The following is a 288,358-nucleotide window of genomic DNA, read 5'->3' on the forward strand; positions in this document are numbered from 1 at the left end:
ACCAAAAAGAAAAATGTCATTTTATCATAAGACATTTCTACTTGAATGTTTATAGCAGCACAATTTACAATCTCAAAGATGTGGAAACAACCCAACTGCCCTTCAATACCTGAATGGATTAAATTTTGGCCTATGTATACCATGGAATACTATTCAGCCATAAAAATGATGGAGATTTTGAATTTGTAACAAGCTGGATAGAATTGGAGAACATTCTCCTAAGTGAAGCATCATAAGAATGGAAAAACAAGCATTTAGTAGTCAGTACTAAATTGGAGTGAGTAGATGAACAACTACATGCTCACATCACAGAAAAAACTCAATGAAATCCAAGTTGGCGGGGAAAGGCTTTGGTAAATTCTTACCCAACAAATACACTGCACTGGTATGTCACGCATTTCTTGAGTGACAAACACAACTACAAGTTGGATTGTAATCTTACAAAAGCAAATGATGTCACCTAATTATATGTACCCATATATTAATCTAAAATTTAAAAAGAAAAAAAGATTCTGAGTTCAGGAGTTGACTGGTAAGAGAGTACACAAGTACAACCTCTTTGGGAAGATCTAATTGAAAATGTACATTCCCCTCAATCTCCAAATTCTATGATCTATGTGAAGAAAGTTGTATTCATATGAATAAGAAGTCATGTACCCGGGATGCTCACTGTGTCGTTGTAATAGAGAAAAATCTAGTGCAAACTAAGTATCAGTCTGTAGAACAACTGAAAGAACTTAATTACAGTTCATTCACACAGTGGAATACAATACACAGCAATCTGAATACACAAAGTAAGAATCAACAAGGAGAGCTTTCAGCAAAGTAATGTTCAATGGAAAAACGGAGGTATAGAAGGATACTTTTTATGTAAATTTTTAAGCACATAAAACAAATCTATATTTTGTTTATAAACATATGGAGTAAAATTATAAAAACATTATACAAAGATAAACACAAAATTTAAAGTGGTGATTAATTCTAGGCTGTGGGACTGGGGAGGAGAGCAAAAAGAAATGGACTTTTAATCCATTTGTTATCATATTTGTAATGCCACTCTTAATAATTTATAATCTTTTAGATAGTGAGTACACTGGCATTTGTTGTAAAATCCTGAACTTTTAATATTTTTCAATAAAATCAAAAGTATTCCCACCATTATTACACACCATTTTTAGTGACTACACACGCATCCTGTTATTGGCAATGGAACTATGCTAAGCATGAGGACAAGCCACCATTGCTCTTAAAGAACAGATTGCACAGAGGCAAGGGGTTAGTTAAGGTCCCACACCATGGTGGCTTCAACTGGCTCTGTAATAAAGGAAATAGGGTTTTCTAAGTATAAGATCATATCATCAGCAAAAATGATAGTTTGACCTTCTATGACTCATTTGCATTCCCTTTATATTCTTCTCTTGACCAATTGCATTAAAGCCAGTAGATGATCTAATACACACTCACGTAAGAGAAAATTTCAAATCAATTCAAGATGGAGGGAGGGGAGATGAGGAAGTACGGAGAAGGGAGAAGGGAGATGAGGGTCATGGTGTATGGCACACCTGTTGGGAGCAGGACACAATTATAAGAGGGACTTTACCTAACAAATGCAATCAGTGTAACCTAATTCTTTGTACCCTCAATGAATCCCAAACAATAAAAAATAATGGAAATAGGAAGAAATGGACTCAGCAGGTGATATTTTGTAGGTAAGGTTTTAGAAAATGCTAATGAATTGAAAAGAATGAAGGATGTCTCTGAATTTTAAATCCCCTTTTTGCATGTAAACTGACTGCTTGGAGTCTGATGTTATAAATAGTTCTTCAGTTGAGTAAAAACATAAATAGTAGGTATGAAGCTACTTGTATAGTTACATTATGTGTCACTTGAAAATATTTGGTTGGCATTATTACTATGTGATCTCAGGCATAAAGGTTAAAAAAGTATAGTTCCACCTTTTGTTGGGAGGTGCTTTAACCTCCAGTACGGCAAAGGCAACACATTAATATAGCTTAGTTGGTACCGGTCATATTTCTAGTTAACTGTGATTTTTTTATACCCTTGAACTCAACCTTCCTGTTTGACCAGAACATGGTATGGAGGCTTGAGGTGAATCATAGGAACAGAGACTGAAAGTGGAAGTAATATTTGTTATGCCTTCTTCTTTAAAGTCATAATCCCTTAAATTTTGAGAAAGTAGATATGAAATAGATGAAATGCCAGGTCCTGAGGATTCTCCAGAGGTTTTACTTGAATACCACAGGAAAAACTTATTTTACAGTAATAGACAGCTCATGAACTTGGACGTTGAGTTTACAAAGGAACATTTGCTTTGATTCTCTAGAATCAGCTAGCACTTGCATTTCCAACAGAAAATGCACCTTTTTTGGACTGAATTATTTATTTATTGTCTCTCTCATTAGAATGTAAGCTCTGCTGGGTGGGAATTTTTGTTAACTTGTTTATTCAATAAGTATTAGTTGACCAAGATAAGCAGAAATTGACAACTCTACATGCTGATGTTTTTGCCTTTATGTATATCAATATGTTTTGCTTTCCCCATGGACTTCACACCAGTAGTGGCTCATGTTATTGGCAATGGAACAATGCTGAGGATGAGGATGAAACTATAGCTGGGGAAAAATAATTGCATATATCACATTTATGTTCTAAATGGTTGCTATATTAGTTTTGCATCCCTGTTATAACAAATTAGCACAAATTTAGTAGCTAAAGGCAATACAAATTTATTATCTTACAGTTCTGAAAGTCAGAAGTATAAAATGAATCTTAGGCTAAAATCCACCTTGAGGCTGTAGGGGAGAATCTGTTTCCTCTCCTTTTCCAGCTTTTAGACTGCCTACTTCTGTTGGCTTGTGGCCCCTTCCATAACTTTAAAGTGCATCAGTCCAACCTCTGCTTCTGTTATCAAAGCCCTTCTCTCTGACTTTTCATCTCTTGTTACTCTCTTATAAGGATGTCTGTGATTATATTCAGCCCATCTGGATATTCCAGAGTAATCTCCCCATTTCAAGATCTTTAACTTAATCACACTTGCAAAGTCTTTTTTGCCAAGGCAGGTAACTTATTTGAGGATCATGGGATTAGGATGTGGACATCTATAGGGGGAATTATTCTGTTTGCCACAGTTACTTAGAATTCTTACTTGCATTGAAGTTTTTACTCTTGGCTCATTCACTATTGTTGTTTCAAGGTAAAACATTTGAAAAATTATGAAATTTAGCGGCATATGATAGTTTCACAAAATTGAAAAGTTATTTCTATCTCAGCCAAGAAGTCCTTATTGCAGGGGGACCACTATGTATGTAGTAATAACTATTTTAAACTATTTATAAACAAAGATTATAATTAATTATAAGATTGATTTTTACCTTACTTGCATTTCTCACCTTCCAAACATACTGAAATTGCTTTTCAGTTACATTCAAACATGTGTAATCCTTCAAAGTAGCAAACTTGGTAAGACAGGAGCTCAGACCAAGGATGTTGCCTTTATTCTCCACATTTTTATAACTTCTTTTTTGGAATTGTCTTTGGAGACAATTCTACTAGACACACAGGAAAACATGGCTCGTTATTTTAAGGTCACAAGGTACTCTGCCTGCTCTGTCTTCTTCCCTTCCCCATTGTTTTAGTCCTCTTAGCTTCATCCCCACTCCTTCCTCTGCTGACACTAGTGCCAGAGATCTGTGAGGTTGAGAGGAAGGCCTGGGGAGCCCAGACTGAGGCTGGGAAGGGGGCAGGGAGAGCTTCACACAGCTCACGAGGTAGCTGCCTCTAATGTAAGTTTGTGTGATTCAATCCATTTTACATATTATTAAATAACAATATTTGATAACTTTGCCAAGTGTTAAAAAGTTACATAATTAAAATAAATGTATGTTACGAACTGTATATAACAATCTAAACTTCTATTGGTTCTCAATGTAAATATTAGTTTAAATAGAAAGGTATATGCAGACTTATGTTGAGAGGATGGAATCAAAGAAAGCAAGTCTAAAGCCATAGAAGAAAGAGAATGATAAAGGAAGATTCCTAAAGAACCTGGAATGGACAGCACAAGCACCAATGGGGGAATTAGCCTTACTTAGGGAGCGGACTTCTTTAATGCTTCTAAGATGCATGCCTTTGAGAATAAAGAATGGGTACTCATGTAGATCCTTATATGTGGGTGGTGGTGAAAGAGTTAAAAATATATACAGAAAATACCAAAAAATGTATACACAACTTAAGACAGAAAAAAACTGTATTAAAGTTGTCATTCTTGAGTCACGTTTGACTTCTTCAGTTACAAGAGGTGCTCAACATGACTTGTATTCATCTTTTGTTATCGGTATATATTGAGTATTACAATTTCAGTACAGTTTTTTTCCTTCCTTAAAATGAGTCTAAATTTTTTGGCCATCTCTGTAGTATCTACTTTATATAACATTTTATATATTAAAGTAATTTCACAATCATTCAATGAATTTGGGTCACCTAACAGCCCTGGAAATGGCCCTAAGGTGACTGAATGACTTGCCTGAGTCCTTCAGCTAGCAAGCAACAGATGTGCTTCTTTTGACTCAAAATCCTGGGTCCTTTTTCATATGTTACATTCCTTAATATGGTATTCCTTTGAAGACGGGGGGTGGGGTGGGGTGGGAGGGTTTTGATGAAATTATGCACAAGCAAAAGAGTAAGGTGAGCAAGGAAAATGTTATGGGAAGTGTGGGACTTGTTTGGGTACCATTAGGGGACATATCTCTTCTACCAAGTGAGAGAAATCTTTGTGGAGATTAGATTTCTATAGCTGTTTCAATAAAGAAAGGTTAAAGAAATATCTATATTTTCATGGTGGATGCTTTCATCAGGATAGATGAAATAAATAGCAATAACGTCAGACTATGACAGGGTATGACCCATGTTATAGTCAAAATTCCCAGGAATTTCTCCTCACTGTAGTGCAGTGTGTCAGTGCCTGATTTCCCCTCCAGTCTTAATTTGGAAATGGCTTTTTTTGTTGCGTTTTAATTTCTGAGGCTGTGACCACTTAACACCATTTATGAATACATTACCTTGGTATGGAATTTCAGACAGTTTAAGATACACTTCTAAAAATTATTTTCATCAGTTCCTACCCTAATTCTGAGAAGATAATCAAGAGATATGGCATCAATATCTGCTATGCTTAAGGTTACTGGTGAGGGAGGGGAAAAGCAGTGCACTGTGAGGTCATGAGGTATCTTAGGAATTAAGGGTCTAACCAGCGTGTGTTAGGCAAACCTGTATTAGTAATCCAATCTATGCTCAATGAAGAGGTTCTGGACAGAATCTTTGAATGTTCATATTTTGGGATATTTTTGGAGCTTCTTTTGTTGTTGTTGTTGAGATGGGGGGCACTTTAGGGATAATACAGTGGTAAATGGTTTTGTAAGAGGATTGCTTACCTTTTATTGCCTGACATTCTTTTCAATTAGCTGTCTCTTAAGGGCTCTTATGAATACTTTGTATGATCTAAATTGCTACCCTGTGTCTTAGGAAAAGGAACCTAAGGTAAGAGGATTTCTTTTTTTAGACAGACTCTCACTTGGCCATCCTGGGTAGAGTGCTATGGCATGATCGCTCACAACAACCTCCAACTCTTGAGCTCAAGCAATCCTCTAGCCTCAGTCTCCCAAGTAGCTGGGACTATAACTGCCTACCACAATGCCTTGCTGTTTTTTCCTATTTTTAGTAGAAATGGAGTCTTGTTCTTGCTCAGGCTGGTCTTGATTGAACTCCTGAGCTCATGCAATACGTGCTCCTCAGCCTCCCAAAGTGCCAGGATTACAGGTGTGAACCACCATGCCTGGCACAACTGGACTTTTACAGGTTTACTAGACCCCCTTCTTTGACTTTCATATTTCTGGCAGAAAAGGAACTGAACCAAGGGCTTAAAGGGTAGAGGTATCAATGAGGGTAGAGCAAGTCTGTAGTAAATGTCCATTTGGCCTTCTGATAACCACCATGAGTAAGGAACACGAACCTATGTAACATTTAAAGCCAAGAGCTCCAGTAGATTGCAGGGATGCAGGCTTCATCCATCTACCTACAGTTGGCACTTTTGTTGTTTCCTCCCAAGGGATGCCTGCTTTTCTCTGTAGGCTACACAGGAAGATGGACAAGCTGGAAAAGCAATTTTATTTTCCTCTCCTTCTTAACCATTTCCCCTAATCCTGAGACACAAGGTCCCCGCTTTGTCCTTGGCAAGGGAAATAAGGTTGGGGCTGGTTAGTCTCTACGGCAGCCCTCTCCACCTCCAGTAACTAAGGGAAAGTTCACTTCAACAAGAAGCTAATTAAAGATTAAGGAGGACTTTTAAAAATGAACCACATTTTCCTTTGTTGAAAAATTCAGATTGAGGCTCGGTGCCTGTAGCTCAGTAGCTAGGGTGCCAGCCACATACACTGGAGCTGGCAAGTTTGAATCCAGCCCGGGCCTGGATTCAACAATGACAACAATGACAACTACAACCAAAAAATAGCTGGGCGATGTGGTGGGCACTTATAGTCCCAGCTGCTTGGGAGGCTGAGGCAAGAGAATTGCGTAAGCCCAAGAGTTTGAGGTTGCTGGGAGCTGTGACGTCATGGCACTCTACCAAGGGTGACATAGTAAGACTCTGTCAAAAGAAAGAAAAAAATTCAACTTGAGTTTATGGACTGCATAAAATATCTTTACCTTCATGTCAGTCTGGAAGTCCTGTATTAGACTGAGTTTATCTTTTTAAAATGACCACAGAAACTGAGATGAGATAATATTTCTGCTTGGTTGGTTAGCTCGGTTATTGTCTTCTAATATTCAATGGCTAATTTAGTAATAGTTCTTTCTTCACCCTCTGCAGGATGTAATTATTAACTGATTAAGTCTGCCTATCTTTCATGGTACTACCATGTTGTCATCATGGTAAGAATACTGTTTTACATAAAGATTTTGAAGTAAAACAGAAGTTAATTTGAAAACTTTATTTTAGTTTTTAAATTACTCTTATGCAAGCCTTGCCTAATGTGTCTGAGCCTCTTTCAGATTCAACTTCTGACTCACGCTTCCTCTAAACTCTCTTGTAGGTACATTAAACTCTCCAATAGTTTTATTTTACCCCTGGTGACACAGCTTGTCCTTAATGTGTAAACATTTGACTTGTAGAAGCATGGAGAAAATGACCAAGCAGAATAGCCCTGGTTACCAAGTAGGTTATTCCTACACAGGTAATTCCTGTTTTCCTTAAAGTTATACAGGAAGGTTTTCAGAGCAGCAATTCATTACAATACACGATTAAAGACGATATTGAGGTGGCAAAGTATAACCTAGTATCTTCTAAAAATTAGCAGTTAGCAGTAAGATTTTGTTGCATATTACAAAGATATATGAATAAATATTTTCAAAATAAAATTTTTTTTTTTTTTTTTTGTAGAGACAGAGTTTTACTTTATTGCCCTTGGTAGAGTGCTGTGGTGTCACACAGCTCACAGCAACCTCCAACTCCTGGGCTTAGGCGATTCTCCTGCCTCAGCTTACTGAGTAGCTGGGACTACAGGCGCCCGCCACAACACCCAGCTATTTTTTTTTTTTTTGTTGCAGTTTGGCAGGGGCTGGGTTTGAACCTGCCACCCTCAGTATATGGGGCCAGCGCCCTGCTCAATGAGCCACAGGCACCGCCCGCAAAATAAAAATTTTAAAAATCAAGGCTTTTTCTAATTTTTGAGCATGATTAACACATCTACATATTTTTAATAAAAATACAATAAAATTCCTACCTGCATTAATAAAGGCAGTTTGGTTTATTAAAAAAATGTAAAAAATGGATGCGGTAGTTCACTGTCAATATGGATAAAACCAGTGTTGGTGAGAGTGCAGGGAAATGATCACTTTTGCATACTGCTAATGATGCCACCCTTTCTGAGAGCAATTTGTGTCAGAAGCCTTGGATCCTGCATACTGTTTGACCCAATCTTATGATTTAAGTACTATTATACCATTTATCGATGAAGAAACTGAAATTCGGAAAGACTAAGTAATGTTCCAAGGTCATATAACAAGTTAATGGTGGAGCTGGGTTTTAAACCTCCACTTCTCTGATCCAAAGCATACACTTAACTTCTGCAAACCTCATTCAGTAATGGGATTTGTTTTCTGAAATTAGTGCTATAATGCAACAATATGCAGCAATTTAAAATATTGTACAAGAATATATAATGACACGAAAAATTTTTGCAAAATTATAAATAGTAAAAATAAATTTAAAAATATGGATCTTAATTTAATTATAAGTACATAAACATATAAATAAAGCTATATGTGACACATATACAGATGCACATCTAAAGAGACTAGTGAGATCACAGGTGATTTACTTTCTTCATTTTGTTTACCCGTCTTTCCTAAATTCTCTACCTTTGTAAAAAAAAATTCGTTTTAAAGATGCTCAATTTTAGTTCTGAAATTCTGAACCCGCAATCTTAAGACATAATCTACAAAACTCTTAATGATGCTGGACTGGGGAAATATTTTATGACAAAGACTTCAGTGGCCATCACAACAACAACAAAGATTAACAAACGAGACTTCATTAAGCTAAAAAGCTTCTGCACAGCTAAGGACACAACAAGTAAAGTAAAAAGACAACCTTCAGAATGGGAAAAGATATTTGCAGGGTATTGATCTGATAAAGGGTTGATAACTAGAATCTACAGAGAACTCAAATTAACCAACAGAAAAAAAGTAAACAATCCCATGTACCTCTGGGCAAGAGATATGAACAAAACCTTTTCTCACAAAGACAGACAAATGGTTAACAAACATTTGAAAAAATGCTCGTCGTCCCCAATCATCAAATGCAAGTCAAAACTACCCTGAGATATCACCTAATCCCAGTAAGATGGGATCCCCCATCACAAAGTCTCAAAGCTGCAGAAGCTGGTGTAGATGTGGAGAGAAGGGAACAATATTACCCTGCTGGTGGGACTGCAAAATAATACAACCTTTTTTGAAGAAAGTATGGAGAATCCTCAAAGAACTCAAATTAGACATCCCATTTGATCCTGCAATCCCATTACTGGGCATCTACTCAGAAGAAAAAAATCATTTTATCATAAAAATATTTGCACTAGAGTGTTTATCGCAGCTCAATTTACAATCGCCAAAACATGGAAACAATCTAAAAATGCTCACCAATCTGGGAATGGACTAACAAGCTGTGGTATATGTATACCATGGACTACTATTCAGCCATTAAAAAAGATGGAGACTTTACATCTTTTGTATTAACCTGGATGAAGGTGGAACACATTCTTCTTAGTAAAGCATTACAAGACTGAAGAAGCAAGAATCCAACGTACTCAATTCTAATATGAAGGCAGTAGATTATCTAATACAAGAGGTGAGGTAGGGGAATGAGGGATCAGGGAGAGGGGAGGAGGGAGAGGGGTGGGGGTCATGGTGTCACTTCTTGGGGTAGGACACAATTACAAGGGGGACTTTACCTAACAACCGCAATCAATGTAACCTAATTCTTTGCACCCTCAATGAGTCACAAACAATAAAAAAAGCATATAAAAATGAAAGAAACAATATCAATTTGAAAATAAATTATGACAATTCTCTAATGGTTCATCTTGAATTTTTCTTACTGTAAGTCTAAGAATTATAATCTCCTAAGGTTATTTACACTGAAATTGTATAGTAAAAGGAAGAAAGTACAGAGAAATTGGGCAAGGTGACAGCAAAAACCCCTGGCACTACTACTAATTGACCTTTCATCTTTAGTATGAATGTCATTACCCCATGCTCTAATCCACTAATCCTGCACTCGGGTTTGAACCTTAACCTGAAACTGGAGTATGGTCCAAATAAGGGACTCCACAGTTAGTGAAAAAGAGTATCAAGAACTCATGTTTATTTATTGATAAAGGATAAGGATAACAAAGGCTTGCTCACTTTCCCATGTTGATCTTCACTGGTAAAACGACTCATGTTTGTTCAGTTTGCAGCTTCTTTCCACATGACTTCCAAGGTGTTATTTTAACACGAATGGAACTCACTGAGTAATGTGACTGACTGAGGAAGTGCCAGTTCATGCAAATATTAACCTCCAGTTCTATCCCAGCAATGTGAATATTCTTGTTGGATTTGTTGAAAGGCTCTGAGAGGAAGGAAGAGACACTAGTGAGAATTTCCCTTAGATAAAACATACTTCAGTTTAAAGAAATCCTGCTCAATTATGTTCCCCAGATATCATATACAAGATGAGATGAGTAATTTAACACGGAAGTTGGAAACCTTGCTTTTTGTAGAGAATTTTTTTTCCTGCCAAACTTCCCATTGTCGTAATGCAAACACATACACTTAATGAATAAGATAATTTTCTTCCTACTTTCTTTCTGGGTAAAGACTGGTTCAGTTTTAGTTAGAGCTAAAGACAGAAGAGTTGTTTTACTACCATATATCCTTTCCACAAGTTAAAGCAGTGACTGTCCACAGGTCTTTAATTAAATTTTTATTGCATTTCTAAGTATTTCCTATTCAACAATTTTGAAAATACCAAAAAGCCCAAGAAAGATTAAAATCACCTACAATCTTACCACTAAGAAAAAAATCCTTATTATTAACAGTAAAAATTACTAAGTTGATAATTAGTTTAGAAGGGTACATTGAAAGGTCAAGAACACTGAGGTAGAAATAGAAGGAACTAAAAGAAAAGTGAAGGCATTTGAATTCACTTTCAAATGAGGAAAACAAAAATGACTTACCTATAAACATGTTCCCAGATTCCCTTTCTTTTTGGAAGTGTCCACAAAGTAGAATCAATATGATTAAGACTATAGAAATCTCTCACCTAGGTTATATGCTTACTCATCCCTATCATTTTTACTGTATAAAAGAAAAATATTTTTCAGTAGTCAGACACGTACATAAAGGTGCCTAATCACCAAATTATAGGAATACCTAATGAATGAATGAAGGTCTAGGGCAGTGGTTCTCAACCTTCCTAAAGCCGCGACCCTTTAAATACAGTTCCTCACGTTGTGGTGAACCCCAACCATAAAATTATTTTCGTTGCTACTTCATAACTGTAATTTTGCTACTGTTATGAATTGTAATATAAATATCTGATATGCAGGATGTATTTTCATTGTTACAAAGCGGTTGCGACCCATAGGTTGAGAACCGCTGGTCTAGGCAAACTGTCATCAAAATCTATTACTTTTAGTCTTTTTAACTCCCCAAAGAATAAAGATTTTTCTTGTAAAATTTAAGTTTGTTAAACATTTTCTGCTACCAGTTTCCAATGGAAAATTCCCATACAACTGTGGGTAAAGAAATCTGTGGTGGCTAAAAAAAGACACACTCAAGAGTCACGTGAAAAAGGCCAAAGAGCTACCCAGAGGATGTGAGGAGATAAAATTATTTTAGTGTACAAAGTCTATTTGGTGTTCAAAGTGTATTTCTTGGATGGTATGTTTTACATGACCTATGTCTATGAGTAAGGGTTCTGTGGACAAGTACCACGTACCTTTGAGAAATGCTTTACAGTACACCTTCTTCTTGAGCTTATTACATATTAGCACATTAAGGGCTCTGAGAAAAATTTACCTTTGCTTCAAACAATGTTTCCCAAACTTCTTTGACCATGAAGGCTTTGCTGGTATAATGCCTGTTAATAACCTGAGAAACTCAGGATTTGAGAAACACATTTTATGAATGCTACCTTAAGTATGCATCATTGTTCATGGTCTTTAGCCATATTAATAATCCAGAGTTAACCAAGCTCAACGATGCTCACTTTTCTGCCTAAACTTCCATGGACTGAAGTTGGTGAATATACAGTGATCGATATTTACTTTAAAAAGGCCATATGCATGAGTAAATTTTAAGGTATGTAAGTGATATCTCAGTAGTTGTGTTAGTGTCTGTGTTTTCTAAGAATCCAATATGTTTATGTTCCCAAAATACTGAAAAGTAGAGTTACTTGGGGAACATGGTATCAGAGCAAAAGGAAGATAGTTTTAAAGAATATTTTATTCTGGTTAAGGTGATTCATTCCTGTGCCACAAGAAAGTATACATCTATAGTTACTATTTGTTCCAGACTTATGCTTCTCTCCCCAATTCCACCTCTTATAAATTTTCTTTCCAAATGTTCTGGCTAATACTTACAATCTACGTAAGTCCTCCTAATAGTACAAGAGAGCGAATGCATACCCCAAGGTGGAAATGAGCAGCAGTAGTCATAGGCCAAAACCGCCCACCTTAAGTTAAGCTATTCTTTTAAACCTTGTCTTATGCATACATATATGTGAAAAAATATTGTAAGAATGCAAAGAATTATAAATTCCAAATCTTTAGGGGTAACTGATACAGAAAGAATATGTATTATACATTTGTTACTTTATGTACCCTAATGTACATCAAATATATCGTACTTGACAAGTAAGGCTCAAAGCTAAAAATCTCCCTTCTATCTTTATTAGTTTGTTCTAGAAGCAAAAATTGACCCATTGGATGTAAGTGCTAAATCAGAATCATACCTCATGCTTCCCTCCTAGGTTAATATTAATACATGGAAAGATTATCTCATTTGCAGCCATAGATGTATTATATCAGCTAAACAAATTTCAATGGTTATTTTTGGTTTCTTTATCTCTTGGTTCTTTGGGATACTTTTATTGCTGTCACAAATAACAAATATAAAAAAGGAGATGACATATTTTATACGCAAACTATTTATTGAACTATTATATTTAAAATATTACTCTTCAAAGAGGCCACAAAAGTTACAGCATTCGGAAAGTCCAGGTAAAACTCTTCAAGGGTAAGTTATTTCTTTTTATTTTTTAGCCTGCTTGAACTAAGTTTAGCAATAAGAAACTATTTTTTTTTTGTGTGTGTGTGTGTGTGGTTTTTGGCAGGGGCTGGTTTGAACCTGCCACCTCTGGCATATAGGACTGAGCCACTGGCGCCCTACCCAAGAAACAACTTTTTTTTTTTTTTTAGAAACTTTTTTTTTATTAGAGACTTTTAGTGGATTCAGACTCAGTTTCTGCTAGTACTGTGTAGAGCATCCACGATGGTTTTATTGTATTCTGAAATCTGCTTGGTCACATTCTTCATAATTGGCCGGTAATCACTCTCTTGACTCTTGCTTGCTATGACTAATTATATGGGTTAAGGGAGAACAAAATCAATAAAAACTACTAATCTAAGTGTGGCTCAGAAAGGAACTAAATCATACTAGTATTTTTCTTACTGAAAATAAGAAGACAGAAAAACACAATTAGAATACTTTAAAATGCTGTGTTATTTTAACAGATTAAACATTAATTGCAAACAAAATGCCAAGCAAAATTTATTTTAAAAAAATTCACCTACAGTATAAACACTTCTAAAAAATTAATATAGTATGTATCTCAATCTAATTCTGATCTTAGAGCAATGTATTATTCAGAAGAACCATGTTCTCTAGAGTACCACATAGAATTTCAGGCAAGTTTCTAGACTTCATTCTGTTTCAAAATCACCTACTTCATATTGTATAAAACTAGAGTGCTGGTCTTTAAGCATGCTGTGAATGTGAGTCTTTTGCTTTTAAATTAAGGGCACTACCACTGAGAACATAGCTCCTAAAACATTTTTTTTTTTCTTTGAGATAGTCTTACTCTGTCGCCCTGGATAGAGTGCAGTGGCATCATCACAGCTCATTGCAACCTCAAATTCCTGTGATCAATCTTCCTGCCTCAACCTCCCCAGAAGGTGGGTCTATAGGTCACCATCACAATTCTGGGCTAAATTTTTCTATTTTTGGTAAAGACAGATGTCTCACACTTGCTCAGGCCGGTTTTGAACTCTTGACTTCAAGTGAACTTCTCGCCTTAGTCTCAAAAACGTCTTATGTGGTACTCTAGAGAACATGGTTCTTCTGAATATTACACTGTTCTAAGTAAGCTGGGATCTATGATTCCTCTGAGCTGAAAGGCAGCACACCCCAGAAGAGAACTATGCTACCATGGAGCCAAGATGTACTGGTCGGAGCTGAGATGGCCTTGAACGGGTCAAGGGAGGAAATAGAAAACAACATTTAGGAAAATGTTTATTATAATTCCACAATACATATCCCAGCAGCTACTTGCTGTCTCCTATAATCACACAAAAAGTTAAGAAGTAAGATGGAACACAGGTAACCTCCTGGTAGAAATGAGATGAAGCTGAATTGGCTGAAACATGGATGAGCTTGAAGGTAAACTTTTCATGACTCTAGTTTACCTCCCTTTGCTACTAAAACATCCAAGTTACAGCAGTAGAAACAATAAACAATGACATATCATTTATTATATAAATATATGAGGGCTTTCCACAAAGTATCTAGGCATGTAAAGTTAAAAGTAGTATTAACAATTGCTGGATACTTTCCAGACAGCCCTTGAATATATATGGCTTTACATATATGGTTATATATAATTCTATCAACAACTTTATGAGAAGGAAATATTAACTGTATTTAGAGATGATAAAACTATGCTTTAAACAGTTTAAATAAATTGTCCAAAGTCTATAACTTGAAAGTGGTAGACCTAACTCCAAAACCCGTGCACTGAACCACTATGTTGACTCCAAAACCTGTGCCCTTAATTACTATGCCAAGTACAGCTCTGTACTCCAACTCTGGCAATTCCTAGAGGCTGCTTTCTATTAATGACTTTGGGGCACACACACACACACAAATACATAACTATTATAGAGAGTAAACTATGTCTTATTCATTTACATCATAGAGTTTAGCTCAATGTTTTATACATATTAGGTCATTGATAAGTGTACGTTGAACTAAATTTCATCTGAGTCTTTAAAGAAATTCCTAGAAAAAAATAACTTAGTTAAGTTCATTTGCAGCTTTTTAAAGGATACATTCTTTCATCACAAAATTATTTTGCTCATGGTGTTGCCACTTTCTCTCCAAATTTGTAAGCTAAAAACATAAAAGAAAAATGTTAACTAGTACCCATATTCAAAACAATCATATGCCCGTCTGAGAGGATTAAAAAAACCCATTCAGATTAAATCTTTTTAAAATTCATTTTTAATTAAAATCGTAACTGTATGCTTTACAGGGTACAATGTATGATGACTTGACATACAACACGGAATGCTTAAATCAAACCTATTAACACTGACATCACTTCACTTATTTTTGTGCTAAGACATTTAAAATTTACTCTTGGTTATTTTCAAAAAACCTATTCAATATAAATCTTATCAACTCCTAGCATTTTACTGAGATAAAGCCACCATAGACGAAAAAGAATTTTAGGAAAGATTAAACAATAGTAAATACATTAATACAATGTTGAATTCTACAATAGGTTTTACTCTATATGTTTATTTTAATTAGAAAGTATTTAAAATGTTTATTATACCAATGATCATGCCAACTGAAAGACAATTTATGATTTTCGTTTTCCTAAAAGTTAAAAAAGAATGGGACATGATGGTAATCTCCCCTTGAAATCTGGATGTCTAATGCCACCAATGTAATATATATTCAAACACTGTCAAAGGTTTAGCTATATAGGAGAAACTTCCTTATTTCCAGGGCTAAATTTCCTGTCTAATTCCACAAGCTATGATAAGAGCAGAGCTGCAGTGTGAAGATTATAAGAGCGCTGGTAAAAAGCTGGCCCTGTTACAATAATTTCTGCATCAACAGGAAGCTAATGTGGATATTATATTGATGGTTGCTTCCTCAGAAGACAATTTTACTGTTATAGAATTAAATTGTTTTTCTGATTTAATTAACCTTGTAACTCTGGGTTATGGTCTTTCTTTTTTAAGATGCACATACTTTTTTCCTAAGCAAAGGACCGTTTGAAAAATGAAATACTAAGATAATGTTTTGCCGGGACATTTCAAAGAAGCACTGATCATTTTTTAAAGTACAATAATTAAGGCAGCATTTGTTTCTTTATACTCTAAGGTTAAAATTATTTTCAGGGTATAAGTTCAGTCTTGATGTGTCATCCATCCCATTGTTTCCTCCAAAGAGATAAATCTAGATATTAGAATGAATCATAACTAATAAATTATGTAAACCGTATGTGCTGTGAGCTAATGCTACTAAATCAGATCTATCTTCCCCAGATAGGACCTTGAAGTTAAGATGGATTTAAGGAAGCAGTCAGCACTTTTTGGCAGTAAATCTCTAGTAACCTTTTGCAAAGTCAAGTACCAAAATTTTTTTATCTTTGTTTCATACAAAGAGGTGGCCTTCTTACAATGTAGTAGACCTCTTAAGTGCTACACAAAGATTGATACAAAAAGCAACACTATGTTAGATGGTCAAATTCCTCTTATATTGTACTTCTCTGTCATTGATTTGCCTGCCCAAGAATATCATGAAGCACAAAACTCATTTTTCAAAATTGTTTTTCCCTGTAACTTCATCCCTCCCCCTCCTCCCCACCCTTCTTCTTACTACTACTATTATTATTATTATTACAATTAGGATCTCATTCTATCATCTAGGCTAACATGCAGTGGTGTGATCATAGCTCATCACATCCTTGAACTCCTAGGCTCAAGTGATACTCCTGCCTCAACCTCCTGAGCAACTAGGACTATAAGCATGTACCACCAAGCATGGCTAATAGAGATGAGGTCTTGCTATATTGCCCACACTGTTCTCAAACTCCTGGCCTCAAGTGATTCTCCTATCTCTCAAAGTGCTGGGATTATAGGCATGAGCCACAGCGTATGGCCTATATAACTTATTTAAATAAGCTTCATGTAAAATTATTTATAAATGCCAAAAGCCAGTTTTCCAGAAAACAGTTGCAAAAGATAGGAAGACAAGGATTTAATTTAATCAATTGCTATTCACAAAAGACAACAAATAATACAAAGCTTTAAAATTGTGGCTTACGCTATGATTTCCAGTTATCAATATACAGAGTTAAGAAAATGATTAGTTTGGCAGACCTTTTGTGTGTGGGACATAACCACAAGAGGGACTTTACCTAACAAAATCAAATATTTTGACCTGGTTGTTTGTGCCCTCGTATTAACCTGAAATAAATTAACTTTTCAAAAATAAAAATTAAAAAAAGAGTATGATTAGTACCTTCATATTATAACTAGGTAGCCATTGATTGACTCTAAGAAACAGTTGTCTGTCAAGTGTTTTTCACTGTAAATCATCTATTCAGTTGAGGAGAAGGGCCAACATTCCATAAGAAATATCAATGTATTTTTCTAAGAACCATTTAAGATAATGAATGATCTAACAAACTTTATTTCTTCTCCAGCACTCACCTCCACTCTAAACACCTTAGATAATTTTACCACTTATAAGACTATATTTATGTTTGTATAATATACTAAAAAGTAGAGACAGGATAACTGGTAAATTAGTAATTTCTAACCTTTCAGTAGTATGGCAAGCTCTCATGAGATTTCACCCCTTACAAGAAGAATATAAGGGATATGTGTGTGTGTGTGCACGTACATATGTATGTATATCTTTTATTTTATTTTCATTTTTTTTTTGAGACAGAGTCTCAATTGTTGCCGTTGGTAGAGTGCCATAGAATCACAGCTCATAGCAACCTCAAACTCTTGGGCTTAAATGATTCCTTACCTCAGCCTCCTGAGTAGCTGGGACTACAGGCACCCACTACAATGCCTGGCTATTTTTTTTTTGCAGTTTTTGACCAGGGTTGGGTTTGAACCTGCCACCTCCAGCACATGGGGCCGGTGCCCTACTCCTTTGAGCTACAGGCGCCGCCCGCCTGGCTATTTTTTTTAGAGACAAGGTCTCACTCTGGCTCAGGCTGTTCTCAAACCTGTGAGCTCAGGCAATCCACCCATCTCAGCCTCTCAGAGTGCTATGATTACAGGCGTGAGCCACTGCACCCAGGCCTATGTATGTATATCTTTTAAATAGTACATCCATACAATGAAATAGCTGATGTCATAGAAATGCCATTTAAAAAGAAAAAGGCTGAATTTATTTAAGACAAATTTTAAAGACCGAATAAATAAAATCTATTTATTTATAGATAAATACACTAAAATCTTAACAATGGTTGTGTTTATGGCTGGGTAGTAGGAAATCAAGTGAAATTATTCTCTATCATCACCATAACACTACATAAAGAAAAGAAGGAAACTTTTAATGCATTTAGCATAATATATCATATGTGAAAATTGCTAACATAGATATGAGAATGACTAATCTCTTTCAAACCCAAATTACTGATTTCAAATGACACATGCTTCATTTCAATCATTCAACAAATAGTTATTGAACATCTACTATGTGCCAACTAATAAGACAGTGCTAAGGATAAAGTGAATAAGACAGATATATGCATTTTTTCTTGGCTTTCTCATAGGTCACAATCTAGAAGACCTCAAACACTATTCGGGCAATTATCTGCAGGATGAGAGATATGTAAAGGGAGTTGCAGGCATGTGTCTCTGCAACCAGTGTAAATAATCACTGCTCTTTATAGCATTATTTGAAAAGTTTTAAAATCAGAAATTACCTAAATGTCCAATGAAAGGTAATTGGTTCAATAAATTATGCTATATCCATGTAGCAGAATATTATTAACCTAGAAGACTTCCATGGCAATTGCAACAACAACAAAAATAAACAAATGGGACTTCATTAAACTGAAAAGCTTCTGTACAGCTAAGGAGACAACAACCAAAGCAAATAGACAACCTACACAGTGGGAAAGGATATTTGCATATTTTGAATCAGACAAAAGCTTGATAACTAGAATCTATAGAGAACTCAAATTAATCCATATGAAAAAAGCCAACAATCCCATATATCAATGGGCAAGAGACACGAATAGAACCTTCTCTAAAGAAGACAGACGAATGGCTAACAAACATATGAAAAAATGTTCATCATCCCTATCTATTAGAGAAATGCAAATCAAAACCACCCTGAGATACCATCTAACCACAGAGAGAATGGGCCACATCACAAAATCTCAAAACTGCAGATGCTGGCATGGATGTGGCGAGAAAGGAACACTTTTACACTGCTGGTGGGACTGTAAACCAATACAATCTTTTTGTAAGGAAGTATGGAGAACCCTCAACGAACTCAAGCTAGACCTCCCATTTGGTCCTGCAATCCCATTACTGGGCATCTGCCCAGAAGGAAAAAAATCCTTTTATCATAAGAACACTTGCACTAGACTGTTCATTGCAGCTCAATTTACAATCGCCAAAATGTGGAAACAGCCTAAATGCCCACCAACCCAGGAATGGATTAACAAGCTGTGGTGTATGTACACCATAGAATACTATTCAGCCATTAAAAAAATGGAGACTTTACTTCCTTCGTATTAACCTGGATGGAAGTGGAAGACATTATTCTTAGTAAAGCATCACAAGAATGGAGAAGCATGAATCTTATGTACTCAATTTTGATATGAGGACAATTAATGACAATTAAGGACATGGTAGGGTTGGAGGAAGGGGAGAGTAGAGAGAGAGATGGAGGGAGGGGGTTGGGGGAAAGGAAGAGCAGAGAAAGGGAAGGACGGAGGGGGTGGAAGAAGGAAGAACAGAGACAAAAAAGGAGGGAGATGGAGAGGGTCTTGGTGTGTGACACACCTTTAGGGGACAAGACACAATTATAAGAGGAACTTTACCTAACACATGCAATCAGTGTAACCTGGTTTCTTGTACCCTCAATAAATCCCCAACAATAAAAAAATTAAAATAAAATGGTATTTAAAAAAATATATGTACTGACAAGTGAAATAACTTTTATCTTTAATAATGAAAAACAAGCCCCCAGTGGTGGCGCGTGTGGCTCAAGGAGTAGGGTGCTGGCCCCATATACTGGAGGTGGTGGGTTCAAACCAGCCCCGGGCCAAAAACTGCAAAAAAGAAAAGAAGAAAAACAAGCCCCCAAATAATATGTACAACATGATACTATTTATATAAATATATAGAAATATATACTTATGAATATACATAAATGTGCATGTACATACACATATATAGGGAAAAAGAGAGTGTAATAGGACCCACACAAAAAACGCCAACAAGAACCTCTCTGCTGGGTGGTAGGATATTAGTCATTAGGGTTTACTTTGTTTGTGGTTTTCATGAGTTTTCAAAGTTTTTGCATTATAAATGCTTTACTTTTGAAAATTTAAAAAGTTATCATAATGGTTGTGCCTAAGATTGTGCCTTACATAGAAGTGAGCTTCCATATGGGTTTGTAGGAGGTAAACAATTAGATGTTAATTTCTTCTGAGTGGAAATTGTACATAATCTGGCTGTCCTCAAAGCCAGAACATTTGGAAGGTATATGACACAGTTTTTTTTAAATACATAAGGATTGTTTGGGGGTAAAAATTATAGTTTAAGAGAATGGGACAGATAACCTGAAAGTATAAATTAATTCCAAAGCCATTTAAAAAATTTTTTACCTGAGAATGTGTCTCATTTTCTTGTAGTTGTGTTTTTAGTGTCTCATATTCCATATTTAGCTTCTCCATTATTTTCTTAAAAGCATTTCTGCGAATTGATAACACCATTCTTTCCTGCTGTAATTTCTAGATAGACCCAAATAGAAGTAAACAAGAAGCTATAGTAAATATCTAATAAGCAGTATAAATCATATTGGACTTAAATAATTTTAATGACTGTATTCTGATAAAATACAGGATAAAATTCTACCAAGGCTGTAACTACTCTAAAATCTGTTTATAAAAATATCCATTGACTGGCTTGGCGCCCTTAGCACAGTGATTATGGCACCAGCCACATACACGGAGGGTGGTGGGTTCAAATCCGGCCCCGGCCAGCTAACAATTGCAACAACAACAAAAATAGCCGGGTGTTGTCACAGGTGCCTATAGTCCCAGCTACCTGGGAGGCTGAAGCAAGAGAATCGCTTAAGCCCAAGAGTTTGAGGTTGTCGTGAGCTGTGATGCCACAACACTCTGCTGAGGGCGACATAGTGAGACTCTTGTCTCAAAAAAAAAACTTTGGGTGGCTCCTGTGGCTCAGTGGGTAGAGTGTTGGCCCCATATACCGAGGGTGGCGGGTTTGAACCCGGCCCCAGCCAAACTGCAACAACAACAACAAAAAACAACCACAAAGCCAAAGGCTCTTAACCAACATATGCTACAAACACACCCATACAAGTGAGATGAGGGGGAAAAGCCCCATCAAAAAAAGAAAAAAAAATCCATTGAACTATGTGTATAAGCTATGTTAATATTAATTGTATTAACAATTTATTAATGCTACCATATTTGTCCCTACCCCACCAAAATGACTTTATATTAATGTAAATGCCAAGAGAAAGCTACTGACAAGTTTTAAGTAGGAAGAATGATTATCAAATCTGCAATTAACAAAGTTCATATTTGTTGAAATGCTCTATATTAAGTAATAGCTTATATCTTGCATTTTAATTTTGTCTTTTGTTTAAAACTTTAAGTCACTCTAAATTCCAACTATGAATGTAAACATTTTTATTATTTTTTTCTCAGCTTAACTATCGAATAATCAATTGAAAATAAAAAATCTCATAACATGTATACATGTTAAATTTGATCAAGAAAAAACCAAACTGAATTGTAATTTTGTAAGACTTTGTTAGCATTTACCTTTTTCTTTTCTTCACCTGATGATTTTAAAGCTGACAAATCACTGTATGTCTCCAGATCAGTTGTCATTTGCTTAATTTTGCTTTTTAAAGAATGCTGTTCCTCAGTCATTTTACTTTCCAGAAGGTCCATTTTCTGTAGATCCAACTGTAGACGCTGACTGTCTGAAGCATAAGAATTTAACCCATAATTTTCTTTTTGAAACACGTATAGCTCTGATGCCCAGGCTAGAGTGTGTGGCATCACCCTAACTCACTGAAGCCTTAAATTCCTGGGCCCAGGTGATTCTCCTGCCTCAGTCTCCTGAGTAGCTGAGACTACAGGTATGGACAACCACACCTGGATAATTTTTTTCCTAGAGACTGGGGTTCCCCTATGTTGCTTGAGCTTGTCTTAAACTCTTGACCTCAAGTGATCCTCCCACCTCAGCCTCCCAAGGCACTGGAAGGATGTAAAGTCATAATTAATAAAAATTTTATTCCTTTCACACAAGGAAATGCAATACAACAATTAAAAGTCAATGTTTTACAGGAGTATCTGCAAAACAAACATATGCTCACTCTAACCAGTGACATAATACAAAGAAAAATTAAGAAAAAAAATACTCATCCCCCAGGAACCAATTTTAGGTAATCAGTTTAACCTTTTACATATTAGCCATACCTGTCTCTATGTTGCTACACACATATAAGAACATACATTAGGTTTTTAAAAATAATATAACTTATATTACGATAAACATTCTTTTTTTTTTTTTGAGACAGAGACAGAGTTTCTGTTGCCTAGGCTAAAGTAGAGTGGTGTCAGCTTAGCTTACAGCAAGCTCAAACTTCTAGGTTCAAGCATTCCTCCTGTCTTAACCTTCTAAGTAGCTGGGAATGCAGGTACCCATTACAACACCTGGATTTTTTTTTCTATTTTTAGTAGAGGTGGGGCTAGCACCTCTACTAAAGTGATCAAGTGATCCTCCTGCCTTAGCCTCCTATAATTTTAGGATTACAGGTGTGAGCCATGGAGCCCAGTCAAAGATCCATATTTTTTAATAGGAACATGACACAGTTACAAAGGAAAAAATAAGCAAGCTATAAATCATTATGTATTTGAGCACAATTTTAAAAGTGCACATATAATTAATTCTCACTATTTGTGGTAGCTATGTTCTATAAAGTCACCAATGATAATGATTTAGCAAATACTGAACTACCGTTTCTATGAGAAATACAGGGTTAAGTTCCTGTGGATCTCTGGTCACATTTTTGTCAATTAACCAATATATAACTTTTTTTGCGTGTACATCTGTTTAAAGACATTTTCTTTACTATAGGTCATTGATTCATTAACATTGAATTCACATTAAACTGTAACCTATGCCTCACTATAATGAAGTTTATCTAAAAAATTTTTTCCATAGGGCACATCACAGCCTTCTGAGTCTTGGGAACACTAGATAGCACATTAGCACTTTGCTTGTGGCTGTTTTATACAGTATGATCACCAAAGGAAAAAAAAATGCTAAAAATATGGCGCTAAAAATACCACAAAAGGGAAATGAGTTTGTTGTAGGAGAGCAGAAGTAAGGCAGAGTACTACAACTTCTGCTGGGAACATGCACACATGTCAGGCTGTTCAAAATTTTCACCACGCTATACATGTCCAAAAATAAACATGAAAGTGCTCCAACTATGTTGCTTGAGCTGGTCTTAAACTCTTGACCTCAAGTGATCCTCCCACCTCAGCCTCCCAAGGCACTGGAAGGATGTAAAGTCATAATTAATAAAAATTTTATTCCTTTCACACAAGGAAATGCAATACAACAATTGATTTGGGGTTTACAAATAACTTCACTGGCTGGGTGTGGTGGCTCACGCCTATAATACTAGTACTCTGGGAGGCTGAGGCAGGTGGACTGCTTGAGCTCAGGAGTTTGAGACCAGTGTGAACCAGAGCAAGACCCCATCTCTAAAAATAGCCGGGCATTGTGGCAGGCACCTATAGTCCCAGCTACTTGGGAGGCTGAAACAAGAGAATCACTTGAGAAAGAGTTTGAGGTTACTGTGAGCTATGATGCGACAGCATTCTTTGTAGTTTTTTTGGACGGGGCTGGGTTTGAACCCACCGCCTCCGGCATATGGGGCTGGTGGCCTACTCCATAGAGCCACAGGCACCATCCTATGCCACAGCATTCTACCGAAGGTGACAAAGTGAAACTCTTGTCTCAAAAAATAAATAAATACATTAATTAATTAATTAATAACTTCAGTGAGAAAGTAAAGTCATAAATATTGGCTCTGTGAATGATGAGTATTGACGTTACATGTGTGTCTCATTCTTTCGTTCGAAAGTATTGAGAATCGCCTATCCACCAGGTGCTGATGATATAACAAATCAATAGACATTATTTTCACTCAAAGAGCTATATGAATGTTGTCCAGAAAGTAGCCATTGTTAATACTATTTTTTATATCACATGGCTGAATGCTTTCTGGACAGCCCTTGTGTTTAAAAGGTAAAACCAGGCAGTTGAACAATGGTTTAAAAGTCATTAAGAGGTTGTTATTCAACCAAAATATAAATTGGAAAAATTAAACCTGTATTCCTTGAATTTTTCCTTTTATCCCTTTAAGAGTTTTAAAACTCAACCATATTCATGTTATTAAAAATGTATATATACACATAAATACAAATATATAAATATATGTACACATAAATGAAAACATATAAATAATACATAAACAAGACTTAAATATTGTTGCAAAATGTTCTCTTGGTTGGAATCTCACCTCTACTAGGTTTAGAAATATGATGAGAATCAAAGTGCTGAGTAAGTCACTAAGGCTTATACTGTTCCAATGCTCTAAATAGGAAATGTTCTTAGCTTGTATATATTTTGACTGTTTGGAATAAACAGCTATATAATTCTAACTGCCAGTTTGCTTTGAATATTACTAGGAAAATACATTTAAGAAATTTACAAATAGGTTTTTCTAGAGAAAAAAGGAAAATGGTTTGTTGGTATAGGGTAAAGTTTATCTTCCTTTAACAAAAGGTCCCCAATGAAAAGCTAAAAGCTACTCCAAGGGAAGAGACAGGAAGAGGATGCAGTCTAGTTCCTTCTGATATGCTGTGAGGTTGCAAAGTTTACCAAGCAGTGTGTACATAGTAGCAAAAATCTCAGAAGGAACCACTTTGACCTGGGGAAATGTTTCTGAAATATTCTGTCATCAGCACATTTGTTTACTCCCTGGAGTTTCCTTTCCAAAAATATAAACAAAAACTATTGCTGACAAATTCCTTGCCTATTTACCCGTGACGTACATCAGTCTTTCTCAACCTTTTTCTTCCATTATTAATACCCTAAGAAGCCTTTTGTAAATTTTTTCCTCCAATTGCCTCCCTCCCTGGAAATTTTTATATCACAGATGTAGTATGTATCTGTTTATGTACAGTGATTCACTGGAAGACTCCAAATCATTAAGATTTTCATCACCTCCCCACAAGAAGCAATTCTGGCCCCTAGAGGGCAACAGTACCCCATTAAAAAACATGGATGACAATAAGAAAACAAGGTTGAGTCCCAATTATAACTGAAAGGGTAGAAAGGAAGGCAATTCACAAAGGGGAATACAAAATCCATTATCTCTGAAAGACGAACAAGAATATTATAAACCTCTTATGATGATACATAGATACAAAAAATTGCTTGAGATGAGGGATATTATCAGGGAAAGAAAGAAAAAGTTTTATGCTTGGTTTATAACTCAGTAAATGAAATTAATTGGAGGGGTCAGATAATCCAACCTTTAATATGAATTTTCCAGCAAAATCCTAATCATAGTAATAAACCAGATTTTTGATCTTCATTGAAGCAAGTTCTTATTTCTTTCAAACTGCACATTCCTGGAGAAAACATAATGACTACTTTTTTTAAATATATGAACAAAGCATAAGTGTATACAGAGTCCTGATTGCTGAATTATTTCCTGGTATTGATATTTGCCTTTTAAAACATATATTTCTTGATGGCTTTTATACAAAGATTGCTTAAAGGAGGAAAGGACTTGTTAATATTTACCTTAGATAAAATGAAAAATTTCAGCAGTATGACTTAAAACACAAAACAGAGTTTTTCTAGATAGAATAACAGACCATAAGAGTCTTTATAGAAAAAAGAAAATACTTAAAAATACTACTAGTTATACATATCTAAAAGAATTAAAAACAGGATCTTAAAGAAATATTTGCACACTCATGCCCACTGCAGCATTATTTGCAATAGCCAATAGGTAGAAGCAACCTAAATGGGTATGAATGGATAGAGAAATATGATATATAAATGCAATGGAATATTATTCAACCTTAAAGAAGGAAATACTTCTTTGCTACAACATGGATGAAATTTGAGGACATTATTCTAAATGAAGTAAACCAGTCACCAAAAAGACAAATACTGTGTGACTCCACTTATACGAGGTATCTAAAGTACTCATCCCTATAGAAATAGAAGGAGAACTATGGTTGCCAGGTGTCAAGGGAAAGGAATGTGGAGAAGTGATCAGTAGATATAGAGTTTAAGTTTTGCAAGATGAAAAAGTTCTAGAGATCTGTTCCACAACAGTATACGTACATTTAACAGTACCGTTCGCTTAAATTAGTTAAAATGGTAAATGTTATGTGTTTTTTTTAAACTAGAATAAATTACATACTCATAGTCAAACCAGTAGCAGGTATGGAAATTAAGGTTAGAATGTACCTTCTCTATTGGTAGAGGAGATAACTGATTGGCATGCAATTCAGACATACAAGACTATGGCATACAAGGACTATGGCAAAAAAACTATAAACAAATCTGGGCATAAATGATGCTTGATTATATAGAGTAACATCAATTGAACACCTATATCACCACTCTTAATTCAATGACGTATTAAAAGCATTCAGTATTTGTTTAGAGGTCAATAATCCCTTAATTAAAACTGTTGGGCAGAACACAGAATTCTTTGGATTTTAGAAAAGTAATAAAACATACATATTAATTACTATATAACTTCCAGGCAGGGATCAGAGATGAAAGTACATGAATATTTCTACAGCAAAAAAAACATAAACAGTCAAACTCAGTGGGATAATTAAACACTATAAATAGCTTCATGACAATTTAGGTCAGTTTAGTTTTTGCTGCCCAGATCTTTTTAGATTTGGGGAATCCAGATACAGTATTACAGATCCATTATTCCATTTCAAGGATCTTTCAATATTTCTAACTTAGCAAATATTAACTAGGTCTTCATTTCTTGTTATCTCACTAACTGCCAGATATATCCAAGAAGGCAAATAAAAGCATAGTTAATTCAAAATCATACATTTGCAAAAAGATCACCCATAGTTAAAAACCATCAGTTTATAAATTAAAAAATCCAAATATTTGCATAACTTTATCTTAGGCTCTTTCAGTTCAATTTTGCATAGCTGATTCTAACTTCTACTGGTAACATCCCAATGGCAACCTCACTAGCCACATACAGCTTTTGAGTACTTGTAATGTATCCAGACCAAATTGAAATGTTGTAGGTATAAATTATTTCTTTGATAATTTTTATACTCATATAGATGATATGTTAAAATAATATCTTAGATACACTTGTTTAAATAAAACACATTATTAAAATTCACCTATCTCTGTACTTTTTTACATGGCTACTAGAAAGTTTTAATTACACATGAGGTCTGACAATGAAGTTTGCGAACTTGTCACCCCGTGCTGACACTGGCAGCACTGAACAAACAACTCGGAAAGGGTACACAACCTTGGTATATCAGTGTCTCACAGATGTGTTTTCCTGTTGACATGTGGCAGTATCTTGCTGAGTAGTGTTCTTTATTGTTATTGCATGTTTTTGTGTGCTGTCATAAGAATGTTGGATAGAACCTGAAATAGGCAACAAACATTACATTTCTTATTAAACTTGGTAAGAATGAAAGTACAATCAGGGATATGTTAGTTAAGTGTATGGGGATAACACCATGAAGAAAATGGCAATGTACAATGGATTAAATGTTTTTCTGAGGGAGAGAAAGCATCATTGATGAAGAGAGGTCGAGGCAGACAGTAATGAGCAGAACTGATGAAAATATTGCAAAAATTGGTCTAATTGTACATCAGACTCATTGGTTGGCTGTGAGAAGCATAGCAGACCAAGTAAACACCAATAGAAAAGCAGTTGGGAAAATCTTAACTGAACAGCTTGGTATGAAAAAGATATGTTCAAAATGGTCCTGAAAGGCCACGTGCAGTAGCTCACTGTAGTCCTAGCATTTTGGGAGGCCAAGGTGGTTGGATTGCTTGACATCAAGAATTTGAGATTAGCCTGAGCAATAGTGAGACCCTACTGCTACTAAAAATAGAAAAACTATAGACTTACAGTATAGCCTGAAAGCTGGTAACATGATACCTCCTTTTTTTTTTTTTTTTTTTAAATTTCTAAGCAATGTATGGCTATTCAAGTTTTTTTCTGATTCCATATAAAATGAAGTACTATATTTTCAAGATCTTAAAAGTATGACAATGGTCCTTTAATAGGGATTGCATTAAATCTGTAGATTGCTTTGGATAGCATAGACATTTAACAATGTTGATTTTTCCCAGTCATGAGCATGGTATGTTTCTCCATTTGTTAACATCTTCAGCTATTTCTTTTCTCAGAGATTCATAATTCTCATTATAGAATCTTTCACATCCTTTGTTAGGTATATTCTCAGATATTTCATCTTCTTTGGCACTACTGTAAAAGGAATAGAGTACTTGACTGTATTTTCAGCTTGACTATTGTTGGTATATATGAAAACTACTAATTTCTCAGTACTGATTTTGTATCCTGAGACACTGCTGTATTCCTTGATCACTTCCAAGTTTTGTAGTTGAATCCCTGGGGTTTTCCAGGTATAAAATCATGTTATCCATGAAGAGTGACAGTTTGATCAAAACAGCATGGTACTGACACAAAAACAGAGGTAGATATATTGAGCATGACAGAGAAGCAAGATGAACCCAGCCATTTATCGTCATTTGATCTTTGATAAGCCTATCAAAAACATTCATGGAGGGAAAGATTCTCTATTTAACAAATGGTGCTGAGAGAACTGGCTAGTGACTTGTAGAAGACTAAAACTGTACCCTTACCTTTCACCAGTAACAAAAATCGATTCTCACTGGATAAAATATTTAAACTTAAGGCATGAAACTATAAAAATCCTAGAAGAGAGTGCAGGGAAAACACTTGGCCTAGGAAAATATTTTATGAGGAAGACCCCCTTGTCAATTGAAGCAGCACAAAAAATATACTACTGTGATCTGATCAAGCTAAAAAGCTTCTGTATAGACAAAAGCACTATAAGTAAAGCAAACAGACAGCCTTCATAATAGGAGATTTTTGCATGTTATGTTTCCGACAAAGGTCTGATAACTAGAATCCATAGAGAACGCAAACTAATCAATAAGAACAAAAAACCCCATTTCCTGTGGGCAAGAGACTTGAACAGAAACTTCTCTGAAGATGACAGGCGAATGACCAATAAGCACATGAAAAAATGCTCAACATCTTTAATCATCAGAACAATGAAAATCAAAACCACTTTGGAGATAATGCCTAACTCCAGAAAGATTAGCCCACATTACAAAATCCCAAAACTACAGATGATGGTGTGGATGTGGAGAGAAGGGAACACTTCTACACTGCTGGTGGGATTGCAAACTAATATGGCCTTTTAAGAAAGAAGTTTGGAGAATTTTCAAGGAGCTAAAAGTTAACCTACAATTCGATCCTGCAACCCCTCTACTAGGTGTCTACCCAGATGATCAAAAATCATTTTACAACAAAGACATTTGCACCAGAATGTTTACTGCAGCCCAATTCATAATTGCCAAGTCATGGAAGCAGCCCAAATGCCCATTAACCAGGAATAGATTAACAAATTGTGGTATATGTATACCATGGAATACTATGCAGCCATAAAAAGGTTGGTAAGCACAACTTTTATGCTTACCTGGATGGAACAGAAACATATTCTTTTTAGTAGGATATCTCAAGAATGGGGAAAAAAGTATCCAATGTACTCAATACTATTATGAAACCAAAATATCATCACCTATGCATTTACATGAATGACAAAACACAACTATAGTCCCTAAAGAAGGAGGGGAGAGAAGGGGAAGGGGAAGAGAGCAGGGATAGAGTGAGGAGGAACTGTATTTGATGGGACCTCACCTACTGTGCACAATGCAATGGTACATTTCAAAACTACTAAGAATATAGTATAAATGTCTAACCACAACAAATAAGTGAGATGATGGCTATGTTAATTAGTTTGATTTAAGCATTCCACATTGTGTTATCAAATCAGCACATTGTACCTCATAAATGCACACAGCTATGATTTAATAAAAATAAAATAAAATAAAAATAGAAAAACTAGCCTAGTGTTGTGGAAGGTGCCTGTAGTCTCAGCTACTAGGGAGACTGAGGCAAGAGAATTGCTTGAGTCCAAGAGTTTGAGGTTGCTATAAACTATAAGGCCACAGCACTCTACTCAAGGTTGACAGAATGAGACTCTGTCTCAGAATAAATAAATAATTAAATAAAAAATAAAATAAAGGTCCTGAAGGAGCTCACAAATGAACAAAGGAGAGTCAAAATTTGCAAAGACCTTTTGGAGAGGCAAGATGATATTTTGGGCCCAATACGACCCTGAAACAAGGTGTCAAAGTGCACAACAGAGGTCATCCAATTCTCTATGACCAAAAAGTTCCATCATTCCAAATCAAGAGTCAAAATGATGTACTAACTACACAAACAGTTAACCAAGTTTACTATTTGGAAGTGCTGAAAAGGCTGTGTGAAAAAGTTAGATAAAAACAACCTGAACTTTTCTCCAACAACTCATGGCTCTTGTACCACGGCAATACACCAGCTCACACAGCACAGTCTGTGAGGGAGTTTTTATCCAGTAAACAAAGGAGTGTATTGGAACAACCTTCCTACCCACCTGATCTGACTCCCAATGACTTTTTTTCTAACAACAGATAAAGGAAATATTGAAAGGAAGACATTTTGATGATATTCAAGACATCAAGGGTAATACGATGATAGCTTTGATGGCCATTCCAGACAAAGAGTTCCAAAATTGCTTTGAAGGGTGGACTAGGCATTGGCGACAGGGCATAGTTTCCCAAGGGAAGTACTCTGAAGGTGACAGTAGTGATATTTAGCAATGAGGTATATAGCACCTTTGCTAGGGTGAGTTTGCAAACTTAATTGTTAGACCTTGTATGTGGTTGGCTTTGTATTTCTCTTGGACAATGTTGATCTAGCACGTGCTAGCGTGCATGGCTGAACCTAATTAAAATGAAACAACACTTCCTCTATGACCTTAACTGTCCAAGACTGGATTGGTTATGCCCTATGTACTCTTCCATTGCTTTTACATTTATTTCTATCATAGCATTATTTCATTGTATTATAATTGTCATTCCACCAGGCTGAACGTTACTCAAGGAACAGGATAAAATTATATTTATAGCCTCTGTAAACTGACAAAGATTCTCTCCTTGACCAAACTCTAGCTAGATAACCTCTTCTCAACAAGGCCTCAATCTCACCTATAAAAATTACAGACACAAATTATTTCATCCACTCCCTTCTACCCATATTAAAAGATTTAAACAAACACTAAATAATTTCTAAAAGCTTGAGGCCACATCTCTAGGATGATCCTACTCCTCCTTAAAGTGCCTTCCTAAGAAAGCTCAAGACTGCCAAGAATTTACAATTTGTTCTAACCAATATCAGACAATAGAGAATTTACTCAAAAGAGCTTATGATTGTGATTCCTTCCTTTGTTCCTTTGAGATGTGTATGTATCTCCCATAAGTCAGAAGTGTCTTTCTCAAGGACCTGAAAGTCATTCTTATAAAATGTGATCATCAGGAAGGTTAGGGCTTCAATCTCCCAGCTTCCACAGGAGGACAGAATTCTGACTTCCGGCTAGCTGCCGGTAGCTCAGTGGCTATGGTACCTGGCCACATACACTGGGGCTGGCAGGTTTGAACCTGGCTCAGTTCTGCTAAACAACAATGACAACTATAACAAAAAAATAGCTGGGCATTGTGGCAGGTACCTGTAGTCCCAGTTACTTGGGAAGCCGAGGCAAGAGAATTGGTTAAGCACGTGAGTTTGAGGTTGCTATGAGCTGTGATGCCATGGCACTCTACTGAGGGTGACATAGTGAGACAGAGAAAAAAAATCTGACTTCCATAATTGATAGCTAAAAGATACAGGTGGCCTAATCAGTATTTACCCTGACCAACACTTTGTAGTTCTTTATTTCCCTTACTGGCTTTCCTCACCCCCACTACTTCCTCAGTCTCCCTTTAAAACGCCTACTCACCTCTGTACAAATTGAAGTTAGGTTCAGTTCAGGGCTGGACTTAGCTTATACAATATTATTTTATTTTATTTATTGATTTATTTTTTAATTAATATTAAATCATAGCTTTGTACATTAATGCGATCAGGGGGCACCATACACTGGTTTTATAAACAGTTTGACACATTTTCATCACACTGGTTAACATAGCCTTCCTGGCATTTTCTTAGTTATTGTGTCAAGACAATTATATTCTACATTTACTAAGTTTCACATGTACCCTTGTAAGATGTACCGCAGGTGTAATCCCACCAATCACCCTCCCTCTGCCCATCCTACAATATTATTTTAAAATTGGTCCTTACCTCTTTAACTAGTATCTGGCTTCATCTTTGATAATACCCAGGATATAGCACAGGCATGAAGAAAATATTCAATAAATGTTAAATGAATGATTTATACTAAAATAATGCTGTTAAGATAATGGGGAGAGTCACACAAGACAACTACCAATCACTGGGGCAATAAGCAATCATAAATTATAACCTCAGCCAGTGAGGCCTTCAAAACAAAGTCAAAGATAATAACATTAGTATATTTTTAAAAGTTCCAATCTGTTATAGTAAAAATAAAGAATACTAAAATCTAGGTTATTTTCTTACCTGAAGTCAAATTTCTAGCTGTACTTTGTGATTTTTGCATTTCAGTAGACTTAAAATTGAGGTCATCCTGCATCATTTTTAGCTCTTGATTGGTGACAGAGGATATCTGTTTCATACGATTTAAATCCTGTAGTTGCAGAGAAATAAAACTAAAAAATAATCCATTGACTTAACTCTTTAATAAAACCTCTGAAAAACACTGTTAAAGGATGAGATGCGATGCTTGTATTCTTTTCTGAAATATGTCATTCAACTTATTCATTAAATATGAAATGTTGAATTTTGCATCAAAATTTAGTTTATTATATCTCAAACAAGAAACAGCACAGCTTTTTGCCATCTTAATGGTAGCTCTTTTATGCCAGCAGCAAAAAAGCCTGGAGAGCAAGTGGCAATGAAATCATGAAAGATGTTTTCTACAGCTTGTTGAGAATTAAATATTTTTCCTTGCAAGAAATGGTCCAAAGCCTGGAAAAAGTGATAGATAGTTGGGGCAAGGTGTGGTGAATACAATGGATGCAGAGCCAGGTCCAGTTTTCATAGTTAGAGCAGCGTTGTTTATGTACATATGGTCAGTGTCATCTTGCAAGATGGGCCTGTCTCTATTAACCAAACTTGGTTGGCTACTTGAATGAAAGCATTCTCATCATTTCATCCAATTGGTTGTAGTGGACATCCACTGTAATCTGCTGATCAGGTTTCATGAAGCTGTAGTGGACAATACCAGCATTGAAACACCAGATGCCATTAGCTTTTTTTTTTCATGAATATTTGGTTTTGGACTGTGTTTTGGCACTTCATCTTTATCTAACTATCATGCTGAACACTTGGGATTGTCAAAAAGAATCCATTTTTCTGGCTGGGCACCTGTAGCTCAATGGTTAGAGCGCCAGCCCCGGGCACCAAGGGTGGCAGGTTCGAACCTGGCCCAGGCCTGCTAAACAAACAAACAACAACAAAAAAATAGAATCCATTTTTCACCACATAATACGATGTAGAAACAGTTTACCTTTATGTTGTTTCAGCAAAGAAAGTCAGGCTTCAAGATTTCTCTTCTGATGCTCATTTAATTCACACAGAACCCATCTATCAGCTTCTTTATTTTGCTGATTTGTTTCAAATGGTTTAATTTTTTTTCTAATATTGTTGTAATAGTAACATCAAACTTCACTGCTAATTCACATGTAGGTTGAGATGAATTTGCTTCCACTAGAACTTTCAGCTCATCATTATCCAACTCAGTCTCCAGTAGCCCAACCGGCTTATTTTCAAGATGAAAATCACCAGAACAAAACTTCTCAAACTATCAATGTACTAGTAATTCATTAGCCATTTCCTTCCCACTTCGTTGCTATTTTGAGCTATCTGAACTGTTCCATGATGGAATTCATATTAAAAACAAAAAAAAACAAAAAAACTGGATTTTTGATTTTTTTCCCTGGTTTCACAGAAATTGCTCTAAAAATTTTTAAAAGATAATCACAAGCTAAAATGTACATTTGAAAGGATGAGGATGTACCTTCACAATAAAAATACGACAAAAAAGGTCAAAGTAAAATGTCAGAGATTATCAACTGTCAAACTTAGTACTTAAAGAAATCATACATTTCTTAAGTATTAACCGAGAAAATGTTTTATAGAAGAATAGTGACATTTAAAGTCAGGTTTCCTCAATAAAAAGAGACTATAAATTAAGAAAATTTTTTGAATTGCTTTATTTCACTATAGAAAAAATTCAACAATATTTTGGAACTGGTTAGAGCCTTAAAAAACTAAGAATATTGGAGAGGGACACCCAACACATGCTCAATAAATATTTTTTGATCATTCAAGATGCTCATTAGGTACATTACAAGAAAAGAATCCCCTCATTTACAATATAAATTACAGTGTAAAGTATATTAACATTTTCTGTCTAGGGTTCAAGATTATCTATGAAAATATTACTTTTTACAAGTTCAGATGGATTATGATGGAAGAAAATCTTCCTGATGACTCTAAATTAGTGCCTCATTTACCATAGAATATGAATTTTATGTATATGGCATCCCTTCCCTCTAACTCCCTACTGAGCTGACATTGTTGGAGAGATAAAAATTAATAGCTTAAAGAAACAAAATAGCAAGCAAGGGAATTTAAAGGAAACAGTTTAAATGAACAGATATGATATTGACATGACATTTTTTGAGTTGTATTTGAAAAGTCAATCACAGAAAAATAATGACACCATTACAGGCACGTGGTACTTACACGACTACAATGCTCCAAAAGTGAAACAATGCTGGCTTCTAGCTGTGCCTTCCGTTCCAGTTCCTGACTCTTAGTTTCCTCAAAAGTCTCAATAAAAGCTACCAATTGAAAAACATGACAAGAGAGGCTACTGTTGATACAGTTAACACTACGTAAACTCTGATTTGTAGGTCTTGAGAGTACTTCTTAGAAATTCAAAGCAAATATAAATTTTAAACTGTCACTGTTAAATTTTTTATTAACCCAATGGTAATTACTCAATAAGATCATTTCCACATAATTTCAAACTTTGAAAGCCTAATTGCTGTAACCTTGATATGAGTAAATTAGAAAGTTATAATAGGCTCAAAAAAAAAAAACAGCTGACAACATGGAAATAAGAAGAAAACAGTTTTTACATGGGATCTGCTTGATAGATCTACAATTGGCCACTAACTTTACTTCTGAAATTAATATTACTAATACTTATTTTATTGAAAAATGAGTATTTTACTTACAATAGTGGATTAATTTCAACTAAATACATGTATTCAGATTATAAATAAATACTTTAGGAAATCATCCTTTTATTTAAATAATATGGAACTAGCATATATTTTGCTCCTATTTACAGTCTTCAAGTATTTTTATGAAACTTCTAAAAAAACTCTTTCAATTAAAACTAATTTTACTGTTAGCATGAAATAACCCCCAGTGGTAATGGATTTCTATAATGGATTTCCATTATACTTTTTCCTACTTATATATTAAGTATATTTCTTACTTGAAACTGCCTATAAGAAAAAAAATTTTATTTGAATATTGTGGGAGGAGACCACAATCAACAATTTTTAAAAAAAACTGAATTTTCTTTAATATCCTGCTTTGACATCTATATACAGGTTTCAAGTGCGATTATGTTAATTCTATAATCCACTGATGATACCTTAAGTCATATGAGATTTTTACACATAGGAAGGGATACATGAACACATCTTTTCACAAGTTATTTTGTAAAGAAAACAAACCATAGGGCCAGGTTCGGTGGCTCACGCCTGTAATCCCAGCACTTGGGCACCGAGGCAGGTGGATTGCTTGAGCTTACAGGTTCGAGACCATCCTGAGCTAGAGTGAAAACTTATCTCTAAAAAAATAGCCAGGTGTTGTGGTGGGCACCTGTAGTCCCAGCTACTTGGGAGGCTGAGACAAGAAAATTGCTTAAGCCCAGGAGTTTGAGGTTGCTGTGAGCTTTGATGCCACAGCACTCTACCAAGGATGACAAAGTGAAACTCTGTCTCAAGAAAAAAAAAAAAAAAAGAAAGAAAAGGAAAAGAAAACAAACCATAATTAAAACACGGGAAGAAACCTGGGATAGGTGACCTATAATTTTAATATTCTGCAATACAGAAATTTCTTGAATGCATTTGATAAACATTTATTAAGGAACCCCTAAATGCCAAACAATCATACTATGTAGTAGCTAGTAATTTCCAAAATTGTGAAGTTATAACATACCATTCCTTGATTTTAGAGGCTCTTCTTTACGAAGAGCACTTTTTTAAAAAAAAAGAAAGCAATGGCCGGATACAGTGGCTCATGCCTGTAATCCGAGTGCCGTAGGAGGCCAAGGTGGGAGGATTGCTTGAGGCCAGGAGTTTGAGACCAGCCTAGGCAAGAATAAGACCCCAAGCTCTAAAAAATTAGAAAAATTATCTGGGCATCGTGGTGCATATGTACTCCCAGCTACTTAAGGGGCTGAGGCAGGAGGATTATTTTGAGCCCAGGAAGTCTTGAGGTTTCAGCGAGCTATAATGATGCCACTGAACTCTAAATAATAATAATAATAATTTTGAGATAATTTCTGATATTTGCTGAGATTTTAAAGAAATCTTGGTATATTGTGAAATCAGAGTTGACAATTACTGTTTTACAGCATACCTCTACAAAGGTAATAATTGACCTCAGATCTATAAAATTTCAGATTGTAGCAAAATGATTACTTAAAAGGAAACTAGTAATAGATAATATATGTCAATTTTTAGGCTCGGTACCTGTTATGGTGCTGGCCACATGCACAAGTCTGGTGGGTTCAAACCCAGCTTGGGCTAGCTAAACAACAACGACAATTGCAACAAAAAAATAGCTGGGTGTTGTGGTGAGCACCTATAGTCCCAGCTACTTGGGAGGCTGAGGCAAGAGAATCACTTAAGCCCAAGAGTTTGAGGTTTCTGTGAGCTGTGATGCCATGGCACTCTACTGAGGGTGACATAGTGAGAATCTGTCTCAAAAAAAAAAAAAAGAATGTCAATTTTTAAAAATTTATAATGTGTGGTGCTCAGTGCCCATAGCACAGTGGTTACAGTGCCAGCCACATACACCAAAGGTGGTGGGTTCAAATCTGGCCCAGGCCAACTAAACAACTGCAACAAAAAAGTAGCTGGGCGATGTGGCAGGGGCCTGTAGTCCCAGCTAGTTGGGAGGCTAAAGCAAGAGAATTTCTTAAGCCCAAGAGCTGGAGGTTGCTGTGAGCTGTGATGCCACAGCACTCTACCAAGGGCAACACAGTAAGACTCTGTCTCAAAAAAAAAATTATAATGTATAATACAAATTTAAATGAAGATCCATTTATAAAGCCAAGCTAAGATTCTTTTTTTTGAAACGAATGAAAAACTATAATAGAAGATTACCAAAATTACAGTTGGTGTTGGTAACAAAATCTGAGATGAGGGCTAATAAATAATGAGATAAATATTATTAAATAATAAAAATAAAAGTGAAAGATATTAAGGAAAAAAAGTGAAGTATGCAAAAGAGAAGATTCAATGTTCAATCATTAAGATTCAATGTTCAATCATTAAGTGGTCTATAGGTTCTCTCTATATAGACTATGAATGCGAGCACTAGCTTCAAAATTCATCTCCAACATGCAAATACTTATACATACACATACATCTTTTTAAAATTCTCTACTCATCCTTAAATTACACTAGAAATTTTTATTCTTCAAGGCAAAATGCTTTGAATATCCATACTTCTGCACTTATTAGCTATTCTATCTTCCCAAAGTGAGATCTCTGATTTCATATAATGAACAGCAATCTGAGAATATAACACTTTATCTATAAGAATATAACTTACTGTCCATATTTTCTTCCCTTTTTTTTAGCTCCTTGTATTTCTGATTCATTTCACCTATAAGAAACACAAAATATAACATCAATTTCAAAATTCCAAATATAGTGCTCTAAAATAGAAATGTCTCTCAGTTTCTTTGTATGGCATTAGTCATTGGATATTCAATATTTCCAATTAGGTAAAATTCCTTTATAAGACTTACAGGTCTTTTAAAGCATATATATGTGCGTGCATGTCTTGAATATTTAGAAAAAACAATGTCCTGCCCAGAAAGGACTTAATGGTTTTCCATTCTGTACCTGGGGCTATTCATCCTACACATGAATACTACGGGTACCAAGAAACATATATTCCTGTAAGCTTTCACCTAATTGGTAATGTAAGGGTACACAGCACCCCCCTCCTGGCATGTGAGGGGCTCAACCACAACTTGAACTTTACCTAACAAACACAAACAATATAACCTAATCATTTGTACCTTCACATGAATCTGCAAAAAAAAAACCAAGAAACATTAAGTTCCCAAGAAAGTCCATTTCACCCCACTGAAAAGCTTACAAGGACAAGCAAGATAGCACAGTAACTTCCCTCACAGATTTATGGTTTAGGGTAGTGTTTTCAACTTTTTTATCTCACAGCATGCTGGAACCTATAGTTAATCCTCTGTGGTACAAGTGTATATACAAGATTATGTCAATTTAAAAAAGAGTGAAAAAAAAATTTGCTGTGTTTTGAAACTCTTTTGAAAATAATTTAATTAATGCTCTTTAAAAATTTTCTAGGCACACCTAAGAGCCTCTCATGGCACATCAATGTGCTACAGCACACTGGTGGAAAATCACTGGTTTAGGGACTGAACAAGTAATTACAGCAAGGTGGAAGGACTGTTTGAGGTCAGGAGTTAGAGACCAGCCTAAGGAAGAGTGAGACTTCATCTCTACAAAAAATACAAAAGTTAACTGGGCATGGTGGCACATGCCTGTTACTTGGGAGGCTGAGGCAGGGGGATCACTTGAGCCCAGGAATTTGAGGCTGCAGCAAGCTATGATGACGCCAATGCACTCTAGCCTGGAGAAGAGATCAAGACCCTGTCTCAAAAAAAAAAAAAACAAGAACAACAACCAAGTAATTACAATTAAAATGTATTGAGTGTTATGGAACACATAGCAAAGGCAAGTAATCTAGTAGTTTAGGGATGTAGAGAAGATCTCCCTAAAGATGTTTAACCTGCATCATAAAGAATCAGTAAGAGTCACTTGGTCAAAATACAGAATCTGCAAATGTCAAAGCTTTACCAGGAAAAGTTTGGAAGAGAGAATGAATATGGTAGCATAAGAAACTGAAAGAGTAGTATGGCTGTGACAGAGAACGTGAATTAAAAAAGGGGCATGAAACCCTCAATGATTCCCCAACAATAAAAAAAGGGGCACAAAGATGAGGTAGATTATAAAATACTTTATAAGACCCATGTTAAAGAGTTTAGACTTTTCTCCTACACATAATTACTAAGAAATTTAAAGCACAGGTTTGCATTTTTGAAAAAATTTTCACCTCTGGACAACAAAAGAGAAGATTAGAGGCAATAAGACCAGTTAGAAAGTTGTCACAGTAATCTGGGTAACAGATGGAAGTTGCCTTGAGTGGCTCTAAGTAATAGACATTAGTGGATTGTTGTTTGAGATATTTAAGAATGGATTTAAGAATCAAAGAGAGAATGGATTTTGGTGAGGGTTAAAGAGGGAGGAGTAAAGTATGATCCCAGGTTTCTGGCTTGAGCATCTAAGAAGATGGTGGTATTAATATCTAACAAGGGGTGCAGGTTGAAGAAGCAGCTGCTTATAGTAGTTTTAAACATGTTGAATTTAATAAACATAAAAGCATGTCTAAAGGGACAAAGATCCAAGGTCCAAAAAGATGGATGAAATCTTGACATGTTAGCCTCACCAAAAAGACCATTAGTAGGGTTGGACCATGATTATTTTATGACAAAAGGATTTCACTATAACAAAACAGTTTTGAAGGCACATGGCTAACCTGGACAGCAGATGGTTGCAGCCCAGTGTACCCAGGACCTTGAATAGAGAAAGCAGAATAAATTTGTGCTTACTCCATTCTTTGATTTCGTTATACTACTAAGTCAGTTTCTAGCTTTCTATAGAAACTAAGGAAGCTTATTAAGATGATACTCAGCAACAATAGAGAGAAAAAACAGGTTGAAGATTCCTTAGGGAGTTTCAGTTTAGGAACTGGCACCTGGAAAAACAAAATGAGAACTCCCCCCAAAATGTGGAAGCAAACAGTTGGATCCCAGAGGCTAAAACTCAAAGGTCAGTCTGTGTGCTATATATCCTCTTACAAGGTATAATGTCTTTACAAGTCTTGTCTAGAGCATCAATAAAGTTAGGAAATGGAGGGAGACAGTGGAGTGGAGTCCCTAATTACTGCAGGAAGCAAAGAGGCAAGGACCTTTATCTGTGCATATACATGTCTAAGTCAGCTATGAACATACAAAAGTGATGGCAAAGTCAGAGACCTGGGTCAGCACAGTTCTTCTGACTTCTGGTCTGAAAATAGTTTTCTCAACGTCATTGACAGCCCTGATACTGAGAAAATCTTACGTTAGGGCCTCCAAGTATTATCGGTAGTAAAAAGCTGAAAGTGAAAGCTACTGTGTAAGGACAGTAAATACCTAGTGGTCACGAGTTCCTAGGAAGGCTGCACCCCACACCAATGGGAAACATTGAGTCCACTCAGATAAGGCTCGGGATGTATTAACAACTTTACAGAGCTGCAACTCTACATTTCAACTTATCGACAATGGTCTCAGAGCACATGCACCATAAATAGTTGTGAAGAAGCAGCATCAAGTACTTCTTTTTTAATAACAAACTTCGAATATGATTTTAAAAAAGTACACTACAGATAGGATTAAGATTAGTCCCATTACAATGTCACTATTCACTTAACTTATTGCAAAATTTTTTCAGTGCAAAACAAAGAGGAAGAGTTAGAGGTTATAGCACACCTGATCTGGGATACCCTGACAGGAGGGAGATGAGCATTTAAATATTACATTAACACACGTGAAGCAGCAGAAAATGAGGATCTCTTGAGCCTTTATAGCTTAGATTTGTAAGAAAGTCTTAGTTCCTTGTTTTGGCTGCCTGAGAAGTTCCACTCTTAAGATATTGGTCAGGATTAAGGGATTAGGAGGAAGGCCTGGATCCTAGGCTTAACAAGGATTTAACTACCATTGTATCTTTCTTCTTCGAAATTTAAGAGAATCCCCTACAGATGCGGTTTCCAGTTTCTCAACTTGCTTTCATACCTCAAGACACTACAATGAGGCTTTCTCTTCTCCTATTCCAATGAAATTCTTAGTAAGATTGTATGACTCCTTGATTACCAAATCCAAACGGCAGGTTTTAGTTACTTTACTCTGCAATATTTGACATTGTTGATACATCCTTTCAATTTTCTTCGTTTTCCTTTATGTTTTGTTTTTGCTTAGTTAGGGAGTGGGGAGGAGCCTTCTCTGGCTTTTGTTACTCTCAGATCATTCTTTCTCTGTCTTTTCTTCATAGGTCCACTCACTTCATCATTTAAAAGTTCTGTTCTTGGGTGGTACCTGTGGCTCACTGGGTGGGGTGCTGGCCAGCCCCATATACCGAGGGTGGCGGGTTTGAACCTGGCCCCAGCCAAAGTACAACAAAAAAATAGCCAGGCATTGTGGCGGGTGCCTGTAGTCCCAGCTACTTGGGAGGCTGAGGCAAGAGAATCGCCTAAGCCCAGGAGTTGGAGGTTGCTGTGAGCTGTGATGCCACTAGACTCTGTCTCTAGGAAAAAAAAAAAAAAAAGAGTCTGCTCTTAATGTACTTCTAATGCTATATTATATCCATGGCAATCTTACTCATTTTTGTGCTTTAAGAACTCTGATTCAATCTTTTCCCTGATTTTCAGATTTGTCCTCCCAAATGCTTACAAAACACATTTACACCTGCGGTGCATCTTACAGGGGTATATGTGAATCCTAGTAAATGTGGAATGTAAAGGTCTTAGCAAAATAACTAAGAAAATGCTACAAAACTATGTTGACTAGTGTGATGAAAATGTGTCAAACGATCTATGAACCAAGTGTATGGTGCCCCACGATCATACTAATGTACACAGCTATGGTTTAATAAACAAAACAAAACAAAACAAATTTACTTGGAAGTTCTTTAGTATTGCAGTCCCCAGTACCCATTGGTGACCTGTTAGGAACCTGGCCACACCATCTGAGCTCCACTTCCTGTCCCATTCCTCCCCATCTCCCATCTGTGGAAAAATTATTTTCTATGAAACTGGTCCCTGGTGTCAAAAAGGTTCCAGTCTGTTGTGAGTGGTGGGGGAGAGAAGCTTCATCTATATTTACGGCTGTTCCCCATTGCTTGTATCACCACCTGAGCTCTACCTCTGTCTTACCCCACCCCTGCCCATGAAAAAACTGTATTCCATTAAACCAGTCACTGGTGCCAAAAGGTTGGGGACTGCTGCTTTAGGACATCCTAAAATTTAATATTCATAATTAAGCTCATCTATTTTCCCCTTCAAAATTTGTACCCCTCTTTATTCACTATTAATTTGGATGTCCTCACCATCCACTTATCATTCAAGTCAGAAACCTGAAAGATTCCTCCCTCCTGCTCCCCTCAAACCCATTTTCCTAGCTGCCAACAGATTGAGCTCGAAGAGATATTTGGTCAGTGTCTACAGCTGCATAACTGGCCAGCTGTATGAGATGGAACAGAGCTCCTACACATCTCTATGGGTCCCCAAGCTTCATAAAACATCCTCCAGTATAACTGATATGAAGAAGAGTGGTCACTGCTCCATTTTGTGATTTCTTGGTGGATGATTAATATCTGAGCTGCCCATAAGAGGCAATATACAGATGTAGGCAGTCCTAAGGAAGGGTAAACCATAAGGTTTGTTACCAAATCCATCCTTAGATTCAATATGCCAGGAGAGAATAAAATCATAGATATAAGAAAGTAAATCAGTGTATCAAACTGGAGGTGCAGGCAGAGGGTCTATTGTAGTTAGATCAACAATAAAAAGTCAAAGGGATTAATTGGGGGATTGGGGCAAGATGGTCAACTGGAAGCAGCCTCCAACAGAAGCTCCTGTCCAGAGAGAAGGATAACGTCCAGAAAGTATCCAATTGAGTTGAAGACAGGGAGCCCAGCCAAGAGAGAAGAGAGATAACTGCAGGTCACCCCTGCTGAGGCAAGCTATGATTCCAAGACAACAATCTTCAGGTACAAAACTCAACGGAAAAGAAAAGTGCCCGACCTCTCCCCCAAGAAAGCTGCGGGTTCTTTTTCCTTTTCCTTTTGCTCTTCGTTTGCTCCTGTGGGTTTTCTACAGGTGAGTAGTGAACTGAGGATCTCTTGTCTCAACCCACGGGTGAGAGCAGTAGGAAGTGGGGACTACGTCCTCCAGAGGGACCCTGCAGTGACTCTGAACATTCTCTTACCAGGTAGAAAAATTGAACTAACATTTTCCCTGCCATTCTGAACTTTTAGTCCACCCTTCCCCCCCTCACGGGATAAACCAGATCCCTAACCTCTGCAGAGACTGAGGGAGGAGGCTCCTGAGCAGCGCCACCCACCCCCAGCCTGCCTGACCCAGTGCCCCGGCCCCCGCCCCCGCCTGGCTGGTCCCCTGTGCCCTCCCTGTCTCCAAGCTGCACCGTGGGTCCCGAGTCCTGCCCCTGGTTCTCTCCCTGTCTCTGTGCTGCACCCGCCTGGCTGGAGACCGCTGAGGCTGCGCTGCACCTGCCCTGCCTCTGCACCAGGTCCCCACCCAACCAGAATCGCCAGTCAAGTAGTGTTCTCCTTGCTGAAGTCACTGGGTGCTGGACACTGCCAGAACTGCATGCAGCATACCCTGCCCTGCTGCTGGATCCGTGTGCAGCACACTCCTGGAGCTGCTCCTACAGCTAGAATTCTCTGGCTTTGGCAGTGGCAGAGGAGCTGTGCAGGGGCACTTCCCACAAAGATCCCACAAAGATCACGCCGGGGTCTAATCTTGGAGAAACACCCCCCCAACTCTGTGCACTGCCAGAGGAAACCAGAACTCACTCTGTAGGGATACTGGTGCTGCAGAGTAGCAGGGGAAAAGGCATGGTGGCTGAGGGAGATAAGCATTTGCTGGCCTGGTACCCCTAGGACTAGACTGAGCCCAGTGGAACACTCTCCAGTGGCTATTGAACACCCAAGGCAGGCAGGCCTCAGCTCCCCCAGCTGGCTGGTAGCAGAGGGCAGTGGCCGGGCCTCGGGGGCATTGATCTGCCTTTGACTGTGACAGGCGCTAAGACCTGGTACTTCACATTATTGGAGGGAGCAGGACTGCAGCCCTGCGGGGTCACCAGTGATTGGGTGTGAAAAAGGAACAAAGTAGAGAAACAGACTCAGTCCCCTGGTCCTACTGTGCTACCGGCGGGCCTTTCTGACTCTGTAGAGCACCGGAGTGCACCAAATCTGAGCAGCCAGTAGACCTCTGCTATCTAGTTGCTGGAGACCTTTCAAACTCACCCACTTGAGAGTTTGTACTGATTGGGTCAATTGGTTCAGAACCCCTAACTTGGGACAGTCACCCAAGGACCCTCTTGGGTGATACCCTGGTTGCGTAATAACAGAAAGGGTCGATTTCCCCATTCCAGTTGTTGTCTGGGGAGGTGGGGTTTCTTAATTGCTTATATTTCTTCATAGCTAAGACTTCACCAGAGTCACTGATCCACCAGGATCAGACAAGAACCAATTGAATACAAGACTGAGGCACCTAACCCCACCACACCAAGCAGGTTTCCCCAGTCTCAGACTGAAATACTGTACAGGTCCTTTGCAAAGCTAAAGGGGAAATAGCTGCAGTCATAAGTCCCAGATCCTTAACAAAGGGCTGGTTAACCACAACCTCAGGAAACTTCAATCCAATATCACCTTATCAGACCACCTAGCCAACAGTGAAAAACAATCATGAGTCGGAATCAGCAGAAAAACTCTGGCAACATGAACAATCATAGTAGACCAACTTCCCCAAGAAACGATAAAGCAGACACCGCACCTGGACCAGATGGCTTCACATCAGAATTCTACCAAACCTTTAAAGAGGAACTAGTACCTATATTACTTAATCTTTTCCAAAACATTGAAAAAGAAGGAATACTTCCCAACTCATTCTATGAAGCAAATATCACCCTGATACCCAAACCAGGAAAATACCCAACAAGAAAAGAAAATTATAGACCAGCATTTCTAATGAATATTGATGCAAAAATATTCAATAAGATCCTAGCAAACAGAATTATACACCATGACCAGGTGGGTTTTATCCCAGGGTCCCAAGGATGGTTCAATATATGTAAATCCATAAATATAATAAATCACATAAACAAATTAAAAAACAAAGACCATATGATTCTCTCAATTGATGCAGAAAAAGCTTTTGACAATATCCAGTATCCTTTCTTGATCAGAACGCTTAAGAAAATAGGTATAGAAGGAACATTTCTTAAACTGATAGAGGCCGTCTACAGCAAACCCACAGCCAATATTATAGTGAATGGAGTAAAATTGAAATCATTTCCACTCAGATCAGGAACCAGGCAAGGATGCTCACTGTCTCCACTGCTTTTTAACATTGTAATGGAAGTCTTAGCCACCGCAATCAGGCAAGAGAAGACAATCAAGGGGATCCAAATAGGACCAGAGGAGATCAAATTGTCACTCTTTGCAGACGATATGATTATATATCTGGAAAATCCCAGGGAATCAACTACAAAACTCCTAGAAGTGATCAAGGAATATAGTAACGCCTCAGGATACGAAATCAACGCTCATAAACCTGTAGCCTTTATATACACCAACAATAGTCAAGGGGAAAAAAAATCAAGGACTCTATTCCGTTCACAGTAGTGTCAAAGAAGATGAAATATCTGGGAGTGTATCTAACTAAGGACATGAAAGATCTCTATAAAGAGAACTATGAAACTCTGAGAAAAGAAATAGCTGAATATGTTAACAAATGTAAAAATATGCCATGCTCATGGCTGGGAAGAATCAACACTGTTAAAATGTCTATACTACCTAAAGCAATTTACAGATTCAATGCAATCCCTATTAAAGCACCTCTCTCATATTTTAAATACCTAGAAAAATTCGTACTTCGTTTTATATGGAAACAGAAAAAAACCTTGAATAGCCAAGGCATTACTCAGAAATAAAAACAAATCAGGAGGAATCAAGCTTCCAGACTTCAGACTATATTATAAATCGATAGTGATCAAAACAGCATGGTACTGGCACAAAAATAGAGAGGTAGATGTATGGAACAGAATTGAAGACCAAGAGGTGAACCCAGACACTTATCATCATTTGGTTTTCGATAAACCTATTAAAAATATAAATTGGGGGAAAGATTCCCTATTCAATAAATGGTGCTGGATGAATTGGCTGGCAACTTGTAAAAGACTGAAAGTGGACCCACACCTTTCTCCTCTAACAAAAATTGACTCTCGCTGGTTAAAGGATTTAAACTTAAGACATGAAACTATAAATATTCTTAGAGAGAGTGCAGGGGAAATGCTTGAGAAAATTGGCCTGGGAGAATACCTCATGAATGAGGAAGACACCCGGGGCAATTGAAGCAACATCAAAAATACATTATTGGGATCTGATCAAATTAAAAAGCTTCTGCACTGCCAAGAACACACTAAGTAAAGCAAATAGCCCTCAGAATGGGAGAGGATTTTTGCAAGTTATACTACTGACAAAGGTATAATAACCGGAATCCACAGAGAACTCAAACTTATTACTAAGCAAGTGATCCCATTTCATTGTGGGCAAGAGACAGGAATAGAAGCTTCTCTGAAGAAGACAGGCGCATGGCCTACAGACACATGAAAAAATGCTCATCATCTTTAATCATCAGAGAAATGCAAACCAAAACTACTCTGAGATACCATCTAACTCCAGTAAGAGTAGCCCACTTCACAAAATCCCAAAACAACAGATGTGGGTGTGAATGTGGAGAAAAGGGAACACTTCTGCACTGCTGGTGGGAATGCAAGATAGTACGTTCCTTTTGGAAGGAAGTTTGGAGAACACTCAGGGATCTAAATATAGATCTGCCACTTGATCCTGCAATTCCTATTCTAGGTGTACATCCAAAGGACCAAAAATCATTTGGCAGTAAAGATATTTGCACCAGATTGTTCATTGCAGCTCAATTCATAATTGCCAAGTCATGGAAGAAGCCCAAGTGCCCATAGACCCATGAATGGATTAATAAATTGTGGTATATGTATACCATGGAATACTATGCAGCCTTAAAGAAAGATGGAGACTTTACCTCTTTCATGTTTCATGAATTTTCTTTGTGCTTATTTCACTTAATATTCTCTAATTACATCCATATTGTTGCAAATGACAAGATTTCATTCTTTTTTATGGCTGAATAACATTCATTGTGTATATCTATCACAATTTCTTTATCCACTCATACCCTAATGGACACTTAGGTTGATTCCACATTTTGACTATTGTGAATACTGCTGCAATAAACGTTAAAAGAGCAGATACTTTTTTCAACACACTGATTTCCTTTCTTTGGATGTATAGCTAGCAGTGGAATTGCTTTGTCACATGGTAGTTCTATTTTTGGTTTTTTGAGGACCCTCTATACTGTTCTCCAAAGTGGTTGCACTAATTTACATTCCACTACCAGTGTATAAGCATTTCCCTTCCTCTACATCTTCATCAGGATTCATCATTGCTATAGATAGAAGCCATTTTAACTGGGTGGAGATATCTCATTGTAGTTTTGATTTGCATTTCTCCAATGACTAATGATGTTAAGTATTTGTTGTACACTTGATCATTTGCATATCTTCTTTTGAGAAATGTCTATTTGAGGTTACTATGATGCTTTCAAAAAACATAACCAATTATTTAAAAGAGAGGACAACTTCATTCTGCTAACTAGCAAAGACAAAACCAAAAGAAATTCTATATTTTAACTCCACCCCTCTCCTGCATTTTGATTTTTTGTTTTTCTATTTATCTTTTTATTCTATCTCTTAGAAAGCTGTTATTTTTGATAGGTTTGTCTTTTCTCAAACTCAAGATGTAAGTGGTTTATACAATGCAATTGCAGAGAAAAAGTATTCTATAAATGTGGAGAATTATAACTTACTATCACCAAAGAGTTTTAATATCTTTTTTCTTTTTTAAATTAATTTTTAATTATAATCATACTGCATACATCTGTGGGGTACAATGTGATGACTGGATATACAATGTGCAATGCTTAAATCAAACTGATTAACACAGCCATCGCCTCGCTTATTTTTTGTGATAAAACATTTAAAATTTACTCTTAAGTTATTTTGAAATATACCCTTGCATTGTGCACATTAGGTCAGATCCCACCAAATGTCCTCCTTTCTCCCACCAATCACTCTTCCCCTTCCCCTTCCCTTCTCATCACCCTTACCCCTTGCTAAACTATATTTGTATTTTATCATTTGTATGAGCATGTGTTTATATATTGGTTTCATAATAGTATTGAGTACATTGGGTACTTTCCCCCCCAACACTTTACTAAGAAGAATATGCTTCAATTCCATCTAAGTAAACATAAAAGATGTAAAGTCTCCATCTTTTTATGGCTGCATAGTATTCCACAGTGTGTTGATCCATTCATGGGTTTACAGATATCTGGATTGCTTCCATGAGCTGGCTGTTATAAATTGAGCTGCCATAAACATTCTGGTGTAAATGTCTTTGTGGTTAAATTATTTTTGTTCTTCTGGGTAGATACCTCGTAATGATGGGATTGTGCAATCAAATGGAAGGTCAACTTTTAGTTCTTTAAGGGCTCTCCATATTTCTTTCCATAAAGGATGCATTAGTTTGTAATCCCATTAGCAGTGTAGAAATGTTCCATTCTCTTCACATCTATGCCAGCATCTGCAGTTTTGGGTCTTTGTGATGTGAGCTAATCTTAGTTAGGTAACATCTCAAAATGGTTTTGATTTGCATTTCTCTGATGCTTAAAGATGATGAGCATGTTTTCATGTTCTTCCATTTGTTAACAACTTCTGCTATTTCTTTTCTCAGAGTTTCACAGTTCTCTTTATAGAGATCTTTCACATCCTTAAGTTATATTCCCAGGTGTTTCATCATCTTTGGAACTACTGTAAAAGCAATAGAGTCTCTGATTATATTCTTGGCTTGACTACTGTTGGTATATATAAAAGCTATTGATTTGTAGGTTATTGATTTTGTATTCCGAGACAGTGTTATATACCTTAATCACTTCTAAGAGCTTTGTAGTTGATCTTATACTGTGTATATGATCATGTCATCTGTAAAGAGCAAGAGTTTGACCTCCTCTGTCGCCATTTGAATATCACTGATCTCCTTCTCTTACGCGATTGCCATAGTTAGGACTAGCATGGTTAGGAATAGCATGGTTAACAATGAGCATCCTTGTCTAGTTCCAGAACTGAGTGGAAATGCTTTCCATTTATTCCATTCAATATGATATTGCCTGTGGGTTTGCTGTAGATAGCCTCTATCAGTTTAAGAAATGTCTCATCTAAGCCTATTAAGTGTTCTAATCATAAAAGGATGCTAGATATTATCAAAAGCCTCTTCTGAATCAATTAGGAGAATCATATGATCTTTTAAAAATTTTTATTTATATGGTGAATTATATTTACGTATGTTGAACCAACCTTGTAACCCTGGGATAAAAGTAACTTGATCGTGGTGTATAATGTGTCACTGTATTCTGTTTGCTAGGATCTTATTGAATATTTTTGCATCGATATTCATTAATAATATTGGTTTATAGTTTTCTTTCTTTCTGGGCCCTTTTCCTGATTTGGAGATCAGGATGATATTTACTTCATAGAATGTGTTAGGGAGAATTCCTTCCTTTTCTATGTTTTGGAATAGATTATGTAATATAGCTACTAGTTCCTCTTTGAAGATTTGGTAGAATTCTGATGTGAAACCATCTGGTCCTGTACTTTTCTTTTTTGGGGTGGGGGAGATTTTGTATAGTTGATGCTATTTCAGGGCTTGATATAGCTCTGGTTGAGCTTAGGAAGGTGGTGTGATTCCAGGTATTGGTCCATTTCCTTCACATTTTCATATTTCTGAGAGTAGAGTTTTTAGTAGTATTTCAGGATTTTTTGTATTTGTGTGGTATCTATTATTTCTCCTTATCATTTCTGATTAAAGTTATTAGAGATTTTACTTTTCTGTTTCTGGTTAGGCTAGCCAAAGTTTTGTCAATTTTATTAATCTTTTCAAAGAACCAACTTTTTGTTTTGTTGATCTTCCGATTGATTCTAAATTTTCAATTTCATTTAATTCTGCTCTAATTTTGGTTATTTCTTTTCTTCTGCTGGGTTTGGGCTTGGATTATCCTTCTTTTTCCAGTTACTTGAGATGGCCCAGTAGGTTGCTGATTTGCTCTTCTTTCTGTTCTTGATGAAGGGTTCTAGTGCTATAAATTTCCTTCTTAGGATTGCCTTTGCAGTAAGTATCCCACAAGTTTTATTATCTTCATTATCATTTTGTTCCAAAAATATGATGATTTCCATTCTTCTCTAAAGAGGTACAGGTTGGATGACTGAATACAAAAACTCAGGCTAGGTATCTGTTGCCTCCAGGAGACACATGTTACCTCAAAGGAAAAAACATAATTCAGGGTGAAGGGATGGAAAATAGTAATCCAGGCAAATGGAAAGGACAAAAAAGCAGGAGTTGCAATCTTATTTGTAGATACAATTAGATTTAAACCAACTAAAGTAAGTAAAGACAAAGAGCTAAGGCCCAGAGTCAGAGGTTTCAGAAATTTGCTTGGTACTTAAGTTTTAGAAGACAAATCTACACTGTTTCTTTGGGACTGAGGGATTATTTGCTGGGCACATAAGTCCTAGCTTGATCACACGACTTGCTGCATTGCCATACAGCATCAGAGTAAGGCATTCATTCTAGGCTTTGAGACCTGGGAGCTGTAAGGCACTCTTATGAATGTAAATACTTTAGGTATCTTCTTTCAGAAAAAGCCTGTTTCCTTGCAACTAAAGACTCTTTCTAAAAGGCTGCCCTTCTCTTCTATGAGTTTCTTGAGCTCTTTTGGAAATGCTGATGCTTCCTGGGCATCATCCAATGACTATTCTCTCATAATCTTTAAGTTTCCATAACTAGCCAATCATGCTTTACTAGCCATAAGCGCCTTCTTCTTGCTTTCTTTGGCCTCCTCACAGGAGTGCTCACAGAAGCTAAGTGCTTTATAATTTTGCAAGTAACAGAAATATGCTTCTGTAATATGTCCTCTACCCACACATTTGATGCACTTTATCACAAACCAGAGTGATCATTTTTTTTGCCATTGTAGGTGCACGACTAACAAACCTCAACTCTCTCTGCTTTGTTGTGCCACTTTGGAAAGGGACTTGCTATTTTTTAAGAGATCTAAGATTTTTATTTTCTTGTCAAGAGATAGCACTTTACTGTCACTTTCAGCCTTAAGGGATTGCTTTTTAGGAGTGATTTGTTCACAGAACTAACGAATTTACTCAACACAAGCAGTGAACAAATGAGATGCCAGAAGAACAATAATCACACAAAGAGTGCTAGAGAGAATCTGTGAAAGGGGAGGTGGGGAGGAAGCTACAGCACTTATGCCTATGCATTACTTCATTCAGATGGGTTCAACATAATGCTAATTATGTTGCAAATTCATATTTTGCTTTTTGGAATAACCCTCTTTAATTTTTGGAGAATATTTTCAATCCACAGCTAGTTAAATCCTCAGATGCAAAAACTCTTGGACATAGAAGATTAACTATACTATTAGTTTGCTATGTTAAAATTAGTACATATAGGCTCACTGTTTTTAGCTAAGTTTTGGCTTTAGGCTTCACCTAATTTACCAAACAGTCTCTGTGAAATACAGGTGATCTTTGAACAACATGTATTTGAATTGGGTAGGTCTACTTATATGAAGATTTTCTTCTCCCTCTGGCACCCTGAGACAGCAAGACCAATTCCCCTCTTCCTCCTTTTACTTTATTGTAAGAATACAGCATATAATACATACATTATGTAACATACAAAGTAAGTGTTAATCAACTATTCATGTTATTGATAAGGCTTCCAGTCAAGAGTAGACTATTAATAGTTACATTTTTGGAAAGTCAAAAGTTATACCTGGATTTTCAACTGTGTGGAGGTTCATTGTCCCCAACCCCCATGTTGTTCAAGGATCAATGGTGTTTTAAATTTTGGCAGAACACTTTACCGCTATGCAAATAAGGTCTGACAATTTTATTTCTGAAGACAGGAGGCGCTTTAGAAACTATAATAAAAATTTCTCAATAGGAAAAAGTTTAATATTACTAAAAGCTTCACCATTTTAAAAAAAGACAAAATGACTTTGTAGAAGTTTGCTTCAATAGAGTAATGTCAATAAAATCACATTGTATAACTAGTAATCCTTGGTATATACTAGGTGTTAATACTAAGTGTCCCCTCGCAGAATAACCTACCTGGCCCTGCCCCAAGAGTTCCAAAGGAAAGACCCTAGCCTGTGGAAACCTTCCAGCAACCTGTGGAATCTTCCTTCCCTTATGCCTAATATAAAAACAAGCCCCCAACCACCCTTGGTGGATCTGCCATCTTTGCTCAGGCAGGTCTCTGTCCCCTTTCATTAAACTTGGCCTCATCTTCTTCCAGTTTTTTTTCTGGGTACAGGCCAAAACCCTTTTACTAAGCCTAAGATAAAGGTCCTTAATTATTTTCTAAAGTAGTGTTTATGAAACTTTAACATGCATCAGACTCACCAAGGCAGAATTTTTTTTTTTTTGAGACAGAGTCTCAAGCTGTCACCCTGGGTAGAGTGCCGTGGCATCATCGTAGCTTACAGCAACCTCCTACTCTTGGGCTCAAGTGATCCTCTTGCCTCAGTTTTTTTATTTTTAGTAGAGACGGGGTCTCACTCTTTCTCAGGCTGGTCTTGAACTTGTGAGCTCAAACAATCCACCTGCCTCAGCCTCCCAGAGTGGTGGATTACAGGCGTTAGCCACCATGCCCAGCCAAAGCAACTGATTGAAACACAAATTGCTGAGTTTAATCCTCAGAATTCCAAATCTGGGTCAGGGACCAGGAATCTGCATTTCTAATAAGTTTTAGAGGTGCTGATGATCCAGATCTACATATAATACCATCATTCCAGTTAAAGATACAAGGTACAGTTTAAGCAATTTCAAAGGGAAAAATAATGATTTACTTTTTCATTGGCTATATATTGAGCAACCAGAGAATAGCAATGGATAGGTGCTAATTAAAATTGCAAACACCAGAAGAAAAATCACAGTGAAATTAAATAGATTATTTTCTATCTTCTGGAGAAAATACAGTTTGGAAAGTACTTTATATTTTATACTTGGAGAAAATGTCCAGAGAAGTTATTTTTCAATTTATAAATTAATAGCATTAATAATAAAAGCCAATAATTAATACTTATGAATACATTTTAAATTGAGTGCTATTCAGAGATAGACACACACACACACATATATACTCTGTCTCTCTCATTTAATCCTTAAACTAAACCCAAGAGGTAAGTACTGTTACTGTCTTCATTTCAAAGAGGAGGTAACATTTTAAAAAGAAAGAAAGGTTAATACATGTCCAAGATCAAATAGCTAGTAAAGTAGCACAGCCTGGATTTCTAGTTGCAGAATATGTGCTCTTAAACAAAACTATTTTTGCCTTTAAATTTTTGATTTTATGTGACATAACCAAAGAATAAAAGCTTCTAAACTAAGCTTTGGAACTCTGAGTATGAAGAAATATTGACAGACAAACCAAATAAACCAAATAAAGTATGTTTTATATTTTTATTACTCTTGAAAGATTCATAGAAATTATGAGGTTACAATAAATTTGGAATGTTAGATAGCAATCCAGTGTTTCTTTTATAACACGTTTACCACAGTGTAGTAGCCAGATATTTATATCTGTGATATATTATTTTGAAACCATATGGGGGAATGTGCTATGTACACCTGTAGTCTCAGTTACTTGGGAGGCTAAGTCAGGAGGATCACTTGAGCTAAGAGTTCAAGGCTGCAGAGAGTTATGATCACACTACTATACTCCAGCTTGGATAACAGAGCAAGACCCTGTATATAAAATAATAATCATCACTATCACATGACATTTGGAATTACAATATAATTACTATTTGGAATTCTTTAAAAAATGAAGGAATAATTTTTAGTGAGTAAAACACATAATAATCCCTCTTAGGGAAATATGTGACTGTTGATTGTACTTCCTTATCTCTGTGAAGCCATTTGTATATACAGATGCTCGGGAAATTAGCCCCATCTTGTGGATCATGGTAGTACTGCAAATTCAGGCCTTTGAGAACAGTGGAAAACTATGGAAAACTATACATAGAGACATGTATATTACCTTGCCTGACAAAAACAAAGTAATTTATAATAGCTAGCTTTCGTGAGGAAACACTTTCACATACATACTGCTTTTTGGTGTATAAAATGGTATAGCTTTTCTGGTAAGAAATTTGCAAACCAATCAAAATTGTAAATATAAATAATATTCTACTCAAAATTTCACTTTTAGAAATTTATTCTGTAGAAATAAGTCTCATAAGTTAATAAACATAAAAGTACAAAATCAGAAACAACCTAAATAAATCTCAATGTAAATAACGATGGATACTATTTAACCATAACCATGAAGGTAGACAATGGTTGTCAGAAACACTTAAATATGTACCAGACACTATTCTCAACTTCAGCTATAGAGCCCGGACATTGACTGCTACCCCTTCTCCGAATGAAGTATATATCTTTATATAAAAGAATGGACATTATAGATGGATAGTTAAATGAAAAGACTCAAGCTCGAAACTATACAGTATTAGCCCATTAAGAAAAAGTTTGTAAACGTAAAGAAATAGGTCTAAAAGGTTAAATATCAAATTATAAACAATAATTACCTCTGAAGACTCTGCTGAGAGTGAAAAAGAAAATGATTTTTTAACACTTTTGTACTGTTTAAATTTTTCACAATACATACATACGATTTATATATCAAAAATATATATAAATCATGATAAAAGATAAATTAATCTGAGTCTTTAAAATAATGTGAACTAGTTTAGGAAATTTTTGAAAAGGAGGACGGGATGACCTCCTATACACTGAGGCTAACTGCTTGAGTTACTGAAAGTACATGAGAAAAGTCATTAGAGATAAAACACACACACGTTTAAAAAAACAGTAAAATGAAAACCTTCAAGGTGATTAAATGCTTAGAAATTCTAGGAAGTAAAGTATATAATTGGTAATTTGTTGGTAAAGGCAGCCAGTTAAACATGCACATCTAATTTTGATATTCCTGGAAATACCACTTAAAACATAAAAAATATATATATATATATATATATATATATTTTAGAGACAGAGTCTCACTTTGTCACTCTCGGTAGGGTGCCGTGGCATCACAGCTCACAGCAACCTCCGGCTCTTGGGCTTAGGCAATTCTCTTGCCTAAGCCTCCCGAGTAGCTGGGATTACAGGAACCTGCCACAACAGGCACAATTTACAATTCTGTTGCAGTTTGGCCAGGGCCGTGTTCGAACCTGCCACATTCAGTATGTGGGGCTGGCACCCTACTCACTGAGCCACAAGTGCTGCCCTCAAAAGAATTTTTTTTTTTATTTAATTATTATTATTATTTTTTTTTATTGTTGGGGATTCATTGAGGGTACAATAAGCCAGGTTACACTGATTGCAACTGTTAGGTAAAATCCCTCTTGCAATCATGTCTTGCCCCTATAAAGTGTGACACACACCAAGGCCCCACCCCCCTCCCTCCGTCCCTCTTTCTGCTTTCCCCCCCCCCCATAACCTTAATTGTCATTAATTGTCCTCATATCAAAATTGAGTACATAGGATTCATGCTTCTCCATTCTTGTGATGCTTTACTAAGAATAATGTCTTCCACTTCCATCCAGGTTAATACGAAGGATGTAAAGTCTCCATTTTTTTAAATAGCTGAATAGTATTCCATGGTATACATATACCACAGCTTGTTAATCCATTCCTGGGTTGGTGGGCATTTAGGCTGTTTCCACATTTTGGCGATTGTAAATTGAGCTGCAATAAACAGTCTAGTACAAGTGTCCTTATGTCTCTGATGTGGAGAGAAGGGAACACTTTTACACTGCTGGTGGGACTGCAAACTAGTACAACCTTTCCGGAAGGAAGTATGGAGAAACCTCAAAGCACTCAAGCTAGACCTCACATTTGATCCTGCAATCCCATTACTGGGCATCTACCCAGAAGGAAAAAAATCCTCAAAAGAATTTTTTAAAGGTATAAACTCAGCAGTGGAGAACAGAACAGGAGATAATAGCGATAAAATTTTGGAAGCTGAAAGCAGATGGACAAGTGGTAACTAACTTAGCAGACTCAAAAAAGCTTAAACCTAAGCCAGCACTGGGAAAGCGGAGGATCACCCTGATTTCAAAAGGTTTAGTAACTTTACATAGAAGATGCTCACTTATTTTGTGCTCCTAGGCCATTCAAGGTTTTGATCTGTCTTATAATAGTAACTCTGCACATTTTAGAATTTGTTTAGTATAAGATAGTAAAGTATAAAAGCAAGGATCTGATTTGAGCTAAGTGGACCAAAAAATTCTGTACTTTGTGAGATTTCAGTATGAGATACAATCTTACAAGTATTATTAGTTTGTGGTGAGAATAAAAATTTCTTCAACAAATATCTTATCAAAAACAAGGCAGGGCACAGTGGCATGTATCTGCAGTCCCACATACTGGCAGGCTGGGCAGGAGAACTGCTTGAGGCCAGTACGCTGCAGTTGGGCTTGTGAATATCCACGATATCCATTTATCTCCAGCATGGGCAATATAGTAAGACCCAATCTTTATTTAAAAAAAAAAAAAAAAGTTTCTTAGCTACATGTTAGAAGTAAGGCTTAAGGACAAAAGGATCCTTATTGAAAATAATATCCTGTGTTGAGTGAAAACATAAGCTACCATTGCCTATTTTAAATTCTATTTTATTCAGAGCACCAGTGCTTTTTCTATTACGTTCCCTTGCTTATACAGAAGTAGCATTTTAAAAAGCAGCATTTAAGCAAATATTCAATTATTTGCATTTCAGCTGAGAGAAGTTAGGATGGGTTCAGGTTTTTGTGAAGAGTAGTATGGTATCTGCCAATAAAGTTCTGCTTTACTAATGATACAGAGTTTATAGCCAAATTTTGAGCATATGACTTTCACTAGAGCTGCTTCTCATTGTTTCTAGTTAGGAAAAAAAAATTCCTTTCCTGCTAAACTATAAAATAGTATACACATTTATACTTCAATAAACTTAGAACCCTTATAACAAAATTATTCAATCCATCATCAACAAAGAAAAATTATATGGGAGGAAGTCTAGCAAATATTTAACATGACATAATCAAATGCCCTAGTAGTTACAAAAAAAAAGATAATGATACACAGGTATTCTTATAAAGAAAACATTGTTATAAGATTTTATTTTTTAAAACTTAATTATGAAGACTAAAGATTCAACAGCAAAAAAATCCATCTAGAATTAGTCAAGAATCTAAATGTATAATTGGGATTTTCTCTGCATTAATCTAGATTGTCACAGAGACTAATAGTAACTTAGCATCTAAGAAAAATACTTTCATAGCATAGCCAAATTACTAACTGATTTTATTTAGTTAACTTTGAGACATAATTATTCAATATAATATTTGGCAACTTATAACTTTAAGTATCTATCAAAATGAATAACATTTTTAAGGAAGACTGTTGGATTACGGGGTTACCATTAATACCTAGCAGAAAACACAATTGTACCTAACCTGGTATCAAGGAATGCCTTTGAATTTATACAGAATTATGTAAATATTTTTAAAGTTTATTTGAAAACCGAATGGTTGCAACAATTCCTTAAAAAGTCAGACATTTATAAACACCAGTTTATACATGGTTTAAAAAGTCAGACATGTATAAACACTAGTTTATACATGGTTTATATGCTCTCTTAACCAGAAACCCTCAAGGCAAAAGAAGTCCTCACTGGATTACATACAGATGCCATTAATGGAAGATGGCAGGTAACATACAAGAAATTAATAAAATGGACCAATGAGGGGATAAAGCCAGGGGGTAGAGCTTTAATCCTAAAGGACGGATTATCTACAATCTTGATCATCCACAAGGAATTGCTGAGAATGCAGATGCAGACAAAGCACCCACTGCTTTATTGGAAAATATGAATCCAAGGTAGAAATCCTCTAGAAAAGTAATAAAACCTTTGCAGTCAAATTCTCTGGAGAAGAGTGCATACTTACATCCTAAAACTAGAGAGTCCAAAGAAATGATTAGAGCCCTACCTTCACCATTAGTTCATTCTATAATTCTTCCTCTGTTAAAATATGAATTATTTAGTTCATTCCACAAACATTTCTTGGGTATTTACTTTTACAAATACTGTGTTGATGAAAGAGGTTACCAAAGTGAATAGGACCTTGTCCCTGTCCTTGTGCACTCATAGCCTGAGAGGGTAAGACAAACATGTAAATAAGTAATTGTAATATAGTAAGGTCAATCAGAGATATATTTATGAATGAGGTGCTCTGAAAACATGGATAGAGTTTACTAACTTAGCATAGCCCAGAAACAGGTCACAGAAGGAAGTTGGAGTTATGCTGATGAGAGGATACCTGAGGTAGATCTTAAAGGATAAGAACTGAGCAAGGTAAATAAAAGGGAAAAGAACATTCAGCAAAGGAATGAATAACACACGCAAAAAGAGTATGAAATCCTTGGATATACAGTAAAAGGGATGATTACATTCTTATCAGAACATAAGGATAGAGATGATGAGACGTAAAAGGGGAGGCTCACAATGTGCAGGCCAGATTACAGAGGGACTAGTATGACATGCAAAAATTCTTGAACTTTATCTCACACATCATAGGAAACCACTGTTAAGCAGGAGAATGACACAGAATCACATTTTATATGTAAGTCACTCAGGCAGCATTTTGGTGGAAGAACCTGAGAAGGGGTAAGATTGGAGGTTGGGAGACCAGTTAAGAGGCTACTCCTATAGTTCAGGCAAAAAATAATGAGATCCTGAACTAACAAGTAACCTTCTAACAAGTAACCTTCTAACAAAACCCCCCTCTGCTGTTGTACCAATAATCTAGGATGATCACAGCGAGAAGAACGAAAAATGAATGCATAACATATACATATATATATATACACACAAACACATATACCCATATTAATATATCACATGTAATTATATATACTTATTATAAATGCTTTTTGCCACTATTACACTACATTATAGATCATCTTTTTCTACATTAATAAAAAAAGACAAAACTTAGAAAACAGAATAAAAAATGGAAGCTAAAATCCAAAGCACTCTATTTGTCTTAGAATTAGCAACTAATAATAAATTGTTGCTCCCAAAATGCACTATTTTAGTGGAAAAAACTGAATGTTAGAAATTCAAATTTAGAAAAATTATTTACAATATATCTTAAAGCATCTAAAATCAAGAACATTATCATATTTCTCAGAATAGTTTTACATACATTAATAAAGAAAATCTACATAAATCAAAATCAATGAAACAATTTAATAAAAAAAACAACATGGTCAAAGGATACACATTTTCAGTTAGGAAAAATAAGTTCAAAAGATCTGTTGTACAGTACAGTGACTACAGTTAATAAAAATGTAGTATTCTTGAAGACAGATAAGGGTAGACTTTGAACATTCTCAGCAGAAAAAATAAGTATGTAAACAAATAAATTAATTAGCTCAATGGATTAATTAATCCATTCCACAATGTATGTATGTATGTATCTATGTATGTATATATATCTCAAAACATCGTGTTGTACACAATAAATATTTTTATCTGTCAATGAAAATGAATAAATACTTTTAGGAAGAAAATAACATGATCTTAGTCTAAACACCTTATTGTGAGTCTGTCTCATTGTATACATTTAATATTCATAAATCTTAGTGTGATAGGATAATTGTATTGTCTTTGCAGATGAGAAAACTAAAGCTCAGGCAAGTTTATTTACCTAGTAACTGGGACTTAAAGTCTGTCTGCCTTTAGATTCAGTATTTAAAGCTTTGAGTAGCCATATGTAAATCAAACTATTTACATAATTTATAAGAATACTTTAGTATTACAAATGCCACACTTCATATCAGAAAGTCAAACTGAGGCTTAGGCAAGACAACTAAGACTTTGGAGTCAAATACATCTTGGTTTGAATCTAGTCTTATTCCTTATTAGCCAGGGGAATTTGAGTAAATTATATAACTTCTCTGAGCTTCAACAAATATAAAATGGGTTAACAAAGTTTCAAAGGATTCTTGCAAAGTGCCAAGCCCAGGTATTATGGAGTAGCTAATGATACCATTCACAATCAAGAAAAAGCATAAATACAAGATATACATAAAACTGATATGGTACCTTTAAAATGAAAAAACTTAATTTAGGAATGGACCACTCTTTTTCCCCATTATGAATGTTCCATCAGCCATAATTAGGAATACACACATGTGCACACTTGTTTATACCATACCTAACTCCTAAGAATATAAATTAATTCATGATAAGCACCTTAGAGTATATTTACTGGTTTTCACTTAAACTGTTTTTAAAGTATCATGGGAAACCTACTTTTCTCTCCCTTATTAGGGAGAGGCCTGGTTAGAAAACTACAATGCCGTTTATTGCAGCCCAATTCATAATTGCTAAGTCATGGAAAAAGCCCAAGTGCCCATCGATCCACGAATGAATTAATAAATTGTGGTAAATGTATACCATGGAATATTATGCAGCCTTAAAGAAAGATGGAGACTTTACCTCTTTCATGTTTACATGGATGGAGCTGGAACATATTCTTCTTAGTAAAGTATCTCAGGAATGGAAGAAAAAGTATCCAATGTACTCAGCCCTACTATGAAACTAATTTATGGCTTTCATATGAAAGCTATAACCCAGTTATAACCCAAGCATAAGGGGAAGAGGGAGGGGAGGGAGGGGGGAGGATGGACGGAGGGAGGGTGATTGGTGGGATTACACCTATGGTGCATCTTACAAGGGTACATGTGAAACTTAGTAAATGTAAAATATAAATGTCTTAACACAATAACTAAGAAAATGCCAGGAAGGCTATGTTAACCAGTGTGATGAAAATGTGTCAAATGGTCTATAAAACCAGTGTATGGTGCCCCATGATTGCATTAATGTACACAGCTATGATTTAATAATAAAAATACATACATAAAATAAAATAAGAAAACTACAATGCCCAACCTCTTTCACCAACCACACACAAGTGGCTCCCAAACCTCTGCTATGGAATTTTTACTGTTTAAACCTCAAGCTCCCTCAAGTGTTCTGATCCCTGCATTGCTTATTCAAACTGCACTGATAGGGAATGCTGGAGAAGGGTCAGGATGATCAACGCTTGCTACTTCATTACTTGATCTGGCAGGGGAATTATTTCTTTCTGGGCTATTCGTGATACATAGAATTTGTGGTTTGATACTCACCTTCTCCAGTGCTACCAGTTATCAACATAAACTAACAGTTGATCATATTGTTTTAGTATAACTTAGGAATTTATAACAACTTTAAACCATTTTATTTCCTTTTTTTTGTAAAAAACTGCTTTGCAAAACTAAACAAATTCTTATCGTTATGTAATCATTTCAAGTTTTTGTTCAGTTTAAAAACTGCTTTAAGGGTGGCACCTATGGCTCAAAGGACTAGGGTGCTGGCCCCATATGCCGAAAGTGGCGGGTTCAAACCCAGTCCTGGCCAAAAACTGCAAAAAAAAAAAAAGAATAAATAAATAAATAAAAATAAAATAAAATAAAAATTGCTTTAATATTACTTTATATTAATAAAGTTAGCAATATCATAACAAATTAAATAATAAATCCTGGTAGTTAAATAGTCCCCGAGATATCAGTTGATACTATACCAATACTGCCATGTATCTGTTAAGCTACATTATAAAAATACAAGAAATATTACCTTGGTGTTCCTCTAAATCCATATCAAGTTGTCTAATTTCTTCATTAAACTGGTTTATTTTTTCTTTTATATCTGTTAGCCTGTTGAAAACATTTTTAATGAATTTCTAAAGATAATGTAGACATTTAGTGAAAACATTTAATGATGTTAAAATACTTCTCTAAGTTGCATAAACAGTATCTAGAAATAATATGCCCTATTCTGAGGATAATACTATACATTTAGAGAGAAAAATCTTTTTTAGATTTGTTTGTGGTTCCTATTCGCAGCAGAAGCATATTCTGAGAACATTGACGTGACTGACTTCAACAGGAAACCCTTCCCCAATCTTCTTTTGAGTTTGACTCGGAATATTAAGAAAGTAAAAAATCTTTAACATCTTTTTATAGGTTTGTATAAACTAAACTGAGTTGGCAAATTAGCCTCATAAATTAGAAAATAAGAGAAAATCTACCATTAGTAGAAGATTATACAAATTAAAATTTTAACAAGAAGCATTTATACTTAATATACAGCTATAGTAATTAAGATAATGTGTTACAAGAATAAGGATAGACTTATATATCAATAAACTAGAACTGTGAATCTAGAAATAAGACCATACCTATGGTTAATTGATTTTCAAAGAGTGCCAAAATAATTAAATGGGAAAAGAAGAGTATTTTCAACAAATGGGACTGGAACAATTGGATATGCACAATTGAAAGAATAAAATTGGAGTCCTACCTCATATCATATATAGAAATTAATTCAAAATGGATCAAAGATATAAGTGTAAGAGCTAACTTATAAAACTCTTAAAAGAAAACAAAGGCGCAGTGTTTATGACCTTGGATTAGGCATTGATTTCTTAGATATGACACCAAAAGTACAGCAACAAAAGAAAAAGGAAACTGGATGTCATTTCAACCGAAAATGTTTGTGCTGTCAAGGACTCCATCAAGAAAGTGAAAAAACCCACAGGATGAGAGAAAATTTTTGCAAATCATGTAAAAAAACTTCTATTTAGGGTGGCGCCTGTAGCTCAGTGGGTAGGGTGACGGCCACATGCACCAAGGCTGGGGGGTTTCAACTTAGCCCAGGCTAGCTAAACAACAATGACAACTGCAACAGAAAAATAGCTAGGCATTGTGGCGGGTGCCTATAGTACCAGCTGCTAGGGAGGTTGAGGCGAGAAAATCACTTGGGCCCAAGAGTTTGAGGTTGCTATGAGCTGTGATGCCATAATAGCACTCTGTTGAGGGTGATATAGTGAGACTCCATCTCAAGAAAAAAAAAAAAAGAAATTTCTATTTAAAATATATAAAGAACTGTTAACAGTTCTATAAGAAAAAGACAAATAATCTCATTTAAAAATAGGCAAAGCTCTGATCTTATTGTAGCACTGTTCACAATAGCCAAGATTTGGAATCAACCTATGTGTCCATCAATGGATGAATGTATAAAGAAAATGTGGTACATATACACAATGGAATATTATTCAGCCTTTTATAAAAAAGAATGAAATCCTATCATTGGTAACGACATGGATGGAAGAGGAAACTATTATATTAAGCTAATTAATCCAAGCACAGGAAGACAAATTTTACATGGTCTCACTCACAGGGGGAGCTAAAAACTAAAACAATCAGCTTCACAGAGACAGAAGAATGATGGTTATGAGAAGCTTCGAAAAGTATTGGGAAGTGGAGGGGAAATAATGTGGGGATGGTTAATGTATAGAAAAATATGGTTACACATGTATAGAATGATCAAAAGCTAATATTTGATAGCATAACAAGGTGAATATTATCAATAGTAAGTTATTATTTACCTTAAAATAGGCATGGAATTGTATTGTTCCTAAAACAAAGAACTGATAAATGCTTGAGGTGATGGATACCTCAATTATCATGTTTTGATAATTATACATTGTATGCCTGTGTCAAAACATTACACATACCCCATGAACACATACGATTATAATAGAAGCTTCATAGTTGACTACCTCTCTACATTGAACACCTCCTTAAGTACTAGAGATCCACCACACATACTCAATGGAAGTTCCTTATGTTGACCACCTTTGTATGTTGATCAGTTTGTTGCAATCTCTTTGGTGGTCAACTTACAGAGGTTCTATTATGTTATGTACCCATAGTAATTAAAAATTAAAATTTTTTTTAAATGGGCAGATATACATATGGCTAAAAGAAGTTCAATATTTTTAGCCAGCAGAGAAATGCAAATCAAAACCATTATTGAGACACTACTTCAAACCCATTAGGATGGCTATAATAAAAAAAAACAAATATTAGGTTATCATGTATGAAATGTCCAATTTCCTTAAGTACTAAGTTTGACAGTTGATATCTCTGAAATTTCACTTTGACACTTCTTGTTGTATTTGTATTGTGAAGGTAAACCCTCATTCTCTCAGACATATGTTTTTAGCTTGTGATTATCTTTCAATTTTTTTTTTTTTTCCTTTGAGACAGAGCTTCAAGCTGTTACCCTGGGTAGAGTGCTATGACATCACAGCTCACAGCAACCTCCAACACTTGGGCTTAAGCAATTCTCTTGCCTCAGCCTCCCAAGTAGCTGGAACTACAGGCACCCGCCACAACACCCGGCTATTTTTTGGTTGTAGCCGTCATTGTTGTTTGGTGGGCCAGGGCTGAATTTGAACCTGCCAGCTCAGGTGTATGTGGCTGGCACCTTAGCCACTTGAGCCATAGGCGCCAAGCCTATTTTTCAAAAAATTTTAGAGCAATTTTTGTGAAAGCATGGATAAGTCAAGAATTCATGCTATTTTCCAGTATGAGCTGCTTTGTAGAATCAGTGCAGCACAGATAGCTTGAAATAGCAATAAAATGTTTAGAAAGGATGTGGCTAATGAACACATAGTACATCATGGTTTGAGAAGTTCCGTTCTGGTGATTTTAATCTTAAAAATGAGTCATGTGACCAACCTGAGACCAAGGTGGATAATGATGAGCTGAAAGCTGTAGTGGAAGCAAATCTATCTCAATCTATGTGTGAATTAGCATCAAGCTCTCATGTTACTATTCCTACAATATTGGACCATTTGAAACAAATTGGCAAAAGAAAGAAGCTGGATAAATGGGTTCTTCATGAATTAAATGAATGTCAGAAGAGAAACTGTCTTGAGGCTTGCCTTTCTTTGCTATCATAATATAATCATGAACCATTTCTATGTTGTATTATTACATATGATGAAAAATGGATTCTTTTTGACAATCCCAAGTGTTCAGCACAATGGTTAAAGATGAAGTGCCAAAACATAGTCCAAAACCGAATATTCACCAAAAAAGCTAATGGCATCTGTTCAGTGATCCAATGCTGGTATTTATTAGCGCCTGTGGCTCAGTTGGTAAGGCGCCAGCCCCATATACCGAGGGTGACGGGTTCAAACCCGGCCCCGGCTGAACTGCAACCTAAAAAAAAAAATAGCCGGGCATTGTGGCGGGCGCCTGTCGTCCCAGCTACTTGGGAGGCTGAGGCAAGAGAATCGCTTAAGCCCAGGAGTTGGAGGTTGCTGTGAGCTGTGTGAGGCCACGGCACTCTACCGAGGGCCATAAAGTGAGACTCTGTCTCTACAAAAAAAAAAAAAAAAAAATTTGTTTGTTACTTTTTTGAGACATAATCTCACTTTGTTGCCCTGGGTAGAGTGCTGTGGTGTTATAGTTCATAGCAACCTCAAACTCTTGGGCTCAAGAGAGCTTCTTGTCTTGGCCACTCGAGTAACTGAGACTATAGGCGCCACCACAACGTGGGATATTTGTTTTTTTAGAGACAGGTTTCACTCTTGCTCAGGCTGGTCTCAATCTCCTGAGCTGAGGCAATCCACCTGCTTTGGCTTCCCAGAGTGCTACGATTACAGGTGTGAGCCACTGTGCCCAGCCTCCAGTGCTGGTATTATCCACTATGGCTTCATGAAACGAGGTCAATAAATTACAACACATGTCTACTGCAACCAATTGAATCAAATGATGAGGACGCTTACAATTAAGCAGCCAAGATTAGTCAGTAGAGACAGGCCAATCCTCTTGTAAGACAATGCTTGACCAAAAGTCACATTAGCAACAATGCTCAAACTACAGAACTAGACTTGGAAACATGCTGTCATTCACCATATTCATCAGACTTTGCATCAACTGCCTACCACTTTTTCCAGGCTTTGGAACATTTCTTGGAAATGTTAAGAAAAGGAAAGTATTGAATTCTCAACGAGCTATGGAAAACACATTTCACAATTTCATTGCCATTAGCTCTCTAGGCTTCTTTGCTGCTGGTGTAAACAAGCTACCTTGAAGATGATAAAACTGTGTTAATAATTTAGGCATAGATGTTAAAGATTGTACTCCTTCTTCTTTGAGATACAATAAACAAAACATTTGATTCAAAATTGGACATTTCATACTTAATAAGCTAATAATAACAAGTGTTGGTGAGGATGTGGAGAGACTAGAACCCTCATACACTGCTGGTGGAAATGAAAAATGGTATAGCTGCTTAGGAAAACAGTCTCGAGGTTCCTCAAAAAGTTAAACATGGAGTACCACAGGAGTCAGCAATTCTACTCCTAGGTATATGCACAAGAGAAGGGAAAACATGACCAAACAAAAACTTTTACATGGATGTTCATAGTAGCTTGATTCACAATAGTGAAAAAATGGTAACAACTCAAATATCTATCAATTAACAAATGGATAAAATATGGATATCTATACAATGGAGTATTATTTGGCGATAAAAAGAAATGAAATATTTATATATACTACAATATAGGTCAACTTTGAAACATTATGCTAAGTGAAAGGAACCTGCTACACTTAGCATAATGTGTCTGATTGTCTGATTCCATTTATATGAAGAGGCAAATCTACAGAGATACAAAGTAGATTATTAGTTGCTTAGAGCTGGGAATAATGTGAGGGAGCTGATGGCTAAGGGGTGTGGGGCTTTATTGGGGTAGCTGAACTATTCTAGAATTGATTGGAGGTGATGGTTGCACAACTCTATGAATATACATTTTAATTAACTCTGAATTATACATTTTAAATATGCAAATTACATGGTTGTATTATATACTAATAAAACTGTGAAAAGCAATTATACTAAACACTTAAATGTTTAAAACTGTAAGGTTGAAAGCTGTATCAATATCATCAGTGTGAATCAAGTAAAGAACACTTGTAACAATATTCATTCTTACATCCCTAGAATGTAATTTAAAAGATGAAGTACTGATGTAAAAATGTCCTAGTACAAAGGTACTTACTGTCTCTCCATGCTGGCTATTTCCTGATTATCTTCTTTAACCTACATAAAGGCATAAAAAGAAAATGTTATTTAAAGGATAATTCATTATAAGACTATGTTAAAGACAATTTCCTTCTAGAGTATGTTATATCCAGTTAAATGTTAAATCCAATCTGTTTCTTGAAACCTATTTCTTAGATTTCAACCTTTGAAGTTAAAGGGAACATCACTAAGAAACTATTCACAGATTCCATCCTTTCTTTTTCAAGTGAAAGGTAGTAGCTGATACATGCACATCTATCTGCAAGCACCATCAAGTTAACACACTTTTAGACTTGGATTCATTGATACAAAAATCTAGGATTTCAGAGACCACTTGCCTTCCCAAAGTGAGGTTTCTACATTTAGCAAGTTAAATGAGAATTTCAGATAAACAACAAGTATTTTCCATATTTGGAATTTACTTAGCTTTACATATATATATGTATGTGTGTGTATATATATGTATATATACATTCATATAAAACCTATTTCTTAGATTTCAACCTTTGAAGTTAAAGGGAACATCACTAAGGAACTATATATATGTAGATATATATGTAACATATATATATGTTTAAAAAATTAGTCATTGCTTATCTGAAATTCAAATTTAACCAGCCATTTTATTTAGTATTGCTACCACAAAATTCCTCCCCTTTCCAGCCTCCAGTTATTTCTTTCCAAGAAACTCCAAAGTTCTAGATTTTAAATAATTCTGGAATGATTCTAATACTTAAATAGTTCCTCAATGGATCCCTAAAGTTCTTTCAAACACACTGGGCTCAATCAAAAACTGCAAAGGAGTTCCTTACTGAAGTTGTATCCAAATGTACATGCAGTTATTCTAAGGACCCTACAGTTAGTGTCTCAGGATAAGCAACATGCTAATTATAACTTAGAGTTAACCCCTAGCCTTGGAAAAGGAAGCAAACTACTGAGTACACATGATACAACTTTATGACACATCATAATTTTATAGGACATTTTAATTGTTTCCCTTTGTGGAGGCATAGTAATAACCACAAAAAGTCATAAGCTTCAGGACACTTCATCTTCTAAATACAAGGCCCAAAACAGACAATGAAACAATTCTTCAATAGATTTATCTAAATATTTAATGAATAATAAAAAAGTTTTAAGTTTTCCTAATAAATATCCAAAATATGAAATAATGGCCAAAATATGAAATAACAAAATATGCAAAAAGACCATACAAGGTTTTAAACCAAAAGACAGTGTATATGAAGAAATGACTTTTATTCAGAATTTCTTGATCAAGTATTTCATATCAATTTAGGTGAAGCTAACTTTTTACTTTTTCTTCAGACAAACACTGGCTTTCTGTTCAATTCAAATTCCTTAAATAAAGCAAATCAATACATTTACCAAAACGTGACATATTAAAAATGTTTGTTTTTCCTACCTGCTTAAGTAATTTCTCTCTCTCTTCCATTGGGGATCCCATGCTTTTGTCTTCTGCAATCATTTGATCTCGATGGGATTCTAATTCATAAAGTTTTTCATGCAGCAATACAGCCTCCTGTTTTACCTGGGAGTGTGTTATTTCCTAACAAAAACAAAAAAGGGAAAATTATAATTAGTGTTTTGTCAAAAATTATTCTCAAAGAGGCCGGATGTGGCTCATGCCTATAATCCTAGCACTCTGGGATGCTGAGCTGGGTTAATTGCTTGAGCTCAGGACTTTGAGACTAGCTTGAGCAAGAATGAGACTCTGTCTCTACTAAAAATAGAAAAACAACCTGGTTATCAAGGTAGGGGTTTATAGTCCCAGCTACTCAGGAGGCTGAGGCAAGAGGATCACTTGAGCCCAAGAGTTTGAGTTTGCTGTGAGCTATGATGATGCCATGACACTTTACCCAGGGTGACAAAGTGAGAATCTATCTCAAAAAAAAATTCTCAAATAGGTTTCAGTTTATAAAAATAGGATAAATTTAAACTACCAGCATCTTTAAATATTGTTATCAAATATCTTTAGTACCAGTTCATTTCTAGATAGGAAGAATAAAAATAAATCCCTGTACACTTTTACAAGCTATTTTCAGTCTAAGATTCACACGAACTTGGTAACTATAGTTTCTTTTATTTTCTAAATATAAAACCTGAACAAATAGAGAATATGTCTACTAATGGAAAATAAAGAAAATGTTAACTATGTATGTACAACTTTAATTAAGATGTGTGATTCAAAGTCTGTAGACATGACCTCTAGAGGAAAGATACTTTCCCCAGAATAGTTCACACATATATTTTTCACAATGTTATGGGTTGAATTGTGTTCTCTTGTGAATTTAACCTTTATTTAGAAATAAAAGAGTCTTTGCAGTTTGAGTCAAGATGAGGTGATTAGGGTGGGTCTTTAGTCTAGATTTTGTCTAGATTAGTCTAATTAGTCTAGATTTCAGACTTCTAGCCTCTAAAGTACATTTTTGTTGTTTTAAGCCATGCAGTTTGTCCTACTTTTTACAGCAATATTAGGTACTAACACATGCAATGCGAGTTATGGCGTATTCACCACTATTTTACTGTTCACAAAGAGAAAATAAGAATGTGGTAACAATTTTATAAGTTATGACATAGTATATTCATAGGAAAAGATTTTAATAGATAACCAAAAGGTAAGAATGCCAGTGGTGGTAGTGGTAATGATTAAAATGACATTTGAAGCTATTATTCATTGAGCACTTGCTCTATGCTAGACACAATACCTCATGTTCTTCATATGCTATCTCTAATGCTCAAAGCAATACTCTACAAGACAGTACTACCATCTACATTTTACAGATGAGGAAACAGGATCTGAGATATAAATAACTTTTCCGAATTAATAAAGCTATGACAGTTAACAATGATATTTGAAATTAGGCCCACAATATAAAGACCAAATTCTTAAGAGGGAAGACCTCTTCTTTTTGAAAGTGTAAGAGAAGTAATGGTTAAAAAAAAAAAAAAAGGAAAAAGTAGACAAGGGAAATATTTGAAAGTCCATAAGCAATGGGTTAAATATATAGTTCAAGCAATGGATTAGCTTCAATAATATAAAGAAAAGGCATGATAACAAAATACATACAGAAGAGATGCAAATATTTTGCTTTCCTTTGTCATAGTATCTTTTTGCCTAACAATCCTATGGAATTGCTCAAACAGTATCTTGAAAAAACTGTCCCTGAAGACTCAAGTTCATGATGAGCCTTTACTTGATCTGTTAACTAAATCAGCATGACCTAATACTTTGCACACTGATGAACACAAAGTAGATATTCAATAAATACCAGCTGATTGACCACCGTCTGACATATTTTTTTGAAGAACAAGTCATAAATAAAGAAATATAAATAAATCTGGCAAAAGTGAAATAGAATTAGTGACACATTATATTGTTTTGAGAATATTATACATTTTCTAAACTCATTCTATTTTAGGTATATATATGTATCTATGCCACCAAGGGTGGCATTAGTACAAAACCTAAATCTAAGGTTATAGCTTAAGTTCTTTCTACAGAAACTAAATTTGCCAAGTAAAATAAGACTTTGGACGGCACCTGTGGCTCAAAGGAGAAGGGTGCCGGCCCTATATACCAGAGGTGGCGGGTTCAAACCCGGCCCCAACCAAAAACTCCAAAAAAAGAAAAGACTTGAGTCCCCAAAAATTCCTAAGTGAGGAATTCTGCAAGCTGACTATAGTATATAATAATAAATGTGGTCTTCTTTCCTAAAGCATATTTCTATCACCACAGAGAGCAGGAAAATAAAAATTAAGTGGGGCGGCGCCTGTGGCTCAAAGTGGTAGGGCGCCGGTCCCATATGCCGGAGGTGGCAGGTTCAAACCCAGCCCTGGCCAAAACCCACAAAAAAAAAAAAAAAAAAAAAATTAATAAAAATTAAGTGTACCTACGGATGGAAACCAAACATAGAAAACGACCTTAATATTTTTAATGAAGGATTTTTCAATAGCAAATTCTCAAATTACAAAATAATCAAGTTTATTTCTTTTGCAAGATAGGTGACAACAATCATGTCAACATACAACTATTCCTAATCCTCCTATCTGAATCTACAGGAGATTAGGAAAAGCAAGTAAGGTTTGAGGTCCAAGACAGTATATTAAAGTACTGAGGACATGAAAAAGTAGTTCACAGAAAAAGAAATTCATTGGTCAACAAAGACAAACAGATACTCAAATTCATGCACAAATAAGTGAAAATTAAAGCAAGGTACTAATTTTTACCTATTGAACTAGCAAAAATTGAAAAAGTTAGATAATGTCTGCTGCCCGTGAGTACAGGGTATATACTCTCATACTTAACCTCTAGGAGTAGTGATTGGAGCAACTTTTTTGAAAGGCAACTTGGGACTGAGTATAGTAACTCACACATGTAATCCCAGCACTTTGGGAGGCCAAGGCAGGAGGATTGCTTGAAGCCAAAAGTTCAAGACCAGCTTGGTCAATATTGCAAGACCCCATCTCTACAAAAAAATTTTTTAAAAATTATCCAGGTACGTTGGCTCATGCCTGTAATCCCAGCTACTCCAGAGCTGAGGTAGGAGGATTGCATGAGCCCAGGACTTTGAGGCTGCAGTAAGCCCTGACCATGCCACTATATTCTAGCCTGAGAGCCAGAGACCCCATCTCAACATAAAAAAAGAAAGGTAATTTGGTAATCTTACAATCTTAGAAGTGTATACCTTTTGATCCAACAAGAGAAATTAATCTTATGATATATTAATATTACTTTTAATATGATATATTAATATAACTTTTTATAAAATGTATATTTTTCACTGAAGCATTGTTTATAATCCCAGAAAAAAATGATCACTCTGTTCTCCTACAAGGGTGTTTTTAACCATACAACGTATAATAATGTAATGCAATAATTTAAAATAATGAATGGAATCTCTATAAATTAACATGAATAGACATTCATGATAAGATGTCAGGGTGAAAAACAAAAAACTGCAGATATATATCAAACATGAACTCCACCTGAGGTTTTCCACAACTGTCAAATCAAGATGGGATTACAGGAATGCTGTGAAGATTAAATGATTATGCTGGAGATATATGTAAAAAGCTCAAAAAGGCATAAGGAAGCACTTAATAAATGTCTTTTCTAATAGTTTTATCTGCAAAACAGACATTTCTACTTTTATTCAATTTTTTAAAATATAAACATGGTTTGTGCTGTGAATTAAAAATTGCTTTAAATAAGTAAGAAAACAATTGCAAGGTTTTACTTCCTTAAAGTGATAAACTCATCTCTCTCCACGTTTTCAGTCTCTTGTATATGTGTCTTTATATTGCCATCAGATTTGCATGCCCCAGAAGACAGAATGATTTGTTTTGCACACTTTAGATACTCACTCACTCATTCATTCATTAATACATAGAGTCAGCGTCTTGGTGTGCCACCCAGGCTGAAGTGCACTGGCACAGTCATAGTTCACTGTAACCTCAAACTCCTGGCTCAAACAGGTATTTGAGTGGCTAGGATTATGCACCCAACTAATTTTTAAAATTTTTTTTATTTTTTTAGAGATAGGGTCCATTATGTAGCCCAGGCACGTTTTGAATTATTGGCCTCAAGTGATCCTCTACCTCCCCAAGTACCGGAAGTATGGATATAAGCCACTGTACTCAAAAAAAAAAAAAAAAATAAGCCACTGTACTCAATCGTTAAATCTAATTTCTTATCAAACTATGATCTTTGTGGTCTAGAATGGAAATTAAATGTATTAAACTCCTGTTAGTATACTGTTAAATAAACATGTACTTGAATGAGTTCTATTAAATATTTGGCTGAATTAACTTTTGTAGCTGAGTAGTATTAAGAATCCTTATTTGATTTTAAACTTACAGTTTCCAGGCTCTCTTTTTTCATGTTCAGTGAATCTAGTTGTTGCTGAAGTGTATCTAATTCCTAAGGGGGAAAAAAAATAGTAAATATAAATACAAATTGCATTAAGAATAATTTGTTTCTCCCATTTCTCAACATTTCAAAGATGGAGGTGACTAAGATATGTGTAAATGTATATAAAATCAGCACATTGTAAACCACAAATGCTTCAATGTTTACAGTTATGATTTAATAAAAAAAGGAATAATGACAGAAATTCACAAAAACAGCAATAATTAAATTTTAATAAATTATAGTCAAAATGAAAGATATTGGTTGAAGATGTTTACAAAATTATATCAAACTTGTTAACATAGGCTTCACCTCATTTAATTATCGTGTTAAGACACTTATACTCTACACTTAATAGATTTGACATGTACCCTTGCGATATGGTGTACATATTGCAATTAGGTGTGGTCCCATCATTTACCCTCCCTCTATCCAGCCTCCGCACTTCCCATCTGTCATTATTTCTGTAAACCTTGCCATCTACCTTCAAAAAACCTTCACATGGAAAGGTAGCTAGACCTTTTGGCAGTGAATCATTACTGTGTTCTGAGAATATCAAATATTGGATGATGCCGTTGTCTAAAGTTATAATTTTTAATTTTGATTTTAATCATATTTTTATATTTTTTGCCTAATTTCTCTTAAGGTCAAGATTTACACTGTATAAACATATAGACACACATACATATGTACACACATATATATATATATGTGTATGTATATATGTAAACATGGTTGACTCCTAGTATAAGACCCTTAAAATGATTATTCATTCATAACCCCTATATAAGATCAACTATATTTTGATAGTATTTTGGCATTTCTATAATACTTTCTTCAACGCTTCATTAGTACCTTATAAATTTTATCTGAAATAAAAAATTATACAAAATTGTCAGTGAAGGAATATCTGAGAAACTGAAATTATATTCATTACTGTCACCTATGAGGCCTAATTCTTTGCTCAGTCTTTAGTTAAGAGCCATCAGAGCATGAAAGAGCATCATGATGAGTGAACATTGGGAGGACTGTAAATAAGCCCTCAGCAGGCACCCAAATTCCTAAATTGCTTATTTAATAGCACATGTTCTCACTTAGATCTGGAAGCTAAAAAGTTGATCTCATGGAAGTAGAGAGTAGAATGATGGTTACCAGAAGCTGGAAAGGGTCTGGGGAGAGAAGGGATGAAGGGAAGTTGGTTAATGGATTTAAAAAAATACAATTAGATAGAAGGAATAAATTCTAGTGTTTGATAGCACAGTAGGGTGACTATAGGTAACAATAATTCATTATATACAGTAGAACCCCTTCCCTACATCAACCACCTCAAGTTGACGTGATTTTCATAGACTGGACATGCACCACATGTATGTATCAGTATAGTAGGCCTAGTGCCTTATGTTGACCAGTCTTTTACAGGCCCTTGGGTGATCAACTTACAGAAATAAGTTCTACTGTATTTCAAAATATGTATAAGAGAAAATTTTGAATGTTTCCAACTCAAAGAAATAATAAATGTTTTATGTGAAAGATATCCTAATTACCCATCTGATTACATGTGCATATGTACATATCTCATGTACCCCAAATTTTAATAATAAAATTATTACGTACTGGCAGTCTCTGACTTACATATAACTTGCACTTATAAACAGTAAATTCCTGAGTGAGAAACATCTAACTGATGTATGACCCGTACTTACCAAAAGAGGCTATTACAGGTAATAGGTTAATCAATGTGTTCCTACTTACATACAAATTCAACTTAAGAACAAATCTTCAGAACCTATCTTGCTCATAACCCAGGGACTAATTATATCAATGAAAACGTGTAAGCAAAAAAATTAATCTTTAAGCAATATGATTAAGTAGCACAGCCATTCAAATCAGAGATCTAGCAGGTAAAATATGATTAATTAATCTTTAAGCAATATGATTAAGTAGCACAGCCATTCAAATCAGAGATCTTATCAGGCAGAAAGGAAAAGGAAAGTAAATATATGACTTTTGTCTATTAGGCCTTTTAATATTCCCATTTAAAGTTCATAAAAATACAAGTGTTTTGGGTGGCGCCTGTGGTTCAGTGAGTAGGGTGCCAGCCCCATAGGCTGAGGGTAGTGAGTTCAAACCCAGCCCTGGCCAAACTGCAACAAAAAACAGCCGGGCGTTGTGGTGGGCGCCTGTAGTCCCAGCTACTCGGGAGGCTGAGGCAAAAGAATCGCCTAAGCCCAGGAGTTGGAGGTTACTATGAGCAGTATGATGCCACAGCACTCTACGGAGGGCGATAAAGTAAGACTCTGTCTCTACAAAAAAAACAAAACAAAAAAAAACAAGTGTTTTCAGGTATATTTATAACACATAAAACTGAAGGATGCTTAGAATTAAACAAAAAATTATAGTGAAAAAGTAGCATACGAAATTAAGTTTCAAGATAAGCACTTCTCAAATTTAAATGTCCATATGAATCCATACGGACCTTGATGAAATGAGGACTCTGATCAGCAGGGTGGGTCAAGTTCTCAGGAGATGCTGACACGGCCAATCTTCAAAGCTTACGTTGAGTATCAAGACTACAACATGCCTGACACATAGTAGTATTTAATGTTACCTGTAGCAATTTCTCATTTGTGGTTTTCATCTCTATGTATTTGACTTGCTTTTCAGGAGACATATTTTTTATAATGCCATCTGCTGCTTGTTTTTCCTGTTCAATTTCTTCTTCTACACTTCTAATTTGTTTTTCTTTCCTGAAATCAAAAGCATATTATATTCTTATTTTTATAGTGAGGAAAATAACATCAAATTATTTTATCTAGGTTACAGTTTCAATTTAATAGTGTAAAGACATTCAACCATAGTGTGTGACTTGAAAGTTCTTCTATTTGTATAAAAAATTCTATTTGACTTGAAAATTTGCCCCCACCAGCATAGACTTACTTTATGCCTTTCTCTTTCTCCTCTCCATGCCCAGGTTCTTTTATTTCCTTATTCTCCACTTTACTAAGAAATCCCAAAGAGTATCGCAGAAAATCCTTAACAACTTACACATATGAGGATGTACTTACACTTAGTTTTCAAATTTTTTTTTTAGCCACAAAATCCTTTAACCAAGTAAAATTTAGAATAGAAGTTTGTCGTGTAAATTATATAAAGCAATGCCACTCTGACTGGGGAGTAGGGACACCTGTGCTGCAATTTGATTTTTTTTTTTTGTTTTCAGACAGGGTCCCATTATGTCACTCTCAGTAGAGTGCTGTGGCATCACAGCTCATAACAACCTCAAACTCTTGGACTAAAGTGATTCTCTTGCCTCAGTCTCCCAGGTAGCTGGGACTGCAGGACCGCCACAATCCCTGGCTATTTTTTGGTTGCAGTTGTCTTGTTGCTTTAGCTGGTCCAGGCCGGGTTTGAACCCACCAGCCTCGATGTATGTGGCTGGTGCCCTACCCACTTAGCTTTGAGCACTGCCTGTAATTTAATTTTTTTTTAAATTACAAATTCACTGGCTGGGCACAGTGGCTCATGCCTGTAATCCCAGCACTTGGGAGGCCGAGGTGGGTGAATTGACTGAGATCACGGATTTAAGACCAGCCTGAGTCAGAGTGAGACCCCTTCTCTAAAAAACAGCCAGGCGTTGTGGTGGGCGCCTGTAGTTCCAGCTACTTGGGAGGCTGAGGCAAGAGGACACTTAAACTCAAGAGTTTGAGGTTGCTGTGAGGTAAGATGCCACGGCATTCCATCAAGGGTGACTAAGTGAAAGTCTATCTCAAAAGAAAAAATTATAACTTCAGATTAATAATATGATTTGCTTAAATTCCCTTTTTATCTGTTAAAATGGCTATTCCACAAATTATTGCTATATTTTAACAGTGTAATATAAGCTAATTTCCTTAAAAATATAACTTAAACATTACAGACACAATTATACAATAGTAGCAGTAAAATTAATTAGAAGCAATAATCATTGTTAGCATGTAATCACAAGAAATATCAATGATGTGCCTTATTTCCTAAGCAATCAGGCATCTCTACTAATAGGACAGAGAAAACTTCAGAAAAAAATAAGTAGGTGAGATGCCACTTGTTTAAATACTTCAGGATATAAATGTAACAATTTGACTGAACATAAATTTTCAGTCCCCAAACCATAAATTTCTATTCTGATTCTAAAATCTGATTAATCTATCACTATTCCCTTTGACTTGTAGGTATCAACTTCAACAGTTTTCACGATCACAAAGCCCTGCAGATCCACACATCCCACACACATACTCCACACTCATATGCTACTACTAGTAGAATGAAAAATCTAAACTCAGATATTTCCCTACAAGCAACATTTCATAATAATAAAATAAAAGATGAATATAAACAAAATAGACAATCTGGAATTTCCATTTATTTTTGTCATACGTTGGACAGGGAGTGATATGCAGTAGAACCTCCACAGCTGATTACCTCCCTACATAGATCACCTCCTTAAGCTAACCTGATTTTCATAGACCAGACGTGTACCACATGTACTTAATGGAAATTCCTTACGTTGACCACCTCTGTATGTTGACCAGTTCATTACAGTCCTTTGGGTGGTTAACTTACAGAAGTTCTACAGCATTTACTTTGAACCTCAATTAGTATAGTACAACAAATGTGTTTGCTGCTGATAGAACTCGTATGGGTATATGGGCTCATACAATTTTCAGGCACAAAATATCATCTATTTCAATTTCTTTGTTTTATGGATGAGGGATACTGAAGCCCAGAGGAGTTCATCTTTTGGAACTAACTTATTCTAAATTTGAATATTCACCACTAACATTTCTTTCTACTATGTCTACTGTAGTCAGATACAAACTAATGTTATAAAGTACTCCATTTGACAGAGGAAAATTACACCATAAGGAAAGTAACTGACTTTCTGAAGGCCATATGTCAAATTTTTTGACAATTTGAGCATTTGTTTCTGAAGTAACCTGGTGGTAAAACCATTAATGATGCTGTCATAAAAACGAGTAAACAATTTTTGTTAGTGGTGAAAGGTGAGGTTCCAGTAACATACACAGTTATGACTTACTAAAAATTTAATTTAAAAAAGATGAACATAGAAAAAATGAGTAAACAACAAAGTTAAAACTCAAGGGAATATAAAACTTGGTAGCATCTTTTTATTTTGAACCTTTCTAAGCACAAAATACCTTCAGGTCCAGCACAAATTATATTAGCAACAATGTATCTCTCAAAAGAATACATTCTCAATAGTATACACTTTAAATCAACAAGTAAAATTATTAGTATTTTAATAAATTTTCAAGAATAATCAAGAAACATGAATGTTAGGCAAATGCCTTACTTGTTATTCTAAAAAAGTCAATGTTTGATAACTTTAAGAAATTATTCTTCTAGTCAATCTTTTGCTAGAACTAGGAAGTCTGGTTTCTTTTTTTTTTTTTTTTTAACCACCCATTCACTGGGTACAAAGGTTAAAACCAACTGAAATGCAATCATATGACATACTTTTTAAAAATGGTGTAGAAGAAACAGAAAAAATTGCTTCAGCACACCAGTCTCAGATGAAAGAAAAAAATAAAGGTAAGATCCCGTATATTTATATGTTTGAGATTATTGTTTAATTTTTTAAGAAAATAAATCATATTTAAGCTTGTAACGTCTGTACGACAATCTTCACCTTTAATAAGTGATGAAGGAGCAGGAAATATATTTCCACACGGTTTACCTCAGAAATAATACACACCTAGGACACAGTCAAAAAATATTTTCCAAATAAAGTTCTAATGCAATGTAAAGTAATTATTTTTCTTTTGGGAAAACAAGTTTTATTCTAGCCAATCAAATTTATAAGATTTTTTATTTAGAAATATGTTAACCACAGAACATTTTGAAGTGATATTAAAAATTGTATACTAATGTGTAATTTTAAAAGCTATTCTCCTTATTCAAGTTTTTTCTTGAAATTTTCCATGACAAAAAATTAATTTTTTCATGAAACAGTTAAATAGAAGAGTGAAGTTAATTGTGAATCATTAACATCTTACTCTTAATATACTGAATTCTGGCATAAATATCTAAAATACTTAATGGTAGAACTACATATAGATTTTATTTAACATAATCAAAAATATTACAGTATCTTCTTATTTTACAGTATATTATAATCATTGAAGTAAATAGCCAAAAGCTCCTAAGAAATTGCACTTGAAATTCCATTAAGAACACTGTTTCCTTTTTGATATCTACCATTTCCTTTGTGTAAAACTCCTTTTCTGTAATGTAGGTGGTAAGCTATGTGAAAAGACACTTAATTTTGTAAAATAACTAAAATAAACTGATATTCCATTTGTTTTCTATTTTTATTAGTTCCTAAATAATCACCAAATTGAAACTCAAATGTCATTTCAAAATAAATTTGAAGTTGAGAAAAAATTCCTAAAGGAGAAAAAAGGAAGATTAATTGTCTTCTTTTTAAATAAACCTTTTGAATAGGGTACAGTGACTAATGACCAATTTCTGCATAATCTGTCTAGCTTTTCTGTCAATCTGATTTTTTAAAGACAGCCAATAATGCTAGCAGATGCTTCTGTCTGGAGATTTATGATGTTTTTCAGTATCATAATGGTCAATATTCACCCCCTCTCTGAATCTTTCTATTGAGAAACATACACCAACATGTGAAAACTTCTATGGATGATGTAGATTAATCAGTGTATTTCACAGCTTTATATCTAATAATGTTTTAGGTTTGTTAAATGCTTTCTTGTACAGAACCTACCCTGAGCTGAGTATATACTACTTCTAACTCTAAATTTATCAAGTGGAAAGATGAAACAAAGAATCTTGTTTTAATCCTTATTCTTTTATTTCTTTTAGCACACTGAAGAAAACAATACCTAGTATTAAATAGATAATAAATACAACAAACAAAAGACCACCTTCTCATCACTTCCACACAGGCTCACAATCCTGCTTCATGTCCATTACCCTCTCACCTGCTTCTACTTCACATCTACTTTTTACTTAAATCCAGTTAATTTTCTTTGTAGCCTATTTGCCACCTTTAACCAACCCTATGGCACTTCCCCCTAACCTACCTGTCCATCCCACCAGAAACATAAGAAAGAACTTCAGACCACTGACAAATATTGAAACAAGCCATTGAAGAGGCTTTGCACCTATTCCCAAAGATCATTAAACACAGGTAAATTACCTTTTGTAAATGATTTAGGCAGACCCCTCTGTGGGCAATGGTATAGAATATGTGATAGTTTGAATTCATTTCTGGGTTTGCATCCAATTTGTATAAAATCTAGAAGGAAGAGTAGCTTTTTGTTTGTTTTTTTAACAAATTCAATTCAACTATGGAAAGAAGGTAGAAGGGGAATAAGCATACACAGATCAACAAATTGAAGAGAATGAGAAAGTTGACTAGACCATCATTGAAATAGCAATAAAATCTTCCTTGCTCCTGAGGTGACAGGTAAAGTAACCTGAAAGGAATCCTGTTCACTCTGATTAGTTTTTCTTCCTCCTCTAATTGAATAAACTTTTCCTTAAAAAACCATAACAAATTAATTATACAAATGCTTTTAAGAGGATCAAAAGAGTATTTTAGCAGACCTCGTGGATGACAGGATATATTCATATCAGATAATTTATGTGCACATGTTTTTTAATATTGATTTTAAGAAAACAGAGTAAAGAACAAGAAACATCAATGTCATGAATAAAATCATTAAATGAAAAGTAACGATTTATGGTGGCGTCTGTAGTCCCAGCTACTTGGGAGGCTGAGGCAAGAGAATCGCTTGAGCCCAGGAGTTTGTGGTTGCTGTGAGCTGTGATGCCACTGCACTCTACGAAAGGCGACATAGAGACTCTATCTCAAAAAAAAAAAAAAAAGTAACTATTTGGCAGGAAGATGGCAATTTCCAGGTAATTTTGCCACCTGTCTCTGTAAGAAGAAAAAAAAGATAGAACGATCAGTGCGCCCATTAACTTGGAATTCTGTCCAAAACTAGAATAAAATAAAAATAAAAGATAAAAAAGGACAAAAACTTATGAGGACAAAAAGAATGGAAGAGGGGATGGCAGCAATAAAACACAGAACCCAGAAAGCTAACAGATGAGTGGAAACTGACCAGGAAAGCAAAATTTTCCCAAGCTGGCAGTGGGAAAAGCTGAGAGGCCACTTGAATTATATTGCAGAAATTCCAAATGGCCTCAAAATTGGTACCACCAAGTATACCAGAAGTACAGCAGGAGGAGCTAACTCCTTCCCACCATGGCCAGCCAGTTAATGTTCTTCCCTTACTCTCGTAGAAGATACCAGGATTTTTTTCCTCCGGAGAAAATAAAACAAATGAAATTTGAGCAGTATATACAAGTGAGTGTAATGGCACCATTAAGATTAAGTTAAAGTTTACACACTAAACCTGCCATTTTTTACCCTTTAGCAATGCTGGCCACTGGGCTTTATCTGTTCAGGCAACAGATTATGAATCGTTTTGTGGAACCCTACTAGCCCAAGAAAAAAATATCTAAAGATAACAACATTTAGTGATTCTCCGAGAAAAGACTCCAACAGGTTTACCCTATAGTAAGATCTGAAGTCAAGACTCATACAAAGCAGTGTCCAACAGTGTATTCATTTCCTATTCTCATACCTGAGCTCCAAACAAAATATTAACAGACATATGAAGAAAGCCTCCAATATCAAGAACACTGTCCAAAATAAACTGAAAGAAAAAAAATTACAACCTGAAGACTCTATATTAGAGTCTTCTCTAGGAAAAAAAAATAACAAAAGGAAATACATTCAATAGGATACTCTAAAGCAAATATTCAGAGAACAAAAAAAAAAAAACCCTCAAAAAGTTGGGAAAAAGAAAACTTCAATAAAAGAGTTTGAAGATAAAGTCAAGGATGTCTGCCAGAAAACAGAGATAAAAGTAAAGATAAAAAAAAAAAATAATTCCATAAGGTCTGATACCCAATGAATTAATTTAGTTCTATAAAGAAAAGTGGGAGGGAAGGAGGGAGTGAAGGGAGGAAGAGGAGGAAGGAGGAAAGGAAGGGAGGAAGGAAATAATATTATCAATCAGAGAAATAATTTAGAAAATTACCTAGAACTGAGAGACATAACATACAGATTGAAAGGGCTGGCCAAGTACCCAGTTAAGTGCATGAAAACAGAATCTCACAAAGACACGGTATCATGAGATTTCAGAACGCAGTACAATTTTAATAGCTGAGGGTTAGAAAGGGACAAGTTACATAAAAGTATAAAGAATTAGCGACATGACATCACAGTTCTTAACAGTAATACTACAAACCCAAAGACAATAGGGCAGTGCTATCAACATTTTGAAGGACTGTTATTTCCAACATAGAATTCTATTTCTAGCCAAAATATCTTTCAAGTTCTAGAAATATTTCCCTTCTATGTACCTTCTCAGGAAGTTATTGAGGAAACTCCATTGAAACAAGGCAATAAACCAACAAAGGGCATTTTAGAAAACAGGAATCCAGTAACAAAAGCAAAAGGGAATCTCTCTGATGAGGGTGGAAATCAAGAGCTGTATAGAAGACTTAGTGGTCAGCTTCTCTAGATTAAGAGCATGGCAGCAGGCTCTAAAGAGACATTTTAAAGCAGATGAAACAGATTAAATATCTAAGATACATAAATAAAAGATGTGCTAGGGGAGAGTTTGGGCATAAGTTCATAAAAAAACAGAAAACTACACACATGAAAAAACAAGTATAATTAATTTAAAGGGAGACAAAGTGTGCAGGAAAGAAAAGTAATCCTGTTACACAGTTCAATCAGTGACAGCTTTTATACACTTGGGACAGTGTAAATACTGAATAGTATAAACACTGAACACTCCTCTAACCAAAATTACAAGTAACTATGTTAGGAGATGAAGAGAAAGCATATGTTTGATGTGTTCGAGATAAAGATATGGAGTATTTTCAAAAGAATTGAAGATTCTGATATCTCACAGCTATAAATCAACAAATTATACCAACAGATAATGCCAAAAATCAAAAATCAAGAAGTAGTAATACAGGTAGTATTCACACCTGTAATCTCAGCACTCTGAGAGGCCAAAGCAGGGGATGGCTTGAGGCCAGGAGTTCACGACCAGCTTGAACAACATAGCAAGCTCCCATTTCTAAAAAATATTTGCTAAAAAATTATTCAGGCATGGAGGCACATACCTATAGTCCTAGCAAGTTGAGGCACTGAGACAGGAAGATTGATTGAACCCAGAAGTTGGAGGTTGCAGTGAACTATGACTGCATTAGTGCACTCCAGCTGGGGTGACAAGAGATTCTCTCTCAAAAATGAATAACATTAACAAAAAGAATTAGCAATATAAGCATATACTTAAACATGCACATATATGTTCTTCTGGACTTTCTTTTGTGCATTTATATATTAAAAATTTTAAATGTACAATCACTTCAACTGCTTTCAAGCTCCTTTCAATAGATCTAGGAACTAATAAGACACCCTTGAAAATATTAAGTCTCTCATTCTCCACAGTGTAGAGATGGTGAATGGCCACCTTGTTTCACAGTTTATGTATTTTAAGAAAAAATAGATTTAAAAAGGAAAAACAGGAAATCAGAATGTCATCCAAATCTCAAGTTCTTGTCTCCTATTGAAATGAAAATATTCTCTTTTCTATCAGGCCTGTAATATGAAAGTCACATGCATCGCAACCTTATTTTGGCTTTTCTCCATGCTACTATTACCAGACAAAAGCCAGACTTCTAAAACAGTAAGTTTTTTACAATCAATGCAGTAAAAATGTTTTCCAAGGTATACTTTTTGTGCATTTAGTAAAATATCCCAAAGGAACAAAAAATAGTAAAGAAAATCCAAGCTATCAAAATTAACTTTTTTTTTAAAACTGTGTATATTCAAAATCTGTGATTTGAGTCAGATTCTTTTTTTGTTGTTGTTGTTGTTGTTTTTTATTGTTGGGGATTAATTGAGGGTACAAGAAACCAGGTTACACTGCTTTTATTTGTTAGGCAAAGTCCCTCTTGAGTCAGATTCTAATTTGAATCTTCATTTCTTTAAACTGAGTTCTTTAAAAACTGATTAAAGGAGAAATCTGTGAATTTTCGAGTGTTCTACTTTACCTGCAAACTATGTTCTGTCTAGAATCCTATTTCATAATCTTAATCATAAAATCTTTATTAACATAGACTAAACAATGAACAGAAAATATTCACTATAAATCAGACATTAGTTTCAAGACAAAAACCAGGAAAATGTAAGAAAAATTTTTCAAAATACATATTTATGAGGGAAATTGTTGCTGCATTATTATTGTTGTGACACTACTGCACCAACGATAGGAAACATGAACTATTCTTATGTCTATTTATTCTTACCATTCAGTAAAAACAAGAAATATTTCTTTCATTTTACATCCACAGAAACAAAGCACTTCAGGTTGCCTGGTTCTTTAAATTCAATACATAGTCCCATTTCTGACATAAGATAAATATTTCCTTTTAAAAAACAAAACTTTGCACTGTTATCCCTAGAGACCTATTATATATTAGGTATTATTTCTTAATTATTAGTAGACCTACATGTAATATTAGTAATTACTATTTTTAAAAATTATATACTTTTAAATACTTTCCTCATTAGAAATACAATCTTACACACTGAAATATTAAATTATTGTTTACCGTGTTATTTCTACATGTATAAATGGAAACATACCAATATTCCTCCTGGAATAATTATGTAATAACAGTTGGAAGATACCTATACAACCAACTAGAATCTCTGTTTGATTATATGTGTCAGAATTTCCTTAATCTTCAGTATTTCATCCCAATAAAGAAAGAAAAACATATGCTGTACTTTTTTTCACACTATAATACCAAAAGTTTGGATAGATTTTTTGTCTCCAAAATGATTTGTTTCCAATGTCTAAGTGCTTGAATGTGATATTTGGGGGAAATTCTGTTAATATTTTTCCTAATTAATGCATTTCTTTTTCTTTTTTAGGAAGTCCAATGTAATTTCACTGAAAGGAATTATTCTTTGGTTCCAGTGACTATCAATAAAAATGTTACTATACTTGATCTCAGTTATAACCATATTACTCTGAATGCTACTGACATAAGAGTTCTGCAGACATATTTTTTACTCACTGAGCTGTACCTAATTGAGAACAATGTTGCTATCTTACACAGTAACAGTTTTGGTAACCTATCCAATCTAGAAATTTTAAATATCTGTAGAAACTCCATCTACATAATTGAACGGGGTGCATTTGTAGGGTTAAGTAAACTAAAACAGTTATATCTCTGCCAAAACCAAATACTACAACTGAATGCTGATATGTTTGTACCTCTGAGAAACCTGAAACTTCTGAATCTGCATGGCAATTGGATAAGCTCTTTTGCAGTACCACAACTATTTCATCTGGAATTAATAATTTTATATGGAAACCCATGGAACTGCTCTTGTAGTCTATTCAATTTGCAGAACTGGCTTAAAACATCAAACGTGACTTTAGGTAAGCTATTATAATTTAATCAAAACCAAAATGGAAAAATCTCTTATGTTTTAAAGAGAAGGCAATTCTTCAGTTTAAGGTAAACAGGGGAAATACTACACACTAATTGCTAAAGAGATGTTTCCTACCCACACCCAAACAAGAAAAAAAGAGAAAAAATTTAAATGTTCTATGTATGTGAGATGATACTGTCACTTCATGAATTAAGGTAGCAAAGTCAATACATCAGACTAATTTTTTAAAGTACTTCCTAGAAAGTAGGTGAAAACAGGTGTTCTACTTTAACAGCAAACTCTGCTTTACCTGAAATCCAGAGTGTAACTATGACTTTAACCATAATTTTAGCATAGAAAAACTAAACAATAAACATGCTGCTTTAAAACTGTATTTATAACATAATAAACAGAAATGTGTATTATTCCATCATTGTGTTGCTAGGCACATACAAGAATTTCTTTCTTATAATGTCTTTAATAAGGAAAGGTTGTTGGTGGCGCCTGTGGCTCAGTGGGTAGGGCGCTGGCCACATACACCCAGGCTGGCAGGTTTGAACCCAGCCCAGGCCTGCTAAACAATGATAATGGCAACAAAAAAGAAAAATAGCTGGGCATTTTGGCAGGCGCCAGTAGTCCCAGTTACTTGGGAGGCTGAGGCAAGAGAATCGCCCTAGCCCAAGAGCTGGACGTTGCTGTAAGCTGTGACGCCATGGCACTCTACTGAGGGTGACAAAGTGAAACTCTGTCTCAAAAAAAAAAAAAAATGACAGGTTGTCAAAAAATTCTAGATAAAAATAATTATAAAATGTGGGGCGGCACCTGTGGCTCAGAGGAGTAGGCACCGGCCCCATATGCCAGAGATGGCGGGTTCAAACCCAGCCCCGGCCAAAAACTACAAAAAAATAAAATAAAATAAAAAAATAATTATAAAATGTTAGCTATTCTTATTCTCTATAATAAACCTTAATTTATTCTTTCTCATTTACTAGAAAATGAAAACGTCACCATGTGTAGGTATCCAGATATCCTGAAGAGCTACAATATCAAAACAGTACCTCTTAAAGCTGAATGCCACTCAAAATCTCCTTCACCTATAATTGAAGATCTTTATATTCACTTTCAGTCCAATAGCAATTCAGCCTTTAATAGCTCTTTGAACAACTTAACAAGAGATTCAGGTAATGTATTTATTGTGAATATTTTTAATTTTTTTTTTCATGCTCACAGGGCTATTTGGAACTGAATACTAATATTGATGGAAGTATACTAAATAAACTGAGGTAGTTCTCATTATCTTTCCCCACTTTAAATTTCTATAAGGAACATAAAAGATTAATTCCTTATCTCAACATAAGATTTACAAAATATTGGGCTTCTCTGCTAGCTACCAGTCAAACACCATTGTGCAAATTATTTAACTTCTCTGAGCCTTTCTCCTAACTAGTCAAGCAGTGGTTTTCAACCTTCCTAACGCTGCGGCCCTTTAATACAGTTCCTGTGGGTTGTGACCCACAGGTTGAGAACCGTTGTAGTCAAATCACAAATCTTATGTATATAGGTAACAATATCTGCAAAGACAGGTAGCTATTTTGAACAAAGGTATTCTTTCACCACGATACAAAATATTATTCATTTATCATAGTTTTAGTAGCTTTTGCTGAAAGAAAACTATAATGTACCTTCATTTCTAATATAAATATTGCTGAGTATTAGTATGTGAATATTTTATTTTTGTCAATTTAACAAATTCTCTCTCTTTCTATTCCATTTAAGAACATGAGCCTCTTGGGAAAAGTTGGCCTCTCCTTATTGGTGTTGTTGTCACTGTACTGATGACTTCATTCCTCATCTTTATTGCTATCAAATGTCCAATATGGTATAATATTCTGCTTAGTTACAATCATCATCGCTTAGAAGAGCATGAAGTAGAAACCTATGATGAAGCTTTTAATGGAAATCCAAGTTCTCTTTCACAGACACCAGCTACAAACTCTGAAGACACTACAATAATATTTGAACGATTACACTCATTTGTGGTAGATGATGATGGGTTTATTGAAGACAAATATATAGATACCCATGAATTATGTGAAGAAAATTAATTTTTTGATTATTTAATTAAAAAAAGTTATCAGTCTATTCATAGTTTAAGCATAGAGATTTTGATATGAGACATACCAAACTATAGCTAGTAGACCTTGATATTAACTACAGCATACATAAATGTCATAAAACTATGTTTTCTCATTGTATTAAGCAAGCAGATCCAAATGCAGTAACGGACACTCAGCAACGGTTACACAGTTAGTCCACAATACTGGCATTACTATTCTCAGCAGTATTCAGGAGACTGTATGGGCTAGTGAGAAGAAGATCTAAAGCAAAATTATTCATTAATTAGAATGAATGGATTCTCATATTAATACAAATATTTGATGTATTGTATATTAAGTTATGCTGAAGTTCCAATCAGCAATAAAATAAAGGTTTTGGATTTATATTATGAGTCAAAGTGAAAGGAACAGAACATAAACAATATATAAAGATTGATTTTATGTTCCATAGAGTGGGAATTTATGGAGTTGAAAAATATGTTTTTAAATGCTTCCTGAATTTGCAAAATAAATTTTCTTTTCTTTTTTTTTTTTTTGTAGAGACAGAGTCTCACTCTATGGCCCTCGGTAGAGTGCCGTGGCCTCACACAGCTCACAGCAACCTCCAACTCCTGGGCTTAAGCGATTCTCTTGCCTCAGCCTCCCGAGTAGCTGGGACTACAGGCGCCCGCCACAACGCCCGGCTATTTTTATTTTTTGTTGCAGTTTGGCCGGGGCTGGGTTTGAACCCGCCACCCTCGGCATATGGGGCCGGCGCCTTACCGACTGAGCCACAGGCGAAATTTTCTTAACGTTTAGCAGCAATTTAAGGCACAAGTATGATGTTCAGGCATAATCCCTAATAAGTTACTATTGATTTTAGTCATACAGAAAGACTGTTACCACAATGCAGGATGGCTACAATTTAATATCATAGTAGCTTCCAATGTGAACATTATAATTATCTATGAATGTTATTTTTGAAAATATCCATTTCCACCTCTCTCTGAGAGATTTTTATTAATATGGATCTGTGCTGGGGTTGAGGAATCTTTAGGTGGTCTATGGATAGCTGTTTCTACCTGTCTAGCAAATAGAGCAATGATTTCCAAATTGTTTTTCTAGAATACTAAGTTCTTTTTTTTTTTTTTTTTTTTTTGTAGAGACAGAGTCTCACTGTACTGCCCTCGGTAGAGTGCCGTGGTGTTACACGGCTCACAGCAACCTCTAACTCTTGGGCTTAACGCGATTCTCTTGCCTCAGCCTCCCGAGTAGCTGGGACTACAGGCGCCCGCCACAACGCCCGGCTATTTTTTTGTTGCAGTTTGGCCGGGGCTGGGTTTGAACCCGCCACCCTCGGCATATGGGGCCGGCGCCCTACTCACTAAGCCACAGGCGCCGCCCTAGAATACTAAGTTCTAAAGAGACATTCAGAAGTATTTACAGTAAAAGAAAAAGGTACATGGTCAAATTACTACAGGAAACACTGGGTTTAAACAAAGTGAAACAAGATTCTTTACTACAAGACTTATCTAGAACTTTACTAATCTAAACTGCTCTTTGATTTTTTAAGAACAAAGTATTCAGAATTTTAGAACTTATTGGACAACAAAACCCATTCTTTGAGGTACATCTACTAAGAGCTCATGGTACAATAATAGTCCAAACAACATAGTTTAGAAAACACTGGCCTTGAGAATGTAATAAGAAGGGTCTTTTTGTTAATAGAAAGTGAATTATCTGTCAATTCCTTACAGTCAATTTGCTACAATTATAATTTTAACAACTTAATGAAGCAAACAGTAGCATTGAAAATTGTAACAAACTCTCTAATTCTTACTTTTCCATAGGTAGGAAAATTAAGTGTATTTATATTTTTCAGAGCTAAGTGTATTTTCAAAACACTGCAATATACTTATGGATGAAATAGTTTAGCTGCAATTTTCTTCAACATAATACATGGGGGAAAACAAGCAGAGGTGTGGAGGGAGCAGTGTTAGATATGAGCTCATGGAACTAAGAGATGGGTACATAAAGGTATAATATATTGTTTTTATGTATGTTCAAATTTCTCCCAAATACAGTTTTTAAAATGTATATACACTTAATGGCAAAATAATTTGTATCTATGTTTCAGTCTGCAGAATAGTCATTTTAAAAGTTATACAAACAGTAAATTCAGTTCAAATGTCTACTTAGGGAAAATAAAAAGTGTTTAGAATGATACACCTGTGAAATGGAAAAACTGACTCATTCATAATACTTATTTGCTTACATTTATAAAAACATTTTCAATAAAGGACATAAATGTGTTATGTTTACTACTTTTCAATATATACCAATTATACTTTGTTTTAAATCTCAATTTAAAAAAAAAATCTTAATTTTAAGGGCAGCGCCTGTGGCGCAAGGAGTAGGGCGCTGGTCCCACATGCCGGAGGTGATGGGTTCAAACCCAGCCCCGGCCAAAAACCACAAAAAAAAAAAAAAAAAAAAAAGAATGAAATAACTATAGAAACATGAGGCACCTTGTTCTAAGTAATCTATTATTCCACCAAAATATCATTTCTTAATTATAATATATAAATAAAATAAATATCTGAATAAACAAAGAAAAATAAATGGGTACAAAATTAAAATTACATATACTTTTGAAAGGGCAACTGATTTTGACTAATATCAGACTAGAACGTATAGAACTTCAGAATTGGAAAAGAATCATTAGTTCACAAGTAGGCACATAAAACTGAATTAAAAGCAGATGTCTAAGTATTATTATAGTACTATATCAAGGCTATCTACTATAACCAACTTATTATGAATAGGTTTTCTATAATAAAGGGTCCTAACACACTAAACAGTGGTAATAAAAGAGAATAAAGTAAAAAACAGGAGCTCTTCACACTCCTTTTCTCAAGGTATGACATTTCCTGGTCCTTTTGATATGTAGAGTCCAGGTAGAACCATGTGTTATTGAGATGTTGGCCTACTAGTTAATACACCTACCCTCTTATTGCATATGAAAGTAAACTTTGTAAAAATAACTTTTGTTCTTTATCTCTTAGTCTCTATCTGCTGCTCTGGGTAGAGTGCTGTGGCTCTATCGCTCACAACAACCTCAAACCCTTGGGCTTGAGCAATCTTCTTGCCTCTGCCTCCCAAGTAGCTAGGATTACAGGTACGCCACAGTGCTCAGCTATAACTTTTGTTCTTAATTCAAATTTCTGATTAAAAGGAACAGGAAACCCTAGTACTTCATTCAGCTTCAATTACAAATTACAAATATACTTCTGAAACTGACGACCTCTTCAAAACAAATAACTGTATTTGAAAAATGTTTTTCTTAATAAACAAACCAAATAGACATAAATATCTATGACATTCTTAAGTTTAAAATCTTGGAATTATGTTTTTGGGTGATATATCTGTACAACATGTAAATAGAATATTTATAAATCTAGCCTGGGTATTATGTAACTTTCAAGATAAATGATGAAAATAAATGAATACTCTAAACTCTTTAAGGTCTTTTAGCAAGTTATAGCTTATATGTTTCATATTCTTTTAGGTACTCAGAAGAGTACCTTATACATAGCAAATGATAAATATCTCATAAATGGTTTAAAGTCAGGATAACAAAAAAAGGGGGAAAGTTGATCACCATAAAAGACAATTTATTTGTCTAAGGAAATGGTCTGCCAGTATTGTCAGTTTTTAAGAAAGTACTACACAGCAACATCAAATGATACATGTGGAAAAGTAATTACTTAAAATCAATATTTATCTTTCAAACATTTTAGCACTATTCTTTAATGTCCTATTCTTCATTAAATATTTACTATTTATGCATGATAGTATTATCTGGTATTAACTGAATTTTGGTAATTTTGGTTAATTATTACCTTTGTACTCAAAGACATTACTATTAGTTTCTGGGACATAATATGCTATGTGTTTATAAAAAACAGGTTATTTTCTTTTGTTTGCATTTGTCTTAGATGACATTTGATTCAGGTCAAAAATTTAATAAGAGCTGGGCGTTGTGGCAAGCACCTGTAGTCCCAGCTACTTGGGAGGCTGAGGCAAGAGGATCACTTGAGCCCAAGAGTTGGAGGTTGCTGTGAGCTGTGATGCCACGGCACTATCCAGGGAAACAAAGAAAGACTCTGCCTGAAAAGAAAAACTTAATGAGAAATAACTATGATAACTATATCTACTGCCACAGCTACTCTTATTGCCAGAATTAGAGTTAGTTGGTATTTAGTCTTTAAATAGGTTATATATAAAAATGCACATATAATCTACATATATAACATAGGTTACTAATGTAACTATTAAATATCAATGCTAATACAATAATGTAAATAGTCTACTGACATATAATGTGTCTTTCAATAGACTTGGGCTAAAATATAAAGTATAAAGTTAAAAGCCCAAGCTAAAATTACAAATGGTAACTATAAATAGATGTTCTTATCTACTTTAGATTTGCAGCTCCAGAGGCAAAATCCCATATATATATAATCTATAAGGTAATTTTCTTTCTATAGAATTAGGTGTTTGTTGTTTGTTTATTTGTGATAGAATCCTACTCTGTTGCCTGGGCTAGAGTGAAGTGGTATCATAGTGCAGAGCAACCTCAAACTCCTGGGCTCAAGTGATTATCCTGCCTCAGCCTCTTGAGTAGCTAGGACTATAGGTGTGTTCCACTACACCCGGCTAATTTTTCTATTTTTTGTAGAAATAGGCTCTTGCTCTTGTTCAGGCTATTTTCCAACTCCTGGCCTCAAGCAATCCCCCAGACACCCAGAATTTAGTTTTTTCATGGTAAATGAAAATGACAGATAACATAAATAAAATGTTTATTACAAATATATAACTTTTTTTGATTTTTGTTGCTGTCATTGTTTCGGGCCCAAGTGAAGTTTGAACTCACCACCCCAGTGTACAGGGCCAGCGCCCTAACCACAGAAATAAAGCAGACAGCCACAAATATCTAATTTTTTTAAATAAAAAAAGATTAGATTTTTTTTTTTTATGACGGCTGGGCACTCATACCTATAATTCTAGCACTTTAGGAGGCCACCGTGGGAAGACTGACTAAGGTCAGCAGTTTGAGAATAGCCTGAGCAATACCCCAGCTCTACAAAAACTAGAAAAATTGGTTGGGCATGGTGATGCACATCTATAGTCTCAGCTACTAGGTAGGTTGAGCGCCAGCAACAGAGTCAGACCCTGTCTCAGAAAAAAAAGAAAGAGGGAAAAACAGTTAAAATTTATAAGAAAATAAATGACTCACAAATTAAACTACCTAATAAAGCTCATTACTGAATCTGTTTGTGTTTGAAATTAGTTATACTTACGCTTGTCTTTCAGTAAATATGATATCCATACTTTGCGTCTCTCGATCATTTTGAGCTTTAAGCTGAATAAACAAAACACAGAAGTTAGTGATACAAAATTAACCTTTAAACAAAACTTTTTCTTTAAAGGCTATTCTGGCTATAAAATAAATGAGAAATTATTATAATAATCCTAATGCCACATATGAAGAAAAAACATACAGTAATTGTTTAATGAACAATGATACTAGACAAAAAGAAACCATCCTTTTAACAGTCATAGCAGTCTCACATCAGGAATATTCAATGTTCTTGAGTAATCTGTGAAATAATCCAATGTAAACTTGATTTATATAAACAGCATTTTAAGAATTTATCAGGTGTTCAATAAATACTTGATTAGTAACATGCTGAATTCTGAACTATCACAAGTTTTATTGTGGATTTGACCTGCATATACTCCAAGATGAACTCTATTTGTGCAAACTCAACCTGGAATAGTGACTTATCCCAAATAATTGACAAAAACACCAAAAGAAGTTTTTACTTTTTATATCTGTAATTAAGATATAATTTTTAATTATAATTCTCCTGTCTACTAAATTATCGTGGTTTCAGAATCCCAAATTTAGAAATCATTTTATAAATTCTGTGTTCTCATAGAATAGTCTTTGATCAGGTAAATAAATTATAAGTTATATAAGTTATGAGTTGGACATTATTTTCATCAAAATGTTTATAATCAAAAGAAGCCAGCTATTAACACATTTTGTTGTTTTCCACCAAATAATTAATCTACAAACACCAAACACAAATTCTCATCTAGCAATCAAAAGTTAGTATGTATATGTCTGACTTCACAGCTATTCATTTTTCTTTCATTGTTATAAAAACTATATAAAGGTAACATTTATCTCACTGAATACTCAGCTCCATACATGCAAAAATTAATGCAGAAGTACTGTAAACTAATTTATACACAAGAACATGAAGATGGCACTCTCTAATGCTGAGTGTAGGATAAGTTCAAACAAAGCTTGTAAACTGACACTGAACATCCAACCAATCTAAGAGGAGGTGATTTAAGAAGAACAATTAAGGGAACTCAACATATTATAGTCATATTTACAATCAGAGTAATACAAATTTCAAAAGTCCCTAAGGTCTTACCAAACTATTTCTAGATATAAATGCTTTGTTTTGGAGGATATGGTTTATGAATCTATTGTTTATATTTATAAATTTTCTTACCATGTTGTAATCATTCATTACTTCCTCCATTTCAGTATTGGTATTAAGTTTATCCACCAACTAAAAATAAAAATTTTAAAAACCCATTAATTCTCTATAATGAATAATATAGATATTCAGTCCTACAAATAATGAGTAATATGTTCAACATTAATATTTCCAATTATTTTATCTTCTAAGAGAAAAATAAATATTCAGCTACCTGAATAAGTATATACTATGCAGTTGGTCAATAACTACATTTTTTTATGTGGAAGAGTGAGTAGTAATAAACTATTCTTCCTGCAAATCATACCCTGTAGAGCTTTGCCTGCTCTAAAAAGATGGCTGAGCTTATAAAGAAGAGTACAGAAAAAGACAAAAATTTCGGGAAGATCTGTTACTCTTTTTCCTCCCCAGGGAAGAAGAGTATTAGCAGATTTATAAATTTAACTAGTGAAAATATAAAAAGATTTCTTCATTTTCTAAAAATTAACAAAAAAATCAACAGGGAAAGGCACAGAGAGAACATTATTGAAGGAAGCCTACTTCAACAGGTTGGGCAATGGTATCAATAGCTAACACAGAGTATTTATTTGTATCAAATATTGTTTTGGTACCATTATGTGTATTAACTCACTTAGACTTCACAATTAGTCTAGGAAATAGATATTATTGTCCACATTTTACCAATAAAGAAATTTAGCAAGTGGTAGAGCAAGAATTTGAGTGGGAGGTCTACTAAAAGCAAACTACTTGACTGTAATAGATTCTAAAAGTAGCTTTATTAATGTAATATATATTAGCATATGTTACCTTGTTCACTTGTTATATAAATAATAAGTGCTGGTTTGATTTAACATTTATTCAGTGCAACTATATGTCAGACACCTAGCTAACTGCTTTCTCTGTATCAGGCATTAGCTCATTAAGCCTACAGTGTATTTTATACATTCATATATTTATATAAAGTAACTGACATAATGCATTCCAGAATAACTAAAAATCTCTTCCATCAAATATCATTTCCTATCTTAAAAAACTATTTTTCTCATATTTAAAACAAAACATCATTTATTAAGAAAATCTCACTGGGAGAAGCACCCATAGCACAGTGGTTATAGCATCAGCCACATAACCTAGGCTGGCAGGTTTGAATCCGGCCCTGGACAGCTAAACAACAATGACAACTGCAACAAAACAATAGCTGGGCATTGTGGCAGGTGCCTTTAGTCCCAGCTATGTAGGAGGCTGAGGCAGGAGAATTGCATAAGCCCAAGAGTTTGAGGTTGCTGTGAGCTGTGATGTCACAGCACTCCACCCAGGGTGACAGCTTGAGATTCTGTCTCAAAAAAGAAAGAAAATTTCACTGAATATTAGTCCCCACAAAATATTAGACATTGTATAGTCCTGCAAATTTAAGATCCATAATATACTATAATCAGTAAAATTTTATAAGTACAATATAACAATATCAAATAGGTAAATCATAATTTGTCTAACTATTATGGTAGAATGTTTCTTACCTTTTCTAATAATACCTTCTTTTTTTTTGTTTTTTGGGTTTTTTTGTTTGTTTGTTGTTATTATTGTTGTTTTTTGTGAGACTAGGTGTCACTCTGCTGTCCAGGCTGATCTCAAACTCCTGGGACTCAAGCAATTAGCATGCCTCAACCTTCTGAGTAGCTGGGATTATAGCCACATATCATCATGCTCTGTAACACTATTTTTTTTTTTGAGACAGAGTCTCACCCTGTCACCCAAGCTAAAGTGCTGTGGCATCAGCCTAGCTAACTTCAACCTCAAACTCTTGAGTTCAAGCACTCCTCATGCCTTAGCCTCCCAAGTAGCTAAGACCACAGGTGTTGACACAATTCCTGGCTAATTTTTGTATTTTTAGTAGAGGCAGAGTCTCATCCTTGCCCAGGGTGGTCTCCAACTCCTAAGCTCAAGGGTTCTTCCCACCTAGGCCTCCGTGAGTGCTGAGAACATAGGTGTGAGCCACCATGCTTGGTCTGTAACAGTATCTTGGTAGGAGTAGTGAGATAATACTTTGTCTCTTCCATTAAATCCAGATACTGTTGCAGCCTACAGCAATGTGGGAATTGAAAGAAATAAAATTCTGACAGTAGAAATTTTCATGGGGCCAAGATCGCGCCAAGAATTGAGGCCATTATCAACACTGCCAAAAAGACTTTTGCTTCTGAAATTACACATTTAGAAGCATTCTTCTAAATATAAACATATAGTACATTTACATTATAAACTCTGTTGCAAAAGATTGCACACACTATTTTGAATAACACATATGGATAGAGGTAATGTGCATGCTAAATAATTCTTAAAATTTTATAATGACAATACTCCATAGAAAAGTATAATGCATTTTTAAAGCATTGACATTTTTAATGCCAACAAATTTTAGCTATTTTTAAAATGATTATTAAAATTTTTATTTTAATAGGGAAAAAGTATGTGTGTTTTTTTAAAAATACAGGAGAACTTGGTAAACAGTCTGTGAAGCTAGTGAATGATGCCCCATGATTATATCAATGTACACAGCTATGATTTAATAAAAAAAAGAAAAAAAATAAAAATACAGGAGCTATTAACAATGTGTTAAGCCAAGTTACGTCTATGGAGAGAAGTGAGAGAATGGAAAGGAGCAATTTCTTGTCAGCACTTTCTATGGTTTCAGTCTTTAATAATATGTATTCATGTATTACTCGGTACTTAAAATACTATATTTTTAAAGTGGTAAAAAGCAATGAAAATGTTCCAAGGAAATTTTCTCAGAAGAGAGCAAATACCATGTTGTAATCTGCCAGTTGTCCTTGAAACTCTTTGATTTCAACAGCTAAAGTTTCAGCCCTGTAAACATAAAATAAATAAATAAATAAATAAAAAGATGAACAATATGAATATATTAGATAACTACAAATTCAGTATTATAAATCAAAAATACTGAATGAGTTTTGAATGCTTATTCAGTAGTATGAGTACCTAAAAAAGATCTTGCATATTTTAATTGCAAAATTACTTACCTCTTTTCATATGACAAATACACTGAATTCTCTTGATTGTACATTTCTATTTCTTTCTGAAGTTTGTTAATTTCACTTGTAAGTTCGCTTATTTTACTTCTAATTGAAAAGAAATAAGAAAAGTCAGCAATATTTCTAATCCAGAAAAGACTCTTTCTAGTTAAACATAACTTACTTTTCATAAATGTGTAATGGTAATTAATACAAACAATTTTGTAAATCTACCTAGAAAAAGAAAAAAAGTTTAAGTAGCTTAATTTATTAAAAATGAGACATATCATATCCTATCCTACTCAACTGATGAGAGAAACTGATGTAGATTGACAAAGATGAAAATGGACCAGAATGGAGGACTGGTCGAACCAGTACAATCCACAGACAGATGCAGATACCTGTCATCTTCCTTGAAGTTTCTGCTATCCTCTAGAGAAACATTTCTGAACAGTGGCACTAATGACATTTTTGGGTCAATGAATAGTTAAGTACTTCATGTTGGGAGCTATCTTGTGTACTGTGGGATAGACAGTAGCATCCCCCCCCCACCCCACTGACCTCAGTTGTCACGACTAGAAATTTGTGTAGAAACTGCCAAATATTTTCTGGTGGGCAAAATCACCACCAGTTAAGAACCATTGCTCTAAGGCCAAATAATTACACAAGTAGCTAGAACTATTCTTTGGTGCAGAAGCACGGATCCTGGAGAAGAAAGGTAATGAAATGATCAGGAATAGCTATATTTCCTTTCCTTCTTTTAAAAGTGGGTGAATATCAGAAATACCATATAACTGATGGCTTTACTACTTTTCTTATTCATCTTAGCTTTGAGGAGGATGGAGAAACCTATACCCTTCTTTATTGCCTTCTAGGAGTTTGAGACTCAAAAAGAACCAGGTAATTGAGAATCAGTAAGGACTAAGAAAATAGGGCTTTTAGGACACAAAGGAAAGGTGGATTAAATGAAATGGACATAAGAGAGAAAGAGATACAAATGATGAGCCACAAAGAAGATAAAGTAAAATGGGAAAATGAAGATAGGATAGTAGGACATCTGTGCAGGGAAAATAGTAAGAGAATAAGAAAAAAGTTCCTAATTTAGAGATACATATTCAAAGACATATAACAAAGCTTATGAATTCAAAATGGAATACATTTATAGCAATTAATCATATATATATTTATGTAAAACTCTGCACTGATTGAAGTATCATTAAGTACACATTTCCTTTTCTTATTAGAGCAACTGGTGACATTTTAATGATATGATAATATATTTTAGAGTAATTATGAAAAAAGCATTAACAATTATTATCATAGATGAAAAAGTAAACTTTTTTGTTTTGTTTCTTTCCTTTTAAAAAACTTTTAATAAATTTAGTGTTACAAGTTGACTTCTATTACACATATATATTGTATAGTAAAGTCTGGGCTTTTGGTGTATCTATCACTCAAATAATGTACACTGTACCCCCACAAAAAAAGTTAACTTTAAATATGCTAAGGTTTGAATGTTTATGTTCTCTCCAAAATTCATTAAGTTGAAACTTAATCTCCAGACAATAGCTTTAAGAGGTAAGGCCTTTATGAGGTAATCAGGCCCTGAGGACTTTGCCCTCATGGATGGAATTGGTGCCTTATAAAAGGCTGGAAAGGCTAGCCATGGTGACTAATGCCTATAATTCCACCACTTTGAGAGGCCAAGGTAGAGGACTGCTTGGGCCCAGGAGTTTTAAGGCCAGTATGGGTAACACAGTAAGAACTTGTCTGTAAAAACAAAATATTAATAGTGGCATGTAACTGCAGTCCTGGCTACTCATGACACTGAGGCAAGAATATCACTTGAGTCTAGGAGTTTGAAGTTGCAGTGAGCTATCCTGGCACTTGTACTCCAGCCTGGCATGACACAGCAAGACACTAAGGATGGGATGGGATGGCATGGCATGATGGATAGGATAGGATAGGATAGGATGGGCTAGCATAGGATAGGATAGGATAGGGTAGGGTAGGATAGCTGGAGAAAACTAACTAGGCCTTTCTTTGCCCTCCTCTTCTACCATGAGGACGCCTACATTTCCTTCACCAGACACTGATCCTCCTGGCTATTTCATCATGGAGCTCCTAGTCTCCAGACAGTAAGAAATAAATTTCTTTTATTTATCAACTACCCAATCTCAGGTACTTTGTAATAGTAACACAAAGGACTGACACAAAATAAATACTTCACGTACATGCAAATATATAAAATTAGAATTTTCAGTGTAATTTATTATCACATGTATTTTGGAATATAGTGAAATCAACCAGATATTATGTCAGAATGCAAAATAATTCTTAAAACTCAAAAGATACCTAATTATTTTGAAAAGTACCACAGCTAAAACTTCTTGATCATGCACAGAAAAGATGTGTTTATTTAACATACCTAAGAAGCCCAAGATAGTAAGATTTGTCTAAAATTTGCCTCTGGGGACCTAAAAAAAAAAGTTTTTAAGTGTTAATGTTCAGTTTTAAAATGCCATTTTTATAGCAAGTCCAATGCACAACCAGAATACACTTTACAATTCTCATAGAGTACTCATGAATATCCTAATAAATCAAGAATAATCCCCGAAATGGAAAGGAAAACTAACATCTTAGAATCATGACATAAGGGAAGCTTGAATTAAGATCACAAGGATAGGACAGGGGAGGGGCTGTTAAGACAAGTAGACTCTACAGACAAGTAGCCGCTACTGAGTTTAAAGGAATTTAGAAGAGTTGTCCCAAAGAACTTTATACAAAGATAGAAATTTCTACACTAACAATTTGTAAGAAAATGGACAGTGTTCAGGGTTGAACACTTGAAATTTTGCTGGTATTACAGGGAAACTGAATTTTTACTTAATTTTAATTAAGTGGCTAAATGTGACTAATGGTTATCATATTGGACAGTGCAGATATTTCTCAATGTGAGCAAGACACTATGTTTTCTTTTTCTCAGAGACTTTTTTAGAAACATGATTTTACATTTCAGTAGAACTAAGAAAGTATTGCGAAGATAAATTCTCAATCCCTGTTGAGAGATGAAATGCCCAGCAAAGTGTATGAGTCCGGGGAGTACTGACTGTAAGGTTTATGCTAAGAATAGAAAGGTAATGCCTTATTATAATGAGAAAAGGGGATATACAGCAGCTAAGAACAAAAGTCACAGCAGATAGTGGTACATATTAGTAACAATCAGAAATCTCTCATATAAGGCTTTGAGGTATAATGGTAGAAACTAAGAAACCTCTAATGTAAGGCTTTGAGGTTGAGGTATATTGTTAGAAACTATCTTAAATGACACTGGTTCTGTTTTGAAAGAGGAATTAATACCATGAAAAATATTTGATGAATTCACTATAAAATTTTGGTATGTTTTTTACCCTCAATGTTTTTCATAAGTAATATTAAACATATAAACATTTCTGAATAACTTTTTATATTTTTTAAAGTTCAGATAATTATTATGTAATTTTAACTAGTATTTTCATACTAATTATTAAGCAAACATTTCTAAATAATCAATTGGTTTGTAATCTTTAGCAAGCTAAATGGTATTATAACAAAGATAATTTAAGTCTCCTGAAAGGAGTGACATACTATATTATAAAAGTAGTATGTATAATGTCTTATATTAATAATTAATTTTGTGCCAGAGGAATATCTTCATTCCTGATAAATCATCTGTCACAAAAACAGAAAAGAAAAGCTCTTTATATATATATATACACACCACAGATCAATTTTTTGACTTGTAACTGTACCATTATGCTTGTTTAAACACACATAGAGAAGCATAATGGGAGATTCAGTATAAATCTATGTGCTAGCCTCCTCATTTTCTATTCTTTTTTTTTTTTTGAGACAGTCTCACTTTGTCACCCTCTATAGAGTGCCGTGGCATCATACACACAGTAATTTCATACTCTTGGGCTCAAGCAATCCTCATGCCTCAACCTCCCAAGTAGCTGGGACTACAGGCACCCACCACAATGCCTGGCTATTTTTTAGAGACAGGTCTTGCTCTTGTTCAGGCTGGTCTTGAACTCATGAGCTCAAGCAATCCACTCACCTCAGCCTTCCATGAGCCACCGCACGCAGCCTCTTATTTTCTTACTTAAACATTGTAACAGAGTACTAAATTATCAGAAAGAGATAACATTTCTTGACTCTTCATAAATACACAAATACTTTAATAGGGTCATTTTGATATGGAAACTATCAATAAGTATTTCAGAATATTTCCATAAGGCTGGGCGCAGTGACTCATGCTTATAATCCTAGCACTCTGGGAGGTGGAGGAGGGTGAATTGCCTGAGCTCATGAGTTCAAGACCAGCCTGAGGTAGAGCAAGACCCCATCTCTAAAAATAGCCAGGTGTTGTGGCGGTACCTGTAGTCCTAGCTACTTGGGAGGCTGAGACAAGAGAATCACTTGAGCCCAAGAGTTAGAAGTTGCTGTGAGCTATGACACCAGGGCACTCTAAAAAAAAAAAAAAAAAGAATATTTCCATATAGTACTAGGAATCTAACTTTTAATCTTGAGCTTAAAGTTTCATGTTAAGAAAAATGAAAATAAAATAGCTTTTATATTTACATAGCTTTCTAGTTCACAATGTACTTTCATATATATTTTGTTATTTCACCCTCACAACAATTTTGTGAATGAAAGAATAAGAATTACAAACTATAATTTTGATTACACACTATAATTGTATGTAATATTACATGCTATAACTCTGATTTATAATATACTATACTTTTATGTAAAATATACTCATCTTCATAAACAGATACCTTTCATCCCAGTTTTCATTCCACTCAAACCTTGTTGTGTGACAGGACGATCAGCAACTTTGATTTGAGAAGACAGAACTCCACCTGCCCCTATGGGACCACCACGAGAACCTGGTCTTGCAGTCCCAGGTGGCATCTAAATGACAAACAAGATTTCATTTTTAGTAAAATGAAAAAAAAAAAACACTGTACTTCCACTATTGTAAAACTGTAAAGAGAATTTTTCTAAAATTCTGAACAGTAAAATTTATAAAATATTCCTTATATTTTTGAATGTCTGAAATATTAAATACTATTATTCATTTTAAAATTCTTTGAATATTTAATAATATATTTCACTAAAACCTTAAACTTTACATGTAGGTACTATTTATAATACCTCAAAACTGGAAAGGAGTTAAATGTCCACAGTCGAAAATGGAAACAAGTTGTATTACAGTACATAAAAAAGGACTTTACAGAAGAATATTTATAATTCCATTTTCATAAAACAAAATTATTTAAAGGATCATATAAAAAAACAGTAATAATGGGTGGCACCTGTGGTTCAGTGGGTAGGGTGCCGGCTCCATACAACAAGGGTGGCAGGTTCAAACCCAGCCCCCGCCAAACTGCAACAAAAAATAGCCGGGCATTGTGGCAGGCGCCTATAGTCCCAGCTATCTGGAAGGCTAAGGCAAGAGAATCGCCTAAGCCCAGGAACTGGAGGTTGTTGTGAGCTAAGACTGCACAGCACTCTACTGAGGGCAACAAAGTGAAACTCTGTCTCAAAAAAACAAAACAAACAAACAAAAAGAAAACGACACACACACACACACAAAAACAGTAATAATAATGTTATAGTTGACTTTTATTTTCTCCTTTATACAATTTGGTGTTTTTAACATTATTATAATGAGTATATGTTACCTTTAAAATCAGGGGGAAAAAAAAAGAAAATTTTCATTTTGGAAAAAAAAAAACAAACAAACAAAAAACAGATTTAATTCCATCATAAGATGGCCATTAGCACAGTGGCTCATGCCTGTAATCCTAGCACTCTGGGGGGCAGAAGAGGGAGGCAGGTAGATTGCCTGGGCTTACTGGTTCCAGATGAGCCTGAGTAAGAGTGAGACCCTGTCTCTAAAAATAGCTGGGCATTGTGGCAGGCGCCTGTTAGTCCCAGCTACCTAGGGGCTGAGGCAAGAGAATCACTTGAACCCAAGAGTTTGAGGTTGCTGTGAGCTACGGCACTAGAGCATTCTACAGAGGGTGACAAAGTGAGACTCTGCTTCAATTAAAAAAAAAAAAAAAAAAAGAGGGCTTATGTCATTCAGCAAGTATTAAAATTGTTACTCAACATGATTCTCTACTTCAGTTCTGTAACATCTAATGTAACATTATGTACCCCAAGGAAAGGACAAAAGGCTCCCTTCTTGTCAGTTCATATAGAATATATAGGCATGGAAAGAATAAAAAACTGAAACTATTCTAAGATTACCCTCCTTTTTCTCTTTATCTTTCTTACCTTTTCTGATTCTCTCCTCTCTACTAAAACATAAAGTAGTAAATCAAGCACAGGGTAGAAATTTTAGATAGGGGATGGATATAACCATTGCCATCCATTTTGGCATTTTAGATTCTGTTATCTAGCAGCCTTTAATCCTATCAATTATAGCTCTTAAGTGATTCTGCGAATTACTTGGGAATTATTTTGAATATGGGGCCCAGCAACAACACACACAATGGTTTGGACACAGAACACTGTCAACTATAAATTCAAATGAAGTAAGTTCGGGTTATTTTGAGTGATCTTAGCAGAGAATGCTAAATCTCTCCTCTTGATAAACCTTCCTTTTGGGTTTTCTGCAAATGTAACTGTGAGAATTACTCAAATAACTGTACTATTTTTGTTTTCCCTTTACCAGGTGAAAATATAGAGAAGAAAGTATAAATTAAAACTATACTACTAAAAAGAATGAAGTAGGCTGGGCTCAGTGACTCATGCCTGTAATCCCAGAACTACAAGAGGCTGAGGCAGGAGGATTGCTTGAGCTCAGAAGTTTGAGACCACCTGAGCAAGAGCCATCTCTACTAAAAATAGAAAAATCATGGTTGGCACCCAGAGTCCAAGCTACATGGGAGGCTGAGGCAAAAGAATTGCTTGAGCCCAGGAGCTTGAGGTTGCAGTCAGCTAAGATGATGCTACTGCACTCTAAAAGAGGAAAGACTCTGTCTCAAAAAAAAAAAAAAAAAAAGAATTATATAGATGCATATGTATTCAAATACAAATATAGTCACAATATATTACCAAAAGGAAAGGACAAGATAAATAACAATGTATATAGTACTATCGTGATTTTGGAACAAACCAAAAGCATGAAAATGAATGTGTGTTTGTGTGGTTGTAAATGCATAGAAAAAAATTCCGGAAGATACACGCCACACTATTGACAGTGGTTAAACCTGAAATAGGAAGTATTAATAATTCTGACAGCTCTCCATTGTTTGTATGTTTTATAACAATCATTATTTCAAAACTACAAACCTTAAATAGGTAAAGTGCCTGGCAAATAGAAGGTGACTCATTTGTCAGATTCTTTTATATTCAGTTAACAAACATGAAATCTTACCAGAATAAAAGAAAAAGATACCCTAGTTTAGGATCATATCTATGAAGACTTTAGAAAATTATTTCTGTTTAAGTTGATGATGTGATGTTACCTGAAACTCTAAAACTCTGAAAACTTTTAGAAAACCTGATTTTAAAAAGATTATTCCATCCCCAAACTGGTACTTTTCTTATAAATTAAACACAGGACCCAGCATTATCTGTAGATTGCAGTTAGCTTACTGGCAGAGCTTATGTATTGGCCCTATTCATCTTCTGAGTTAGTCAAAACCACCTGTGTGAACATCACAGTAATTACTACGGTTATTTTGGTATACTCAGTTCTTTCCATTTCATTTCTTCCTATGTATGTATAAATGTATGTTTATATGTTAAATTGACACCACAGTGCTTTTCTAATCTAACTTAATACAGTATTATAAAATTCTATGACTTTCTCAAATATCTTAGAAAATAATTTTATTTTATTTATTTATTTGTTTGTTTTGAGACAAGTCTTCCTTTGTCACCTCAGTAAAGTGCTGTGGTATCATAGCTCACAGCAACCTCAAACTCTTGGGCTCAAGTGATTCTCTTGCCTCAGCCTCCCGAGTAGCTGGGACTAAGGCACCTGCAACAACGCCCAGCTATTTTTTCCCGAGTAGCTGGGACTAAGGCACCTGCAACAACGCCCAGCTATTTTTTAGAGATGGGATCTTGCTCTTGCTCAGGCTGGTCTCCAACCCATGAGCTCAGGCAATCCACCTGCCTTGGCCTCCCGGAGTGCAGGGATTACTAGCATGAGCCACTGCACCGGCCTTATTTATTTTTTTGAGACAGAGTCTCACTCTGTCGCCCTAGGTAGAGTGCCATAGTGTCTTCATAACTCACAGCAACCACAAACTCCTAGGCTCAAGTGATCCTCTGGCCTCAAGATAGCTCGGACTATAGGCAGAAAATAATGTTTTTAATTATTTATTTTTATTTTTATTTCAGGTTAATGTGAGGGTACAAACAACCAGATCAAAATATTTGAATTTGGGGCAGTGCCTGTGACACAGGAGTAGGGCGCCATATACCCGTGGTGGCTGGTTCAAGCTCGGCCCCAGCCAAAATTGCAAAAAAAAAAAAATATATATATATATATATGTGTGTGTGTGTGTGTGTGTGTGTGTGTACTTGAATTTGTTAGGTAGCATCCCTCTTGTAGTTATGTCCTGCTCTTAAAAGGTGTGCCAAACGCCCCCACACCATGCCCATTCAAGTGAGAGTATCCCACTCCCTCTCCCTTCTCCCTTCTGCTTGTGCCCCTTCCAACTTGAACTGAAATGAGTTTTTCTCCTATGTGGGCATGGATAAGATTGTATACTGGCTTCATGTTAGTATTGAATACAATGGATAATTGCTTTTCCATTCTTGTGATACTTTACTAAGAAGTCTGTGCTCAACTCCATCCAGGTTAATAAAAAAGATGTAAAGTCGCCATCTTTTTTATGGCTGAATTATATTCCATGGTATGTATATACCACAATTTGTTAATCCCTTCCTGAGCTGATGGGCATTTAAGTTGTTTCCATGTCTTGGCAATTGTAAATTGAGCTGCAATAAATAATCTAGTGCAAATGTCTTTATGACAAAATGATTTTTTTTTTCTTCTGGGTAGATGCCTAGTAGTAGGATTATGGGATCAAATGGAAGCTCTAATTTGAGTTCTTTGAGAATTCTCCATACTTCTTTCCAAAGAGGCTGTATTAGTTTGCATTCCCACCAACAGTGTAAAAGTGTTCTCCTCTCTCCACATCCATGCCAGCATCTGCAGCTTTGAGACTTTGTGATGTGGGGTCATCTTACTGAGGTGAGGTGACATCTCAGGGTGGTTTGATTTGCATTTCTCTAATGATCAGAGACGATGAGCATTTTTTCATGTTTGGCAAGAAATAATTTTTAATGACTACATAATAGCCTATTACAGGGGTAGACAATTTAAGATTCACCTATCACTACATCATTTAGGTTGTTTCCAATTTTTCACCACTATAAAAATAATGAAAATGTAATAATCCTTTATAGGATATTCTGTTTAGAACTGTCCATTTCTAAATTTCATCCAACTTTTTCTAATGTGATGTATTTCTCTTATTGATTTATGAATTTATGACGCTCTTCTCTGTGTTAAGCTCTTAACGTTTACTAGAGTTTATTTCAAGGTTCCTGTGGCAATCAGGATACTGTTTCACTTGTTGTTTTAAATATATTTTTATATTAGAGTATTGTACTATGTCTACTTTTTGGTTTGTGTTCTAGATGAATTTTAGTAAAGTTTCAAAATGATATTCCCCTCCCATCCTCTGTAAGAAATCTCATGAAATTTTGATTGGGCATAAGGTTTATAGCCTCAATATAGAAAGAGCTCTTATAAATTAGAAAAGTTTGCTTTTTAATTTTAATATTCTTAACTCTATGTATATTATAAAACTTTTTTACCAACTTGTCATTACTCTTCATTTTTTATTGTTTTCCATTTTTATAAACTTAAGTATATGAATATAAAAATACTTTCCTTTTCAGCACTTGGTATTTCTGTCATTTTTAGAAAGCTTATAAAAAAATACTTGCTGGGCGGCGCCTGTGGCTCAGTCGGTAGGGCGCCGGCCCCATATGCCGAGGGTGGCGGGTTCAAACCCGGCCCTGGCCAAACTGCAACCAAAAAATAGCTGGGCGTTGTGGTGGACACCTGTAGTCCCAGCTGCTCGGGAGGCTGAGGCAGGAGAATCGCTTAAGCCCAGGAGTTGGAGGTTGCTGTGAGCTGTGTGAGGCCACGGCACTCTGCTGAGGGCCATAAAGTGAGACTCTGTCTCTACAAAAAAAAAAAAAAATACTTGCTTAGGGCGGTGCCTGTGGCTCAAAGGAGTAGGGCGCTGGCCCCATGGAGGTGGTGGGTTCAAACCCAGCCAAAAAAAAGAAAAAACTTCCGGGCGGCGCCTGTGGCTCAGTCGGTAGGGCGCCGGCCCCATATGCCGAGGGTGGTGGGTTCAGGCCCCGCCCCGGCCAAACTGCAACCAAAAAATAGCCGGGCGTTGTGGCGGGCGCCTGTAGTCCCAGCTGCTCGGGAGGCTGAGGCAAGAGAATTGCTTAAGCCCAGGAGTTGGAGGTTGCTGTGAGCCGTGTGAGGCCACGGCACTCTACCGAGGGCCATAAAGTGAGACTCTGTCTCTACAAAAAAAAAAAAAAAAAAAAAGAAAAAACTTCCTACAATTTCCTCTAGTACATTTATGGCTTCATTTATAAAACATCAAGTTTCTAAGCTATACCAAATTCTAACAAAAGGTATGGGGGGGATCAAAAGTAGTTTTAAACAGTTTACTAGTTATTGAAATGTTCTATTGAATATACCATGCTTTTATAACTAATTTGAAATGCAATCTTAATCATTAACCAAATTCTTAAATATGCTTGATTTAGTTTCTGTACTATTACGCTTCATTTGATTCTGCAACCAATATATTACACCACTTAAATTATTGTAACTTTAAAATAATTTTGAGCATCTGTAAAAACAGCCATCTTACCTCACTAATGTCTTGCAAATGTTCTTCCACATTTATGCTGCTAGATCAGTGGTTCTCAACCTTCCTAATGCTGCGGCCCTTTAATACAGTTCCTGTGGGTCATGACCCACAGGGTGGAGAACCGCTGTTCTAGATGCTTTCCAAAAAATAAACAATGTATAATAATACGCTTATAGAATAAAGGAATAATAAAATAGAATTTATCATAAAGAGGATTTCCAATTTCGACCAAAATACATGCACAAATATTCAACAGATACGTATTAAACTTACTCCAGTTGCCACTCGAATATTTCCTGATGGGGGTCGTATTCCAGAATGAGGCCTTCCTGTCAATCCAATTCCACCTCGTGAAACAGGGCGACCTCCTGAAGATTTGTTATTATTGGCCATTGTTTATTCACTTTAAACCCTGTTAGGAAATAATACATAGTTCAATTCCCCCTTTGATTTCTTCTATAGCAAGACACTAACGCCCCATGGTACCCTTACTTCAAAGATTTAATTCACAACAATTTTTCTTGAAATTGCCATTCCAGGTAACACTACCAAGGTTAGCCTGCTTTAATTTTCTTCAAATGTGACATTAACGTTCCATTTAGAACTAACATTTATTACAACAGTCCATCCTCTTCTCCTTATTACCTCACCAAAACACAAGCCCATCTAGTTATCTCTTTTACGTTCTCATCCCATACTCTGGTGTAAGTTCTCTTCTCCTGATATATCCAGCATTTTTCATCTCTGTTAATCTTTTCTCTGTTCTTTCTGGCCCATGATTAACTCTCCTATATTTTCAATCTTGTTCCAAGTACTTCCTATTACTTAGTCTTTACTTTAACAGAATCCTGGCTTCTCTTGAAGGGAACACTTTCAGTAGTGAAGACTGTTTTAGCTTCTTGTTCCACAATTTCAAAGCAAAGGAGGTGGTGTTCTCCTTGCTCAACAGTGTCAATTTCAAAACATTTTTCTTCTACATCTTTAAAAAAACAAACAGGATACATAAGATTCATCCTTCTCCATTCTTGTGATGCTTTACTAAGAATAATTTGTTCCATTGTAAGAGGAACTTTACCTAACAAATGCAATTAGTGTAACTTGGTTTCTTGTACCCTCAATGAATCCCCAACAATAATAATAAAAAAAAAATGAACAGGATTTACTTCCTTTGAGGATTAGGGAAAGCAACCATACTGCCTTGATCATTTCTGGTTGTGGTTACCTGTAGTGACCTCATTATCTCTCTTCCACCTTTACTAAAGTCTTTTGTACCTAGTTGACAGCTTCTCTTTTCTAATCTTACCATCATCCTAAATGACTTCCATTTCAATGCTATATCCAACACCTTATACATTAGATTTACAGTTCCCTGACTTTAATTTCAGTAACTATTTTAACTGTTTTGGTTATTCATAGCCATGACCAGACATGGAGCATGTCATCATCTGGAATTGTTTTATCTCAAACATCTTAATTGAAACACTTTATTCAAATGAAATACTTTTTTACCTTACTCTTCTCTCCTTCTACCCTTTTCTCATCTTTATTGCTACTATATTTGCCTTTAAACCATTTCCATAATTCATTCATTCTCTCCAGTTCATCAGCCCCTCTACCTTTATTTATCAGAATATACTATTACTTAAATTCTGCCTAACAACTTAACGAATAGCAATTTTCAAGTTGTTGGTCATAATTTCTTAGTGGATTATGAAAACAATCCGGCAGTTGATGACCAATATGTTTTAAACATGAAATAAAACATAAAAATCAAAATAGTTTATTGAACATGTGAAGGATAGATATTGTTTCATTAAATTTTTTGTTTCAGTTATAGTCATATAAATTTACAAATGGATGTACTGGACTGCAACATAAAAACGTATTCTATTGTAAATCATGCAAAAGAGTTATAAAAATATTGATCTATAGAGAAAACATGGAGAAAAAATAGTGCTCAAGATTCTGTACTGAGGAATGTCAATACATACAGCGCATACAGGAAAGGAGAAACTGTCATAAGAAATTGAACATAAAAGCCCAGAAAGCAAAGAGAAAAACCAGGAGTGTGTGTCAGAGATTCCAAGAGAAGGCAGGAATGTTCAGCTATGCAATTTACTGCTGGGAATTCAAGTAAGATAAAAAGTGAAATGTCCACTGAAGTCTCTATCCAAGGAGTTGGTAGTGACCTTGACAAGAGCAGTTTCAAGGACTCTCTTCCTTCTCTACATGAAACTACTGTCTCATGAGCACCAACAACTACTTTGTATCCTCAAACTTTTCTCTAAGCCATCTGGCAAAATCAGAAACCCTCCTTTACATCCAAACTGGATTGCTGAACATTGCTGATGGACATCACACAACTGTACAGACTGGAATACTGCAAAATGATAGTCAACAATCTTAGCTGGACCCTTATTTCAGAAATTATTTTATTGATCCTTGATAATATGATCTTTTTTTTTTTTTTGTGCAGTCTTTGGCCGGGGCTGGGTTTGAACTTGCCGCCTCAGGTATATGGGGCTTGGCACCCTACTCCTTGAGCCACAGGCACCCCCCAATAAGACGATCTTAATACCCAACCCTTCTCTTGTTCAAGATCTATCCCTATTCTGATCTATCCTTTTTTATCCCATCTCTTTTAAGGCATTATCCCTGCTCCTACTTATACCTTGAAACTTTCTTCTTTCTTTCAGTTTGTTACCATGTTAAATTCTATGATACCATCCACAATCAATTTTTCTTCTACATCCTCCTTGGATCCTCCACCTCATCCACATTCAGGGTTTCAACACTTAATAAGCTGAAGACTCACAACTCCATATCTCTAGTCCAGACCTTTCTCACTCAGTTTGAGGTGTTCATATACAAATTACTTAATATCTCCACTTAGATGTTGTCTACATATTCCAGAATAAACATATGTAATCTAAACTCATAATTATATCCCCCAAATTTTCTCTTCCTCTTAGTAACTACTTCCTAGTCACACAGTCAGAAACTTAGTCCTTGATTTCTCCTTCTTCCTCACTTCCCATAGCTGGTCATAAAGTCCTATAGAGGTTTTTAGATTTTTGGTGGTGGTGGTGGGGGGGGGCTCTTACTGATTTTGTTCATAAATGTTTAATAGGTATCTTTCTCTCTCTGCTTATAGTACTGGCCAGTTTAGAGCATCACTGACCCATGTAGACTATTATACCAGTTTCTTTAAGTGTCTCCTTTCCTAACAAACACTTTGCCTGTTCACAACCACCCTTACACCTTCTTCAATTTGAGTTTATAGGCCTGTTCAATAGATATCCTACCATGTACATCTCTAGCTCAGTACCTATCACACCAATGAAAAGAATATGCTTAAGTATTTCCTCCCTTGTTGGGAAGAGCTAAATTTTTTTTTTTTTTTTTTTGAGACAGAGTCTCTATATGTTGCCCTTGGTAGACTGCCCTGGCATCACAGCTCACAGCAACCTCAGACTCTTGGGTTTAAGTGGTTCTCCTGCCTCAGCCTCCCAAGTAGCTGGGACTACAGACACCCGCCACAACACCCAGCTATTTTTTGGTTGTAGTTGTCATTGTTGTTCGGCAGGCCCGGGCTGGATTCGAACCTGCCAGCTCCAGTGTATGCGGCTGGTGCCCTAGCTGCTTGAGCCACAGGCACCGAGCCAGGCAGGGCTAAATTTGATTCATCTTTATACCCTCATCTATCTCAGTGACAGGCAGAATTTTTCTGTTTTCTTTTGTATGTTTTGTTTTCTCCCACATGAAAACGCTGCCACTAAAGTTTACTAAATTATTAAAAACAAAATAAAGCATTTCTTGAACTAAATAGTTCTTATACCCTATGCCCAGTACCCTATGAGGATTTTCTTTTTTAATCCATGATCAGTCCTTGGACTGCATCTTTCTGCAATCTTCCATTCTTATAACCTTATAGATGGCTTATAGATGAGTTTCTCCAGTTCTGTCCTTTAAACTCAGCATCAATTATTATAAATTTTCAAAATTATTTACTGAAAATTTCCATTCATATATCCCATTATCACTTAATTTGAATATGTTCACACCAAACTTAACAATTCTCCCATCCTGTCTAGATTCCTGATTCTTTTGAACTCTGCAGACAAAAGAATAATTTCAAATGGAAAAAGGAGTTTCATGAAATGACATTTTAAAAGGAAGACAAGGTTTACAATCAAAACGGTTTCTCCAAAAGAAAACTAATCCAATAAAAATCTGCTTCTAGTGGAATCAGTCACTATTACTCTAGCTTTTCTGGTAACGTTGAGAAAATGGACAATATACTGAACTTCCACCAAATTTTCTTTGCGACTGCTTTACTGTAATGGAAAAAAGCTTTCCATTAGCTCAGGCCCATTGGGTTAAGAAAAGAAGAAGGAGATGTGTTAATAACAAATATGTCACTAAGTTTGGGGTTATATTGAACCAATTATTGACACAGAGAAAGCAGCCTGGCCTTTGATTCCAGAAAGATGGGAATACAAACTCTAGGTCTGACTAGCTGTATAATTTTGGCTCCTTACTTAACTCCTCAAGAGGATGTTTCATCACCTCTAAAATAGAAGTGCAGCAGTGAGTCCTACCTTTCTGAACTGTTGATCCGGTTCCTAATAATTACCATTATCATTATGCTCCCTAAGCCAGTCGTTCTCATATACGCGAAGTGGAAAGACGCTAAGTTCCACCACTGTGACCATGTGATAGAAATTTATTACTTCGAGTAAAATCCTTCAGCCCACAGTGATTTTTCTCTCTGAAGCTCTTGGATCTTTTCCTCTGGTCTCGGTTTGGCAGGTCTCCTCAGGGGACCAGGGAAGGTTGACTCTAAGGCACCGTTTACCAGACCAGAGTTGGGGATTTGCCCGGCACGGCGAGGGACCCGAAAGGCAACAGCTAAGAACAGAAGCAACTGAACTTGTTTTGTTTGGAGATCACTATCTCCCAAGGTAGGATATCCCGCGCGGGAGAGAGGGAAGACAACATGGGATGAGGGATTTCTCACCTCCGCCGGCGCGGCAGGAGGGCGGTCGCAAGGCTCGGCCCTGGGGCGCTCGAATTTATTCTCAGGCTGCGCACATCGGTTCACCCACTCGCAACTCCAGGTTAGCCCACGCGCAGTTTCCCTCGGCCCTCAGGCCTACACTACTAGCGGCCGCGTATCCCGGCAACGGGGGCGGGCTGGAGGCGGTCTCTCAGCCAGATTGGCCAATCTGCTGTCTCTGTTTCTGGTACCTGCGAGCTGAGCGAGAACTAGATGCTCTCGCGAGACTCGAGAAGTAACTTGTGTTTGTGTTACCTCTTTAGTGCTTTTGTGGAAGAAATGGGGAACCACACAGCTTGGAAAACAGAAGAGAACTTTTTAGTTGAACATTGGGTGTTCTTGATAACCAGAGCAACCTCTCTGTGCCTTACTTGAACAACTCTAGCGAGTTTTTGTATATCATTATGTAACCTCACGACCGGTACCCTGTAACGGGTCAAATTTTTGTTTGAAGTTACTCTGTGGTAGGCAGCATTGTACACTTGTTTTGTTTTGTTTACCCCTAATTAGTGGTAGTTTTCCTTCCTATTAGGAAAACATAATATAACATTGGTATGAATGCGATTCTGGCACCGTCTGTTCTGTTCCTCCTTGTTTATTGGAAGCCTTGCATCTTTAAGCCACCTTTCATCAGAGTTCTTTTGAGCCAAGTTTGTGAGGAAGGCTGTGAATTAAATGGAAAGCGTTCTTAAAAGGATTACTTAAGGGCGGCGCCTGTGGCTCAAGGAGTAGGGCGCCGGCCCCATGTGCCAGAGGTGGCGGGTTCCAACCTGTTTCCAAACTGACCCCGGCCAAAAACTGAAAAAAAAAAAAAAAAAGAATTACTGAAGAACGACTTCACCACAAATCTCACTTCTCTAATAAAGTAACTTTTTATGTTTAAACTCTTTAACTGGAGTTTAAATGGGATTGCATACAAATTGGGATTTTAACATTATCGTACACATTTCCAGTTTTCATATGTTATTTACATTAAGGTTCATTCTCATATCTTTAAGGAATTGAAGTCAATACAATACAAAAGGAAATAGTGTCAGGTGGCTGAGTCCTCCTTTAAAAGTTTGTAAAACATTTTTACATGCTTATCTCATATGACCCCAACCTATTTGCAATGGTCATTTATCATCCTTTTGGCCATTTTGTTGGCAGAGTTTGTCCCTTGCCGGGCTGGAATGGGAACTGAAAATGACTGATACTGGCTTTCTTAGTCTTCCTTAACCCTGGGATATGAGCATATTGTTTGCTAGATCTTCCATCTTTTCCCATGCACCTACCCAAAACTTGAACACCAACCAGAAGCCAGACTTCAGGGAGGGAGAGTGAAAGCCACAGCCACTACATCTGTTTCTCAGGCTGCTGTTTCCAAGACAGCAAAATTCTATCAGCCCCAACCAATATCCAGCATCAGTGTTTTGGTGTAAGTTACTGTGTTTATGCATAAGGTTTTACTAGGAGCACAACCTCTAGCCTATTTCTTCAGCCTTCTGGAAAGTCCGTGAGCTATTTGATGTCCTTTATTAAATTCCTTTTCTGCTTTTAAATCATCCATAGATAGTTTCTGTTGCTTGCAATTAAGAACCCTGACCTATATACCAGCTAAAATTGGCAGAATAGATGTCATATCTAAGATTTTTTTTTTATTGTTGGGGATTCATTGAGGGTACAATAAGCCAGGTTACACTGATTGCAACTGTTAGGTAAAGTGCCTCTTGCAATCATGTCTTGCCCCCATAAAGTGTGACACACACCAAGTCATATCTAAGATTTTAAAAAATTAAATAATTTCCTTAAAATCACTTGGGTAGTGATTTGGGTCAGTTGGGTAGTAAGAAGTGATCCCTGTACCCATACTCTTTTCATGATGAAAAATAAATAGGAATACACCTCACTTATTAGACCATGAGCTTCTCTGGAGTAGGCACCATATTTTATTTAACTTTTGGGTCATAGTATGTTAGATCTGACGTTACATCAAATAATTGTAGGTTTGTTTTGAGACTACTTGTGTGTCAGGTTCCTTTCTGTCTCTAGACCTTTCCACTGCTAGTCTTCCTGGGATCCTTGTTCCTCTGTTCTTCAATGTCAAAAATCCTATTCATTATTCAAGTCTTAACCCAAATTTCCTTCTTCAAAGAGGTTTCTAACACTCATTCTATCTCCCCCTTACTCTCCAACCCGTTTATATGTTGTCAGTGTGCCCCGTATTTTTCTACTATTAAAAGAGGAACTTTGGCACATAGAAATTTTGAATAGTTTATTTGAGCAGACAGTAATTCATGAATTAATGAATTCATGTGGAATGGTTAATGAATTAACCACTCCAAGTGGTTAGGGGCTGTGCCAGAGATAGTTGAAAGGAAAACTTTCATAGGTTGAATGCAGAAGCAGAGCACAGAAATTATTTGATTGGTTAGACGTTAGGCAGGCCATGGTGGCTAACACCCATAATCCCAGCACTCTGGAAGGCCAGGGCTGGAGGATCGCGTCAGGCCAGGAATTCTATACCATCCTGAGTAACATAGCAATATCCTGTCTTTACAAAAATTGTAAAACTTAGCCAGGCATGGTAGCATGCACCTGTAGTCCTAGATCCTCAGGAAGCTGAGGCATGATGGCTGCTTGAGCCCAGAAATTCAAGGCTTCAGTGAGCCATGATCACATCACTATACTCAAGCCTGGGTGACGGACCGAGATTCTATCACTAAAAAAATGAAGTAAGCAATTGGCTTATTAGGACTGTTCTGGTAGGATGTTCAAGAAAATACAATGCTTGACCAGTTGGTTACCTGTGAATGGCTGGGTTTACATTTCATTTACCTTACGTAGTAACTCAGGACACTACAGCTACTCAGTCTAATGACTTCCCCTTTAATTATTTTAACACTGCATATCACCCAATATAGTTTATAATTATATATGTATTTGCATTGTCAATGATAAACAAAACCCTATACTAAAGTAGTGAGGACAGATTTTAATCCATAGTTGACTACTGCAATAAAGAGTCCATTGTGAATTGAGCTCAATCTCAATTTGTACAGAGTGAACTGAGATATTTTATTTATTTTATTTTATTTTTTAAATTTTATTTATTTTTTATTTTATTTTTTGAGACAGAGTCTCAGTATGACGCCCTTGGTAGAGTGCCATGGTGTCACAGCTAACAGCAACCTCCAACTCTTGGGCTTAAGTGATTTTCTTGCCTCAGTCTCCCACTACAGGTGCCCGCCGCAACACCCTGCCATTTTTTTTTTTTTTTTTTGCAGTTTTTGGCTAGGGTTGGGTTTGAACCAGCCACCTCCGGCTTGTGTGGCTGGCGCTGTACTCTTTTGAGTCACAGGCGCCACCCTATTTTTTTTGTTTGTTTGTTTTGTTTTGTTTGTAGTTGCTGTTTGGCAGGCTCAGGCTGGATTGGAATCTGCCAGCTCTGGTGTATGTGGCTGGCACCCTAGCCACTGAGCTACAGGCGCCAAGTCAGACTGAGCATTTTAAAGAGAGAATAAGAGAAAGGGGTGAAGCAGGTGCTCAGTAGAATCAGGGAAGGTAAAAATTACAAAAATCGAAAAGGGGGTAACCAAAATTCTCTTCTGTGACCAAGACTTTAGTTAGGCTTCTTTGATTCCTTTCTGCCTGGGCCTAACCTTGGGCTTCCCTTTCTATCCTTATAGGATTCATGGCAGAAGAGTTAACAAAAGTAAATATTTTAGGACTTAAGGCAAGGAAACCAAACAGCACAATAGTAATTCCAGACCTAAATTGGGAGTTTCCAGATAGGAGAAATCAAAAATGTGTGAATGGACTTAGCAATTTAGAAGAGTTGGTGAAATTGGATGTGAGAGTACAGTGGGTGGAAGGGAAGCAAAGTAAAGATACACATCAAGAAGATCCCTGCACTCAACAGTGGTCCAATGATGACATAGGACAACCCAAAATGAGTGACTGAGGGAAGGATTTCAATCAATTGACGATGTTATGCTAGCTTTAGGGCATGCCTAGGAAAAATACAAACCACAGATGCATCTGTAAATGTTTTCTCCAAAGAGGTTTTTAGGAGGTTTAGTATTTAAACAGTCCCTTAAACAGGAAGGGTGGGGGATAAGCATGTAGGAAAGGGATGTAAAGAGAATAGTTAACATTCTTGTAAGACTTAGCACCCAGGAAATCTATCTTTTACATAATATGGAACTTTTAAGAGAAAAATGGAGTAAAGGAAGAGTCAATGATGCAGGTATCTCTGGGTAGGTGGAGGAATTACTGATCTCTGTTCTCTACCTGGGAAGGTAAACTTGTAATCCACATTATCAGTGGGCAATAAGACTAGTTTTAGAAGCTAGGCTTAGCCTGCAGACCTGAAGTTACAATATGCATGTCCATGTTTATGGGAGAACATTTCCTGAGTAATGATCTATGGGAGCAGTCCTCCATAGATGCCTTAGTCTTTTTAACTTTCCTGGGGCTCTGCCTAATACATAGTTAGTAAAAGCTAGTCATTTGGAAGGGGTGTTGCATAACTCAGCTCCAGGATAGACCCTCCCTTTTGTACAAAGGGTTGGGAGATCCTGAGATTTTTATTTTCCGTAGAAAACAGCATCACCGGGAGTTTGTTAAAAACATACATTCTCAGCTCTACCCCAGACGTACTGAATCAGCATTTACATTTTAACAAGGTGCCAGATGAAAGTAGGCATCCTTTAAAAGAATGGACGTTGACCACCGTGTTTATTTGCTAAGAATAGGAGATTTACTTGAAACGGAGGGAAACGATTAATAGTTACCATTTTGGCGTCAAGCTTTCTGGTTTTAATGGAAAGAGGTTTAGTTGCAAAAATCTCAGAGGATTCCGGTGGAAAGGGGGTAAGGATTCCCCCAAATTACCAAGCAATCTCACTCAACCACTCAGATAAGGGTAACGCGGGGAAACCAGATTTAAAATATCCGGGTTCGGCGCGCCAGTTGCTCTAGCCCCACTGGCGCACGGCATTGTGGGACTTGTAGTGCCGGGGCCGAAGTACAACAAAAAATTCTCCCAGGGTCGGGAAGAACTCGGGTTTAAACAGGACTCAGGATTCAGGCGCCAAAACAGAAAGGCCGGGCTTCAGCTAGCGGTCCAGAGCGCAGGGAGAACGCTACACCTCGGCGTCGGCCTTACCGGGCGGGACGCACACGCTCTGCGTCATGTCAGGCTGAGGCCGATGATGAATTCCGGTGTGCAGAAGAGGGTTGCTGTGTCATTCGGCTGCCTCGGCGCGCCGCTTCCCGGCCGCCCTTCCGCACCGGCTCTCGGGCTCTTCCGGTCTCGGACCGCCGCTTACCTGCAGGCCCTTCTACCGCCGCCGCCCGGCACACGCCGGGTCTCCCTTGCGGACTGACCTCGCGCAGTGCCCGGGCCCGGCGCCAGACCAACACTGGCCATGGCGAGCGGCGCCACCAAGTACCGGCTAAGCTGCTCGCTCCCGGGCCATGAGCTGGACGTGCGGGGCCTGGTGTGCTGCCGCTATCCGCCGGGGGCCTTTGTGTCGGTGTCCCGGGACCGCACTACCCGCCTGTGGGCCCCAGACAGGTGAGCGCTGCGAGTGGTGCTGCCCGCCCCGGTGTTGCAAGCTTCTCGGCGAGTGGGGAGAGAGTGACCCTTCCTTGTCTATCTTGCCTTCTCCCCATCTTCCCAGCCTGTTCTCTGTTCCCCGCTCCCTCCCTTTCCTCAGAGTACTGGCACTTTGGGCGCGCAGTGCAAGAAACTAGCGAGATTAAAGTGGAAAGAGATCTCCAGATTGGGGGACCAGAGACCTGCTTTCTTGTCCCGACTTGAGCACTAACGAGTGAGTGACCTTGGACAAGCCCTTTGGGAGTTTTTTGGACGATGATTTTCAAGTTTCTTTTAGATTTGAAAATTGTCTGATGTCAGTTGCACCCTCCTAATTGAGGTAATGTGAAAGCATCTGACCTGGTCTCTTTTTTTTTTTTTCCCCGTATAAATTGATCTGTAGTCTTCTCTTAGATTTAATTTTTGAATACCTGAGTTCTCAGAACTTTTATCCATTGAATCCTCTCCTCATTGTTCAGGTTAGAATTTTAGTCGCGGATCTGTGATGGTCTTGAAAGGAATAGGTGATGAAACCCCTCAAATGTTATATTCTTGTATGGGATGAGCTGTTTTCTTGAGAGAGAATGCCATTACCTTCAAAGGATTTATCAGAGGGGTTCGTGGCCCCCTAAATCAAAAACACTAATACCTGAAGATAAAGCTCCAGTGTAGTTTAAATTCAAGGGTTCAACCCTGATTTGGCTAACTATAGCCAGAAATTTAAGATCTAGAAAACAGATTTCAGTTCGGAAAAGGAACAACTGAGGTTTGTTGTTTAGTAAGTCTACCGGCACTATGGATGCATAACCATAAATTCAGTTGGTATCCATTGAGTGCCTCCAGTTTGTTTGGGATCCTGGAAAGTAATAATAAGCAGGTAAGTTTCCAGTTTTTATGAAGCATTCTTATGGTCTGCTGGGGAAGACGGTTCCAAAAACAAGCAAATAAATAATTAAAAACTGCCATAGGCACTATGAAGAAAACATAGAGGGGAGAGAGGACCTCTGGGGGGAGGTTTTTGTTTATAAGCTGACATCTGATGTATGAAGCTGGTCTTGGAGGGAGGAGTGAAGAGGAATGGTATTAGGCAGCAGGAGGAGCAAGCACACTCTGGAAGAAAGTCCCTGCGTGGCAGCCGGGAATACACTGTGAAGTGAAGGGAGGTCTTAGAAGTCAACAGGAGCTAGGTCATGAAGTTTGTAGGTGGAAGCCTCCAAATAGTTTCAAGTAGGAAGTAGCATGATCTGATTTAAGTTGTAATGTAGTTTCTCCTTGCCGCTGACAGAGAATGAATTGGAAACGGATAAACCTGGAAGTAGATCAGTTTGGGTGCTTTTTCAGTAGTTCAGCTAAAACACCATAGTTCACTGGACTAGGAATATTATAGCACAAACTCCTGTATTAAATTGGAAGAGACTAGAGATGACTGCGATCTTGTAACTCTTAAGATTCTGTGATATCCCAAACCACTTAGTAACACTAATATGTAACTTTGTGTGCATCTGACTACCATTATTGATTAAGCTTACCTTTGACATTGAGTCCAGTAGAATTGTATATTACAGGATATAAACATTGGGATATAAACATTGCAGAAAGGAATAAATAAAAGATGCTTGTTTTAATAGTTGAATCCTCTTTAAATCTTAACAGGTTTTGTAGGACTGTATTATGTTGGCAAGAACTTAAAACACTGAAGTGGTAACATTTACCAGGAACCTGAGGAACTTTGGGCTGAAATGACTCTTTATTTGAAACTTTTAAAAATTATTATTCTGATTTGTTTGTTTTGTTTTTCAAAATTTATTCATGTATTCAGTTAATACTGATGAACTGCTTGCTTATTTTGCCAGACACAGGGCTAGATAGTTGGTAATAGGTGAGATAAGATTGTTTTACCTTTCATGTACAACTGCTCTAGTTAGAGTGTCTCATAGTCATTAGGTGGTTAACCTTATCATGAACCCCAACAAGAGTATGTCAACCATATCTTTGACTTTATAAGAAATAGCCTCTAGCCGGGCGTTGTGGCGGGCGCCTGTAGTCCCAGCTACTCGGGAGGCTGAGGCAAGAGAATCGCCTAAGCCCAGGAGTTGGAGGTTACTGTGAGCTGTGTGAGGCCACGGCGCTCTACCGAGGGCCATAAAGTGAGACCCTGTCTCTACAAAAAAAAAAAAAAAAAAAAAAGAAGTAGCCTCAAGAACTGATACATTGACAATTTTTATTTCATGTTATATGTGTTCTGTTTTGTATTGCTATGACATTAATATCACAAAGTAGGTAATTTATAAAGAAAAGAAATTTATTTCTCAGAGTTCTAGAGTCTAGTAGTCCAATATCAAGGTATTGTATCTCTTATGGGCCTTTTTCTTCACCATCCAATGGCAAAAAGGCAAAAGGCAAGAGACTGTGCATGACAGAACAAGAGCAAAGGGGAACTGAGCTCACTTTTATTACAAAGCCACTTTTGCAATAACTAAGTGCTGTGATGACAATATTAATCCATTCCATGAGGGCAAAGCCCTCATGACCTAATCACTTCTTAAAGATCCTACCTCTCCATGCTGTTGCAGTGAGAACTAAGTTTGCATGTACACATTTTAACCATAGCAGTACATTAACAAAGTTTTAAAAATGCTTGGAGCCAAGTAGTAAATGAAATGTGCTTTACCATGGAGCCAAGTAGTAAATGAAATTAGCTTTCCCATGTATATTGTTGATAAGGTTCTGGATCAGGGTAGTTAGTGTAGGGATGGACTGGGAATGATGGGAGAATTTAGTTCTAGGGTGGCAGAAATAGTTCTATTCTTGGGTAGACTAAACTAGCTATCTCATCTTTTATGAAAGCCCAGAAAGCCACCCAGAAAGTCTTTGCACTTTCTGAAAGTTGTTCAGAACAGAGACACATTTTTTGGTTGTACATTGAACTGAGAAGTGTACATAGCATTGTTTCAGACTGCTTCAGGCCTTTATAAGTTGGCTCCACACTAAATTGGGTTTTCCCAGTATTCGGGGTTGGGAGAAATGACTTAAGGCTTCAACAGCTTTACCTTTATATTACTCTGCCTTTTGAAAACTACCCATATTTGATGACACACCTCCAGATTTAGGATCATATGTTAAAACTTCCCTGACCATGCTAAGCTGAAAGGATTTCTCCCTTCTGTAAATCCTTATCACTTTCACTTTAGGTCTTTTGTCAAATAGTTTTGCTGGGTTTGTTAAGGAATCAAAACAATTTCTTTCCTGCCACACCCCAATTTCCCTTTCTCAGACATATAATTGCAGTTCTGTTTTGCAATTTTTTAATTTAAAAAATTATTTCTTTTAGACATTATTAGTTCCTACTATGGAATATGAGAATTTAGCTCTCTTTCTGCCTTCTACCTAGCCCCATCACATGCATCCTTTCTATTCTGACCCTTATTGTATCTTGAGCTTAATTTAGACTAAATCAGTGTTTTGTGACTGTATATACCTGAGCTTGAAATAAACAATAATAACTTTTCCTCAACAGTTTTATGGTCTCCATGTAGCTAATAATTGTTTTATTTTTGGTTTTCATTTGCTCAATTTCTATGTATTTATCACAAATTCAGCTTCACATTCTTTGTTAATTATCTAAATTGCATCTTAGAATTATTTTACAATTTTCTCTTCCTGACAATGAAAACTTTCCAAGTTGGTCTGTCTGTCACTAGTGTGATTAATCCTGGGATTTCCCTTTAGTAGCACTTTTTTTTGAGACAGTCTCAGTATGTCGCCTTCGGTAAAGTGTGCAGCTCACAGCAACTTCAAACTCCTGGGCTTAAGCGATTCTCTTGCCTCAGCCTCCCAAGTAGCTGGGACTACAGGCGCCCGCCACAACCCCGGCTATTTTTGTTGTTTTTGTTATTGCAGTTGTCATTGTTGTTTAGCTTGCCCGGGCTGGGTTCGAACCCACAGCCTTGGTATATCTGGTTGGCGCTGCAACCACTGTGCTGTGGACGCCAAGCCACTTTACTGGCATCTTTGAAATTCCCTTTTTGAACGTCTTGTGTTGGATTTCTATTTTCAGTATCCTTTAGCATTCTCTTTCTTCCTTGTTGCCATATTGGAGTACCTCCTTCAGAATCTTCCTGAAGTGTACTGCTGTACTAATAAATGTATTAATAAAACCTTGCAAATTGGAAAATGTTTTTTTTTTTTTTTTTTTTTTGAGACAGAGTCTCAAGCTTTTGAGCTCAGTAGAGTACTGTGGTGTCACTGCTCACAGCAACCTCAAACTCTTGGGCTTAAGCGATTCTCTTGCCTCAGCCTCTCAAGTAGCTGGGACTACAGGCGACTGCCACAATGCCCAGCTGTATTTTTTTTTGTTGTTACAGTTGTTATTGTTGTTTTTGCTGGCCCGGGCCGGGTTCAAACCCGCCAGCCTCAGTGTATGTGGCCGACGCCATAACCACTGAGCTATGGGCGCCAAGCCTGGAAAATGATTTTATTTGTCCTACTACTGGTGTCATTTGAATGGTTGTATCATTCTAATGTCAAAATAATTTTGCTTCAGAATTCTAAAGTCATTGCTTCAAACTATTGTCTTCTAGAATTACTGTTGAGAAGTCTGTAGCCATTCTGATTTTTGACCTAGTATTGTCTGTCTGGAAGGCAGTCTACTCTTATCCATTGTTTTTCATGCCATTGATGAATGCTTTTAAAATAAAAACTCATGTCCATAAAGTCTGGGAAATTTTAAAAAGTTAATTCCTTAGTTTCCTCTCTTTTTTTCTGTCTTTTTTCCTGAATTTTTTTATTCATGTATTTAACTTGTTTTCTAAATTTGTTTTTTTTTTTCCTGTTAAAAAATTCTATCTCTCTTTTTTTTTTTTTTTTGGTCTACTTTCTAGGAGATTGCCTTGACTTTTTGAGAAATTATTTCTTTGTTTCATTATTGCAATATTTTCTCTTATATCCATAAGGATGATAATAATTAAAAAAATAATTTTTGAATTATTTTCTCCTTAATAGTCTTTTTTCTTAAAATTGGTTTTTCTTCTATTTGTTTTGGTCACTATATTCATGCTGGAGGCTTTCCCCAGATGTCTGGTAATCTTCATTCTGTGTTCAGTATTAAGAATGGAAAAAAGCTCCTCAGAAGCTCTGTGCCACTTGGGTGGGGCTTGCTGTCTATGAGCTTTACTATAGGGTTAGCTAGTAGGACCATTTCATTGGACTGATCTGTCGCAGGGGTCCTCAAACTTTTTAAACAAGGGGGCCAGTTCACTGTTCCTCAAGTTTATTTTGTTTGATACATAGGTACACTTGCTCTCTTTTGCTTAGTATTTTTTTTTTTTTTTTTTTTGTAGAGACAGAGTCTCACTTTATGGCCCTTGGTAGAGTGCCGTGGCCTCACACAGCTCACAGCAACCTCCAACTCTTGGGCTTAAGCGATTCTCTTGCCTCAGCCTCCTGAGTAGCTGGGACTACAGGCGCTTACCACGACGCCTGGCTATTTTTTGGTTGCAGTTTGGCAGGGCCAGGGTTTGAACCCGCCACCCTCCGTATATGGGGCCGGCACCTTACCGACTGAGCCACAGGCGCCGCCCTTTTGGTTGGTATTTTAATGGAATGTCTTTGGATCTAAAGTGAGTCTTTTGTAGACAGCACATAGTTGGATTATGTTTTTACATTTTGCCAATCTCTTTAATTGGAGAGTTTAATCTATTTACATTTAAAGTAATCACTGATACTATTTTGCAATTTGTTTTCTATATGAACTTTTTGTTCCTCATTTTCTGCATTAGTGTCTTCTTTTGTGTTTAGTTGACTTTTTGCAGTGAAATGTTTAAATTCCTTTCTAATTTCCTTTTGTGTATATCCTATAGCTATTTTTCTTTGTGGATTATATTTACCACAAATGTAATCCTTAATACCATTAGGATTACATTTCACATCCTAAAATTGTAACACTCTAATGTGAATATATATGTTTAACTTTAGTTAATATACAAAAACTCCGTAATGAAATTATAGTATCTCTTTCAGTAATTGATATCACAAAATAATATCTTTATATACTCTGTGCCCCCAAACATAAATATTTTAAATGCATTAGTTTTATAAATTATGTAGAAAACAAAATGTGAAATTACAAACCAAAGTTACAGTAACACTACTTTTTAGACTTTTTTTTTAGAGGTATTACTTTCCTAAATCATGTTAAAAAAAAAAGCAGAGTTATAAACCATTGTTATGATATTACTAGATTTTTCTTATTATCGAGGTTTTTATTTCTTCATATGGCTTTGGATTACTGTCTAGAGTCCTTTCATTTCACCTTGCAAGATTCTTTTAGCCTTTCTTTTTTTTTCATTGTTGGGGATTCATTGAGGGTACAATAAGCCAGGTTACACTGATTGCATTTGTTAGGTAAAGTCCCTCTTGCAATCATGTCTTGCCCCCATAAAGTGTGACACACACCAAGGCCCCACCCCCCTCCCTCTGTCCCTCTTTCTGCTTTTCCTCCCTGCCCCCATAACCTTAATTGTCATTAATTGTCCTCATATCAAAATTGAGTACATAGGATTCATGATTCTCCATTCTTGTGATACTTTTACTAAGAATAATGTCTTCCACTTCCATCCAGGTTAATACGAAGGATATAAAGTCTCCATTTTTTTTAATGGCTGAATAGTATTCCATGGTATACATATACCACAGCTTGTTAATCCATTCCTGGGTTGGTGGGCATTTAGGCTGTTTCCACATTTTGGCGATTGTAAATTGAGCTGCAATAAACAGTCTAGCACAAGTGTCCTGATTTTTGATATTTGATAAGCCTATCAAAAACATAAATTGGGGGAAAGAGTCTGTATTTCATAAATGGTGCTGGGTGAACTGGCTGGCAACCTTTAGAAGACTGAAACTGGACCCACACCTTTCACCATTAACAAAAATTGACTCTCACTGGACAAAAGATTTAAACTTGAAGACACGAAACTATAAAGATTCTTGGAATGGGGCGGCACCTGTGGCTCAGCGGGTAGGGCGCCGGTCCCATATGCCGGAGGTGGCGGGTTCACACCCAGCCCCGGCCAAAAAAAAAAAAAAAAAAAAAAAAGATTCTTGGAATGTTCAGGGGAAATACTTGAAGAAATTGGACTAGGAGAATATTTTATGAGGAGCCCCCCCCCCCCAGCAATTGACGCAACACCAAATATACATTACTGGGATCTGATCAAACTAAAAAGCTTCTGCACAGCCACAAACACAGTAAATAAAGCAAGAAGATAGCCCTCAGAATGGGAGAATATATTTGCAGGTTATGTTTCTGACAGGGGTTTGATAACCGTAATCCACAGAGAACTCAAACTTATTAATAAGAACAAGTGATCCCATTTCATTGTGGGCAAGAGACTTGAAGAGAAGCTTCTCTGAAGAAGACAGGCACATGTCCTATAGACACATGAAAAAATGCTCATTATCTTTAATCATCAGAGAAATGCAAACCAAAACTACTCTGAGATACCATCTAACGCCAGTAAGAGTAGCCCACATCACAAAATCCCAAAACAACAGATGTTGGCATGAATGTGGAGAAAAGGGAACACTTCTGCACTGCTGGTGGGAATGCAGGCTAATACATTCCTTTTGGAAAGAAGTTTGGAGAACACTTAGGGATCTAAAAGTAGACCTGCCATTTAATCCTGCAGTTCCTCTACCAGGTCTATATCCAAAAGACCAAAAATCACCTTACAACAAAGATGTTTGCACCAGATTACTCATTGCAGCTCAATTCTTAATTGCCAAGTCATGGAAGAAGCACAAGTGCCCATCGACCCATGAATAGATTAATAAATTATGGTGTATACACACACACACACACCATGGAATATTATGCAGCCTTAAAAAAGATGGAGACTTTATCTCTTTTATGTTTACATGGATGCAGCTGGAACACATTCTTAATAAAGTATCTGAAGAATGTGAAAAAAAAGTATCCAATGTACTCAGTGCTATTATGAAACCAATTTATAATCACCCACACTTTAATATCAAAGATAAAACACAACTGTAGCCCAGGATGAAGGAGGGAGGAGGAGGGGGATGAGAGGGGAGGGGAGAGATTGGATGGAGGGAGGGTAAACGGTGGGACCACACCTATGGTGCATATTACAAGGGCACATGTCAAATCAATTAAGTATAGAGTATAAATGTCTTAACACAATAAGTAAGTGTGGTGAAGGCTATGTTAACCAGTTTGATGTAAGCATTCCAAATTGTATATAAAATCAGCACATTATACCTCATAAATGCATTAATTATACACAATTTATGTATTTATGACTTAATAAAAAAATAAAATAAATAAAAATAGAAAAACTAGCTGGGCATTGTGACAGGCACCTATAGTCTCAACTACTCAGGAGGCCGAAGCAAGAGGATTGTTCAAACCCAAGAGTTTGAAGTTGCCGTGAGTCTATGGTGCCACAGCACTCTAGCCAGGGCAACAGAGTGAGACTCTGTCTCAAAAAACAAAAACAAAACAAAACAAAACAATAAACAACTGCCTCTTTGCACTTCTGTGATCAGAGCCAGCGATTAGTAATCAGTGATTAGAGAACAGACCCCTGATATTTGTAGGACAGGATCCTTTTTGCGTACTCCTGCAACTAAGAGCAAGTTGTTACAGTAGTATTGTGCATGACTGCCTGCCCTGAGCTTAGGGGTGGTAACTACTACTGTGCAAAGAGATGAAATTGATAGAAATTAACCTCAGTTTACAGTCCAGGCCTTCCCTTGGAAGTTGCAAGCTTTCTGATGACTCTAGAGTTCTGAAATAGTTACATCAGACAGATTCTGCTAGTGGACTGATTCTGGTGCTTCTACTCTGCCATCTTCCCAGAATCCTCTCTAGTTCTTGAGCCTTTGGGGAATTTATTGGCAAATTTGTTCTCTACTTGCCCTGCTGTCTACTTAGAATTCAATTTTTCTCTGGTCTGCTAAGCCTTTTCCTACCCTTTTTGTCAGTTTTTAGTTGTCAAATTTGTGTTCTTAATTCTTTTTTTTTTTCCATTTTCTCTGGCCTCGTGGATTTATATATTTATTAAAAGCCATAACTTTTTTGTTTTAGTGGGGTTTGGGAAGGGAGTGAAAATAGGTGACTATGTGCAGTCTTTATCTGGGAGTCTGATCTTTTTATATGCTCTTATCTTACCTTATCTCCTTCAACTAGATTGTGAACTCCTTGTTTTAGCTTGAGTGAGGGATATAACTCCCTCTCAGAAGCTAACTTAAATCATAATATGTTGTTTGACTTGTTTAAATAAGGGAGTGATGCTAAGTGATTGATGTGTTTAACATATTGATAATCATTCTAATACCAAAGCAATTATTAATTTAGTGTTCCCTGAGAGTAAGCATTTATATATCCCTGAGTTCCATTTATGCATACTGAGGATGATTGATATTCTCATTACTAATGGGCATTAAGTTAATGCTTTCTAGTGTGAAAATGTTCTCACTATGTTTGTGACTTATTGATAGTTCATCCCATTATCTTAACTGCATGTATGTTTCATTTCACCAGGGATTTCTTAGGGTTATTACCACTGACAGTAGAAATGAAGATGGAAAATGAGATATTTGTTTGTGATATTTGTTTCCCTCCCTTTCCTTCCTTGTTCTTTCTGTTAATTATTACACTTATTAATGAAACACTAATCAAACTTTTCCTAATCAGATGTAATGCTTTCTAGTGGTTCATGTAAATTAGCTCTTTAATGTTTTATTTAAAATAGTGTGTAAAGTTTAACCTAGACACTAAATAAAAATGAGTGCTTTGGTGTTTTATGTTCTAGGCTCAGTCAGGGTACAAAAATGTCTCTGTTAATTTATCTTGTCTTTCCAGTGCTAACAGGGGCTTTACTGAAATGCACTGTATGAGTGGCCACTCCAATTTTGTGTCTTGTGTATGCATCCTACCCTCAAGTGACATGTATCCTCATGGACTTATTGCCACTGGAGGAAATGACCACAATATTTGCATTTTTTCCCTGGACAGTCCAGTGCCACTTTATATTCTAAAAGGTCACAAAAATACTGGTGAGTATTATTGCACTTTGGTGTTTTTCTACTTGAAGAACTTTCATCTCTTTGAAAGTATATATCTATTTTCCCAAGTTTTTATTACTTTGTTTTACCTGTGCCTGTGGCCCAAAAGTGGAAACCTTTTTGGATCATCTTAGTTCTGGAAATTCTCTGTTACAAGTTACAGTCATCCGTGAAGATTGAAATGCTGTTCAGATATAAAAGGATGAGACTGTATAATTTTAATATACTTCATGATTTTGGTTTTCAACTGTTTTGTGTAATGAACTCATTTACTCATGAAAACTAAAAGTACTTCTTTATCTTTTGGATATTGTATCTGTATTTATGCAACAAATTGAAGACCCAGAAGGCCTTTAGTATCATTATTGAAAAGTATTTAATATTTTTCAGTATCATTTTCTGTGATCTGTATATATTCCTCATTCTGTGATAATTCTAAATTTGTATGTGGCTTAATAGCTCTATGTTATGACCTACTTAATTAATGGTGTGGGATGTGTACATTTTAAAATATGTCTGGAATAGTCGGGGGCATGTTCCATAAATAGTTTAAACTTAATTCCTTTAAAAATTTGTAAGATAGGGCGGCACCTGTGGCTCAAGGAGTAGGGCGCCGGTCCCATATGCCGGAGGTGGCGGGTTCAAACCCAGCCCCGGCCAAAAACCAAAAAAAAAAAAAAAATTTGTAAGATATTTGCATGTGTGTATATGTGTTGGTGTGTGTAAAATCTTCAGAGTGGTAACAGATTTTTAAATTTTTGCTATAGAAATCTTTAAATGTATATAAAAGTGGAGACAATATTTTATAATGAGTTATTGAATAAACGTATATAATAGAATAATATAATCCCTTATACTCAAGTATTTAATCTTCAAAGATTATCCAATATATGGCCTATTTTGTTTCATCTTCTCCCCCTCCTATATTATTTTAAAGGAAATTCCTAATACTTCATTTGTAAATAATGTATTTCAATATGTAGCTCTAAACAGGAGTTGACAAACATTTTCTCTTAAAGGATCACATAGTAACTATTTTAGGACTTTCAGGCCATGTGGTTGCTAGTATAACTACTCTGTTATTACAGTGCAAAAGCAGCCATAGACAATGAGTAAATGAATGAGCATGTCTTTGTTTCAGTAAATTTTTGTTTGTTAATGCTGAAATTTGAATTTCATATAATTTTCATAAGTCAAGAAATATTCTTTTGATTATTTTTTCTCAACCATTTAAAATGTACAAAGAATTCTTTGTGAGGTTTATAAAAATAGGTGGCCACAAGCATCAGTTTGCTGACCCTTCCTCTAAAAGATTTTTTCTAAGAAAGAATAACCGTAATATTATTCCACCTAAAACAGAACAAAAACTGATTTCTTATTACCAGCTATCCAGTGAATGCTCTAATTTATTCAGTTGTCTCATAAATCTTTTTATTTTATAGTTTGTTTGAATTGTGACCCAAAGTCCACAAGTCTTTCAGTCTATGAGTTCCTTTCCTTTTTTACTCTTAGTATTTGAAACAAGAATATTTTACCTATGGCATTTCACACAATCTGAATTTTGCTGATGAAAGCCTTATTGTTTCCCTAAACATGTTCTTCAGATACCTGGATTCCTTATAAGCTGTTAGCTTGACATAGAAGCTTATAAAATTTATATTCAAATTTTGAATTTTTCTAGGTCGTGTACTTTCTGTTATATCACATTAAGAATTAAGAAACACATATCTTTTTGTGGTATTAAGATTGATCAGTGGGTTCAAGTGTACCAGCCATTCATAATAAAGTTCCCATCAACCTTTTATATGATGGTAATTTTTAGCATCTATTGAGATAATTACTACCTATATCCAGTATTTCATTAAAATTTGCAAAATGATTATACTCTAATTGTACCATCGTTTCTGCATTTAATCCCTAGCATTTTTCTGTATAGATCTTTTCATGTCAACTTTTTGGTTACCATGTGGGTTTACATTACACATTTTACATGCTATTCTTTTTTTCTTTTGTCCTGCTTTCTTTTCCACTTATTTTTATATTTTTATCTTATTATATTGCATATAGTTGTGAAAGACACTTAAAATGTTTCTGTAACAGGCTGGGTGTGGTGACTTATTCCTGTAGTCACAGAACTTTGGGAGGCCGAGGCTAAAGGATTGCCTGACTATGGAAGTTCTGAGATTAATTTTGGCAACATAGCCGAGACCCTATCTCTATAAGAAATTAAAAAAAAAAACTTTAGCTAGGTTTTTTAAATTTTTAGAAATTTTAAAAAACTAAACATTTTTAAAAATTTTTAAAAATTAAAGAACACCTTAGCCAGCAGTGGTGAGGATCTGTAGTCTTCGCTGTTTAGAAAGCAGAAGTGGGAAGGTAGGAGGATAGCATGAGCCTAGGAGTTTAAGGCTGCCTTGAGCTATGGTCATGCCACTGTACTCCACTCTGGGCAACAGAGCAAAACCTTGCTCCTTCCCCCCCCAAGAAAATTCTGGGACAAAATTAGTAATTAATAAGGATAATGTTAATTAAGGTATACATGGTTTTTTGGTTGTATTCTTATCAAAGCAAAAAATTATTTTTTCTAAAGTCAATGATGCCCTTTTTCCTCATTTTCATAGTTTTCTATGTAACTACAGTTAATTTTTTGCTTATGTTGCAGAAGGCCCATGAAATGTTTATTGCTTGTAAATTCTTTTTTTTTTTTTTTTTTTGCAGTTTTTGGCCAGGGCTGGGTTTGAACCCGTCACCTCCGGCTCCGGCATATGGGACCAGCGCCCTACTCCTTTAAGCCACAGGCACTGCCCCCCCCCAATTTTTTTTCATTAACATATAATGTGTGTCACAGTAGACTAAGTTATGGTACAGTAACAAATGATTCTGAGAGTTCAATCCATAATAGAAATGTATTTCTCATTTGTCCTACATGTTCATCATAAATTAGTAAGGTACCTTTCCTTATCACATTTTCTCAGGGACCCATTTTGATGGGGGATTTTTCTCTATATGAGCTTGTAGTTGTTGTGTCACTGAAAGGGCAACACGGTTAATAACACACTGGCTTTTACATGAATGTGCCTGAAAGTGCTAGCTACCATTTCCTCTACTGACTAATGTAAGAATCATGGCTATACCAAACTTCAAATAGAGAGAAGGCAAAGTACCATCCTCCTGTGTGTCTGAAAAAAGAGAGCTACTGTATTATGTGCCTTCTAGTTACCAGTTATTGGGCTTTATCAAACAATCCAAAGGTCTCATTCAGTTACTCTCAATGTTAAGAATTGCTGGATGATGCTTGGTATAGTACAAATCAGGGAGGTGTGATGCATAAGTGTTTCTGTATCAGGTCCAGGTATGGTTCCTCTTACATTCAGAGATCTATAGGCTAAAAACACAAGTTACCTGTTATCCATACCCAGAGTACAATTATGAAAAGGAATGGGACAGTGAAAGCAAACACTACCATTCAGGAAAGGAAATGGTATAAGATAGCAGTTTCTTATCTATAGCCATTTGGAAATCCAAATGAGTGACTATTGTAAGGAAACCCTACTTTGAGAATAGAGAGATTTTTGTGTTAGTTTGGTCTTGGGAAAGACATTCCCAGTCATGGTTTCTTAATGGCTTTGCTTTGACTCTGTGGGATATTCTTCCTTTCCTAAGATAATTTTTTATATTTATAATTTTTAGCCTGCATAATTTTATATTAAGAGATAATAAGATAATTAACCATTTCATTACTATTGACTGTTGAATTTGACTCGTTTTTTGGTCATTTTAATGAAAATGACCCTAAATATCTATTAAGCAGCATTTCAAAATTATTTGCATTATCTTATTATAGTTTCTTAGTCCTATTTTCTTTTCTTTTTTTTTTTTTTTATTGTTGGGGATTCATTGAGGGTACAAGAAACCAGGTTACACTGATTGCATTTATTAGGTAAAGTCCCTTTTACAATCGTGTCTTGTCCCCAAAAGTTGTGGCACACACCAAGACCCTATTTTCTTATTATAGACTAGGAATATCTCTGTGATCACATAGCTTGTAAGTAACATAGCTAGACCTTGTACTCATGCAGTCTGGGACCAGAGTCTGCTGTCTTTTTTTTTTTAGACAAAGTCTTACTTTGATGTCCCTGGTAGAGTGCCCCGGCATCCTGGCTCCCAGCAGCCTCATATTCTTGGGCTCAAGCTATCCTCTTGCCTCAGCCTCCCAACTAGCTGAGACTATAGGCACCTGCCACAATGTCCAGCTAATTTTAGAGACAGGGTCTCACTCATTCAGGGTGGTCTCATGAGCTCAAGCAGTCCACCTGTCTTGGCCTCCCAGAGTGCTGGATTACAGGCATGAGCCCCTACACCCACCCTAGAGTTTTCTCTTGACCACTGCATGTTTCTGCTTCTCCACTCAGTTAAGCCTTAATTAGCTGAGACTGTCACTTCATGAAGTGTTGCTAAAATTGCAATGCTTTAATAACTTGGAAGATTGAACGTTTTTTCTATGACAGTATGTTCACTAATGATTTTTTTCCTGTAGTTTGTAGTCTTTCATCGGGAAAATTTGGGACATTACTTAGTGGCTCATGGGACACTACTGCTAAAGTCTGGCTAAATGACAAATGCATGATGACCTTGCAGGTACGGTACTATGTGAATGTTCTAGATAATAATTAAATTTAACAATTTTGTTGAGACTTAAATTGATAACCCATTTTACTTATAGGGTCATACAGCTGCAGTATGGGCAGTAAAGATCTTACCTGAGCAGGGCTTAATGTTGACAGGATCAGCAGATAAGACTATTAAACTGTGGAAGGCTGGAAGATGTGAGAGGACATTTTCAGGTAATATCAGGGTAGACAACTTTTATAATGTCATTGCTTCTGATTTATTCAGAGAATTTTTTCTGAAAAGTTTGGAAGCTTGAAAATGTTATTTGAAAAGCATTAGTTAGTATTTGAGCCCCTTAACTTGGGTGAATGAAATTTTCCTCTTACCCTGTTTCCCCGAAAATAAGACCTACTCACAGGAAAGATAAGACGTCCCCTGAAAATAAGACCTAGCACATCTTTGGGAGCACACCTTAGTATAAGACACTGTCTTATTTTCGGGGAAACAGGGTAGTATTTAATGTTTTTAGAAGATATAGTGAGACCTTCATAAAACAACTAGGTGTACACTAATAAAACATAAAACAACTGGGTGTAAACCAGCTGTCTGATAAGCTATAATATGTGTATATTCTTCCATATATTATATATATGTAATTTTTGGTATGCAGTTATATTTTTGGTTGTCATTTTTACACATTCAGTCTAAAACTTTCTAGCATAAACCTACTGACTCTGGGCCAGCATAAGGCCTACACTGATGCATCTGCTGATACTAATATCACTGATTTATTTGTGTGGTACTTACATTTTTGTGTGAAATTTTTTTTTTTTTTTTTTTGAGACAATCTCACTTTGTCACTCTCGGTAGAATTTGCTGGTGTCATAGCTCACAGCAACCTGTACTCTTGGGCTCAAGCGATTCTCTTGCCTCAGCCTCCCTAGTAGCTGGGACTACAGGCACCCGCTACAACTCCCAGCTATTTTAGAGATGGGGTGTCGCTTTAGCTCAGGCTGGTCTGGAACTTGTGAGTTCAGGTGAGCGCCCACCTCGGCCTCCCAAAGTGCTGGGATTACAGGCGTAAGCCACTGCGCCTGGCCTAGGATTTGTGTGAACTTTTTTTTTTTTTTTTTTTTTTTGACACTGAGTCACTATGTCGCCCTTGGCAGAGTGCCCTGGCGTCACAGCTCACAACAACCTCAAACTCTTGGGCTTAAGCGATTCTTTTGCCTTAGCCTCCCAAGTAGCTGGGACTTACAGGCTCCCGCCACAACAGCCCTCTATTTTTTGTTGCAGTTGTCATTGTTGTTTAGCTGGCCTGGGCTGGGTACGAACCCACCAGCCTCAGTGTTATGTGGCTGATGCTGTAACCATTGTGTGCTATGGGCACTGAGCCTTTTGTGTGAATTTTTATTGTTGCTTTTTCTCTTTTTATTTTCATCTTAGAAGTTGCTGCCATCCTGGATAATATGCAAAAAATCTCTTTGTGTAGATAATAGTATCTGCTGATGGAAAATGGATAATGAGTTATAACTAAGCATCCCTTTATTTCTGCTTCAATATTTACTGTACATGCATCAAGTCATTATTAATCTGTGAAAGCTAATCTAAATCAACAGATACTGAGCATGAGAAAGTTTTGACTTTTGATCTTCATTAGATCACAAGCTATAGAATTTTGTTCTTATATTTATAGGATATTTACTTTGTTATTTATTTCTGTTTTATTTGAATATTGTGTGCATTATGAATTAACTCTTGTTATTAGGGAAGAAAAACTGAAAATTTGCCAAGTGAAAATGAAGAATTGTTGGGGTCAAAATATTATTTCTTTAAGGTTTAGGAAACAATTTGGAGAAGATAGGTTGAGTATAAAATAACTTCCCAAGAATAGTGCTAGAAAATATTGCTAAAATAAAATACAAATTTTGGTTATCAGGATTTTTACAGGAAAAAAATAAAAGAGGCTGGGTACAGTTGATTACATCTGTAATTCTAGCACTCTGGGAGGCTGAGGTGAGTGAATTGCCTGAGGTCAGGAGTTTGAGATTTGAGACCAATCTGAGCAAGAGTGAGACCTTGTCTCAAAAAAACAATGGTTAGGCCTTGTGGTGGGCACCTATAGTCCCAGCTACTTGGGAGGCTGAGGCAAGAGGATTGTTTAGTTTGAGGTTGCTGTGAGCTAGGATGCCAGGGCATTCTACCTAAGGTGACAGACCTTAGACAGACCTAGGACCTAAGACTTGAGTGAGAATCCATCTCAAAAAAAAAAAAATTTTTTTTTCTTTAACTTGAAGATCAGTTTTGACTATTCACTGATACATTTTATATTGTTGGTAAAATATATAGAGCTATCAACCACATGATCCATTTTCTTTAATGTATGATTCTTTTTTTTTTTAATGCAGGGCATGAAGACTGTGTAAGAGGTTTGGCAATTTTGAGTGAAACAGAGTTTCTTTCTTGTGCAAATGATGCTAGTATTAGAAGGTGGCAAATCACTGGCGAATGTCTTGAAGTATTTTATGGACATACAAATTATATTTATAGCATATCTGTCTTTCCAAATTGTAAAGGTAAGATTATCTTGTGCTACATATTTAAAAGTTTGTACTGAGCATTATCTCATCCCATTCTTGAGATAGAGGAGGACTAATTACTTAAATCACATTACTATCTGTGACTTTATTGCATAGGTATTTTTTTCCTAACGGAGAAACTTGTATGGCCATTTTTATATTTCTGATGTCACATTCTAGGTATCTAAAGATAGGCTTTGTAGCCGGGCATTGTGGTGGGCGCCTGTAGTCCCAGCTACTCGGGAGGCTGAGGCAAGAGAATCACTTAAGCCTAGGAGTTGGAGGTTGCTGTGAGCTGTGTGAGGCCACGGCACTCTACCGAGGGCCATAAAGTGAGACTCTGTCTCTACAAAAGAAAAAATAAATAAAAAAAAAAGATAGGCTTTGTATTTATTGGCACATGGTATGTGATGTAGATGTGAAATAAATTTAAAGATTTGATTTTTGGGGCGGCGCCTGTGGCTCAGTGAGTAGGGTGCCGGTTCCATATGCCGGAGGTGACGGGTTCAAACCCGGCCCCGGCCAAAAAAAAAAAACAGATTTGATTTTTGTAGTTATATATAATATATGTGACAAATATATAAAATTTAAAACTAAACCTTTTGGCTTAAAAGTCCGTATATCTATCTAGAAAGATGATGTGTATAAATATACTTAATTTTTATATTCAAACTAACTTGTCTTGTGTTCATTAATTTTAGATTTTGTGACAACAGCAGAAGACAGATCTCTGAGAATCTGGAAACATGGAGAATGTGCTCAAACAATTCGACTTCCAGCTCAGTCTATATGGTGTTGCTGTGTCCTAGACAATGGTGACATTGTGGTTGGTGCAAGGTATTTATGTTCTAGATAATAAGTAAATACTGTTTATGTGTCTGGGCCTTTGGTAGGTATAAAAGACTAGAGAGATAAGCCATAAGGAATTTCAAGTGAATTGGGAGACTATGCACATTTCTATTACTAAACAAAATAATAGTAAGGGTAACAGATTTTACACCGGTGATATATGATGTGTTATTATACCATTATTGTACTGTAAGTTGTGTAGTGAAGACATTGAGTGCAAAGGAAATTAAAGAAGGAAGAGATTGATGTGGGAAAACTTTCTGGACAAGAAAAAATTTGAATTGGATTATAGATGATAATAAGAAAGGAAATGACGATTTTTCTATCAAAGGAAACAGTGTAAATTTCTTCATGGGAATGAAGGAAATGGTTTGGAGGACTTATGCTGGGGAATGAGGAACAGTAAGTACAGTGGAGCCTAACCACGGAGGATTTTGAATGCCAGCCATGTTTTAGATTTGTTGCTTGGGGTCAAGGGGTTGTAGCTCTTAAGCAAGAAATAAGGAAAATTGGTGAATTATTAAATATGTAGGTTGGATTTATTAAGTCATTAAATATGAAATGTCTGATTTTAAATCAAAAGTTTAGTTTGTTATATCTCAAACAAGAAGTATTACAGTTAACCAAAGTATGTACCTAAACTATCAACACAGTTTTAATGGTGGCTTGTTTATGCCTGCAGTGAAGAAACCTGAAGAGTGAGTGGCGATGAAATTCTGAAAGGTGTTTTCCACAACTTATTAAGAATTGAATATTTTTCTTGTCAAGAAGTTGGTCCAAAACCTGGAAGAAGTGGTAGTCAGTGCAAGGTCTGGTGAATACAGTGGATGACAAAGAGTTTCCACGTCCAACTTCTATAGTTTGAACAGTGTTGTTTGCGTGACAGCATTGTCTTGCAAGAGTATTGGCCTTTCTTTATCTCAGCTGCTTGATCACAAGCATCTTCATGTCATCCATTTGGCTGCAGTAGACATCTGTTATGATCGGTTTTCCAGGTTTCATTAAGCTGCAGTGGATAACACCAGCACTGGACCACAAAACACACCATTTGCTTTTTTTGATGTTTGATATTGAGTTTCTGACTACATTTTGCATTTCATCTTTATCCAGCCATTGTGCCAAATGCTTGCAATTATCAAAAAGGATCCATTTTTCATTACATATAACATAGTGTAGAAAAAAAAAGTGTAGAAATGGTTCACCTTTGTGTAATGACAGCAAAGTAAGCCAAGCTTCAAGATGATTTCTTTCCTGACACCTGTTTAATTCACATAGAACGCATCTATCCAGCTCTTTACTTTGCAGATTGTTTCAAATTGTCTGATATTGTTGGAGTAGTAACATCAAACCTTGTTGTTAATTCATGTATAGGTTGCGATGGATTTGCATTCATTACAGCTTTTAGCTTATCATTATTCACCTGGTCTCAGGTTGTCCATGTGGCTCACCATGCATATTAAAATCACGAGATTGGAATTTCTCAAACCATTGATGTACTGTGGGTTCATTAGCCACATTCTTCTCAAACACTTCATTAATATTATGAGCCGTCAGGGCTACATTGGTTCCATGACAGAGCTCATATTAAAAAATAACATTAATTTTTGACTTATCTGTGGTTTCACAAAAATTGCTTTAAAAATTTTTGAAAATCACAGGCAAAAACATGGATTTGAAAGAATGAGGATATAACTTCACAATAAAAATGAAACAAGAGTGTCAAAGTGAAATGTCAGTGGTATCAACTGGGCTTAGTACTTAAGGAAATCAGATATTTCATACTTAATAACATAGTGGTAACATTGGATAGGAAAGTAATTTAGAAAGCACCTATAGTGGTAGGGGTGTGAAATTGTAAAACATTGGCCTCACACAACTAATAGATGGTAGATAAAAGTAAATAAGGTAATTCAGAAGAAAAATGATCAAGAAAGGGATGAAAGAAAAGGATAAATCTTTAAACTTTTGGTGATTCACAGTCCCTATTAATTTAAGTGGGGAAATGGGAGAATTGGTTTACTGAGTGGCTTTTGACTTTCTAAGGTCTGAGTGGGAGTGAGACACACTCAATGCCAGTGGCTCATGGGCAGCTACTAGAGCCTGTAAGAACAGAGACTAAGATAAAGATTTCCACAAAACTGCCAAAAGCAAACCATAGAACACCTTTCTCTGAGGAGGAAATAGAGATGAATAACAAAGACTAAGAACTGAATCTTGTGAAATATCATAAATAGACAAAAAGAAGCCAACAAAGGAATCCAATGTTGAAATTCAGGGAGATGGAAAAGGAGAGTTTTTGGAGGGACATTTTCAAAAAGTGTTTGAGGAGTCAAGGAATGGAAAATTAGAAAAGCATTTTGATGTGATTTGGGCAATGTTATTAGTGACTCTTCCAATACCACATTTTGGCAGAAAATGAGGAGATAGAGTTGTGTGAGCAGAGAGATGAAGGAAAAGATTATAGACTTCTCTGGGATTGAAGGCAAGACGAAAAAGATGACAGTTTTAAAGGACAGAAGGTCTAATAAAGCAGAAGTGTTTTATGTTTTGCCTGGGGCAGGATTTGATGGCTTACTTCTCTGCCCCCACCCCCCCAGCATATTTAATGTTGAAGAAAAATGATCCAATTGAAAGAAATTGATGTTAGTGGAAGGTTAAGAAACAGGTTTTCTGTACAATTAGGAAGGATTAATAAAGTTGAAAGTGGCTAACTTGCCTCTCCTATCTCAAAATGTAGAATTGAGAAATCATGGAAATGAAGAAATTACCTGAGAATAGAGGTTGAGGATTGTTATCAAGGCTCAGCAGATTACATTACTAATTCTCACCAGCATAAAGGAAGACCATGTTCCTCTACCAAACAGCTGCAAAAGCCTTGTATTGGGTCTTTGAGTCTCTATTATAAAGTAAACCAGCATACTCCCTTTCTCTGTACCATGAGACCTATATAAAATTGATGTTAGAGGTCTTACTGTATCTCTAGATTTTTATGATGATAAAATATTTAATTTGAAATTTAAGTGTATTAAATATATACTTTTATGTGTTTAACAGTAAGTAAAGTACTTACTGCTTTCAACATACACTACTCTCTCTTATGTCAATTACTTTTCCCTTAAGTAATTGACATAAGAGAGAGTAGTGTATGTTGAAGGCAGTGTAGTTCTATACTCAGCAGTATACGTAGTAAGGTTTTTTATATTCATAAATACAGATTATTTTTGCTTTGGATTATTCAGGTATAATGTTAATGCCCTAAGGCAATAACTTTTATTTTTTTTTTTTTATTTTTTTTTTTTTATTTTTTTTTATTTTTGGCCGGGGCTGGGCTTGAACCCGCCACCTCCGGCATATGGGACCGGCACCCTACCCGTTGAGCCACAGGCGCCGCCCAAGGCAATAACTTTTAAAAATCAAAAAAATTTGTTTTTCTTTATAGTGATGGTATTATTAGAGTGTTTACGGAATCAGAAGATAGAATGGCAAGTGCTGAAGAGATCAAGGCTTTTGAAAAAGAGCTCTCTCAGGCAACCATTGATTCCAAAACTGGTGATTTAGGAGACATTAATGCTGAGCAGCTTCCTGGGAAGGAACATCTGAATGAACCTGGTAAATACTTCAGTGTATGTAGTAGTGGAAAATGCCACCATATTTGCCTTTAGGACTAATTAAGTTTGTTAAGGGAAAAACTTTGTTTTGTTGGTGTCTTGGTGTTGTTTTCATTGCCATATAGTGATTTTTGAGAATTTTTATTATACAGAATCCCTGGGAGAAACAATGTTCTTCTTGCTTCTGCCTCATAGTTCAGTCTTTGAGCTAAGCTTCCCATAAACAGAACTTTAAAAAAAAAAAAAAATCTTCTAGCACTTTGCTTATCCATAGTTGATACTCAGAAATCACACATTTACTATTTTTTGGCTGATATAGAGGAGCTGTGTAGACTAAATATAAAAATGAGTTTAGATAAAGCATTATCTATATAATGAGTTGGAGATTATTTTAGATTTAAATCAGAGGACAGTAGTCATCTCAAATGATGTCTTATGTTGCATATATCTGTTGCCCATTATACCAGTGCTTCTCAAAGCTTGAGTCTTAGACCTCTGAGGATTCTGAAGTCTGTTTCGAATCAAAACCAGTTGTATTTTATTTATTATTTAAATTAAGTTAAATTTATTTATTTGTTTGTTTTATTATTTTTTTTTATTTGGCAAAGTCATGTTCTTTCACCCAGGCTGGAGTACAGTGACAGAATCATAGTGCATTGCCAGCCTTGAACTCCTACCTTAGCTTTCTGAGTGGCTAGGGCTATAGGCACACACTGCACCCAGCTAACTTTGTAAAAAAAATTGTTTTAGAGATGGGGTCTCACTATGTTTGCTAGGCCAGTCTTGAGCTTCTGGCCTCCAGTGATTGTCCTACCTTGACCTCCAAATCTAATTGTACAATACTAAATGTTTTTTGGTTTTATTTTATTTTTTTACTGTGTTGTTTGTACTGACAGTTCAAAAGCAATGGTGGGTAAAAACCACTGGTTCCTTCCTACACAAATCAAGGCAGGGGCACCAAACTATTGGTGTAGTTACTGCGTTCTTCACTGGCATGGTAGTTCAAAAGAAAGAATAACTCATTTGTCCTTGAGAATGACCCTTGTTACAGCATTGAAAATTACCTTTCTTATATCTTGACCCTTAAGTACCTATCTATTTTAATGTTCTGGGTAACAATTTAAAGTGAACATAAAGCACACCAAAATACCATGGCGTTGCAAAGAAAAGCACTTAGGCAGTCATCGGAGTTGCAGGCTGAACTAGCTTTCTTATCATGGCATGCCATTTTTTTTTTCTTTTTTTTTTATTAAATCATAGCTGCGTACATTGATATGATCATGGGGCATCATTCATTAGCTTCACAGACCGTTTACCAAGTTTCACATATACCCTTGTAAGATGCACCGCTGGTGTGCCATTTTTATTTGAAAGAATAATTATGGTTATTTAGGCTTGGATATTTGGTACACATTTTTATTTTTTATTTATTCATTTTTCTTTTTTTTGTAGAGACAGAGTCTCATCTCACTTTATGGCCCTCGGTAGAGTGCCGTGGCCTCACACAGCTCACAGCAACCTCCAACTCCTGGGCTTAAGCGATTCTCTTGCTTCAGCCTCCCGAGTAGCTGGGACTACAGGTGCCCGCCACAATGCCCAGCTATGTTTTGGTTGCAGTTCAGCCGGGGCCGGGTTTGAACCCACCACCCTCGGTATATGGGGCCGGCACCTTACCAACTGAGCCATAGGCGCTGCCCTATTTATTTATTTTTCATTTTTATTTTTTAAATGAGCATGTTATTTGTTGCCAATGGGGAAATTTAAGCTTTTAAGTGAAAATGAAATTTTAGATGTTACAAACTTATAAAGGATGTTACAAACTATAAGGTAGACCATTGGATTTTTATGTAACCAAGCATGAAAAATTCATTGCTGTGGTTTCAGAGTCCTCATTTTAACCTTTAAAAATCTTGTTCTTTTAGAATATCCACTTTGTCTGAAAGTCTATTTAACTGATCCTCTCTTTTTCAACTATGTATTTGTGTGAAGCTGGATTTTCTTCTATACTTCACCTATAACAAGTTGCAACAGATTGGCACAGGGTAATAGGGGAGATTATAGGATGATGGACTAGGCCAGAACTGACATATATCACATTTCACCCAGATTCTACTAGCCATTATTCAGTCATTTGACATTATGGGATCACAAGACCCAAGAGAGCTGAACAGTGTCTCTGGCTAGACAGCTATAGCTCTACCCTATGAAAGAGGAACATGAAGCTGGAGGACAGCTGGCTCACTGTTTCTACCCCTTGAGGTCTTTTTGAGAAGGTGGCTTTCAAACAAAGTCCTTAAGAAGGCATAGGAACAAATCTTGCCAACATCTGTGTGGAGAGTGTTGTACACAGAATAAAGAGCCAGTGCAAAGACTGTGGCTACAGTAGAGTAATGAGGGGAGGGGAAGAATCATAGAAGGTAAGGTCTTAGAGGATAGTGGGGGCAGTTTATATGAGACCTTGTACACCACTCCAAGGATTCTGGCTTCTACTGAGAGTGAGATTAAAAGTCAATGTGTGTGTGTGTGGGGGGGGGGGGGGGGCAGGGGGAGAAGGGTGCGGGGGGGGCGGTGCCTGTGGCTCAAAGGAATAAGGCACTGGCCCCATATGCCGGAGATGGGGAGTTCAAACCCAGCCCTGGCCAAAAACTGCAAAAAAAAAAAAATAGTTAATCAAGGGGTTTTAAATAGGAGTGTCAGGGCCTATTTAAATTTTGGAAAAATTCCAGTAGATACTGGATTGAATATACATTGTAGGGGGGCCAACAGCAGGGAGCAGGTGTAGGAGCCCATGGAACAGTGTATCTGAGGAATGATGTTACTTGTTCCAAGGGATAGTAATTGAGATGTTGAGAAGATGATTTTATAGATATATTTTAAAGAATGAGCTGGAAGTTTCTGAAGGGTTGGCTGTGAGGTTGAGAGAAACAGTTATCAAACTTCTCTACATTTTGATCTGAGCCACTGGAAAAATGGAGAGCCATCTACTGAAATGAAGTGTAATAGATGGAGATAAGCAGTAATAAAACTTGTTTTATTTTTGATGGGCTAGTTATCTCCTAGTAGAATCATATTTTGTTAACTTTGTCTAATAAAATTTCCTTTTTCACCATTATTTTCTTTTGGCCGCTTTCTAGTAATATATTTTAAAATCTTGTTTAATAATATTTTCTTTTAAACAAAAATATATATTTTATATGTAAGTTTTAATGTTAAGAATTTTCTTTTTAAATGTTTTTGACATCTGTGTTTATTCTGCCATTCTACCTTTGATTCTTAACATTTTTGTTTTAAGGTATTAGAGAAGGACAGACTCGTCTAATCAGAGATGGAGAGAAAGTCGAAGCCTATCAGTGGAGTGTTAGTGAAGGGAGGTGGATAAAAATCGGTGATGTTGTTGGCTCATCTGGTGCTAATCAGCAAACCTCTGGAAAAGTTTTATATGAAGGGAAAGTATGTCAGCTTCTACTTTCTAATTACCATTGTCTTAAATCATTAGGTAAATTAAAGGTTTCCTTTTCCCTATCATGATAAAGTTTTCTTTGGTATTTTGACATTTAAAAATACTTTATTATGGGGAGATTATCTTTTTTTCCGTATCTTATGACAGATTTAAAAAAAAATTGTGCTAGAACTGTATTTGATAGACAAATTAGCACTTAGCTGTCTTGTAATAGCTCTCAAATACATATGTTTTTCCCAACTATTTTAGATTAGGAGCTTCTGCGCCACCTTTCCTCTAATGCTTCATGCCTAGCTATGTGTAACTTGACAAGACCTGATGGATCCTGCAGGAACAGGGTTATAATGCCAGCATGTTTTGGTGAGGTGGGAAACACCTGAGACTTTGGCCTTGAGATCAACCAGTTGGAAACTTTCCTTTGGCCCTAAAATTAACAGTCATAATCTATCCTCTATCCTCACTCTCATCCCCTCAATGAAATACTAATCTTGCAGCATGTGCTGATGATTGCTATTAATCTTTATCTGCCAAAAGTTTTAGCATTATATATATTCCGGAGAAAGTTCCAGTACTATATAAGTATTAAAATAAAGCACATATGACATCTTTGTTATATGTGTCCTTAATATATAGGAACAGATAAATTAGTAATCATTTATCTCCTTTTTATATTACTGTTGTAGGAATTTGATTATGTTTTCTCAATTGATGTAAATGAAGGTGGACCATCATATAAATTGCCATACAATATCAGTGATGATCCCTGGTTAACTGCATACAACTTCCTGCAGAAGAATGATTTGAATCCTATGTTTCTGGATCAAGTGGCTAAATTTATTATTGATAACACAAAAGGTCAAATGTTGGGACTTGGGAACACCAGTTTTTCAGATCCTTTTACAGGTAAGTTAGGGTTTGTATGAAGGTTTAAGTAACAGCAGAACCCCTGTAGCAGTTTGGCTGGGGCCAGGTTCGAACCCACCACATTCCGTATATGGGGCCAGCGCCCTACTCACTGAGCCACAGGTGCCGCCGGCAGAACCCCTTTAAGTAGACTGCCCAAGTTACTGTAGCAAACTCTTCAACATACAGAGGTGGTCAACATAAGGAACTGGGCCTACTGTATTGATATATACATATGGTGCATGTATGTTCTATGAAAATTAGGTCAACTTGAGGTCGTTAGTATAGGGAAGTGATCAACTATGGAGGTTTACTTCTTTCAGTGTTGGTTGATTTATTTTTTTGATGAGACACCTGTTGTAATTAGCTATTAAAATAAAAACCAACATCTACAGCAAATTTTTACTTAATATTCACCTTTTAAAGCCTCAAATTATGTAGTAATTTTGTATTTTTTTTAGAAATCATTACAAATTGTTCTTTTTCAAAAATACAGCTAAACTATATAAAGTTAAGAAATTTTAATTCAATGATTTGAAATAACAAGAAAGGACAGGATGGATGCAGTGGCTCACACCTGTAATCCTAGCACTCTGGGAGGCCAAGGTGAGTGGTTTGCTGAGCTCACAGGTTCAAGACCAGCCTGAGCTAGGGCAAGACCCTGCCTCTAAAAATAGCTGGGCATTGTGGCGGGTGCCTGTAGTCCCAGCTACTTGAGAGGCTGAGGCAAGAGAATCCCTTGAGCCCATGTGTTTGAAGTTGCGGTGAGCTATGATGCCATAGCATTCTACTGAGGGCACACCCACACACAATGAAAGAAACTTGTAAGTTCCTTTATATCGGTTTTCTTTTTAAAAATATATGTTTTAGTGAAATTTAGTAAATACAAATTCTTTCTTCACATGAAGCTAAAGCGGTTAGTTGTGCATCAAATCTAGGACTCAACTGTGGTGGATTTTGTTCATATGCAATTTTTATTCCACATTGTTCATTTTAAGATAGTTGTTAGTAACACAGTGTATAGTATCTACAATGGTATAAAACGTGTTAGGTGCTCATTCCAGCCTATGAATTGTAATCCTAGTGGTCTTACTCTGAATTCTAGCTCCTAGGAAGTGCCTTATAATTTTGGTAGTATTACTCTGAGTTCTGTATCCTGGTAATAGAGCTACAGGACCTTATCTTAGGTATGAGTCAACTCTAAATAAAATTTTAAAATAGGCACTTTATTGGTAATGTATGCCTCTTGTCATTTCTGATGCTCATTTTTCATATGCTAGTGTTCTTTGTTACAAGAACCCCATACTTCTCCTTTCTCAAATCCTTATATAGATCTTCCTTTTCTTCTCTCACAGATCCTCCATGTTTCTAAATTAGCTCCTCTTCTCCTTTTCTAAATTAGCTCCTCTCCTTGCCCATTCATATAATAGAAGTCACTACTGAATTATAGATGATCTAACCCTCCATATACTTGTTCTTAACAAAAAAAGGAAAAAGATCTTCTTTTCTCCAAGCATAGGTCCTAACGTGAGCATTGTGCTGTTTTTAAAATTCAAAATTTTGATGTGCTTCAGCTTTTGTTTTGCATGTACAGGTGGTGGTCGGTATGTTCCAGGCTCTTCAGGATCTTCTAACACACTGCCTACAGCAGATCCTTTTACAGGTGAGATACAGTTTACTAATATATCTTTCTTCACTAAATACATAGCACTTTGCATTATGTGGCCTTACATTTTGGATATGCCATCCAGTCTCACAATTCCCTTATCTGTATTTCCAATTTTGATGGGTCTACTTTTCTTTAACTTCTAATTTTGCCTTTTCCCAGAGTAATTTTATAGATTTCTTCATAACTTTTAAATGGCATTTTATTGGAACTCATCACTTTTCCAGTGGTCCTTTCCACCGAGAGAGCAGAGTAGTTAAGAACGTAAGTTTTAGAGTCAGACAAACCTTGGTTCAAAGTCTGGTAGCATTTACTTGCTATGAGAAGATGGACATTACTTAACTTGTCTGAGCCTATTTTTTTATTTGTGAAATTAGATAATAGGGGAACCCACCAACCAAGACACAGCATGAGTCCTATCATTGGAGAGATGCTACCAGTCACAAGCAGACAAGGAGCCATGCGAGTCTCTGATACTGGATGGAGCAGTGTAATCAAGAAGTCTGCCCAGGCATTTTGACTTAGCCTGAAAGGAAGCATTCCATCCAGCTCCCCAGGATTAGTCTTCCTAACCTTAAGTTATTAATGGCCTTCTTGAAGCCCTCGAAGTATTGGTGTGTCTCTTCAAGGTGAATTTATTTACCAAGATATACATGCCTCAGCATGAACACTACTGGAAAAAAAATTCCCAGACTTTAATTAACTTGAAGAAGTCTCTGTTTTCAAAAGGACTTTTGGTATCTTTTATGATGCTGTCGTTGGATCTTTAGCCAGAGTTTCTCGACTGTATACCCAGGGAAGAGATTCATAGCCATTAGGTATTCACTGGCCTTGCAGACTTAGTATGGTAAGATGACAACTGTAAGATGTATAATCTCTCCGCCACAGATTGTACAAATACACAATCTTAGTTCAGTGTCATGAAGTTGTGAATTGTTATCAGTGAGCTTCCTATGAATGAATTGGTTGCACCCTTTGCATATATAATCAGTATACTAAAATAATCAACTATCAAGGTAAATGCTGTGATATTACAGTGGTAGTTAAGGAAGTGGTAGACAGCATCTGAAGAGTAGATAGAGAAGATGATGACTTTCTATTTATTGGCAGTTCAAGAACAGTGATGCCTTGAAATATATACCAATAGAGAACCCAAATCTCATTGGCAGCTTTCTTCTGAAACAGAAAGAACGTACCAAACTTCAACCAATACCAACAAAATCAAGAAAACTGAGGCCATTGTAATAAGAGCATGTTTCACTGTTGCACAATGTCAGTAATTCAGAAGAAGCAGTGAATATGTAGATAAGAAAAAATGGCATACTCACTGTCCTAGAGAATTATGGTATTAGGATAACTGAACTACACTTTTATAAAAAAATAAATAATAGCATCTGCCATATTGAGATATGAAAAGTAAATGGCATAATACATGTAAAGTGTCTACCATTTCCTGGAGTATATTTAAGCCTTCAGTATATATTAGTTACTGTTCTCGATGTTGTTCCTTCAACTTCGTCTGTAGCACTAGGGCCAAAATATTTCCCCATCTGGCCCCCAAATATTTCCCCACTCTTCCGGTGGTCAGAAAACCATATTTAGAAGAGTGTAATACTACAGTTTGCCCTAATAGCTTAATGCCTTGAGCAAGTTATTCAACTTTTCTATTCTAAAATATTAATCACAATGGTATCTACTTAACACTTTAGTGAGTATATGCATAGAACATGCTTAGCCTAGCAGTATAGTTAAAACTCAGATATTTCACTTATTCTGTTTTTCCTTAATTGATATTATTTACTTTTAATAATTTTTTTTTTCTTTTTACTTCTGTTTCTTTTTCTGTATGTATTGCACTGGTTATACCAATTCCCAGATTATAAACTCAAAGAGGCTGGAACAAGTAGCCTCTTCCCACAAAGGCTGATTGATCCAGGGCTCTGAACATCTCTAAATCTTACTGATTTCTCCACACTTCTTTTTTTTTAGTAGAGACAGAGTCTCACTTTATGGCCCTAGGTAGAGTGCCATGGCATCACACAGCTCACAGCAACCTCCAACTCCTGGGCTTTAGCGATTCTCTTGCCTCAGCCTCCCAAGTAGCTGGGACTACAGGCACCCGCCACAACACCCGGCTATTTTTTTGTTGTTGTTGCAGTTCGGCCGGGGCCAGGTTCGAACCCGCCACCCTGGGTATATGGGGCTGGCACCCTACCGACTGAGCCACAGGTGCCGCCCTCTCCACACTTCTTTACATGCTTCCTGCATTGTATTTTCACTAAGATGGCCCTAAGTATTATGTCAAAGTGAAGGGGCTGTTGTCACAGTATTTTTTACTGTTACCTAAGTCTTTTCTGATTGTCTGATATGCTAGCTAGTTGTGGCCCTTTATTCAGTAGAATAGTGTTCACATTTTATTCTGGAACCTTTTCTCCCAGTCCACTTATACGTTTTTCTAGTTTTTTGAATTTCTGTAATTTAATATGTAAGGCATCTAATGTTTACTTTGTAGTTTAAAAATTACTTTTTTAGCTTGCATTTATTGGTCACTTATTAGATGCCTAGACACTGGTCTAATTATTTTTCTGTATTAAATTTATTGCGCATTTATTCTGTATGTAAAGATGCCCTTCTGAAGTGTGCCTCATAATGGAAAGAAGTTATTCTAGGCAAAGGAAAAGTAGTATGAACTTCATAATCTGCAGTTAATTTTGTTTACTAAGAATATTATTGCATTATAGGTGCTGGTCGTTATGTACCAAGTTCTACAAGTTTGGGAACTATTACAGCTGGAGTGGATCCATTTACTGGTATGTGTTTTTTCATTTCCTTTTCATTTGTTTAGATTTTTTAAATTTGTCAAAACCTTTATCTAATAATAAGAGTATGGAAATTTAGTTACTTTATTACTTGAGAACTTTTTATATAGTAAATCAAGACCAAACTTCTTCGCTGCCTTTTAGAGTGTTCTCAGAATTGTCTTAATATTGCACATTAAAATCATCTGGGAGCTTTAAAAATGTACTTCAGCCTCATTGCCACCGATCCTCACTTGATCTAATACTGCTCTGGGTTGGGGTCTTGGCAAGGGTAGTTTTGTCAACTTTCAATGTGATTCTTATATGCATCTGGCATTAAAAACTATTGTTTTACTATACTAAGGCTGGTTTCCTCGCTACCTTTACAAAATCTGTTTATTCCTCCCTTTATTTTACGGTAAAGTGTGCCTCTAGTGATTACACCTGTGAGTAGCCACTGCATTCCAGCCTGGGCAAAAACCGAGACCCTATCTCTTTAAAAAAAAAAAAAAAGGAGCGGTGAGGACTGTGGCTCATGTCCATAATCCTAGCACTCTGGGAGGCTGAGGCAGGTGGATTGCCTGAGCTCAGGAGTTGAAGAGCAGCCTGAGCAACAGTCAGACCTTGTCTCTCTAAAAAAAAAAAAAAAAAAAAGCCTGGCATTGTGGTGGGCTTCTGTAGTCCCAGCTACCTGGGAGGCTGAGGTGAGAGAACTGCTTGAGGTGAACTCATATCAATTGAGATTGATATGAGCTATGATGCCACAACACTTTACCCAGGGCGAGAAAGTGAGACTTTGTCTCCAAAAACAAAAAAAAGGAGAGAGAGAATCAGAAAAGAATTCAACTTTTATGTTTTAGGATTGGAACAGTTTGCCTTCTCCCAAGCATCAATTTGTTTTGGTTTGTTTTTTTATCCTTAGTAACTTGCCTACAGATTGACATACCTTATTTGTTCATTGAATATATGCAAGCATGTTTTCTTCTCCATTGCCAGTAAACATAGAGCTAAATTTGTGGTTCATCTCTTTCATGTGTGATCATGTGATAGATATCTTTCTCTTTTTTTCCCCTTGAGACACAGTCTCAGTCTATGCCCTGGGTAGAGTACCCTGGCATCCTAGCTCACAACAGCCTCAAACTCTTGGGCTCACGTGATCCCCTTCCCTCAGCCTCCTGAGTAACTGAGACTACAGGTTCCTGCCACAATGGCTGGCAATAATTTCTCTGTTTTTTTTTTTTTTTTATTAAATCATAACTATGTACATTGATGGGGTATAGTGTGCTGATTTGATATACAATATGGAATGCTTATACCAAACTGATTAACATAACCATCACCTCACTTATTTGTTGTGGTCAGACATTTATACTCGTAATAGATTTGAAATGTCAAGGTCTCACTCTTGCTCAGGCTAGTCTCGAATTGCCGAGCTCAAGTGATCCACCTGCCTCAACCTCCCAGAGTGTTGGGATTACAGTTGTGAGCTACCATGCGTGGCCGGATAGATCTCTTAACATGTATTTTTCTCGGGCGGCGCCTGTGGCTCAAGGAGTAGGGTGCCGGTCCCATATGCCGGAGGTGGCGGGTTCAAACCCAGCCCTGGCCAAAAAAAAAAAAACATATATTTTTCTCTATTTTATTATTATTTTATGTTTAATGTGATACATACAAGAGAATTTGAGTAACACCTTATTCAGCATGATAAAGTAAACACCAAACACCATTCAGCTTACCACTCTACTCTTTTTGGGTTTTTTTGGAAACAGGGTCTCCCTCTGATGCCCAGGCTAGAGTACAGTGATATCACATAACTAACTGCAGACTCAGTCTCCAAAGCTTTTTAGTGATCTTCCTGCCCCAGCTTCCAAGTAGCTAGAATTATAGTGTGTGTCGCTACACCTGGCTAATTTTTGAATTTTTTGTAAAGATGGGGTCTTGCTGTGTTGCCTAAGCTTGTCTGTAACTCCTGGCCTCATGTGATCCTCCCACTTTGTCTTCCTAAAGTGTCAGGTTACAGGCATGAGCAACTGTGCCCAGCCTACCACCATTCTACTTAAGGACTAACTTGACACATGTTTTTTTTTTTGAGACAGAGTCTCACTACATTGCCCTCAGTAGAGCTGCCCTCACAGCTCACAGCAACCTCCAACTCTTGGGCTTAAGTGATTCTCTTGCGTCAGCCTCCTGAATAGCTGGGACTACAGGCGCCCACCACAATGCCTATTTTTTTGGTTGCAGTTGCCACTGTTGTTTAGCAGGCCCGGGTCCAAACACACCACCTTTGGTGTATGTGGCCAGCACCCTACTCACTGAGCTACTGGTGCTGAGCCATTGACACATGGTTTTTATAAGCTATTTTCAATTGCAAAAGTAACATTTGTTAACAATATTAAGTATAACATGTAACAATGCTTTTTTACATTTTAGTCTGTTTATGTACCCCCCCTTGATTAAAAATCCTTCCACGGTTTCCCACAGAGTATTTTCTTTTGCCTCATTTCACATTTTTCTCTGCTTTTGATCTGTCTGGCCATACTGGCCTGTTTCAGTTTGTGAGCCATGCTCTTTTTCTGCCTTGGGAGCTTTGACCTCACTGTTCTCTTTTGGAATACTTATGCCTTTTGTTATTTAAAATTATTGTTTGTCCCCCCCATTTTTAATTTAATATAGCACAGTGTTTATTAAATGAATTAAGTGAAACTTTTCTAAAAACTCACATCCTTTGCTAGATCACCCACTCTCATTTTGTCCTACATTTTCCCTTCAGCAAAATGTGCATGCATTGTACTTAATTGTTTGGATGATACCTCATTAACATTTCAATTTTACCACAATTAGACTATAGTGACCAGGAGTATAGGCAGTATCTGTATATGTCATTTTTGATCATGTCAGGGAACATTCTATACTTTATATAGAAGTATATAATTACATATACTGCTTACTTATTTCATCTTTACCGTCACCTTTTCTTGTCAATATACTCGAATATTAAAATAAATCTTTTATTAGTATTTTTGCAAAACACCTTAATTTATGTTAGGATAAAAAATGGAGTTAAAATTAATTAAGATTTAAACTATAGGTTAGGCCGGGTACGGTGGCTCATGCCTGTAATCCTAGCAGTCTGGGAGGCTGAGGCAGGTGTATTGCTTGAGCTTAGGAGTTCAAGACCAGCCTGAGCAAAAGTGAAACCCCATCTCTACTAAAAATAGAAAAACTATTGTGGTAGGCACTTGTAGTCCCAGCTACGTGGGAGGCTGAGGCAACAGGATTGCTCAAGCCCAAGAGTTTGAGGTCGGTGTGAGCTGTGATGCCACAGCACTCTACCCAGGGCAAAAGAGTGAGACTCTGTCTCAAAATATAAAATAAAATAATAACATAAATACTATAGGTTAGATTTAGATTATGCTTGAGTTGAAGATGAGTATTGCTGAATTTTCATCAAATGCTGGTTTTTTGTTTATTACCACATATTGAGTTTTGGTTATTACAATATGTTAATGTAAAAAGTATAAAAAACTAAGTCCCTTGCCCTTCAGGAATTTACAACTTGGTGGAATTTATAAAGATGATATAGAAGATGATTACAGAAAATATCAAAGCCTACTACATTATTTGGAAGAAGCAATAAAAAAAATGAGATAGGAGAGATCAATATGCTTTAGAGAAGATAGGAAGGGGAAATTTCACAATTACATTCTTTAATTTTAAAAATTTATAATTTAGATTGAATCTTCAAAACAGAAAAGTAAATAGGAGATGGAAAGGACTTGTTCTACATTTAAGTTTCCATCGCTATAACTCAAGTTATTATATCAATGAATATACATTGGCTGGACATGGTACCATATATCTGTAATCACAGCTTTTGGGGAGGCTATGGTGGGAGTAATACTTGAGGCCAAGAGTTCAAAACCAGCCTGGGCAACATACCAAGACACTGTCTTTGCAAGAACAACAATTTAAAAGAGAGACAATACAAAGTCTTAGGGGATTTCTGTCCCCTACCCCCTCACCCCCAAGGTTGCTTGTTATTATATTGCATGCACTGAGAGGTCACAATTTCAATAATTGTGAAAACAAAGTCATACAGTTGAAAAAAAAATCTCATTTTGTTCATTTCTTATGATTTTCATTTTCTAATCCGTAAATAGGGAATAGTGCCTACCGATCCGCTACATCTAAAACAGTGAATATTTATTTCCCTAAAAAAGAGGCTGTTACTTTTGACCAAGCAAATCCTACACAAATATTAGGTAAGTCTGTTTAATTATTTAATTTTCTCATCTACCCACAGACTGAGATGTCCCCAAGGCTTTATCTTCCTGTTGTGTCAGGAACTGGGAACCTACTATAAATAGAGATTCCTACTGTGGTATTAAATACCTCCGTCAGCCACAAATATACAATCTGGTAATGGATCCTTAATACTTTGTAAGAAGTGTTATATAGGATAGAGTTGAGAACCTTCTCTTTAGTAAAGTATCACAAGGATGGAAAAGCAGGTATCCATTGTATTCAATAGTAATATGAAGCCAGTAGACAAACTAGTACACACATACGCACAAGAAAAAAACTCAGTTTAATTCAAGTTTGGGAAGGGAGAAGCAAGGAGGGAGGGAGATTGATGTGTTCTCAACTAATGGGCACAATATAAGGGTATATGAGACACCTCCTGGGTGAAAGGCACAACTACAACTGTGACCTTACCTAACAAATGCAAACATTGTGACCTTATCATTTGTTCCCTCATATTAATCTGAAATAAAAAAAGAAGTCTTATACATATAGAAGGTAAATGCTTTATGATGACTTTAATGAGAAGAAAATTAAAGGGGGAAAATGTAAATTTCACTCCTCTAAGCTCTAAACGTTTTTAGAAAAACAAATTAATGAAAATGAATGAGTAAAACATTTGAAAACTAAAGATAAAGATGTTACCTTTAGGCCTGGCATGGTGGCTCACGCCTATAATCCTAGCAATCTGGGAGGCCAAGGTGGGTGAATTGCCTAAGCTCACAGGTTTGAGACCAGCCTGAGCAAGTGTGAGACCCTGTCTCTAAAAAATAGCTAGGCATTGTGGCAGGTACCTATAGTCCCAGTAGGTAGGCTGAGGCAAGAGAATCCCTTGAGCCCAAGAGTTTGAGGTTGCTGTGAGCTATGGCTCCATGGTACTGTACTGAGGGTGACAAAATGAGGCTCTGTCTCAAAAATAAATTAAAAACAAAGTTCTTATCTTTGAAAGAATCAATAACCCTTACAAATAATAAAGGGCTGTTTTAAATTGCCCATTAAAAATAAAACTGTTTTATTGACTTTGATAGTCTTTTCCATTAATTTGCAATTCTCAAAATGACAGGGGTTTTTTGGACTAAGAGTACTTCTAGCTCTATTTGCCCTAAAGATCATAGTGACAGTTAATTGAGATATTACAGAATACATACCTGAGTATAAGGCAGGGGTTTTTTTGGTCAATATTATCATTCATGTTATCTTCATGGAAATCACTCATATTTCTTAATTGCCTTACTTGGAACAATAAAGAAGTTTATGCACAATTTTAGACTTTGTTAAACTCTTGTATAAATCTAAGAGGTTTCTTGATTTTTGCATTCATTTATCAACTTAGTTTTTAATAGTTTATTAGTGTTAATTTTTTTTTTTTTTTTTTTTTTGTGGTTTTTGGCCGGGGCTGGGTTTGAACCCACCACCTCCGGCATATGGGACCGGCACCCTACTCCTTGAGCCACAGGCACCGCCCTATTAGTGTTAATTTTTAATGACTAAGTAGAGAAACAGGTCCCAAGTTTACATTTATGATTGATTAAAAATTGTATATTCAGGGTGGCGCCTGTGGCTCAGTGAGTAGGATGCCCGCCCCAATTACCGAGGGTGGTGGGTTTGAACCCAGCCCCGGCCAAACTGCAACAAAAAAATAGCTGGGCGTTGTGGTGGGTGCCTGTAGTCTCAGCTACTCGGGAGGCTGAGGTAAGAGAATTGCCTAAGCTTAAGAGCTAGAGGTTGCTGTGAGCTGTGATGCCATAACACTCTACCGAGTGCAATAAAGTGAGACTCTTGTCTCTAAAGAAAAAATTAATTAATTAATTAATACAAAAAAAATTATATATTTAGAGAACTTATCTTCCTAAATCTTTGTGATGAGAATTCGGAGTTTGTTTGTTTTATTTTTTTGTTAAAGATTTTTGTAGCAACACAATGACTCAAAGTAGTATTAGTGATGACAAAGACACTGATATTGAAGATACAGAAATTATTAGTAGGTATTTAATTTGATTTTTTTCTTAGCAGTAGAAATTTATATAAGTTGGGTAAAATGTCATGAATTTTCTCATTCTGGAAAATAGATTGAATTATACTGGGGTATATATGACATATTTCTTGGAAACTATTCAAAAGGATTATAAATATGACATAGTTTAGAAATTTATTCAAAGCAGGAAGTTTCAGAAGGTCTTAGAAAATAAAAAATAAAATAAAAATAATCATAGTAACTTTTCCACATTGTGCTTAGCTTAAAAATACTCACAAGCCTTATCCTTACTTTGTAGTTTTTGATAATTGCTAAGAAAACTCTATTTCTCATGGCATACAGGAGAGTAAATTTTTCAAACCTTATTGAAAAAATTGACATTTATGAATTACCTGGCTAATTACAGTTAGGAAATTTTGAAGGTTTGGTGTTGGGTTCTAGGTAAACTGAAGGAACTTAATGGAACTGCACTTGATGAGAAGAAGTTAACTGAAGATGATTTGATACTTCTTGAAAAGATACTGTCTCTAATATGTAATAGTTCTTCAGAAAAGCCCACAGCACAGCAACTGCAGATTCTATGGAAAGCTATTAACTGGCCAGAAGGTAAATAAAGACTCTTCAAAATATAACTAAAAAGCAGGAAGTTTATTTTCATTTCAGGAAGGTAAATACTGTTCAAAATGTAACTAAAAAGCGAAAAGTTTATTTTCATTTCTCTCAATATTATTGGTGTTTCTAGGTTAAATAAAAATTAACCTGGGTAGCTCTGATTCATTGTGAAAAACTTTACACTCACTCAGCCACTGCAATTCATAATCTTATTTTGGTCACATGCCTTATGAGAATCTGAAGGTAATATAATTATCCCTGTAGACTTGTACCAGTTTGTACACTGTTTTGGAGCATTTGTGGATCCCCTATATGCCATGTAAGAAACTCTTTGTGACTTGTTAATCCTAAGCTATAAACATTTGCTATAAGAATTTTTTTCTAGTTATGTAGTTGTGCTTTTTTCATTTCTCAAAAATGTCTCCTCACCATTATTTTTTAATGCCATTCATTGATTGAAGAAAATTTTAATTCACTACAAAATATCCCACATTGTGGATTTGGCTTATCACTTAAGAAATGTGGCCAGGCGCGGTGTTTCACACCTGTAGGGTGTTTCACACCTGTAGCACTCCAAGAGGCCGAGGCGGGCGGATCATCTGAGCTTATGAGTTTAAGACTAGCCTGAGACAGTTGAGACCCCACCTCTAAACATAGCCGGGTGTTGTAGCAGGCACTGTAGTCCCAGCTACCCAGGAGGCTGAGGCTAGACAATCACTTGAGACCAAAAGTTTGAGGTTGCTGTGAGCTGTGACACCATGACACTCTATGTGGTGGTGGTGGTGGTGGGGACAACAAAGTGAGACTCTGTCTCAAAAATATATACATACATACATAAAATGTGGTATCTTGTTTTTTAAAAAAAGTCTATTGTTACAATTTATTATAGACTCTGGTTCAGTAGTTGTTTGGGGATGAAGATCCTTTATAAATGGTGCTGTGTACTGTCTTTATATTACTCAGCACATAGTGTCAGATTTTCCTCACCATTAGTGATGCTAAGATTGTCTAGTGCATTCATTCAGATGGTATCTGCCCTGACCCTTGATTATAAAGCTCCCACCAACCTATAAGCATTCTATCAGCATTTGTTAACTGGAATTCTTCTTTAAAGAACTTTCTCTGTTCAACTCTTTGGTCTTAATACAGGATTTTTAATATTTAACAGCAAGGGCCCCACCCCATTCATTCACTTAATTATTGAATACTCACTTTGTCTCAGGCTGTTTCATTACTTGAGAGTTACCTTACTTTTAAAGCATATAGTATAGCAAAAAATCCTGTCTGTATAAATATGAAAGATAAATACACATTTCAGAAATGCCTACATTTTCTAAGGTAGGCACATGATTTTTCATGTTATCTTGTATTAATTTTGTAGTGGGAAAATAAATTCTGAAAAATTGAATACTAGTCAAAAGGAATTTTCTGGATTTTCATAAACATTAATGAATTTTTCTTTTTAATAGATATTGTCTTTCCTGCACTTGACATTCTTCGATTGTCAATCAAACATCCTAATGTGAATGAGAACTTCTGCAATGAAAAGGAAGGAGCTCAGCTCAGCAGTCACCTTATCAATCTTCTGAACCCTAAAGGAAAGCCAGCAAACCAGCTGCTTGCTCTCAGGACTTTTTGCAATTGTTTTGCTGGCCAGGCAGGACAAAAGCTCATGATGTCCCAGAGGGAATCATTGATATCCCATGCAATAGAACTGAAATCAGCAAGCAATAAGAACATTCACATTGCTCTGGCTACCTTGACCCTGAACTATTCTGTTTGTTTTCATAAAGACCACAACATTGAAGGGAAAGCTCAATGTTTGTCAGTAATTAGCACAATCCTGGAAGTTGTACAAGACCTAGAAGCCACTTTTAGACTTCTTGTGGCTCTTGGGACACTAATCAGTGACGATTCAAATGCTGTACAATTGGCCAAGTCTTTAGGTGTTGATTCTCAAATAAAAAAGTATGCCTCAGTATCAGAACCAGCTAAAGTAAGTGAATGTTGTAGACTTATCCTAAATTTGCTGTAACGGTGGGGAAATGGGCCTGAGATTTTAGATTGTCTTTTTTCCCTCACATTTTACATGGCTGATAACAGATGATTAAAAAAAAAAAAAAAGAAAGAAAAAGAATACTGTGGATTAAGTAAAATTTCAGATCTTGTAAATTCGTGGGAAGGGAACCAAATAAAATTTTTGCACTGATGAACTGTGAGATTTTCCTGTGTAATGTGAGTTAAGTTTTCAAGGGTATAGAAGCATATTTAAACAGAGCTGTAATCAACAACATGACAACAGTGGCATTTCTACCTTACCTTAGCCACTAAGAAGACAAAGGCATTTGTATTTACATAACCTGTTTCTACTGCTTATATATGACAAACTTTCATTTAACTTCTCCACTTAGTTTCATTGCTGGGTTCTTTCACAGCACTGATAGGTTTCAAGGTCTTGTATTAGGATAACTACCTTAAAATTTTAAGAATCTGTATTATAAATATGTTACAAAGATGTAAAATAATTTGTCATTTGTAAATCAAAAGTATGTTTGGTGACTCATTTTTAGGTGAAGAAATAGAAAATTAGTAAGCTATTTTAGGCATGTGTCAGGTTAGACAGGTAAGCTGCAAATTGTCTCCAGGCTTAGAGCCAGTTTATTTTGCCCTTCACTATTTCAGGTAACTTCATTTTTTGTTCCAGTTTTAATATTTGACATTTTACTTCTGGTTATTTCTACTATTTTGAAGGAAATTTGGAATATATTCAGTTTTATCAGGCGATCAGGCAGGGAAGTACTCATCACACTATGTTATTTCAAAGTTCAAAGTTATTTCAAGCCTGTCATGTGAAATTAGTATTTATGAACTCTCAATGTGGTCCAGGCAGTGTAGGAGATCCCTTGACGTTTAATCCTCAAAAAAGTGTTAAATAAGTGGCAGTATTACCTCACTTTTCAGAAGTAAAGATAATAGGATAATCATAGGAGGAAAAATAAGAAAAGTACAGCTAATAGTAAACTACTCAAAATACATGCTCTGCTGCATTTTTTAGAGAGGAGGTTATAGGTTTATCTCTGAATATTCTAGTAACTAACACAAGGGAGAAACCATCCTATCAATTATACAATTTATTATGTTTAAGAGAACTCACTTGCTTCAGAGAAATATAACTATTCCTCTTTTTAAAAGTAGGAGAGAGCTTTTCATGAGGACGTAACAGCATTCTCAGTATATAATAACAACTATGAGTCTGCTGGCTCAATGCCAAATTGTACAATTCTCCAATAAAGCAAGAAAAAGTTCTGTTTATCTAGAGTAATCCAAGGAAAACTATTAAACTGCAAGCCATGCACATTGGTTCATACCTGTAATCCTAACACTCTGGGAGGCCGGAGTGGGAGGATTGCTTGAACTCAGAAGTTTGAAATCAGCCTGACCAAGAGTGAGACCCCATTTCTACTAAAAATAGAAAAAACAAATGGGGCACCTATAGTCCCAGCTACTCAGGAGGATGAGGCAGGAGGATCTCTTGAGCCCAAGAGTTTGAGGTTGCTGTGAGCTAGGCTGATGCCACAGCACTTAAGAGGGTGAAACTGTCTCAAAAGAAAAAAAAAGTATTAAATTGCAACTTCCTGGTGTGTACTTAAATGATGAATATTGTTTGCTTGTTTAGTTAGGTATCTGTGCTTTATGTTTTTGTTGAATTGGGATTAGGTGGTTATGTAAAAGTTAAGTTGCAAAACTAAGAGTTTAACCCAGGTCATCTTGGTTTAATTATAATACTCTGCTTTCTTGTCAGTATGTCTGGTCTAGCATGCAGTTATAACAACAATTTACAGTATTTTGAGAAACTACCTCTAATCAATGATAGGACATAGAATCTTGGTTAGGAGTATCAGTTCACTCTTGAAAATGTTAAGGAGTGGCAAATTGTAAATACTGTTTGCTTCCTACTACTTTTCAAGTCTTTTCCTTTTTTTTTGAGACAGAGTCTCACTTTGTCGCCCTTAGTAGAGTGCCACGGTGTGATAGCTCACAGCAACCTCAAACTCTTGGGCTTAAGCAATTCTCTTGCCTCAACCTCCCGAGTAGCTAGGACTATAGGTGCCCGCCACAATGCCTGGCTATTTTTAAAGACGAGGTCTTGCTCTGGCTCAAGCTGGTCTCGAACTTGTCAGCTCAGGGAATCTACCCACCTCGGCCTTCCAGAGTGCTAGAATTACAGACTTGAGCCACTGCACCTGGCCTGTGCAAGTCTTTTTATAACAACTTACTATACTACTTCATGCATATTGAAGAAATTTATAAAATACAGCTTAGCAAAAGGAAAACACTCACTTGAATATGTTAAATAGCGGTTTAATGATATTTTAAATATTTTCTTCTCTTAAAAATTTAAATTTTTTGCCAGGTGCAGTGGCTCAAGCCTGTAATCCTAGCACTCTGGGAGGCCAAGGCAGGTTGATCCCTCATGCTCAGGAGCTTGAGACAAGCCTGAGCAAGAGTGAGCCCCTGTCTCTAAAAAATAGCTGGGTGTTGTGGTGGATGCCTGTAGTCCCAGCTACTTGGGAGGCTGAGGTGAGAAGATTGCTTGAGTTTGAGGTTGCTGTGAACTATGATGTTACAGCATTGAACAGAGGGTGTAAAGTGAGACTTTTGTCTCAAAAAGAAAGTTTCTATGATTCTTTTAATGTTTTTTTAATATAAAAGTGATAAACGTTAGTAGAGTAAAACATACATCTCACCCGACAAGTAAATATTGCCTATAATGCCACCATCTAGTGAGACCCATTCTTAACATTTTGTGGCATATCGATAGGTATGTAAATGTATTTTTTTCAAAAGGATTGTGTCATCACATTTTTTGATAATCTGATTTTTAAACTTAAATATCTGCTACACATACCTCTACTTTATTAAATATCCCTTCATATAGATAAATGTCCATTTACTATTATGTGACGCTGTTTTGTTTGTTTGTTTGAAACAGAGTCTCAAGCTGTTGCCCTGGGTCCCAAGGGCAACCTCAGCCTCCCAAGTAGCTGGGACTGCAGGCCCCCCCTACAACACCCGGCCATTTTTTTTTGTTGTTGCAGTTGTCTTTGTTGTTTTAGCTGGTCCAGGCCAGGTTTGAACCTGCCAGCCTTGGTGTATGTGGCCTGCACCACTGACGCTGTTTCTAATATGGGGCTATCAAGCAGCCTATTACAGACCTCACAAGAGTTACTAGGTCTGTAGGAGAATGTTTTATACATTAAAATTGGTGGATCAAGTTAATGCACAGTTTTTGTCAAATCACCTCCAGTGGTACAACTCTTGGAGTCAATGTACTTTATTTTACATTTGAAACCTCACTGCCTGCAAAAAAGCTAAGTTATCATTATGTTTCAGAACTACCATCTTCTCTCTGGCATTACATTTTTTAGATGTGTTTGTTATTATTGTGATTTTTTTATATGACTAGCTGAATTTATAACTAATTAGTAATGTAACGAAATTTAATTTCTATAATATTAAATAATGGAAGAAACACAGCTAAAAACAATTTTTTTCCAAAAATAATTTGGGAATAAGAGTGGGAGGTAGGTTTCTTTAGCATTTATCATTGTGCATCTTATGCTTATTTTGTGAGGAAATGATAAAATGCTTAGAGGACCATTTGTGATGCATCACCCTAGAGGTCTTGAGATTAGAAAATGTTAATCTATTTTTTCTAATTATGCTGATTTCTAATATATTTTTCAGTAGAAAATTATATTTTCTATGGTATATTTGTGGTTATAAATATAATTTTATGATTATAAATTCAATTTTGAAGACTTTTTTTCATTTCACATTTCCATGTGTTTCCCTTCACTTTTTTCATTAAAATGTTCATACATTAAAACAAAGTTAGAAGTACAGAGAACATTATGGACTTGCCAACTAGATTCTACAATTGTTAACATGTTGGCCATATTTGCTTTATTTCTCTATATAGTTATACTTCTCTTTGAAATTACATTTACCACCTCCTTAGGTTGACCTAATTTTCATAGACTGGACATGCACATGTACTCCATCAAATTTCCTTATGTTGACTATCTCTGTATGTTGACCACATTGTTACAGTCCTTTGGGTGGTCAACTTACAGGAGTTCTGTTGTACATTTTTAAAAGTACTGTTTTGGCTTTGATTTTGTTTTTTTCCAGAGACAGGGTCTCGCTCTCTTGCCCAGGCTAGAATGAAGTGGCACAATCACAGCTCACTGCAGCCTCAAACTCCTGAGCTTAAGTGATCCTCCCATTCCAGCCTTCTGAGTAACTGGGACTACAGGAAAGGGCCACTAAGCCTAGCTAATTTTAATTTTATTTTTAGAGATGGGGGTCTTACTGTGTTGCCCAGGCTGGTCTTGGCCTCAAGCCATCCTCCCAATTTAGCCTCCCAAACTACTGGGATTACAGCCATGAGCCACTGTGCTAGTCTGGAGTTATTTAAAAATAAATTGCAGGCCAGGTACAGTGGCTCATGCCTGTAATCCTACCACTGGGAGGCCAAGGCAGGAGGATTGCCTGAGCTCAGGAATTCAACACCAGCCTGAGCAAGAGTGAGACCCCATGTCTCTTGAAAACAGAAAAACTATCCAAGCATTGTGGCAGATGTCTGTATTTCCAGCTACTTGGGAGATTGAGGCGTGAAGATCACTTGAGTCCTAGAGCAGTGGTTCTCAACTTTCCTAATGCTGCAACCCTTTAATAGAGTTCCTCATGTTGTGGTGACCCCCACCCATAAAATTATTTTCGTTGCTACTTCATAACTATAATTTTGTTACTGTTACAAATCATAATGTAAATATCTGATATGGAGGATGTATTTAGGCAACCCTGTGAAAGGGTCGTTCAACCCCCAAAGGGGAGACCCACACTTTGAGAATTGCTGTCCTAGAGTTTGAGGTTGCTGTGAACTACGATGATGCTACAGCACTACCCAGGGTAACAGAGGGAGGCTCTCTGTCAAAACAAATAACAGACACTTCAATATTTATTTTCTAAGAATGAAAGCATTTTAAAGATCATTCTTTATAACCACAATATCACACTTAACAAACTTGGTACCTTCTTTAATATCTAGTTCGCATCTTGAGAATGCCTTTATAACTTTAGTTTTAAAAGGACCTAACATAACCAAGGTTTATGTATTGAATTTAGTTATTTAGTGATTGTTTTGCTCTCAGTCTAGAACAATCCATCATCTTCTAAAAATACCATTCACTTTTTGAAGTGTCTAAGCTACTCCAGAATATGAAGTACCCAAATTTCTTTGTATCTGTAAAGCATTCCTATACCCCTTCTGTATAGATATAGTTATCAATTGCTGCTTACTACCCCAAAACCTAGTGGCTTAAAACAACATACATGTATTATCTCAAATTTTTTGTGGTTGGGGAATTTCGGCATAGCTTAGCTGGGTCCTGTACTTCTTTGTTTCACATGAGGCTGCAATCAAAATAACAGCAAAGGCTTGTTTGGAATCAAAAAATATTCTTATATTTCTTCCTTATAATGCCACAGAAACTTACCATTAAATTAAAGTGTTTCTGTTAGCATGTTAGAATCACATCTACTTATACTATGGCTTTAGCAGTGGTCTCAATATTTCTTGTAATGGGCTGGGAGTGGTGGCTCACAGCTGTTAATCCCAGCATTCTGGGAGGCCAAGGCATGAGGATTGCTTGAATTCAGAAATTTGAGACCAGCCTAAAAAAGAGTAAGGCCTTATCTCTACTAAAAATAGAAAAATGAGCCAGGTGTTGTGGTGGGGACTTGTAGTCCTAGCTGCTAGGGAAGCTGAGGTAGGAGGATCACTTGAGCCTAACAGTAGGTTGCTATGAGCTGTTATGGTACCATGGTACCCTCTGCCCAGGGTGACAGAGCGAGACTGTCTCAAAAAAAAAAAAAAAAAAAAAAAAGATTTCTTAGAAGTTTTCTTTTCTATGCAGTGAATACTGACAATATCAAACTAGTTTTGAAGACTTCTTATTGCTAACAGAGTAAGTAATACAAGAACAGAGGTTCTAGGGCAGCGCCTGTGGCTCAGTGAATAGGGCGCCAGCCCCATATACCTACCGAGGGTAGCGGGTTCAAACCCAGCCCCGGCCAAACTGCAACCAAAAAATAGCTGGGTGTTGTGGCAGGCACCTGTAGTCCCAGCTACTTGGGAGGCCAGGGCAAGAGAATCGCCTAAGCCCAACAGCTGGAGGTTGCTGGTTGCTGTGAGCTGTAATGCCACAGCATTCTACTGAGGACAACAAAGTGACACTGTCTCTAAAAAAAAAACACACACACACACAAAAAACAGGGGTTCTAGAAAGTGTGCATATTGTTTAACCATAGCCACAAGTAGTCACAATAATGCTATGCAACTAGCAACAACAAAAATAATGCCGTTAGTTCAGTAGTTACAGACTTGGGAGTTGACCAGGTCCTGCTGGGCTCGTTCACGTGTCTATAGTTTGCCTGAGAACTAGGCTTTAGGTGGGGGTTGGCTGGGGAGCTTAGTTGGGGAAGCTCAGCTGTACTTATTTCTCATCTTTCTCCTGGGATTAGCTGGCTACTCTGGGTATATAATTTTTATTGTGATGGTGAAAGCCCAGAGACTTAACCATTCTAACTGCACAACTCTTTAAACGAGACTCCACTTGCTACACATCTGCTAACATCCACCTGGCCAAAGTCAGATGGCTGAACTCAAGGGCAAGGAAGTATGTCTTACCTGTCACAGAAAGGTGCTGCTAAATTACAAGGCAAACAGCATGGATAGAGGGAGAGGTGAAAAACTGAAGTCATTAAAGCAATGTACCACAGTGAAGTTATAGTAGCTCTGTCTTAGTCCTGAAACTTTCAGCTCAGAATTGTAAGCTAAAAATAAAAGCTAAGCCATTCACCCAACTGAATAGACCCCCTTTTTACCAAAGAAACCCCAGAAAAAACCTTAAAACTGACTTCTCAGTCACAAAGGCAAGGAAGATTGGACATACCTCCTTCCTCTTGGAATTCAGACTAACAGCGAACTGTACCTAAGGCCATGCAAGGTTCAGGTTAAGTCACACTTGCAGGTCATCAGTTTGCTTTAACAGATGAACTTCTAATATTCACAGGCCATAAAAATGGTCACTAAAGCTGGCATTGTGGCTCACAGCTATAAGCCCAGCTACTCAGGAGGCTGAGGGCTTTGACTCAATATCTTCTGGTTTGCTTTCTGATTAACAGGTCCCTTTGACTCTAACTTTTCTCATGGAGAATTATTCTCTTTTATTTTAAACTTTCCTTACCAAAAATGTCTTTTTATATTTATGGCATCACATTTCTCTTTTTCCTACTTACTGGTTTCTTTTTTTGCTGTTTTATTTTCTTTCCAAATCCATTTTGTGAATCAACCTTCAAATAACTTCCAAATTAGACAAAATTACTTTTTTCTTCATAAAGATCACATTTGTCATACCTGTTATTTTTATCAAAGACAAATCTTACTATTTTTGGCATATTTCATATATAGAATTATATGTTATTAATTAGAATTTAAGCTCTCAGTAACCTTAAATTTTAGTGAAAACCTAGGAAGAAGTCTTGAATTATCACCTATCAGTATTTCATAGATGACGACCATTTATAATTTTTAGACACAAAAAATTTTACAATTTTTCTGTTACTTGCAGATGACACAGACATTTAATGAGTATTATTTATCTTTAACATTTCACATTACATGTTTTCATAAGCATTTATAAGCACTTATACACATGAACCTAATTATTTATTTTAGCAGTTTACTTAGATTACTTATGAAAACTCAGATGTTAGACAAAGTCATAATTTTACCTTTTAAATTATATTCTTATTGACTCTTTTTCCCCTTGGGACAGGGTACTGCTCTGTCTCCCAGGCTAAGAGAGCAGTAACATCATCATAGCTCACAGCAATCTCCAACTCCCGGGCTTAAGCAATCCTCCTGCCTCGGCCTCCTGAGTAGCTGGGTTTATAGCTGTGAGCCACAATGCCAGCTTTAGTGACCATTTTTATGGCCTGTGAATATTAGAAGTTCATCAAAGTAAGAAACTTAAACACAAATGAGCATTTCTGCTGGTAACTCAGAAGATTCAGCTGTTTTCATTAAACCAACAATATTAAATTAATCTTACTTATCAAAAATCACACAGATCATTTTGTTTCCAGTTCTATAAACTTTGTGTTAAACCCTGACACCTTAAAAAATCTATCAGAGACAATATAAAACAGACCAGTAAACCCAGGTAAAATTGCAACTGAAAATTTTGAAAACTTTTATTTGTATTCTACCAATAATTATTTTACAATAAAACAACCAGCTTATTTACACAAGATTAGTAAATTCACACAAACTTGAAAAACATTTGTGGTAATTTACTTAATTTATGAGCACACCTTTATTTATAAGCCAATTTGGTACCCATGTAGACACAACACATGCAACATACATTTTAAATAAATACACAAAATACGTCTAAACACAGGCATGCACAAAAATAAAGATCCAATAGCTTTTAGTTTCTAACTCTAGCAATGAAATAACAAAACAAACTCACTAGTTTACAAAATATAGCTGGATTTAAATTACTTCTCACAAAATTCATACTTGTTCATATAACTAAAACTTATTTGCCCCGATAGGTAATGTAATGAAAGCTGTGGACAAAAATTTTGGGTAATTTCCATGGCTATTTATTTATAGAGACAGGGTCTTATTCTGTTGGAGTGTGGTAGTGTGATCATAGTTCACTACAGCCCCAAACTTCTGGGCCCAAGTTTGGAGTGGATCCTTCTGCTTCAACCTGCCAAGTAGCTAGGATTATAGGCACACAGCACTGTGCCTGGCTATTTTTTTTTTTTTTTTTGGTACAGACAGGGTCTTGCTATGTTTCCCAGGATGGTCTCAAACTCTTGACCTCAAGCAATTCTCTCACTTTGATTTCCCAAGGCACCAGGATTACAGTGAGCCACCATGCCTGCCTTGATTTAAAAAACAAAACAACAAAACTTTTCTCCCTTTTTTTCCTTCAGTTTCAAGCGAGTTTTTAATGTTTTAATTAGAATTGGCTAAAGTATGTAAGAAAAGTATCTCTCAAGTAGAAATGAATTAGTAATGCCATAACCAATGAGTTTATCTCACCACCAATAGAAAAAGTCAGCAGATTTTGAGTAAGCAGGAAAGAAAATAGACAAAGAACTTAAGACTTGACATTTTGGGGCGGCGCCTGTGGCTCAGTGGGTAGGGCGCCGGCCCCATATGCCGAGGGTGGTGGGTTCAAACCCAGCCCCAGCCAAACTACAACAAAAAAATAGCCGGGCATTGTGGCGGGCGCCTGTAGTCCCAGCTGCTCGGGAGGCTGAGTCAAGAGAATCACCTAAGCCCAAGGATTTGGAGGTTGCTGTGAGCTGTGTGACGCCAGGGCACTCTACCGCACTCTCCTCTCCGCAGGAGTGCGATAAAGTGAGACTCTGTCTCTACAAAAAAAAAAAAAAAAAAAAGAAGACTTGACATTTTAACTCTATAGTTGCAGGTTACATATTTGAGCTCTGATTTTTCCTTGATGGATATAATTTGCCCATCAGTCTAACAATGTGCACAAGAATATCCCATAAAATGTAACCAGTTAAAATGTTAGAAAATCTGACACTCCTTTGAACCTTTCCATTTAAACAAATAATTGCAAGTATAGGTACCATAAACCAAACCCCAAAGGGCGTCATTCCTTTTGTTTTTCCTGATTTTTAGGGGATTTGTTTCCCACTTTTATTCTTTGTTCTTTTTTTGTTTTAAGAGGAAACAAACTGTAATCTAGTGTTTAGTGTAGTGGAGCTGAGAATCAGTCTCTCATTCTTCAAAAGGGGCAGTTCAGTTCTTTGCCCAAATGGGCAGATGAACTATTTGAGATTAATTTTAAGAGGAAGAAGCAATGGAAAAGACCCTTTAGAATGCACCTTCTAATCAAAATTAGGATTTCAAACACCTTCCTAGGAAAACAACAGACAGCTTAGAACAGGGGTCCTCAAACTGCAGCCCGCAGGCCACATGAGGCAGTGTGATTGTTATTTGTCCTCTTTTTTGTTTTTTACTTCACAATAAGATATGTGCACTGTGCATAGGAATTTGTTCAGTTATGTTTTGTTTTTTTTTAAACTATAGTCCAGCCCTCCAACGGTCTGAGGGACAGTGAACTGGCCCCCTGTTTAAAAAGTTTGAGGATGCCTGGCTTAGAACAAAGTAAAGACCACTGACCAAGAGTGGAGCTCCAGAGTATGTACCAGATCCACCTAAGAAGAAAGTCAGAGTGGGGCACTCAAGGAGACGCTTTGTCAGTACCTAGTTCCATGATTGGGCTACTCTTTTGGGGGGGTCCCCCAACGCTTCTCTTAATCCCATTTTGAGCCTAAGAATTAACAGACCAAAAAAAAAAGCTGTAAAATAATTTAAAGAGGTTTATTCTCAGTAAATATGAGTGACCATGGCTCAGGGATCTACAAATCCAACAAGCTTTGAGAAATTAGTCTCCTGAGTAATTTGCCTGTAATTCCTGTCCCCCAAAAACGCTTGAAACCAAACTATAACCCAACTGCCTCAGAACCACCTACTCAGGTTGGAGTTGAGGATTCCTCCAGGCCATAGTCACTCATATTGGCTGAGAATAAACCTTAAATTATTTTACAGGATTTTTTTTTTCATTAATATAATTTTAACAAATATTTGCGTCCCTAGCTTTTAACAAAGTTTGAGTCCCTTCTCAAAGACTCAAACCAATATTTGAGTACCCTACAGAAATACATAATGAATGTATTTATCTGGAAAATACATTTTCAGACAATAGGTATTGAGATTACAAAGACGTGTAATGCATGGCCTCTGTTCATTGGAATTATAATAATAGTATACTGGAAAGGATGTTGAGCAAGTTCTGCATGCTCTGTAGGGAGAAGGGTCAGTTAAAAAAGAAATGGTTACTTCAGCAGGATTGAGAATGGAAGTGACTTGGAAAGGTTTTAAATAAATCATAATTGAATCTTATATGCAGTAAGATAAGTAGAGGTAAGGTTGTTGAATAGGCCTGGAAGGTACATTTCTAGGAGAGGTACATACCTGAAGAGAAAAATGCTGTTCAGATCAGGGAAGGTCTTACCTGTGGTATATTATATTAATTAGGATGGTGAGAAATGACCTTTATAGTAAAAAAAAATTACATTGGCTCACCGATGGGAAATGATAGCATCAGGAGTTTCTGTTTGTTTCAGCAAGTATCTTTTGCTAGCCTCCATCACAAGACAGAGATTACATCAACTAGCAGCTATGAGGTAATTTCCTTAAAATTCATCACTTCGGAGAAAAAACAAATTTCTCACCTAGTATCTCTTTATAAAATTGACCCTACAATTAGTTAGTGCAAGCTATCCCTAGCAATCATTGTTATTAATGCTGAGTGCATTGCTGAAAATGGCATATACATTCCAATCTTTGTCCATCCTCCCATATACTTGTTCTAGAGCAGAAAAATAATTGGTATTTGATTTAAGTATGAACAATGTTTAGTGTTTAGTGCTGGGCCTTTTAAGTTCTATTATACTAGGTTGAACCACATGAAACTGTCAAAATTCAACCACTTTTGACCTACAACCTAAGGCAATTTCATATGTCAACCTAAATATGTAGACACTAACATCTCTCTGGCTCTATGCCAGCCTTGTGATGTCTATATGCCATGTTCTTAGCAGGAGCCAAAAATTTTTTCCCTGTCCTCTGCTCAGCAGAATCCCATGTAGAAATCAGTTTGTACCTGTGGTTCCAAAGCCCATTTGATTGTCAGTGTCATAGTAGCAGCTAAGTCTCTCTGGCATGTGATAGAAAAGCATTGCAAACCTCCTACTGACATCTTTTATTAAAGACTAGTTTCTAGCCATTAATTTTACTAGGTACTTTTGCTCCCATGACTTAGTGACTTCATATAATCTTATGTAAATCTGGTTTTCCACCTGAAATTATTCACTCAATCAGTTTTAATCAAGAATCTACCATGTGCCAAATTTTTATTAAGGACAGTGGGGTATGGAAGTACAGAAGTAAACAAAGTCCTTGCCTTCATGAAGCTTACAATTCAAGAGAAAGGAGATAAATATACATGAGGCTGGATGTGGTGGCTCATGCCTGTAAGTAATCCTAGCACTCTGAGAGGTCAAGGCAGGAGAATTTCTTGAGCTCACAAGTTTGAGACTAGCTTGAGCAAGAACCGGACCCCGTCTCTACTAAAAGTAGAAAAAAATTTTGGCATGTAGGGAAAATTGTGCCCTGATCTTTAGCATAAGACTCGCTTCCTACTTGAGGACCTAGAGAATCATGAGAATGGCATATGAGTTGTGTATGTGCAGATCAGAAAACTGGCCTCCAAGAGAGAATGCATATATGAGGTGTGGCAATACCAGGCCCAATGGGGTAAAGATTCTCTAGATTCCAAAAATCTCTTGATGCTGGAGGCAGAGTCTTCCTTAAGGTCTGTAGTTCTGCAAAAACTAGTTGGAGACATTTGGTCTGACACTTTCCATGTTTTCCCTTTTTAGTGCTGATGTCTGATAAGTAAATTTTAAACTACTTTTTCCTGCTTTATAATAAGTATGGACCCGAAGTTTGCTCAGAAGGGGTCTTCCCAGAGTCCCTCAGTCTCCTGACATGGACTTTATGTCAAGCCTCTTCATCCCTCGCACCAACACTCCCTCCTCTGGTGACCCCAAACCAATTCATGGGTATGATGGTGCACGCTGGCAGCCCCAGCTACTTGGAAGGCTGAGGCAGAAGGATCACTTGAGCTTAGGAGTTTCAGATTGCAGTGAGCTATGATGACACCACTGTACCTGCACTTTAGCCGAAGCCACACTGTGAGACAGGAAAGGAAAGGAAAGGAAAGGGGAAAGGGGAAAGAGGAAAGGGAAAGGGAAGGAAAGGAAAGGAAGAAAGAAAAGGTATGATGTTAAGAGCACTGAAGAAATATAAAGCAGAATAAGAATTAAAAAGTGAGAATGGCTGAGGCAAGAGAATCGCTTAAGCCCAGGAGTTGGAGGTTGCTGTGAGCTGTGTGATGCCATGCCACTCCACCGAGGGCCATAAAGTGAGACTCTGTCTCTACCAAAAAAAAAAAAAAGTGAGAATGGAAGCACTTTCTATTATATACTTTCTTGTCTTCCTCAGTAGACTATAAACCTAGGAAGTTATTGATATTTTCTGTTTTGTCTCTTCTCTATCACCAGTGGTGAAACAATGCATTTGTGTCCTAGAAAAAATGTATAGGACAGTGGTTCTCAACCTTCCTAATGCTGTGACCCTTTAAGACAGTTCCTCATGATATGGTGACACCAAACCATAAACTTATTTTCGTTGCTACTTAATAACTGTAATTTTGCTACTGTTATGAATCGTAATGTAAATATCTGATATACAGGATGTATTTTCATTGTTACAAAGGGGTCGTGACCCACAGGTTGGGAACTGCTGGTATAGGAGGATGGTCATGTCATGGTGACCCCTGACCAAACTGGGATTCATCTGCCAAATTCATATTCTATAGCAATCTGGTGAGAAGAGTTTTGCCTTCCTGGTCCAGCCGAAGAAATATGAAAACTATCAGACAGGTAGCTGTAGAACAATGTGCAAACTCAGAAGCTTCTGAGTTTCCTTTATAAGAGAATTATTTGCAGCCAGGAATTAATAAACTAGCTCTATCCATACCATTTTAGGTTGATGTTAGTTAGCTCAGGCTGCCATAACAATACCATAAACTGGGTGGCTGAAACAACAGAATGTGTTTTCCCACAGTTCTGGAAGCTAAAAGTCAAAGATCAAGGTGCCATCTGGATTGGTTTCTGGTCATGCTTTTCTTCCTTGTTTGCAGATGATTTCCTTTTCCTCATGACCTCACATGTCCTTTCCTCTGTTTGCATGTTGAAGAGAGAGGGCAATCTCTTTTCTTCTTTTTCTTTTCTTTCTTTTTTAATAATAAGGATACTAGTCATTTTAGATTAGGGCCGTACACTTATGACCTCATTTAACCTTAATTCCTCCAGGATGGAGGTCAAATACAGTCTTCAAATAAGGCTTCAACACACGAATTTTCTTGGGACACAATTCAACCATAACAGAATCATAAACATTACATGTTATTAATTTTACATATTTATCCTGTCTGTCAACACAAATTTTTCATTCTTTTCAGGTATATTTCCCAGAACTCATGGAAACCCAGTAGGCTCAGTCTTAGCAAGCCTTGGAAAGCAAGGCAAAGTGAAGAATGGAGACTGGGGGAAAAGACAGTTTTCCCAAGGCTGCAAGTGCCCCTGGTTATTAACCCTGGCCCGTTTGTTTTAGGCTCTTATTAGTTTTTGAATGATGAGACAAGTAGGGAATGTAGTTAAGGGAAGTTTCTTTTCTACATTGCTTCTTAGTCCAATAAAAGGCACAGGATTACTACTGAGCAGTAGCTAGCTTTGTCCTAAGCGCTACCTTTTGCCTTCCTCGATTAAAGTCTCCTGCTGAGACTATCCAAGGTAAACGATGACATATTTTTATGTGTTCTTGATCCCTGATAAAGCCTGCCTTCTGTTTAAATTACTCTCGCACACAAAATCTAACAATCATAAAGGTATGGCCCATAATCAATTTTCAAAAACGAACTCAAATCCTTACTTGTCCATCTTAGACTTTATGCAGAAATTACATAATTTGCCCAGTGATGACAATAATGAGATGAATCTACTTCCCCTTAAGCCAGTGGTTCTCAACCTTCCTAATGCCGCGACCCTTTAATACAGTTCCTCATGTTATGGTGACCCCCGACCAGAAAATTATTCTCGTTGCTACTTCATACCTGTAATTTTGCTACTGTTATGAATCGTAATGCAAATATCTGATATGCAGGAGACCCCCAAAGGGGTCGCGACCCACAGGTTCTCTTAGTTGTTACCTTATTAATCAGAAATAAAATCCAGAGGCAAACGAAAATGGAGAAATCAGAAACGACACTTTTACCTTATTAAGTCTTTGTAATACTCAACAGCAGTATGAGTAGATCAAAGACCTGTTGCTCCGTACTCCGTCCTCTGCAGAGATACACAAAAAGAAGCAAACCCCCCGACTACTACAAGCCGTCCACAAACTCGAGTTGACCGCGGCAACTGGGAACGCGGCGCCATTGGCGCTGGCACATGCTCCAGGAACGCCTCACACGTTCTGCGCCGAGATCGGAAGTGACGCAAAACTGCGACGCCAGTACCTGCCGTTCCCTGCCGCCGGAGCCGGGCATCGGTCGCTCCGTAGACGGCGGACTTTGTTCGGATGGTTGCTGCACAGGGATCATGACGGGAAAGAAGTCCTCCCGGGAGAAGCGGCGCAAACGTAGCAGTCAGGAGGCAGCCGCGGCGCTCGCGGCCCCGGACCTCCTACCTGCCCTGACCAGTAGCGGCAGTGGGAGCACCAGCGGCTGCGGGAGCGTCAGCTGCTGTGGGAACACTAGCTACAGTGGAAGTGTCACCGGCGGCGGCAGCGGCGGCAGCTGTTGGGGTGGGAGCAGCGAGCGGCGGAAGCGGAGGAGCACTGACTCATCTTCCAGCGTCTCCGGCTCTCTGCCGCAGGTGCGTGCGCTCCCCTCTCGCCGCATCCTGACGCTGCTGCTTTTTCGGAAAAAGGCTGGCCACCTGACGAGATGGGACACCGGCTGGAGCTCACTAATTAGTGAGGCAATCCCAAGGGGTTACCTATGTTTGAGGTTCATATGCCTAAGTCCTGACGAACCCTGTGGTCTCAGGTCTCAGTCTCCTTGAAGAGTATGGGTTGGAAGCTAGTATTCATTGCCCTTGGGAGCCAGACGCTTTACTTTTCTCTTGGCCTTCACCTTTTAGTAAATTATGGTTAACTCTACATTGCAGGTGAGAAAATCGAGGCCCAAAGAGGGTAAGGAACTTTACCCACACCGAGTTTGTGAATACCTCCTAGAATTGAATTCAGTTTTTGAGTGTATAAAAGCCATGTTCTTTATGTGACATTAACATGCCAAGATATCACTTTCTTAAGTAGTATTTTATAATTTATTATAAAACAGATAGTGAATACATATTTTCAATTCATTCAACACAGAAAGCAAGGGAAAAGCGTGGAGTCCCTCTTCGTGCTTCTACATTAATACTTAGATATGCAGTCTCTTTTTATTAGCCCTTGTCAGACCTGTGCACTTAAGTTCCCACACCTAAACTTAATTGTCTTTTCTTTTTATATTGGTACGTTATTTTTTAGTGACTGCTCAGTATTTCATTATATCTTTTTAGAAATATTTTTAAAACATTTTTTCCATTTTATCTTTATTAATGAATATTTAGGTTTCCAGTTTTTGTTGTTGTTATTACAGTAAGAAAACAAACATTTTTGTATATTTATCTTGTGCAGGAGTTGTGTTAGGATAATCTCAGAAGTAAAATGGCTGGGTCAATGTTTTTTTTCTTTTTCTTTTTCTTTTTTTTTTTTTGAGAGTCTGTTGTCGCCCTGAGTAGAGTGCCATGGTATCACAGCTCACAGAAACCTCAAACTCTTGGGCTTAAGCAATTCTGTTGCCTCAGCCTCCCACGTAGCTGGGACTACAGGTGCCCACCACAATGCCCAGCTGCTATTAGAGACAAGGTCATCTTCTGGCTGAGGCTGGTCTGGAACTGGTGAACTCAGGCAGTCCACCCACCTCTGCCTCCTAAGTGCTGGGATTAAGGTGTGAGCCACTGCGCCCAGCTAAATCAAACTTCTTAATGAAAAATAAATATGTTTATGAAGAAAAAAAGTCATTGCATATTAGGCACATTGGTAACATCTCTTCTGAGAGTGCCATTTATCTTGTTTAGTGAGTTTCCATTTTTTGGTAAGAACTTCATTGAAATTTTTTATAACATACAATTCACCCATTTCATGTACAAGTTTGGGCTTGTACAACCATAACTACAGACAATAAAATATTTTCATCACCCCCAAAAGAAACGTTATGTGTACCTTTTAGTTACCATCCATAATACTCAACTCACACCCTGCTCCATTCCTAGGTAACCACAGATTTATTCCTTGTCATTACAGATTTATAGATTTCCCTGTTGCATATTGTATATGAATAGAATCATATAACGTGTAGTATTTTGAGTCTGGTTTATTGCACTTAGCATAATGTTTTTAAGGTTCATCTGTGTTATAGCACATAGGTTCATGCTTTTTTATGGCTGTGTAATATTTTAACGTATGACGATACCACATTTTGTTTTTGCATTTATCACTTAATAGACATTTTGGTTTCCACTTTTTGGCTATTATGACTAATGGTTCTGTGTACATTTGTGTGCAAATTTTTATGTGGACATATGGTTACATTTTTCTTGGGTGTATATCTAGGAATAGAATTGGTGAGTCATATGATAACTTTTTGAGGAACTGACATACTGTTTTCTTTCCAAAGTAGCTGTACCATTTTATGTTCTCAGTAGCAATATATAAGGATTCCAGTTTCTCTACATCATTATGTTGTAAGCCATGAGAACAAGACTTAACCTTTACTTTTTCAGTCCAATTATCATAGTATTGTTTAAAACTGGCCCATTCTTAGACTACTTTTCAAACAGTTACATACAACAAATCTGTCCTGAGGAAGGGATTTTTGAATTGTTATCTGGAGTGTCTAAATTTGTTTTTAATCTTGTGACTATAGTGGGGTAGAGGAAAGAAGGAAGAAAGACTGTTCTAAGCAGAAGAGTGGGAGCTTGTATGAGCTGATAGGAGGAGAATGGGTTATATTTGAGTAGTTCAAAGTTTGTTGTTGTGTCCAGAACACAAAGATTGAGCATGAAGGGCCAGGTAGGCAATATTACCCTAGAGCAATAAGTCATTAAAGGGTTTTAAACAAAAAAGATGAATAAACAAGCATTTTATAAAATGTATTTTGCTAACAATGTAAAACAGACCTCAAATTAGAGGCATGGATTCTAGTTAAATGGCTAATCTACAAACCATAGTGGTTTAGACCAGGATTATGATAATAGATTGGAAAGGACAAGATAAATTTGAAAAATTGAAGGTAAAACTGTCAAAAAATGTCTTAAATTACTGATTTTACTTAGTTACTTTGAACATGATTAAATTATATAGAGTTTTTAAAAATCGTAATAGCTCCTGGAAAGCACATTACTATATAATATTTGTGATTTGTAACAGTTTTACTTCCATTTCTTTATATGAATTTAAGTAGAATGACAAGGCGTACGTAAAGCTTTCGGGTGAATGGCTACCTGAAGGAATATCCTATTTCTTCAAAACTCTAAAATTGTAGGCAGTTATTCAATATTGACTATATTTTCATTTGTTGGTTCTAAGATATCTCTTTCCTTAACAGTTACTCCTGAAGTTAATTGTAGTGTGGAAAGTAAAAGCAAAGAATACTGAGTTATAAAATATTCTTTCTTGGGTTTTAGACAAATAACTGCACAAACAAAGAATTTGGGAATTTTTAATGAATTTATTAAATGAAAATTATGTTGTATATTCTGTATATCTTAAGTAGCATTATTAAGTGGCTCTTTATTCTTTTGATTTTAGGAAACCAAGTATCTTTTGCCAACTTTGGAAAAAGAGTTATTCTTGGCAGAGCACAGTGACCTTGAAGAAGGTGGATTGGACCTGACTGTGTCATTGAAGCCAGTTAGTTTTTATATATCAGACAAAAAAGAAATGCTTCAACAGTGCTTCTGTATTATAGGAGAGAAGAAGTTAAAGAAGATGCTTCCTGATGTGTTAAAGGTACTTTATTACTTATATTGTCTGATTATACCCACATATAAGAATACCACCTTCTTTGTAGCAATCACTTAAAGAGTTTATAATCAGATGTTTTCATCCAGGTTACTTGAAAAGTTATTTTAAAAAAGGATTTTGGAGAACCATGAACAGCTTTGTGTATTTAAAAATTTGCCAAGAAAAAATTTTTAGGCAAGAGATTTATTGACCCTATTGAAATAATTCTATTAAATTTAGGCAATGGTAACAACTAAATTGGAGGTACAATGAAGATTTCTGATGTTTTAAGAAATAATGTAACAATAGGCTGCTGTGTAAATAAAACACAACAGTGGTTGACAATAGCTTATAGTTCTTTAAATTTACAAGTGTTTTAATATACTTATTTCTGAAAATTATTTAGGGAAGTGCATGTTATTCTAATTTTTTAGTTCTGGTTAAAGGGCCTTGGACAAGTTAAGCCCAAAATCTTATATGGTAAATAAACCTCCATAGTTGACCACCTCCTGAAGTTGACCTCATTTTCATAGAATGGCCATGTACTACATGTACATATCAATACAATAGGCCTAGTTCCTTATGTTGTCTTCCTCCATATGTTGATCATCTTGTTAGAGTTCCTTGGGTGTTTAATTTACAGAAGTTCTACTGTATCTAATATGTATAGATAGCTAGGACTTGAATATTTAAACCTTTTGAATAATTACCTAATATAAGTAGGCTACTTATAATAATATTTGAAATTGACTTACTCTTTAGTTTGTTCTTTCATAAAAACATGACTTTATGTATTCCCATCAGATCTCTAAAATGTTTAGATATTAAACTGGTGGTTTTTCTGATTTCATCCCATGAAAAGGTTTATGTAAATCTGAGGCCTTAGTTTGTTTTATTATAAAATTGCTAACTGGAATTTTTTTTGTAATTGCAGTTTCCAAGTTTACATTGGAGCTAAATTACATAAATGTATTTTTTTTAATGTTATTTCTTTAGAACTGTTCAATAGAAGAAATTAAAAAACTATGCCAGGAACAATTAGAGCTTCTATCTGAAAAAAAAATCTTGAAGATTCTTGAAGGTAAGAATGCATATTTCTACATTCTGGTAACTTACTAGTTAATACTATATTCAGCATAAATCCTCAAGTATTCTTTCTCTTATTTGAATATTACTTTAATATCTTTACTGGGTAATCATTGAAAGTAATTTTGCTTTTCTTTGTATTGAGAAATGTAGTTTATGTATCAGAATGGCATTTTAAGAGTAGAATTGATGTGTAGTTATCCCAAATGAACTGTATAGGTAAGAGCGTAAGTAACAAAATGAAGCTAAAACATGTTTACCAAAAATATATTAAAAAAGTAATTAATTATTGAGAAGGCAAGGATTTCCCTTAAAATAATTTGTTAGGGCTGGACACAGTGGCTCATGCCTATAATCCTAGCACTTAGGGAGGCCAAGGTGGAGGATTGCTTCAGCCTGGGAGTTTGAGACCAACCTGAGCAACATAGTGAGACCTCATCTCTACAAAACAATAGAAAAATTTTCTATCATGGCAGTGTGTGCCTGTAGTCCAGCTGCTTGGGAGGCTAAGGTGGGAAGATCACTTGAGCTCAGAAATTTAGGGTTCGAGTGAGCTATGAGCACAGAAAAAAAAAGTTTGTTTTTAATTTCTTGCTTCATATTCTTTATAGCTTTTAGTTACCAGTTATGTTCTGTTTCTGCTCTAAGAAGACCCAGATGCAGAGTTAGAATAATTTCTTGCAGTTTACCAACACTTATATGTTTGCTTAATGTATGACTACTCTTTGTGGTACTAATACCTCTAGAAAAATGGAGCCTTTCAATTTCCAGAGATAACTTTATTTTTAAATATAAAATGTTTGATGGAATTTTGTAACTCTGGAAATAGATGTGTACATATGTGGGTACTCTATAAGGATATCTATATTCACATTCTTGTGTACATACACATTTATATAGATAAATGGAAGGCAATGAGAAATACCTAATAAAGCATTGGAAAAAATATTTCAAATATAAGCAATTAAAAATGTAATCTTTTGGGCGGTGCCTGTGGCTCAAAGGGGAAGGGCGCCAGCCCCATATGCCAGAGGTGGCGGGTTCAAACCCAGCCCTGGCCAAAAACTGCAAAAAAAAAAAAAAAGTAATCTTTTAACATATACAAAATTCTTAATCTGCATTACTTTTAAAAATGACAATGCAATGGTTAAATCATTCTGACTTTTTTTTGATAAGCATGCTTTTAATAGTTCATTTAATTTATAAGGTGACAATGGAACAGACTCTGATGTGGAAGAGGAGGCAGATGATGGCTGTAAGATGGGATCTGATCTAGTCAGTCAGTAAGTTAAAAGAACTTTCATTTTTATTTGAAAATTTCTTTGTTATTCCTTTTGTAATTTCTTATGTCAAAGATGTGATTTTTTGCATGCGTGTTTTATTTATAAGATAATTCAACAGTGCAGAAAAATTGATTTGTTTACTTGTTATGATTGGTCCTTTTGTTGTATATAAGGATGGACTTAATTATTTTAAGAATTAAGTGATTTTCTTAAACCGCTACACATAGATATTAAACAACAGCATTGCAACCAGCAGCAGAATCACATTTGGATTTTAAATAGACTATTTCTGATACCCATTATTTATATACTTTTATTTGTGTTTTGTTTTAGTTTTATTTTATGATAGGGTTTCTCTTTGTCGTCCAGCTTATAGTGCAGTGGTACATTGCTGCAGAGTTTACTGCAGCACTGAACTCCTGTACTCAATCCATCCTCCCATCTTAGCCTCCCAAAGTGCTGGTATCATAGGTGTGAGCTCCACTATTGATTAATTGCTTACTCTACCAGGCACTATATTAATAGTTTAGACCTTTTATCTCATTGAATTCTTATACATATTTATTAATGTTGGGTGATAATAACCTCATTTCACAGAGGCAATAGTAAGGTTCATTTCATATAAGTATACATATTTTAACTATGAATATATATAAATTGGTTATTGTGATTAAAAAGTATGTAAGGAGCCCGGTGCAGTGGCTCATGCCTGTCATCCCAGCACTCTGGGAGGCCGAGGTGGGCAGATCGCCTGAGCTCACAGGTTTACGACCAGCCTGAGCAAGAGCAAGACCCGGTCTCTAAAAACAAATAGCTGTGTATTGTGGTGGGCGCCTGTAGTCCCAGCTACTTGGGAAGCTGAGGCAAGAGAATCATTAAGCCCAAGAATTTGAGGTTGCTGTGAGCTGTGATGTCACAGCATTCTACAGAGGGTGACATAATGAGACTCTTTCAAAACAAAACAAAAGAAGCTACATGCCAACTTCTATCAGTGCGCATGAGACTTTCATCTACTAATTTTAGCATCTATTGATGATTTTTGCCTCAAGTAATTGTTTCAGTAGTTTCCAATAATTGACTTTATCTCTCTTTGCAAAGTTTGGCATTTTTCCTGAAGAATATGGAAAGTTTTGTGCTACAGTAGAACATTAAGAAGAGATTACCAGAGGTAGTAGTATAAATAAGTAGTACATATATAACCTGAAATCTAGCACTTTTTCATTTTTAATAGAATGCTATTAGGCAGACTGGGTGCAGTGGCTCATGCCTGTAATCCTAGCACTTAGGTAGGGAGGCCAAAGGGGGATGATCACTTGAGGCCAGGAGTTCGATACCGGACTGAGCAATACAGTGAAACCCTATCTCTACAAAAAAAAAAAAAATTAGCTGGGTATGGTGATATATACCTTTAGTCTCAGCTATGAGGGAGGCTGAGACAGGAGGATCACTTGAGGCCAGGAGTTTAAGGTTGTAGTGAACTATGATGATGTCATTGCACTGTACCCAGAGCAACAGAGTGAGACTCTGTCTCAGGAAAAAAAAAATTTATTGGGTAAGAATCACTAAAAAAGGACAATTAAAAAAAATAGAGGTAGGCATTCCGTACAGTGGCAGAATCATAGCTCACTGCAGCCTGGAACTCTGGGTTCAATTAATCTACCTCAGCCTCCCTTGGAATACAGGTGTGTACCACCACACCCAGCTAATGTTTTTTTTGTTGTTGTTGTTGTTGAGACAGGGTTCTCACTGTGTTGCCTAGGCTGGTCTTTAATCCCTGGCTTCAAGTGATCTCTCACTTCAGCCTCCCAAAGTGCTGGGATTATAGGCCTGAACTACCATACCCAGTTATTAAAGGGCAATTTTATGTTATAATTATAGAGAGCACCAAATTACCTACCTCTGCTACCTCTGCTGAAGCATTGAAAAGCTAGCATTGGGTGGTGCCTGTGGCTCAGTGAATAGGGCTCTGGCCCCATATACCAAGGATGATGGGTTCAAACCCGGCCCAGCCAAACTGCAACAAAAAATAGCAGGGCGTTGTGGCAGGTACCTGTGGTCGCAGCTACTTGGGAGGCTGAGGCAAGAGAATCGCCTAATCCCAGGAGTTGGAGGTTGCTGTGAGCCGTAACGCCATGGCACTCTAGCGAGGGGGACAAAGTGAGACTCTATCTCTAGAAAAAAAAGCTAGCACTGTATTGCTTGGCTGCCTCTTCATTAGATTTTGGTTACCATGTACACCTTACTTAAGAGCACCGTGATGACTTATCAACAGAATGGGAAATGTATCCATTTTTAATGTCTTACTCTGGGCTTTCCTTCAAAATACTTAGCTTTGACTTATTTGTGTAGTATACTAATCTAGTTCAGTTAGTTTTAGCAATTACAAGCCTGTTAACCTTTATTTAAAAAGTGTCTTAAATTATCTAAATCATTTTGTTTCTCAGTGCTATTTAAAGAGAATCCTGCATTTAACTTTTGCTTGAATGCATTAATTTTTTTTCTTTGTTCAAATCTATTTATTTGTTCTAGATTTTAAGGAGTAAGAACTTTATTTTTTCATACCCAAACAGTGGTGTTACTTCTTCTCTTGTTAGGAGGAGTTGTTTTATGGATAGTCAATTAAACTAGGAATTCAGTTCTTTTAAAAAATAAAAGCAAAAAAGTCTTCAACTTCTGAACTATTCTTTTTTTTTTTTTTTGTGGTTTTTGGCCGGGGCTGGATTTGACCCCACCACCTCTGGCATATGGGACCAGCGCCCTACTCCTTGAGCCACAGGTGCCGCCCTCAAATTCTGAACTATTCTAATCAAAAAAAGTAGTTGATAGATTTAAAGTGACTGTTGGGAAGAACCCACTTTTACAATGTAGTTATAAGAAAAGTCACATTAAGTTTTTAATGCTGCAGTGAGCAGGTTGAACAATAACAAATATTGTTAAAATTTGTCATAACAGCCCCTTGGAGTTGGTAAGTGCCAAATCTTTAAATTCTTCTAAATTGTTTGAGAATATAACTTTTTATTTGGGGGGGAAATTTTCTACGTTTACATGATGTTAAATAATAATACTAATAGCTAGCATGTACTGAGCATTGTGTGCAAGACACTGTTTTAATCACTTTATATGTCTTCAGTCATTCTTTGGGTTTGTACAGCACCTTATGAAGTAGATATTAACATCATCATTTTATAGATGGAAAAACGAGGCTCCAAAAAATTTCTGTGACTGAGTTGCACAAATGCTTGTGAAAGGTGGAGGCAGTGTTTTTTATGAAGAGGTTACATAGACTTTTATGCAAATAGGTCTGGCTTTGCAACTTTGAAACACTTAAGCTTCTTTAACATTGTAGTCATTTGCAAAATGGAAATAATTCTTGCCTCCTAAGATTATAAGGGTTAAAGGAGCTAATGTGACTAGTTATTATTCATTGTGTTACTTATGAATGGAGGAGATAAGCAATGAAGGTGGAAACGGGAAGTTAAATGTGGGAAGATAGAGGCTTTATCAGGGTTTCTTTTCCCTTACTTCTTGGAGCAATTAAATAACCAGGACAGAGCAAACCATGATAGCCAAGAAAGGGGTTCTAAAGTTCTCTTTAGACATCCAGGAGTAATTGCAGGTGGGAAACTTTGTTCTCTTTGCTGTTGAGCAAAATCTGAGGCATAGATCGAAAGGCAGTGATTTGCTTTTTCTCAGAGCCGTAGGAGACTGAATAAGAGGTGTTTAACTGGCAGAATCCTTGAATCCTATTGATTAAGAGGGACAATTTATTCCTTACATAAAGAGAGGAACAGAACCGGTGTGGAGATTCATGGACACCTCTTCCTGGGTTTCATCAGAAAATAAAGTTTGATCACATGGTTGGTGCTTAGTATTGAAAATGTCCATGTCTTTTGTAACCTGCTAGTTTTTTTCTCTAAAAGATCATTTGAATGCTAAGGAAACAATCAGTCATGAATAGGCAAAGAAGAATTAGAGAAGTTTAATAACTTGATAGTGGAAAGCTAATCCGAATAACTGTAACTGGCAACTTCTTTTGCGCACAAGAATTAATAGAGTATAGGAAAGAAAACTTTAACATAGTAATGAAAACTCTCCAGGAAATATAATTACAGCACAAATGTAATTTTAGAAACTAAAAAAGAAAATCATAATTTCTAAATTCAATAGACTAATAAAGAGAAGAGTTATGGCTGAGAACTGAATCATTGTCATGAAAAATCAAGTTGAATAGGGCAACATCTGTGGCTCAGTGGGTAGGGCGCCAGCCCCATATACCAAGGGTGGCGGGTTCAAACCTGGTCCCGGCCAAACTGTAACAAAAAAATAGTGGGACACTGTGGCAGGTGCCTGTAGTCCCAGCTACTTGGGAGACTGAGGCAAGAGAATCGCCTAAGCCCAGGAGTTGGAGGTTGCTGTGAGCTGTGACTCCACAGCACTCTACCCAGGGCAATAAAGTGAGACTGTCTCAAAAAAAAGAAAGAAAGAAAAGAAAAAGAAAAAGGCTGAATATCCTGCTGGACTCCTGTAGTCCCATCTACTCTGGAGGCTGAGGCAGGAGGATCCTTTGGACCCAGGAGTTTGAAGTTGCTGTGAGCTAGGTTGATGTCATGGCACTCTAGCCTGGGCAATAGGGTGAAACACTCTCCAAAAACAAACAAACAAAAAAACATTGCAGTGGGAATACACCTGCCATAGTAAACTATGTGTATATTCAGGGAGGTGAAAGAAGATAAAGGTTTTTAAAGGTAAAATGAGAGGAAGATTAGATCATTGTTTTGAAATAATTATCCTTGGCTGCAAATATCAGTAACAAGGGTGACATCAGTCCAGAGCTGGACAGGCAGATGCTTGGCAGATGTCTTTAGAAGTATTTTTTTTGTAAAGTTGCAATGGACTTTGTACAAGGTTGTAATTTTGTACTTTTTTCCATTATCAGGCATGTAAAACATGGGAGCCCCCTCTTCATGGCCTTCTCCTTTTCTAGTTATCTGGGTTTTCTTAAAGTTAGTGACTTCATTTGATTCAATTTTCACAGCCTCCTACCATTGTTTTTAACATCATTATTCAAGAAGTATCTTTTATGGCATGTTTATTTTAGTTAGCAGATTGATTCTGATGCAAGATCCACTCAGAGTTTATGTTGCATTTGATTGTTATGTTTTCTTAGACTTTGTTGATCTAAAGTACTTCTCCATTTTTTTTGTTTTTCTTGACTTTGATTTTGTTGAAGAGTTTAAACCAGTTTTGGGATAGTTTCACATTTGCGATATGGCTTATAGATTGCCTTGGGCATTGCTTGACTGTTCTATTATCTCTTGTATTTCCTATAAATTAGAATTTTGGTCTAGAGCTAGGGTATGTTCAGTTTAAACATTTCTTGGAAAAAATTCTTACAGATTGGGTGACCATATAATTTGTTTTCCTAAATCAAGAGCCTAGATATTGGACATACATTATGTGACCCTCTCTGCTCATTGAGTCACAGTAGGAGATACATGATATCAAGTTTCTCACTATTTATAACCAAAGTGTGATTACTTGGTGAAGATGCCCTGCTAAAATTTTGGATTCTTAAGGATAAAGAGAAAATGTAACAAGTCCTTTGACTAAAATAACAGGTGATAAGGCAATTGCATTTAATGTTGAGAGATTTGTTTCTAAAACAATGTAGTAGGACTTATGGATTAAAAATGACAGAGTCCCTTTATAATAATATATTTTTTCTAATTTTTTTTTTTTTTTTTTTTTTTTTTTTGTGATCTTTTGGCCGGGGCTGGGTTTGAACCCGCCACCTCCGGCATATGGGACCGGCGCCCTACTCCTTGAGCCACAGGCGCCGCCCTTATTTTTTCTAATTTTAATATCAGGTATATCCAGATGAAATAAAATGAATTTGAAGTATTTCTTCTTTTTCTGTTCTCTATAAAATTTGACATGATCTTTCTTGAAATTATCTTCTATTTTTATTTATAAATATTTGTTGTCTATTTTTTGAGACTTTGAAAAGAAAGAAAGAAAATGACAGAGAATAAACAGTCATTTTTCTTTTCTTTCAAGCAACAAGGAGGACAAGAAGCAGAAACAGAAATTATCTTGGATGAAATTAGGAGACATCCTTAACCTCACAGCAGAGTATTTTTGGAGATACTGCTAAATGTAGTGATTATCAGATAATGCTGTGGGAAGACACCTGTGGGAGACTTCCTTGTTTATAGATCTCAAGCAAACATGCAGTAAACATTTCTCCAGAGTCAGAGAGAGGGATTTAGGGAAGATGGAAACTCGAAGGTTACTCCTGTTCCCCTTCTCTCTACAGTATTACCTGTTTATCCAAAGTCCGGTGGATGTTGGCATCTGAGGTGCAAGTAAGATTTGTGCTCTTTAGGAATCCTGGCAAAGATAATAAGTACAGCTTGTTGCCTCTGAGGCTGGATAGGTACCTCCTGCATTGGAGAGCCTAATGGGGTGATCATAAAGTGATGAGTCTTGAGGAAAATTTGGTCTACTGAGATCTGGGAACTCTGCTGGGGAAGTGGAGGAAGCTGGGGAATGGGAAGAGAGAAGTCAACATATGTCTTGTGTGAATATGCCTAGACTCTTTCACCTTTGTGAGCTGAAGATAGAGTTAAATGAGCCAGGTGTTATCTGACTTTGAACCTGGCAAAGCCTGAGAAAATTGGGGAGCAAATGACTCAAAAAAAAAAAAAAAAAATCTACCTTGCGGGCATATGGAGGCAGAGCCACTTTGGGATAGCTGCTGAACCTGAGCTCCAAGGAATTGACCATAAATACATACACACATGCATGCATATTTGCATAACATCTTTAAAGGTCCCTAATATCTAGAGAGAAGATTGTTTGAAAAAAACAAAGCACATGCCAAGCTAAATCAAGCTGTTAGAGAAATAAGAAGAACACTTATAGAAAGAAAACCAGCTCTTGTGGAAAATCAAGTGCTACACAAAGAAACATTCTTGGTTTACAAAACTTAATCTTCTAACTAAATTCACCATTGAGACCCAAATCAGTTGCCTGGAGGAGTAAGTGCACAATGCAAAAATATTAAAGGATGGAGATTTAAAAAATCAAATAAGATAGAAAGCTCCTGCGTCCTTGCATATAATAGGAATCATAGAAAGAGAAAAAACACATGAAGAGAGGTAATGATTACCATATTTTGTCGTGTAGAATGTGCTCCCGTGCAGAATGTGCACATGTCTTTCCCCCAAACTTTTAGAAAAATTCCCCTTGAGAGTGTGGTTGACTCTCAGGTGGGAGAGACACATCTGTGGGGGGGCTGATGCTCCCCTGGTCAATGTGCAGATCACACTGCCCTCCTGCAGCTGCCTTCTCTGTGAAGGCTGTCCCTTCCCTCTTTCCTGGGAGCAGGAGAGGCTGTCCCTTCCCTCTCTGCTACATCAGGGCCACAGCCGAGATGGCCATGTATGAGGCCAGTGTGGTGGGAGCTTTTGAGGCTGCTGGTCCGCAGGCAGCCAAGTGAGTCCCTGGGAGCCTGTGCTGGTCTCCACAGCCTCCTCCATGTGGCTAGGCCTTAGCCCTCACCCCACACATCCATGGCCTGCCTTGCCAGTACTGCCAACACACGTACACCAATTGCGGGGCTAAACAGAGGCAGGTCTGGTCCCTTCCCGCTGGATCCTAGATCCTCCCAGACTGGAACCCTGTATGTCTGATGGGCCCATGCAGGAAGGCATGGTACCCTCAGAGGCCTGCTGGGCTTCCCCACTCCTGGGCCATCCTACCCATGTATAATGTGCACCCTTATTTTTCCCTCAAAAATGTGGGCAAAAAAGGGTGAGTTTTACATGGCAAAATATGGTAAATACAGGAACATTTTGCGGACCTGAGAAAAAGATTGAAGTTTTCAAAGTGGAAATATTCACTGAGTTCTAGGTAAGATTGTGGGGGAAGAGGGAGAGTATATTGAAGCAAATCTTTTTTATAAAGAGGAAATCTAATGGCTGTCCAGACAGAACAAACACCTCATCTAAGAAGGAATAAGATCAGTTTGCTTTTTATCTGAAATACCAGAAACTATAAAACAGTGGAGTAACATTTATACAAATGAAATTACAACTCAAGTTCTGTACTTACTTGGTCACCATTCATCTGTTGCGTGAAAGAAAGATGCAGATAGGCATACCATGTGCCTATCTATGGAAAATTAGTCACACTTAGCTTAACGTCGGGGATATGTTCTGAAAAATGCCAAGTTAAGTGATTACATTGTTGTGCAAACAACACAGAGTATATTTGTACAAATCTAGACAGTATATATAGGTTGAATATCTGAAATGCTGGGGACAAAGTGTTTTGGATTTTGAATTGTTTCAGATTTTGGAATATTTGCATATACATAATGCTATCTTGGGGATAGGACTCAAGTCCAAACATGAAATTCATTTATGTTTTGTATACTCTTTATACACATTACTTTGAGCTAATTTTGTGCGGCATTTTTAATAAATTTGTGCACTTGTCACATGAGGTCAGGTGTGAATTTTCCACTAGGGTCTCATATTTGTTGTGCTCAAAAAGTTTTGGAGTTTGGAACATTTGGGATTACAGATTTTTGGATTAATGATGCTCAGCCTGTTCAATCTACTACATACCTAGGCTGTGTGGTATAGCCTGTTACTCCTCCGCTGCAAACCTGTACAGACCATTGTAAGCAATTGTATACAATAGGAGTATTTTTGTATCTAGACATATCTAAATATAGAGAAGGTAAGGTAAAAACTAAAAAGCGGTACACCTGTTTAGGGCATTTACTGTGAAAGAGCCTGCAGAATTGAAAGTTGCTTGGGTGGATCAGTCAGAGAATGGTGAGTAAATGAGAAGGCCCAAGATACTACTATATGCTATACAGTACTGTGGACTATAATAAGCAGTGTACACTTATGCTACAGTAGATTTATAAAAATCATTTTTCTTTAATAATAAATAAACCTTAGCTACTCTAACTTTTTTTTGTGAACTTCTAAATTTTTTAACTTTTGGACTCTTTTATAATAATACTTAGCTTAAAATACAAACACAGTAGATAGCTATACAAACATTTTCCTTATATCCTCACTCTATGCGTTGGACAATTAAGTTCATGAACTCATCTTAGAAAACGTGCTACATACCTCATTGCTGAATATCAATGTACTGCCTTTTGGGAGCTATGTACTGATGCCAGTGCCTGGTCTACCCTGCAGAGCACTTTTTCTAGGATGAATTAGAAAATGTAAAATTGTCAGACCTCCTATGACAATGTCAGCTCTGCTGGCCATTCCAGAATTGCTTTGAAGGATTGACTAGCAAATTTATATTGTATTGCAGGTAGTAGTATAAAAACTTTATTATGTATGATTTTTATAGTATTTAAAAACTATTAAGAATTGTGATTTGTAAAACTTGCAGATTAAGATAAATTCCTTAACAGTGGCAACAGCAACAATTTTAGGTACAGTAGTATGGAGGCATGGAATTAGAGTGCTGTCTCCATTTGGAGATGGACTGGATAAAAGGACTTTATTGTACTAAAAATAGCATTGCAAATGAGAACATATAGTTAGATGGTTATGCTCTAAAGAATGTGTTTATAATGAAATTTAAGTCTTGAATGGTGCAATAAAATAATCAGGATTGAGGTTTTATATAAGGAATAAAGGTACAAACACTTCAGGGAAATCTTAGCCGTGTTTTAGAATTGCTGTCTAAATATCTCTTTATGCATTTTAAATGAATATGCTTTTATTGAGTGGTATTGAGGGAGATTTCAGTGGAAACGAAGCTGTATTTTCCTATAGATGATAAACAGCATTGAGATATCACAGTTCTAGCTTGGCACCTGTAGGTTAGTGGTTAGGGTGCTGGCCACATGCACTGGGGCTGGTGGGTTGGAACCCAGCCCCGGCCTGCTGAATAACAATGACAACAATAACAAAAAATAGCTGAGCATTGTAGTGGGTGCCTGTAGTCCCAGTTACTCGAGAGGCTGAGGCAAGAGAATCACTTAAGCCCAAGAGTTTGAGGTTGCTGTGAGCTGTGACACCAGGGCACTCTACCAAGGGCGACATAGACTCTGCCTCAAAAAAAAAAAAAAAAAAAGATATTGCGGGTGGCGCCTGTGGCTCAGTGTGTAAAGTGCCGGCCCCATATACCAAGGGTGGCGGGTTCGAACTTGGCCCCGGCCAAACTGCAACAAAAAAAATAGCCAGGTGTTGTGGCGGGCGCCTGTAGTCCCAGCTACTCGGGAGGCTGAGGCAAGAGAATCGCCTAAGCCCAAGAGCTGGAGTTTGCTGTGAGCTGTGATGCCATGGCAGTCTATCGAGGGTGACAAAGTGAGACTCTGTCTCAAAATAAAAAAAAAAAAAAGATATCGCAGTTCTAGAAGATAAATTAAAAAATTTAGGTTCTCAAAACAAATTACATACCACGAGGTAGGTTCTATATGAATGTTTTGAAGCTATTATTCCTGGTTGCTGCTACTTTCTCAGCAATAGGATGGGTGTTTCTGAATTAATTGTCAAGTTCTAACCTTGAATGACTACTTTTTTTTTAAAATAAGGTACTCCTAAATAGGCCTTAGATTTAGGCAATACAGAGTGGTTCAATAAATTGAACCATTTTGTTTTTAATAAGATATTTAAATATCTAATAAAATTTACAAGGATTGTTTCGTAAAGTGAATAGTCTTTTGATAAGAATTATTTTTAAGTCTCCATTTAAGTTGCCTGTTTTGTAAATCCGAAATGTGGCTACTTTTGTTTAAAATAGAATAAATGGATAATCTATTTATATTATTGACATAATATAAAATGGTGTCAGCTAGTTAACTACTTAAAGTGTACTGGTTACTGGTTTTACTGAATTTTAGTACATGGTAAAGTTTTGTTTCTTAAATAGCCTACAAGTTATCCCACCCTCAAAACTGATGTAGATTCCCTTATACTGCTGTTTATAGTTAGGGTAGGCACTATAGAGAAGATTGAATAAAAAAAAAGACCATTGTGCATAAATGTAGGGGATTTAATGATTGTTTTGCAGTAAGATGTTTATTCTTGAAAAATACTGGACTATTTTTCTGTCTTGATCAGTTTTGTTTTGTTTTTTCTTTCTTTTTTTTTTTTTTTTGAGACAGAGTCTCACTATGTCACTCTCAGTAGAGTGCGGTGGTGTTACAGCTCACAGCAACCTCAAACTCTTGAGCTTAAGCGATTTTCTTGTCTCAGCCTCAGCCTCCACCTGGCTGTTTTTTGGTTGTTGTTGCAGTTGTTAGTGTTGTTTTAGCTGGCCCTGGGCCAGGTTCGAACCCACCACCCTCCGTGTATGTGGCTAGTTCTGTAACCACTGTGTTTTGACTGCCAAGCCTTGATCAGTTTTCTTATTGAGAACAGCAAGTAGGATTGTATGACTTCTCTTGTTCAACCCTAGCAGTGGTATGTAGTAGAACTCTTGGTATTTGTTTGTTTGATAAACTTTGCATATAAAGAGTTACATAGCCTAATCAAAAGGCCAGAGATTCATAATTGCTATTAGTTTTTCTATTGAGTTACAACACAGCTATTTACCACCTTTTGTTTTTAATAAGGGAAAAACATCCATGTATTTTTTGATGAGTTGGAGTTGTCTAGTGGGTTCACTCATCTGCCCTTAGAATTACTTAGAGTTTGATTTGTTTCAATTCAGCTAGCATATATTCCATGAATATGTATGTGTAAATAACTTTCAAAGGGGCAATGATAGCCAAATGCTAAACTCTCTCAATAAGTGTCAATAAACTGAACTTGAGAATAAAGGAATCTTTGATAAACTGCTATTATTAAATTTGAATGTAATAAAGTATTTAAATAAAATTTACAGTGTTCTAGAGAACTGGATTAGTGGGCAGTATCTATCTATAATTCTCACCCCTTAAGGGGTATTTTTATCATTGAATGAAAAAAACAGGCCTCAGGTAGACCTGAGATCTAAGCTTATCGAGAATTATACACTTGGGAAATTGAACTGTGATTTAACCAACTCATAACCAATCTGGATTGCTTGGAGTTATGGTAGTATACCAGTTACTTGTTGTTTACCTCTTATGAAAAAATGTTATCATAGAAAAAAAGTAGTACAATGAACCCTTGTGTAAGTGGTGCCCATTATGTCCTGTTGCATATTATTTTAAATCCCTTCCTCACATCTTATCCAAATCTGATTACTTTGAAGCAGATCTTGACCTAGTTACTTTTGAATGGAGTAGATAGATACTTTCCAGATCTCTGTAACATTTTAGAATGGGAGAAAGTAACTTGCCTAGAAACCCTAAATACAATCTTCACTTCAGTCAAGCAGTATGATCTGCATCTGTTTTCCCTGTGTGGAACCTTAAGGGACAAGGGAAACATTGTTTTCTGTTTTTGTAGCTGTTTCTACACAAAAAATATTTTTATATTCTTTGTATAACAGAAACTTAGTTTTTTGACTATTGATTTTTATTTTTTGCTATTTTAAAATTTCAGGTCAATGATAAATTTGCATACCAACAGTTTTTAACTGTCATTTAATGGTCATTTTTCCATCAGTCAGTTTATTGCCTTACCCTGATGTGCAAGCACTGGGTAAGATGATTAATAGGTATTTTTTCTTTTTTTCTACTCTTTCTCCATTCCTTTTTTTAAAAATTGAAGTTTCTTTTAACCATTCAATCAATTCATTGTATTAATTGGCCTTTCCATTTCATTTGAAAAATAAATTCACTGATGTGAATTGCTTGTTAATGGCTATTTACTAATGCGCCTGTGCATCTTTCCCATAATTCAAACTGTTTGCTTACCAAGAGTCACTCATGTTTGTTTTCAATGCAGTCATTGTAATTGTGTAATTTAGTTAAATATATAATCGGGCGAAACATTAATATGAAAAGAGTAGTTGGTTAAGTTGAATGCTTTGGGCAAACTCAAAGCTGAGTTGTTAAGAGTTCTGGTCCATTAGCATTAGGGAAATAATAAAAGATGTGAGGAACATTGTATAAATATAAATGTGATTTTCTTTTTTTTTTGCACTTAGATTTTTTTTTTTTCATTTTAACCAAGGCAAAAGTGAAATGTGGACAATGTGTGAGTACAATGAATTTGTATAAAAGGTAAGGTCATGGCTCCATATACTAAAATTGGTGAATTAAAGATTCATTTTTGGCTGGGCGTGGTGGCTCACACCTGTAATCCCAACACTCTATGAGGCCAAGGCTGGTAGATTACATGAGCACAGGAGTTCAAGACCAGCCTGAGCAAGAGTGAGACTCTTCCTCTGTGGCTCAGTTGGTAGGGCGCTGGCCCCATATACCAAGGGTGGTGGGTTCAAACCCGGCCCCGGCCAAACTGCAACCAAAAAATAGCCGGGCGTTGTGGCGGGCGCCTGTAGTCCCAGCTACTCGGGAGGCTGGGGCAAGAGAATCACTTAAGCCCAGGAGTTGGAGGTTGCTGTGAGCTGTGTGAGGCCACAGCACTCTACCGAGGGCCATAAAATGAGACTCTGTCGCTACAAAAAAAATAAATAAATAAATAACCTAGCCTTCATAGTAGGGTTATGAACTGATTTATTTGCCATTTGGAAAGGGCTTTGAGGAAAAATTAAGATTGTTTTGCCTTATTCCATAGTGTTTGAGAATTGTAATTGACTACTGTGTGTTCTGAACCTGTCTTATAGCTTTTATAAATTACCCGCTTTATAGAAGTAGCATTGCAGATAGGAGAAGAGAATTATAGAGAAATAAAAACAGTTCCTTTAAATGGAAAGGAACACAAAGATCATTACAAAATTCTTAACCCGAACTGGTTTTGGCAGTGTGTTCCCTCCCTCTCTTCACTCCTGTCTCTCTAGATGTTATAAAATTATTACAGAGGTTTAAATCGTTTGATAGAAATATTTAAATGTCATTTAAATATTAATTGGAGTTGGCTTAGTAAATTCTGGCATTTAGGGGGCCAGCCCCCACACAAACCGTGGGTATCTCTAATGCTTGGAGGTGATGAGAGAAAGAAAGATGCAAAAGACAAAGTAAGATTTTAAAAGATTGGGCCCAAGGGCCCAACACCACCACTGTGAGGAATGGGAAGGCCCCATGTTCTGGGTTAACTCAGTGTTTATTACAAACATTGTCTTCAAATCCGCAAAGGAATAGTTAGGGGGGAAAGTAAAAAAACTGCACTATAGGTCATCCTTTATGGTATTTGCTACTTTAACTCTGCTCCTCTTTAACTACTTCAGCAAAGTTGCTCTTTAACTACTTATATCTATGTTATTTCTAAAGATTTGGGATGCAGTTAATGAAACAAAGACCAAAACTTAGAAGCAGGATGCATACAGCAAGTTTGACCAGCTCACAGTTTCCACAGGAGGCACTTAAGTCTCCAGCCAGCCTGGTACCTAGAGCAGGGGAGAAAGAAACTGTTTCTTGTTTTTTTGTTTTTTTTTTTTATTGTTGAGCGAAACTGTTTCTTATATCTAGCCCCAAGATACTGTTTCTCTTACCAAGGACCCAGCTGCCAGCACATCTCTGCAAGGCTCATTCAGGATCTCTGTGGGAGAAGGATCAGACCTCAGTAAGACATTTCTTGTCCTGTTCTCCAAGGCCTGTGCTGTTGTGTTCAGCAGACTTTTGCTCTGATACACACTGCGGTCTCCCTGTGCACATACGCTCTGAGACATCCACATCTTCTATCTTTCCTTTTCCCTTACCTCACAATCTGCATTCCCTAATTGCCTAATTGTTAAATATTTCATAAATTCCAATCTAAATAAATGCTTCAGGAGGACGAGTTTGTTTGCCTTTACTCCTCAGTGAGTTCTCACATTTCTATCCACACGGGCACGTAGTATGTCTTATCATCTGAGAGTAGGTAGAGTTTTTTTTTAATTTTCATAAACCTAAAAAGAAAAAGGCATACATACACATTGTAGTTTTCTTCCAATTTGAGTTACTTCCTTTTTGTGTGTCTTCCCTTTCATGCTATTAAATATTGTGCCTTTAAATTGTATGAGAAAACTACAAATCTGTATAATAATTTTAGTTGTAAAGTATATCTTGGAAAAAAATTAGCTAGTATAGATTAAAAATTTTCAAACTCTTGAAAACTTTTGTGGGATTATATTTTTTTTGAACTTCAGATAATACTGAGGTAAAAGCATCTAGCATTTCATTTTTCTGCCACAGGGTGGTGTACTATACCTACTGTCTGAAGTTTTGTTGGGCAACTTTCTTCAACAGCCTGATCAAACTCAGCTTAAGATGAAATAGAACATTATAAAGGTTCACTTTGGGCACTAAAATAAGTTATTTTAGTGACAGAAGATAGTCTTTAAAAGAAGAGGGATCTAATTTTATATAAAGTGGCTTTCACAAGGAAGGCAGTTTTTGTTGCATTATTAATTTAAAAGTTTATTTGGAAATACTTTCAGACTTACTGTAATGTTGAAGAAATAAGAGTAGTATGAGCAACATACATATATTTTTTATTTAGATATACCTATTATTAACATTCTATCCCATTTGCATAACTTCTCTTTATATATACACATATGTGTGTGTATTTTTTAATGATATATTTGAAGGCAAGTTATATTTATTGTGCTGCTTTCCCCCTAAATACTACATTATGTTATTCCAATTGATAATGGTATTCTATTCTGTAACCATAACACAGTATCAACCGCAATAAATATAATTTTGATACAAGACTTTTACCCAATCCCCCATCAGTATGTCAATTTATCTTTGACTCAATAATGTCCTTGATAACATTTTTCCTGCCAGTTCAGCAGTCTCAGGTTAGTTATAACATTTAATTGTCTTGGCTCTTTAGCTTCCTTTACCCTGGAATATTTCCATGGCCTTTCTCTTTTATAGCATTGACATTGAACTCTCCTTAATAGAACATTACTGATTTCCATTTTGGGTTTGGCTAGTGATTACTCATAATATAGGTTATACATTCTCAGCCAGAAGATTATATGTGTCTTCCTTTAGAGTATTACATATGTCCATCTTTCATTGGTGATGTTATGTTATATTTTTTTAAGTCTTTTTTTGGTTAATGTAGATATATTAGGTCTATCTGGAAAGTGTCCAGCTATGTATGTCTCTCTTTTTCATATTAAATGTTTGCGTAGGCCAGGTGCAGTGGCTCACACCTGTAATCCTAGCACTCTGGGAGGCTGAGGCAGGTGGATTGCTTGAGCTCACAGGTTCTAGACCAGCCTGTGCAAAAGTGAGACCCCATCTGTACTAAAAAATAGAAAGAAAAAAAAAAAAAAACTGAGTTAAGAGGATCACTTGAGCCCGAGTTGGAGGTTGTTGTGAGCTGTGATGCCAGGGCACTCTCCCCAGGGCGACAGCTTGAGACTCTATCTCAAAAAAAATAAAAATAGAATGAATAAATAAATGGCTGCATACTTTCTAGTCAGCGTTTGCGTATGTTTAGAAGAATGAAGTGCCATTCAAGGATATGTGAAAGCAAATATTTTCTCTAAAGGAAGATACTCAGAAATAGACTAGTGTTCCCAGTAGGAAAAATCTAATTTTGACTGGAAGGTTTCCGATAGTACTTTTATTTTTATTTATTTTTTTTTATTGTTGGGGAGTCAATGAGGGTACAAGAAACCAGGTTACACTGATTGCATTTGTTAGGTAAAGTCCCTCTTACCATTGTGTCTTGCCCCCAAAAGGTGTGGCACACACCAAGGCCTCACTCCCCCTTCCTCCTTCCCTCTCTCTGCTCTTCCTTTCCCCACCCCCTCCTTCTTTCTCTCTCTGCTCTCCCCTTCAGGTAGCACATTTTAACTTTATTCCTTGCATGGCTCTTAATGTGATATATTGGCATTTAATCTGTCCCAGAATTGCTAAGGAGAACTGTTGCTCTCCTCCTTGGCATCTGCCAGTTATTCTGGTGAAAGAATGAAATCTGAGTAGGTGACATTAGAAGTATAAAAAACTGACATCTATCTTAATTATAATCTCTCAGATATAATAATCAACACCAAAGCACCAAAACATTTTTTTCTTTTTTCTAAATGTTTGTAGTCTCTGAATTTGTGCTTGTATTTATCAAGTTTTAATATAAAACAAACATGTAAGTGCCAAATATGCAGTCTGGGAAGAATATTGTAAACTTCCCAAAGTCTTTTTTTATCCTTTCTTTATTTGAGGAGTATGATACTGTTCACTGGGCAGGTGTAGTTTTGTGAGCAGGAAAATTTCCTAAATATTTATAGTATGTTAGCCTTAAGATTTGCTTAATTCTCAGAAGGCCAGGTGTGCCTGTGCTCAGGCCTGTAATCCTAACACTTTGGGAGGCTGAGGTGGGAGAAATAAATGAGGCTAAGAGTTTGAGACCAGCCTGGACAACATAGGGACACCTCATCGCTACGAACTTTTTTTTTTTTTTTTTAAATTAGCTGGGTATGATGGCATATGCCTGTACAGAGTCCTAGCTACTTGGGAGACTAAGGTGGAAGGATGCTTGAGCCAGGGAGTTCAAGCTGCAGTAGGCTGTGATCATGCCATTGCACTCCAGCGTGGGAAGCAGAGTATGACCCTGTCTCAAAAAACCAAAAATTCTCAGAAGGTAACAGATACCTATTTTGAAGAAAATATTTCACTTGAGTATTTACAATTAATTTCTTGACTTTTTCTGTTGAAGGATATTTGTAATATCAAAGTTAAAATGGTAAAATGCTGTCTAAGAAAACAATACTAGTTTGCAGCTCAATTCCAGAATACAGTGAATAGAAATTTTTTTTGTATGATCTTAACATTTAATTAATTTACTTTGATATATATATTACATATAAAATATGTATTTTCTGCATACTATAGACATCAGAAGCATTTGAGGTATGAAATTAAATGAATATAAAGTAATTTGAATGCCAAAATGCCCATTAGATTTAATAGTTGAACTTGAAAAATTATTGGATACTACTGTGAGTTGTGATTTCTCCCCTCAGCTACCCTGCTGAGTACTGGAAGAGAGAATAAATTGCTTCCCTGTTCTTTTCAGGTTTGCCCCTACATTTTACAAAGAATTATACTGCCTACATTGGTAGTAGTTTGTAGCTGCTGCTTTTGCCATTTGTATATGTGCTTCTGAATTTGCAGAACTCAGAACTAAAATGATACCTTTGGGGCTTAAAAGAATTAGTTGTCTTCTCAAGTGCCTAACTTAATTCTAGGAACCTGGGCAGTAAATGCATAATTTTAAAAACTGATTTTATTTTCTTCTTCAGGCAAGAAATCTGTGTAGATTCTACTTCATCCTTGAGAGAGAACAAGCAACCTGAAGGTTTGGAATTAAAACAAGGTATGAATCAAGTACTGAATTTTTGTATAAAATTTACATGAAGGATAGAATTATTTTATTAATAATAAATTTTCATGGTGTTGGAACTCACTTCATTTTATAGATAGGGGAACAGAGTAATTTATTTGGTCCAAGATCAAAAGAGTAAAGAACACATCCTTTGTTTCATAACTCCTTTATTGGAGCAGTTTATATATACCATGTAATGTATAGTTAGTTACAGACGCCACCAGAAAATTTTTGTCATCTTGAAGAATAGTTTTATTTCAGTAATTTATATTACATAAACTCAGCTGCAAGATATTGGAGATGTGTTAACTGGGTAGCATTGAGTTGTATATGGGGAAAAAAAATGGTAAGTTTTATAGGGTAATTTTTTTTCCCTAAGATATTTTGTCCTTGTTTATTTTCTTCCTTATTTATTGCTTTTTTTAAATCAGTAGTTTTTGACAATATCATGTAGCAGAAATGAAGTAGTAATTTTAATTTATTTAAGCCAAGCAGATTAATAGGGCTAATCTTTTAAATGTCTTCTTTATTCTCACCCCTAGTAGAAAAAATTGAAGGTAAAATAGTTTTTTATTAGTTACCCAGATGTTGCCTCACACTTTTTTTCCCCTGATAAAATTAAGAGTAGTAAGAATCTGTTGCAGTCAAGAAGATTTTCTATTATATAACCACCTAATCTTTGATAGCTTAGAATAGTTTCTCTAAAACTTGAGTCATATGAACTTACTTGATAGAGAAAAGCAAGTCATTAGTTATTTAGGTAGAATTTTTTTTTAAACTGGTCTGTTACTAGTAATTAAGAAAGTGAAAAAAAGTTGGATAGTTTTATGATTTGTCCAGCTTAGCTATAAAAAGAGTAAAATCTGGGTTTTCTATAATTACAATTTATGTACTGTGGGGTTTATGAATATTTCTGATGATACTGAGAATTCCCAGTGCTTTTTAGAAATCCTGTTTTGTTACCCTTATAAACAAACAGTGGAAGTTATGTCTTTGTACTCTTTTTTTTTTTTTTTTTTGTAGAGACAGAGTCTCACTGTACTGCCCTCGGGTAGAGTGCCGTGGCGTCACACGGCTCACAGCAACCTCTAACTCTTGGGCTTACGCGATTCTCTTGCCTCAGCCTCCCGAGCAGCTGGGACTACAGGCACCCGCCACAACGCCCGGCTATTTTTTTGTTGCAGTTTGGCCGGGGCTGGGTTTGAACCCGCCACCCTCAGCATATGGGGCCGGCGCCCTACTCACTGAGCCACAGGCGCCGCCCTGTCTTTGTACTCTTAAGTCCTTCTGAGTACCCTGCAGATATAAACTCTGACTACTTTTGAGCATCTCTACAGATTCATAGGTTCATTGTCATTCATTCATCGTATATAAATACATGCAAAGCACACAGTTTTCAAATAATGTGATCATGTTTATATAACCCCTCCCAGAGTGCTTTAGAACTCCCAGAGTTCTTTTTGGAGTTTTTTGGCCAGGGCTGGGTTTGAACCCACCACTTACGGCATATGGGGCCAGAGCCCTACTCTTTTGAGCCATAGGAGCCGTACCCCTCCCAGAGTGCTTTAGAACTCCTTACTTAGTATCAACAGCTTATTTTGCTGTGATTTTCTCATAGTCGTTTCAGTCATTTGAAAACTAGCCACGGAGGTGCAAAGATGACGAGAAAAAGACTTCAGATTAGCCAAATGTCAAAAGTCTAGGCCTTTTATGCTTAAGAGCATATATACGGCCCTCAGGTTTTCACCTAGGCATCAGAAACATCAAGAACACACTGCTGGCATCAAGCAGAGGTGAGGAAACATAAGATGAAGGTGTAGCAGTACCCCTGTACAAAGCAGGTCGGCTTCTGTTTTGACAAAATCTGTGGGAAATAGTTAAATTAAGTTTCAACTTTTTTTTAAAGCAGGGAAATAAGTAAACTGTTTTAGAAAATATCCAGAAAATGACTAAAATATAAAATGTTTTGTTGTATAATGGGAAAAAAAAGAGTTATTTAGAAAATTAATTTATGTGTAAACATCTTCTGGGTATCATGAGTATAGCTGAAGTCTGAACCATATAGTAAGGAGCTTGCTTGGAGTTACTGAAGAAGCTAAGGTATATCAAGAAATAGAAATCCTTGTAGGTTCAATAAAGATTTTTCTCTTTTTTTTCCTAAATGAACTAATATTGTCTCTTTGAAATATGCATAACTTTCAAAGTCTAATACCTCCAACTTTCTTGCATAACTAGCTATTCTTGCTAGTGAGCTTAATAAAAACAGAATATAATGCTTCTTGTGAATGTATTGTTATTTTTATTGCTTGACCATTTAAGAAAATTCACCGAAGCTTATTTAGTACTAAAGTAACCTTTTGTTCAGTAGACCAAAATATAAAGCAGCACTGAATTTTCTTTTTGGCCTTCCACTATGATATAAATCTCACCCTATGACCTATTATTGTATGTATGTATCATACATATTTTCAGTTTTTCCAGCTTCTAAAATACTCACATATTACTTGAATAATAATCAAGTATTAACAGAATTAAATTGAAATTGGCATTTCATTGTCTAGTGCTAGCATTCATTTGGTTGACGGGAAATATGATTTATGAAACTTCTACCATACTTTAATAATGAATGAACAAAAGGTACTACCTTTGCTGTGAAAATCTTATTTATATGTAAATATAATCAATTGGTTGAATGATTGGTACTGTAGTAAAATAGAGACTTCATTTCTTAAGTCACTCATTTAAGGTCAGAGGGCAGTTGTATAAGAAACATAATTTATAGTTTAGTCTGTAGATACCTGTATATATGTAGATACATGTGTGTGTGCACGTGTATGGTATAGGCTCACCTGTGCAAGCTTGAGATGTTATGTTAATTTCCTGGAGGATTTTAGGGATTGCTGCTTTTCCTATAAGGATGGTTTACCAATATTTTCTAAATTGGTCATTTGTGTCTTAATTTTAAAAAAGGAAAATTATTTGTTAAAGGTACTTAATACATAGAATACATTTTTTTTTTTTTTTTTTTTGAGACAGTCTCACTATGTTGCCCCTGGTAGAGTACCGTGGTGTCACAGATCACAGCAACCTCAAACTCTTGGGCTTCATCAATTCTCTTGCCTCAGCCTCCCAAGTAGCTGGGACTACAGGCGCCCACCACAACGCCCAGCTATTTTTTGTTGCCATTGTCATTGTTATTTGGCAGGCCCAGGCCGGGTTTGAACTTAGCAGCCTCGGTGTATGTGGCTGACGCCGTAACCACTGTGCTACGGGCGCCAGGCCCATAGAAAACATTTTTAAAATACCAAACAAATCTCTGCTAATGTTAATGAGTCATCTCCCTAGAGATTTGTTTACAAATAAGTAGAATGCCCAAGATTCAGCAGTAATAAAATATTAGTCTGTATTTAAAATGTTGCTTTAAAGTTACAACTGGGAATATGTGTAGTTTTGCAAATTATTTTCCTTTTTAACTTCAATAATTAAGTTCTTATGTTTGCATTACTTCTTGGAAGTTGTCATGAGAAAAAATTTAAACCATGTGTAAGAAATTTCTGGGTTAGGTTAGATTGAAGAGTTGAGGTTTATAGTAGTTATTTTAAAATATTTGGAAGATAGTCAAATAGAAGACTGATTCGTTTTGTTCTATATGGCCTCCTAGAAAAAAATACCTTTTGTTTAAGTTATCATTAGACAAAATTTTATTTATTTCAAATAATCAGAAGTGTCAGAAAATGCAGTGGACTGCCTTCTGAGAATATATTCCTATTGCTAAAGGTGTTCGAACAAACTGCGTGAACTGCCACTTGATGGTGCTATTGTAGAGCAGATTCAAACAGGATTCAAGCATCTGCTAGGAAGTTTGGCTTTGACTTCAAGTTCTTTTCTAGTTGTCAGGTTTTGTAAAGACCATTGTGTAGTGTATTGTTTGTACATGAGAAGTGTTCTTAGTAACTGTTTTCTTAAATTGTTTATGGAAGCAGAATGAAATACACACCTTTTTTTTCTGTTATCTGTACATTTTTTATTCTACTGGAGGAAAAGATTCTTGGTTTAGTCTTTAGGTTTTTTAATAGTTCCTTAAAATATGTTCATTTGAATATAGTCATTAAAATAAGTAATGTAACCATATGGCATGTAAAATGAGAAAAATCAGTAAGACATTTACACTTCTTACCTTAATTCTTGTACATTAGCTTTTTCATGTGAAAATTATTCTTTTCATAAAAGACATGCAAACACACAAAATATACACACAGAATTTTACTTTGGTTAGGCTCAAATCTTACCCCTTTCCTTTTTAAAACAATTATTTAGTTGCTTCCTGCAACTGTATTTTGGCCTCTAGTTCATGAGTTAGTGAATATCAGACAACTGTAAGAATATCTTGTCAATAAGAACTTCAAGAAGTTGAAAAGCAGACTTTAATCAGGGAAAAATGTCTTAGTTAAATTGTGGAATAAAAGGTTAGAATGAGTATTTTCTATGGTCTTCTTTTAGATGACCAGTGGTCACCTAAATATGATTATCATACTTCTATCAGATGTAAGAAGAAAATACTAGAATTTCTAATGTATACAAACATATTTTTCTCTTAAAATTTGTGATAATATATCATTGTAATAGTACATATTTATTTGTAAGTAAATTAAAAATACTAAAGTGAGTTTTTTTTTTTTATTTTTATTAAACCATGGCTGTGTACATTAGTATGATCATGGGGCACCATACACTTTAAAGTGAGTTCTTAAAAATATTTTCACTAATAGGTTTACATAGATGATGAAGATCATAAAGAATTTGAAAGGATGGCTAATGTGACATGTTGGACAACAGGGACAAAGTTTCAGTTAGAATCTTAGCAGATGACTTTATAATAATAATGTATTATATACTCAGAAATTACTAGGAGAGGAGTTTTTGTTTTGTTCTGTTTTTGCTCAGCCTATTTGTTTATTTTTAATTCACATGGGTATGCCATACTTGTGCAGATTTGTGGGGGACATGTGATTTTTTTTCATTTTTGAGACAGGGTCTTACTCTATTGCCCAGGCGAGAGTCATGGCATCAAGAGAGTAGATCTTAAATGTTTTCACCACAAAAAATATATGCAAGGTGACAGATAACTTAATTAGCTTTATTCAATCATCTCACCATACACATGTCAACACATCACACTATATGCCACAAATATAAACTTTTTTTTATCAATTATAGATCAGTAAAGCTAAGGAAAAAGTAAAGAACTGGTGATGGCCATAGGATTTATTATTTCTTTTCTTTCTTTTTTTTTTTTTTGAGACAGAGTATCACTTAGTCACCCTAGGGAGAGTGCCATGGTCTCATAGCTTACAGCAACCTCAGACTCTTGAGTTCAAGCAATCCTTTTGCCTCAGCCTCCCAAGTAGCTGGGACCACAGACACTTGCCACAATGCCTGGCTATTTTTTAGAGATGGCATCATTGCTCATGCTCAGGCTGGTCTCCAACTCTGAGCTTAGTCAGTCCACCTGCCTTGGCTTCCCAAGTGCTGGGATTACAGGTGTGAGCCAAGGATTTATTATTTCTGAATTTTCAACATCACGTAAGAGATTCTTCCATCCTTTAGCAAAGATATTAAATATAAAACTATATAAGACCATTTGAGTGTGAAATAAATGTAAAACCCAATTAATTTTTGTTCTTGCTGCTATTATTGTTACTATTGTTCTAACAACTTTAAACAAAAGTTAGTAAATAGATGGTATAATTTAAAAAAGAGGAAATGAATTTGCAGTTAAAAAGGAGTTAAATTTTGCTGAATAGAACTTCACAACATAGTGAAAGAATAAATACAGTTATGAAAAATAAAAAGATGAGAAAAATGCTATCAGAGTTTTATTGCTTTGTAAAGGAAAAAAATGATCTTCAGCTAATTAAGCAGGATGTCGAGGCAAATAGCTTTAAATTTCTACCACATATGTATTGCTACAAAAATCTCTGGATTTGTGAGTGAACTCTGTTGCCTCTTCCTTTGAAGACCTAAAGTGCAGCTGTGAATGTTAGAGAGCTATGGGGAGCCTGAAGAGAAAGTGCTATTGGTCTGTCTGGAGTTGGAAGCAGAGAAGCAAATGTACCACTGATTGGCGTTAAAAGTTTATGTCTAATTCCTCCTTCCTAACCCTTGATTATCTCCTTGACTGGCTTTAACAATAAGTATTCACAGAATGCAGCTTCTGAACACAAACTTAACTTCTTTAAAGGATTTTACACAACTTATTCTGGAGAAATGATACCCAGTTCAACAATTGGAGAAGAGAGATTGTGGCACAGCTGGCAGTGAGATATAAGAATTTACATTTCTTTTTTCATTCCTTTGAGCATTTTCACAAGTTATTACCAGCAGTGACACCAAACAGGATCCTCCCAGCTTTTTAATTTGTGTCTTTCTATGGGTGGTAGTTGAATGAAAGGGTGAAAATTAAACTTTGTACGGCAAATTAGCCCATACTGGTTTTGTACCTTTTGAAGGCCCCTCTGTTACTTTTAAATGTAAGATTTTTCTGGGTTAAAAAAAAAAAAAAGTAAGTTGGTCAGGTTTCATGGATGCATAGGGCCTGTGTCTTTTTTATTGAGGATGAAATTATGGAGGATTTGATTCACTATTTTAAGTGCAATATTTACTTCTACACTCCTTTAAATAATACCTATTTTAAACATTCTTTCCTCTAATGTATTTCATAGAATCCTGGATATACTTTTTTTTTTGGTCTGGGACCGGGTTTGAATCCACCACCTCCGGTATATGGGGCCGGCACCCTACTCCTTGAGCCACAGGCACCACCCAAGAATCCTGGATATACTCTTAATTGGAAGCTACTTCAGCAGATGTTCAGGCTTCCTTTGGGACACTGGGTGCTTTTTGTCCTTAGATTTGTGTCCAGTTCATAAGGGAAAGGACCTCCCTACCAAAGGACAGGCAATAAGCACCAGAGTATACACTAGGCTTGAATTCAGATTTTGAATTCTTATGATTTAATTAGTTTTTGTGCTACATCATTATAGTTGATACATACTGAGATTACAGATAACCAAAACTTTATTATTATTATTTTTTTAATGAAAAACCTTTTTGGAGAGCAGCTTTAGGTTTACAGAAGAATTGATGGGGGAGTGGACAGAGTTCTCATATACTTGCTCACCACCTCTCTCCCAGCGAATCAATTAATATATTCTTAGCTAAAGTTCATAGTTTACATTAGGGTTTACCCTTTGTGTTATACATCCTGTGGGTTTTAGTAATTGTGTAATAATACATATTGAGTATTATGATATCAGACAGAATAGTTACACTGCTTTAAAAAATACCCTGTATCTCACCTGTTCATCCCTTTCTTCCTTTGCACCAAACCCCTGGCAACTGCTGATCTTTTTACTATCTCTAGTGTTGCTTGTCCTGGAATCTGACATAGCTGAAATCATATAGGAAGTATCTTTTTCAGATTGGCTTCTTTCACTTAGCAATATGCTTTTGAAGTTCTTCCATGTCTTTTTGTAGCTTAATATTTTACTTCTTTTTATGGCTGAATATTGTATGAATATATAGCAATTTTCTTATTATTCATTTACTTATGGAAGGAAAGCCTGGTTGTTTCTTTATTTAGGCAGTTATCAATAAAACCTTAGTATATAGTTTTTTTATAGACATAAGTTTGCAACTCATTTGGGTAAATACCAAGTTTAGTTTTGTAAGGAACTGTATTCCAAAGAATCTATACCATTTTGCATTCTCACCATCAGTGAATGAGAGTTCCTTTTGCTCCACATCCTCCTCAGCATTTGGTGGTGTCAGTGTTTTGGATTTTGGTCATTTTGATAGGTGTATAACTGGTCTCTTGTTGGTTTCCGTTGCAGTTCCCTAATGACATAGGATGTTGAGCATCTTTTCTTATGCTCATTTGTCATTTGTGTGTCTTTGGTGATTTATCTTTTCAGATCTTTTGTCCGTTTTTTTTTAATCGGTGGGCCTTTGTATTGTTGAGTTTTAAGAGTTCTTTGTGTATTTTGGATACCAGTCCCTTGTCAGATAGGTTTTGCAAATATTTCTCACAATGTAGCTTGTCTTTTAGTTTCTTAATATTTACTCTATTTTCCTATATATGATGCACACCTTTTGACCAAATTTTTGAAGGGAATTTAAGGATGTGTGTTATACATGGGTAATACAGTTTGGGAGTGGGAAAGCCCAGGGGGCCTTCTGGGGCTGACACCCTCCCACCTGGGCTCACTAGGCATAAGAGGTTCCAGTCCAGAACGGTCCAAGATTTGGTGAGACTGGCCTGGAGCTGCCTTCACTAAGCACCACAATCAGGGAATGGGGTTGGTGGCAGGGCTGGCAAAGGTGGTCAGCAGCAGTGCAAGGCAAGGACCACGTGGAGGGGACCATGAGCTCTGTACAGGCTCCAGGGACTTCTGACCACCTGCCGCTTTGCTTCCTGTGGCCATCTCAGCTTCGGCCCTTCATGTTGTGGGGAGAGAAGGGCTTATGGGAGAGAGAGAAGGGGCAGCCTTCACAGAGTGGGTGGCAGCAGAAGGGCAGTGTGATCTTCAGGCTTACCAGGGACCATTAGTCCTTCTCAGATGTGTCTGTCCTGGCTGTGAACCAGCCACTTTGTAAAGGGGCATTTTCCTGAAAATGTAGGCCAAAAGTGTGAGTGTACATTATACATGGGAGGACATTTTACATGGTAAAATATTGTGCTTGTATTTAATAGATGTTGTTTAGGTCTCTGTTTCCTACATAATTACATTTATTGAGGTGAGACATACAAGGTCTGAATAAATTATTTAAGTGACCTACAAGAAGAATATACATTCAGCCTGAACCAGCATCCTAATCTGTGAAGCTTCTGTGGTCATTGTGGATCTTTTAAGTTCTGGGAAGTAGTGTAGAATGTTTAAGTGCATAGATTTTAGAAATTTACTTACATTTGAATTCTGGTTCTGTCACTTTAGCTGTGTAACTAGAGCGAGTCACTTCAACTCTGTTCCTCAGCTTCCTCATTTATAAAATGGGGATAATAAATATGACTGCCTGTTTCATTATTTTGGTATAAGGATTGAATGAGTTAATACATGGAAATCACTTTAAAGAAGTGCTTAGTGTAATAAATATTAGCTCTTGTAATTATTTGTTATCATTGTTATAGTTATTGTTTACTGCATCCTGGCTGTTTCTAACTGGTGAAAGGGTCTCTATGTAACTTGTACTCATTGGTCCTTCTATACCCTTAATTATAAAAATGTGTTTAATACCTCTTCTAAATGATATCTTTTCAAATGTTCAAGTTGATCTTTTCAAAAGATCAACTTGAAAAACTAACAAACTTAATGTTTTATACTAGGCATTAGGGATAGAATGATAAAGAACTTCTATAATAAGGGAAAATGGATGTGTAAATATAAATTATTTTATCCATTTGCATTTGAACCTATATACTCCCCATGAATCTAGTTAAAATAGCTGAATTCTCTCTGCTGCCAAGACCAGCCCCTCTGTATGTTGATCTTCCTCCCTTTATGGTACCTGCATTTGTATCATCTTATTTAATCAGTGTCTTCCTATGAGCTGCATTTTACAGCACAGATTATTCCTCTTTCTTGACATTATTTCTTTGGCTCTCCCTGACTTCTAAAGGGTGAGTGCCCAAGGACTTATTCTTTAGACTTTTTTCTCCGTTACTTAGGTGGCGATCCTAAGTAGTTCCAAGACTGACAACTACTAATTTATTTCTACATTTTAGACTTCTTTTTACTTTTATATCCTGTTTACTTAGTATCTACTGTCCAATAAGCATCTTAAAGTTAACATGTCCCAGAATAAATTCTAAATCCTTCCCTAGCTACCCTTCAAAAAGAAGCAGCAAAACTTAAAACCTTGCTTTTTCTACAGTGTTTCCCCATCTTAATAAATAGTACTTACATTCTTCTGAGTACCCAGGCCAAGAACCTTGGAATCATTTTTGAGTTTATTTTCATCAGCAAATCCTGTTGGCTCTACTTTGAAAATATTCAGAGTCCAACCACTTCACACCTACCTCTTCTTAACCATGATTTTTCCACACAGCAGTCCAAATTATTTTTTTTTAATTGTAAGAATGGTCATGTCACTGTTTGTATCAAAACCTTTTAATAGCTGCCCATCACCAAACAAAATCTGAAGTTCTTCCTTCCAGTATCTCTGTAATCTGATGTGGCCTGTCACTCTCCTTGCTCACTCTGCACCTGCCCTCTTACTTCCCTTTAGCACCTCGAGCACTCTTGTGTTGGGGCTACGTTTTTGCTGTTTCTTCTGCCTGCTTATTCCTTCTCCCCATAACCATGAGTCTTCACACACATCATTTAGATCTGTGATCACATATTACCTGATTTATCTAAACTAGTTAGCACTAGTTTGTTTTTTCTTCAGAGCTCATAAACCTACTAAACCTAGAATTTTATTGGGAAATGATGTCAAGTTTACTGTGCTATATAGTCTTGTAAAAGTCACTTTCTTTTGAACACTAGAACTGTGTTGCTCTATCATGTGTTTAGTTCATAGCCTATCTCAGAATATAAATGAAAATTGTCAGTTGTGATTACAAGTTTAATACCTAGTATGTTCAGAGTTGAGATTTAAACTCATTTGTACCAATAGTGTACTCTTATTTAGGTCAGACTACTTGTTTTTGTTTTGAGACCATGCATCTCCGACTCTGCACACCTCCCTTCTTCTCTCAGTACTCTTGCTATGTGGTTGATTATCACCTTGTGCATATCACTATTGCTTGTTTGTGTACTTCCCTTTTTTAATAATTGTTTTTAATTAGCAAACATTTAGGAGTGCCTAAATATTAATTTGATATAGTCCCTAACCCTATGTATCTTCCCATTCTGTGATATTTCTGTTTGTTTGCTATGACTGTCCCCTTTAAATGGAGAGCTTCTTTAGTGCAGGAGGATTATGTCTGAAGTTTCCTTATGTCTTCAGTGCTAGTCCATAGTAGGTATTCCATAAATTATTTTGAAAGATTTGAATCTAAAGCATGAAACAATAAAAATCCTCAAATAAAGAGTGGGGAAATCTTTTGAACATATTGGCCTCGGGAAAGATTTTATGAAGAAGACAGAAAATAAACAAATGGGACTTAATTAAACTGAAAAGCTTCTGTACAGCTAAGGAAACAACTATCAAAGCAAATAGACAACCTTCAGAATGGGAAAAGATATTTGCATATTATGAATCAGATAAAAGCTTGATAACTAGGATCTACAGAAAACTCAAAATAATTAAAAAATAATCAAAAAATAATTTTAAAAAGGGCCAACAATCCCATATATCATAGGGCAATAGACATGACTAGAATCTTCTCTAAAGAAGACAGATGAATGGCTAACAAACATGAAAAAAGGCTCATCGTCCCTAATCAGAAATGCAAATCAAAGCTACTCTGAGATACCACTTAACCCCAGTTAGATGAATGGGCCACATCACAAAGTCTCAAAGATTCAGATGCTGGTGTGGATGTGGAGAGGAAGGAACACTTTTACACTGCTGGTGAGACTGCAAACTAATACAACCTTTTTGGAAGGAAGTAATGGAGAATCCTCAAAGAACTCAAATTAGACCTCCCATTTGATCCTGCAATCTCATTACTAAGCATCTACCCAGAAGAAAAAAAAAATCCTTTTATTATAAGGACATTTGCACTACACTGTTTATTGCAGCTCAGTTTACATCACCAAAATGTGTGGAAACAACCTAAATGCCCCCCAAACCAAGAATGGATTAATAAGCTGTGGTATATGTATACAATGGAATACTATTCAGCCATTAAAAAGATGGAGACTTTACATCTTTTGTATTAACCTGGATGGAGGTGTAACACATTCTTCTTAGTAAAGCATCACAAGAATGGAGAAGCAAGAATCCAAAATACTCAATTCTAATATGAAGGCAGTAGGTGAGCTAAAGCAAGGGGTGGGGTAGGGAAATGAGGGAGAGGGGAGGAAAGAGGGGGATGGGAGGTCATGGTTTATGATACACCTCTTGGGGGCAGGACGTAATTATAAGAGGGACTTTATCTAGCAAATGCAATGAGTGTAACCTAACTCTTTGTGCAAAAAAATAAAAAAATAATTATTATTTTGAATGAGTAAGAAAATGGATGGATGAAAGAAAGAATTTCTTCTTCCTTTGCTGCCTTCTCCGGTCTGTACATTGTTCTTAATAGAGAAGATGGAAGCATAATAAAGCATTAGTTTCTTTCCCCTTTTATTCTAATGTCTACCCCAAACATATGTCTTTCTAGTGATCTAGTTTGACAAAACTAAGTCCTTTGTTTTTTTGTTTCCCTTCTCCTTTTGCTTTGTTTTAATTAATTCTATAGATTCATGCCAATCTTTTATACTAATCACTTATTAATTACTCTTTTCAAATAGCAATTCTTTTTTTTTTTTGAGACATAGTATCACTATGTTGCCCTCCGAAGAGTGCCCTGGTGTCACACCTCACAGCAACCTCAAACTCTTGCACTTAAGCGATTCTCTTACCTCATCCTCCCAAATAGATGGTACTACAGGCACCTGCCACAACACCCGGCTGTTTTTTGATTGCAGTTGTCGTTGTTTGGCAGGTGCAGGCCTAGGTTGGGTTAGAACCCGCCAGCTCCAGTGTATGTGGCTGGCAACCTAGCCGCTGAGCTACAAGTGCTGAGCCAGCGATTCCTCTTGGGCTTACATTTCTTTGGTTATTTCCTCATTAGGTTAGTTAATATTTGGATAGAGTTTATATTTGAGCATCTTTTTATATTCTCAAATTATCCTTTCACATGAAATATACTTTTTCTGTGATCACTCTAAAAACATACAGGTTGCTTTTTACTGTGATTTCTACCTTTATTATTATGAACTCTAAGGTGACATAGTTATTTTGTTCAAAAGCTCCCACTACTTGCTTTTCACATGCATTCCCTTGTGGAAAGAATTAGGGTTTAAATGAAAGTTTTCATTTTTTTTTCTACTTCAATCAAAGTGTTCCTAGTTTCAGGGTAGGATTTCTATATGTTTAATGAAATATATCGCCACTTTTTTGCATATTGATGACTGGCTGCTTACTACATGAGTATATAAAAGGTACCTTCACATTATCTAAAATTAGAATTAACTTTTTATTATCTCTTTCTGACCTTATATTTAAATAAGCAAAAGCAATGCCACAGGAAACATGACATTTTGTGAAGTAGACAATGAGTTTGAGCACAACTTCCTTGAATGGGTAGATTGTGAAGCATTAAGATATTACTGGTAGAAAATTTGAGTGCCATATTCTTTTGAATGAGCCAGTTCCAGAAGATCTTTGGGGAAAAAAAAATTGTTTGATTCTAAATACTAGTGTTTGGAAATAGAAGTACTGAAATGGCTATTCTGTCTTCATTTTCCTTCCTGGATGTCTTCATATTTCTTCCTAGACTTTGATATCAAACTTTTATTCTCTTAGAGGCTTGTTTAATCACATAGTAGGAGAAATGATAAATGACATTTTAGAAGATTTCCTAAATCTTTCCGTTTATTAGAGGAAAGATTATACTTAGGAATCTCATATGTCAACCTGTTAATGTGTACTCCAATATGAAGACAAAAATAATTATCTGATCCCTTGTAAAAGAGTGGCAGGGGATTCCTGGTGTGTGTGTGTGTGTCTATCTGTCCAAATTTCACTTTATCACCTAGCCTTGGAGTGCAATGTCTCAATCACTATAACTTTGAGTTCTGAACTCAAGTGATCCTCTTGCTTCAGCTTCCCAAAGTGCTAGGATTACCTGTTGCAGGTCTGAGCCACTGTGCCTTGGTCTTTATTGTACTTTTAACTTTAGAATGGTGATATCTTTAGAGACAATCATTTTTGATGCTGTTATTTTATTATACGTATTCTCACCTTTGCACTTCATTGTTAGACTCACTTGTACTGAGCTTAGGTCTGGCACTTTGCTTTTGTCCATTCTGTCTCTCACAGTTAAAAGTTTCCCCCTCTGTTACTGTTACCTATTAGATTTTACTCAGTCTCAAAGACGTAGTATATCACTTATCTGTGAAGATCTTTTTGACTTTTTCCTGTTACCTTGCACATTCTGAACTTCTGTTATACTTTATATTGCATAATTTGGCATTTTAAAGTATGATATCCATTCTAAAAGCATACCGCAAGACTATGAAGGCAAAACCTATGTCTTTTTTTTTTTCCCTTGGGCTCAAGAAACCCTCTTGCCTCAGCCTCCCAAGTAGCTGGGACTACAAGCACCCATCACAACATCCAGCTACTTTTTCTATTTTTAATGGGGACTGGGCCTGACTTTTGCTGAGGCTGATCTTAAACTCCTGAGCTCAAGTAATTCACCAGCCTCAGCTTCCCAGAGTGCTAGGATTACAGCTGTGAGCCACCTCACCTGGATCATGCCACAAATATTGTGTCTTCCTACATAGGGTATTTTGCAAACTGTGGCCTTTAAATAAATAGTGTTGTGGCATATATAATAGATATTGAGTGGTTTACTCATTAACAGTTTCTTGAAAGTATCTCCAAGAAAGGTATAATTATGGATTTGTGGTTTTTAAAAGTCAGGAAACTCCAATAGTTTCTTGGAGGTATCTCTGAAAGGTATAATTATGGATTTGTGGGTTTTTAAAGTCAGGAGTACAGGTTTGTAGATAATTATTTGGAAGTTCGGTGGCAGTTCAGTGGAATACAGGGCAGGTTTTCTCTACTGAATGATTTGCACTTCTTTCCCAGTGGAATCAGTTTTTCCGTGATCAAATTTTGAAAACGATGGTCAAGCTGATGCACTTAAATCTAAATTAGCAGTGGGGAAAAAAACACTTAAATTCTGTTCATTTTGGTGAGAGAGAGATTGAAAGCCTCTACAGAAAAGATTTTTCTCATGCCTTAATTGTTTTCTTTTCAGAAAATAAAGTATTGGCTTTATGAAAGGTGGGAAGGGAACTCACTAAAACCGTTAAAAGTTATCAAGCTGATTTTCTACAGTTAGAATGCATTAAAAACGTGTTCTTTATAACTTAAATTTAAAATTATCTGTTGTCTACTGAAAGAAATCTGTGAAGGCATAGCATTGTTGTCCAGGGTGTCATAGACTTTGTTACTAATGAGAGATTCTAGCAGATCAATAACAATTGAGGTCTTGGAGAGTTGAGACTCAAAATTAAGGAGGAGGATGATGCAGTGTGTCATTCCTACATGGCATAACCACTGAAGGCAAGTGACCTAAAATCAGGTAGGAAAAACTAAGAAAAAATAAAGTAAAATAGTTTAACTCTTTGAATAACTAGCTTTGTGATTGCTTGATAGGAATGTTTGATTTGGGTCTTTGCCTCTTCATCAAGGTGTGTGTATGTGTGTAAATATTTTAAAACATTCTTAGGAAATCCTCAGGTAACTAGTATTTAGTTTTTCCTATTGTTTTATAAATTATCTTACATATTGTCTTATATACGTATTTTTAAACACTGTTTATATGAATCAAGATCCAGATAAAATCTCTACAGTGCAAATTAGTTTGTACTAATTTTTGTTTGTTTGTTTGAGACAGAGTTTCACTAGGGTTGAGTGCTGTGGCGTTGTAACTCACAGCAAATTCAAACTCGTGGGTTTAAGCAATCCTCCTGCCTCAGCCTTCCTAGCAGCTGGGAAGTTATAGGTACCTAACACCATGCCCAGCTAGTTTCTCTATTTTTAATAGAGATGGGATCTCTCGCTCAGTCTAGTCTGAACTCCTGAGCTCAAGAAATATGCCTGCCTCAGCCTCTCAGAGTGCTAGGATTAAAGGCATGAGGCACTGAGCCCCGCCAGATGAGAATACTCTTCATTCCCTGAAAGTAGTCATTGCTGGTAGTCTAGTTTTTTTGTCTGAAGACTTTCAGGAATTTTTTTTTTTTTTTTGCCTTTGAATTCTGTGTCACAGGATGTATCTCAGGTATGATGTTCTTGCGCTTGGCAAGTCTTTTTAGGCTCAAGACTTCACCTTCAGTTTTCATCTAGATCAGTTTTCTTATTTATTTTCCTTCTCCATCTCTTTCCTTGCTTTCTAACTTATTCCATCACTTTATTCAAGTCCCTGCTGTCATGTTATGTTCTCAGATCATAGTGATCACTCCCTGTGAAAGCATATTCCTAGTACTATTTTCTTACCTTTCTTTATTTTTCTTCATTGCCTTTGACATTTTTAGCCTCTCTCCTATGACTTAAATGTAAGGCAGGTACTTTTTTGTTCACTGCTTTTTCCTCAATGCTTAACACAGTTTCTTATACATAGGTGCTCAGTAATATTTGTGAAATTAATTATATTAGGTTGATGAGAATTTTATGGGTTTATCCTTATCTCTTAACTTTTATCACATATTTTAAAAATATTTTTTCTACATTTTGATAGATTTCTTAATATTTTCTCCCAGCAATCATTGCATGTTTGCTTTTAATAACTGTATTTTTTAATTTTAACAATTCTTGTTTTGTGAGGCTTTTTTTTCCATTGTACCCTGTGCTTGTTTTATTGTTACAGTATCCACTGCAGTCTCCTGCTCTTCCCCCAACAGATAATCTTCTGATTATTGACTTTTCTTTATTTCTTCCTTAGCTTAGTCCTTCATTTATTTTAGCTGGGTTTTGCTGGTTGCGGCTTTGGTTTTCTTCAGCAGCTGTTTAAATGTGATTCGATAACAGATATCTTTCTTTGATGTAAAGTGGATGATGGGGTAGGCTTCTCCATAGAGTGCAGAGTGCTTGGACATGTTGCAGGGAAGGGTAGGGAAAGAAGGAGGTGTTCAACTGGCCCAACTATTCCAAATGAATTTAATTTTAATTACTGTATCACTTGTTCCACAGACAACTCTTCATTGCTTCCAGGACTCTCTTAGAAAGAATTACACTGATCTGGTGTCTTGTGGCTTTGCTTTGCTTTTATTTTTCTGTCAATTGGATCCTGTCTGCTTTCATTTTGTAAAATTTCTGCATAATTATTTTGTATCTTTCTTGTCTAATACTATGAATTCACTTTTTCTTTTTTTTTGAGGTTGTATTCTTGTAAAAATATTTGTAAATTTGTAAAAAATTCTTATAAAAAGTTGAAGAAATATGTAGGTTGTTTCATAGAACAAAATTGGAAAATTTATTCTCTTTTCCCTTTCTATTTTTATTTCCTCAAAGTAATCACTGTTAATAATTTAGTACACTGATAATTATTTTTAGCAAAAATATTATTCTTTAGCTTACTATTTTTACTTAGCAGTATATTTTGGTCATGTTTCCTTTTACTAGGAAGACCAAGATATACTGCTAAGTCAAAATGGTAAGCTAAAGAATAATAATATTTTTGCTAAATAATATTATTGCTAATAAAATATTAGCAGTGTACTAGCTTTTTTCTCACAGAAAAAAATTCTGATTTTTATTAACAAATAAAAAGTAATATCTTGTTTTAATTTGTATTTCCCTGATTAGAAATTAGGTTGAGCAATTTTTTTTGTTTGTTTGTTTGTTTGCATTTTTGGCCTGGGCCAGGCTTGAACCTGCCACCCCTAGTATAGGGGGCTGGAGCCCTACTCCTTGAGCCATAGGCGCCACCCAGGTTGAGCATTTTTTCGTATACTTCCTGTTTTGTAAAATGTCTGATTTGTTTGTATTTTTTAATGCATATTTTTGGTAGTTTCTTAATGATACCTAGTTATTTTAATATACAGTTGTCCTTTTTTTTTTTTTTTTTGTAGAGACAGAGTCTCACTTTATGGCCCTTGGAAGAGTGCCATGGCCTCACACAGCTCACAGCAACCTCCAACTCCTGGGCTTAAGTGATTCTCTTGCCTCAGTCTCCCGAGTAGCTGGGACTACAGGCTCCCACCACAATGCCCGGCTATTTTTTGGTTGCAGTTCAGCCGGGCCCGGGTTTAAACCCTCCACCCTTGGTATATGGGGCCGGCGCCCTACTGACTGAGCCACAGGCGCCGCCCTACAGTTGTCCTTCTTAAAAAGGTGTCTTCCTCATATTCCTTGTAATCTGTTCCTGTCTTAATGATTTTATTTATGGTGTATTTTCTTTTTCAGAAGACTTAAGTTTTTTTTTAATCTAGCTAAATTGAAGTTTATTACCTTTGTGGATTCTTTGATGCTGATTAGTCTTTTCACCAGTTAATTTATAGTTTTTTTTTTATTATTGTTAGATCATAGCCGTATACATTATAATTTATAATTTTTATGTTGTTTTTAAGCATCACTCCTTTGTCACTTTAGTGGGTTATTGGTAGGGGAAGGAAGCAGGTCTGTATGCTCAATTTGCCATCTTTAGCGGGAATTCAGACAGGTATTTAAATAACTCCACATTCTAGGGTTTGTTTCTTGGCTTAATTTAATAATTAACTACAAGAGGTTTCACAAGCTTGCAGTCAACTCATAACATTAGCTATGCTTTCATTTTATGCATAAGAACTGTTTCAGATAAGTTGAATTACCAACTAGAATATTTATTAGTCTTATGTAGGTTTAGAAAATGTAGGTTTAAAGATGCTAGCATAACTTTAAAGTCCTTTTTATTTTTACAATGCAAAATGTTTGTGACGTGATTAATGATTCTTATGTCCATTTACATTCATTTGGATAGTCTATTTAAAAATGTTTATTTTAACAAAAAGTAAAACTGTGCCATGGAATATTTTTCCTTTATATTATAGTGTAAGGGTTCCCTGCAGCTCAGAAGCATTGAGATTTGTTATAGATGATAATAAAAACACAGGTATTGCATTTTAGTTTTTCTTATTATGTAGTACACTTCATTGTATTTATACCAGAAGTATATTACTCCTAAAGTGATAAATCTTATCTAGTTTATTTTTTCTTCTTGTCAATAAACCATTAAACCAGTGTTGGGTGTTTTAGTTACTTGCCAAATATTTTGTCTTTATGGTTTATTCCATGTTCATAGCTATGGCTCATTGAATAATATAAACAAATATTCCTCTGGTAAATTATTCCATTTATTCATCTATGTCAGTGATAAATATGAGCAGTGATTGATTCATATTGCTGTCTAAAAACTTAGTCTAGATGGATTAGTTTGTTATATAAAAAAATCTTTAGTACTTGGGTACAGAGTTTGACTGGGCTATGAATCAAGTTGGTAGGACAGGAGATGGCAGGAAAATGAAAGGAAAGATAAATTGTAAAAATATATAGACCAGAGGACAGTGTAACAGAATGAATGTACATTAGTGAGTACTCAGAGGAGCAAACATAAGAGGTGAGTGCTCACCGAAATCCCTACACTCTTTGTTACTTTTTCCGTGAAAAATCTCTTTACTCTTCATATTGTCTTCCCATAACTATTACCTCAATAAGCTCTTAAATTCCTTTAATCCTTTCCCATAAGTTATTTGCTCCATTGCTTCATTTGCATTGCTTTTATCTGAAGTGCCCTAAGTGGTATGTAGTATTTTAGGGGGTTACCCATCTCGTTGGAGGAGCAGAATTAATGTGAGAAATGTGTCATATCTTCTTGTTTCTTTGTGTATTATCTAAAGTTACTTTAGTTCTTTTGCTTCTCTATAACATGTAGTAACTTGAGTCTAAGATTTTCTTTGATTTCTTTCCTGTGCCACTTTTGATTATTATGTCTTTCATAGTTAATGGCCTGAATTTTTATTATAATTTTTACTTGCATTTTTAGTATTTTATGCCAGAACCAACTGTATTTTATTTTTCTTGTTGGATTTTAGTAACTTAGTTTAACATACATGCATCGAAACTGTTTTATTTTTTTTCCTTTAGACCTTTAAAAAAGCTTAGAAATTCAAGTGGACTGAATTGTGAGTGCCTTTGAAAAGCCCAAACACCTTTAGTTCACAAGCTAATTCTTGACTTTTTTTTTATCATCAATCATGTTATATGAATATATTATATATATTTAAACAATTTGTGAATATAATTTTGTGAAAACTGATTCTAAGCTTTATTAAAATAGATACCTCATTTCTTGTTATATCTCTTACTACTAATTAGACTTTATTTAAAGGAATAAATAGGATTTACATTTTAAATTGATTTGTTTTTCCTACCCACTCTTAAGCCTTTATAAAAATTTGAAGATGCTCCTTTGTGGAATTCTTACGCACTTTAAATGGATATTCACTTCTTTCTGAAAATGTGCATGCTTGCATGCACACACACACACACACACAGTGGGAGTTTGAATGGACAAAACATGACCACACTAAAATTTTAAGGGCTTTGAATGAGGCATTTGAGGATGAACTTACTTTTTTAAAAAGAATGTATAAGTTTTACCTCTTCCACTTTGAAGATCATAATCGACAGAAAAAAACCTACATTTTCCTAACACCAGCAATGAGAGTAATTATCTTTAGAAATATATTCGTGTGTTTACAAATGATGTTTTAAAAAACAAATTACTGACTCATTCTATTAGAATGATGAAAATTTAGAGATAGTGAAAAGACTTGAGTATGACTCCTTCCTCTAAGATCTTCAAATAATTTATTGTGTCCTCTGTCCAAGTCACTAGTTTCTGCATTTGTGAAGTAGAGTGCTTATGCTAAATATTTCAGGTGTATTAAAAACTTTGGCATCTATGGTATAGCTGTAATGGATAGATGGAACCTGTGAATACATTCAGCAATATTGTGTTATTGCTGAGATGAGAACTCAGTCATTTGGATTTTGGATAATTTTCACTGTAAACAAAGAACACTAATTTAGAGATCACCATCTCTTTAGTAATAGAATATGTATAGCATTTCTTGTCCAGATTTTTCCCCTTGAAATATTGGAACTGTGTGCATAAACATTTTGATCCTGAATCTCTCGTGCTAATAACCTTATAAGGTAGAGATTTTATTATGATAAATGCAAGGCAAAGTGGCTCTTTAACTATGGTTGCTTCTTAAATAAACTTGTATAAGTAGGCTTTAAAAATGATCTGAATTAAGGGAAAATATACAGCTCGGTGCCTCTTAGACATTTGAAAAGTGTTTGAAAACTGTAGACCTCCTCTCCCCCCCACCCCCAAAAATAAATTAAACATATACATTCCCATTAAAAAAAAAATCTATACACACTCATATGTATCCCTAAAGTCTTTTTTTTTTTTTTTTTATGTTTTATTTTAAGAGACAGAGTCTCACTGTGTTGCCTATGGGAAGAGTGCCGCAGCATCAGCTCACAGCAACCTTAAATTCATGGGCTTAAGCGATTCTCTTGCCTCAGCGTCCTAAGTAGCTGGGGCTACAGCTTGCCTCAGCGTCCTAAGTAGCTGCGGCTACAGGCACCCACCACAACACCTGGCTATTTTTGTTGTTGTTGTTGTAGTTATTGTTTGGCAGACCCAGGCCCGGTTCGAACCCTCCAGCCCTGGTGTATGTGGCCAGCACCCTAGCTGCTGAGTTACAGGCACCGAGCCTCCCTAAAGTCTTTTGATGGGAAATAGAGGCTTGTGGTGCATGACAGTGACATTAGACGAGAAGATTTGTTAAGTCTGTTCATAGGATCTACTAGTGTAGATTTCTCACATTATTAATGAAAATACCTCTAAGTTTTGCTATCGTTTTAAAATTTACTTGCATATAGATCTAAAGCAAATTAATTTCATAAAAGTGTGCTATTTTAAATTTTATGATTTAGCTTATAAGGGGGGTTGCATAGTTGTGTCATTAGACACTGATCACTGAATCTAAGATAATGAGTTAACTTCAGTTACAATGTGTGGATCTTGTAAATATACTTCTTAAAAAAAAAAAAAAAGTCTTGCCAAAAAGATTGGTGAAAACATTTAGTAGAACATGATTTGCTCACTTGTAATTTCTTGTAATTTATCTTTCATTTTCTACTACTGCTAATAGGAAATTCTTTTGAAATTATTATCCAGGTGATGAATATATTAAGTAAAAGGTGAGTGGTAACTATATCTTGGGGAGATAATAGCTTAGCAGTGGTTCTCAACCTTCCTAATGCCGCAACATTTTTTTTTTTTTTTTTTATTTATTTATTTGCGCAGTTTTTTTTGGCCGGGGCTGGGTTTGAACCCACCACCTCCAGCATATGGGACTGGCGCTCTACCCCTTTGAGCCACAGGCACCACATTTTAATACAGTTCCTATGGGTTGTAACCCATGGGTTGAGAACCACCGGCTTAAAGTATTGCCACTTTATATACTTTTGTGTAGACTATCTTACTGTAATATTAGACCTGGAACTTGAGAGATTTTCTAGGATAAGTTCCCTTCATTTTTATAGGAGAGAAACTCTGAGAAATTAAGGGATTTGCCCCAAATCATACACTTCATTCCAGAGTTAAGGATTAGGACTCAGGTATCCCAACTTTCAGACTCTCCCTTCTCCCCACCCAGTCATTATATTCTTGTGCTGTTCTATCAATTATCTGGCAATAGCCTCTAGTTTAAAAGACAAATCACATTTTTTTAAAAATGTATGTTTTGAAATCTTTTAAATAGCCTAATAGGGGTGTCTAACCTCTTTTTTACGTACCACACATTGGAAGAGTAAGAGTTGTCTTGTGCCACACATTAAATAGGCAAACAAAAGATGATGAACAAAAGAAAAGGTTCATGTACACTTTTCGCAATGTCTTGACAACACAGATAAGCAAAATAGTTCTCAAGTAATCTGCCTACAGACCATGGGCTACAGGTTGGACACCCCTGGCTAGAGATTTAATGCCTAAAGCATTAAAAGTAACTTTTACCCAACCAGGGCATGCCGGTTCATTCCTTTAATCCTAGCACTCAGGCCTAGCAGGGAGGATTGCTTGAGGCCAGGAGTTCAAGACCTGCCTAGGCAATATAGTGGAATATAGTGGCAATATAGTGTTTGTTCATCTCTACAAACACTTTAAAAATCAGCCAGGTGTGATGGTCCATTCCTGTAGTCCTAGCTACTTGGGAGACTGGAGAGGGAGAATTCCCTGAGCCCAGGAGTTTGAGGTTACAGTGGATTAGGATTGTGCCACTACACTCTAGTCTGGGCAACAGAGTGCAGCACTGTCTGTTTAAAAAAATAAAAAGAGAGAAAAAACATTAACTTTTTGATGCTATGAACAACTTAGAGCTGTTTCTCTTAAATTTGTTTTTGCCTTAAATTAGAATACAGGCAGTCCTTGGGTTATGGGTATGGAACCTACTTTATGGCATTCCCATACTTAAGAATAGGGTCCCAAGGCTCCCCATAAGGATAAGTTGTAGTTAAAGTAATAATTCAGGAACTAACTGCTTCCATGTACGTAAACAAAGCACATGGTGTAAGTGTTTTGTTGGTGAAGCTTCTTTTCTGCTGGCAGCTGGTTTCATTGTTTATTTGTCTTAACTTTAATTTGAATCTGAGAGTCTGTGTTTCCTTTGAGGACCCGGCCTCCAAAGCAAAAATAGTCCAGTGTAAGTCTAGGTGAGCCTGCAATGAAGAGAAAAGTGATTATATTGGAAATGAAAGTAGAAATAATTATTTGGAGAAAAGGCCAATGCCATGTTCATTGGGAAAGCATCATGCTTCAGTCACTTGACTATCAGAATAATTATAAAATAGGATGAAATGAGAATAATGGAATGTGTGGAAGGAATCAATGAAGGCACCAATGAAGACAGGGGAGATACCATGATCATGAAGGTGGTTTTCCCAGGGCGAGGCTTATCCATTGCACTCCGGATGTGCTGACCCCTGCAATTTCCCCAAATGTAGGAAACTCAACTGCATAATTTGTGGTAGTGGGGGACTGCGTTTGTGCTCTAAAAAAAAAAAAGACATCAGTTATTACTAAACAGCATGATAGATTAATTACTGAATTAGAAAAATAATTACTGATTTGGTTATAAAATCAAAATAAGCCTAACATTCCTATTATCCTAGCATTGATGCGATGTTAAGTGTTACCCTTTAATATTCTTTTTTTCAAATTTCTTCTATCTAAACTTTTGTGTGAGTTTGTTTTTATGTTCTGTTTGTTTGAATTAAAGAGCACAACAGTTTCTATACCTTGTTATAGTACAGGGGTATTATTAAAACAATATTACACTGTATTATTACCACATGAGCCATTATAGTCTTTTTTTGTTATTATTGTTATTGTATATGCACTGTTTGTCACTGAACCAAGTTACATGCAAATCTTGTTTATTTATTTATTTATTTTTGAGACAGAGTCTTACTATGTCACCCTGGGTAGAGTGTCATGGCATCACAGCTCACAGCAATCTCAAACTGTTGGACTTAAGCAATTCTCTTGCCTCAACCTCCCAAGTAGCTGGGACTACAGGTACCCACCACAATGCCTGGCTGTTTTTTTTTCTGTTGCAGTTGTCATTGTTATTTAGCAGGCTCTGGCCGGGTTCAAACCCACCAGCCCCCGTATATGTGGCCGGCATCCTAACCACTGAGCTATGGGCACTGAGCCATGTAAATCTTTTTTTTAAATTATTTTGTCTTTTTTATCTTTTTTCTTCTTTTCCACTCATAGTTCTTACTTAACAAATCTGACCTAAAGACATCAGGAATATATCTCATCCATACCCAGGGACCACTTGTACTTACATAAAACATTGTTTTTTAAGGCAAAAGGCTATATTTATTTTTCTATGATTTTTCTTTTGCTACTTAGAAATACTGGTTGTTTTGTGGATATACATAAAATATTTTTTGACATGAAATAATTAAAATGACAACCATTCTTTTCTTAAACCATTTTTTTTTTTTTTTTTTGTAGAGACAGAGTCTCACTTTATGGCCCTCGGTAGAGTGCCGTGGCCTCACACAGCTCACAGCACTCTCCAACTCCTGGGCTTAAGCGATTCTCTTGCCTCAGCCTCCCGAGTAGCTGGGACTACAGGCGCCCACCACAACGCCTGGCTATTTTTTGGTTGCAGTTTTGGCCGGGGCTGGGTTTGAACCCGCCACCCTCGGTATATGGGGCCGGCGCCTTACCGACTGAGCCACAGGCACCGCCCCTCCATTCTTTTCTTTTAACAAGTTCTATGTGAACACAAATATAATTTACTGTTTCATTTTCTACTTTAGTTTTGGAATAGAGAATGGTTTTTGAATTAAAAGAATGTAGGAGGATCAGTCAAGTCAGTAGATTGTTACAAAAGTAGTAGAGTAAAATTGTTTGTATCCTTCCATTATGTTCTATTATCAGAATTTTCCGTCTGTCAAATCTGTTTTATTAGTTTTTCTTACTATATGAAAGCTATCAAAGCTAATGTTTTGGGGATCATTACTTTTTTAACATAGAAATTTAAAGTACTCAAAGTTGTAAATAATGCCTAGAGTTGAGTAATATTCAACGCCAAGACCAAAGTGGTTGAGAGCTATAATCTGAATTTATATTCTCATTCTTAACATCAGTTATAGAAGTTTTATAATAAATGCAGTTATTTAAAATTGTGGTATACTAACTTCATTAATAAAAGTTAATCCTCTTCATGAAAAATCATTTTATTTTAGAAAATGGCCATAGGCTTTCTCCTTTATTGATTGAAAACAAAGTGTTTGAAAAAGGTTGTTAAAAGATTTGAGAAAACAGCAGTGCACATGGTATCTAGCTTGATGATGAATTTTTTTCTTTTTTGTAGTTTATAAAGCAAAGTATTTTAAACATCAAAGTAAAATGAAATTTTACTTCTTCAGTAATAAGTAGTCCTCTATCCACTGAGTTTCCAATGTCAGCTTTCATTTTGCAATGTAGAAACTTCACTGTGCTATAAAGTGTTATGACATTATGACATTTTAATTAGAAAAATAGATTATAGGAACGCTATATTATGGAATAAATTTTTCAGTGTTTCCATGTTTAACTAAACTGGAATGAAAAATGTATTAAAATTTATTTTAAATTAGGTCTATTTTGAAAGTTGAGCAATCAGGGGAAAAGAGAGTGGGATGATGATTATGGAATGTGTTTGGGACTCATGGTGGGAGGTGGGGTCAAAACAGCCCTTTAAACATAAAGAGTAAGGAAATTTTGACCCAGGGCATTTAGGTTACATGGTTCTTTCCCCTCTTTTGTTTGTTACAGGCAAAGGGGAAGATAGTGATGTACTCAGTATAAATGCAGATGCTTATGACAGCGACATAGAAGGCCCATGCAACGAAGAAGCTGCTGCTCCTGAGGTCCCAGAAAATACTGTCCAAAGTGAAGCTGGTCAGATAGATGATCTGGAGAAAGACATTGAGAAAAGTGTGAATGAGATTCTGGGACTGGCAGAATCTAGCCCACAGGAACCCAAAGCAGCCACCCTGACTGTTCCTCCACCAGAAGATGTTCAGCCTTCTGCACAGCAGCTGGAGCTGCTAGAACTTGAGATGAGGGCAAGAGCCATTAAGGCCCTGATGAAAGCTGGTGATATAAAAAAGCCAGCCTAGTTTTTTAACTGGAGTTTAATTTTGAGATGTGTTTGAATGAAGCCACATCATATAATTTTGTATCTGAAGTTTATTTTGGGTCTTATATGATACTTCTCCTTTACCCCTATTAGGTAAACTCATTTGAGGCCTAAAATACCTATTTTTTTTATTACTTTTATATTATAGATATGTTATTGTCTTATGAATTAATGACAAATATAATTGGATAGCCTAGATACTTATTTAGATGAGTATTTAGGTATGTCTGCAAATTAGTATCTTAAAAGCCATTAGCAAAGAGTCATGTTATTATTATTTTTTTTAATGTTTAAATGTTTGGGCACCAAACCTAAAAGCTTCAGAAAAATTGACCAAGCATGTTTCTCTTAAGGCTACCTATATTTTGCAATAGACTATTAAATTATTGCTCCTAGATTTGTTACAATTTAAGAAATTTAGTTTTGCTTATATACACTTTTAAAATATGTACTATTTTGAAGATGTCTTATATGGGTGTGGATTTCCTAATTAAAACTAAATAATAATTTTGTTATCAGGCTTAGAGATAATGAAATGGCTGAGACTTTTTTTAATAAAAGAAAGGATTTAAGGCAGTTTTTAACAATGTAGAGCTAATTGCCCATGTTTAATTAACAGCAGACAAGCCTTTCTAACAGGTATTCCATACTGGTGGACACTTCTTTGTCAAGGTTTTTCCTTCCTTTGTCAAGGTTCCTTTCCTAAAAAAAGGAACAAGATTTCATTTACATTCCAAATTATACAAGATTTCATCTGGCGGTGTTGCTTGAAGATCTGATGTGCTATAATGCCGTGAATCAAAAATAATAAAAGGCTATCATTTCTGGATCTGAAGACTTTGATACTTTTCTGAAAGCAAAATTAATTTCAGGAACCTTTGATAAGTTGTTATAATTAATCTAATTTTGTATAGTTCTTGTAAATTAACATCTTGCCACAATTGTAGATGCTTTTTTTCTCCATCACTAATTGCAGTTGTTTGATACCAAAATAAATTTAGGTAGAGACCCTTAACTTAAAATAAACATTTTTTTTCTCTAAAATATGTATCTGGAACTGTTGTTTTCATATTTGATAACAAATACAGTGTTTTTTTTATTAATAAACCATGCTCTACTCATGTTGTATGAGAATTTTACTTATACACAAAACTTTCAGGGATTGTATTTTATATGTTAGAGAATTTTTTAATAGAAATAGAAGACATTTATGAAACATTGGAGTTGCAGTTACAAATTCCTTTTTCTGTTCCTGAACATGCTTTTAATTAAATAATCCCGCTATTTTTTCCCCTCCCTGAATCTTTCTGATGAAGTACAGAAGCCCATATCATTTGAAATACTTCTTTTAGGCTGGTAAATGTGAAAATTATTTAAGTTGTAAGTTCTCATTATCATTGCTTCAAGGTGAAAAAGCATTGATTGTGGTAAAATACTTTTTCTATTTCAACTAAAGCTAAAAATTAAAATGCTAAACTAGTACAGGATAAAGTTTATTGCTGCTTACTAATTATAAAATTATAAAATGCAGTAGATGGAATTTGTGTTATTAAACATATAAGTGTAGGAAAAGGTCTTTGTGCTTTGTGGCTGATTAAAGCCACTATTTTTGTGGAGCATTCTGTGTCTGTTCTATTCAGTGTGCAGGATGGTTTAGAGGTGAAATGAGCGGAACAAAGTAGAGGCTACTTAGATTCCTATCTTGGAAAACCTACTTTTTCTCCTTTTTTTTTTTTTTAAATGTTGAAAGACTTAGGAGCTTTTTGAAAATGAATGGCTTTAAAGAATAGGAGTAAGTTTATTCAAGAAATGCCTAAGTAATGGCAAAATACGGTGTATTGATCGCATACTGCCATTTAAATCATCAGCTCAGAGGTATTTATGGAATTCCTTTAAGGTGGTCAGTCTTGTTCAAATCTTATATCTAGAGATGGTACAATATAAATTTTAGCATGGAATAGGCTGATTAATAAAGATATGGGTGCTGCTTGTTTTTGTGCCTGATACCTTCTTTTAGTTAAGGGTGAGAGAAATTTTTAGGCAATATTTAATTAGTATAAATTAAACAGTGAAAAATGGCAGCCAGATTTTCCACTCTATGGAAAATCAGTTAATCCAGATATTTGACTAGGGACTTGACTCGAATCTTGAATGCTGGGTAGCAACTGGTAATAGGTCCTCTGCAATAATGAGCAGTTGCTCCAAGCACTAAGCCTTGGCTCACTTTTAGCTGTTTCTACTAATCCACACACTCGGATATATCCTAAAAACCTTTCACTGGGTTACCAGTTTATAGCATTCCAATGATGAAAAATTACTCCAAACCCCAACATCAGTTGAACTCTTTGGTTCTATGAGGCTATATATCCTTCATTGTAAATCTTTTTGCCAAAACCTATTTTCAGCAGAACGTTATATCTTAGGGCATGATTAATTATCTGAGTAAAAGTGTTTTGAATCATTTGAACAGTAATACAAATTGCAATAAAATACGTGTTTTCCAATGCCATTTTCAAGGTAGATAAAGCAGGGGTGAACCTGCAGTTTGGGCCAAATATTTGGGTAGCCTAGAAGTGTTAAAAATTCTCAGTTCTAGTCCATCTAAAAAGTAGGAAAAGAGTTCAGTTTTAATTTTTTTATTATATCTGCTTAATTCTTAAAAAGTAAAATCTGTGTATCTTAACTGAAAACTTTATGTTTACATTTTTGTTATATTCAAGTTTATTCAAACAAAAGAAGGGCTAATGAATATATTATTTCTTTGGCATTTAGTAATTATTTTAAAGCAATTTGTGAAGCAACAGAAAGACTGTGTGAATTAAAGAGTAGAGGATTCTGACTCTGCCCTAATGAGCTGGTGTAACCTTGAGTAAGGAACTGTAAAATGAAGAAAATAAATAGCCAAAATATAAGATTTCCTTCAGCTTTAATAGTTTGTGATTCCAATGCAGGATACTGTAAGATTTGTGACACTTCCAGAACTCTTTTGAATTCAAGTATTAATCTCCTTCCTTCTCCTCCCTTCTTGGCTCAAAATGAAGCAGTCTATTTAGTCTCTATTTGTCCCTCACTTCTACGGATATGAACAACAATCTAGTTCTTTAAAATGTTCCTTTTACTTGTTATAATATTCAGTGTCAGGATTGCTTGGTAAGTATACTACCCAGAATTACTCACTTTGGTCCATAAACTTAGGTTATCTTTAATTTATTGTTTTACTCATATCAAAATTACATTTAAATAATTTTAAGTCAAAAAGGATTTTTTCCAGAGCTTATAGTAAAAAATAGCACTTTCTTTCCCTATTCTTTTTATACCCAGCTGTTGCTACAGAGAAGTAACCATCTTCAAATCTTTTAGCTGTTTGTTACAGTGTTTCTCTGTATTTTTAAATAACATCATTATGCCATTATTTGATATTTGAGTTTTAGATCGTATTGATCTATTTTGGAGTATGAAGATTAAACTCCATTTCTTCCTCTCTCCTCTAATATATACCTTCCTCCCTCATCCTCCCCAAACAGTATAGTTATCACTTCTTGGTTAAGTTAGCATTCATTGTTTATACTCTTTTGATGCTAAATACTATTCACATCTATGTCATGTCTGTAATTGCATTTACTTTTTTGGTCCAAATTTTAAGGTTTTTGGAATTAATAATGTAATTGCTTTATTTCAATTATTCAGTGTAATTAATATACTGTGTTTAAGCAGATATTATTTGTTTTACCCTATTCTTGCTTTTGTCAGTTTTTTAATTGCTAAATCCAAGTTTAATGAACTTAATTTAGACAATTAATTGATTACAAGTGGAAAAATGTGAGAGCATAGACAAGGATGACAGCAATTTAAATCAGCAATACCTGAGGCTGGCAATGACACGGTTGCTTATAAGTGGCATGTGTTTTCGTCTACGTAGCAGACTTTAAAGCTGTCATCTAGAAGTGTGGGATACTGTAGGTTCAAATACATTGTATAATCTGTCTTCTTTATTTTATTTTTAAATACATTTCTCCTGGAGCTCTCTGTTCTGTGCTAATCCAAATTGGTTGCTCTTCACTTCTCTCATGTTGGAACACCCATTTCTCAAATTCTCTTTTTCCTTCTTTGGTTTATTCTCTAATTTTGGTGGCATACCTCTTCTAACAGCTTCCTGTAAAAGGCTGCATGAATGATAAATTGTTTTGATTCACTAGTATGACTGAACATGACTCAGTTCTACCCATACATTTGATGGAAACTTTATCTGAGTCTTGATGTAGGCCAGAAGTCCCTGCTCTGTATTTTACAGTATTGTACCAGTACCTTCTATCTTCCTTTAAAGCTGCTGAAAATTCATTTACCATTCTGATTCTTGATACTTACCATGTGTTCTCTTTCTTTCTCTTTGGTCGCTGTCAGGATCGTATGTTTATCCCTTGTATTCTGACATTTCTCGATGTGTCAAAATGAGTCAAGTATCTGGATAGTTCTTTCATGATAGTCTCATCCTGTTAGTGGACTTTCATGAAGTTGCTGTGGCAAATGTGGTATTTAGTATACTGTGTTTAACCAGTTATTATTTGATTTTTTTTATCCTATTACTTTTGTCAGTTTTCTTAATTGCTAAATCCAAGTTTAGTGAACTTAATGGAGACAATTAACTGAGTACAAGTGGAAAAATGTGAGAGAGTAGACAAGGATGACAGCAACTTAAATCAGTAATACCTGAGGCTGGCAAGGACACTGTTGCTTACAAGTGGCCATGTGTTTTTCTTCCTGCTTTCACTCCAGTAAGTTTTTCTGGACTATGTCTTGGTGGTGTTTTTAGTGTTGATATTATCTGATATGCAGTGAGCTCTTTTGTTGTATAATTTCACATCCTCTAAAAAGAATCTCAAGTGCATTTTCTTGAATTATCATTGTAGTATTTGTTCTTGGTTTTGTTTTCTTCTGGATTTCCCATTATTTGCCTTGTATCTTCTTTACCTATTTTTCGTTTACATCACTGTCTTGCAAATCATTTTTTAATCTTCATTTTAAGTTTAAAATTTTTCCCTTTTCCTTTGGTTCTCTTAAGGCAGTGGTGTCCAACCTTTTGGCTTTAATGTCTTTTATATTTTTAATTGACTTCTCATTGTAAAACACCAGCTAATGGTTTTAATATATTCTGTGAGTCTCTCTAGTGTTATTCTCTTATTCTTTCTTTTTTTGTTTTTAACAGTGTTGTGTGGGATTTGTCCTAAGTACTTTGTTCTTAGTAATATATTCTGTGGGTCTTTCTAATGTTACTCTCTTATTCTTACTTTTTTTGTTTTTAACAAGTGTTGACCTTAGTACTTTTGTTTCTCATTTTTTATGTGAAGTTCATTTTCCTGAGCTTTTAGGAGGAACTTGGCTGAGGTTAACTTTTTTTTTTTTGCAGTTTTTGGCCGGGGCTAGGCTTGAACCTGCCACCTCCAGCATATGGGGCTAGCGCCCTACCCCTTTGAGCCACAGGCGCCACCTGTTAACTTTTTTACCTTTATGCTCCTTTGTTTTTGTTCTCTAATGTTCAACAGTAGGGCAGTTTACTTTCTGGGATTTCTTGGCTCTGTTCTCCTTTTACTCCTTTACCTGGACTTTTCTTTCCATCTTGTTGATTTTCTCTATCCTGCTCAGCTTTGAATCTACAACTAGTTGTTACTCCTTAGTATAGGATTCTGTCTTAGAAGGGAGTTCTGGCTGGTCAGTGTCAGGAGTTCTTAGGGGCTAGACTGCTGCAGCTCCTTTTAGACCTTATTACCCTTCCATTCACCTATTACTGGAGTCAAAACCCTCCCCAATTTCAGTGGCTATCTCAAATTGAGTTGCTATGAGTTCTACTTATTTTAGGTTTCTCCTATTACCGGTTCTATTAGGTACCAAATTGGCTTTCCTTTGCTTTCTCCCAAAGAAGTGCCAATATTATTTCTTATGACTTATTAGTTGCCTGTTCTAACCTGTTTATATTATGGAGTTAATAGAGATACAATGTGAATAGGGTCCCTGACTGACAAAGGGTTTGCCTTACAATTTTTTCTACTTTATCATGGTGCAAAAGCAATATGCATTCAGTAGAAAGTATACTTCAAGTACCCATATAACCATTCTGTTACATGAGATAGAAATAAATTACACGAGATAGTCAACACTTTATTATACATGTAAAGTAGGTTTTATGTTAGATGATTTTGCCCAACTGTAAACTTATGTGAGTATTGTGAGCACATTTAATGTAGGTTAGGCTAAGCTATAATGTTTGTAGGTTAGGTGTTTTAAATACATTTTCTACTTAGGGTATTTTTGACTTAACAATGTTTGTTAAGGACAAACATTGTTTGTCAGGACGTTGCCCCATTTTAAGTCAGGGAGTATCTGTATTTAGTTCTAATGTTTTGGTTTTTCTTTCCATTATTCTGCCTGAAGAAATTTAGAAACTGTGCCTCTTCCCAGGATACTATTGTTTTTTCATTTTAGAATATTCAGTCATCTTTGTATACACATAATTAGTATTGTATAGCAAGAACTAATTTATTTATAAAATAACTGAATTATTTACAAAGTTTTCTTAAAATTATTCTGCTAATTTTGACAAGTTTTTCTTTTCTTTTTTTTTATTAAATCATAGCTATGTACATTAATGTGATCATAGGGCACCATACACTGGTTTTATAGACCGTTTGACACATTTTCATCACACTGGTTAACATAGCCTTCCTGGCATTTTCTTAGTTATTGTGTTAAGACATTTATATTCTACACTTACTAAGTTTCACAAGTACCCTTGTAAGATGCACTGCAGGTGTAATCCCACCAATCACCCTCCCTCTGCCCATCCTCCCCACTCCTTCCCCTTCCTCTGCCCCTTCCCCATATTCTTAGGTTATAACTGGGTTATAGCTTTCATGTGAAAGCCGTACATTAGTTTCATAGTAGGGCTGAGTACATTGGATACTTTTTCTTCCATTCTTGAGATACTTTACTAAGAAGAATATGTTCCAGCTCCATCCATGTAAACATGAAAGAGGTAAAGTCTCCATCTTTCTTTAAGGCTGAATAATATTCCATGGTGTACATATACCACAATTTATTAATCCATTTGTGGCTCGATGGGCACTTGGGCTTTTCCCATGACTTAGCAATTATGAATTTGTCTGCAATAAACATTCTGGTACAAATATCTTTGTTTTAATGTGATTTTTGGTCTTCTGGGTATATACCTAGTAGAGGAATTATAGGATTGAATGGCAGATCTATTTTTAGATCTTTAAGTGTTCTCCAAACATCTTTCCAAAAGGAATGTATTAATTTGCGTTCCCACCAGCAGTGTAGAAGTGTTCCCTTTATGAAAAAATGCTCATCATCCTTAATCATTAGAGAAATGCAAATCAAAACTACTTTGAGATATCATCTAACTCCAGTAAGATTAGCCCATATCACAAAATCCCAAGACCAGAGATGTTGGCATGGATGTGGAGAAAAGGGAACAAGTTTTTCTTAAATCTTTAAAGTTATATTTTATTTTAAAACCAAAATCTCTTTATCTTATTTGATAGAAACAGTTGTTAGCCTGAGGGTAAAGTGAGTTAGCACTGCTCCTCAGTAGCAAAGCAATTTAGTTTTATTAGGTATATTTTTATAATAGTTACTATTAGTTGAAAGATCTTTCTTAATCATAATATTGATAATAGTTACTATTAGTTGAAAGATCTTTTTTAATCATAATATTGAATGTCATTTATATAAAAATAAAAAGATACAATTTCATAGATTCAAAGGGACCCAAAATTTTAATGTTTAAAAATTTTTTGAGAGACGAATAGAATTCACTGTCATTTTTATAAGATAAATTATGTGCTTTGAACAGTTTATATCATCTCATTACTCTTCTGCCTTAGCATATCTTCTCTTCCTGGGATTTTTTTTTTCTCAAAGTCCAAAAAAGAGCTGGAAGTTTTATAAACTCTTTTCTCCCCCTCTAAATACATTTGACACAAGATTTTTAACGAGATGCTGTCTTTCTTGGGATATTTAAGGTCATCAAATTAATGGAATCTTGGTATTATTGTCTATCATGTTTATCAGTCTATTAAAACATAGTCACCAGAAAGATTAAAATAGAAAACTTATCTGCCTGAAAAAAGATTCAGAGGCATGATGACACCTGTGGCTCAAGGAGCAGGACGCTGGCCCTATACACTGGAGGTGGTGGGTTCAAACCTGGCCCCAGCCTAAAACTGCAAAAGAAAAAAAAAAAAAGATTCAGAGGCATCAGTAAACATTGTTATATACAGCTTTTCTCTCTATTGGTGAAAAAGGTAGCTTGATGTATGTAGTTAACTGTAAAACAATTGTTTTGGTATTAAACGTCTGTGTAATAGCTTTTTTATGGCCTTTTTCTATTAGTAAACATGGAAGAAGACTATATCAAGAACACTAAGGTATCAAAATTTGATTGTGAAGTCCTTTGGCTTATTCATGATTATATAAACCTTTATGATTATTTCTACAACAAATTTGCAACATGTAGAAAGAGAAACAGTGTTTATTACATTATCTTACAATCAAATTTTAATATTAAAATACTGCTTTTTTGGGTCAGGTTTCATGTTTTATAGTTCTTTTTTGCCATTAACATTTAAATATGTAACAGAATACGTAGGTATTCTGAAGCCTGTAAAAAGGTTTTTTACTGCACTAGTTAATCTAACTGCTGCTGTAGTCACAGGAGAAAGAATCAGATTATAATTGTAAATACTGCAGCATGGTTGCAAAAATGTAGAGGATAATTAATCATCCTTGTTTTAAAAAAATATATGTTCATATAGTTAGCCATTCTCTTTAAATATACCTTAAGATGTCATCTTTTTCCATCTAATCTGTAGGTGGAAAATCTTTGTTAGAACTGAAAATGTATTTTGCCAGGATGCGAATTTTAACCAATGTGGCAAAAATCAATCCCATACAAGGTGGCCAATCTCATACAAGAGCTCATGTTTAATTTAAAATAGTGAACAATTTAAAATTGCCCGTGAACTTTTTGGCCACCCTGTAAATCTTACTGCTTTCCCTGGTGACTAAATGGAATCAAACCCTCCTAGTTATAGAACAGGTTTGCTTCAACATATGATGACTATAAAAACTTGGTTTTGACTCGGTGCATGGGGCTCAAGCAGCTAAGGCACCAGCCACATACACCTGAGCGGGTTCGAATCCAGCCCAGGCCCACCAAACAACAATGATGGCTGTAACCAAAATTAGCCAGGCGTTGTGGCAGGTGCTTGTAGTCCCAGGAACTTGGGAGGTGGAGGCAGGAGAATCGCTTGAGCCCAGGAAATAGAGGTTGCTGTGAGCTGTGATGCCACGGCACTCTACCCAGGGCAACAGCTTGAGGCTCTGTCTCAAAAAAACAACAACAACAAAAAACTCAGTTTCATGTCTCCACTTATATTAATTAATGTTAATTGATTTTTTTTAATGTTAATTGATTTTTAAAAAGCCTTTAGTGAAAGATAGGCCTTTCATTGATGGTTATTTTTTTGAATCCCCCAAATTAACCTTTCTTAAGTGCATTGACAGAGAATTCAGGAATTCTTAAATGGAGCTTCTCCTGAGAGTGTTTAAACTTTTGAATCATCAGTCTTAAACACATTTTATTACAAATTGGTTTGAAATTATTTGCCTTTCTTAGTGAGCTGGTATTAGAAAGTAGAATTTTGATTGGTTGGTTTCTATTTAGAGCATATAGAACTACCAAATGAATAAAAATTGAGGGGCAAGCTACCCATTAGCTTGGTCGATGTGTCTTTTTTGATCCACTCCTACCTGACCAACCTTTGATAAATCTTTGTTGTCTACTAATCTTTCCTTTTCTCTTTCACCTTGCTGTTAACTCTTTTCCTTTGCTCTTCTATAGCCTTCCTGCCCTTTACTTTCTTCCTCAACCAGTCATCGTTTGAAACAAGAGTTTTTTTTTTTTTTATTCTTTGGTTTATTCTCAACCTATAAACTTTTTTTAAAAAGTGTTATAAAACTTTGTTTAGAAGCCTCTTTTTTTTTTATTTTTAAGTAGCTAATTGGGAATTTTATAACCATGAACAAGAGAAACATTTTTTTTTTTTTGAGACAGAGCCTCAAGCTCTTGCCCTGGGTAGAGTGCCGTGGCATCACAGAGCAACCTCTAACTCCTGGGCTCAAGTGATTCTCCTGCCTCCACCTCCCAAGTAGCTGGGACTACAGATGCCCACCACAACACCCGGCTATTTTTTGGTTGCATCTGTCATTGTTCGACGGGCCCGAGCTGGATTTGAACCTGCCAGCTCAGGTGTATGTGGCTGGCGCCTTAGCTGCTTGAGCCACAGGCGCCGAGCCAAGAAACAAAATTTTTGATAGGATGAGATATTAAAGCTCTAGTTCCTAATACCAGCAATTGAATATTTAGTTATTACATATGGGTTTTTAAATTACGTATGGTTTGCAAAAAATATTTATTGTGAATTAGTGTTTTTCTACTACTAGAAAAGATTAAAAAAGATTAAAGATTAAAAGATTAAAGATTTTGCTCATGCCACTTCCCTCATTCACGACAATGATTTCAGTGCATATAGAAACTCAAATATTAATTCTCTTCTTCCTACCTTTCTCTGACAGAGTTTAAATTATCAAAAGTTCGTGAATGCTGTGTGATTTTGTCTTCAAAAAATTTTTTAAAACTGTGTTTCTTAATTCCTAATTTGTTTCCTCATTTCTTATTTGTAATATAAGATTTTTGCAAATAAGTTGGACAAAGGGAAAACTGTAGAAAGGAATCTCACTATCTGTATCTAATTTGTTGGCTGTTTTGCCTTATTCTTTAGTATTTAAAGTCATTCTGTTGATCCAATTAACAGTAGTAAGCAAACATTTCTCACTCATCGTACACTGTATACGTATATGTGTACATATATACACATACAGTGTTGGCAAAGGTAGAAAAAGTACAATTAAAAGACAGAAGGCAAACTACAAGAGAGAAAGCATTTGCAAAAATATGGAGGCCGTAGAGTTGATTGATATCGTTAAGATACCAAGATCTCATACAATCAAGATCTCATACGTAGTCTCAATATCCTGAAATTGCATGTTTCCTTAAGCCCAGAGAGTGTTGGAGGTGGGAGAGAGTGCTGGGAGGTACGCTACAGAAGCACATGCAGCAGAGAAGACACCGGGCAGTGAAAGAAGTGACAGCTGTGGTTGTGTGGTTGTTGGAGATGATTCAGTGCAGGGACAAATAGTAACACAGAGGAGTTTTTGTTTGCTGTCAGTGTCACACAACAATATGATAATTGATGTTTCTAATGATGAATTAGACTGCAAGAAAGGGGGTTCATGTGCAATTGTGTGAAAATAAGTTTTGTGGTAAAGACATAAAAATGACATTTTGGTGTAAGAAGACTACATTGGCAGCTTCTTTTCTTGATTCTCTGGATTAACAAGCCATTATCTTATGCAACTATTTAAAAACACTGTGACATCCATTTACATTTACTTTGAATTCTGGTTGCAATCAAACTCTTAAGTTTGCTGGAAATGATGTAATTTCTGTTGACTGAGACAGCGTAATAAAGGAAATGGACTTGTGTATTCTGTGGTCGATGACCACTTAATGTCATTTGAAGCATAAGATATGTTTATCACTGAAAACTGATATTAGCTCAAGAACTAGTGAGCTGTGTTTGACACTTTGAGAGTATAAACTCAATGAGAAACGTAATTAGGGATAACAGGCTTTTAAGCTTGGCAGAGAGAGGTACACGTCACAGTTTGTTAACCTACTTTATATTACTTTCTTGACAGATTCTTTATAATATAAATACTTTATATTTATATTACTTTCTTGACAGATTCTCCAAATATCACTTTTTTTCCCATAGCAATAGGTGCCACTATATGTGTGTGACAATATGAACACAATGTGTGTGACAATATGAACACTTAATATGAACAAGATTTTTTTATGGTTGATTGCAGTTGAATGGTGAAAACTCTGCAGTATTATCAAAGTGAAATATATACTTTGTGCATAGCAAGTATGAGTATTGTAACTTGTCTGAAAGACTTCAGTGACACTATAGTTATGAAATCAAACTTTTTATTAACCATGAGTTTGCTGTCTCAGGCTTCCCCACATTTCAGTGCAATATTGCAATGAACACTTTCTCTGAATGCCTTGCCTTAAATTTTTGTATTTGGATTATCTTGAAAAGATAGGTCCTGAATTATATTTTCACAATGATCCCTAAAAACATTTAAATTTAATTAGTCAAAGCAATGAATAATCTTTACGTTGTTGCAGAATGTTTAATAGACAACACCTCAGTAAAATAATAGAAGCATAATAAAGTTAAAATATTCTTTTAATATTTTAAATTTGTGTCCTTTCTCTCTCTTTTTTTTTTAAGGATGGGTTTGGGGGAGAAGAGAGAATTTCAAATTTATATATTTAATTGAACTAACAGCATGTGCTGACAAGTAATAAATAACAGCGATTCAGAGTGACTAAATAAATTGGCTTCCACAAGCAATGATTCATCTTCTTACATTGCCATCAGACTAAGAGACAGCTTCTTTTTATCATCTTGTAGGAAAAATATTTGATAGTGTGACAATCCTGTTTCTATTACTGCAATAGGAGTTCTATTACCTAATATAGCAGTTGTACTTTAAAATATTTAAATATAAGCTGTGGTTATTCACATACTTAAAACTTTGTGAAGTTATAAACGCTTTGTGGTATTTTACAATATTTTGATAGTGTCATTTTCTTGTTAATTTTTTCTTTGACTTAAGGGTTATTTAGAAGTATATCACTTTGTTTCCTAAAGATTTTCTAAAGATATTTCAGTTAACTAATTTTTAATTTAATTCTTTTGTAGTCATAGGAAATATTTTATTTGACTTGAATCATCTTTTTCAATTTGAGATTTGTATTATGGCCTAAATGATGGTCTATGCTGGTAAACATTCCATGCACACTTTAAAAAATGTGTATTCTACTGTTGCCATGTGGAGTGTTATATAAATGTCAATTAGGTCAAGTTGGTTGATGGTATTACTCAAATATTCTCTATTCTTATTTTCTGTATATATTTTCTGCAATTATTCAATTACATATTGCTGCATACCAAGTGGCCACAAATTGGGCTTAAAACAGCACACATTTATTATCTCCTCATAGTTCCCATGAGTCAAGAATCAGGGGATGGCGTACCTGGGTCCTCTGCTGAGTGTGTTAGAAAACTGTAATCAAGGTGCCAGCTTAGGCTGTAGTCTCATCTGAGGCTGGGGACCTCTTCCAAAATTCATGGCTATTGACCAAATTTACTTCCTTGTATCTGTACAAATCATGGTAGCCAGTTTTTTCATGGCCCAGTAAGTTAGAGAGACTGACTGTCATCCCTGAATCTAGATCATACTTTGAAACAGACTACTTGATTAAGTTACCCACACTAGGTAATCTCTCTTTTAATTAAATCAAAGTTAATTGTTAAGTCACCTTAATTATATCTGCAACTTCTCTTTGGCCATATAACATAACAATCATGGAAGTGAAATCCCATCATAATCACAAGTCCCAGCCAGGGATTATATAGGACAAGTATACAAGAGGTAGTAATTTGGGGGTCTGCTCTCAGGATTCTGTCCACCAAAAAAGGGTATTAAAATCTTCAACAATAATTATAGATTTGGCTATTCTCTCTCTCTCAAAAATTGTAGTTCTATCAATTTTTGATTTAAGTATTTTGAAGCTTTGTTATTGAGTGCATAAATGTTTAGGATTATTATATCCTTTTGAAAAATTCATCCCATTATAACATTCTTATCCCTTGTAGTTCACTCTGCTCTGAAATCTGTTTGTGTTTTTTTCTTTTCTGATACTAGTATAGCCATTTTGCTTTTTTTGATTAATGTTTGGGGATTAATGTTTGCTTAGATTTTTGAACCTGAAAACTTACATTCATTAAATTTGGTTGGTTTTAGCCAGTATCTTTTCGTGTATGTGTGTGTGTGTGCATGTGTGTGTGCGCTCGCGCGCGCGTGTTTGTGTGTGTGTGTGTGTGTATTCCATTCTTTTCTTCCTCTTCTGGGACCCCAGTTACTTGTGTAAATTAGGCCTTTTGATACATGAATTATCACACAGGTAACTGAGTCTGTTTTTCTTTTTCTTTAGATTATTTTTCTCTTTCATTCAGATTTGATAATTTCCATTATACTATCTTTAAGTTCACTGACTCAATTCTGTTTTATCTCAATTCTGCTACTAAGCCCCTACAGTGATTTTTAAAATTTATGATACTGTGCTTTTCAACTCTCCATTTGGTGCTTTTTTTTGTTTATTTTTCTATGCTGTGCTGAGATACCTGTGTCTTCATTCAGTCATTTCTTTACTTCACTGAGTGTAGTGTAAAGCTGCTTTAACATCTTTTTCTGATAATTTGTTGTATTTCAAAATAACTGGACAATGTTCCTAACACAAAGAAGTGACCTGTGTTTAAGGTGATGAGTATTCCAGTTACCCCGCTTTGATCATTACACAGTATATGCTGGTATCAAAATGACACATGTACCCTATTAATATGTGCAAATATTATATATACATAAAATTTTTTCTTAAAAATTTTAAAAATAAATCTAAAAAAACTAACACATCCTTATTATAGTATATATAACTATACACATATAAAGAAGTAATATAAATTGAACAGATACATAACTGCCATCTCAATTAAGAAAATATGTCAGCACTCCAGGAACTGGGAGTTTTTTGGTTTTTCATTTCTTTGCCTTGTTTTTATTGCTTATTTGTTTTGTTGTTTAAGAATGGGAGAACTTTGATTATATTTATAGGATAGGAAGATGACTGACAAATCAAATTTTTGAAAGAAAGAACTAATATTAAGGGGTTTAACATTACTGGTTGTCTTTTAGGGCTTTATAAATTAAAACCACAATGAAGTGCCACTAAACTGTCATCAGAATGGCTAAAATCTAAAACATGAGCAACTCAAACTCTCCCATACTGCTAGTAGAAGTATAATGAGTACAACTATTTTGGAAAATGTTTTAGTAGTATCTTCTAAAACTAAATAAACAAATGGCTCATGCCCTAACAATTTCATGCCTGTGATGTACTTATTAGAAATGTGTTTATGTTATACAAGAAGATATATAATAAAATCTATAGTAAAAGTATTTTTAAAGCCAAAATTTGGAAACACCCTAAATGTCCATCAGTAGTAGAATGAGCAATTAATTTCTGTTTTATTTATATAACGGAGTGGTGTATAGCAATGACTATGAACAAACTACTCCCACATGCAATATGGAAGACTCTCACATATGTAATGTTGAGTGAAAGAAGCCGGATATGGAATGAGGAATGAGGAGGACTTCCAGGTGCTGATAATGTTCTATTTGCTATCTGGATGATGCTATATTCTATTTGTAAAAATCCATTGAATATTATGATTTATAGATTTATCTGTATTATACTTTAATGAATAATTTATTAGTGGAAAAAAGAAAAGCCCACCCTGCTGTGTGTTTGTGTTACTCTTTTAGTAACATCTAGCTATTTAGCTACATTCTCAGCATATCAAAATACGTTTACTTTTCTTATGTCTCTACATTTAGGGAAATAGATGTCTTATGATTGGAATCTTTGCTAGATTTAGTTTCCATGGGTACATTCTATAATTGTCTTAGACACACTATGTATCTCCACTGAACTCAGTTTCCACATTGAACTTATTTTAAGGTATTATTTTTGTGTTGCTAAACAGTATTCCAGAATCTTTTACATACGGATAGTTTTAAGTCTTTGCATAAGGAGGTTGAAAATTATCATGATAGTATATTTTTTAAAGGAATAATGCTTTTTAAAGCCAGTGGAGTATTTAAATATGGAATTGCTATAGAAAATTTGGGAGGACATTTCACTTCATCATAGAAAAGATTTTGATTTAATGACTGCAAGAAACAAGCTCTATTTAATTATCTATTTCTGTGTATCTAATTATCCCCAAAATTTTTAGCTTAAAACAGCAAACATGTATTAATTCACAACTTCTGTGAATCAGGAATTTGGATACAGCTTAACCAGATTCTCTGACTGAGGAGGATCTCTCACAAACATGCAATTGAGATGTCAGTAGGGGCTACTGTCTTATCTGATGGCTAGACTGGAGGGAGAATGCAATTCCAAACTTACCTAATTTTTTGTAGGATTCAGTTCCTTGTAGGTTGTTAACTGAAGACCTCAGTTTCTTATGGGCCATTAGCTGAAGGCCATTTTCTGTTCCTTGCATGTAGGCCTCTCCATAGGGCAGTTTACAGCATGGCACCTGCCTTCCATTAGAGCAATCAAGTACGAGAGCAAGAAAGGGTAAGCAGGAAGGGAGCCCCCGAGTATTTTTGTGACAACTATTATTTTTGTTGTATTGTATATGGTAGCAGTGAGTTATTAGGTCCAGCCAATACTCAAAGGAGGGATTATACCAGGACATGAATATTGAGAGGTGGAGGTCTTAGAAGCTCCAATCATACCAGCCTTTGCTTCTAAGTAGCCAGGATGATAATATGTACATATTATTCCTTAATATGAGTTTGGTGTATACATCAGAATTCGTCTTTGATGAAGACTTTTCTTTGGTTCATTCTGAATTCTGTCATTTAGGGTACTTCTCTAATTTTAACAAATTTGGGTGGAAAAATACTTTCTTCAGGAGATCTTAAGCCATGTCTCTCTATTGGTTTACTCTAATTTTTCCTCTAGTCCCTGCCTACCTAGTAAAAACTGTCTTTCCGTTTCCACATATCATCTTACTCTAAAGATAAACTCACTTCCATACTTCAAAGAAGTAGAGAAGTAAAATATTGCTTCATTTATCCATATTCTGCTCTTACACAAGAGGGTACTTGTCTATGTAAGAGCATTTGTTAGTGGAACTGTCAACTGCTAGTTGTTTTTGCCACCCTCATTTCTTTGAACAGTATGAGTTATGATTTAAGTTGTCACTTTTCTTCTTAACTATTTCCTCAAAAAAGAGATAATTGATGCTTCTAGTAAACTGAAAGCAAAACAAAACCAACAACAACAAAATCTCTCTAAAGCCTTCTTCATTTGCAATGAAATACAGTATTGTCATCTGTTTTTCTTAGTATTGTAGATGATGAATTTTAAAAAGCATTGAAATGAGGGTAGCTTTAGGCCCTTATTAAACAGCAAAGAATTATGGGGGAATAAATTCTATGAATAACTCTTTTCTGATTACAAAATAATGTTTATTTATATATTGTTTAAATAATGCAAAGGCAGATGGTTAATAACTCCTATTTGCAAGCATAAAATTAAGATAAGTTTATTGCAAAAAATTTTTCAAACCAAATGGACATGTAAGCAATTAATCTCTTGCTATCTTTCTATTGGGAACAAATTTAAAATAGTATAAAAATGTTTAGAAATAATTTCCAAGTCATGGAACGTAGTTTCTTATTTTGCTTCCCATTAGAAACCCTGAAGTATTGAAATATTTCTTTTCTGTACAGGGTTGGCCTCCCTTTTGCCCAGGAATTGATTTGGTGGCAAATCATTGAGTCAGCAGTTATTTTGACTCTAACTGAAAGAGATAAAGTTCCTAAGAATTTATTATATTTGTTTCTTGCCACTGAGTGAGCAAGAAAAATACATACCCATCAGTGCTGACTGGTTGGTAATTTCTGAAACATGATGCCACAGCTCCTCATAAATAACAGTAACAGAATCACAGAGAATTTGGCAGAGATCAATCTCTAGATGGATGAGTTAGTCTGTAAGCAAATAGCAACTCAACTTCTTTTGACTCTTAAGAATGTTCTCTGTGTTTGCTAGTCTAAACCCTTGGATTTCAGTGAATCCCTAGAAATCAAGTATTTTTACAGACTAACAAAGACTAACAGGTCACCAACCAAGCATTGATATATTGTGGTACATTGTATTTTTAGTGGGAAATAAGGTGAGAGCGCCCTCCCACCCCCCGTACTACTTTTAGGGACTCTACTCCTTAACTAACTTTACTATCGTGAAAATTTTCCGTGACTGTTTAGTGAGTTGACTTCATCCCTAATATCATGGGATTAAAAAAAAAAGAGTGTAAATTTTCTCAGTGATCTGTGAAACCCTGCCAATATTTGTGTTTTATCTGTGGCATATTCATGAGGCTGAGTTATGTGGTGTCTTTGTTATCTATATTTGTCAGTTAACTTGTATAAAAGCATAAGTTTGGCAGCCAAAGACATTTCTAGCCCTTGCCACGTTTCTCTAGTAAATGCGCCACAGGAACTATAAACATGTAGCTGTTTAATAGGAGTATTGCCTCATACTTCCTGTTCCCTCTTTGCAAGCCACCTATATCCCCAACTCTATAAATGAACAAGACAACCTGAACTTTCACATGAGATATAAATCCTAACAATCCCTACCCATCTCTGCAGACGAGGAATGAGGTGGCAGGAGATGCCTAAGATGGTCTATGAGACGCCGTCAGCTTTTTAGCAGGTATAGAGAGGTAGGGTGTTTAGAAGTTTGAAAACAGCTCACAAAGTATGTCATTTTTTAAAGTCTACATCCAGTTTTTGCCTTATTGCAGTACTTGTCATGGGTTTCTTACATGTGGGCAAAGTAAGGCATTTTTTAAAAGGATTTTTGTTTCAGTATATCACTTGGCAGAGACAAAACTACTATATGTGGAATGTTAACTTCTTAGACAGGGTAGCCATAGCCAAGGTTGTGAAGTGCCAAGTGCCTTGCTGGCAATCCACCACCTCCTCTGAAGTGTCCTTCTTGCTGCAGGGGTTTATGTTGTTGCTACTTCCATGGCCCCAGAGAGGACAGAATCATCATTTACACAGAGATACAGGAACTTAATGTGTTACCTATATCAAGAATGGTGGCATTTTAAGAGAGAACCAAAGGAAATCTCAATGCTTAGCAATAAAAGTAATTAATAATGATGATGATAATAAGCTACCTACTGTGTGTCAGGCGCTATGCTAAGTATTTTCAATGAAACAGCCTTATAGGAAGTGATTGTTATTCCCATTTCACAGATCAGATGCCAGGCCTTTGCAATAACATCAGAAAACAGCAGAGCCAACGTTCATCTGTCCTTACCTAAGCCCTTTGTGCTATGAATGGCAGATACTGGCTTTTAGAGCATCAAAATAGCACATAACTTTAGGGTAGGGACACTTCTTAACTTCTTCAAGTCATGGAGAGGCAAAGTTCATTCTGTAACCAGAGGATCTTTGACACACTGTGCAAATGTTCTTCTGTGTCTGCGGCTGTGAAGACATTAAAATGTGTGCGAGAGCTGTGAGTCCATGATAGAAGACAAAAAAATAGCTTGATGATAGGTGATGGGAGGGTCCTCTGGTCACTGGAATAACATCCTGAGAAAGTGCAGGATCCACAGATTTTGACCACTTTCCCCTTTTAGTATCTTAGTTTCACCTTCTGTAAATCTGAGGAGACGAGCATCTCCTTCCCTGAGCAGCTGAGGGGAGAGTTAAGAGGATGATCCATCACTGGCAGAGGTACTACATTTCCCAGCTGTGCTCCAGTAGCCGAGTAGACACCAATCACATATTTTCCATGAGAATATTCCATGTGGATATTCTCATTTAATAAAGAAGTAAATCAAGAAAGGCAGGAAATGGGCAGCTGTATGCAAGTCTCTTTTTTTCAGTTCTCTATTTTACATTAGGGATAGGAGATTTCTCGTATGCCACCTCCAAATGATGGTAAGGCCTGCTCTGAACATGACGTTAAAAGGATCCTGAAGCCCAGCCAGAGGACCACGATATATCAATGCTTCCTGCAGGAAGGGCTAGAGTTTGCCACATCCTGTTTGGTCATTAAAATACTTTCCAGAAAGATCCTTAGGTACAAAGTAGTTTTCTTAGATTATATCCAAATACCAATTCTGCTCTGGTGTCAGCCTACTTGGGTTCTAATTCTGGCTGTGCCACATTCGTGACCTTTGGCCTCAAGTTTCTGTGTGCCTCAGTGACCTTGTCTGTGAAGCGAGGAATTATAATAGTACTTACCTCAAAGAGTTGTTAGTTTAAACGTGTTAATGCGTGCCAGGTTCTTAGAACAGTGCTCTAGCACATTATGTTAGTGTTCAATAAATGTTATTTATAATAAATAACAAAATTGTTTTGAGTACCTTTTATGTATGGGCATGTTCTGGGTTTTGTGGAACCAGTCGAGCCTAACCCTCTACCCAATTCAGGTTAGTATTCTTTGAAAATACTTTTTTTTTTTTTTTTTGAGATGGTGTCTCACTTCCTTGCGTAGGCTGGAGTACAGTGGCCCAACCATAGCTCCCTGTAACTTCAATCTCCTGGTTCAAGCAAACCTCCCACCTCAGTTTCCTGGGTAGGTAGGATTACAAGCATATGCCACCAGTTTTGGCTAGTTTGAAATTTTTTTTTTCTTTGGCGAGATGGGGTCTCACTTTGGTTCCCAGGTGGTCTTGAACTCTTGGACTCAAATGATCCTCCTCCATGGGCCTCCTAAAATGCTGGGAGTACAAGCATGAGCCACCATGACTGGCCATGAAAGCGCTTCCTTAATTTCACCTGCTATCACCTTTTCTCCCAAGAATGAAGTGAATTAGAGCCCTTTCAAAAACCACCCAGACCCATTTTGGTCTAGTCTCAGAATTTTATAACTGAAAGGGACCACAGAGATCATGAAATCTATTTTCTTATTTTATACAGTTGAGGAATCTGAAACTCAGGGTGGTTGAAGAAACACTCATTTTTATTACTTGGGCATTTCTTATATTTGCTAATAAAAAAGCATACAGGCTGTTATAGCACATTAGGACTTACGGTGCTGCATTAATGTATCATGTTAAGTCATTATGTTCACAGTCCTGCCTCTTAAGGGAGAGGTGCATAGAATAAAAAGGAAGGGTGGGCACTAACAAGAAATTAGGTGTAGGAAGATTCGATCTTTTAGCTGACAGACATGGACCTCTTCTGAAAGGGACATGCAGCGGGATGTCTTGAGTGCCCTGTAAGAGGAGAACGTTGAAATCTAGAATACTCGGGGTGTTCAGATCCCAGTGTAAAACCATGTCATGAAAGAGAGATTTTTTTGTTCTGAACACTTGGTTTCTAATCCCAAATATTCCTGACAGAATACCCTGACTATATGTTCACCAATATGGAACACAGAAACCTTAATAAAAAATGTGAGTGTGTGTGTGTGTGTGAAGCTGTGTTGTCTATAATGAGCATACTCTGTAAAGCTAAAAACAGAGAACTAAAGCCCAAATAGTCACGTTAGCAATCTAGGAAGGAGGTAGCAATTCACTATTAATCTTAACCAAGAATTCTTTATTTTAGCAACTAGGCAAATAGCAGTTGGCCTAAGATGTGATTTAACAGTCAAGTGCTACAGACTATTATTATTTTTTTAATGAGAATAAAAAGCAATATTCAGTTTGGGGCATTCACCTGGAAAACTCTGAAGATCTGAAGTTGCGCAATTCCTGTGTAGAAAGTACTGGGCAGCAAAGACTAGAGATTGTTCTCTCTTGCCCTTCTGTTGCTTTTCTCTCTCTCACTCTGAAACTGTTCCCGAAGCTGTGTGTAGGAGGTCTGATCAACTGCACTTTTCCATTGATACTGGAACAAGACAGAGGCTGAGACGATACCACCAGGCATTTAATTAAGAAATTAAGAACTTTATGCATGATATCAGACTTACTCCTGTCTATGATGCCAGATGAGAAATTTGGCCAGCAACCTCTTCTCTTACCTTTTTTGTGTGTGTTATATTCGTAGACTTATCTGGCTTTCAATCTTGGTTCTTCCACTGCTAGCTCTAAGGATTTTAGATAAAATTACTTAAAATTACCTACTGTCAATTTTCCAAATGCTAAAGTAGGACTAATAGTACCCACATGTAAAGGTTGTTGTGTTATCTAAAATAAATAAGTGAACAGTACCTGGTCTGTAGATATTAAATAACAGTTACTTCCTTTGCCATCTTTTTGGAAGACATGTTGGAAGGAGTTGAAAGGAAATGAATGAGATCATTGATTGCCAAACCTAGTTATGCACTGAAATTATGTGAGGAGACATTTTAAAAATTATAAAATATGTGAAGTCTCCATCCTTTTTATGGCTCCATAGTATTCCATGGTGTACATATACCACAATTTGTTAATCCATTCATGGGTTGATGGCTGTTTCCATGTCTTGCTACTATGAATTGGGCTGCAATAAACATTCTGGTGCAAATGTCTTTGTTGTAAAGTAATTTTTGATCATCTGGGTATATACCTACTAGCGGAATTTCAGGATCAAATGGTAGGTCTACTTTTAGTTCCTTGAGTGTTCTCCAAACTTCTTTCCAAAAAGGTCATATTAGCTTGCATTCCCACCAGCAGTGTAGAAGTGTTCCCTTCTCACCACATCCACACCAACATCTGTAGTTTTGGGATTTTGTGATGTGGGCTAATCTTACTGGAGTTAGATAATATCTTGAAGTGGTTTTGATTTGCATTTCTCTGATGATTAAGGATGATGAACATTTTTTTATGTGTTTGTAGGCCATGCGCCTGTCTTCATCAGAGAAGTTTCTGTTCAAGTCTCTTGTGCACATAGAAATGGGATTATTTGTTCTTTTCTTATTGATTAATTTGAGTTCTCTGTGGATTCTAGTTATCGGACCTTGTCGGAAGCATAACCTGTAAAAATCTTCTCCCATTCTGAAGGTTGTCTATTTGCTTTACTGAACTGTGCTCTTGGCTGTGCAAAAGCTTTTTAGTTTGATCAGATCCCAGTAATGTATTTTTGATGTTGCTTCAATTGCCCAGGGGGTCCTCCTCAGAAAATATTCTCTCAGGTCAATTTCTTCAAGTGTTTTCCCTGTGCTCTCTTCTAGTATTTTTATAGTTTCATGTCTTAAGTTTAAATCTTTTATCCAGTGAGAATCAATTTTTGTTAGTGGTGAAAGGTGGGGGTCCAGTTTCAGACTTCTACAGGTCACCAACCAGTTCATCCAGCACCATTTGTTAAATAGGGAGTCTTTCCCCCACTGAATATTTTTGATAGGCTTGTCAAAGATCAACTGATGATAAAGAGCTGGGTTCATCTCTTGGTTCTCTATTCTGTTCCGTAAATCCGCCTCCCTGTTTTTTTTTTTGTTTGTTTGTTTGTTTTGTTTTTTATTAGTAAAGTATCTCAAGAATGGAAAAAAAAAGTATCCAGTGTACTCAACACTACTATGAAATCAATATATAATCACCTACACATACATATGAATGGCAAAACATAACTAGTCCAGAAAGTAGAAGGAAAGAGGAGAGAGAGGGGAGAGTAGGGAGAGAATGGGAGGAGGGGGGGACCTCACCTAATGTGCATGATGCAATGATACATTTCAAAACTATTCAGAAATGAGTATAATTGTGGTGGATGTATTACTTAGTTCAATGTAAGCATTTCACATTATATATCAAAGCAGTACCCTGAACCCCATAAATGCATCAATGTAAAAAATTATGATTTAATAAAAAATAATAATAAATGATAACATAATTCTTCAAAAAAAATAAAATAAAAATTATAAAAATGCTCAGTCAGAATCTCCAAAGGAAGGCCTAGAAACATGTATTTATATAAAAAAATAATTATCTCAAGATAATTCTGATGCCCAACTGAGTATTGGAGCTTACTCCAATAAGCTCCATGGATCCTTGGAATTCTATTTTTTTAACTGCCATCATCATTTTAAAATCAATTTAGATAGATAATATTTCCAATATACTTTAGGAATATATTTTGGCTACTAGCTGGGTTGTAGAAGATAACTTGCATTGCTATCTCATGTCACTTTCTAAAAACACTGAGCTAGGCTGACTGAGAACAGTACATGGGTGGGTGTCGTGGTGTGCACCTGTAGTCTGAGCTATTCCAGAGGCTGAGGTGGGAGGATTACTTGAGCCCAGGAGTTCAAGTTCAGCCTGGCCAACATAGTGAGGCTCCCATTCTTTTAATTTTATTTAAATGAAATTTAAATATTTGTGGAAGGAACTTTACTACCTATTTATTTAAATAAAATTATAGGTAGTAAAGTTCCTTCCACAAATATTTATTTAGCACCTACTATATGTACTTTAGATTGATGTGATTTGATGAAGTTGTTTTTTTTTTTTTCTTTTTTTTCTTGAGACAGAGTCTCAAGTTGTTGCCCTGGGTAGAGTACCAGTTTGTCATAGCTCACAGCAACCTCCAATTCTTGGGCTTAAGTGATTCTCTTGCCTCAGCCTCTCAAGTAGCTGGGACCACAGGCACCCACCACAATGCCCACCTATTTTGTTGTTGCAGTTGTCATTGGTATTTTAGCTGGCCCAGGCCAGGTTCGAACCCGCCAGCCTCAGTGTATGTGGCCGGCGCCCTTCCCACTGAGCTACAGGTGCAGCCTGATGAATAGAAGTTTTTAATTTGATGGAAAGAATTTTTTGGTTACTGTTTTTTGTGAACTAGGAATTGTTAGCTACCCTTAACTTGTGACCATATTCTCCTATTCTTTCCTCTGAAAGTCCTGTCATTTTAGCTTTCACGTTTAAAATATTTTTCTTTTTCACTAATTTTTACAATTCTTTTATGAATAAATCTAAGTGAGGTAAACCAATACCCAGTTAACTGTCCACACACACACACACACACACACACACACGAAGTTTAATCAGGTTATAAGAATTTTGTTATGTCTTTCTTGTGAAAATATATTCAAATATGAAATTACTGAAAAGATCACACCATCTTCCATATTCCTGTTTTGTTTTCAAGCTTAGAGTTTAAGAATAATAAAGGATTCTCTGATTAAAGAGCAACCCTGACTTAAAGAGGTCTATTCATTCAGGTGAAAGAATGGACTGTTGTATGCATTTATATGTAACAGTGAATGGTGGGGAGAGAAAGGGATCACGTAGTCCTGTGCGTCAGTCTCCTTGCACTGATGCAGGAAAACGGCCCAATGGAGAGAAAGAAAACAGGTGAACAATTGTGTTTAAAAGAGGAAGGGTTTTATTTTAGCTGGTGGAGCCACGCGGGACTAAAGTCCAAAAATGGCTGAGCTGCCGGACTGGCTCTATCCTTTCCCTTTTATCCCCAGTCAAGGGTTCCTTGTCCATGGGTACCCTTCTCATTGGTCAGTTTGAAATGAGCTGGAAAAAGTGGGGGCGGGCTTTTAAAGAAGTAGAAGCAATTGTTAGTTTCAAGGTCCCAGGAAGTTAAGTTCCTACAAATTCCTAAGAGCTGAGTCACCATGGGAAGGCCTTTTGTTCTTTTAGACCTTACTTTTCCCAGGTATCCTCTCTCAGCGCAGAGAATGTGGGAGCAAAGTTAGAGCAGAAACCACATTCCCTTTGGTGACTTCACTGCTCATGTTCCCCGTTGTCCTTACACTTGCTCACTTTGGTCCCACACCTCCAGATCTTGTCGTCGGAAGATGACTCTGGCCACAGTCCTCAGACATAGATTGCAACTTGTATTCCCTTACAGGGCTGTTACTTGGCAGAGGAATCTGACCTGCTGGTAAATACAGAGAGCAGGAGCTTATTTAAACTTCACATAATATTTGCTCTGAAATGGATTTGCTGAAACTTTCCACTTAAATAACTGTGTATTAACTTTTAGTGAGGCCAACACAGCAGAGTGTCTCACCCCAGACTACTGGCCAGCTGCACATTGTCACAGTTCTGCCTTAATTCACTGCGTGTTACTTCCTTTGAAATCTGTAACCAGATTCTAAATTATTCACCTGTAAATGTCTGGAAAATGCATAAAGCATTTGGTCATTTGGTCATCTTATTTCAGCATACAGCCAGGGAGGGTAAGAATATATTTACTAAAGCAAAGTATACTGCTCTAAAAGATTAGACTAGTACGTTGAAATTGCCCTCCTAACTTAGACAAGCCGCAGAATGTAAGTGGTAATGTTTGTATGCAATCCTATTCCATGTGGTGATGCTTCCCCCAAAAGAATTTTTTTATGAACTTAAAAAAGCTTATAATATAAAGATTACATTATCAACAAATGCTAGTTTGAAAGGACCAAATAGGATTTTGAAGATTACCCTTCTTTAACAATGCCTTAAATTTTTATCTCCTTCTCCATTCCTCACTGCTTTTTTTTTCAGGACATTATGGTTTATTGTGTCTCCAGTAGGTACATTGCATGTGATTTACACAGTGAATGGCCCTGCTTTCCGAGCAAGTTAATGATATAATATCCCCATTTATATTCAGAACAGTCAACACTTTCTAGCTCTCAGAATAATAAAAGCACCTGCATTTAATATACATGGAAGAATGGGAAGGCAAATAGCAGATAAGGCACAATCAGGTAAGTGTAATCAGATAAAATATCACAATATTATAGTAGATCAGCATCTGGTAATGACTTGAATTTTGAAAGACTGACAACAGCATGGCCCAAAGCAGCCAGGCATCCCTCATTCAGTACGACTCTTCCCAGGGTTGATTGCTCTTCTCTTGTGTTTTCTGGCAGATTAAGCAGGTAGAGTTTCTTATTTTAACTCTTCTGGAACTGCAGTGTGGCACTGGAAAAACTCTGGTGGTGTTTCTTTTGAGTCCAGAAGGGAAGCAAAAGCAAACTGTTGCATCTCCCAGCAGTTATCACAAATTGATCCCAATCAGCTTCATTAAAAGGCAAATAACTTGTGCAGTACTGGGCAGAGCTGTCATTTCTATCTCTGCACTTGCTTACGTGGTGTTGACACTTTCTTCAACATTTTTTTAATATCTGGGGAAAACTATTAGATTATTAGAAATTGATTTCTCTCTGAGGACTCCTTCGCTTTTGTTGTGTTTTCGTTGGTTTGTTTTTGAGACAGACTCTCACTCTGTTTCCGCAGGCTAGAGTGAGATGGCCTCAGCCTAGCTCGCAGTAACCGCAAACTCCTGAGTTCAAGCTGTCCTCCTGCCTCAGCCTACCAAGTAGCTGGGACTACAGGCACCCAGACACAATGTGAGGCTCATTTTTATTACTTTTAGTAGAGATGGGGTCTCGCTTTTGCTCAGTCTGGTCTTGAACTCCTGAGCTCAAGCATTCCATCTGCCTTGGCCCCCACAGTTCAGGGATTACAGGCATGAGTTACTGCACGGCCCACACTCCTTCACTTTTGACCATTGACAGATGGTAAACCAAAAAGGGTTTCTTAGCCTTGCTTGGGCCCTAACGTAACAGAATCATATGGTGCCAAAGAGAAAATTTCAAATTGCAAATGTCAGAACTGAGCAAACCTGGCTTGTAGAGTGGAATCTAGCTGTTTACTTTCTAAGTGATTCCTTGTTAGAGGCCAGTGATCTCTTCGTTTTCCTCATTTCAGTTTACTAGATGCTACAGAGGCATAGGCAGTGCAAGATGCAAGGCCGGGGAGGCCAGGTGCAGAAGGGCTGTAGCACACAAATGTGTAGGTCGTAGCCCACCCCCTCGTTGACCTCTCCAGTGGCAGGGCTCCATCTCCTTTACAAAGGGATCAGGGAGTGCCTTTGCTCTTATCTGCTGCAATTGTGTGCTAAAATTGAATTGACAGATCATATCTTCTGAGAAGGGCTATGTTCACTCTCTGGTTCCTCCATTTGTATGCTTTTGTTTGCTGTTGGAAGAGCAAGCACTGGCCAGGCAGTGTTAAATGAAACTTTCATAAATATGAGTATGAATGAGATGAAATAACTGTACATTGTATTTAGAATAACTTTTTTTGGAAATGACTCTTCTCAAAATATCTCTGTCTTTCCACCTGTCTTAGCTTGAATTGTCAAAATAAAATACTGGGTGACTTGAACAAGAGAAACTTATTTTCTCACAATTCTAGAGGCTGGAAGTTTTGAGATCAGGATGTCAGTGTGGTGAGACCTCTCTTTGTGGTTTCATCAGCTGTGCTTTTACTTAATCATCATTGCATGCTTTGTGGATGGGGTAGGCTGAGATGCTGAGATTTACATTTCACAACTGAAACACTATAAACTTATTAATCCTACTGGGTCCTGAAATGAGACCTGAATTATCAATTTAAACGTGAATTGCACAATATGGAAAATGGAAAACTCCTCCCCAAATAGCTTTTTTTCCATTTTGTTTTGTTTTTGCCTTTTAGTTATAGCCTAAGAAGAACAATGAAAGAAGCCCATTATGATTTTAGCTTGTCATTTGGTGATTCTGGGTCATAAGGAGCAATGCTGGCCATGTTAAGGAAAGAGCGACATCGCTCTCTGCTTTGTGGTAGGCAGCTTACATAAAGCACAATTGTGTCTACTTCAACTTCCAAATTGCAAACGTATCTGCTTCAACTCAAAGCCAAGTTAAGAGCTATTTTATAAATAGTGATGGTGAAAATGCAATCAGCCAAATTATTTCCTCATTCCACTTGCGTTCCTCACCCTTCATCAGAGCCCACTTGTTGGAGAGTGAGGCTACTACAGTAAGTACTGCTCACTGTACTTACAGCCATCTGCAGTGTAGCCTGAGCATTGATGCATCCTGAGTATTTAGATATAGATTGTACTGCCTGGAATTGGGTGTGCAGCATAAGCCTTCATAACTTAAGGCTGTGGTTTATACACTTTAACACCATCCTATTTGGGGTAGATTAAATACTGATATCTTAGGAAATTGAGAGTGGGAAATGGATGGAGGAGAATAAAAAGACTGGGAAGATGTGTGAGGACGTTCACCTTCTAGGGAGAATTTATGCTTACTTCTTGAGGACTATATATATTATTCTTCTCCTCTGTATATAATTTGTTGACAATTCTAGGTGACAAAAAGAGAAGATATTCTTAATTACATTTTTGATTATATTTGAATCCTATATTCTGATATTTACAGAAAGAAATACCTGAGTTTGCCTTTGTTAACTGTATACCCCCAAATCTAAGCTTGGTATATTTCAAGCTTCTGGAATTAAAAGATTAGATCACCCTGCATGTCAGTTCTTACCACCTCTTCTTAAGCAGTCATTGAACTTTTTGTGTCAGCTTTCTCATTTTAAAAGCAGGAACATCCTATGTCAGAGTCCCAGGTCTGACACTTAAGTTCACAAACTTCCCACTGTGTGCTTACATTGGCAGCACTGTATAAACAACTTGGAAAGGGTTCACAATCTTGGGATATCAGTGCCTCATAGCTGTGTTCTTGTTGACACAGGGTAGTGTCTTGCTGACTAGAAGTCATTATTGTCGCGTATTTTTGTGTGCTGTCATGAAAACGTTGGAGCTCAAATTAGAACAATAAACAAACATTGAATTTCTTGTTAACCTTGGCCTAGCAGTAAGGGACCTGTTAGTCGAGTTTATGGAGATAATGCCATGAGAAAAATGTCAGTGTACAAATGTACACTGTTTTGCTGAGGGGAGTGAAAACATCACTGATGAAGACAAGTCAGGGCAGCCAGCAAAAAGCAGAACTGATAAAAAACATTGCAAAAATTTTCATTAAATTATGTGTCAAAATCATGGGCTGACTGTGAGAAACATGAAACAGATAGGAAAATCTTATCTGAAAATCTTGGCATGAGAAAAATGCTCACAGGTGAACAAAAGCAAGGGGGAGTCAGATTTTGTCAAGACCTTTTGGAGAATCAAGATTACGTTTTGGGCCATGTTATTGTTGCCAGAATTTCTCTGCTAGGTCTTTGGTCTCAGAAATTCAAAGGATGAATTCACAGACCACCACAACTAAGCAAAACGATAGATTTTATTGATAGATAAGAGGAGAAGGAAAACAAAGCCTCTGGCATATAGGGGTGGGGGTTGGGGCTTCCCCAAGTGGGTAGCTCATTTCAGTGCTCTGAGGATTTATATGCAGCTTCTCTTTCCCTGCAGGCAGGAGGGTTTGGGGAGATGGAATGTATGTCTAAAATATGTCACAATCATTATTGATGTCAATTTTAAAACTGCCAATGTATAGGAATGTGGTTTTGTTTAGGGCATTCTACTCCCTGGGAGTGGTGGCTTAAATGGGACATTGGCCAAACGGGTTGATGAACCTGCTTGGAGTCTATGTTCAGGCCTAAGTGAAGGGGACCGTCTTCATTATCTATGGTGATGAAACGTGGGTACACCAATGCGACCCTGAAACAAAGCATGTGAGTGCACAGAGCAAATCACCCAATTCTCCATGACCAGAAAAGTCGTGTCAGTCCAAACCAAGAGTCAAAGGATGTTGCTAATAACCTTTTTTGATATCAGAGGGATTATTCATTAAGAATTTGTACCAACTAGACAAAGAGTTAACTAACATTACTATTTAGAAGTGCTGAAATGGCTGCATAAAAAGTTAGACAGAAAAGACCTGAACTTTTGGCCAACAACTCAGGGCTCTTGCATCATGACAATGCACCAGCTCACACAGTGCTGTCTGTGAGGGAGTTTTTAGCCAGTAAACAAATAACTGTATTTGAACAACCTCCCTACTCACCTGATTCAGACCCTAATGACTTTTTTTTTTTTTTTTTTTGAGGTAGAGTCTCACTCTGTTGCTCCAGGCTAGAGGGACAGCAACCTGAAACTCCTGGGTTGAAGTGATCCTTCTGCCTTAGCCTCCCAAGTAGCTGGGACTACAGGCAGCCACCACAATACTGAGCTACTTTTTCTATTTTTAGTAGAGATAGGGTCTCACTCTTGTTCAGGCTGGTCTTGAACTCCTGAGCTCAGGCAATCCTCCCACCTTGCCCTCCCCAGAGTGCTAGGATTACAAGCATGAGCCGCCATGCCCAGCCCCAAAGTTAAGATGAAAGGAAGACACATTAGTGACATTCAGGACATCAAGGGTAGTATGATGGCAGCTCTGCTAACCATTCCAGAAAAAAGAGTTCCAAAACTGCTTTGAAGGGTGTACTAGGCACTGGTGTTGGTATACTGCCCCCTAAGGGGAAGAGTTTGAAGGGGATCATGGTGATACTCAGCAATGAGGTAAGAAGCACTTTTCCAAGGACAAATTCATGAACTTAATTGTCAGGCAACTGTATGCGTATTGATGTTTGCTTTGAAAAATAATTAGTTTAGTTCTTTCTGATCTCTCCATAATATCCAAATAAGGGTTTCTAACGGTCATTTCCACCAGAAAGTTGCTCTACTCCTGGCTTGCTTCAGGCTTCCAAGAGCCTTGGAGTGAGGCTGCTGCCAGCAACAGCCCACACACGGGTTAGGCGGGAAACCCTTCTTAAGTTTTCAGCCATAAAAATGAATGAAATCCTGTCATTGTGGCAACCTGAATGAGCCTGGAGGACATTATGTTAAATGAAATAAGTCAGGTACAGAAAGATAAATATTGCATGTTCTCACCCATAGGTGGGAGTTAAAAAATGTTGAGTTCATGGAAGTAGAGAGTAGAATTGTAGTTATTAGAGTCTGGGAAGGGTGGGAGGGGTGTGGATAGAGAAACATTGGTTAATGGATAGAAAATTACTGCTATCCATACACAGGAGGAATAAGTTCTAATGCTCTATAGCTCTGTAGGGTGACTATATGTAAAAATAATTTATTATATACTTTCAAAAGCCTTTAAAGAAAGAGAATCTGTTTCTTGGGAGCTATTAATCTGTGCCCTATCCCTGGGTCATTTTGAATTTTCACAACACAAAGAAATGATGGCTTTGAGTTGTGCTAATTGCCATAGTTTGATCATTACACAATGTGTACATGTATCAAAATATCACTCTGTATGCTATAAATATGTGTAATTATTACATATTAACTAAAAAGAAAAGGAAAAAAGTCAATTACAATTAAAGAAAAGGGAGGGGTGTGAAACAAGGTATCTATTTTACAGACCTGGAGCGGTTGCCTTCTGTTGCTAGCAGGTTTCCATGATAGGCGCTAGAAAATCATGCTCCTGCTTTTTGTGATCGTGGCAGCCAGGGCTGAACAGAGAAATGAGGGTAGGAGAGAGGGGACAAGTGAACCACCAAAAAACATCAAACTTACGATTTAACTTTTGTGCAAAGCTCAGGAGTTTGGTGGAACCAGGACAGAAGACAAGACAAAATCCAACCCAGAGAAGTGTTCTTTACAGAGCAACGGGCTGAGAACATTTTTGAAGGAAGAAAGGCCAGTCTATTTTTCTTGTTTTTTAAGAAAGGGAAGAAATAAAGGAGGGAGGGGGAAGAAATGACATCTCTCTCCTATACCAAAAGTATCTGCATGTCGTCTGGATCTTTTGCTTTTCATAATATTTGGCTAAGTCCTATTTCATGATAAATATCTCACATAATAGCAAAAATTACTTTACATCAAGACAAAAATGAGGAAAGTGTGGTGAGATCAAACTGAATTATTTAGCTTAAATGTATTACAGGATTCAGTGAACTATACTCATTAATAACATTGAGCCACATAGTCTTTAAATCAGAATATGTATTTTATAGCTATTGAAACTGTTTTCCAAACCATTTATGTCAGTAGGAAATCATAAATTCACTTTATAGCCTCAAAAAAGAGATTTAACTTTTGTTAATTCTTGGGTTGTAATCTATCCTTATGTAATTAAGTTTATCAATTATTTCCTATATGGTTAATATTTACTTTTTTTTTTATTAAGGTATAACTTTCATACAGTGAAGTGTACATTCTCAAATGTACCAGCTCAATGAAGGTTTGCGTGTGTATGTATGTAACCACATGCTGCCACTCAGATGGAGGCACAGAACATCCCCACAGGCCTCCCACAGGCTCCCCCACACCTCCTTCCCCTCGAAGCCCCTCTCACTGTGCTGTCCTCTGTCGTGGTAGATTAATTTTGTTTGTAATCTCCACGTAAATGATATCATACAATATGTATCTGTGCCTACTTCTTTCACATAGCATCATATCACCAAAAGTCATTCATATTCTTCCACATAGCAGTGCCCACAGTACTCCTCTGTAGCAATGTACCACAACTTAGTTCTGCTTTTGAGAGACTTTTGAATGGTTTCCAGTTCGAGACTATTGTGAATAATACTGTTATGACTACTTTTATATATGTCTTTGGTAGACATAAGCACTTTTGTCTCCCAGAAGTAGAATTGCTATGTCAGGCGTCCTCAAACTGCGGCCCGCGGGCCACATGAAGCGATGTGAATTGTATTTGTTCCTGTTTTGTTTTTTACTTCAAAATAAGATATGTGCAGTGTGCATAGGAATTTGTTCAGAGTTGTTTTCTTTTTTTTTAAACTATAGTCCGGCCCTACAACGGTCTGAGGGACAGTGAATTGGCTCCCTGTTTAAAAAGTTTGAGGACTCCTGTGCTATGTCATCAGGCATATGGATTTTAACTTTAGCAGATTGCATCAAACAATATTCCTATGTGGTTGTAATAATTTAATTCCCACCAGCAATATTTGAGAGTTCTGTTGTTCCATCTCTTACTAACACTTGTACTGTCAGTCCTTTAGCCATTCTTTGTTGTTGTTGTTGGTGGTGGTGGTACAGGGTCTCAATCTGTTGCTCAGGCTGGAGGGCAGTGGCATCATCATAGCTCATAGCAACCTCAGACTTCTGGCCTCAAGTGATCCTCCTGTCTCAACCTCCTGAGTAGCTGAAGCTACAGGTGTATGTATAGCACCTGGCACCTGGCTAATTTTTCCTTTTTTTTTTTTCTTCTTTTCTTTTTTTAGAGACAGGGTCTTGATATATTGCCCGGTCTGGTCTCAAACTCCTGTCTTCAAGCAATCCTCTCACTTTAGCCTCCTAAAGTGCTAGAATTTCAGTTGTAACCCACCATGCTCAGCTCTTTTAGCCATTCTTCATGGGAAAATATAAAGTAAACGACCAATGTTAAAATCAAGATGAAATGACTAATAAATGTTAAAGAAATTGAAATGATAACGTAAATACTTCTTCAACCCCCAAACCAAACCCAAACCAAAAAAGGCCTGAGGGTCTTTTCAACCAGACTAAAAATGTGTGTGTGTGTGTGTTATCCATTGCTCAGAATATAGAAGAATGAAAAAACCCAATGGATTCCAAATTCAGAGAAAGATAGTTGCAAGAAAAGCAAATTTAGGCCCATTTCAGTTATAAATAAGTTTTTTCAAACCCTAAATAAAATACCAGCTAACTGGAGCTAATAGTGTACTTTCTTTAAAAAATGCATGTCTTGTGCCCACAGAAGAGGAAAACTCCTTTCAATTCAAGTTGGGGGGAGGGGGCAGAAGGGCAGAGGGGAGAAGGAGGGATCTGGGGAGCTCCCACTTAATGGGTACAATGTAGGGGCATAGGCACACCTTTTGGGTGTGGGACACAAATATAAAAGGAATTCTACCTAACAAACTCAAATCTGTGACCTAGTTGTTTGTACCCTCACATTAACCTTAAATTAAAAAAAAAAAAAATACATGTGGTAAGGTGGATTTTATTGCAAGAATGTAGAATCAGAAAATCTGCCAGTTTAACCTACTTCATAGACTACAGGAGATAATTTTTTTTTTTTTGCAATTAATGATTGTTTAATGAAAAAAAAATGAAGGAATAACAGTCTCCAAATTATTTGGAGATAATTCTTATATCAATTGTTAAAAAAGAATTTTTTTGCTAAAGATTATCACTATTTATGAATAAAGTATCAATAACTCTTATTTTTTTTTAAAAAAAGAATGCTGCTTACCAATGGCAGATTTCTTTAACTCAGAGGCTAGAGGCCTTAGAAGTTGGCCTTGGACCTTGCTGTCTCTATCATGGGACACACACACACACAATGAAATATATTTTTAAAAATTTCAAAAGTAAAAGCAGGACTATGCTTATGTTTATACCAGTTTTATAATCTACTCATTTCTTAGCTAACCTGTCTAGGTATTTATCAGAAAATTTTGTCATTATATGATGAGGCACAACAATTGTTCGATAAATTATTGCTATAAAAACATTAGAAAAATACATACATAAGTAGATTTCTAAGAAATAAGTGTGCTTAGTGGGAGATGAAAAATTGTTAAATATCAAAAATGATCAGTGGAGAAAAATCATCTGAAAAAATAGTAACTTGGCTGAATAATGAGTGCTGCGATTAACATATTCTACAAATCTATCAATACTATGGCTTGGCATGTCCTTGTTACTTGCCAAAATTAATAATGACAGATACCAAGACCCTATTAAATTTTAATAGTCTAATAGGCACAAGCAAGCATGCAGGAGAGAAGAATGTAAATCACGGTCAGGGCTGCCGGGCCCTGTCAGGAGAGTTTGCCAGAGGGGAGACTAAGTTCTCCTAATGCTTTCTTAACTTCTTCCTGGGTTCATTTTCACCCCCAAGACCCAGTTACAGAAAGTGTACCAATTTGGAACAAAAGGGCATGCTAGCTCAAGGCAAAATTCACAGGATATTTAGTATTCTTTATGAATATTATATATTTTAAGAAATTCTAATGTTCATGTCAGTGTGTATCTTTCAATGCTCTGCTGTCTGGAGATAGTAAATTTTACAAAGAATAGATATGTGGGAATTTGAAGGAATAGATTTTCTATGATTCTAGCTAGTATGGGTATTCTTGCTCTACTCATCCACTTCCAAATTCATCCTCAATAGCAGTGATGCGTGGTCTGTTACGTGTGCAGACTGTTACGAGATACTTCCAAGAATAAAGCTTTGAATGAAGTGAGAGAAGGGAAGAAAACATTAACTACAGTACTACATGGGATGAAGCGCAGCACAAACCAGGTCCTCGGCAGCTTAGTTTCCGGCTCTGTTTGGTTTCTGAGAGGCCCCATTTCTTCAGGGAACTTGGCCTAACCTTCCGGTGTGGCATGTAAGGTATTTTGCTGCTCTTATAAAATTTTCCTCAGAGTAGACTTTGGAGTTCAAGATATATTGAGAGTTCTATCTTGTAATAATATGTCTATGTAATTGATACCAGTAGAGGCTGTCCTTCAGAGGAGGGGGATCTGTTTCTCGGGGGCTATTAATCTGTGCCTCATCACTGGGTCATTTTGAAGGATCATTTGTTGGAGGCCACACAGGACCAGAGAGATCACACCACAGAGACCAAAACATTTTTCGGTTGGAATTTCAAATCTTAAATACTATAACTCATCTCTAGAACAATAGGGCAGGGAGAGCCAGTGGAAAGGAGACACGATTCCAGGGGAAAAAAGGTGGGGGGGGAGGCAATTTTTGCCAAGAAGCCAGAATCTGTATCCTTACCCCAGGACGCAGGTTTTGTAGCAGCTGCCAAAATCTACACAAGACTAGAATTTGTTTAGTTCATGGAGGCTTCTTATATTTCAGCCACTGAAGACTCATTTTTAATAATTTGATTATAGATAAAACTCACTGACAAAAAATACCTTTATTCTCTCTTTTAAAAAATATTTTCTTACAACATGAAAGAGGTCGGTTTTTACTTTATTTTTGACTCTGCTGCCAGTTTGCCTGTCCAGGATTTTTGGCTTCATAACCCCACCCAGCTCCAACCCTAATTTGCTTGCTACAGTTTCTGGCAAAGTTCAGTTTCAGTCCCCACCAGCATTCACTGAGCCATTTTTACCATGCTCTTGTTGTTGGAACTGATGATGTTCTTGCCCCCACCTGTTGGTGAATTGCTCTTCCTCAGGGTCAGCTCCAACATCCCCTCTCAATGAAGGCTCCTCGTCTCTCCCTTCATAAGTCCAATGAGCTCTATTCTCTTTAATTCCACAGCACATCAGACCTAAAACAGCGTATTTACAGGGGTATACTTGTTTGTAGCCATGCTGTCAGCTTTGTTGTGGTGTGGGCTCCTCCATAACAGGATCTGTGTCATTTTTGTGTGTGCCTGACAGGTAGTAGGCACTGATGGAACATTTGCTGAACAGATGTTAGTGCGTTCATTCTCTCTTGTCACATGCAACAAAATACAGAAGAATCTCTGTAAATTGAACACCCAAGGGACTGTAACAAACTGGTCAACACACAGGTCAACATAAGGAACCAGGCCTATTGTACTGATATGTACATGTGATACATGTCCAGTCTCTGAAAATTAGTCAGTGACCACCACCTTAGGGAGATGGTCAGCTTGTGGAGATGCTACTGTAATTTGAAATCATTAAGGAGCTGTTGATGTGAATGATATTAGTGAAAAGAATAAGTACCTATATTTTATTGTATGCCTTAACATGTAGAAAACTATGTATATTTAATAAACGTGGGTGAAAATAATTGACTTTTTTTTTTTTTAGACAGAGTCTCATTCTGTTGCCCTGGGTAGAGTACCACATCATAGCTCAAGCAACCTGAAACCCTTGGGCTCAAGTGATCCTCTTGCCTCAGCCTCCCAAGTAGCTGAGATTACAGGCGCCTGCCACATGCCAGCTAATTTTTCCATTTTTAGTAGAGACAGGGTCTCTACTGGCTGGTCTTGAACTCCTGAGCTCACGTAATCTGCCTGCCTTGGCCTCCCAGAATGCTAGGATTACAGGTGTGAGCCATCATGACTTCCCCTTTTTTAAAAAATTTCTGGTTAATATGAGGGTATAAACAACAAGGTTACAACGTTTGCATTTGTTAGGTAAAGTCCCTATTGTAGTGTGTCCAGCACCCAGGAACTGTACCGTGTACCCTTACATTGTGACCCATTAGGTGGGAGCACACCAATACTCTTTCTTCCTCCCCTCTCCTCCCTTCCCTCAACTTAAATTGAGTCTTGTGTAAGCTTGGATTAGTTCATCTGCTGGCTTCATGTTAGTATTGGGTATACTGGATACTTGCTTTTCCAGTGATACTTTACTAAGAAAAATATTCTTCAGAAAAATATTCTCCATCCAGGTTAATAGAAAAGATACAAAGTCTCCATCTTTTTATGGCTAGCATTCCATGGTATACATATACCACAGTTTATTAATATGTTCATGTGTTGATGGGCACTTAGGTTGATTCCACATCTTTATGATTGTAAATTGAGCTATGGTAAACAATCTAGTGCAAATGTCCTTATGATTGTTTTTCTTCTGGGTAGATGCTAGTAATGGGATTGTGGGATCAAATAGGAGGTCTACCTTTCTTTTGAGACAGAATCTCACTCTGTTGCCCTAGGTAGATTGCTGTGGCATCATCATAGCTCACAGCAACCCCTACTCTTGGACTCAAGTGATCCTCTTGCCTCAGCCTCCCAAGTAGCTGGGACTACAGGCTCCTGCCACAACTCCTGCCTAGTTTCTCTATTTTTAATAGAGATGGGATACTCAGGCTCAGCTCTAACTCCTGAGTTCAAACAATCCACCCTCTCCAACCTCCCAGAGTGCTACCCTGTTTCCCTGAAAATAAGACAGTGTCTTATTTTAAGGTGTGCTCCCAAAGATGCGCTAGGTCTTATTTTCAGGGGACGTCTTATCGTTCCTGTAAGTAGGTCTTATTTTCGGAGGATGTCTTATTTTGGGGGAAACGGGGTAGTATTACAGGCGTGAGCCATCACACCCATCTGAAAATAATTGACTTGATGTTACAATGGAACACTCCCCTGGGAGGTAGCCTAATGAGGCACAAGAATACTGGTCTCAGGATAAGCAAGAGTTCTAAGCATAGCTTTGTCATAGAACTTTGCCCTGGTACCCAGGGCTCTCCCCTTTTTGTACATAATCTTAGCCAAAAGGCCAAGAATCGATGCTTTCCCCTATTTGGACTTTATTTTCTCATTTTTTAGCATGGAGAAACAGGGTGAGATTATCTTAAACAAATTTTAGGGCATTCAAGCTCTGAAACTCTATTATCTACCATAACAATCCCAGTCAGGGATTGTCTCTTGCTGCCAAAATGCCCCATCACTTTAGTATCATGTAAAGACACTTGAACATGCATGTACCCTATACAGAAGTGGAGTCCTATAGGTCTTTTTTCTCAGCTTCCTCCTTTCACGCTCATCTTCCCTTTCCCCTGGTCCTATAGGTTTTCCCTAGAAGCTGCAGAGAAGTTTGAACACAACATGGTTGTTATATGGCTCTCCAGTTCTTCCTGTGGGTGGCCTTATTTATCTCTCCATTATGTGACTTTGTTCATTGCACACCCCTCATACAAGTCTCAGCCCCTCTCCAGCCAAGCCATACCCCCAACTTACATAAGATTTTTATTTTTCAACAAGGTCTTGCTTTGTTACCCAGGCTAGAGAGTAGTGTTGTGGTCGTAGCTCACTGCAGCCTCAAACTCCTGGGCTCAAACCACCAGATTGCAGGCCTCCTCGCCTTTTGGCACTATCTTCATTTTTGTGTGTGTGAAAGCTATATTGCCATAATGTCTGTGACCATTTCACCACAAGCTCACCTTCCTTTTATCTATTTTCTCAGGACTCTCTCACCTTTAATTGATATAGCAATAAGTACTGTTTATTGAATATTTATTACATGCCAAGTTCCATCACCAAGTAAATTACATCTCGAATCACTTACATGTCTAATCCTTGTGTCATTGCTGAAGGGTAGACACATTAATTTTAGAGATGAAGAAAGTAATAACTTGCCCAGAGTGTCTGACTCCAAAGCCAGTGCTATCGCCACGGTATCATGCTGCATTTGAGCATTCGCCACTCTAGGTCAATTCTTTGTCGTTGTTTATGTCAGCTTTTCATTTCTTTCAGAAACAATACCATATTACCAATAAGAAAAACACTCCACTCCACTATGGTTTGACATATCAACTAGTTATTTTATTTTTCTTATAGTCTTCTACTCTATTTATATTCATACATATTTTAAAAAGTATAATTCTAATGTGGATTTAGTTTTTATTCTAACAATGATAATTCTCTGAGCACCTTCTTTGTTGTGCTCTTCCTTCTTGTCATTTTAATAGCTGTGTGATTTTCATCAGATCGGCTTATCATAGTTTAAAGATTTCTCTACTATAGAACATTTAGATTATTTCCATTTTGTGCTGAGATAAATTATGACAATGATATTTATGCACTTCTGAAAAATGGTAATGCATTGGCTTTTAAAAAATACTTTTTCAAAAAATAAAAATAAATAAAAAATGTTTAAATTGTGGAAATATTGAAATATTCACAAGACACTAGAAGAAACCCACATATACCTAGAACTTAGTTTCCATAATAATCAACATTTTGCCTGCCTTGTTTCATCTAATTCCTCACCTTTTCTTCTTGAGAACATTAAAGAAAATGTCAAGCATCTTGCCATTTCACTTGTAAATGATTCAGGATAGACTTGTAATGGATAAGGACTTTTGCCTAAGTTCATGTAATACTCTGTGACCACCCTGTAAGGTCTATGTTCAAATTTCTCTGATTATCACAAGAGCAAGTTTTCACATTTGGTTTGTACAAATTAGGATCCAAATATGGCCTACACATTATAGTTGGTTCATTCTGAGGAGCACACACAAACACACACACTTGCACATATTGTAATGCCGTCAATTTGTTGGAGGAACCAGGCCAAAGTCCTATGGAAATGTCCTACTTTCTGAGGTTGATTGTTTTCTCACGGTATTGTGTAACTTGTTTGTCCTATCTACCGTACTTGTTTTAACTGGTATTTAGAAGTTGTCTTAGTCCATTTTTGTTGCTTTAAAGGAATACCTGAGACTGGGTAATTTACAACAAAAATTATTTATTTAGCTCTTAGTTCTTGCTTCTGGGAGGTTCAAGAATGAGCATCTGTTGAAGGCCTCAGGCTGCTGCTTGCCAGAGGAAGAAAGAGAGCAAGGAGAAGGAGATGCCAGGTTCTTTTTAAAGAGGAGCTGGGTCATCTGTTCATGAGGGATCCACTCCCATGACCCAAACACCTCCCATTAAACCCCACCTCCAACAGTTGGGATCAAATTTCAACATAAGATTTGGTGGGGGCAAACAAATGATATACATGTCCAAACTGTAGGAAATATAAAAGGCTTAATAGGATTATGGTTCAAATTTTATGAAAGAACATTTTATAAGTAGGATCCTTTTCCTTTTGGGATCAAATTTAGCATTCTTCTTAGATTTTTTGCCAGATCATAAGTTTCTTTTCTTACTTGCTTTGTTAGAAAGCCTTCCTAGGCAGTTTCTTCAAACTAAAAGCTCATTTTTGTCAAATCCATGTAACAAGATCCCTGCTGATGCCAGCTTCTTCTGCTCTTGGGTACAGGACCTGGTGATAATGTTAACTGATTTCCTTGTACCCCCTTGAAGCTTGGGACAAAACTAGGAACTGCCTGAAATATTTTTGAAAGGTGTTGGAAGCTCAAAAAAAAACCTGTATTTGAAACAAAAATAATTGAGAATTGAGGAAGGATGCTCCAACCTTGGACACTGAATGTTCACAGGTTGAGTTCATGTGCATCAAATATGACCATCGTATTGTTGCCTTTATAAGTTAGGGAAGGGCAGAGATGTAGATGTACTCTTGTTTTCTTCCTCTTTAGGCTTTCATGTTAGGGTAGGTCTCTCTTTTGGGGCTGCCATCATAAAGCAGTAAGCATTAATGATTCTGGTTCACATAATAATTTCCTGGGCACAATGAGGGGGCACTGGCTGGAGCAGGGGAGGAGGGAACTTTGCCATTTCCCCATAACACATTCCTCCTTGTATTTTAGATGTGGTTTTTGAGGCACCTCTTCAGGGCCACATAATGTCAAGAATCCCTCCAAATAGAGCAAATGAATGTGTACAATGTGAGACTCTTAGAAATGTCCAGGAATGCGGAAAGGCAGAACAATTCATCTCTTCTCTCTGGTCCCAGGAAAGCAACAAACATGTGTGTCTTTCCCGTTAGGTCATCGGGCAAAGTCAGATCTTCCACATCCTTGTTTTCCTGACCTTTCCAACCTGCTGCATCTTCACATCCTGCTGGGAAGAAGACAGAGGTCCCACTGCAACCTTCTCAACATCCCCCAAACTGGAAGTACCGGGTCGAGGTGCTATTCCATTTTTCAAATGTAAGCTAGAGGCAGTTATGATATTGTGTTAATAGGAACACGGGTAGAAACAGTTTATAACAGCAGCATCAGAGAGAAAAGGGGTGTGCGGTACTTTAACAGGACAGCCTTTCTTTTGGGACTAAATTCATGTATCTGAATTTTTCTCTTTTATCTTATGGGGTGGGCTATGGAATGAAGACTTTAAATTTTGACCCTGAACTGTAGGAATACAGAGACTTTCCTCATGTTTTAACATCTGATTGCTTGTTTTATTCATTACCATCATATGGTACATCATAGGCCACACCACTAGAAGGTCACCCACAGAAACTGGGAATCTGAAAATGAAAAAAAAAACAAAAACAGACTCAAAATCAGGCCATCTAATCGTACAAGTTCTTATTTAAAATTATTTTTGGCACTTGATTTTTGCCCAGTTTACGCTTACATATTAACCATTTTTCTTCTTTACTTCTCTTATGAAATGTCTCTGCCATTTATTAACTATTACTGGGAGTTCTCGATATGCTTCTGTTTTCCTAATTGTCCCCAGCTATGCCTCTTTGGACACAGTAAGCAAGTCTTTCTCTTTCCTATTAAACTTTAAAATATTTATAGGTTTAAAATTGACATTCTGGTAAACTATCCTATTTGCAGCGTTTGTTTTTGACCGTATGATTCTTGTGACTTTTTGATAGTTCTCTAGTGCACTTGCAGCCAGTGTGTGCCTGTGTGTTTAAGGAGTAACGTGAACACCGTGAGTGCTATGAGGGCAGCAGGGCACTGGCCAACTGTCACAAACGAGGGGAGAGAATGCATCCTATTTCTTTTAGTATAGAACAAATCATAAGGACACAAAAAGTGAAATTGAAAGGAGACTACTGTTTCGGGCTTGAGTTTATACAAAGGATTAGTTTTAAAGATCCCTTTAGAAGTTCTTGTACAGAACTTAGGGGTAGCAAAGCTAGGCTAGAAAATGTACTGTTTTATTAGACTAGCTAGTAATTTATTTGGAAAGCATACCTGAAATGCTGAAACTAATGGAAGAATCTATACTGATCCGAAGGTAATGGTATTGTGGCTCTTAGAGTCAATGTTAGTAATTTAAGTCTGAAAGAGGAGCTAGGAAGGAATACTGTTTAATACTTTGGCCTTGGGCATAACTAAACTGACGCTCCCAAGTTTCTAGATCAACTGGCTGTTTGCTGAGACTAGTGAAGTTTTTTCCCTAATATCTATACTTAGTTACATTTATTAACATTGAGTAGGATGATTTACTGTAGGAATTATTAAACTAGTTTGCTTTTATGTTTTATAAATCATTCTATCGTGGACTATTTCTCATTGTGTAATAAATCTTAGTTTGATATTCAACTTTGATTGTCACTTAATATAATTGTTGTATAAATACTAAAACATCGACATATTAGAGTCTTACAATACTTTGCCAGGTTATGATTTTGCTGTCCATTCTGAAATATACAACAAAAGGTGAACTAGCTCCATTTTGCTGCTTTACCTGAGTTTTCGTAAGTATCTAATGTATGTGTGTGTGAGTGTGCATCTGTGTGTATAGTCACCAATCCAGGGAAGACAAAAATGATTCGAATATTAAAGTAAGAAAGTTGGTAATTCTTTCCGAGATCAACCACAAAAGGCTGGCCCCTAAAACCGAGGATCAGTTTTTGACTTGAGAGCTGGTGTGGACGTACGGAGTGTCTCTCCTACTCTCTATGTGCCCATCTGGGTTGCATCTCTCCTTTCAGTGTTTTTCATTTATCAGAGTCTTACCTTCTCCTGGTGCTGTACCTTTGGAAAGAAACTTTGTGTAGCCAAAGAAAGACACCATTTTATTTATTTCTGCCAAGTTAATTTGCTGTATCCTAGTCTTTCCCTGAGAATGTACACAATTTGGGAGCTGAGTCATGGTGTGTGCTACGTAGAATCACGTAGTCCATATTCACTTCCTTCTATTGCATCAGCCACTCTGGCTTTTCAGCAAACAAAGGAGTAAGTTTCTGTATATGTGGAAAAGTTAAAATAAAGAAGCTTAACTATCAGACATGAATCAAATGTGCTGTACAGACTAATCCATTATTCTGAGCATATCTGGGAATGCATGAATTAATCTTAATCATGTTTATTCTTTTAAAAAATATCAACAGTTAAAAATGGCTGAGATGTAATCTCCTAAATGAAGGAATAAAAATAAGAGCAGGATAAGCCAGCTAACCATTTTTCTTCCTGAAAACTTCAAATAAATGGAGATCAAGAATGTTAGACATCGTTAAATAAATCAGAGGACTTATGACATTTCTAATATTTTATTAACAAAATTTTGATTTGATTTATCTATTTAAAATAACTAGCAGGGTATTCTGTAAGTGCTGAAACATAAATTAGAAACACGAAACCTTGATTTATGTTAGTGTTGGAAAATATGTGGGACGTGGCAAGTGATCACAGATTTTACACTGTTCCTTGGATAGGGGATGGAATCATAGAAAAGGACTGATGAAAGTGCTGCCTTAGGCTTTATTTGTTGATATATAGATGTCAGCTGTCTTCTAAGAAGTGATATAATCTTGATGATGTGAACTTTCACTTTTATTCCAGATACCCCTAGATTTTAGTGAAATCTACTCCATAGCTCTGAGTGTCTCTGTGTCTCCATGATGGATCAAAATTGTTCAGATTTTCATAAGGATGGCACAGGAGTAAGAAAAAAGTGTCTTCCCAGTAAGTATTGGGTTTCTCAGCTCTCTTGCAGTCATGATTACATTATCCTATTTCTCAAAGCGCCTTCGTCTTCTCTGTGTCTTAGACCCTGAGTGGTACCTACTGCCAATTCCCAATTCTACATCCATCCAAAAGGCCTTCTCTTTTCTTTACCTGTGCTGCCGGGCGCTACTAGAGAGAACTCATGTGGTTATGCCATTGGCATCACTCCACGTATTTGTTTTCCAGCCTTAGAAACTTCTATCTGGGAAAGAACCTTGCTTTTGTCACTACAGATTGGTTTGCATTTTGTAGAATTTTTAATAAATGAGATCATATAGTAGGTGATCTTTCTTGTCTGACTTTTTTCCACTCAGCATAATTATTTTGAAATTCATTCATGTTGTAAAATGAAAGGTATTTCATTCCTTTTTTATGGATGAGTAATACTGCATTGTATGCATAAATCACCGTTTGTTTATCCTACCCACTTACTCAGTGATAGACATTTGTGTTGTTTCTAGTTTGGGGCTATTAACCAAAAAAGCTGCTATGAACATTTAAACACACGTGGGTTTATTATTTTTTTTATGTTTTTATTCCTCTCGGGTAAAAACCCTAACAATAGATAACTGGGTCATATTGTAGGTATATATTCAACTTTTTCACAGACTGCAGAGCAGTTTTCCATATTGGTTGTACTATTATGTACTCCCACCAGCAATATACAAGTTTCAGTTTTTCCATATCCTTACCTGCACTTGGTATGTATCCAGAATTTATTTTAAAAAACCTGAAAACTCAATACTAAGAAGACTGACAATTCAGTTTTTAGAATGGTTAAAATATTTGAACAGATAAATTACAAAAGAAGATATACTAATGGTAAATAAGCACTTGAAAAGGTACTCAACATCATTTACCACCAAAGAAATGAAAATTAAACTCACAATGACATGCTTATTCTAATAGCTAAAATGAAAGGGAGCTAATAATTTTGCATTATCGTAATGCCCATGGTATATATGAGAAAACAGAGGTTCCAGGAATTGTTACTTGACCAAGGTAGAATTTGAATTCGAACCCAGGTCTGCTTAACCTTTATTCTGTACAAGCAGCAGTCTTTTGATGGAGAGTTCAAAAGACAAAGGTGGAAATAGGAAAATTCACTAATTACACTGGACTTCGGTTTCCATTTCCTCTCCTGATAGGAATAGGTTACCATCAGTTGTAATTAATATTCTGGAACATTTATGCAAGTTTTGATACCTATTTTGCCCAAAGGGTAAAATTTGTTTTTCCAAAATCCAGCTTTGTCTAGATGCCTCTTGAGGGAAGTACTCAAAGTATGGAAAACCTACCAAAGCCTCATTGGTCCAACAAAAATATAGGTCTGTTTAACTATAATGATTAAGAATCAAGGTTTTGTTGTTTTTTTTTTAATTGGACAGATCTAAGTTTAAATCACTGCTATACTGTTTCTTATAATATAGAAATATACCACTATGCGATGTGGACAAGTTACTCAGTGTCCTGCACTTTATAATGAATTTTCAAAACACTGATGTTACCATGTCTCAAATACTTACATACAACCATACTAAAAATAGATGCATTAAGCTTTGCCCTCACTACAAGCTTAGAACATTAATTCATCAATAGCTGTTATGTTAATCCCTCTGGGAACTTGCTCTCTCTTTTAGGAAATGCTAATCCAAGGACAGATGATGGAATTTAATTCTATAAGAATTATTGAAATGTAAGTGCAATATTTATCCTTTAATTGTAAACATTAGAAATATCCTTTGAAGGGAATATCTATGCTTGCTGTTGAGACACAGCAGCTGAGTGTCCACATGGAGTTTTAGAGTTCAATTATCAGATATGCAGGAATCACATGGCATAAAGAAATGAAAGTAAATGTAATAAAGAGCTCTGTGGAGCACTGCTACTCTGCTAAAATAACTAAGCCCAGCTGCAGCTTTGCGTGGCTTATAGACCTTATCGGGCACTCACACTTGTTACACTGCCTACATTCTTAACTTGCTCTAATGCTGCCAGCTTTTTCCAGGATGGTGGAAGGGCTACTTCAGCTGCCAGTGATGCATTGTTCTCTGTCTTATTAGTTTTTTCAGAATTACAATCAATGTTTTTGTAAAAATAAGAAAAAAATAATAATTGTTGTTTCAAAATTTAACTTAAAAACAAGCATGTAACTTCAGAATAGACATACATAAATTTGACTCCAAGACCTGTAAGATATACCCATGACCTATCCATTCATGTTTTTTAAATTGTAATAAAATGCACATAATATAAAATGTATCATCCTTACCATTTTTAAGGGACGGTTGAGTAATATTAAGTACATTCACACAGTTGGGCAACTATTACCACTATCCATGTTCAGAACTCTTTTCATCTTGCAAAACTGAAACTGTATAAACAATAACTTCCCATTCCGCTCTGCCCACAGACCCTGGAAATTGCCATTATACTTTCTTTCTATATAAATTTGACTACTCTAGGTACCTGATGTTAGTAGAATCATCATACCATATTTGTCTTTTTATTCCATTTGTCCTTAAGGTAGATTGATAGACTCTAACTAGTGGACTTTCTAGTACCTTAGCAAGAACATGCATATCAAGAGTTGAATGAATCTTGCTATTAATCTCGATGCCGTTAAACATCTGTATATCTGTCTTCCTTCCACTTGATTCCATGTTTACAAGGCAAGTCTCCGATTATGGTGTGGTTTCCTACAGTATATACAATTACTTGCCTCCCAGCCATCCACGAGGGCTCTTCAAAAAGTTCATGGAAAATGAACTTTTATAGATATTATAAAAAAATCTATGCATGGGTTTCACTTTTTTTTGCACCAAAATAAATTCATAGTAACTTGTTATAACATTTCTGCGTACGTTCTAGTTTGAGGCACTAAGAAGGATAAAATATCCGTTTGAAAAGAGCTGCTATCAAAGCAACACGAATTCTGCTAAAAGTGAAGCAAGAACAGACACCAAATCTATGGTGAAGCTTGGGTGGAAGAATGGTGGAATGACTAAGACTTTATGAAAAGTTTATGGGAATAATGGCCCAAAGAAATCAGGACTTTACAAGTGGATTTCACATATTATGAAGGAAGAAGACAATGTTGAGGATGGAGCCTGCAGACGCAGACCAACCACATCAATTTGCAAGAAAAAAATTAATCTCGTTCATGTCCTAATTGAAGAGGACTAACAATTAATAGCAGAAACAAAAGCCAACACCATAGATATATCAATTGGTTCAGCTTACACATTCTGACTAAAAAATTAATGTTGAGTAAACTTTTCACTCAATAGATGCCAAAACCATTGGGTTCGTATCAGCTGCAGGCAAAAGCAGAGCTTTCAAAGGAAATTTTAAACAGTTAGAATTAAGATCCTGAAGCATTTATTTGAAGAACTGTAGCAGGACATGAAACATGCTTTATCACTATGATCCTGGAGATAAAGATAATCAAAGCAATAGCTACCAAGAGGTAGACGAGGTCTAGTCAAAGCAAAAGCGAACCAGTTAAGAGCAAAGGTCAGGGCAACAGTTTTTGGATGCTCAAGGCATTTTGTTTTATTGACTTTCTGAAGGGTGGATGAATAATAACACCTGCTTGTTGTAAGAGTGTTTTGACAAAGTCAGTCAAAGGGTTAGCAGAGGCCTGGATAAGAACTTTCTGGTGGGGTAGCTGTGTGTTTCTTCTTTCTATGTCCTTTAAAGAAATCTATACATCATTTCTCTTTCTTCTGCTGGCCCTGGATAAAAATATATCATACACAGAATAGAAACAACACATTAATGGAGGGTTGTTCCTATGTGGTGTGTGCTCATAAAGCATTTCTTTCTAAAGGGACTTAAGATACAAAAAAGAAAAAAGCAAAAGATTGCAATTATACAGAAAAACTGAGTTTTATTGTTTTAATTTTACCAGAGAAGTTGTGGGTGCCTTGAGTTTAGGCAAAGTTGGAGATGAAATTAGGTTCATTTATCCCTTGGGACATGTTCATGGATATATATTCTATCACTGTGGTTAAATGCAGAGCTATTTACTTACCCTGTCGTCAGCAAGATGTACTTGAAATTCCTGTCCATAAACATTTAAATTCAGTCACTCTAAACATATTGTGGGCCTGACTTAAGTTTTCTCCTTTTCAGTGATGGGACCATTTTTTAACTAGGCGTGCTGTCTGTGTGAGCAGATTGAATGGAGTGCTCTGTAAATCTTTAATAAATTACAGGTGAGTTTATGGGCTCTGCTCAAGGCCATGGTAGGTTGGCTGAGTTTAAATGAAATGAGACTTATCTGGAAGCTCCAGTGGGTCCTTGGTATTAGAGAAAAGGAGGTTCCTGAGTGGAAGCTCTTCTCTCTCTCTCTCCCCCTCTTTTTTTTTTAACCTCATATACTACCTGTTCTATATAGACAAGTATCTCTATAAATGAATTATCCCATCACATTAGAGTGACATGTCTGCGAATGGGTCATTTAGGAGAATTTCCTCAGGTCATTTAGGTAAATTTCCAATTTACCTTCTACAAAATCATAGCCGTGGAAGAACTTTCAAAGTCAGCTCCACAGTTAAAATAGGAAAGCAAAGCAGATAGATTGGTCTTGTTTATCTACCTGTTATCTCTAAGAATAGATATTTTACAACTTTTGTTTTGTCTGGTATTTCCCAGCCCTTGCCACTCCTGTGCTCTCATTAGGAGATAAAATGCCAGCACTTCTGCTGAGCTTGGCCATTTCTAGAGCTGTCATTGTTTTTATCAATCCATTGTGATGCTCCATCCTGCTTTATAATAAACTTTTTGTGAGCTGTGTTCATGAGAAAAATGTGGAGACGAGTGAAAGCTCCATTCAGAATTAAAGAGCAGCATTTTCATAAATAGGGGCCAAAGTGTTAGCAGAAGCAGTGGTGTTTGGAAATCATTACTGCTTAACTGGGATTCTTAATGGAAAGTTCACAAACCCTGAAGGTTATGGACATTAAGTATGTGGATTGAAAAGGAAAGAACTGTTCCATCTCCTGCCAAAAGCAGTTACCCGGACAAAATTTCTAATCGAATGTTGATGATGTGCACTGTCCCTCTCTTTTCCGTGACATGGAATTTCTCTTCCAGCCCTGACTTTGATGTCGTCGATTCCTAAGGTGAATGTAAGACGTGTGTCTTCCATAAACTTGTGTGTTCGGTGGATATTGCTCGAGCTGGGGAGTAAATAGTCACACCATTTGGCTAATGACTAATGTTTCTGAAGAAAAACAAGGACAATTTTATCAAAAATAAAATGATTTTCTTCCCTTGTTTTCCTCTTCCAGAAGATCACTGAGACAGCTAGAATTTACAGGCTGTTTGTGTCCTAGAGGAGATGCTGGCAGATAGTGAGAAGCACAACAAGAAAAGACAATGGGCCAACTTGTCTCTTTTGGTGAAAGCAATATCGCCACTTCCAATGGTTTATGTGATTTTTCTACTTACCTAGAAGCCCCTGTGCTTTCTGGTAAGTTTCCCTGAATTTCTGGTGAATTTCCTTAATAGCCAACAAAAGAGCCATCTCCAATGCATGGGATGGAATTGTCTCTCTTTCCTGTGAAGTCGAGTTATAAAATAAATCTGGACATTTGACAGGGGTGTCTTCAGAATGGAAGCAGTTTCAAGCAAGTGTGAAGCATTATGTGCTTCTGTGAATATATATCACACAGGGAACTGTTTCCTTGCAGAAGTACTAGAAAAGTCATTTTCAAAGAGAGAAAGATGCGACTGGCCCCTCCACCTAGAATGCCTTGTTTGGCCACCTTCAAAATCCTCATCATTTTTCTAGGAAGCACAGGCATCTCTGACCTCACTTTCCTGTGCAGAGTTGTCCTTGCTCTGCACCCTTAGTATTTAGCTCCTAATTTATTTGTTCATTGCCCTTTATAACACCTTTCAAAGTAAAACAAATATCTATTGACTTACTATAAGTCAGAAATTGTGCTAAGTGCTTTAAAGGTAAACTCTTTATAACCACCCTAATATATCTCCATAGTAAAGATGAGGAAATTAATGTGAAAAATGATTAGTATGTAGCATAGAGCGAAAAATAAAAATAAATTACTAGAAGTAATTTATATTATGTGTTTATATATAGACCTAATGTCCCTTTGATATAAGAGCAGAGTCCTATCAATCTCTGTAGTCCTAGCACTAACAGAACTCTTGGGGCCTAGAAGTTGCTTAATAAATCTTGGTGAAAGATGTGAGTGATTAACCAGTTGATCTGAATCTCTCTAAGATTTTAGAGTACAGCAAAAGTGATTCAGGCTAGATAGAAAGCAGAGCTTTATGTATTTTCTAGCATAATTTTCTAATTATAAAAATGTTAGAAGTCCACTGAAGAAAATTAAGACAATACAAAGCAATATATACTTTTCATAGTTATCTATAATTCAGAGATAATTTTCCTTTCAGTCTTTTCTATGGGCATTTTTACTCTGAGATCATTATATATTATATTATGTATATATTTTTTTACTCTGAGATCAAAATAACTTTTATTTGGCTTTTGTGCTATTTCAACATCATAAGTATTTTCCGATGTCCTCAAAAACTTTTTGTAAACTTTCCTTCTAATTGGTACATAGGTAGTATGTTTATTACATATATTTACTTATCCATTCCATTTTGAATATTTAGATAATTACAGTTTTTCACAATGATGAGTAACACTGATGAATCTCTTTGGGCATGTGTAAGTCTTTATGTACATCTTTAATAATTGTTGGTATGGGAATTCTTAAAGTGGAATTAGTGGTCAATGTGTATCGGTGTTTTTAGACTCTTTTTTTTTTTTTTTTTTAGGCAGAATTTCAGTTTGTCATCCTTGGTAGAGTGCCATGACATCAAGGTCACAGCAACCTCAAATTCTTGGGCTTAAGCAATTTTCTTGGCTTGGCCTCCCAAGCAGCTGGGACTATAGGCACTTGCCACAATGCTGGCTATTTTTAGATGTGGGGTCTTGCTGTAGCTCAGACTCGTCTCAAACCTGTGAGCTTAGGCAATCCACTGCCTCAGCCTCCCAGACCTGGCTATTTTTAGACTCTTTATTTTTTTTTCTAGACTCTTGGTACATACTATCAGTTTGCACCCGTAAGAGGTTTTTATCAGTTTACACATAGTAGCTGAGTGTAACAGAGGTAAAGGTCTGAAAAAGGGAAAAAATATATTATGAGTTGTCTCTTTAAATACCCTACCCTTTTCACCTGTAAGAGGTTATATCAGTTTACACACAGTAGCTGAGTGTAACAGAGGTAAAGGTCTGAAAAAGGGAAAAAATATATTATGAGTTGTCTCTTTAAATACCCTACCCTTTTTGGGTATTAAAACCTGAATTTCTACACAAGGCCAATAATCAAAGAGGCAGAAAAAATGTTCTTTGGTTTTTATTTTCTAATATCTTGAAGTATAGAAGCTGGCTCAACAGAATTGTCTAGAACAGTGGTTCTCAACCTTCCTAATGCCACAAGCCTTTAATACAGTTCTTGTGGGTCGCAACCCACAGGTTGAGAACTGCTGGTCTAGAGGATGAGATCATCATCTTCATCAGAGACAAGGTCAACCAAAATCACCAACTACAGTTCAACAACAATAGCCCAAAGCCACAACATGTTACCCTGGTTGCATAGATCTGAGCCCAATCTCTGAAAACCCCTCTTTAAAAAGCCCTGTATTTCTGTTTAATGAGGAATAGCGGTTTTTCAAGATGCTAGTCTGCAGCCTGCTCATTTGTCAGCAAATTAATAAATTCTCTTTTCTATTCCTTAAACTATTTGTCCCCTCATTCTTCATTCTCACTAATTAGGCCTTGGGAACAAGTACCACGCTTTCAGTGATATGCACACACTTGCCAACATTATTATTACTTATTATATCTTTACAATTTGATTGACTGAAAAAGACATTAACCTAAAAGGCTACATACTCCAGCCTGGGCAAGATTTTTTTTAATTATCCAGGAATTGTGGTGCCAGCAGTCCCAGCTGTCAGAGAGGCTGAGGTGGGAGGATCCCTTGAGCCCAGGAGTTGGAGGCTGCATTGAGCTGTGATAGCCACTGTACTCCAACCTGTGTGACAGATTCAGACCACATCTCTTTAAAAAAAAAAAAAAAAAAAGGATACATAATGTATGATTCTATTTATATGACATTCTGCAAAAGGAAAACTAAGGGGAAAAATTAGGTAAAGGGGGGATCTGGGCATGTGGGAAGTGACAGCTAAGAAGTCCAAAGGAACATTTTGCGGGTGATGGAAACGTCCTGTATCTTATTTTGATGGTGATTCTTGAATGTGTATGTTTTGTCAAAACTCACTGAACTCACTCGAAGTGTGAATTTTACCATATATAAATGATACCGCAATAAACTTGATTTTTTAAAATGGCATTACATTGTGGGGTTAAGTGACATTTCTTTTGCTTTCCAGTGAAATTGAATAGCTTTGCATTTTATTGACTATTAATATTTCCTTTTTGGAGAGTTATCTTTTTGTCCCATTATGTACTTGTCTATTAAGTCTACAAATTTTTCTCATTAATTTAGGTTTATCTTTTAATACTGTCTGTCATACTAAATAAATGTATTTTTCCAAGTTTCTTTTGGTGAATATTTTATATATTTATCTGACCTACCTCCATTTATTGCATTGACTTTAAGGGTTTTTAAATTCTTTTTAAGGAGACCTACATGATAGCAACCTTTGAAACACTGAATTTACTGAAATTGTACAGTAACTTCTATTTCAGTTTTTCTTGAGAATCTACCAGGTATGGTCTGGATAGACTTTGCAGGTTAAAAAAAAGGAAACAACATCTCTATCCACGAGCGAAGTTACCTTCCTGAAAGATGCTCACTGGTGCCTCCTCTAGTCCAGTTCTTGATGCCACCACTGGGCTGAGGGGCTGCGTGGGCAAGCCCTGTGGCCTGACAGGCACCATTCTTTGCCCACAGTGGCAGCAGCAGCAACAACAGTCTAAGCACAGTGGCCTGCACAATGATTTATATTAATAAAAATGAAATAACAACTTAAGTCAATGGAAAACTTCATTCAATATTTCCCTCCATTGTCTGGTTTTTAGAAGTTCTGTTTTGTCTTGGTTTGTACCACGTGAGATTGTAGAGAAAAAAACATTACCTGTACATTTCAGTAAATATTTGTTGAGTGCTAACTATGTGCCTGGTGCTTTCTAGGTGCTAGACACACAGTGGTGAATAAGATAGTTTTTGTTCCTGCCCTCGTTGAACTTACAGGCTAGTTATGCTGATAGATAATGAATGAATATCAAACAGTGGCAAGAAATAATTGGAAATTACAGTAAGTGCTAAGGAAGAATAAAGAGGATGTTGTCCACCTGCCATAAGCAGTGGTGTGAGGAGTGGCAGGTCTCCCCCTCTACCCACTCCAGTCTGAGAAGTTGTATTAAATTTCAGGCTTCCAGTGAACTTTGACTTCCAGGAAGTCTTCAGCAGAAGAAAACAGCCTGCAAACCAGTGTTCTGCAGAATATGACATAAACACAAGAAGTGGTGTGAGCTCGGGCAAGGCCACGTTTCTTCATCTATAAAATGTAGATAATGCTATCTGTCCTAGAGGTTGCTGAGAATTAGTGAAAATAAATGTATAATTGGCAGGAGACCTACTGGCCAGAGAGTCTGGAGGCCGACAGCCGGAGTTCACATCCTGGCTGCAATACTCACTGTTGCGTCTCAGGTAATTTATTTATCCTCTTTGTGCCTCAGTTTCCTCATATAGAGAATGGGGATAGTAATAGTGTCTACTTCTTAGAGTTTGAGAATTAGATTGAGAGAATACTTGGGAAAAAAGTAAGGTCTAAAAAAACAAAAGTCTTCTCATGGAAGCCCAAGGACACTCCCGCAAAGTCCTCCCTGTGGTGACTCACCTCCTAGGAATTTGTTGAAACTTAACTTCCTGGGACCTTGAAACTAATACTTGGTTCCGCTTCTGTAAAAGCCCACACCCACCTTCTCCAGCTTGATTCCAACTGACCAATAAGAAGGGTACCCATCCACAAGAAACTCTTGGCTGGAGATAAAAAGGGAAAGACAGAGTTAGTCGGGAAGCATAGCCATTTTTTGACTCTAGTCTGCTGTGGCTCTGCGGGCTGAAAAAAAGCTGTTCTTCTTTTAAACACGGGTGTTCAGGTGTTCTTTCTCTCCGTTGGGCCTTATCTTCCTGCAACAAGATGAGTGTACACATGTATAGAGGATGCCCAAAATATGCATATACATTTTAAGAAAGGCATAAACTGCATTGAAATTGTAATACTCAAGTCATCATTTGACTTCTGCAATTACAAAAGATACCGTGTACCAGATACAAACATTAGTGGTATATATTATTATCATTTTAATCCAGTTTTTTTCTTTCTTAAAATGTGTACACATTTTTTGAGCACCCTCTGTATATCTTTAAAATAGTGCTTGGTGGATGGTAAGATTTCAGTTAAGGCTAGTCTGTCACTGCCATCATACGGTCATCATTGTTGTCATTGTCATCATAGTCATAATCCTCGGGTACAGGTCCTAACATAGCATGAGCAAATCCTCTTGTGCACTGTAGTCATGTAATCAGATGACCCTGGAACAGCTAGAAGGCCCCAGGCATATGAGGACATGAAGAGAGAAATATGAGCAGCATGGTGGCTACAGACTTCCTGTGTAAGAGGGGTCAGGGATCTCATCTCTATTCCAAATTCATTTCCCTCTCCTGTTTTGCTGGGGAGAGTGACCTTGAACGAGGAAGAACTGTACTCTGAGTAGATAGAACATTCTTGGCTATAGCCCAGCACCGCCCCCTAGGCAGGGAGGAGAGCCCTCAGATGTCTCTTGAATGATTTAACTTTATTGCCTATTGTCTCTCTCTCCAAATTGCCTTCAAGATGAATGTCCCAGCCAAAACCCAAAGAGAGGACACCAGCTTCCCAAGTACCTCACCAGATGTGGATTCTCTTTCCCTTTATGAAACATCCTTCAAGTGGACCATTAATGGAGGCTGTATTTTGCACCTTCTGAAGAGGAAATTACACTGCATTAGAAGTTCTTTGCTCTGGCTTAGGCAGTGAATTAGATGAGGGATACAGGCTGGGGTGCCTTCCTACTGGACATAATACCGAATTTATTTTCATTTACATTAATTTCTCTACATCACTGACTGCATGAGGCATTAAACTGTTAGTGCAAGCAATTCCCAATTGCTTGACGCAAATAGAAATGCTTAATGAATGACAATAAAAAAGGAGCCTATAGATGAAACCAATATGCAAAAGTGTAAGAGCATGTTAATCACCCTTTCTCATAGCACAGGGCTTGACCACCTTTCCTTCCCCTCCCCTCCACTCCCCTTCTCTTCCTTTCTTTCTGCCTCTCTCCCTTTCTTCCATTCAGGTTTTCTTTGAAAAGACAAAGCAAATGCAAATAAATGGGATAAAATAGAGTAGTGTATTATTGGTAACAACTAATAAAATGCATAGATATTAAAGCCTTTATCTGGAGGATTCCATGCAGAAACTACAAACAACAAATATCCCACCTCCCTTTGGGCTCTAGATGGTCAGTTTGGCTGCTGGTATGAAGGGGATTTTAATTTTGGGTCTCAATTACATCTACCTAATATCTTCCAGCCCTCATTGTCCTATTAGCAGGGGAGTCGATTTAGGAAGGAAAATGGAAGTTGGCTCTTTCTCAGTAGCACTCCACTCCAAAGCAGCTTCTAGTTTTCTCAGGTTACCTCTAGAAGAAGAATCATGACACCTCTGTCAACATTGATGATTCTTTCCCTGAAACACTTTTATCCCCACTCACTAACTTCATAGTGTTCTATAGTAAAAAAGAGGTTTCTTATTGAGGGAGACCCAGATTAGAATCTAGGTTATGCTCTATGGACAAAATTACTTTAACTTCCTTAATCCTCAAATTCCTCGTCTGTGAAATGGGCAACAAATACTGGTTTTCCGTGATTATTTCCAGTTTCCTGGTAGGAATATAAAAATATACATAGGAAAGAAACTGGAAGGAAAAATAGTGAAATGACAACAGCAGCTGTTTATTTTTCCTCCTTTTCTATTTAGCACTTTCAACTTACCATAAGAGGGAAGCATTATCTTCAACAGAAAGATTATGATTTACAAAAGCTTACTGTTTCTTTGTTCAAGCTCAGCTAGATTAAAATGTTACCTATTGAATTTTCTTTTCCTTTTTTTTTTTTTGTAGAGACAGAGCCTCACTTTACTGCTCTTGTTAGAGTGCCGTGGCATCACACAGCTCACAGCAACCTCCAGCTCTTGGGCTTCCACGATTTTCCTGCCTCAGCCTCCCAAGCAGCTGGGACTACAGGCGCCCGCCACAACGCCCGGCTATTTTTTGATTGCAGTTTGGCGGGGGCTGGGTTTGAACCCGCCACCTTTTGTATATGGGACTGGCGCCCTACTCACTGAGCCACAGCGCCACAATCTACTTTTTTCCCTTTGTCTTTTGAAAGGAAAGAAGTGCATTAGTTTCCAATTGTTGCCGTAACAGATTACCCCAGATGTAGTGGCTCAAAACAACACGTGTATTCTCTTGCAGTTCCAGAGAGTTAGAAGTTTGAAACGAATCTTACAGGGCAAACATCAAGGCGTGGATAGGCGTGGTTCTTTCTGGAGACCTTGTGGGGAGAGTGTTTCTTTGTCTTTTTTCAGTTTTGAGCAGCTGCCTATACTCCTTGGCTTGGGACTCTTCCCTCCACCTTCAAAGCACATCATTCCAGTTTCCACTTCTGTCATGACATAGCTTTCTCCCCTTCGAAGGACTCTTATAATTACATCAGATCCATGCAGATATGAAGCATCCTCTCCCCCATTTTAAGAGCCTTACTGACAGGTGCAAAGTCCATTTTACCATATTAAGATAATAAATGGAGATTGGCAGGGAGAGCATTGTTCAGCCTATGACATCGGGCCTTTTTAAGAAGCAAAGAATTAAAAACAGGGCAAAGAAAAACAGCAGCAAAGTCACTGATCATGTGAAACAACAAACCAAGTTCTTACATCTAGAATATCTGTCAGACGGCTTGCAGTTTGTTGCTGTGCTGGACCAACTGCACTGTCAGGGAATAGAAGACATTTGAGTCTGGTGTGAAAGCAGAAGCTGATATGTTCTAGTAAAAAAACAAAATCACTAAACACAACAATGAAAAGCTATCAAATCCTTTCTCTGAAAATCTCTAAAAGGCCAGAAATCTAGTCTAAAATTGTTATTATTATTTCTTTGAAATGGCAATTCTTACTGTTAAAAGGCATAGAAAGACTCATGTCAGGGACTGCTCCTTGATTCAAAAGCAACCTATTTTCTCTAGCTTGGTACTAAGATGTGCCAAGAATGATTTTTTTAAATGTAGAAAGGTTCAAATTATTATTTTTTTGTTGCAAAAATGCCACAGGTTATTAAAGTAACATTAGGAATGGATATAATCAGATCTCATCTATTATTAATGAGGTTCTGCCTTAATGCGATCATTATAGGTATGTGCCTTACACCTAGAAGCTATCATCTAACATAATAACAGCCTGAAATAATGAGTTGCCAGCATGATTTTTCTTTTGTGAAGGGTTATACCTATAGGGTTGCTCTTTCCTTTTCTTATAACAACAATAATAATAAACTGTAACATTTTAGACAGAGACAGGTATAAGTTTTATTTGGAATATAATGCTTACTGCTTAACATCTTTATAGTTAAGATTTGCTGCAGAGGCAGCAGAAAAATGTTTTGCAAACTGTATTATTACTACTCATAATGATGATCTCAGAGCTGGAAAAACTCATGACTTCCTCTAACATCTGCTGTTCTGTGTGTGTGTGAGAGAGAGAGACAGACAGACAGAAAGACAGTTCTAAGATACAATTATACTTTAGTTTGATGTACTAATAAATTAAAATGTATTTTTCTCATATGCAAGCTTTTTAACCACAATCCCTTTCTCTAAGATGTAGGTTCACAAAAGACATAATTTAAGCCTTGGTGAACAGAGGCAGAGAGACTCCACATCCTGAACAATTTAGCTTCCAGTATCATCTGTTACCACAGGTTATTATGAATAGTTGTGCTGAGGCTTGCTCACAAAATCCTATTTAAGCCTAATGCAGCTAAATTCTACAGGGTACAGTTACCTGGAGACCAGATTAGGCAAATGTTAGGATCAGGCATGAGAGTGGATACGGAAATGAGTGAATGAGACCTAAAGATCCAAGCAGCAAAATCAGTGAAGGAAGCTCAAAGTTGGCCAGTTACGCCTTTCACCCTTCACGTGGTTATATCCCCCTCTCCCACTGCTCCCTCTGCTCATCGCTAGACTCCACTTTCTCTTAATCTCCTCACTCCCAGATCGCAGCATGACTTCCGCTCCACTGGCCAGGTTTTGGACAGTCTCCCACGATCTCTTCAAACCACTGGTCAGGCTTGATCTCTCGGCACCCCTGAGTGCTGTTGGCCCCTTTGTTGCTTCCAGGCTCTCGTCTCTCTGGCTCTTCAGCAGTAGGCTTTCCAGGTTCTTCCCTTGCCCTTCATCCCACTTTGCTCTGCTGGCTTCTGTGCCCTGTCTTCCCCCGCCCCCAAGACCGTCATTTCCCAGGCTTCTTTTCTTATCCGGATTCCACGATCAGACCTTTATCGATAACTCCCAAGTTCATATCTCTAGCCCTATGCCTCTAATAAGAGTCAAACTTGAATTTTCTTCTTTTTTTTTTTTTTAGAGACAGAGTCTCATTATGCCGCCCTCGGCAGAGTGCCGCAGTGTCACAGCTCACAGGAACCTCAAACTCTTGGGCTGAAGTGATTCTCTTGCCTCAGCCTTCCAAGTAGTTGGGACTACAGGTGCCCACCACAACACCCGGCTATTGTTTTGTTCCAGTTGCCGTTGTTGTTTAGCGGGCCTGGACCGGGTTTGAACCTGCCACCCTTGGTGTATGTAGCTGATGCCATAACCACTGTACTACAAGTGCCAAGCCATCAAACTTGAATTTTCAACCATTATGTGGCTCCACATGAATGTTCCAACAGCATCTCAAACTGCACTATTTCAGTTTTGTTCCTTGGCTTCTCTGCTTTATCCGTCTTCTGTCTTCACCTCTCTTTGCTGACCCTTTTGGTTAAAGACCTCCTTTCTTCCATTGACCCCTACAGCCTGGAAATATCTTTGTTATCCTTTGCAGTTCCTAGGTTCTGTGCTTTCTTGTTTGACCGGTTTTTCTTTGCAATGACCATGAATATGCACGTCTTCCCTTATTGCTATTCCTGCTGTCCTTGCCTGGACAATTACACCTCTAACTCATGGGCTCAAGTGATCCTCTTGCCTCAGTTTTTCTAGTTTAAGTAGAGACGGGTCTCACTTTTTGCTCAGGCTGATCTCAAACCTGTGAGCTCAAGCTATCCACCCGCCTCGGCCTGCCAGAGTGCTAGCATTACAGCCGTTAGCCACCGCACCAGTCACCTCTTAACTGGTCTCTGCCTCCAAACCAGCTTTTGTTCCGGTGCTAGGACTAATGTCTTAAAACACAAGTGGACCTATGGTATTGTTGGTGGTACTACTTTTACATGATATTTACTCAACAGATGTTACTTCATTATTTCCTTCACTTCCCTGACTTTATCTGGTAAATTGAAAGGTTTAAGCTAGATAGTTCTAAAATCCAGCCTTGGGCTGATAATTTATACATCTCTTAGAAACCAAGAATGGAGTTTTTATTTGACTTCTGAAAATATTATCCTTGATGAATAGGGGCCTAGGCCTAAAGAATGATCCCAATATTTGAGGCTCATTTTTTCACTTGAAAACTTTTTCTCCCTGCCCTGTGGATTTAGCCATCATTACGGTTTCTGAAGCTCTAAAATCAGTGAAGCTTATGTAAAATAGATGCTGAGAGAAAGGTTCTACATGGTAGACCATTTGAAAGACCTTCTTATCTATACAGTAAGGAGACTGAAATAGTAAGCTCTCAGATCCATTCTGCTTCCAAAAAAGTCTGGATCTTCTCGGAACTTCTTTCATAGGCTGAGATGGTGTTTTAAAATGATCTATCATGAAGAATCATAGTCGTGTGTGTGGCCTTTGAGGATTTTCTTTGCAATGACCATGACTATGCACCTCTCAGATCTCTTGCTTCAGGGAGTGTCCTTGTGTGAGGTCCAGCTGCTGATCTGTAAGATCCATCCTTGCATTTTCCAGCCCACGCCTCCCAAAGGCTGCTGCCATCAGCACCTGAGAGTAGCAGGGATAGAAAGCAGGTTCATCTCTGGGAGATTCAGGACTCCACTGACGGGAGCCTTTGGGTCAAGAACTTTCTGTCAGCCGTGCTCTGCTTTTCTGAAAACTGGACTGTAGTCTCCAACGCTTCTGCCCGGCCTCCCTTCCTTCTCTTTTTCTTTCACTCAGGGTCTGACTGCGTTCTCAGCCTTCCCTGGCTCCCTCTTCATTTTCTCTCACAGAGATTTCCCCTAATAAAATTCTCCCATGTCTGGGTGACTGCTTCTCGGATGACGTGGACTAATGCACAGCCTGTATTTGGTGGAATAAGACATTCACCTGTATCCACAGGAGAAGGTGGAAAATTTGGTCTGGTTTTGGCATTGCTGTGGTTTGAGTGTGTCCACTCCCAAATTCAGGTGTTAAAACTTAAAGGCCAATATGATGGTGTTAAAAGGCAGGACTTTTAAGAGGTAAGTAAGCCACAGGGACTCTTCTCTTGTTACTAGGGCTAAGGCCTTTAAAAGAAAGGCTTTCTGTGGGTTGAGCTGTCTTGCTCTTCTGCCTTTGCTGTGTAAGGACACAGCATTCCTCCCTGTCCCAAGGATGCAGCATTCAAGACACCACCTTGGAAGCAGAGACTGGACCCACACCAGACACTGAACCTGCTAGTGCCTTGATCTTGGACTTCCCAGCCTCCAGAATTGTGAGAAATAAATGTCTGTTCTTTATGAATTACCTGGTCTCAGAGGTTTTGTTACAGTAGCACAATGGACTAACACAGCATCATCTGAACATCTGCTACTAGTCCTGCACATTGACTTCCCACAGCAAAGGCACCCACCCATTCACATGTTCTTTAAATATGTTTTTCACTAAGTTACAAGAAATACACAATATTTGTAGAAAACATATATATGTAGAAACAAAGTTACCTACAATCCCTCAACCCTCATATAATCACTATTTCAAAGTCTTTTTTACAATAAACAAGCAATTCTTACATAACAGCAAAAGTTGATACATATAATGATTTAGTAGAAAAAGTTAGCAAACATTTCTGAAAAAATTAGTATTTTTAACTTTACTGGTCATACACCATTGCCCTGTTAGAGGTAGAGCAGCCACAGCTGACAGGTAAAGGTGAGGCCATGTACCAATAAAACCTTATTCAAAAAACCAGATGGTGGGCTATTATCTGGCTTTGGTGCCATAGATTACTGACCAATGATTTAGTAAAAGAAAAGATCTTGTTTAAAGATTTAATTTATGGCTGAATGGGAATTTTCAGACTTTATTGAAAATAGCCCAGTGGGTGGGACCTCAGGCAAGTGACAGGTCTTTCTGTTGCCTTAGTTTTCCGACCTGTAGAATAGATATAACACACGACAGTCTTTACCTAATAGATGACTGTTATGGGAAGGAAGGGCTCAAAAATGAAAACAAATTCGTTGTCTATCTGTAACTTTTCATGGTAGTCTTTATCATTTTCAAATTCTTTCGTTGATGAGGAAGCATAGTCTGTTAGCTCTGCAGCACAGCGCATGAGGCAGGGTGCTGCAGCCTCTGGCATAAGAGTGCCTGGTTTCTTCCTGAGGGTTCCACGTCCTTGCTGTGTGACCCTGAGTAAGTTACTGACCCTTCTTGTGCTTCCTCTTCTCGTATGTAAAGTGAGGTAATTATTACATCAGAAGATTATTGAAAAAATTAAGGGATATAATTTACGTAGCTGTATGTGGCTACTAAGCACTTGAAATGTGTCTGGTCCTAACCAAGATGACCTGTACACATCCTGATGTGTATAAGTGACACATCAGATTTAGAAAGAGATGGTAACATATCTCATTTGTAATTTTTTATTAATTAAATATCAAGAAGATAATATTTTGAATAGACAGTGTTAAATTGAAAATATGGAATTAAAATGCAAAAAGTGACCGAGTGGGGCCTGTGGGAGTTAGCCCCGGGACTTTTGCAAAGTGGCCTCGGGAGCAGAGGGTTTAGCAGTGACCTAGCAAGAGTGGCTCACTTACCTCTGTTGAGGGACCCCGTGCCACAGGGGACAGGCCCTAGCAGGTGTTAGAAGCTCATGTTTGTATGGAACTTTCCCCTGAAGAACTAGCTGTGACTTAGAGTGAGAAGGAGAAGGACTAAGCCGACAGCTACCCTGTGGTCATTTGCTGTTGTCAGGCATGAGTTAAGTGGGTTGCAAACCCTTCCTAATGTGCTTTTCCCATTTAATTTTGTGGCTGCATAAACTTTCATAGGAAATAATGAGTTGGGGCTGCAGCCCAAATGTTATGGACTCTTTATGTATCTGGAGAGCCTGCGGAATGAGGCCGTGCATTCTAATGGCCTGCTTAACCAGGCGCTGGCTGGGCAGGCAAGCTTGCTT

General features: G+C 36.4%; 4 protein-coding genes and 1 pseudogene across 9 annotated transcripts; 4 read left to right on the plus strand and 1 right to left on the minus strand.

Annotated features, from left to right (window-relative positions):
* Positions 1-9,949: 9,949 nt before the first annotated feature.
* IFT74 (intraflagellar transport 74) lies at positions 9,950-174,077 on the minus strand. Of its 2 annotated transcripts, none has more exons than XM_053571127.1 (20): positions 174,007-174,077; positions 109,111-109,249; positions 102,679-102,814; positions 100,284-100,332; positions 97,865-97,963; positions 97,631-97,691; positions 94,842-94,901; positions 93,612-93,673; positions 76,199-76,337; positions 73,540-73,602; positions 69,085-69,228; positions 67,639-67,679; positions 62,355-62,434; positions 38,128-38,181; positions 35,011-35,108; positions 32,761-32,887; positions 21,680-21,843; positions 20,492-20,617; positions 14,940-15,000; positions 9,950-13,189 (listed from the first exon to the last, which is right to left on the minus strand). In XM_053571127.1, the coding sequence occupies exons 2-20, from the start codon at positions 109,228-109,230 to the stop codon at positions 13,071-13,073; spliced, it is 1,803 nt and encodes a 600-aa protein (XP_053427102.1). In that variant the 5' UTR covers positions 109,231-109,249; positions 174,007-174,077; the 3' UTR covers positions 9,950-13,070. The 2 variants fall into 2 exon arrangements, with proteins under 2 accessions (XP_053427102.1, XP_053427094.1); XM_053571119.1 differs by lacking the exon at positions 174,007-174,077 and adding an exon at positions 113,858-114,013.
* On the plus strand, positions 79,070-88,789 carry LRRC19 (leucine rich repeat containing 19). Of its 3 annotated transcripts, none has more exons than XM_053571149.1 (6): positions 79,070-79,189; positions 80,722-80,803; positions 84,303-84,392; positions 85,646-86,159; positions 87,145-87,333; positions 87,929-88,789. In XM_053571149.1, the coding sequence occupies exons 3-6, from the start codon at positions 84,312-84,314 to the stop codon at positions 88,255-88,257; spliced, it is 1,113 nt and encodes a 370-aa protein (XP_053427124.1). In that variant the 5' UTR covers positions 79,070-79,189; positions 80,722-80,803; positions 84,303-84,311; the 3' UTR covers positions 88,258-88,789. The 3 variants fall into 3 exon arrangements, with proteins under 3 accessions (XP_053427124.1, XP_053427108.1, XP_053427114.1); XM_053571133.1 differs by having other exon boundaries at positions 79,070-79,179; positions 80,649-80,803; XM_053571139.1 differs by having other exon boundaries at positions 79,070-79,179; positions 80,713-80,803.
* Positions 118,927-159,139, plus strand: PLAA (phospholipase A2 activating protein). 3 transcript variants are annotated; one of them, XM_053571097.1, is made up of 15 exons: positions 119,318-119,456; positions 119,563-119,712; positions 129,361-129,554; positions 134,101-134,201; positions 134,287-134,407; positions 136,583-136,750; positions 137,455-137,590; positions 141,042-141,211; positions 144,503-144,660; positions 145,354-145,573; positions 147,168-147,236; positions 149,981-150,049; positions 154,198-154,299; positions 156,756-156,920; positions 158,396-159,139. In XM_053571097.1, exons 3-15 carry the CDS (start codon positions 129,383-129,385, stop codon positions 158,959-158,961), a joined length of 2,217 nt encoding a protein of 738 aa, XP_053427072.1. In that variant the 5' UTR covers positions 119,318-119,456; positions 119,563-119,712; positions 129,361-129,382; the 3' UTR covers positions 158,962-159,139. The 3 variants fall into 3 exon arrangements, with proteins under 3 accessions (XP_053427065.1, XP_053427072.1, XP_053427083.1); XM_053571108.1 differs by having other exon boundaries at positions 119,322-119,456; positions 119,599-119,712; XM_053571090.1 differs by lacking the exon at positions 119,563-119,712 and having other exon boundaries at positions 118,927-119,456.
* A 182-nt stretch (positions 174,078-174,259) lies between the features above and the next one.
* Positions 174,260-226,034, plus strand: CAAP1 (caspase activity and apoptosis inhibitor 1). Its single transcript, XM_053571162.1, has 6 exons — positions 174,260-174,608; positions 177,592-177,792; positions 178,783-178,867; positions 180,080-180,155; positions 198,438-198,511; positions 224,631-226,034. The coding sequence occupies exons 1-6, from the start codon at positions 174,333-174,335 to the stop codon at positions 224,975-224,977; spliced, it is 1,059 nt and encodes a 352-aa protein (XP_053427137.1). The 5' UTR covers positions 174,260-174,332; the 3' UTR covers positions 224,978-226,034.
* LOC128580284 (uncharacterized) lies at positions 222,195-222,348 on the plus strand (annotated as a pseudogene).
* Positions 226,035-288,358: the final 62,324 nt, after the last annotated feature.

This window comes from Nycticebus coucang, chromosome 2, assembly GCF_027406575.1.
Source record: "Nycticebus coucang isolate mNycCou1 chromosome 2, mNycCou1.pri, whole genome shotgun sequence".
Taxonomy (NCBI): Eukaryota; Metazoa; Chordata; class Mammalia; order Primates; family Lorisidae; genus Nycticebus; species Nycticebus coucang.

Bases quoted from the DNA above. Each gene is read 5' to 3' on its own strand.
- IFT74 (XM_053571127.1), bottom strand. From the start codon at position 109,230: ATGGCCAATAATAACAAATCTTCAGGAGGTCGCCCTGTTTCACGAGGT. The intron at 102,815-109,110 runs GTAAGTTTAATA...TTTGTCATTTAG, and splicing joins ATATTCGAGTGGCAACTGGA to ATGCCACCTGGGACTGCAAG. The intron at 94,902-97,630 runs GTATTTGCTCTC...TTTTATTTTTAG, and splicing joins AACTGGCAGATTACAACATG to TTGGTGGATAAACTTAATAC.
- CAAP1 (XM_053571162.1), top strand. From the start codon at position 174,333: ATGACGGGAAAGAAGTCCTCCCGGGAGAAGCGGCGCAAACGTAGCAGT. The intron at 177,793-178,782 runs GTACTTTATTAC...TTATTTCTTTAG, and splicing joins TGCTTCCTGATGTGTTAAAG to AACTGTTCAATAGAAGAAAT. The intron at 178,868-180,079 runs GTAAGAATGCAT...TTAATTTATAAG, and splicing joins AATCTTGAAGATTCTTGAAG to GTGACAATGGAACAGACTCT.
- LRRC19 (XM_053571149.1), top strand. From the start codon at position 84,312: ATGAAAGTCACATGCATCGCAACCTTATTTTGGCTTTTCTCCATGCTA. The intron at 84,393-85,645 runs GTAAGTTTTTTA...TTTCTTTTTTAG, and splicing joins AAAGCCAGACTTCTAAAACA to GAAGTCCAATGTAATTTCAC. The intron at 86,160-87,144 runs GTAAGCTATTAT...CTCATTTACTAG, and splicing joins AACATCAAACGTGACTTTAG to AAAATGAAAACGTCACCATG.
- PLAA (XM_053571090.1), top strand. From the start codon at position 119,308: ATGGCGAGCGGCGCCACCAAGTACCGGCTAAGCTGCTCGCTCCCGGGC. The intron at 119,457-129,360 runs GTGAGCGCTGCG...TTGTCTTTCCAG, and splicing joins CGCCTGTGGGCCCCAGACAG to TGCTAACAGGGGCTTTACTG. The intron at 137,591-141,041 runs GTATTTATGTTC...TTTTCTTTATAG, and splicing joins GACATTGTGGTTGGTGCAAG to TGATGGTATTATTAGAGTGT.